At 37.6% G+C, this 288,358-nt stretch overlaps 6 protein-coding genes across 13 annotated transcripts; 4 read left to right on the forward strand and 2 right to left on the reverse strand.

Annotated features, from left to right (window-relative positions):
* Nucleotides 1-4,084: 4,084 nt before the first annotated feature.
* On the forward strand, nt 4,085-12,158 carry pi15a (peptidase inhibitor 15a). The gene is made up of 6 exons (XM_038267341.1): nt 4,085-4,243; nt 4,329-4,651; nt 4,909-5,027; nt 8,436-8,568; nt 8,672-8,787; nt 10,734-12,158. The coding sequence occupies exons 2-6, from the start codon at nt 4,379-4,381 to the stop codon at nt 10,867-10,869; spliced, it is 777 nt and encodes a 258-aa protein (XP_038123269.1). The 5' UTR covers nt 4,085-4,243; nt 4,329-4,378; the 3' UTR covers nt 10,870-12,158.
* Nucleotides 12,159-27,606: 15,448 nt separating this feature from the next.
* On the forward strand, nt 27,607-50,845 carry crispld1a (cysteine-rich secretory protein LCCL domain containing 1a). Its single transcript, XM_038267342.1, has 15 exons — nt 27,607-27,862; nt 28,469-28,714; nt 36,913-37,031; nt 38,296-38,428; nt 38,496-38,611; nt 38,724-38,824; nt 38,902-39,096; nt 39,740-39,800; nt 39,882-39,948; nt 43,346-43,476; nt 43,601-43,644; nt 43,750-43,822; nt 43,916-43,991; nt 44,079-44,212; nt 49,830-50,845. Exons 2-15 carry the CDS (start codon nt 28,469-28,471, stop codon nt 49,879-49,881), a joined length of 1,548 nt encoding a protein of 515 aa, XP_038123270.1. The 5' UTR covers nt 27,607-27,862; the 3' UTR covers nt 49,882-50,845.
* A 38,027-nt stretch (nt 50,846-88,872) lies between these two features.
* On the forward strand, nt 88,873-175,632 carry dok6 (docking protein 6). The gene is made up of 9 exons (XM_038267357.1): nt 88,873-89,211; nt 137,572-137,679; nt 151,084-151,198; nt 155,930-156,049; nt 159,146-159,335; nt 159,662-159,800; nt 161,080-161,185; nt 172,684-172,716; nt 174,848-175,632. Exons 1-9 carry the CDS (start codon nt 89,146-89,148, stop codon nt 175,003-175,005), a joined length of 1,035 nt encoding a protein of 344 aa, XP_038123285.1. The 5' UTR covers nt 88,873-89,145; the 3' UTR covers nt 175,006-175,632.
* Nucleotides 175,633-181,329: 5,697 nt separating this feature from the next.
* cd226 (CD226 molecule) lies at nt 181,330-187,495 on the reverse strand. 4 transcript variants are annotated; one of them, XM_038267354.1, is made up of 6 exons: nt 187,015-187,495; nt 185,241-185,564; nt 184,792-185,154; nt 184,380-184,482; nt 184,242-184,296; nt 181,330-181,578 (listed from the first exon to the last, which is right to left on the reverse strand). In XM_038267354.1, the coding sequence occupies exons 1-6, from the start codon at nt 187,151-187,153 to the stop codon at nt 181,558-181,560; spliced, it is 1,005 nt and encodes a 334-aa protein (XP_038123282.1). In that variant the 5' UTR covers nt 187,154-187,495; the 3' UTR covers nt 181,330-181,557. The 4 variants fall into 4 exon arrangements, with proteins under 4 accessions (XP_038123282.1, XP_038123283.1, XP_038123281.1 ...); XM_038267355.1 differs by having other exon boundaries at nt 181,330-181,898; XM_038267353.1 differs by having other exon boundaries at nt 181,330-182,572.
* Nucleotides 187,496-187,596: 101 nt separating this feature from the next.
* On the reverse strand, nt 187,597-238,893 carry rttn (rotatin). 4 transcript variants are annotated; one of them, XM_038267348.1, is made up of 49 exons: nt 238,718-238,892; nt 238,335-238,522; nt 236,226-236,415; nt 235,730-235,828; nt 235,547-235,637; nt 235,199-235,313; nt 233,003-233,153; nt 231,595-231,763; nt 229,744-229,931; nt 229,428-229,543; nt 228,361-228,528; nt 226,591-226,803; nt 226,378-226,490; nt 226,168-226,294; nt 225,730-225,855; nt 223,293-223,409; nt 222,613-222,752; nt 220,908-221,079; nt 220,739-220,838; nt 220,300-220,385; nt 219,673-219,790; nt 219,022-219,118; nt 218,733-218,798; nt 218,438-218,626; nt 217,487-217,729; nt 215,962-216,118; nt 213,339-213,493; nt 212,214-212,433; nt 211,029-211,157; nt 209,814-209,924; nt 209,446-209,604; nt 209,061-209,138; nt 208,306-208,504; nt 208,060-208,169; nt 206,029-206,113; nt 205,598-205,799; nt 205,304-205,394; nt 204,837-204,987; nt 203,408-203,584; nt 202,659-202,861; nt 202,395-202,500; nt 200,378-200,475; nt 200,042-200,119; nt 199,539-199,665; nt 192,133-192,323; nt 191,679-191,946; nt 189,420-189,523; nt 189,235-189,304; nt 187,597-187,765 (listed from the first exon to the last, which is right to left on the reverse strand). In XM_038267348.1, the coding sequence occupies exons 1-49, from the start codon at nt 238,749-238,751 to the stop codon at nt 187,686-187,688; spliced, it is 6,765 nt and encodes a 2,254-aa protein (XP_038123276.1). In that variant the 5' UTR covers nt 238,752-238,892; the 3' UTR covers nt 187,597-187,685. The 4 variants fall into 4 exon arrangements, with proteins under 4 accessions (XP_038123276.1, XP_038123277.1, XP_038123278.1 ...); XM_038267349.1 differs by having other exon boundaries at nt 187,686-187,765; nt 229,744-229,928; nt 238,718-238,893; XM_038267350.1 differs by having other exon boundaries at nt 187,686-187,765; nt 208,306-208,501; nt 238,718-238,893.
* A 17,994-nt stretch (nt 238,894-256,887) lies between these two features.
* LOC119771417 (suppressor of cytokine signaling 6) lies at nt 256,888-266,350 on the forward strand. 2 transcript variants are annotated; one of them, XM_038267346.1, is made up of 4 exons: nt 256,888-257,280; nt 257,710-257,779; nt 258,176-258,245; nt 260,197-266,350. In XM_038267346.1, the coding sequence occupies exon 4, from the start codon at nt 260,326-260,328 to the stop codon at nt 261,931-261,933; it is 1,608 nt and encodes a 535-aa protein (XP_038123274.1). In that variant the 5' UTR covers nt 256,888-257,280; nt 257,710-257,779; nt 258,176-258,245; nt 260,197-260,325; the 3' UTR covers nt 261,934-266,350. The 2 variants fall into 2 exon arrangements, with proteins under 2 accessions (XP_038123274.1, XP_038123271.1); XM_038267343.1 differs by lacking the exon at nt 258,176-258,245 and having other exon boundaries at nt 260,200-266,350.
* Nucleotides 266,351-288,358: the final 22,008 nt, after the last annotated feature.

The following is a 288,358-nucleotide window of genomic DNA, read 5'->3' on the forward strand; positions in this document are numbered from 1 at the left end:
GGCTTGTAGCTGTAACTACTGTTTATAGATATATGTAAACCTTTTAAATGTATTTGTAATAATGTTAAAAAAATGTGTATCATTTTCCTTTCCCTAAATTACCACCTCTGTTGGTCTAGGATAAAAAAAAATCCAGTACAGACAATGTTGCTTATAAATTAAACAAAATGTGAAAAGGGGGTTAAAGGACATGTATTCTATATGAGTTTGATTTGTTTACTGACCTTTTTCAAAGCTCCAGTCTTAACAGTGTTCTTGATGGAATTTTCTGGGTCAGTATCCTGTACTGTACATCCGTTATCTACACTTTAAGATCGAGTTAATCACGCTATTTATGTTTTTAAATCATGTACATAAGGTTTGCTTGAAATCCTTAATGCATCTCTTTTATAACTTTTGACGCAGAAAAACGATTTAACAGTTGCTGAATATGTATGCTTCATGTCTCTTTTCTTGCCTTCACTTTTGCTCACCAGTGCACCTCATTCCCTCTGCTGTATTGGCATTGACTCTTGGTTTAAAGAGGCCTCTGGAGGGGGAGAGCACAGAGGGAGACTTGGAACAATATATTATAGGTAAATAAATGCTCTGTCTGAAAAAGAATGCCTTCTCAAAACATACTAAAATCTTCTCAGAGAACCATGCAACCCAAATAATGCTCTAATTACTCCTCTGATAATATGATAACACCGCTTCAGCCCCTTTTGGAGTCACTGGGTTCACTAGGCAAACAAGGAGCAGTCATCTGAGACAAAGAGAGAATATAATCTTAGGCTTTGGAGAGTCTGCATGAACTTTTTTGTGTGTGACCGTGCATCTGATGGAACAAAAGAGGGTGAAATACTTGCTTTTGATGTACAGTATTTCTGCTTCCAGCTTTTCCAGCTGTAGATGAACTTTAGTCACCATTGTTTATTCTTGAATTTGAAACCACGATCTCTGACAAGTGCTGAAAACAGGTGTCCTTTTGAACTTCATGGTGCAATGTGAAGGACATAATTGTACATATGCTTTTTCTCATATTAGAACCAACCATTTTAATATATGTAATTAAGATTTTATTCACTAAACCTACAAAACTATGTGAAATAAGTAGACACCAACATGGTCTACAAATAACTACTAAAAGGGTAGCATTTTGATTTAGCCTCGTTAGGATTTTAACACATTTTAAAAACCCACTGTTTGCTGTCTAACCAAAACATCATAATCAGATCTTAGGGCTGTAGTTTAATTGGGGCATTTTACCAAATAAAAAATATTTAAACAAAAACGTTCCTTTTAGCTATGCAATTTCAGGCTTCATTTTCCTGCTGAATGGTGATCTCACTGTCTTAAGATTGTTGCAGCCACTAAATGGTTTTCCGCTGAGATTACCATTTTTCTTACAGTAGCTCCATCAATCCTTCCATCTGCAAAGACATGTTTCCTTGTCCGTGCTTAGGAACACCTACGCACAGCACAATGCTACCATGTTTTACCACCGAGATATCGTTTTCAAATAGATAATTATGTAATTAGCTTTCCAGGAGATGGGGTGTTATATATCAGTCAAAAATGTCAACTTTGGTCTGATAGGAGATGAACACCCAGTTACACATGTTTTTTGTGTCCCGCAGTAGCTGCAGCCAAATGAAAGCAGAGCATCTTAAGGATCTCTGTCCATAATAGCCCTCTCCCTGCGTGTCTTCTATTAAGGCAGAATTTTTGAAGTGTACATGATTTGAAATCATATATATATATATATATATATATATATATATATATATATATATATATATATATATATATATATATATATATATATATATATATATATATATATATATATATATATATATATATATATATATATATATATATATATATATATATATAAATATATATATATATATATATATTTTTTTTACATTTTACTATAATGTTGCTTTGTCTGACATATAAAATCCAAACAAACCACATAAGACAGTGATTTAAAGATTAAAAGCTGTTGGAAATAGTTAGAAGTTGGATAAACTGTTTTAATCAAAATACTTAAAAAAAAAAAACCCACAATAGATGCACTTATCTATCAAAATCTACTTGCTTCCAACTTGTACATGTCAGGGATCATTTGTTAATACAAACATATGAACATAAACAGTATTTGTCTATAGAACACAATTGCATTGTATCAAACCAAGTATTTGGCTTTGGTTCGGGAAGTAAGCGACTTCAACACATTTATCTTGATTTATGCTCTGCTCTGCGGCTGCCTGTTGAAGTCTTGGTGAAGCAAGCATTGAGGAAGTGCAGCAATTCAGAATGAGCGCTGAAATGTATAGAGGGAGTGAAACCGAGGAGAACAGTCTTTGCCCTGCTCCAACCTTGAGTGATATATATTCCTCTCCATTGCAAATCCAGCACCTGAAAAGTTCATCACTTCCAAGAAGGGTTTTTTTTTTATTGTGTTTTCTTTTTTCAGTTTGGGGCAGCAGTTTTCTCTGTATCTAAAAAGGAGGAGAAAAAGAGAACAGAGGGGGGGAAAAGGAGTGGAGAGAAAGTTGCTTCTGCGTCACTTGCTTTAATTCCTTCTCCAGCTGCCAATGAAAACCACAAAACTTTTTTTTTTTTTCCTCTTCTTTCTTGGTTCAGCATCCCTCCTCTGGCAAACAACATAACTACAACCACACTTTGAACAAGTGCAATCTTTATGCAGTACCGCATGTGACAAAGGAGACTTGCATTGATTATACTAACTTCCACTCCCTGATTGCAGTCAATTTATGAGAAAACCGCTGATTTGCCAAATGAGCTGCAGTACAAGACTTTCAAATATCTAGGCTGATTGTTAACTTATTTTAATTTAATAAAATCTTAACATGACACCTTTATGTTACATTATTAACTCTGAGTATCTCAAGATCATGAGCAGAGTTGCATCAAGGGCAAAATAAGAAAAGAATGCTCTAGAGGTCTGTTCATTGTTTTTTTTTCCCTCTGTTTTATGTATGTATTTATTCATTTGCTTAATCATATGGGCAGTCAATGGCATCAAGTGTCCCAATGTGCACTGGCTCGTGAAGTGGGTGGCTATTTCAGTTTTTCCTTGCAGACTCCATTTATTGTTCTCTGGTTGAAACAGTAAAACTCTTGGAGTGGTTTGATACACAACTCTGCTCCAATTTTATGTTTTAAATTACAATAATAACTAATGTATTTAATTTATATCTCAACTTTAAAAGGTTGAGATAAATTCTTCTTCTTCTAAAAATAACTACTAATAACAACAAAGATGAAAACATTTTACTTTTTATAACAGAAAACCTCACAAGACCTTGTTGGTCTGGTGTGACTGCTGCCAACAAGTGACTTGGCATTTAAAGGTATAATTGAAGACTTTTGTGAATTTTTAAAAAGACGAGCACAAAAAAAAGCACATGCACAACCCTGTACTCGCTCCCGAGAGGGAAACGCTGCCCATTTCTCCTTGTGCATGCCCAGTTTAAAAGTTGCTGCTTGCATCACTCATAAAAGCTTTATTTCCAAAAGAAGATTTGCGATTTTTCTAATATGTCAGACTCACCACCGGTAAGTGAAAATGGGGATGAGTACGAAGCACGGCCTTATGTCAAAATATCACCAGAATGATTGACAATTAAGAAGACCACTTATTTTGATGATCCACCCAGAAAAAAAACATCCTCCATTATACCTTTAAGGGTTATTTTATATGGAAATAAAACAAAGAAAAGGATGTCTGCCTAGAAACACCTTTTGACTTTTAAGATCCATTTGGTCATATTTGAATCAACATAAATATATTGTGATTTTTGACAGAATCCATTTTCTCTTAAACCCCCATACTAGATGTTGTGATGGCAAAAAGCTGGTTATAAAGATAATTTATACCACATGGAAAGCAATCAGAAACAAGAACTTTATATTTGTTCAAAGTAAACAAAAGATCAATTCACCTCCAGAAAACAAGTTTCTCTTGGAGTTTGAGGGAACCAAGATGATGCGTGCGTCTCAGGTGACGAGGAGGAGCTGTGCGTTTTACCCCTGAGACAAACGCACTTCCTGCTCTCTCCACTGCGGGAATGGGCTATATAAATCCCCCAAAACTGACTCTTCATGAAACACTCCTAAAAGTCTGCAGAGAACCTGCGCAATCGCTGCTCTGTCTCTCTTTCTGCGATCCTTTACAGAGGCTTTAGGAGCGGGATTGCTCTCAACAGAAACTACCAACCCGCTTTAAAAGGTAATTTTTTTTTCTTGTCCTTTTTGTGCAGACCTTAATCTGAATGCCTCAAATTTAAACCTTATTTTGTCGGTTTATTTTCCAGAAGCATCTTCGAATCTGAATGGTACATCTGCACTTTACTTTAAATCGAAAATGAAACTCCAGTTACTTGCAATAGATTTAATAGTTATGTGCATATCCTGCGGAGTAAGTGTGCGAGAAACAAGTATCCCTGCTGCGTCCTCGTCTGCGTCAGGTGCCCAAGTCCATGCGCTTGGCGCTGCGCAAGGAACTGGAGAGAACCCGACTGCTTCCAAAACCAGGAGGAAGCGCTATATTAGTCAGAACGACATGATTGCCATCCTCGATTACCACAATAAAGTCAGAGGCAGAGTTTTCCCCCCTGCTTCCAACATGGAATACATGGTAAATCAAAGCTTTCATTCAAACGTTTACTTTGAATTACAGTGAAGAAGTTGCTGTGTTATCTATTTGATAAATGTCCTCACTGGTTCAGCATCTGCTGAAATGCAGTACAGCTATCTGTTTAAGAGTAAAAAAAAGTTTGCACTGACACAAAATAGCCCCGTGACCTTACTGTGAGAATTTGTTTACAAGAACATCCTTGGAAATGAATTTTGCTTTGATTTGATTGACTCCACAATGTCACTGCATGTGTTTAGGTGTGGGATGAGACTTTGGCAAAAACAGCAGAAGACTGGGCTCATGCTTGTCTTTGGGAACATGGACCTCCTCACCTTCTCAGGTTCTTAGGTCAGAACCTCTCTGTTAGGACCGGACGGTGAGTAATCCTTCATTTCTCTTTGCTCACTTCTGCTGCTCCTCTCCAATAGAACTGTTTCTTGGATGTAATGGTAATTTTATTGTTGCCTCATTATTTTCCCTAAGGGTTTGTGGACTGTGACCTGGAAACTGCACAAGGAATGCTTCTGTGAACTTTTATATAAACAAAAACATACTTTGACCTATAACCCATAAGGAGAAAAAGCCAAGCCCATTATTATGTCTTGATTTTCCATTTTTAATGAAAGAGAACCTACATGTGTTTCTAAAGTTTTAAGATTTACTTTAAGGAACAGCAAGAGTCCTGAATGAAACAAAACTAAAGGTCAGTGTTTTAAGCTGTTAGGCTCTACCCACCTAAAAAAAAAACCTAAAGTAGCTGTCATTACCTAAACTTCCATTGTTAATTTACTTTTAAGACCCCTTACGCCCAGAGGGTTTTAGGAGCCAATTCTGCCTGAAATGACATATGTGAATTAAGTATTAATTACAGCTCCTAAACTATAAATTGGAAATACAATTGTTTGTATTTTTGTGACAGAATGGCATTAAGGAATATTTTTCAGGGGGGATCACTATTTTAAATATCACCATGTCTGATTTATATGTGATTAAACAAAGAAAAAAATGAAGAATATTTAGGCTTGCCAAAATGTTTTCCAAAATAAAAAATGCAAGACACCATGAAACCCCAATTCAAACTCCAGATGAAGCCTCAGACATTACAGATCAACATGTTGACTATAACTCAAGCAAATGTGGACTGAATACGTTGTAGGATGTTCGTTCAACAAAGGTTTTAGTGGGCAGTGTTGTTTTTGACAGCCATCTTAGACTTAATCTTAGTCTTCTGGATGAAAACTATTATTAGTCTTCATCACATTGTATTCATTACATCGGTTTTAGTTGACTAAAACTTGAAAAGGTTTTAGTCTAGTTTTATGTTGCAAAAAAAGTTATTCTTTACAATTTCGAATAAAAACCAGATTCTTTACCAGACTGATAGTTCTTGCCTAGATACTATGGTTGCTGGGTATAGAATGCTGCCGTGCAATTCCTCGTTGTTGTTGGGCAGAAAACTTTGATTTATAGAATTCAAATAAACCTTTTTATGAATTAATGCCCAACTGTATAAAAAAGTGTCTCACAAAAGTTGTGAAAATAGCTAATAGAGACAAGCTAACAAAATGTACAATAAAGCAATGCTTGTAGACATAAGAGGTTCCCATTCAAAAGCAAACACTTTCTGATTCCCTATGAATTATGCATTACACACAGAAACTAAAATCTTAATTACTCTAAAAAAACAAAGAATAAAAACGTTCTTCTTTCTACTTTGGCAATTTTGGCTTTATTTCTGAGAATTTTCCCCTTAGTTACCACTGCTCAGGGGTCAAAGTAGATACAAAAAGAAATACAGAGAAAACCTACAAAATTGTCCTGTAATGCCAGGGCAATCCCGACCTAAATTGAATTTAATTGAATATGCCAACTAAAATGTTGAAATTTTTAAAGCAAACATAGAAAATGTTTTAATGACAATTCAAAGAAACATATATATCATATTTAAATAGATAGAAATGAGATGTACCTTTTCATCTGGCTTTTTATCCAAAAAGAAAACAAAATGCAATGAAATATGTTATTTTGACATAATTTATGGATTCTTTTTGGTAGAAATTAAAGAACGTTTAGCATCACCTCTTGTGAGCTGGAAGAAATAAAATCTTGTGAGACAAATTGATTTTTTAAGCTTGGCAGAGGATGATCAGCGACATAGTATATTAAGTAGTAAGAGCAGGAAGAGCCATACTGCTGACAGCGAACCATTGGCACGGAGGGAGAGAAGCTCAGACTCTGAGCTAAGCGCGTGCAAAGACACGTTTCTGCCCAAGCACAGCTGGAAGAACAGTTTGTCAGAGTTCAGAGCGCAGTACCGGTGTTCTGTCAGACAGCTGGCACATTCTGGATAATTTTCACCACGCTGTTGTTGCCATGTTCCATCTGTGGTCATGCAGAATGAGCATTGCTGCACGGCAGGTGGGCACGGCTTATACTGCTTAGCAGATTACAGCACAATGATGCATTTTAAATGACTGACCGACTACTTGCTAATTTTTCTTTTAGTCTTGTCTCGTCTCGTTGACTAAAACTCACACCCATAACTCCCAGGTTTCCATCAACAAAGATCCATGTTTAGATCGTCAATCCTCGTTATAAAATAAAAGGAGTGTCAACGAAATAATTTCGTCATCCTCATCCTTGACGAAAACAATTCTGGCTAGACTGAAATGTGTTTTTGGCACAGTGGTGCCAAAAGTGGACAAATTGTACCAAATGCATTTTTCCACTTATAAAAGGGAATCTGGCCAGACAAATATGCTGATTTACATTATTGGAGACCTTCTGCATAAGGCAAAGCCTTTGCTCCTAAGATTTAGCCATTGTCTCATTGAAATTTACAATTGAAGACACAATAATGTCACCACACTAAATAAAAAATAAGAACAACAGAGCAAACGTATGCACGCATGATGGTTACATCACCTGAAATGGTCACACAATTACCTCAGACCCCTCCTCAGAAAGGTCTGAGCCTCTAGTTTCCAATGATGCCGGCCATTAGGGGGTGTGGCTAAAAATGAATACCTGTTGCATTACTCCCACAGGTGGAATTTTAAATCCTATTGTATTGGTTTACACAGATATAAAACAAAAGGTATTTGTGAAAAAAAATATATTTTAAAAAATGTTTTAGAAATTTTAAAGCCCCATTTTGAAATGCATGTGGATGAAACACCATGTGACTGTATTTTGGTAATCTCTATAAATAGATTATCATTAGCAGGTGTCAGATGGTACCGGGCCTGTCAGGCTCAAGAATTAAGCAATAAAATGCATCACTTATTTCTAAATATTCCTATTTGCTATTAGAAACTAATATTTCAAACTATTTCAAATGAAAAATCGGTATGTAAGTTTTCATGAAACATGAAATTAATATTTAAGAAGAGATCTAGTTGGATTAGTGATCATAATAAAACATGGGAATAGCTGAGGTAAGATGAGGTAAGATATGATGAGTTTGTATGGGAAGAGGCAGATTGAGATAAGAAATATGATTAAATGCAAAAAATTACACATCGGATGCAGATGAAAAAACCTCGATAACCAAAACAAAAACCACCTCCTGAGCCTTGCCTCTAACAGGGGAAAATATTAGAAATCAAACTGCTCTCTTTTATTGAGTTCAGCCAACCCTTGCTGAGCTGAGCTATAACAGTTCTATTACAGACGCTGCGGTTTGGCACCTGTTTTGAAAATCTCATCTGTTGCTCATCATCATTTGCAAACACTCAAAATGATAAATAATTGCACGCTCACTTTGTCTGAATTTTGCTCACAGATATCGGTCCATTCTGCAGCTGGTAAAGCCCTGGTACGACGAAGTAAAAGATTACTCCTTTCCATACCCCCGTGACTGCAACCCAAGATGCCCTCTCAGATGTTATGGACCCATGTGTACTCACTACACACAGGTGCAGTACAAAGTTATTCATTCATTATTGGATTTATATTGGTATAAATTCCACAGCCATAATTTTAATCAACTAATTCCTTCTTCTTTCCTGATTTTGGCAGATGGTATGGGCGACGTCTAACAAAATCGGTTGTGCAATCCACACATGCCACAATATGAATGTCTGGGGTTCTGTGTGGAAAAGGGCAACGTATTTAGTCTGCAATTATTCACCAAAGTGAGTACGCTAAGCATCAAGTGAGAGATGTATGTTTTCACAACCTGATTTAGTGTTAAACAGAAGGTGCAGGATAAATGCTGGATCATAAAATGCCACCCATGCTGATTAAGGACTCAGATAACCCCTTTGAACCAGCAACAGTAAATAGTATGCTGAGTAGAACCAGACTTGTGATTTCCTCATGATCTTAGTTCTTTAATCCTCCTGGTTCGAAACACATTGCATGAGAGTAACAGGCTGGGGATTGCAGCTTAACTATTTAATGTAGATAGAGTCACACACTCAGCAGAGGTCACTGTTGTCCTCTTTGAAAGATAAAGTTTGTAACTAATTCCTGCTGGCATGCATATAAAGAACCTTAGCTGCGTTAAATCAATTTAGCAACTTTTAGTTATGGCTTTTTGCATAAGATTATCAGACCCATACAAAACTACTCATTTTCTCATATTTTCCTCTTTACAAAGTAATCCTACCATCCATAGATCTGGTTCATATGGTTTAAGATATTTAAAACAAGATTCTATTAAAGCTTCAGAGAAATGTAAAACCTCATTTGGTATTTTACTCGCTTATAAATCCAGATTAGTTGGAGCCATAAAATGAGGTTTATGGCTTCTTGAAAGGGAATAAACAACTCCAGTATAGAGACTTCTTAGCAGAAACTGTTAGTGGTTTCTGCAAATAAGATTTTACAAACCCTTTACCGTTGTTAGGTCTTGCATTGGCAAGTTACTTACACAGAAGGGAATTGGTACTCAAACACAAATTGAAGGGATTAGGTGAAGATGTAAGATAGGTTGGGTATGTATCTAGTGGTAAAGAGGAAGTGGCATTCAGAAAAACAGACAAAAGCTCATAAGCGTAAAATTAAGGACACTCTGGATAAACTGAACTGGGGGAGAGGATCTAAATATGAAGTCCATCCCACAGCCATCAGTGGGGAGTGTGGCCTAGTGGTTAAGACACACAGCCTGCACTCTGGGTCTCTTAGCAAGATGCTTAACCCCACACTGCTTTCCAAAGTTAATTTCTCCATTTTGAGATGAATAAAAGTTCATCATCAGTGACAGTTCTTCTGCCCCAGCTCTCTACAGAGGGCTGTGACACATAAATTTGACCTTTTAACAAATGTTGTCCCTATGTGAAACATGCTAGAAGAACAGAACATGTAAAAATGTTTTTTCTAGAAGGTAGTGATCCAGTTCTATGTTGTTGTTTTTTTTTAATCTTTATTTTATTTCAAATACCACAGAAGCATAAGTGTGAATATTCTGTTCCTTGTAAACATCTTATACAAGATTATTTGTGCTTCACTACCTCCATCCTTCACCTTATAAATTAAAACTCAATGCAAGCATTCCAAAATAAAAAAATAAATAAATCAGTCTTTGGTCAGTGGCTAGCTATTAGCTTTGGAGCAATCTAGATTTACACTGAATAGAAATGACAAAGGAGACATAGAGAGAAGGTAAGATACCACAGCTTATAACTTAAAAAAAAAATCCTACAGAAGAAACCTGTGCTATCCCTTTATTGAAAGAAGAATACATCTTTCAAGGCTCTGCTTTGAAAAAATGTCCTAAAATCTTTTACAAAGGACAAAGTTTAATTATCCCCAATGCATCTATAAATCTTTATCAAAAAGTAGTTCATTACTAATGTTTCAGGAAGCTTTTCATTTAACTTCTGAGAACTTTTTTTTACCAAACCTTATTTATTTACAACCCAGTTCTTTGATTTGTTTAAATTAGAAATGATTTAAAGATTTTGCAACACAGGTGTTCAAATTAGCAACTAAAAAGTTCTACGTCATTGCGATTATTCACCACTGTATGATAAATCAAGGACTTTTGTGCCAAACTTTTACTTTAAGGATGGAAAGTTGTGCCATCCCCAAACCTTTTCATTCATTGGGAATGCTATTTTTTTTTACTTTTTTTTAGGGGCAACTGGATCGGAGAGGCTCCCTACAAGGTTGGCGTCCCATGCTCCGCCTGCCCTCCCAGCTACGGGGGCTCATGCAGCAACAACATGTGCTTCCCAGCTCTCAAGACTAACTACCTGCACTGGTTTAAATAAACATAAGCTTCCAACCAACATGAGCCAAAAACCTAGAGTACCACAGAGAAATTATTTTTAATCTAGTAAGGATTTGCACAACAGTCGAGCAATAATGCTTTTCTGTATATATGAGCGTATTTATGGAAAGACGTATAGATTTAAGGGCACCTGACATTTTTAGTAACTTGAAAATGTAGTTATCTGTAAATGAGTTCTGTTCCTTTGTTCTCAGTTTGCAGCATATATTAGAAATTATGAAATGTATAAATATGTTTATAAGACCAATGGGTTATTTTAACAATGTAAACTTTTATGTGGTCTTCAAACTCATTGTATTAACTGGTTACAATGGGGGTCAATAAGGAGATCGCAGCCATACAGCTCCTCATTTCAGCTCACTTTGGTGCTATTGGCATCACACCTTCATGTTGTGTGACTGCCTACACAAAAATGTTGAGATCAAACAGGATTATAAGGATCAAAGCTCTTGACCTTAGAGGGAAACCTCCACTGGCAGCGTTTTCATGCTGACTTGCAAAATTTACACATAAAGCACTTGCTACCTTATGGTAAATAGAATTTTGTTTTGTTATTTTCTGTTCCAATTTTTAGGCAAAGTCCACCTTTTTGTCTATGTCACCCATTTCCAGTCTTTTGATGATGGTGCAAGTTTTAAACACATCTAACTGGAAAGGTCCAGCTTTGCATGCTGATGTAGACACAGACAACACCTCTGTTTTAAAAGGTTTACAAAAAAGTTAGATTGTACATTTTTAGTTGTAACCTGCACTAATTCACCTCTGTGTCATACTGATGACAATTCATCTGGGCATTTTGTTTTAATGGCTGTTTTCATCTACATTTTATATATTCATGTTAGAATAAATTTGATATATATCCGCTGTGTGATGACATTTACACACATATATCACCATTTAAGATTACTGGTTTGTTACACGCCTTCATGAGTTTTGATGTTTGTATTTTAAAATGATCACTCATTTTAGATTCTAGCACTCAAGTGCACCTTAATTGTTTGTAAATTTCTAAAAAAAAAAAAAAAGGAAAAGTGATTTGTATTTTTTTAATGTGTACATAATCATATAACTATGTGAAAACAGTTAAACTGTAAGTTATTAATTTTTGTATCAAAAACTTAAGTTATATAATTTTGTACTGTTTTATAAAATGATTGCATATATTCAGCATACTGTGGAGGATGAAAATAGGAAAATCCCATCGTCACTCAAACTAAGTCTTTTTTTTCAAATGTTGGACTAATAATAAAAGGTTTGATTCAAAATTCATTTTCTTGTCTGTTTTTGAAGGATTGCCTTCGAGTCATTGAGTCGATGCAATCAGCTGGTTTTCCTTGGATAGAAAACTTTGTATCAGTTTGAGTGTATGATCTAGGTGCATTATCTTTGTAAAGTGCCTTGAGCTGATGTGTTGTGAATTGGCGCTATAAAAATAAACTGAATTGAATTGAATTGTTTTTAACGGGCTAATGCTGAGTCTTAAAGTGTGTTTGGTCTTTTACTTCAATATAAATAATAGAATAGAATAGAACAGAACAGAATAGTATAGAAAACGCCTTTGTTGTCCCACTATGGGGAAATTGTGGTGTTACAGAAGTAGCAAAAGTTGTCACACAATGTGGACCTTAGAAAAGCTTATAAAATAACAGAATAAGTGACATTTAAGAGTTAAGAAAATTAAATATTGTACTGTATAGTGTTTTACAATATAAATACTGTATATCTGGAGAATAAACAATCAACAGCTGTGAACATTTTTACAGTGATGGATATGATAAAATACCAGTAACACCAGAGATGTGCAAAATGACGGCAGCATGTTATTTAAATGACTAAGACTGAAACTGTACAAAAATCAACATTAATGTAACAACTTATTGAGGTAATTGGGAACAGTGATGGTTATAAAATCTTACAGCTGTTGGGAGGAAGGATCTGTGATAAGGCTTCCTGGTGCACTATGGGTGAAGCAGTCTGTTTTGATGTTTTGTTTACTTTTTCCGTCTCTATTTCGTTTCCTTTTTTTCAAGTCACCTCCAGACTGGTACAGAAAGCTAGTGTAGCATAAAGTTTTTTTTTCTTTTTCTAATCATAATACAATTGGGTTATTATTGGGTTATTGGGGGGATTATTGGGTACAAAAAACAAATGTTTGCAGCAATGCCTTGGAAACATGCTTAAGTTATCTTTCTCCAAGCTCATCCGTGTAACATAATCAGGACATGTCAAAAAGCATTTAGTTAAGTCTAAGAAAAGTGATTTGATTCCACAAAATCACCCTTACCCTTGTAATAAAGGACACTAACCATGAAAAACAACTACGGTTTTGGTCAAAATAACACTGAGAATCCTTCTATAGCCATTAACTAGTCTCTGACACCAACTTTCCACTTCTTAATTCATTACTGGCATGTTTGGGGTTTTCTTGTGTTGAAGTTTTATCACTATTTCCTCAAAGCGTTTTGTTATAACCATCAGAGATGGCAAAAGTACTCACTTTCCGTACTTGAGTAAAAGTACAGATACTTGTGTTAAAAAATACTCTGGTAAAAGTGGAAGTACTGATTAAACTTATTTACTCAAGTAAAAGTAACAACGTACAGGCTTGTAAATTTACTTAAAGTATAAAAGTAAAAGTAGAAACCACTTTTTTCATGCTGTTGCCTACATTTTAAATGGATGTCTGCCAATAGGACTAGATCTCCGTTGTGTTCATTTTCAATCATCTCGTCGTCCATACTACTATGCTAACGCCACCGCCACCAAGCTGCAATGATTTGCCATGAATGAATACCGCCGAATCTGTTGATTCATCTTGTAGTGATGCGTCAAATGCAACGTAGATTCCCATCCAATTAGATTGAGTTTGGTATTGATGACGTGAAAAATAATAACGGTAACTCCATTGAAATTATTCAAAACTAAAGTAACGAGCCAATTTTTTAAAATGTAAGGAGTAGAAAGTACAGATATTTGTGTAAAAATGTAAGGAGTAGAAGTAAAAAGTCGCCATAAAAATAAGTAGTAAAGTAAAGTAAAAACATCAGAAAAATCTACTTTAGTACAGTAATGAAGTATTTGAACTTCGTTACTTCCCATCTCTGATAACCATCATATATATTCAAAGTAGGATCAAATGATCTAATAGTCAGGAGCACAGCTCTGCTGCCCTCTTCTTGTTACTTCCAACTCCTTGTTTGATATTATGTAAGAAGGTCTTTTTGTGGACTATTGTGTTTGTTTTATACTTAAAATGTCCTCTGTTTTAGTATCAAAATAATTCAGTATTTAACTTATCTGTGCACAAAACGGGATTTGAAAACCTTGCTCTTCCCTCCCCTGAAGATATCTGTGAAGCTGCCTTGTTGGTCGGCTGACGAACTGTTACATCTGTCAAAGAGATGAACTAAAGGAACAGTGCTTCATGGGCTTATTTGCACACACACTGATGCTCAGATGTGATACACACACCTCTCATCCTTCTCGACCATTCATCCTGCAAGATGTCATGTTGTATCTGTGTTTGCCTATGTATTGGGGTTTTTTGCAGTCTGTAAACACCACCTCACTGGTCAAAAGGGCACAAAAGCGAATGTACTTGTGGAGGATGAGGAGAGCCCACCTGCCCCCACCCATCCTCACAACCTTCTACAGAAGCACCATAGAGATCGTTCTGACCAGCTGTCTCACTGCATGGTGTGGATGCTGCAGCGTCACAGACTAGAAGAAGGTGAAAAGAGTAGTGAGGTCAGCAGAGAAGATCACACGGGGCTCCACTTTCCCCGATAAAAGACATTTCATCCCAGTACTGCATGTCCCGAGCCCGTAACATTATCAATGACCCCAACCATCTGATGCAGGTTCAGCAGATTCACACTTTACATTCCATCACTGCTGCACTTTAAGAAATGGGAATGTCATGAGAGCTGTACAAAACGAAATTTCGTTATGTATATACTCATTGTACACAAATGACAATAAAAGTTGTCTAAGCCTAAGAGTTATGTGATGACATTTTGGGGTCATCTGAGAGTGGGAGATTTGTCATATTTGCAGACCTACTGCTATATTAACCTTTTCATTAACTAACAACTTGGACAAGGAGATAATCAACCAGAGAAGCAGCCTAGAGGTGCACTGCAGCTATGGAGGAGCAGCAGAGATCCAAAGCACAGGGGGGAGAGTCTTTTTGCAGGACAGCTATAAGTGATGCACTCAACAAATTGGGCCAAATTTGACAGTCATGATTTCAGGTTAGGCCCTCTTGGCAGAAAGAAGATACTCTGGTCAGATGTACACAAAACTGTACTTTTTGGTAAAGTGTTATAGCAGCACACATCCCCTAAACTCAAAAGTTTAACTTTATGGCAGCATCATGATGTATGGTAGCAGTTTAAGCAGGTACAGATTTCCATCAGACCTAATGGAAATCTGGATAAGAAAAATGTGTGAAAATATCCTAAAGGAAAATCTAACTAAAGCCGAGCATACACTGTGTGATATTTTGCCCTTTTCGGGACGATTTTCCGGCCTGAGAGAATTTTTCCATATAATAATAATAATAATAATAATAATAATAATAATTCCATATAATAGTGGGTAATGAGGGGTGATTAGCCTCCAATGGCCACCTCCTAATCAGGAATCGTAAGATTGGGAAAAAATCTAACAGGATTTGATATTCAGCCAGCCATCATCAGGTTGCATCAGTGTCAGGTCGCACAGTTCTAGAACATGCATTGTGAGCTGTGAACATTTAAACCCTGCGGTTTTGTCATGCAGATTGAGCTGTAGCTGACTACAACGATTGAAGTTATTGCACAGTGTATGCTCGGCCTATGATAAGCAGGAAAAAGACCCTAAACATACAGATAGAGAGGCACATTGAGTTATAAACGTCTCTTCAAGGGAAATATACATCCATTACTGAATAATCCTGAGCCCAGTTTATGTTTTATAAATTGGGATGCAGAAGTATCTAATGACTATAAACAAAACAAAGGAAAGAAAGAATTGCAGAAAATCCCACTTGTAAGGAGTCAGGTATTACTCTACAACTGGTCTCACCACGGTAAAACATCTTTATTATATATGCCCTCTCTTGGCTTCACTTGTATCTTAGTCATGACTTTAGAAAATGTTGCACTGTAACAAGCTGTTTTTTGATGTCAGTTTTAATTAAGTCTGATGGTAAAAACCATTTATCCAACGCTGTGCCACTTTGGGGTGAACTTTGAAACCCAGCCGGAAGGAACAAAACTTTGGAGCAACTCACATAAAGACCAATAAACAATTAATCACTCAATGAGATTATAAAAAAACAGCATATTTCCCGCTTCCAGTAACAAGAGCTATAAATCCAAGTGGACCATGTAGTATTAGTGCCTACTGCCAGCATTTACTGTGGCAACTGTCACACATCTGTATGCTCCATGTGGTACACTTCTTTTCTTGATAGCACATCTGACTTACGGAGCAGTTTTTGTTGAACTAGTTTCCCCTGAAATAAGAACGTGATGAAATGTTTATTTGAAAAGAAGACAGAGACCTTACATGGGCCATGGCAGACTGACAGACAGCAGTGGGTGATTTTAGGGTGGTTCATTTCCAAGTGTGCAAGGGGATTTATTGCATTCCAGTTATGCTGTGAAGTCAGAGAAGTAGGTTCTAGCAGTTAAAGATGTGAAAGAACGAAGGGATACTATGTGTGGAGAAGAGTCAGAGAAGAGTGGTCTTTTTTTCTGTCTGAATATTTACTCAAGACAGATATTGTTTCAAATTTGAAGTCAAGCCATTTGATTTTTTTCCTTATTCAAGGAAGTCTTATTGTAGAATAGGAATGTGGGATAATACAATTTTTTTAACAAACAGAGCTGCCATTAGCAGTAGTAGAATGGCAACAATAAAGAGATCAAGTGTGTTGTTTTGTCTGCAGCATCTTCACAGTGAAGCTAGTGACTTTATAGACAACTACTTGAAGGCCAGCAGCCCTCTGAAACTCTCTGAAGCAAAACAATAAAACACATTTGTTGTTGCGTCATTTAAAAATATGACCCTGATGCTATGGTATTCCTATCAGGTCAACAATAATCAAACCTTGTTTTAGATTGGTTTATGAGTGTGTGTGTGTGTGTGTGTGTGTGTGTGTGGTGTTAACTGATATTTAAATGGTTTAAAGTGCAGCAGAATATTTTTTCCCCACTGACCATTATACCACTACCAGGCTGAAGAACTGAGACCAGAACAGGATGGATCTATTTTTTTATCTTAACTATGTCGAATTCTTTCCTTCCTTTTGAACGCAAAAGCTGAAATCGAGTTTAACAGACCCAGGAATTTTTTTCTTTTTTTATCTGGCATGAGAGAGTTCAATGTTTAGGGTTTTCCCATGTACTCTTGGATGGTATTGCGCATAACTTCGTTATAATCAGTGATTATTTAAGCTCATAAACAAGTAGCTCTGCTTTGGAAGAATGTGATTGATAATAAACACACCAGTCAACCATTCTGGTGTCCCACATGTCAGTTTGCCGGCTCACTGACACGGAAAAACAAGTATTAACTCCAAACTGCATACTATGTATGGTTGTATGAGAGCTGAATGTGGCGCACTTATAAAATGCTTTGAGTGATCTGTGTGACAAAGGCTAAGTCCATTAAACATTCTATTCAGGTCATGGATGACATTTTTGGAGGGGACTGGGGGGACATGTCCCCTGCACTGCCTCAAACGTCCGTTTTGGTCCCCTGCACATTTACACTTTGAAAAAAACAATGTTAGGCAACAATACACATTCATTCATCGAGCACTAGGAACAAGCGCAAAACCGCAGCTCAAAATGAAGCCTGTTTCCCTGAGTTTAGGCCGCCCAGAAGCTCCTGATTGGCCCACTGTCTTTTCTTGTGTGATTGGCTGTCACCGCTGTAACTCCTGAGGAGCTCACTTTACAAACTTCTGATGGGCCACTGAATCGGGTCTGTGATTGGATGGTCAAAAAAGCTGAAGTTAGTTATGTCAAGGAAATCAAAATTTCCTCCATGATTCAGGTCACCAAACAGCTTAATCAGTTACCCTGCTCCATCAGAGTCATTGGAAAGCACGGTCCCCCTTATCTTTACTTCTCATCGCTTGTATAATGAAAAAAGTGGAACACAAAACTGATTCAGTTTCTTTTAACCAATGCTTTTTTGCCCCTTTCTCTAGATGCTGCCCTGGGAAACCACCTATGTTGACACAGCCAGTCCTCCATTAGTATGATTCATATCTGAGCAGAAACACTGCAAGTACACTAGTACCCTCAGGATCAGCAATAGGAAACACACATGTAGCGTTAACATATTATGCTTTATTGTGTGAAATCTTTTGGCCATGGTGCAGAAATTACATACTTTATATCAGGTAAGTCAGTTTGCTTGAAAACACCAAAATAATATTATAATATATTTGCAGTAAATAGAATTTAAGTAGATTAGAAGTGGAGCCGCCAACACCTTCCTTTTACAAATATTTCGTCAGGCACTTGTATATGTGCAGATGGTCAGTTTTCTGCTGATTGCTGCACAGCTTGGAGATATTATTCTCTTTATTCTACTGTAAGTACTCTACAACCTCTTTGCCCTCAGTGACTTTAGAGAATGCTTAAAATCTTGGCTTAACTGTGTCTCTGGAGGGTTATTGGAAGAGATTTCTCTCTAATTCAATGTATTTTTTTTCTCTTGTTGTTGTTCAGTCCTTTCTTGGAAGCACTACAGCTATGTTTGTTTAGCTCCCTTTTGCAGCTCAGCCAGCGGAAATGTACCCAGTACCCTGAGTAAGCCTTACTTTATAAACCGCATGTCTCTTTCTGGCAAAGCAGCGATGCAACATGAATTGGAGCTATAATATCTTTAATATTCAAGCCCTTTTTCAGTATTTCAAAAACAGAATTTTGATTGTTCTGCAAACATCTGATAAATATGTTTTCTGCATAAATGCACTCCCTCCATGTCCTAAGATGTTTCTTAAATGGTCCAAATTTGATTTTAGTTGAATGTTTCTAACTTGTATGCAGGTCAGATGACAGGCTGCTGAGAGAAATGTCTCCCTAAATCGAATCTCAGCACGTTGAAGAATGTTTTGAGATCTCCTTGAGTGTTTGCATACACATGTGAAACCTTGTTACCACCATAAATCTTTCAGCAAAAAGTTACCAGCACGTCTTTTTTCCCCCCCCTAGTAGTTATTCTGTTAAATTGGATGCCATTCCCCCCCAAAAAGAGCAAAAAAATAATAAAAAATGTAGCTACGGGGTCATTTTGTGGTGTCTCAGACTCTCCATTGTCTGTTTTAGTTGGGGATGCTGTTTATTCAGGATGGGTTTTTATAAAATGTGGTAAATATGCGTCATTTCATAGAGGTTATTTTGCATATTTTACATGTTCTCCAAATCCTTGAAGAATGCAACTTACAGTTTTTATTGTAATCAGCCCACAAAACTATACGATATAGCTTTAGCTGGCTTATAATGTTTTATAGTCTTATAATGGTTTATATTATGATCTATTTTTGTATCAGTGACTGTTTCCAGTATAATATAAATAAAGCATAATTGGCATACTTCTGTGTAGATACTGCACGTTAAAACAGAGGGGGTAAGCTGCTTTTATGTCATAAAATTGTGTAGTCTAGAATCAACCTCATATGTCGCACTGAAGTTAATGACATGTTGTGAACTTTACATGTTAGAGGACATAAGAATAAATCTACAGCATGTTTTATGTAGAGTGAAACTACACTTGACCTCCACAGTTTAGTCTAAGAGCCCAAACTAAAGTACAGGTTTTAGCCCTCCTGTAGTCTTAGTCTTGGATGAGGCCATGAGGGGCCCAGCAGGGACTTCAGAAAAGCGACATCCTGCAGCTGCGAGTTTCAGGCCAAAATCAATGTCCTCTCAGAAGCACAGTGCTGGGAAACTGGTGCTTAATCAGATGGGCTTCGTCCTTTTGCTGTCAGCTCATTTTCATGCCAAGCTCAGAGAGGGCTTTGAACCTGCATGCTGGTTTCTCTGATCCTTTAACTTTCAACTGCTTATAATGTCTATGTGTTTGTTCTACTTTGTCAGACCAGCTTAAGTTGATTCGAGCATCTGTGAAGATCGGTTTTCATGCAAAGATTTTGAATTAGATCAATATTGGTGCTTTTTTTCTCTATGTTTAAGTAAGATCCCTGTATTTCCTTCCTCCACCTTCACGTCTATGGAATTCACTGTAAGTGCTAAGATTAAGGATCTCCACAGCAAGAATGTGCTGCCGCCATCTTTTCTTACACTGCCACATATATCTGCCATGTTCTACGATGGTGAAGGCCAAAAACGCAAACAGGAGTTGAAAACCTTCATGAGTTGAGAGGAGATTTAGATAAAGATTTTAAAACTTAGACGAAGGAGAAACAAAGGGAGTAATAAAATCCAAACAATAAAATGAAGAGTATGGATGCATGGCAGAAAAAACGAGAACATCAAGCAACGAATGACTGAAACAGAAAGCATATTTATATTGTAGGGATTGATTGTTTGAACAATGAACAAGTGAGTCCAATAAACTGAATGGGTAGCAGCTGTGCTGAAGTCATTTAGAGAGGGAATATTGCCCTACAATCAGAGGAGGAAACTAAATCAGGAAAGGAAAACACAAGGATTGGTAACTGAGTCACGAAATAGATAAAAAAAACACAAAAATAAATCAATAAATCAAAATCAACAGGACAAAAAAATGTATGTAAGCCACAGTTGTCCATTTTGACCTTATCTGACTACAGCTCCTCCTTTAAATTTTTGCATTGTATATTATTTCAAACAAGGTTTGTTGCAAACTATTATTTTTAATTCTTTTAATAGTCAGTTTCTTACTTAAATTCTTTAATAAAGACAAGTTTTTAGATAGCATGATTCATTTTTATCCGATCAGTCTCTTTCCAAAGCTATGGATCTCTGCAGCTCTGTCTTGCTTCTCAGATAATACTGTTTCCGTCTGTCTGATCAGTTTCGGTGGACAATCTTGTAAGTCTGCCATTTTCTTTCTATACTCAGATGATGAATTAAACACTCTCTTGTTTTATTCATTCTCTTTTGGTATTTTTTATCTTTTACAAAGCAATTTGTTCAAACCTCTGGGGCTTCACAGAACACCTGGATTTACACATAGATTAAAAAGCAAATAGGGCTCATTTTTATTTAAATGCGCTCCCTCAGGAGATTTCATTCAGTGCTGTCAAATATTTACTGTAAGTGACAGTTTTTGTTAATCTTTCTCGGGTCATGTAAAAGAGAATGCAAATAGGGTGATGGTATGATTTATATGCTTTGCTTGGTGTTATCCAAAGGCTGGAAATCCATCAACATGCATTGAGGTTTACCAAAAAATCAAACAAGAAACATAAAAAATTGAAATATTTTCCTGGCCTTGTATGATTTCTCTTAATATAGTGATATGCAATATTTCCAGATCCCAAATCTGCTGTCTTGGTAAAATATATGTGCACCTTTAATGCTTTAATGTTAGAGGACACTGACATCTGGTGGTTACGAAAACTCAACATTATATTCTTTCCCTTTTTACTAAACTCCAGATGTTTCCTGCGAACTTTCCTTGAAAGTTTAATGTTACAGCATTGCCATGTGGAATCTATTAAAAATACCACTACCATTGTTGAGGAGGCCAGAAAAAAAAACCCAACCAAAACAAAACTGTAATTTAATAAAGTGTTGTGTGCCATAAGATGACACATTAGTTGGATTGGAGAAATAAAGTCAGTCGAACTTTCTTGTTAAAGTGTACATATTGTTTTTTTTTCTTATTGTTGTTTTAATGTAAAAAAAAATATTTATATTGGAAAAACTATTCTCTCTGTTTTTGTCATTAGCCATTTAGACTTCATAAGAACTAAAATGAACTTATATTTTCTGTTTCATAGATTTTTAGGAACTGCTGTCCTGCTTTGTTAATATCTTCTAATTTGAACACATACAGCCTTACTTTTTATTTTGTAAGTTTTATTTTTTTCTCTATTCACAACCTTCTTTTATTCTTCTCCTGTTTTTTTCTTCATTGGATCTGCTCTTTTTTTGTACTTCTTAGTATTTAGGGCCACAGTCTTTCCTGGTGCATATCCCATTTTCTTTATTATTCCACGATATTTGCACCATGAGTCTGCTTTGGGTCCGTATTTCTGTGTTCTAGAGTATCTGAGTAATATTTATGTCAATGATATATTATTTTGCAGAAAATTAAGAATGTAAAAGCTTCCAAATCCTTTTAGACTAACAAAAAATGCCAGAGAAACTATCAACTTCCCACAGCATAATATTTTTCCTTTTACATCTGGTCCATTTTTCTGGATTTCATCAGTATTTGTAAGTAGTAATAATACTTCCAAATACTGTTCTGAGATTGCTAGTTCTGAGATTGATGCAACCAATTTACTCCTAAAGATGGAACTTGGTTCTGCAAATCAAGTATTAGCTGAGTTAAAGCAGGCTTATTTCAGATTATTTTATAATCAATTATTAATATGAGTGACAAATTGAAAACTCTGTAACATAGAAAATGTATGGAGGTACATTGGAATAAAACAAATTTTGAATTATTACTATGAATTTGAATTTGCAAAGACAAAATAATACTTGGCCACTTGGAGTCAAATTCAATAATCAAAGTAGTCCTTCACAACTTCTGTTCTAAGGGTTGATCCAACATTGATCAATCATCTCTTGCATTCTCAGTTTTGCTCCAGTTGTTGCCACTCTTTGTAGCAGCGCTATAAAGATCCCTGTCATTGTAAAAAGGCAACATCCACCAGGCCTTGTGTAAATTTCCAGTTGATACAGACTGACCAAGCAGGTAGCATTCTATGCTGAACGCTCCTGTCAACTATCCACAAGTCACATATCATTTTGCTCCACTGGCAGCATGATGTTATCAACAGTGAAAGGGAAGGTGTAAATTGAAAAGCTAAAATGTTATAGTTGCAGCAGTGGATTTGTGCAATCTTAGGCTTTTCATTAATTTGAAGTTGTGTTAACGGAAAAAGCCTGGCATAATATGAGATAAAATGTGGAAAGACTTGAAAGAAGTCATAACCAATCTGACTGTATGATCTGGTTGAACTGTCTCTGTAAAGTGCCTTGAGATGACATGTGTCGTGAATTGGCGCTATATAAATAAACTGAATTTAATTTAATTAACTTGGTATTTTACATATTGGTCTTTAAATTAACTTTTGATCATTTTTAGACAACTAAATAGAGCTCATTTGCTACATGCATCCTTGGTAAGAAATATTTAAAGTCTTAGAAAAAATGCAAACCACTGTCCGCTATCACTGCTTGTTTTTCCAGGGGGATTGAATTCTCGATGCAATCTGCTGAGTTCTCTCAGAAAATGCTTTCTGAGAGAACTCAGAAAGCATTTCGATGGAATCTCCCTTATACAGTGCCTTGAGATGACATGTGTTGTAAATACGTGCCATGTACAGTATATAAACTAAACATAAACTTAAATGAATAATTGACAAGAGGTATATGGCCAAAAGGTCTGAATACTAGAAATTGTACTAGAAATGAATAAATGGACATTAATTTAACAAAGTAATGTCGCATGGTGCACACTTACATAACCAAGTTTTTGCTGTTTTTCAACAGATACTTTGATTTTGATTTTTAATACTACATGGGGGTGTTTCCCATTTGTATTATATTGCATGTTTGGATGTTAAAATCAAACTTATATGAAAAATACAATTCAAATACAAAGATTACAATAACTGTTCCAAACAGGTGCACAAACCTCTGTTCCCCACAAAGAGGTGCATGTGTGCAGACTACGCTCTAAGATATTCAGCTCTAAGCTGCTATCTCAGACAGCCTTCTGCTGAGCTCGGCTGATAATTTCACAGAAGCAGGGGTGTTGGACATCTGCCAGATGAACTTGGTGCTCTTTACTCCCGTCTTCACCCTGATGCCGTTCCAACAATCTGACCCCAATCCAACTCAACCAGAACCATTAGGGAAGAATGGAGGATCCTAGGCCCAGTGCTTAATAAGGGAGTGTGTTGGTGCGATATGGAGACCAGAGGGAGGGGAGCAAAAACAAAGAAGTGGGGACTCTTTGAAATAGGAAAGAAGGATGGGTGTGCACAAGTTTAAAACATAATAACTAATGGAACCAGTCTTCTAAGAAAAAAAGTTCCTCGTTTGTTTATCTGGTGGCCTTGTGATTGAAAACAGCCAGGGAATGTATTGTCATAAAGTGTTAGACCTAAATCACCACGCTGTAAATCATATGAATCTCTCAGCAGCTGGTCAAATTTTCCTTTAACCGCTTGTTGGAAATATTTCTTACTTGGAATTGAAGCATCCCTTTTTTCGTATTCACTGTTTATGTATTTTTGCTGATGCAATCCGATTTCTTTTTACATTCTAAGATTTCCAAACATTTTAACAGTGTTTAGGATAATTGTATGTTTTCATATTGACTCAGTGTGTTATTTTATATAGACTTGAGTGAAAACACACTTCTTTCACATTATGTCACCCACACTTTATCTAAATCTAGTTGCAGTATTAATTCCACTGCAGTTGAATGAGTGTTGCTTTCCTCGTGGGACCTTCGAGCGAAGGTAGAGTGTTGCTATTTCAGCTGTGGGGTGGAGGGGTGGGTTTAGGGGGGGTCTGCCAGGCCTCACCGCAGAGAAACGGGCAGTGCTGGGGCCGTGGCCCAGGCCTGTGCTACTGACCCGAAGAGCAGACAGTAAACACTGGCTTTATGGACATTCTGCATGTGGTGAGTCCCCAATGTGAGAGCTCTTGTGTTACATCTAGAAGCGGAGAGCTCAGTCTCTAAAGGACAGCAGAACCTTTATCTATCTTGTCTTAATGCATACATTAGAGATCTGATTCAATAACAGATCTGGGATTTAATGAAATTGACATTTATGGTTGATTGATTATTATGAACTTTTAGTGTGAAAACAGAAAGATAATAAAAGTTAAAACAATTCTTCATCATGTAGTATTTTCATACCAATGCTTATGTGGACTATACTGGCTTTTGTGCTTCTTTTTCTGCCATAGAAACTGAATATCTACAGTATACAGGGTTCAAAATTGGAGCTCTTTATGTTATGAGCCTGTAGTTTTGATTTTTTTTTTTGTAGTTTATCACTTTCTTGAAGGTAATTTTAGCTCCTGATTGTTTTGATAATCCGTCTTTACTTGTATAGTTCTTTTCTCTTTCATTTTTGTTTTCTGTCTAATCTGATCAGTATCAGGATTCAGTTCTGGTTTGTGCCACAGGTTCAGTTAAAGTTTTTTTTTTTTTCAGTTGTCCATATAATTATGCTTTCTCGAAACAGTATATCAATCAGTTAATCAGTCCTACCTGCTTTTAAGTGATCATCTTAGCAAATAAACTGCTATTTTATCTTTATGGTGTAAGAATGGACCTGTCCAGGGTGTACCCCACCTCTCGCCCATTGACTGCTGAAGATAGGCACCAGCACCCCTCGCGACCCCAATTGGGACAAGCGTGTCAGATAATGGAAGGATGGATGGATGGCCTAAGAATGCTTTCCTGTTATTTTACCGTATCTGTCTTTCCAGCTTACTAGTTCGTGTTCTGTTGTTTTTTTCTCGATGATCTTGCCTCCTGCATGTGTTTGCATCCAATACCTCACTAAACCGTGACACTTTCACAATATCCTCAGTTAAACTCAAACACAATGTAATCTAAAGTGGTAGCCAACGCTTTCATTCATTCAACATGCAACAATGAACAGCAAATCCGTCTGCCTCTGGTTTCTGTCTCTCCCAAACACGCCTTGTTTTTCTGCTAAGCTTTGTCCCTTATTAAAAACATGGGATGTTTACAGCTTCTAATAAACGCGTAGACTGCTGTGAATTGTTTTTTTAGAACGGTTACTTTTACCCAGAAAAAGTTTTTCTGTGACACAACTCATAGTATTACTAAAGCAGAAAACACCATCGCTAAATAATGAGTACTACAGCTGGTGGTTACCACTAAGACTTTGTCTTAAACAGAACTATAAATCATTACTTTGGTTTGTTTTTAACTTATTTTGTACCTTAGTTTGTATGACAGAAAAGTGGGATTTCCCCTTTTTTGTGGAGTCGAGGTTTCCAACACACTAGGACTGGTGCTTTCCTCTTGTTTTTACATGTGCCATAGCAACCAGTGACCATGACCAGATGACAAAATACAAAAACCCATTTGTTTCCATAATGGAGTTTGGTCCACATTATAGCAGAGACCGGGAATTAATGGCGGCAGGACCAGGTGTTGGAATTAACAAAGACTTGAAATTAATTTCAATTTGCTCCCACTTTGAACCCTTTTTTACTGCGTAAACGTTTTTCTAACAAGTATCACCTTTGAAATATTCCTTTCTAAATATTCTTACTGTATGACTGAAATATTCCTGCCTTTGGCTGCTAAAACAATAATTTTACATAATTGAAGGCCTTGTGCTGTAGTCTATATATCCCTGCGTGGATCAGCACCTCAATACATAACAGACTTGTTGCCAGTGTATCAACCTCTCAGACCACTCAGGTCTTCCATTTCCAGCCTACTCTTTACACCCACAACTAGAATAAAAAATGTGAAGAAGCAGCATTTAGCATTTACTATGCTCCACTATGTGGAACAAACTCCAAGAAGACTGTAAATGTACCGGTACTGAAAGCCTAAGTCCTTTAAGTCAAAGTTAAAAACCCATTTGTTCAGAACTGCCTTTGACCGTTGAAATTAAACTGTTAACCGATGTATCATTAGTTTAAGGTTGTGCTCCAACTGTTTTCTACTTGTTTTTTCTACCTGCTTTTATCAAGTTTTTATGTTTACTTGATTATCTTTTCTTTTTCTTTAACTGTTTTATTAACATACAGTAAAGGACTCTGAATCATTTTTGTACTGAATTTTGCTAAGAAACTTGCTTTGTGTTGCATTAACTCCACCACCACTACCACCATCTCTCTCACACACCCACATGCACACACAAGAAGTTTCTAACTAATTTCTTTTTTTCATATCTTATACTAACATATTTGTATTTATTTAGCAAATAACTGATAACATTTATTTTAAGTAGGCTAGTACCAATAAAAGACACTACCACAGTGTTCTATGCACAAACTAATCTCCAATGGAACATTCTAAAGTAAGAGTTTAAATTTAATTTCATATAGCACATTTTCCAAACAAAACACACAAAGCATTTTACTATAAAATAGACATAAAATAAGAAATTAAAAAAAGAGAAAATAAAACTAGAAAATGTATAATGGAGGATGAAAAATTATTAAAAACTAATCTGAATAAATTATTCTCGGTTTCAAAAAGTAATTAACCAGAAGGCAGTGCAAAGATGAAGGTGAAAAAAGAAACAGCTGTCACAAATGTGCAAAAAATAACATAAAAAAAAACAGCTTTCACTCTTGATGTGAATGCATAAAGATCCAAGCTGCTTAAGTCTTTCTGAATCATAAAAGTCTAGATTTGCTGTGGAGAAATAAAGAAGACATCGTCCTAAAATCAATCCTGTTATGTTTAAATCATCATCAGCGCTCATCAGCCTCTGCAAACCAAGGGGGGCGTGGTCAGGGGCGGCTCCAGAGAAGCAGCTTGTTTGAGGATAAAATGTGGACAAGTGATGCATAAGCAGCTTTGGCGCAATACAGTCGCAACAAGAAAGGCCGTTTTATTATTATTATTATTTTAAAGCTGCAGGAACGAGAGGAGACCCTATTAAAAACTTGAAAGGCTATAAAACGGTTTAGTCACAGCCTTAAGTTGCTCCAGAGCTGTTTAACTTTGACTTTTCTTTTTTTTATTATTATCATTTTGCGGCCAAAGTTTTCTTCTCAGCCAAATTTAGCGTCAAGATCCCGGCAGCTGGGCTCCATTCCAATTCATTTAAGGTAAATGTTCTCCACTGTCTGCATAAACCCTAATCTATTTCTTTTCCCTCTCAATGGCCATTTATTTCTATCTATTGATTTTCTCCTTTTTGCATAATAAAAGATTTTTGCATGATAAACAGCTTTAGAAGTTTATGTTGTTGTATTTTTCTTTTAAATTAACAAAATAATTTTTTTTGTTTGTGTGTTTTCTAACCAGCCTTCCTTCCAAATCATTTAAAATTGTTCTTTTTTTTTTTTTTTGATTGGAATATTTTGGAACTTTAGTTTTAAAACTTTTCAAGGACAGTTTCTATTACTTTATTCAAGTCATTTCCAGCCTAAAGTTTACTCTTACTGAACCCCCATGAGCTTTTTCCACTGCACTACCCCAGAGCATGTGTCTGAAAGCTAATGTACTGTCCCTACCAAGTTCAATATTGACACAAGTTATTCAGCAAGTCTCATAGAGAGCACCTTTAATCTATCCAATGACCCCCCCACCCAATCCCTGAGCAGGTGGAGATTAATTTTTTTTGCTGACAGAGCTTTTCCAGGTTTTGGAATAGGATACCTGGTTGAATTTGAGAAGCTCACCACCATTCCTTATCACCATTATTTCCAAAGATGTTGTGGCTGAGAGGTGTGACCCTTTTACTGATGGCCCAAGCCTCCACTTCCATGGTGATGCTTCAAAATTCCACTGGATTGAAGTGGATGCTGGACAAGTATCTGGATGAAAACGGGGACTGGTGGGAAGCGAAGCAGAGAGGGAAAAGGGCCATCACCAACACCGACGCTCAGCTGATCTTGGACCTGCACAACAAGCTCAGAGGCCAGGTTTACCCCCCTGCCTCCAACATGGAGTACATGGTAGGTGCACGGAGGACTCAGGGCTGGTATTATTCTAAAAGCATGAGTGCTTTTGATAAATCGTGGCTTTAAAAGGATTTAAAATGAAAATGTAAAACGTGATTTAAACTATTTTTACTTCAAATACAAAGGAAGAAATACAAAGGCAACAAAAAAGCCAATCAATGATCATTAAAATTATCATAATATCATCTTTAACATTTATTTATCATTGTTCTTGAGTTTGCATTTTTCTAAACATTGGAATTTGTCATCATTTGAACTAGAAAAATGTCCAGAGTCTATTGTAAATGCAAAGAGATTGGGAATGCACAGCAATACATGGGGGAGGGGCATTATGATGTTATACCTACTTTTAGACTTACCGTTTTGGTCCTAACATACACCATCTTGCAACATAAGAGCAGGTGCACGTGCTATCTGTAGTACCTTCTGCAGTTTTGGAGGCTTTGTAAGTATTTTCTTGAACCCCAGGAATAGCAGTTTCAGCTAAGGCTGAGACTTATTGGGATCTTTTTCAAAACAAAACAATTCCCATTTTTTTAAGAGTCCACATAATGGACAAGTTGTGCTTTTGCACTGTTGAGCAGCAAGATAATAAAAAAATGACTGCAAATTTACATTTGTGACACAGGCTTTTGTTGTTCCTTTAGATTAATAGACCACATGTTTAATAGAGGCAGATCAGCTGTACAATGACATCTGCTGTGTAAAAAAAGTGCATCTCAAGCGTGGATATAATATTCTAGTTCTCTCAAAGCATATGGCATCCATTTTTACAGTGGTTGAATTTACTATGCGTTTAAGTCACTCCAACAGTTTTTACATGTGAAAAAAAATTTAAATAATAAGAGAAATATTAAGATGATCTGTCCTTTTAATGCTTTGCAACTGCATAGTTATGTTTTAGAACCTCAGTATACCTTGATGCCATTTTTGACTTGATGTCAACATTGATATGAATGTTTTGGGACTTATACCTCTGAAAGGTTTGATCTTGTTTTAATGACAAATTACAGATAAGGAAAAATAAGATTTTTTTTTTTTATTCAGTAAATGAATCAAATGAATTCCATTTCAATTCAATTCAGTTTTTCTAATTCACAACACATATCCCAAGGAACTTTAAAGAGAAAATACAGTCAGATTGGTTAAAAGTTTCTTTCAAGGAAAACCAGCTGATAGTTCAATCCAGGATGGAGTCACAGCTGAACAGGAGACCAGATTAAGGTACTAAAATGAAATAAAAGCAGAGAGAGCACAAACTTAAATACTGCAGAATGAGAGAATAAAGAAAGAATGAAACAGAATGAGGAAAAGTTGTCTCTATGGCCACCAGCAGTCTAAACATATAGCAGCATAAATATAGAAAGTAGCTCAGGATAACCAATTTTGCATGAGGTATAAGATAGGTAGAGCCACAACAGGGCCATGGTAGAGGCAAGGAGAAACACATGTCCGCACAGAAATTCTCTGCCCGCCGGATTCGGCTGTTAACATTTACATCTGTACTCACCTAGAGATTATGCAAACATCATTTTGTGTACTATAACCGTTTTCAAAAAAGAAAGTTTTAAGCCATGTGTTAAAAGCAGACAGGGTTTCTGCTTCATGGACTAAAACTGGTAGTTGGTTCCAAAAGAAAGCCTGCTAAGGAGAGCCTGCAAACTAAAAGATTCAATTCAATTCAGTTTAGTTATATAGCACCAATTCACAACACATGTCATCTTAAGGCACTTTACAGTTCACCAAATCATACAGTCAAATTAATTAAAAATGTTCTATCTAAGGAAAACTGGTTGATTACATCGACTCATTGACTTGAAGGCAGTCCCTCACACCAAGCATTATCTAAGCATTAAGCAAGATCTGCCTCCTATTCTACTTTTAGAAATTCTAGGAACCACTAGTAAACCTGCAGACTGAGAGAGAAGTTCTCTATTGGGAACATAAGTAAGAATGAAATCTCTGATACCAGACCACTTCAACCTGATATGTGCTGGCACAAAGTGCCCCCTTCTAAAGCACTTATACACATGAATCCTTAACCTTTTATAATTGTGAATTTGGGTTGCTTTACAAAAGCAAAGGAACTTTTACCCACTTGCCAATAATCACATTTCCATAGCGTTCTTTTCCCCCTTTTCAACCCCAACGCTCTTGGTAAGAGATTTGTTTGACTTTATCCTTTGGCCATCATATGTATTTGCAGCGCCAGATCACTTTTCACAGTGCAATTAGAATCAAGAGTGCAGTACAGAGGGCCTTGTTTTACCAGCTGTCTATCCCTCCTGGCTAAACACGTAGGCATACACCACACCTTGTATGCAGATCTGGATTTTTTCCAGATCACATACCACATGTAGGCATAGTTTGGCCACCACAGTGCATGGCCATCAACAGCACATCTCAGGTTGAAGAAAGAAAAATCAATCCTATGTGCAGACAGTAATGAGGTTTTATCACCCTTTCTTCCTCACTTAAAGAGCAACAGAACAAAAGCTCGTATTATTCTCCACTAAAGTCAAATAAACGGTTCCTGCTGAGGGCAGTTGCTGGACTGTGTAATTGTGTAATTGAGAGGTTAGGCTCGAGGACCTCTCGTACGTCTGTGTCGAGGCACAAGGGTGTGAAAAAGTGCTGAGTTAGGCAAAATGTAGCTCTTTCCAGCATCTCCAGTTACAGTAGGCCGTTTTTTTCTTTAAGCTCCGGGGGCACAGTGAGGTTAAATATGGAGCGGTATGCAACAAGAGGTTGTGAGGTATGAGACATAGAGGGAAAAATAAGTCAGAGTGAACGATAAACAGAGTGGCCGGAATAGAAAAAAGAAAAGGATGCAAGAGAGAAAGGAGACTGTTACAGTACGAGACTGGATTAAAAGAAGTGTGCATAGAAAAACAAGTTCTGTTCCAAAATAGGTTGAAAAACCACTTGGCAAAGAAAAGCCATTGTTCCAAAACAAACATAAGTAGCCAGATTAAAGTTACCAATCTCTGATTGGATACAAATAAATGTGAAGAATTGGATATATAGATCTTTATTAAGTTAAGAGAGCAAAAGGGGAAGTGTGCAATTCTGAGTATAAATTGATATAGCACAGTGTTCTTGTGTAGAGGTAAGCGATTTCTAAGATAACCAGCATCTGTGGGATTTAAGAAGCATACCCCATATTACAGGTTTTTTCTTTAGTGTGCAGGAAATGTTCGGGGCAGGCTTTAGGTCACAAGTCTTTCCCTTTGAAGTCAAACCCCAAATCAACAATCAATAGGCAACTATTAAACTTGATACTCCCTTTACCAACTATGTAATTTATTTAAAGAATAATCATGGGAACCCAAAATGGTGTGCAAACATCCCAAAAATTTAACTTACGAACATGGGACACTTACATTGCTTTTCAGTGCTTAAACTTAGACATAACAAGTTTCTTTATATCTCTACTTTATCTCTAACTTAATTTATCTCTTTAAATTTTTATGATATAAATTTTTTTTTTACATTAGTAGACATTAGTAGTTCTATCTCTGGTGTGTGAATATGACCGTTTTGGCTTTAAAACGGCTTGCAAATCTCCACGCTTTAATTCATTCAATATACATTAGTCACTTTATCAGACTCTTGGATCACAAAAGCATCTCATTACATAACATTAAACCATACGAACTGTTTTCAAATATCAGTTTTCAAAAAACCTTGATATATGTTGATAGTGGTTTTTGGCCCCTGTGTATTTGACACATATTGAAACAGAAAAGGCACTATTCTATGAGTAAGCAAAAAGTGGAAAATAAAACCTTTATTTGCAATTGTGGTTGTCAAACTTTGAGGTACTGGTCAGATTTATGGGTCAAATCCTTCAGTAACTGATTTCGACTCAAAATGGCTGTTATTCCAGCTCCTGTCACTTTCCGGATACCTCAAAGCTTCAGTCTGCTGGAAGACTTCATAGATGTACTGGGCTGCTCTCCAGCTGCACATTCATGCATGCAAAGATACACAAATCTACATACACATAGAGAACCATTTGCCCATCAGCTGTCCTATTGTCCTCATTGTATTCAACCACAACTCCAGTGACCCTCTGAGGCCAGCATTGAAGATAACATGATAAGATCAGCTCCTTTATCTTTTTTTTTTTTTTTTACTTCCCCTTCGTCCCTTATCCTGCTCTCTTATCCTTGTGGCTCTGTTCCCATTCTGTCATTATCCAGCAGAGGCCCCCAAAATTCCCTCAATAAGCATGACAAGACAAGACAAGGCAACAGTTTCTGCCTTTAACTCAGATGTTGACCCACAGGTATAAACTGAAGGGTGTCAGCATTTAAAAAAGTAAAAGACAAACAGTTTTCTTGGGGAAAGTTGAAAGCTGATGTTTAATTTGACCTTACTACACCAACCTCTGGTCTAAGCTGGCTGTGCTGTTACTGATTTATATTGCTATCTTTTTCCCTTACATTTCGAACAGAATCAGAATATACTTGTGCAGAGGGCATTTAACCGACCTCGTAACTACTGATTGTGATGTTAAAATACTTGAAGATCAGCAAAGTTAGTGGATCCATTATTTCAGGTATGTTCAGTATCTGTATTGATAAACTGTTTATGCTCAGAAGATCTCCACAGGAGGGTGCTAGAGTAGAATAGAGCAGCTTTTATAACTTATCCTCTGACTCTGTTGATGCCTAAATAGCTTTATGGGATTTTGTCCCCATTTACTTGCGTATCCTTTTTGTATAACAGTTTGTTAGACAATCAGTCCTTGATTTTTTTTTATTTTGCTTTCTCTGGGTCCCCTTTGCCAGGGTTCTTTTCGTCATCGAGGAAGAGGATCATCAACAGAAAGACAGAAATGACTAGTTAGACATCTGAAACATCATCTCTAGGGCCATAAAAATTGAATACCCCTCACACAGCATTTGTTAGCCATAAAAACTTAATGCAAATCCTGTTCCAAGGACTTTCTTTCATCCCAGGGGAAAATTATTGCAAACAAAATATTACACGGTAGTCTTTCTGGAATATTTTAGGATGAGGTTTTATCCCTAAAAGGCCGATTCTAGACTAATCGTCTTATGTATAAGCTTGAGTAAAAATACCAGGATTTACAGTGCAAAATTAAGAATAGGAAAGAACAACACGATTTGTTTAGATTTAAAAAAAAGATGCATATAAAGGTTTCTCTTCTGTAAGTATGAGACAATCTTATTAGGCTTCTTCAAGACTGCTGGCCAGCAGTGGAAAGCGTCGAGTGAGCCAGGTGCTGAACTGCATTGCCCTGTATTTTAAATATCCAGAACTCAGATCACTTTCTGACACGTCTTAAAAAATCTGCTTGGAAGAGTATGATGATTTTGAAACTGTAATTTTGTACTTTAAATCCAGCTGCGCTTTTATCAGTGTGCTCAATCCAGCCCCTATTAGTTTACTTTAGTTAATTTTAACATTTATACAAGTTGGTTTTTCTGCCCAGCATGAGACAATCTTGGGCTGGATTGAATTTCTGTTCAGTCATGTTTTTCCAAGGGCTTGAGCTACTTACAGGACATCCCTCTAATAGGTTATCAACATATTTTTGAATAGTTTATAAGGAGTCCTCATTTCTTGAACTCCACATATGGCAGTAGAGTACTCCTTTGGATCATCTGAAAGGTTACAGAGGTCAATAGAACTCCACACTCTTTTACTTAAAGGTGAAAACGTTATAAAATCTTACAATCTTTCAGTCTTTCCTTTCTCTAACCATATAATCAAAGTATTTGACTGTGAGACTTGTGTGGGTTAGAAGGCTGTGACTGAAATACTGAATGGCCATTTACACCAACAAAGATTATGTCACAATCACTATGTACATTCTTCTTTTGTTTTTGTTTTTTTTTACAATTATTTTCTTCCCTTTTGGGTTCATAAGAGAAAGTAAAGCATTTTAATCCCTTTTGTTTACTCTCTCAAGCACTGCATTCTATCCACACTTTGCTTTTTTTTCCAAGTTCCCATATCTTCAGGTTGCCTCTCACTATTATGGTCCATTGATCACATACAGGAAACACATATTTGCAAAGAAATAGTGTCTGTTCCTCGTAAGGCCAACCAGACAAACACAAAGTAAAAAGAAACAGGCTGCAAATGAAGTGTAAGGAAAATAAAGCAAACCATGTGCGTGGTGCTGAAAAATGTTAGCAAGGGAGGTGGGCAGGGTTTCTTTATGAGCCTCGAAGTGGCAGAATCAGGTTTGTGGTTATGAGGTTTCTCCTTCTGGGGTAGCTGCACAAATAACAGCAGCTTGACAGCCTGATTGTACACTGTGCAGACGTTACAGCTTAAAAAAAAAAAGGGAAAATAATTTAGGCGGTAAATCTGAGTGGTTTCCTTTAGCAGATTTCCTCAAACAATGGGCGCTATTCTCCAGAGTTTCTTTCCAAGTAAATAACTGAAATGCCATTTGTTTTAGAACTATTCAAGTTCTAAGGCTGAGTGATTTTTAAAAACAAATGCAACAAATGCTTGAATTTCTTCTGCCATTGACCCCTTTGCCTTTGTTTTTATTTTACTGGATTGCAGTAAATACTTTTAAAAGCAGCTTGCAGAGAGGACATTTTAGTTACCTACAGCAGTTTGACAATAGCCCGAGAAGCTGACTATTAATTTTGTGTGAAAATATATCAGCTTAACATAGTTGATACGTTTAAAGACACATACCACTGCTGTAGTTTTTCTTCTGATGATTCAGCATCATACCATGATAGATATTTGGAAACCAGCCTCTTAATGACATGAAAATGACCTTCCTGAAGTGAGTAATGCTCCAGCATTAGGACTGAAACTAACGATTATTTTGCAAATCGATTAATTTGTCGATTATTTTTTGATGAATCGATTAATACTCTGATAGCCAAAGGTTCCTTAAAGAAGATTTTTTTTTTTCAAAATTAAACCAGGTGAAACCAAAATTTCAGGTTCTGGTTGAAACTAAAATTTCAGGTTGAGGGGTTCTGGGTAGAGCATATTGACAGACCACATTTAAGATTAAATGCCAGACATTTAAGATTTTAAAAAATTGCATTATTTTAATCTTGAATGCAGATTGTTTATATATTTCTTACAATTTTATAATCACTGCTCTAAGTGGGTCGCTCTATCAGGTAAAGGCATGTTTTCCAGACTCTATACTGCAGTTAGTGATTAATAGATTACTAAAGTGGTTGAGGATTATTTCAATAATTGATTTATCACGATTAATATGATTAATTTTTCAGCCCTATCCAGCATCCCCTTTTTACTTATTTAAAACCCACATATGTAGGTGCCACTGCAAGGGAATTTGTGCAACATTAGACAAACATAATAGGTTTTTAAATGTCATAATAAAAAAAAGAAACCTCATCAAGCTAACAAATGTTAGTGCAGCAGCTTAAAACTCAAAATTTGATTTTTGAACTGGTGACAGTTCAAGTCAATGCCTCACTTCAAGCAGAGTTTATATTTTTCTAGGGTTTGAGTTAAACAAAACTATCTCTATGATAAGAAACCATTTTGGATAAAGTCGGAAAGACGTCAAAGGATAAAATCGGACAACATGTAACTTCAAAAGCTGCAGCTATAATCTGCTCCCTGCAGAGCTTACCATATAGTTTATTAGTTCTGTACTTACAGGCTTTGTGTATAAATATTACATTGAGCTGTGTCAACATATTAGTCATGTTTCAATTTTCTAATGTTCTTTAGACGTGACCTAGGGAAGATGTGGACAAAGAGAATTCTATAAACCTTTTATTTACATGCACTAATTAATTTTCCTGCACAAACTTGTGATCCTTATTTTTCTCTACTGTCATTCAGAGGTATTATAGATGGGTTATTCTAAAATACCTTTAGAACATCAAGAACCTGTATGGAGGAGCTTGTTGCTTTCCCCAAACTGGATGAGATAGGCAAGTTAGATAATGGTCGTGTAAAATAAATGAACTCAGCGGGTGAAACATATGGAAAGTAGTACTTAACAAAAGCTATTTCTTTTCCCTTTTTAATTTTAAAATCAGTATAGAGATAAAACTTGTTGATGATGAGGTTGCTGATTAGCAGAAGGAATAAAAAGATTTCTTGATCACTATGTTACTTGAGATAATAGTTTTTCAGCTTTCCAGCTGCTGTTCAACCTATTCTGCAAATTTCTGTTTTTATGTTCTTAATGCTTGGGCCAGGTATGGGACACAGAGCTGGAACGAACAGCTGAGGAGTGGGCAGAGACCTGCCTATGGGAACATGGTCCTGCCGGCTTACTCCCACAGATCGGGCAGAACCTGGGCGTGCATTGGGGAAGGTAAATAATCTGTCAATAGAATGAAAATAATTGCTGAGGTATCGGAACGACACTGCTTTGTTTCAAAATAACCAACATGGATGGAAACTGATATTAATACTGATACAATAAATCCCTAAATCAAAGGTTTCATTTTAAACGCCCTTTTTTAAGATATGAAAATGGCCCCTTTTTTAAGATATGAAAATGAATTTGAAATTCCCCTTTGTTGACTTTCACATTATAAATCTGTGAAAATCTTGTTCACAAGTTTAGTATTTTCTGTTTATGATTCATTTAGCTCCAAAAAGCCATTGCAATTAAAATAATTTGCCAACCTCTTATAATAACTAGATATATTTTTAGCATGGACCATAAATGATGGAATCAGCAAAACGTCTGACTTGACTGTTTTTTCTTTAAACATACAGGATTTACTAATGTGGGACTTTAGAATAAAACAAACACTCTTATTCTAAGCTGTAGAGATGGTCTCCTGAATTGTGCCATTGGAAAGCAGCTTCTTTCTTCTTTGCCCGTTGTTTAGCACAGAATATTAGGTTTGCAAGAAGGAGATTAGCCTTATTTAACTTAGAGAATAATAAGGTTTTCATAAGTCTATAGCTAATTTTATTATTTATTATTATTTCAACATAAATTATTTCAGCTTTGACAAAGCAGGTGAATTTGAATTGGTTGATGCAAATATCAAATTGTGTCTAAATGCTCACAAGCAAATGCAGCCAATATTTTACAAACTTATAAAAGAAATGTAAAGTACTTGCCGATCTAGACAATCAGTGGCTTATGTTAAACAGTTGCTGAGGATCTTTATCCACTGTAAATAATATCCTGAAAATAAGACCAAACTGCTACATAAACGACACATAGATTTATATAGTTCACATTTATACAGTTCGGTTTACATGACTGTCAAGACGCTTGATTTAAAAAAAAGATCCTTCTAACACCTGATTCCAGTCCAGTGGCCTTGGTAACAGAGCACTGGTTGTCATTTAGGTTCATCAAAACAATTATCATGAAACTGGGGGTTTTCTTAATGGTTTGCAAAACCAGATGATAGAGCTATATTTTTAAGGTCAAAATTGAAAATTTATTCCCGTTATAATATATAAGTAAATGTATGTAACATGTATTTAATTAAATATTTTTACTTAATCCAACTGTATTGCTTCCTTAAATATTTTGTGGATTTTACCATGTGACGAAAAACACCTATTTGGCTTTATGAGATCTATAAAACTTACTGTAATCTTGTTATTAGGTATCGCCCCCCTACGTTCCATGTGCAGGCCTGGTACGATGAGGTGAAAGATTACTCCTTCCCTTATCCTCAGGAGTGTAACCCCTACTGCCCTTTCAAATGCTCTGGGCCTGTCTGCACACATTACACACAGGTAATCAACCTAACTTGACTTTTTGTCAAGTCTTTTTGTTCTGTTGTTAACTGTCACTGTGTTGTAGCTTGTTTGGGCCACAAGCAGCCGAATTGGCTGTGCCATCAACCTCTGTTACAACATGAACGTGTGGGGACAAATTTGGGAAAAGGCTGTATATCTTGTCTGCAACTATTCACCAAAGTAAGCACACCCTTAAGAAGTCATATTAGGAAGTTAGATATAAATAAAAGCAAATATTTGCATTACGTTCACAAGACTTGAGCCACTTTAATAATTATTGGTTATGTAACAGGGGTAATTGGTGGGGTTATGCCCCCTACAAACATGGGACCCCATGCTCTTCTTGTCCTCCAAGCTACGGGGGAGGATGCAAGGACAATCTCTGCTACAAAGGTATCCAATAGCCACAGTGAAAAAGTCAAAGAAATCAAACAGTGAGTCATCATTCCCTTTTTCTGTCTTTGTCGAAGATGATAGATCCAACCCTCCACAGGAGGAAACAGAGGAAAGCAACTTTATTGAGCCAGAGCATCCTAGAGGCACGAAACCTTGGTCTCGGGTCTCCAATCCAGCACCTCACGTCTTCCCTGCCCCAGCCCCGTCCCCCACTGAGCCCCCCACAGAGGACCAGCAGGGGTATGAAGTAGTCAACATACAGCAGATGTGTAAGTTGCCATTCAAGTGTTTATTCTGGATCAAGTTTCAACTTACATTTGTGGGTCTTAGGCTTGGTTTGGCAGATCCTGGAAGTACAGTACAGAATGTACTGTAAGGACAAACTGGGGTTAAAATCAAAGCAAAAAGGATTTTGCTGTTGAAGCAGCAGTATTGGATAATAAAAAGAAAACAAAACTAACTGGAACATTTTCCTTTCATCCAGTTCTGGAAACACAGCTTTGATGCTCTGTAGCATTTACTTGTCATCTACTTGATCAACTCTGACAAACTGGGCTCAATAATGCAAGGCACTCTTTGGAGAAGGTGCTTTATTTTAGCACGATCCCCCCCGAGGGCATGTTTGTTTTTGGCTTGCTGGTGCTCGTTGTGGGTTTTGACCGGCTTCCCCTCTGCAGTGCAAGGGCCCTAAGAGTGTAAGATGAGACACTTCCTCTAGTATTGATAACCCCCCTGAAATATGTTGCGGAGAAGGTTTTCAGTGTGTTTGCTTCTACAAGCAGTGAAACAATATTTTTCCTGTGGTTTCACTCAGCCAAAGCTAGTTATACTGAATTAGAGCAGCTGGCTCACTGGATGCAACTTGGCTTAGAAGTATTTCCTGAGGAGCCTTTCTGTGTTTCTGTGCTCCAGCTCAGCTCGTCACCTGCGACACAAAGCTTCGAGATCAGTGCAAAGGAACAACATGTAACAGGTAAAACAAAAATAAATCAATCAGACATGTTGAGAAATGTACAGTCTTTTAAACTAGGGCTTTCCATTTCTTAACTTACAGGTACGAGTGTCCAGCTGGATGCCTGGATTCAATAGGAAAAGTGGTCGGAACGGTCTACTACGAAATGGTGGGTAATCAGGTTGATGAAAATGGCTAAAGTCAACATCTAAGGTCAAATCTGGCTATATTTACTATTGATTAGATGTTGGCAAAGAGTAATTAATTGTTTTAGCTAATGGTGTGCTGTATGCATAGAGATATTCTGGTCTTAATATTAACTCCCGTCATTTCCAGGAAACTGTGTTCGATTTTAAGCGAGTTAAATTACCACAGTGTGTATTTCTGTAAGTCTCATATATTTATCAGTCAAACAAAATTAAGTCAATGTGTTTTTTTTTAAACTAACAGTTTATATACAAAAATAATAATAAAAAAATATGGTTAATAAAATTACAATCAATATTTTGGATGTTTTCTGTTTACTAGACAGAAATGCTTGTAAATTATAACCCCTGTTACAAACCCAGCATTATGGCATATTTTTAGAATGGATGAAACATTGGACCCATGTGCAAGATTATGGAAGGCAGCAGTCAGGTTACTGTAAAACCTAATCACAAGAGTAATTTCAAAGACTGCAAATATCAGAGGGAGTAATGGCTGTCAGGGGGCATTACTGTACTGGAGAAATCCCTGAGTGAAGTGGTAAAGCCTTTACAAGAGTCAAGAGAAACCAGATTAATTGACTAGGCGTACTTTTCATAGCTAAACTTAATATGACCCAGCTTAAATGTACAGTGACATTCAGAATACAGAGTGAACTGAATGTCCAAGTACAATATATCATCTATTATTAAGTCTGAGTTATGATTAGCAACAGAAATATTGCAAAATTAATATACTGCAAACAACAATTGTCATGATAAACAGCCATTGATTAACTCAAAGACTTGGAGTTTAATTTAAAATCTGGTTCAGAAATTGAAAATATTCAGCTGAAGCAGTACTTAAACATTCATAAATAGTAGATTAAGGTAATGAATCCAAGTAAAGTATACCTACTAAGGAGTTCTTTCTATTTAAAAGAAGTGAATGCTTGAAAACATCTTTTTTTCTCCATTTTTTTGGACGAACAAAGTAGCTAAGACCTTTTTTCAGAAAATAGAGATACTTTGTATTTTCCTATAAGAACCAATGTCTGTTTGGTCGGTAAACTTAGAAAAAAGTAAGTTGCAAAAAAAAAAAGCGAAACTTTGTATACTTCCTAGAAAGATCTACATAACTGATGCATCTATGTTTGCATGATGCATCAGTTATGCAGATCTTTCTAAGACCTGTCCCAATAAAATGTATATAATTTAACAAAATACTGGTCCCAGCATTGCCTTTTGAGAATCACATGTATTTGTCTCTAAAGTTGTTGGGCAGTATTTATACTGTAAGCACACATACACTATGGGCCGGATCTATCAAAGGTTTGCGTGTATAAAAACGTGAGCTATTTCACTGCGCACGCTAAAAAATGTACAAACTGATCTATCAACAGTGTGCTAAAAGGATTTGGTCTTTAAAACGTGCTAAATAGCGCCTCTTATCCATTTAGTACTTTTTCTGCAATGAATATGCAATATGGGGCGTTTACACGCAAAAGTGCGTCTTGTGGGAGGAGAACATGTAAATATATTAATTTAGCACTCGCAAAGTGATTTATCAAACCTAAAAACAATTTTGCTAACGGTATCTGACTCTATATTTAACATGTTTCAAAAGAAGGTGCAAATGGTCTGTATGCGTAATTGCGCACACATGGCAGCGGTTATTGTCGCAAGAAGGAGACATCGAAATGAAGCAAGGAGACGCAGAGAACGCATTTTTTCACTCCGTGTGAATATTTTTGGAATGAACGAGGAAACGATCATCAAAACATATCGTTTATCCAGCATTGCCATTTTGGAGCTGTTGGGGGAACTCCGAATGGATTTGGAGCCAGCCACAAGGAGGACCCACGCAATACCAGATATCACAGAACTCCTTGCAACATTGCACTTTTTTGCATCTGGGTCATTCCAGCGTACGGTTGCAGCGAGAGCTGGGATCTCCCAATCTCGTTTTTCAGAAGTGCTGTCCGAAGTGCTGTCCGACGGGGTCGGGGTTCTCCACCTGCGCCTGTGGAGTAACATGCCAATGCTGCAGGGATGCGTAATCTCATCCACAGTCACTTCTTGTGAGCCATTTTGTATGTGCATTTTTCTACAGGCCAATACAAAACACCTGTTTTTTTGTTAGTTTTTTTTTTGTTTGTTTGTTTTTTTTACTGCAGTGAAATAGAAATTCAGCCACATACCACCTTAGGGAATAAAGGTTGCCAAAGTTTTTTCTTTATATATCACTGTAAGATTTAAATTTCTTAATGCACTAGTTTGTAGAAACTACAAACTACTTTGCCGCAAACCACAAAACGCGCCAAACCATCATTTAAATAGGGCGTCTCCAACAGTTTTGCACCTGCCACCAGTTACGCAATGGCTCTTGTTAAATCACCCGCAAACCATGGTTCAGCCCCTCGCGCAAAATTCCAGTTTGCAAGCGCAAATTACTGCACGCAAAATTGGATCTTGATAAATCCGGCCCTATGTTGCACCAGATTTAAATAAAATATATACACAGATATTATTATTATAGTTATCAATAAACATAAATTATTGCCAAACATGCTGTTGAGTAGTACAAGACATATTGCCAAGAAGATCTTTCCACCAAAAACTACCGTATTTTCTGGACTATAACTCACTACTTTTCGTACCATCAGCTCATTTGCGCATGCGCATCGAGATATACATCCGGGTCGCCCTCAATTCATTAAAAAAAGACTTAAATTATGTTTTTCTCTCCCCTGAAATAGTAAGCATACTAAACTTTAATGTGTGAAAGGTTGATAATGTATTTCCTGAGAAAGTCAATACCTTAAAATCTGTTTTATCACTCTTCTGTGCCCGATCTGTACGAGAAATGAGATCCTATGCTTCTTCCTGGAACTTTTTTGGGCTTGGATTTAAACATACATCTAGTCTTTTTGAGTTTTATTTTTTCCGTTTGTCTTAACTTTATGGTATATAGTGCATAATCTACAGAAAGAAACAACAAAAATGCAGATAAACTTGGTTTAATCATATTTTGCCAGACTGCTCTACTCCTATATGTAGCGCTCCCCCTACAGGTTTGGTGGTGACAGTTCAGTAAATATAAGCGACTTATAGCCAGTTGCGGCTTATACAGATATAAATGTTTCCAATTTTTTTTTCCAAAAAAAAAAAAAAAAAATTGTGGGTGCTGCTTCTACTGAGTTCCACCCTATAGTCTGGAAATACGGTAATCACAAATGTCCTTACTTTTAGTGCTATATCCATGGAATTTTAGTTTGTAGATTTTTTCACCATTAATGAATGCCTAAATAAAAAAAGAAGAAAAACAAACAACTTGCTGCTAAGCAAAATGTCCTTCTCTTTTTTATTTTTTTATTTCAGCAATCTAGTGTGTGCAGAGCTGGTCTACATGCTGGTGTCATTGATAACGATGGGGGTTGGCTGGATGTGACGAGACAAGGCAGAAAGGACTATTTCATCAAATCCAACAAAAATGGAGTCCAATCTGTAGGGTGAGACATTGATTTTTGAAATGGATGTATACTTACTTAATAGTAACCTTGCTATAATCGAACAGAAGCTGAAAGGAAAAGTCTAAAATAATCTAAAGTTGATTTACATATTTCATCTTAACAGAAAATATCAAAGTGCCAACTCCTTTACTGTTTCTAGAGTGGCAGGTAAGTCTGACAGTGAGAAACAAGTTAAACAACTATACATTTTTGAGATTTGCTGATTTCTGCTGCATCAATATTTGCCAACAAATTTTGTACGCTTTGTTATAGTTAAAGCCATTACATGTGAAACCACAGTCGGGCAATTGTGTCCATATGAAAGGCCTCCAAGACACTGTCCACGGTTTGAACCTTCTTGTGTTTCCTATTTAGGCACCATGTCTCTGGTGTCCAGTTTTGTCCTTACCAATTTTGTATTTCCTCTAAAATGATTCAGGTTATATTGCCCAATGAACTGTTTAGGAGAGAATCCTCACCTTTCCAGGGTCATCGGTACCAGAATATACTCTGATGTAAGTTCTTGATTTTTAAAGAAAATTTAAATTCAACATCCACAAACCTTTAGTTACTCATACTTTTCTCCCAACTGGTTCTTACAGAGGTCCAGCATATGTCGGGCAGCTGTACATGCTGGAGTCATCGGGAATGGCGTGGGTGGTTACATAGATGTGATGCCAGTGGAGAAGCGGAATCACTATGTATCCTCATACCAAAACGGTATTTTCTCTGAGAGGTAAGACAGAGATTATTTCTATATTATATGTATAAAGTATAAAGAAATAATGTGCGTATATTAGTGTAAGTATGAGCATTTTTTTGTTGTTTTTTTAAGCAATTAGCAAGTTTTTTTTTTTTTTGTATTTTCAAAAATTCAAAAGCATTTCAAAGCCAATCAAGGAACTTTGACAGGTAAAGATACACGCCCAGGAGCATTTCTCCAAATTATTATGTAACCCAGATATCTACTTTGGCCATCCAGACAGTGCATGTGTGACAGCATAGCAGCATCAAATAGAAGGAGCTGAAAGTCTTATTTTGTACACATATTCATGTGCATTAACCATGCATGTTTAGTAAAATAAATGTCCCTCTTTATTATTTTTTGTTTGTTTTTTTGTTTTGTTTTTGCCAGTTAACTTTCACAGATGAATTCTCTATCCTCACTTTTTTCAGGTTAAAATCAATTTGACTACTTTTTGAAACCTTAACTTTGAAGTATAGATACTTTATCGTAAACTCCCATATAGTGAGCCTCGGAGTACAGCTGCACGATTTGAACTGAATGTGATTAAAAGCTCAGCAATTATTGTTGAGAAAGTTAGGGACTCATTATTTATCTCTGAGAGCTGTCTTAGTTACTTTTTCTAAAGGAAGCAATGAAGATTGTATGAAAAATCAACAGCCTTTCAGTAAAATTCTTCCAACCTGAAGGTATTAGCTTCTCACTTTTTAAAGTATGTAGTGACAAAGCTTATAGTGCTCCATAAATGAAAACACATATGTATTCATACAAATATATTTCCTAAGTTGTCTGGGACAACCTTGCTCATGTGACCAATTAAAAGCCACCTTTGCAAGATGATGTTTAACAAGAAAGCAATTATTCTGTTGTGGGGCTTAGCTTCTGAAGTTTGATAAACTTAAAGGGAAAAAAAAGCTAAAACTTTTTTTTTTGTCTCTGGCTTTGTCTCTGACGTCCGCCCTAACCCCTAACTCCTTAATCAGTATATAGAGTGGGGACTATGCAGTGGACTTTATAGTGCTCTCAGTTAACTGACTGTTCGGACAGATGATCACTACTTGACTCTGGCTTCCCAGTCCAGCTTCCCAGCTTCCAAATCCAATGGTGCTTTTGGAGGAGAGCTCTTACAAAGCATTCTGGGATATATAGGTTTGTGTAGTGATCATCTATGTACACTACTTTCAGACATTTAGACAGTCATATAAAATGGTATAACCCCTTAGGTTAGGATGGATGTTTGAACACAGCCTCTATCAACATTTAAGATGTAATTATTGCCCACAGTTTGTTTTTCAGTCTTGTACAGACAAATCTTACATAGCATAAGTATTGTATTTTCCTAAACAAATGTGTTAAAAAAAATCATCTCTTTAAAATGCAAAATCTGCTGGTCAAGGTCAATAAACTAGACAGACAGATAAGACCCAAAAAATTCTTCTATGAATCTTTTCAGTCTCAAACAGCTTTAGCCTAGCTTTATGCCCCTGCATACCACAATTCACTCATCACGTGTACATGCTTTACAACAGTGACGTGCGGTGAGGTTCATAGCTGGTGAGGCACTGACGTCATCAGAATCAGATTTGCAAATAGATGCATAGATTGACAGCAGTTTACAGGTTATGTTTCACTTCTGCATCCTTACACATACAAACTGTAGCTCACAAAACACACATTTCCTTAAAAAACAAAACAAAATAAATGTTATTACTGTCTTACCTTTACTTATAAATGAATAGAAGTCCTCCTTATCTTCCTTCAGTTTTAAAAGTCTCTCTGTCTCAATGGAGATCACTGCCAGGGAAGAAAGCCTTCCTTGATCCGTCCTGTTCCTGCCTTATGTTTTCAGTCTCTTGAGCACCCCCTGCCATGAGGCAAGAGAACTGCCTGCCTCACCTCGAACTTGTTCTCTGCCGTTTATAATCGCTCATTACACGAAACACGTTACACAAACACAGTTGGTGACAAAAAGCTCTGTACATTATATACATAAGCCAAATTATTAGAAATAAGTTCACATATTACATTTGTTTAAACCATTTTATTGACGCCGTACAGCAACATGCTCTCTCCGCTTTGCAGCCAGCGCAGAGCCAGGGGTTGCGCAATCCAAGGTGAGGCAGAGCTCGCTGCTGCCTCACCGGCATCGCTTCCAAGCATTTGAATGGGAAAATAAGAAAATTCAGCGATTTTGAACAAATAAAAATCGAAATTGGTGAAGCTACATGAAAAATGAATATTTTTTAGTACAAACCACCGGATGAATATAACAATTTAAATTACTTTATGATTATATATTTTCTTTCTTTCCATGATGGCTGGTGAGGCACTGCCTCACCTGCCTCCCCTGACCGCACGTCACTGCTTTACAAATTAAGAAGTAGTTCATACCTTTCTATAACCAAATCTAGTTAAGCATTTCACAAAGCAAGTAAAACGGTAAGTATGGAAATAACGCACCTGTTCATGCTATAAAAAAGAAGGATACAAAATTTTATCTTTTCTTTTCAATACGATACTGATCCTGCAGCTTGAAGTATTGTCATACAAATATCGATCCAATATTATGTTAGCACAAATTATACATACATATTGAACTTAACTATATAAATATATTTTAACTTAACTATAATCATATAACTTATTTTGTGGGGAAAATTAGACAAGGCCTGGGGTCTGTTTAACTAAGCCGGTTTAACAAACTCTGATTCCAATCCATAACTCTAAATTGATCGACCCTAAAGTCGGGAACTCTGAGTTTTCGGGTTTCACAACGGCTGCTGTGAATTAGTTTGATCAACTCTAAGTAGGTCCACTACGAGTTTAACATGTGCGTAACAAGAAAAAAAAGCCATTATAAATGGAGCCCCGATTCAACAGGTCACCATGACACCAGACAGCAGGAAGTGCCTATTTCATCCGACTGGAACTAGTGATTTTAATGAAGAAATAATAAAAAAAAAATTCAGTTCAGTTTATTTCTAATTCAAAACACGACATCTCATGGCACTATAAAGTTTACCAGATCATACAGTGAAATTGGTTCAGTTTTCTATCTAAGGAAAACCAGTCGATTACATCGACTTATTGATTCTTTAGCAATCCCTCACACTAAGCATGCTTGTAGCGACAGTGGAGAGGAAAAACTCCCTTTTAACAGGAAGAAACCTCCAGCAGAATCAGGCTCAGTGTGAGCGGCCATCTGCTGAGGCCAACTGGGGTTCAAGGAGACAGAAGCAGAGATACAAAAAGCAGCTGTAAAAGGCGGCCCCATCCAGGAAACACACAGCAAGGCAGAGGAGCTCCTAGCCAACTCCCATGTCAGAGGATGAAGAGAGCACATCAAGCCAGTCACAGTCAGAGAAACAGGACTACACTGAAAAACAGGCAGATCTCAAACATCTATAAACGAAGGTGTTGATGGCAGCAGCACAGCTGATATTTCACTCCAGGATGGTGTCACAGCCAAACAGGAATAGACCAGATGAAGCTACTGTGAGAAAAGGCAGAGAGAGCATAACGTTAGAGATTGAACTAAAACATTATGCAGAGTGGGAAAATAGAAATAGAATGAAGCAAAATGATGAAATAGGAGTCTCTATGTCCTCCAGCAGTCTAAGCCTATAGCAGCATAACTATAGAGATAGCTCAGAATAACCTGAGCCACCCTAACTATAAGCTTTATCAAAAAGGAAAGTTTTAAGCCTAGTCTTAAAAGTAGACAGGCTGTCTGCCTCACGGACTAAAACTGGTAGTTGGTTCCACAGGAGAGGAGCCTGATAACTAAAAGATCTGCCTCCCATTCTATTTTTAGAAATTCTAGGAACCACTAGTAAACCTGCAGATTGAGAGCGAAGTGCTGTAAGGAACATAAGAAACAATCATATCTCTGATATAAGATGGAGCGTGGGCATTTAAATGTGTAAATATGTGAGAAGGAGGATTTTAAATTGTATTGATTTAACAGGAAGCCAATGAAGAGAAGCTAGGATAGGAGAGATATGATCTCTCTTTTTAATTTTCATCAGGACTCTGGCTGCAGCATTTTGGATCAACTGAAGGCTTTTAACTACAGTTTGTGGACTTCCTGATAGTAAAGAATTACAGTAGTCAAGCCTTGAACGAACGACTAGTTTCTCAGCATCAAACATGGACAGGATATTTTAAATTTTTGCAATATTGCACAGATGAAATGACAACAGAATGTGTTTAAAAGACTAAGAAACTTTGCTACAGCAACAAAGGAGAGGAATAAGGTGACGGAGAAGATTGTGTCTTAAGTTAATGCATATGTTTATATGAAGTTGACTACGGCAGGTCGTTTTAACATTTATTAAAAGCACCCTCCTCTCTGTTGTTTCATTTGTAGATCATTAAAATAGGATTCTTACTGATCACACTCCTAGACTGAACTGTGATATTTACTAAATTACATTTTTGCAGCAGAAACTGAATTTCAGAAAATAGAAAAAACATTATACTAGTACAAATTAAGTTTTATATACATAGAAATATTTACACATTTTAAGTGGCCATTCTGACATTTATCAGCTTGATTGGATATGTATTTATGATATTTGAAATACATTTTCTCATAGCCAAAATAATAAATTACTCACAAAATAACATTTGGAATATGGAGATCTGAGATTAATTTCTAGACTACCAGAATGTTTATTCTAGATGTGATGAATGTAATTTTGTTTGTTTTTGCAAAATTTTTTCTGTTGTCAGGAATACATATTCAGTAAAAATAATAAATATCAAAACGGCTTGCCATAGTCTATTCTGACCATGATAACATTACAGGTTATTTCTTGAATGGTTGTGGATCAATTTAGGTGAAATCATCTGACAGCAGGTGAAAATGAATTATAAAAAGATCGTTCTAATAGATTGAACCTGTTCCTCATTTCATGGGTTCTCAGTTTGATTCTGTCTTCCATTACAGAGAGGCTTGCAACCACTTTGGATGTTATCTTCCTAATAAATAAGTCGCATAGAATGGTTTCAGATTGCACCAGTATGCTCAGTATGTTGTTATCACTGAGTGAATCCCTAATCCTAGACTAAGAGTAACTCTCTTTGTAAAATGGAAAATTTAGAGCTCCCATATTTCAGGTTTAGAAAACTTGGAGTTTTCAGTAAACCTGCTTCATGAAACGGACCCCAGATCAACTTTATTCCTCAAACAGAAAACAAGAGTGAAAAACTAAGAAAAACTGACCCCTTTAATATTTACCAATAGGTTACATCTTCTTTAAACAAGAGAGAGTATCTATCAGTTTGTTGATATTGAAGTTTTTGTTTCCGGCAGATATATTAAAATAACTCTGATATTGGACTGATTTCTAATAACAGTATAAAGGACATATATCAGGACATACCCAGTATTTTATACCTTTTTTAATGGTCTGGCAGCAATTAAACATGTGTGTGGCTGGTGAGCTCTTTCTTGCTGAGCTATCTTCCTTTGCCCCCCCTGTCATGATAGTTTTAGACACTCACAGTGCCGTACAAGCTTTGCCTTTATGTTTCTGTCATATGCCATATGTTTTAGAGCAAACACAGCACCCAGTTTGACTTCTTTTCTTGTTCCTCCCTGCAGCCTTCAAAACCCTCCTGGAGGGAAGGCGTTCCGAGTCTTCGCTGTGATCTGAGCAACAAAGAAGATGGTTTAACCTAATCATACGAGGCACTTGAGGTTATTGAAGGGACATAAATCAAGCCATGCTGTAAAATACAGTGACTGAAATCTTTTGGGCTCTCCCATACTTCAGGGGTTAGAGGTCATCACCGTGATAATGCAAACCCAGGAGGAAAAACTTAAAGGGACTCATCTCTGTGAATATAGCTTAGAATTTCTGTAAATACTTGTAAATAGTTTTTGCCTTGCCATTTTTTTTTATTAAGTACAGTATACTGTATAAATATGAATACAAAAATAAAATCATAAGGGCACATACCAGAGAAATCTAATTTTTATTGAATAACCTATTACACGTTTTTGTTGGTGCTTTGGAAGGTCTATCTTCATTTTGTACTTTTATAATAACTGGGAAAATTGTATGCATTAGTTTTATACGTGTTATGCTATGTGTCTATATAAATTGTACAGGATGCTGCTCAATGTGTTTTTGTGTTATTTCACCTGTTTTTGTTTTTTTTTTGTTTTTTTTCTTCTCTTTCCAATAATGAAAATAGAGCTACAGCTCCCTGCAGGTCAGGAAGTGCACCCAAACTGCTGAGTGGTCTATCACTTGCCGAAATATCTTTTTTTTTCATTTCCCCTGACCGGAATGTAAATGTAATCAGAAATAATAGCATGCAACAATTTTGAAGGTTTAAGCTGTATAGCGGTCTGATAAAGATGGTGTGAGGGATTGCCTTGAGTCAATGAGTCAATGTAATCAACTGGTTTTCCTTATATAGAAAACTTTGAATCGATTTGACTGTAAAGTACCTTGAGATAACATGTGTCATGAGTTGGGGCTATATAAATAAACTGAATTGAGTTGAATAATTGTACTGTTTTCTATCATATTACATAGACCACATTGTACACATTTCTTTCCTCTGGAGGAAGAAAGAGGTCAAAATTTGAAATAAAAAGATAGAATATTATTAAGTCTTTGTCATATCTTTAAATCTTTTATTTTGTCTATCTTTAGAGTTAATGTTTAATTAGATAATCTCATTTTAGATAAGTATGAAGCTCTGACTGGCATAATGATTGGTCCTACTGCAATACAGGCCCATTTCAAACCTTCTCTTCGTCAGTAAGATTATTGAAAAAGTTGTGTTATATCAGTAAAAATGCATTCTTAACCATGACAAGCTACTATGATGTCTTCAGGTCAGGTTTCCTTGCCAACCACATAACAGAGACTGCCCTGATTAAGGTGTTCATTGACATCCAAATAAATTCAGACTGTGGAAGAACCACGGTGCTGGTATTAATAGACCTCAAGCAGCGTTTGACACTGGTCGTTCTGGCACTGTACTGGACTGATTTAAATTCTACCTGAAGGATAGGGGCTTTTATATGTATGTAGGGAACTTTAAATCTCAGACTAGAAAAATCATATGGAGGGATTCCTTAAAGCTCCATTCTGGGGCCCCTCCTATTCAACATTTACATGCTTAGCTCAGAAAAAAGCCAACCAAAACATAATCAGTTACCATAACTATTTAGATGACACACGGCCTTACATCACAATCTCACCAGGTGATTATGAACCCATCAGAGTGTTGGATAGATGTTTAGGACAGATGAATACCTGGATGTTCCATACATTTTTAAGTGGCTACTCAGTCCCATACAATGGCTTCATATTGTGCCAGTTGGCTCAGTAGCTTATCACCAAGTAAATCCTAACCCTAAGGTAATTTTTTTCTCCCCATGGAATTAATGAATCTATTCATGTGTAGTCTGAATGTAATTTCAGTAGTTCTTCATGTACTGTAAAAATAAATGACTGCACGTTGCTCATATTAAGCAAACCAAAAACAAATAAATCTCATATGCAGTCAACTGAGTTATAGAATCCTCTCGCTATAAATATTTTGGCCTAATTCCCTGTGTATTAATGCTGAACATTCTTTGATAAGATCCCCATCAAATGTACATGTTTCACTTTCTCTGTCTTCCATTTGATTTTAAAAAAGTTTGTCTCTGTGGCCTCCTTCACTAAAACAATGTTCAATGTATTTTACTTTTTAATCTCCTAATTCTCATTATGATTGAGAAAACAGTATTGAAGGATTTATGGATTTAATGGGGTGATCTAATGTCAATAAATTTCATCATCACTTAACGAGATAGGTAAAGCGGCCATTATGGATGCCATTTTATACCACATCTGTATTGTTCGAGGGGAGAGCCTGTTTACAATACATTGAGCGTGAACTGAATGTTTACTTTTCTAACTATGAATTAAATATTTCATTTGGGGCTTGTCCTGATAAAATACTATATAGGTTCTCACATCTACTCTTAGCACTGTAACTTAAATGCCTCATAAATCAGAAGATCTGCTCTTAAAATATTATTATTGCTTTCTTATAAAAGCTTATTTATTAGGAAGACAATACAATTGTCAGCAACAATTATTATATTTTTCTGTGCTGCAAAACCCAAGCATTTCATGTTCGGTTGCAATGTAGATTATTAGGTATGCTCTGTCTTAGTGATTTTAACCCTGGTTAGTTGCATGGTTGTTGTATGATATAAAGTAGCAGCCATTCAAAATGGCCCTTCCCAGCCGAATGGCAGCCGAATGGCAGCCCACTTCCCTCCAACTCCCAGCGAAATCCCCTCTAACTTCCAGCCACTGGAGTGACCCTTTCTTCAATATTTTTATTACTTTGACTCTACCCTATTACTGAATTACAGGGTCTGACGAGGAGATGACGCTTCTCTTTAGATCTTAATGTCCACAAATCATGACAGAAAGAATGTTTTAGTACAAAGATTGATGTTCAAAAAGGAAATAAAGGGGACCAGCCAAGGACCAGCCACTGGCCCATCAAGGAAAGTAGGGAAATTTTGAATGGCTTCTACTGTAGACTCAACTTTTGAAGCTCAAACTGAAAATATCACCATCACCCTCATTCTCCACATTTTAACTGATAATGATTCTCCTTATATCCATTTTTTATAGAATCTAAAGGCTTCAATTATTTGGTAGTTTAGAAAAAATCCACTGTGCTAAGCAGGAAGCAGTCATTATTTATATGGTTGTAGCAAACAATGCCATATTATGAAGGTGGTCAAAAGCCAATGTATGGAGGTGTAAAAACATTACTTTACTATAATATCTGGTCAGATCATGACAGTCGAATTAAGTCACCTGTAATAGCATGTGTGTTTACATAGACAATAATAGAGCTTAAAGTTCAAGGGGAACATTATGAACCAATTTATGTCAGGCCAATTTAAAGGGAGAATACATGAAAGTAACCTTATTGGACACAGGGGCTATGCCATATCCCCATTACTTGACCACACAACACTAAAAGTCACATAACATTCCCAAATGCTCCATGGAGGGCTGATGCCAACTGAGGGGAGAGGCATGATGGGACCTGACATGCCCATCACTGCATGAAAAGTGAGATTTTCGTCCCCGTAAACCCCCGCAGATCTGCCTGATTTTCGTCAGTTTCCGACAATTTGCAACCCGTGCTTGTCCGCGTTTGTCGTGCCACAAATTGTCGGAAACGTACCATGACGTATGTGGAGAGCGATCAGCTGTACTAATGGCCCTAATTAGCATATGAATGCAGCAAACCCGCGCGGCTGGTCAGGTCTGGCTTGAATAACCTTCTCAGTATTGGCTGAAACCACTATTCTCAAACAAGTAAAATCGCTCGTGATTGGCAGCAAAACCACACTTGGCCACGCCAGGCTTTAATTTTCTAACTGAGTATTGGACGGAACCACTTCTTTTTAAACAAGTAAAGTCGCTCGTGATTGGTTGGCAGATATATATATTTACATATAAATTTACATATATATATTTATTCATATATATATATATATATATATTTATGCATTCATATATTTATTCATTCATATGATGTGTATTTATGTTATCCTACACTACTACACAATTATTATGCTACCATCAAGGACATGAATGAATTTATACAGGAAATGAACATTTGCCAGGAAGCTGTTTATGCAAAGAAAGAGCTTTATTAAAACACACACAACTATATACAACGCGTATCCAAACACATGCGTTTCTAAAAATTAAAACTCCGTGAACGGTCCGTTTGCTTCCTCGGGGTTGGAGGTAACAGGCAGCATTCCCTCCGAGGCAGGTCCGATGTGCAGACGCCTAGTGTGCGTGGCCCTGTACTTCGGCATCGCTTCTAACCGGGACTGCAGCTTAACACAGAGTTCAGTGAGATCCGGCCTACGAAATGGCGGCGACCGTACAATCCATCCACAGACACCGCCGAGGAAGGCGGACTTCCAGAGTTCCACTTCCTCATCTGCTAGCACACTCTGCCTCGCTTTCAGCAGCTGAAAAAAAAAAAAAAACAATGAATCAGCGCACTGCGTATGGACACAACACATCTATTAATGCACCTGAAAAATAGTCACCAAATAAAGTCTTACCCTCTTTCTTCTGGCCCGACTCCGAGCAGATTGCCTCCGCACGCAGCGTGTTGGCTGGCAGCGTATATCTGAAGCTCCTGCGTACCGTCTGAAAATACGTCTTACAGGCAGCTGGAAAACAAATGAGAGTGGTATAAATAAAAAATCAAACGCAAGTCACAGTAACAAGGAAGGAGAAAACATTAAAACAAGTCATTAACACACAATGTGGTCTTTATCAACATCGTGCAAATCTGGACTTGCTGATTATGGCTCCGAGCAAATAGGAGGTCTGTGAAAACAAAATGTAAAGCTATGATCGGTATCTATCCGTATCCATTGCCTTTTACCGCAGAATGAAAGCATATTCTTTAAATCTTACCCTTGCTCCGGTTCATAGCGCCTGCAATTAGTCTCCGAGTTGTTAAGACGGCATACTGCTTCCTGTGAATCACAAAAAATACACTTTAATAAAGCTTGTTCTTGCAAGGCTACTATTAGCCGCTATTAGCCGTAGCTTTGGCTAGGCTGCTTTTAGCTTAGCAGGCAGTAATCGAACATAGTATTTACCGCTAGCATCTCTTCTTTGAGTTCGTCTTGTTCGATGCAGAGTCGCCATCGCGTCCAAGAGGAGTTTTACCCCGAAATCCAGACGCTCCAGACCGTCTGCACAAAGCAAAGCATCCATCCTCCACTGTGGATCCAGCTCCGCCGCTCTGAGTTTCTTGGAGATCGTAGAGAGCATGCGCGAGATGAACCAGGGTGTCCGTGGATCAATAAAAATAATTATAAAATAATTCTTTTTTTTTTTTAAATCAAGGCCTTAATTGGCACTAAAATTATTTAAATATGTTTATCGAAGTATTTATAATTCTTTAATAAAAAATGCTTATAAAAACAATTTCGTCAGATATATTATATCGCTCCAGGCGGAGAAAAAGCTAGAGGATATATATATACGTATATATGTGTGTGTGTATGTGTTTACATACATACAGGAGTCATGGAACTGTGCTTGCAGCTCCTTCATATTTCATGTACACTAATAACTTGTGTACATGGTTCTTGTTGATGGCATTAAAATCATTTCAAATAGCATTAAATTAGAGTAACTCATTCCTGTATGAACCCTGTGAGCGCTTAATTTAATATGACATATTAAAAAAATCCCACCATCATCCAGCATATGTTCAGTTTCTGCCCAAATATATATATATATATTTTTGTAGATTTTTGTAACGGGGATAAGGATAATTCAAAACTGCTTTTTTTTAATTAACTTGTTCTCTTCTCCCAAACATCTCTTTTCATTCCTTTAATAAGAAGTTTCTTTTGAATGGATTTGATTAAAGTTTAAGTCCCTCGGTATAAAATAAATATTTTGATGGAGATGAGAAATCTGCTTCCTCGTTGGTGAATAACCAATAGTTTGGATCCAATCATTTAAATAAACGGTGTTAGTTTTTTTTTTGTATATATAAGAATTGTGCTATAATTTCTAGTCACCGATCTGTTGCTGCTATATTTTAATTTGACGAACCGGAATTTGTCGATGTTCTTTTTCCTGTTTGGTGCGATTGCAATTGCGGATCTTGACCTGGCCGGACCTTATGACCACAGTGTACCAATCTTCTGATGGCTACTTCCAACAGGATAATGCGCCATGTTATAAAGTGAATCATCTCAGACTCATTTCTTGAAACTTTTCCACTTAAGTAATTGTGAATTGAGCATATTGACAGACAACATTTTATTTTTTATCTTAAATGCAAATTTTTTTTTTCTATAATTACTGCTCTAAATGTATTGCTCTGTCAGCTAAAGATCTGTTTTGGTCTCTATACTTTAATTAAATAAATCAATTCAAGCTAAAATGTAAGAGGCTACTGAGCCTGATCTCTTTGTATTCTTACCTTCATTTGGAGTAAAACCCCCCCTGCAACCCTGATTTGCATTTGTATAGCTCACAGCATGTTCATTTACATGTTAAAGCCTACCCTATAATTCCATGGGGGGGAGGCATGGGGGGAACACTGCCTAAGAGAGTCCACGTCAATTTCTGACAATTTACGGGAGTTTTCGGCGAAGCCTGCAAATTGTCGTAAACTGCCGCTAACCTGAAGTTCCACGACAATCTACAGTGCCGCATATTGACGAAAATCCCACTTTTCATGCAGTGCATCTATCTTTGTCCTTATCCAGAATAATGCCGCGTTCCACCATCAAAACATTGTATCCTTCCTGCACATTCACCCTTCTTGAATCACATAGAGCACTTATTCAGTGCTTTGAGGTTGAAGGTTTATGATGCCCCTTCTGAATGCAATAACTGCTCATGCCTAAGAAACAGGTGCAGTAAAAGGTTAATGTTGGAAAAGGCATGCAAGAAGATTTTCCTCTTGGGTCATTGCAAGAGAGGATATTATATGTGATGTGGATAAAAACATGTGGCCCCATTTTTAAAACAGAGAAAACTGAGTATGAATAGTTAGGGTGATTTTTTCACCATGATAAATGTTATTTTATTTTTGTAATTTCTTACTTTGTATGTTTTGATTTACATTTATGGTATTTGCAGTAATATTTGCAGTATTATAGTTTTTTGAAAAATGCAATGCAATAAATAAAGTAGTAATGATTGATTGGAAGACCTCATACATTTGGTTGCAGGTTATGTTGTCTGAAGGTAATATTTGCTTTTGCTTCATTTTCTAAATGTTTTGGCTCGGTTAGAGCCTTTTGCAAACAAAATGTGTCACATTCAGTCTGAGTACAGCAGTTTAGACCTCTGTGCTAAACTGCTTTGAAAGATGTGGAGTTTGACTTGACTGCTACATTAAGCAATCAATAAAAACTGTAAAACAGTTCCAAAATCTACGCCAACCAAGAAAAAAGTTATTAGCACTCCACAGATTTTGCTTTGCGGTATAAGAGAAATATCTTGCTGCATCATGGAATGGAAGTTTGTGACAATAAATAGAAACCTTAGCAAGAGTTTGCTCACTCTAAACATTTATTTTTAACATCCAGATTTAACTGCAAACTAGAGGTATTTTCTAAATCTTATGGAATTAAGACCAGTTGAAATAGTGTCATTCAATAAAAATATAACATCAATAAATAATGCTTGAAATTGAATGTACACAAAAAGAAGGAACATAATTTAAAAGATTCTTACAATAATGTTTGCACATAGATACATTTTTTTTATACCACGGAATAACTTGGCTTCTGATAGGGAGACACTGATGGGCCCTACCTGCACAGCCAAAAGTAAAGAGAGGCATACATCAAACAGGTGTCAAAACTCACAGCATGGTGATGAGAAATGTGGTGTGAGGCTCTGAAAAATGAATACCAACAGGGTTCAGAAGAGATAACTTAAAGATTAGAGGAAAGACTACACGTTGATAATCTCTTTGCATTTATGAGCTGGACTTTGTCTGCTTAAATGATTGGAGACACAGTTAAAGATAATTTGAAATATAAAGAGAAAATAATTAAAGAAGAGGTGCAACTCATGGGTGTTATTAAAATATTATTTCATGCTCTCCCCTTAAGCCAACAAGCCCCTCAACTGGTGCTTACCAATCAGACAAGGATGCATTAGGAGTAAAAGTGACAGAGCGAGAGCCACTGGGCCATTAGGACCAAGGAGGGTGAGGGGAGTGAAGACAGATGGGATGAAAGACAAGCTTGTAGCAAGCAGGGTCTGCGTGGTGCCACCAGTGTTTTTAAACTGTCATTTGAAATAAAGAATGCCATTAATAACCTTCTCACTGTGCTCTGCTTCGCTGCAGTCTGGGGCTTGATGCAGAGCTAAATGTGGTGCTGCATGGCAGCAGACTGGCAGACTGTCTCAAAGAAGCCATCTATACCAGAGAGAGAGAGAGGTGAGCTGACAGTGTATGGATGTGCCAGTGAATTTCCTCTTAATATGTGCGACATGTTTACTTTTAAATAATTCTTTATACCTTTTTGTTTATGTTCTTGGGGCTGTCTAAGGCCATTGTATAGATGGATGGGAATCAGATGGAGGTGATGCAGTCAGAAGTGAAGTGAGAACTTACCGTTGCCAGTGGTAATGACTATGTACCTCCTTGTCCAACCTTTACTTTGGCAGATGAACAAAACGTAACACTTGACAGGGAGTAGGTTTGCTCTGCCCTCGTGATCCAAAAATAATGCATGTGCATAGCCACACTGTGAATAAGCTTTCATTTTTTTCTATAAACATGGAGAAGGTTGTTTTTTTTTTTTTAGAAGGTATTTTGGTGCGGAAAGAGTATGCTTTTCTTGAGTGGCAAGGTGACACATGTAATTTCTGAGTTATTTTTGGACAAACATTTGATATATAGTAACCATTCATTACCACACTCATCTCCAACCGATCATTTTGACTAATATTTAGAAACATGTACATGTAGTATATGCTGAAATTACTACCATAATCAGAAACAAGATAATTAAAGTGATGCTTTAAAAGTCTCACATTTCTTTGAGTAAACTGACACATACAGCCTTGTTTTTACTTCCACCCAGTATAAAATCAAACTTGTGGTTTAACAACATTTATGATTAGCTTAAATTTGTAGCTACTCATTTCCATTATTTAACATCAGAACTATGATAATAATAATTGAACTTTATTGACCTCACAAATTTACCAAAAATCCATTGGGGAGCAGTGGGCTGCCATCGTGGGGCGTCCAGGGAGCAATCGGGGGTTAAGGGTCTTGCTCAGAGCCCCAGAGTGGCAACTCAGAACCTTAGGATTCCAAGCTCTATGCCCTAACCACTAGTCTACCACTCCCCCATGTAAATTAGACATGGGGAACTGAAAGTTAGTGTAAAGTTAGATCACTCTGCTCCCCCCTGTGGCTGCGTCAAGCTGGTAAGTTTTTCATAAGCATTACTGTTCTCCATCGCATAGACATATAACATTGTTCTATCCCTACCTCCCAGATAGCCCCTTGTAGTCAGCAAGCACAAAGCTCTTTTATGCCTCAACAGGCAATTAATGGTGATATTCTGTCAATAGGTAAATTTATTTATTTTTTTTTTTTTGCTAAATTCTCCCTACTGTGAAAGTACTGGTTGCCAAATATTATTCTGTATGTTTCTGTGTATTTTGACCACTCAATCCCAGTTGCTTCCATTGCTGGAGAACAATTACGTCATCCATTCCACAGACCATTTATTTGACTTCCCCAGGATTTTTGGGGGGATCTGTCAATAATAATTAGTGCATCTTCATCGGCTGTTGGTCAAGGAGTTTCCTCAGCCTTCATTTCAGCATCTAGGCGTCCACAGCTCAGACTGCCTTCATTCACCCTGATATCAATGCCTTTCTAGCCAATTATGCTCTCTACACTTAAGTACATTGTAAATCACTGGTGGTGGTCTGGCTTCCTCCTTTCATAGCCTTATATATTGCCAGATTTATCAAAACCCATCATCATGATTTCCTTCACTGCTTCCAGTACCAGTATAAATTCTTATACATTGAATGGAAGTTGTTTTATGTGTACAGAGTTATTTGTTTGATGGTTATTTGAGCTCAATTCACACTTTCATTTGTTGCCCTAACATACACCCAGTTGGGCCTGTGTTTACAGAATAAAACCTGACAAGTAATTCATTTGATTATAGGACTACAGGGACATTAATAGACCGGAGAAATGACAGAAAAAGATAAAACAAGCATTCCAATTAAATAATAGAAGAATACGGTGATAAACAGAAGAAACCCAGGAGCTAAATTATTGAGAAAAGAGGGAAATGAGACTGTATGCAGGGGAATTTATCAGGAGATAAAGTGGAGCATCTAAGGCTAAAGGAAGGCTGGGGGAATAAGAGGGCAAAGGAGACTAATTCACCCATAGTAAGTTGAGCTAAGACACAAACATATAACCAATGAAAAATACTATCCCTTACCTAAGATATATAAATAAAGAGCAGGGGGGGGGGAAGTATTAACAAGAAACTAAACACAAAGAAATTAAGCAAAATTTAAAGCATTTCACCTACGTTGTAAAGAAAAGAAAAAAAGAAACGGTATATGGCAACAGATGAAGAAAATAGGTAAACAACAATGGATCATAACAATTTGTGTTTAGTCAAGAAAAAGTTGATATGTCAGAGGAAACCAAAAATGTTATCTGTTTATTTTAACAGAATTTATCCCCAATTACTGCATAGATAATCTTTCATAGCAAAGTGTTCCTCCATCCTAGGTAAATGCTTGAAGAAGATGCCACACATTTATTTGATATTTTACCTGTATTTAGATTTCCTCATTGCGACAGACTGGAGACATGCCCAGGTTGCACCCCGCCTCTCACCCACGGACTGCCCGAGATGGATGGATGGATGGATGGATGGATGGACGAACAGATGGAGGGACGGATGAATGGACGGATGGATGGATGGATGGACGGACAGATGAATGGATGAACGGATGGACGGATGGATGGACGGATGGATGGACAGACGGATGGACGGACAGACTGGCGGTTGGATGGACGGATGGATGGATGGATGGATGGACGGACGGATGGATGGACGGACAGACATACTCACTGAGATTAAACATATATTGCAGTGCTTTCTTTTTTAGTTTGCGTAAATCTACATACACTCTTTTTATTTAAAAAATAATATATTTCTTTTATATTTTGAAAATAGGACATTTTTTACTGCCTATAATATATGATTAGGCATTTTAGATGCTCTTGAAAACTGCAATTAGTATAATATGACTGTGGATGCTTTTAAATATGACCTTAAAACACACCTTTTTATGAGCACTTTTAATTGAACTCTTGCCCTTTTACTTATCGTGTTGTTTTATCATTGTTACCTGATTTACTATGGGGCCCTTTGAGATTTGAATACATATAAGGTGCATTACAAATCCAATGTATTTTTATTAATATCAGCTAAACTTTGCTCATGTTTCACTTTATTTCTGGGGCAATTCAACGAGCAAATATTTACTTTGTACAGGTATTTCATAAAAATAAGAAATATAAATAAACCCCTCTTTCTGCATAAAAGGAAAAGAAAAGTTGCTTTCTTTAAAGAAATGTCCAGAAATGTATCAAATGTATTAGCAGTTATTGACAACTGGTAAAGGAGAAATAAAAAACACATATCAGGAATTAATATTTATTTATTTTTTTATTATTATGTATTTTTACTTATGCTCTGACAAGGCTGCATTTTTAAATCTGAGTGATCAATAACAGCACAAGGGAAAAAATGAATGTCATGTCAGGTGATTTATTGTCAACAGTCTGCACATGTGTTAAAATGCAACTGACATTTGTCCCTGTATAAAAAAGTGTCAGTCAGACCTCTTTTATACTCTGAATACAGATGTGGGCCACATGTTGGAGTCTTCTAAAACAAGCAAGAGGGGGAAAGTTGTGCTTATGGGATCTCTCCAGGAGAGGCTGGCTGCCTCCCAGACTGCACTGCTGTTAAATCTGCTACTGCAAATAAATACAGTCAGGTCTGCATCAGATCTAAGCATTAAAAAAAATCCTAACATTGTTCCTGCCTTTGAACAGAATGAGAAGAAAATGGGTAAATGTTTTCTCTTACTGGAAGGCATTCGTCTTCCTGAGATGCATGACCCAAAGGTGAAATAATCTAAAGTACATGTTTTCCCCACAAAGCAAATTTAAATAGAAAATCTTGAAAAGTGAGGAAATATTAAAAACTTCAAATAGAATATCTATTTTTTCTTTTTGTGGAGTCTTGATTGTCCTTCAACTGGGTTCTAGAGAAGCCCTCTATCCAGAGGTGTCAAGTAACGAAGTACAAATACTTTATTACTTTAGGTATACTTTACTCCTTTACGTATTTCTCTTCCTTCTTCTGACTTCTACTCATTACATTTTCACACAAGTATCTGAACTTTCTATTCCTTACATGTTTAAAATAAATGTTACTGGTTACTCTTGGCTTTGGTTTAATGTTTATAAATATTTATTTCACATCATGTGTGCCATCCATTGCAGATTATTGGCTCCATCCACATCTAGTGAAAACTAGGGTAATTGGATGAGGCATATAACGCAAACACTCATTGGTTAGCTAAAGGAAATCATCAGAAGCAAGCAGGTGTTCTTCAAACTGCAAACGCGAATTGTCTATGCTATGCTACAATGTCGGATTCAGAAAAAGGTGCTGAAATGTCTGACAGGTTGGACACAGGCGAGAGCGTATCGGGAGATGGAGATGGAAACCAACTTCATCTTTGGCCTTATCTCAAAGAATTTTTCAAAATACTCGAAAAAATTGAGCTTTCAATTCATGTACAGTAGTGGCATCTGGCTGTTTTTTTTAAAGGTTATTTTATACTTTCAGTAGTTTTTGGAGCACATACTGTACTTTTTCACTTTTACTTGAGTAAAGAGGTCAATTTGATACTTCAACTTTTACCAGAGTGTTTTTAAACTGCAGTATCTATACTTCTACTCAAGTAATGTGTGTACTTTTGACACCACTGCCTCTACCACATATTGAGTGACATATAGAACCAGTGAGTGAGATTGTGTTATACTTTCCTTATCTGTGATGCCATATGTCATTGACTATATGAGAATGTAAAAATATCAAGTAATTGGATCAGTGGAATGCCCATCTTACGATGTAAACAACTCAAACTAAATTAACATCTTATGGATACCAATCAGAGGTGGAGAACCTGGGGCCAGAAATTAAAAATCATATGCAGAGTTGTTGTCATGAATCACTGTTTGTGTGGAGGACCCAGACGCAGAGACCAGTAGGCAGAGGTGAATTAAGACTGTTTATTCAGGTTCACAGGTCGGGAAGCAGGAATCAGAGTCCAACTGAAAATTACAAACGTACCAGAACCAAGGAGACATCAGGGATTAACCAAACCAGAAGCCAGGGAGAGACGAGGAACAAAGACAGAAGTTTAGACGGGATGTTTGAGGGGGATCCAGCCAACAGGAACTGAACAGGGAGGGCTTTTAAAGGAGACAGAGACAGAGAGAGAGCTGACGAGGAAATTGGCAGCAGGTGCTTGGCAGGACAGAGAAACAGAGGAAGGGAGGACACAAGAGGGCAGTAGAGGACAACAAATGGATAACAGGAACAATCAGACCAGGACCATGACAGTACCCCCCACCTAAGGGCGGATCCCAGACGCCCTAAAATGTCCAGAAACTAAAAACAACCCACCCAGGGTGGGCGGAGGGGGAATCAGGCACAAAAACAGAACAGAGTCCGAAAATCAAAACAACCCACCCAGGGTGGGCGAGGGAAACAAAAAGTCTCTGGAGACCGGCCGTGGGGCCGGAGCTGAGAGAGACGCTCTGGAGGCCGGCCGTGGGGCCGGAGCTGAGAGAGAAGCTCTGGAGGCCGGCCGTGGGGTCGGAGCTGAGAGAGACGCTCTGGAGGCCGGCCGTGGGGCCGGAGCTGAGAGAGACGCTCTGGAGGCCGGCCGTGGGGCCGGAGCTGAGAGAGACGCTCTGGAGGCCGGCGTCTCCAATGCAGCAGGAACCTAGGAGGAGGACGCCGCCTCCGCAGGATGCGCCGAGGAGGACGCCGCCTCTGCTTCAGCAGGATGCGCCGGGGAGGATGCCGCCTCCGCTTCTGTTGCTCTGCTACAGGCTCAGAGGGAGCCGTCGACTGCGGCTCTGGAACAGCCTCAGACTGGGCCGCCCACTGTGGTTCAGGAACAGGATCAGACTGGGCCGCCCACCGCGGTTCAGGAACATTATCATACTGGGCCGCCCACCGCGGCTCAGGAACAGGATGAGACTGGGCCGCCCACCGCGGCTCACGAACAGGATCAGACGAGGCCGCCCACTGCGGCTCAGGAACAGGATCAGACGAGGCCGCCCACCGCGGCTCAGGAACAGGTTCAGACGAGGCCGCCCACTGCGGCTCAGGAACAGGATCAGACGAGGCTGCCCACTGCGGCTCAGGAACAGGATCCGACGAGGCCGCCCACTGCGGCTCAGGAACAGGACCACACGAGGCCGCCCACTGCGGCTCAGGAACAGGATCAGACGAGGCCGGGGCCTCCCACTGCGGCTCAGGAACAGGATCAGACGAGTCCGTCCACCGCGGCTCAGGAACAGGTTCAGATGAGGCCGCCCACTGCGGCTCAGGAACAGGATCACACGAGGCCGCCCACTGCGGCTCAGGAACAGGACTAGACGAGGCCGCCCACTGCGGCTCAGGAACAGGATCAGACGAGGCCGCCCACTGCGGCTCAGGAACAGGACCAGACGAGGCCGCCCACTGCGGCTCAGGAACAGGATCAGACGAGGCCGGGGCCGCCCACTGCGGCTCAGGAACAGGATCAGACAAGGCCGCCCACCGCGGCTCAGGAACAGGTTCAGACGGGGCTGCCCACTGCGGCTCAGGAACAGCCTCCGAAGGGGCCGCCCACTGCGGCACAGGAACCACCATGGAGGGGGACTTGAAGGCTTGGGGCGCCCGCTTAGGGGCCTTGGAGGCTTTAAGCGCCCGCTGAGGGGCCCTTGGAGCTGATGGCGGTGGAAGGAACAAAAAAAAATCTTCTCTCTCCCCATAAAAAAAGCTCCACAGGTCAGACTCCTGTATATGGGGAGGGCTGAGGAGTTCACATGCCTGGTTCTCTGCTGGGTCCATGTTGTTGGCTGGATCCTTCTGTCATGAATCACTGTTTGTGTGGAGGACCCAGATGCAGAGACCAGTAGGCAGAGGTGAATTAAGACTGTTTATTCAGGTTCACAGGTCGGGAAGCAGGAATCAGAGTCCAACTGAAAATTACAAATGTACCAGAACCAAGGAGACATCAGGGATTAACCAAACCAGAAGCCAGGGAGAGACGAGGAACAAAGACAGAAGTTTAGACTGGATGTTTGACGGGGATCCAGCCAACAGGAACTGAACAGGGAGGGCTTTTAAAGGAGACAGAGACAGAGAGAGAGCTGACGAGGAAATTGGCAGCAGGTGCTTGGCAGGACAGAGAAACAGAGGAAGGGAGGACACAAGAGGGCAGCAGAGCACAACAAATGGATAACAGGAACAATCAGACCAGGACCATGACAGTTGTAGCCATTTGCATTTCAAACACCACAACACAGGCTTAATCTGAATACATCCAATGGGTGAGGACACTTAAGTGTTATCAAAATAGTGCTGGCAGTTAGGATGGAGGTAAAACCAGAAAGCAGTTTTAGTATGCTTCCTAGCACCAATGCGTTTCACATATGGACTTCCTGATGTCCCAAGCTGCTGCTAAGAACTATACAGTTGCCCACAATCCTTTGCTGGCCATGACAGCTTTGCACAGCCCACTTACAAAGTCCAATAAAAAAAACAGTATTTTATGACGTAATGTGTGAAACACATTAAAATGTTAACAGATTCATATGTTTGAGATTTAAAATGGAAAGCTTAATCGGTTTGCAACTAAAGTGTAACTTTTGGTTTTTGTAGTTCCATTCTGGCAATTTAAACAGCGTCATCCATCTGTGCTTTTTGGATTCACCAAAACAGCCCAAAACACCTTTGCTAATTAACATATAGTTCTTGCTTCATCCAGGATAATGTGCAGGGAAAGGAGCTAGAAACTATAATGTGAGGTATTCAGACTGAGCCACAGACCAGGTAATCAACTAGTTAAGTCAACAAAATGAAGAAAAATTAAGCAGGGGTTTCCTTTCTGGACCTGGATTATTTAGCTCTGCCAAGCTACATGTGAACAGATTCCCATTGTTAAGTTTTATTTGTTTTATAATCATATACACCATGACAGCAAGAGTGTGTGGTAAGAGCTTTGTTATAATATTCTTATGAATTCCTATAAAGCTGGTCCTGCAGCAGTGCCACTTGTACATAACCTGCAAAAATAAAATTTAAATACGAAAAAAGTTATAAGCAGCACTACTAGAATGTCCAGCTGCTTTAATAACATGCAATGGCTACAAAAAGGAAAAGATAATTCTGTAGTTAGTCAAAAACCAAAAAACGTCTCACTGTGAAAGCAGGAAAACTCTTTGTGTTCGTCCTTGCTGCTGAAAATAACCATCTTGCTGTTCAGGGGATTATGTTGTGTTTTTCTTTAAGCCCTACCTGGCTGGCATCTCTAGTAGCCGGTGTGCTCCTCCAAGCACACTGTGTTATGTGCATCTTCATCAGTTAGCTTCCAGCCTTTTTCAATCCATGGTGAGCAGCGTCTTCCTAAAAACAATACATCTAGAGTCTCCTCCACACTGCTGGAAGTTCATCTGTAGAATTTGTATTTAAAGTATGTTTAGATGAAGGGTGTCTGATTTATTTGTACACAGGTAAATGGAAAAAACTACAGTATGTAGCTTAAACAACCCGCTACAGCATGGAGCATTTTCTCAAATGGGACAATAAAGTACATGCTTCAGTGTAGTAATAGGATCGTAGTTTATTAAGTGAGAAAAATATAGATTTCTCAGTTTTTAGTGTAAGTAGCGGTATGGCAGCTGTGTTTCCCTCTGGATCTGTCTATGAAGCAATATCACCAGCTTTGGACAACTTTAAGCTTGCCTACATTTTCCAGATGCATATTATTTTATATGATCCATGAATTAAGAAATGCACTGACTGTTCAAAGAATACCATAATTGTGTTCTATAGCAAAAAGAAAAGAAGTATTCATGTTATTAGTGGGTGCATTGTGGTTTGATTTGGGGTTGAATTTTAAGAATTAAGGATTAAATCTAGAACAATTTATTTAAAAAAGTGATCATATGTGGAAAGTGATCATATTGTGGCCTTTGCAATCAGCTGTTATGAAACAAAAAGAAAGCTGGACATGCTAAGGTCAATTTTTGGGTTATTCTGTCAGAATAAGGGGAGAGCTTATAACTTATAATCCTCAATTTACCATAACATTTGTGAATAAAAACAGTCATACTATGCATAGGAGTAAAAAAAATACATTTGGAGTGTTCTCCTGTTTCTTGAGTAAGCTTTGCTCTTTTACAGTTGTCACATTAAACAGTTGACAGAGTCCGAACCTTTGAGCAAACAAAGAGTTGAGTGTCAGAGCTGCTCTTCTTGGTTTAAACTTGGATCGTGGTCACAGGGTGCAAAACATCAAGAGCTACAATAAACCAGGCCAGTGATGATGAGCTGTGGAATCCTGGGCTGGGGCCGTGACAAAATTGCTGACCTTTCAGATATTTATGGAGGAGGGTTGATTTCCACTCGTTCTTTTTCCATGCACACACACGGGCTGTTTGGACACCGCCCAGTAGTAAAAGGAGTAGCTTTGTCCCAACTTGGCCGGTGAGCATCGGACTCATGTCCTTGTGCCAGTCCTAGGACCCACAAGACACAGGGGCTGAGTGAAGCACACTGACCACCTGTTTTATATAAAATCTGTCAGAATAAACACAGAACTCAGTAACCTGCAGGGGTTTAAGGTGCAACCGAACGCAGCAAAATAGACAGACTGCAACTGTGAATGTACTTCTAGTCTTGCTGGGTTTTTTTTTTTTTGGGACAGAAGCATTTGAATTTACAATTCTGAAGTCCAAGTTAAGTAAGATCACTAAGAATATATATATATATATATATATATATATATATATATATATATATATATATATATTCATATATAAAACTTGCTATGTTTCAGTGAGGACCTAATGTTTTTTACATGTTAATGTCCCTTTTGATGCAAAAGGAAAAGTTGAGAGCTCTTCAGCAGCTCCATTTAGGTCTCCTTGCATGTCAGACAATGTTGCCCTCTACAGGACATAGATATCAGTCACGCTTCAGTCTATTTTTTTTTTTTTTTGAGTGCATCAAATTAGATCCCAAGTTTATTAAAATAAAATCATGCAGTATTTAAAGAGATTAAACAAAAAAACTGAGTATCTCTATATGCATAAAATGTTGTCAAAAGGGGTACCTTTCAATCTAAGTCACAGTGACTCCAAATTAAACATTAATGGTTTAAAAGTATAAATTCAAGGAAGATTGATCAGAATACCTACACAACAAAGGGGCCATTTACAGCAATTCCTCAAATATTGGGAAATTAAATATAAAACCAACAACATACATTGGCACTACTCATACAGATGTATTTAAGGGAACAAGCCCCCCCCCAAAAAAAAAAACAAAAACAAAAAACAAACAGAGAAGCACTGGGAAGTTTGAGGAAAAATGGTAATAGATTAATTTACAACAAAAAATCTGAACTCTAAACATAAAACTGGGCCAAAAAAGAAAATGAGGTCAACAAAACCAAACTTGACAAATCCAACTAGTATTAATTGGCCTAACAAACTGGAACGCAAGGGGAACATATATACTGGCTGATCAGACCATTTTCTACATAAGAGGGAACATTACATACATTTACCTAAACAAAACTAAAACAAAAAGACCAAACTGATTTATACAATACATGATCAGCAACCTATGAGAGAAAGTAGTATAAGTAATTAAACTCTCCAATTTTAATTACAACAAAAACCTAACAAAATAGAAAAAACTAAATCTTGCCACACCTCTTCTAAAATAGGTGGAAGAGTCCAATTAAGTGTCAGTGGCACTGAGATTCTTTGCAGCTGGGACTCTTGCTTCGTTGGCCTAGCCAAGCCAACATGGCAGCCTCCCAGGAACTGGCTACTTGAAAGAAAAGTATCAGTTTAAAGTAAACCACACAATAAAAATGTTGCAAAATGAATTAAACAATTGTGTGCACCCAAATAGTTAACCAATGCAAAAGCATATACTGTAAGTAAACATGAATCAAAAACAACATGATAAACAAATATAAAGTGATGCATTTCAAATAAAAAAAATTACCAGACCATTTATTGTGGGGCTACATACACTATATTGCCAAAAGTATTTGCTCACCCATCCAAATTATTGGAATCAGGTGTTCCAATCACTTCCATGGCCACAGGTGTATAAATTCAAGCACCTAGGCATGCAGACTGTTTTTACAAACATTTGTGAAAGAATGGGTCGCTCTCAGGAGCTCAGTGAATTCCAGCGTGGAACTGTGATAGGATGCCACCTGTGCAACAAATCCAGTCGTGAAATTTCCTCGCTCCTAAATATTCCACAGTCAACTGTCAGCTGTATTATAAGAAAATGGAAGTGTTTGGGAACGACAGCAACTCAGCCACGAAGTGGTAGGCCACGTAAACTGACGGAGCGGGGTCAGCGGATGCTGACGCGCATAGTGCGAAGAGGTCGCCAACTTTCTGCAGAGTCAATCACTACAGACCTCCAAACTTCATGTGGCCTTCAGATTAGCTCAAGAACAGTGCGCAGAGAGCTTCATGGAATGGGTTTCCATGGTCGAGCAGCTGCATCCAAGCCATACATCACCAAGTGCAATGCGAAGCGTCGGATGTGGTGGTGTAAAGCACGCCGCCACTGGACTCTAGAGCAGTGGAGACGCGTTCTCTGGAGTGACGAATCGCGCTTCTCCATCTGGCAATCTGATGGACGGGTCTGGGTTTGGCGGTTGCCAGGAGAACGGTACTTGTCTGACTGCATTGTGCCAAGTGTAAAGTTTGGTGGAGGGGGGATTATGGTGTGGGGTTGTTTTTCAGGAGCTGGGCTTGGCCCCTTAGTTCCAGTGAAAGGAACTCTGAATGCTTCAGCATACCAAGACATTTTGGACAATTCCATGCTCCCAACTTTGTGGGAACAGTTTGGAGCTGGCCCCTTCCTCTTCCAACATGACTGTGCACCAGTGCACAAAGCAAGGTCCATAAAGACATGGATGACAGAGTCTGGTGTGGATGAACTTGACTGGCCTGCACAGAGTCCTGACCTCAACCCGATAGAACACCTTTGGGATGAATTAGAGCGGAGACTGAGAGCCAGGCCTTCTCGTCCAACATCAGTGTGCGACCTCACAAATGCGCTTCTGGAAGAATGGTCAAAAATTCCCATAAACACACTCCTAAACCTTGTGGACAGCCTTCCCAGAAGAGTTGAAGCTGTTCTAGCTGCAAAGGGTGGACCGACGTCATATTGAACCCTATGGATTAGGAACGGGATGTCACTTAAGCTCATATGTGAGTCAAGGCAGGTGAGCAAATACTTTTGGCAATATAGTGTATGTTTCCATCTCAATGTGTGAAACGATTTGATTCCCCCAAGCTTTAAGCTGAATACATTTATTTAGTGGGAAAATATTTGATGGTAAAAATTATTATTTTGAATAGAATCAAAGGGGAAACATTATTGACACTCCTGCTATGATTATTGGCACAATCCTTGGTTTCAGATATGAAAACAGAGCAAAATGTTTTGATAATTCTTCTAGATATAGCCTTGGGTCTTTTCTAATGTCCTTTTTGGCAAGCCTGTAATTTTTTATGATTTTAGACTTTGTAGTTGAGATGGCCATGGGAGGTTTATTGTGTGACTAGTGAAATGTGTTTCTTTTGATTCAGCCATTTGTCCTGTTTAATATTTGAGTGAATCAGATTGTTTATTTAAATTTCCCTGTTATCTCAAAGAATTCATGATGCAATGCACTGAAACAAGTTTTTTAGGGTCTTTAGTAAAGAAACAGAAGTAAAGGCTGACATACTCTCTACTGTAGGCTACATACAAGAGGGACATTTCTATACCACCTTTGTTTCAAGCCAAAACCCATGAGTTTGTTTCCATAAAGTTCAGCCTCAAACCTTAAGCTCAGCTGACAAAAGCACATCATTCCAGTTCATTTCAGTACTTGAACGGGCTCCACACATTCAAAGATGTAACAGTGATAGGAAATCCTTACAAGCTAATTTAATGTTCCTGTATGAATGTAGTTCACCACCTCTGGAACGCAGTTCTCTTCTAAACCAGAGGGTGCCATATTTTCCTGCCATTCTCTAGGAGACTCTAAGCTTAGTCTCCTTTACCACTGTGCACACTGTGGTGGCAAGAACAATACGGACTGACACGTGAACACAACACAGAGCAATGAACGACTGTTCCTGATCCCCAACAAACCCCGGCAACTCCACCTAGTCCTCTCCTGTGGAACCAACTAGCATTTTTAGTCCGTGAGGCAGAAAGGGTGGCTCAGGTTATCCTGAGCTAGCTCTATAGTTATGCTGCTATAGGCTTAGACTGCTGGAGGACATAGGAACCCCTTTTTCATCATTCTGATTCATTCTATCTATATTCTCCTACTCTACAGAATCTGTTTCTGTTAGTTCAATTCCTAACCTTCTGCTCTCTCTCCTTTTTCACATAGTAGCTTCATCTGGTCTTTTCCTGTTTGGCTGTGATTTCCTCCTGGAGAGTAATATCAGCTGTGCTGCTGCCATCAACACCTTTGTTTGTATATATTGGAACTTGCCCTGTTTGTCATTGTACAGTAGTCCTGTTTCCAGTGTTGGGAAAGTTCTCTTTCTACGTGAACTAGTTCAAAGTTCAGTTCACACATTTTAAAATGAACTAGTTCAGTTCATAGTTCACAATTCCAAAAAACGAACTAGTTCATAGTTCTTTTTTTTTTTTTTTTTTTTCATATATTGCTCAATTACACCATAGCCTACTGTAGAACCACAGACGGCAATTATTTTATCAGTTGTAACACTGAAACTGTGCGTCAGATTTCATCTTCATATCCAGTTTTGAATCCTTATCCAACCAGGGTTTACATTAGCATTGAGGGGACAGCATTTCCCCATTGTTGCTTTAATGCTTTGTTGCTGTCCATTCACTTCACACTAGTAGCAGCTGCAGCTTTCACCCCTACAGTATATTCTCAAAAACATCAGGAAAAATGTGCTGCTTGAATGGTCTTTTTTATGAGTAATTATTAAAAGAAAAATAGGAAAGTAGTCTTTAAGGTGCAAATGTTTTTTTTTATTTTAATATTTTTTTCCATTTGAAATTCCATTTCAATACATACTAAAAAGGAATCCTGGAAAATTATACCAGGCAGGTTTAACAAACAAGTTACATGGATAGTAAAACCCTCAAGAACAGGGGTCTTCTATGTTTTCCAGACCTCCTGTGTGTCGCTGAATGTGAGCATTGATGACTGAAAGACATCTTCTGCCTCCATTTATCTGTTTACTACAGTGTGTTGATTTCATGTTAATGAGTATTTAAAGACATTTCAATTAGTGGGGGGAAAAAAATGCAGGGGGGGAATATAAAAATATCAACTAACCATGCAGACCCTCATGCAGTACCTCCGTAGACCCTCTAGGGGTCGCGGATCCCCTGTTGAAGACCTCCGCTCAAGAAGATTTTACTAACACAAACTGAGGGACCAGGCTGAGGTAGGAATTTAAGGTTACTGAAGTGCGGATTTTTTTACTGAAAGCCGGCGGGCAAACTTGTTGCCATCGTCCTCACCGACCACCTGGTCATAAACCTGTTTTAAGTCGCCTCCATGCTGCTGTTGCTTCAACGCTGCATTTTGTTTTGATGACGCACGCGGCTGTAGGCTACGACGCTGGTAGCTGGTGTTGCCAGATTGGGTGTTTTTCCAGCTACATATTAAGGCCTGTTTACGGTGTGATTTAGCCGGGGTTTCGCCTGGAGGGCTCTATAGAAATCTGGCAACCTATTGAACGGAGTTGAACTGAGAGAGCGTGCCGTTCACAGACACCAGAATGAACGAGTTCACAATAACGTTCATCAGGCAATAATGCAGTACGTTCAGTTCACGTTCGCCCAAAATATGAACGAGTTCATGAACTTTCGTTCAATGAACGCGTTCAGGCACAACACTGCCTGTTTCTCTGACTGTGACTAACTGGGTGTACTCTCTTTCATCCTCGGTAATGGAAGCTGGCTCGGAGCTCGTCTTCCTGGCTGTGTGCTTCCTGCACAGGGCCGCCTTTTACAGTTGCCTTTTGTATCTATGCTCATTTTTCTGTCTGCTTCTGTCTCCTTGAATCCCAGTCGTCCTCAACAGATGGCCGCTCACAATGAGCCTGGTTCTGCTGGAGGTTTCTTCCTGTTCAAATGGAGTTTTTCCTCTCCACCGTCGCTACAAGCATGCTTAGTGTGAAGGATTGCTGAAGAGTCAATAAGTCGATGCAATCAACTGGTTTTCCTTAGATAAAAAACTTTGAATCAATCTGAATGTATGATCTGGTGAATTGTAAAGTGCCTTGAGATGACGTGTGTTGTCAATTGGGGCTATAGAAATAAACTACATTGAATTGAATTTGTTTTCATGTGTTTTGAGTTTTTAATTATAATAAATTTAATATAAATCACAAAAAAGAAGAATACAGACATCCGCTTAAAGTCATATATACACCCCTAGAGAGCAGAATAAAATAGATTACTATGTAGAAGCTCATACAATCTTTATTCAACATGAAAAAGCACACTACATTTAGCAAGTGTTTGAACCATATTTTAAACTTTTATATTGCTTTTCATTTGTTTAGGAGAAGTTGGGCTACATAGCTACACCGTGAAGATCAAGATGTTTAAAACTTTTCCAAACCAGATATTTTAACCTTTTCTTTCTCCTGAATAAACCTTCTTTGCAAAGCACTAGGTTCAAAATTCATTGCATTAAACTATATGCCATATATCATGGTATTTACACATCATTACACATTTTTAGTATTTGAAAATGAATGAGATGAATAATAATGTGGTTAATAATCACAGATATATTATTTCTGCTCACCGACAGCTGAAGACTTCAGGTACTGATCTCAATAAACAAGGGGATTAATAAATGTAAAAAAAAATAAAAAAGTGAATCTCATCATGTTTGTGGACTAAGCTGTGCCTGTTTTACTCCTTTGCCATATAGGAAGGGCAGAGTTTGATGAACTGTGGATTGAGCATCCCCCTGGTCATTTTCTCAGAGAAATGCCAGAGCAGCTGAACAGATAAGTCTCTAGAGATCTTGCCATAGGTTCAGCCTTTCTGCGACACAAGATGGACCCCAATTTATAAGACAAAGACTGGGGCAAACCAACAGGAGAAGTAGCCTTTCCTTTCCTTGGAGTGATCCTTTTCTCTTTTGTGTTTCTATAAGTTCTCGCCTTTCTTGTTCCAACTTTCCTGTTTTCCCCTCCCCTTCAGTCTGCTCTCTCAGTATCCATTTTTGTTCTCAATTTAATTTATAGAATAGTTTTTGCCTTGTTAAGAAACTATTTTGCAGATTTCATCATTTAGCATTAAGTAAACCAAACAGCTCCACATGTGTTTGTGTGCATGTATGTTGACTTCTGTTTGACATGATTGTTCTGATTTCGCCATCAAACTGTGGACAGTGTTTACCAAAGTGTGGATATTTTACTGGTCCTCACATCCCTTTTTGCTAAAGGTTAGGTATAGGTTTAAAGTGTTATTGAGTTTAGGTTAACATTAAGGTTAGGGTGCTATGGTAATAGTTAGGTTTAGTGTTAATAGGCAGGGTTCAAGCATTTAAAGGGTTAAAAAAGGACTGGAAATAATTGGAAGTCAATTGGAGTCGGTGCGTGGTTGTCATCACATATAGTAAGATGGGAATGTGGGTGTTGGTGTGTGGGTGTTTTTTGAGAATATTGAAAATTTATCTGACAGTCAAAGTTCAAATGCTAGAGAAATGTGGTAATTATTTATTTCCAGTCACATTTCATAATAGGATTTTTAAATAAAATCTTGCATCAGCAGAGAGAGCAGTGGTGGACAGCTTGAATGGATGTCAGCTTAATAACTTTTAAATTACTTTTTATATTAAACAGTAAATACAAATCATAAAAGATTATGATAGCAAGATGAGTCCTAATATCTAAAATATGAAACTTTTCTATTTGACCAATTAGGACTAATCAGATACATTAGATAAGCGGGTTAATTGAGCTTGCAGCATGTTTCACTATGTTGAGTTCCTAAACTAAAGGGAGAAAATTGTCATACATAATTAAATATATATTATAAAAGAATAGTGAAGAGAGAAAAAGATTGTTTCTTAAATTATTTGCTACGGATATAAGTAATACATTGATCAATACTTTTTATCCCAGATGCAGTCTAGACTATGCATTTCCGTGGTCCAGCTGCATAACGTTGTCAATGAATTCCATATACATGCTTGAAAACTCAGAAGCTTTAAACTACAGTAAAATCATGCCTTATATTATCAGTAGAAAATGGTCCGCTTTTGTTTCATAATTGTTTTTTGTTTTCAACACCTATGTGTTCTTTTTTTTATTTACCTCGACATTACCAGACATTAGTGCCATAAGGTCATGGCACTTTATCATTTGAAATATTATTACTTGCATTTAGATATTGTTTATTGTCTATTTTCATAATAGATCATTCAATCGTTTGGCATTCCTTAACTTTTTCTTGGGTGCTGCCCTGCACATTTTGGTTTAGATGGTTTATGTTGTTATTAGTAATTAGCTTTTGCTTAGTTGGTTCCCCTTTGTTTCCAATTTCTCTTATCCCTCCCTACTTTAGGTTCCTGCTTAGATTTTACCCAAATGTTAAATTCACTTTTCCGTGGCAGTTAAATTCCTTGATTTACCTCTTTTCCTGCAACATTTTACTGCTGTGTTCGCATTGATTCTTGTGTGTTTCAGATTGTGGGGAGACTTTTAGAGGACCCAAATGCAGAGACGGAAGCAGAAGTGGTTTCTTGCAGGTTTAATAATCCAAAGGGGCGACAGAACAAAAGTCCACCAACAAAATACAGAAAAACCAAAATCCAGGAGACACATAATGATCACAGAAAACAGTAACTGAGGAGGAGTATAAATGGGAGATTAAACAAAGACCAGGCTAATCAATAGATTGGGAGCAGGTGTGGACAGAAGAATCTAGAAGGGAGCTAGGAAAAGGAGACTGATGCAAGAGGACAACAGAGAATAAACAACAAATACAAGAACTCAAATACCAACAAAAACAACTAGAATAACACAAACACAAGGCATTGTGTTGAAACACATTAATGGGAAACGACAAATCTCTACTATAAACAACACTTGTCTTGCATGATGAGGAGTGATACATGATAGAAGGAGAGGATGGAGCTTAGATATCAAGGAAGATATTGGTGAAGCTGAGAGGATGTCGGCTTTTTTAAAAGCTCAATCACAAACCATTTATACTCGAATGAAATTGCTGCAACACAAGTGGTCAATGAGGACATACATACCCCTGACAAACTTAATAAATGGTCACCTGACGTTCCAGATACGTGAGTGAAATGTTGGACTGAGAAAGGTACTTTGATCCATTGTGTATGAGAATGTTCTAAGTTGGTGGATTTTTGGAAAAGGGTAGTCCGCACTCTGGGCCGGATTTATCAAGATCCAATTTTGCGTGCAGTAATTTGCGCTCGCAAACTGGAATTTTGCGTGAGGGGCTGAACCATGGTTTGCGGGTGATTTAACAAGAGCGATTGCGTAACTGGTGGCAGGTGCAAAACTGTTGGAGACACCCTATTGGTTTTGCGTGTTTTGTGGTTTGCGGCATGGCGAGTTTGGACAGCAGAAAGCGCAAAAGGAAATTCGACCCAATGGAAATGGAGGTGTTGGTGGATGAAGCCAACAAACATTTAAGTGAGCTACAGCAAAGAAGTGTGCCTGTCACACAGAAGAACGCTATATGTGAACAAATCTGTAATAAAGTAAACGCTGTTGGTGAAACCTTGCGAACAGTGGATGAAGTAAAAGGAAGATACCAGGATATTAGAAGGCGAACCAAAGAAAACTGGCATATAACAAAACATCTGCGAACAAAAGAGGAGGGGGCACAGTAGATGAGATGCCTCTGACTAGCATTGAGGAACAAGTACAGCTGACGCACTGTGAGGAGCAAATCACTGGAATTGCAGCTCCAAAATGTCAATGCTGGATAAACTATATGTTTTGATGATCGTTTCCTCGTTCATTCCAAAAATATTCACACGGAGTGAAAAAATGCGTTCTCTGCCTCTCCTTGCTTCATTTCGATGTCTCCTTCTTGCGACAATAACCGCTGCCATGTGTGCGCAATTACGCATACAGACCATTTGCACCTTCTTTTGAAACGTGTTAAATATAGAGTCAGATACCGTTAGCAAAATTGCTTTCAGGTTTGATAAATCACTTTGCGAGTGCTAAATTAATATATCTACATGTTCTCCTTCCACAAGACGCACTTTTGCGTGTAAACGCCCCATATTGCATATTCATTGCAGAAAAAGTAGTAAATGGATAAGAGGCGCTATTTAGCACGTTTAAAAGACCAAATCCTTTTAGCACGCTGTTGATAGATCAGTTTGTACATTTTTTAGCGTGCGCAGTGAAATAGCTCCCGTTTTTATACACGCAAACCTTTGATAGATCCGGCCCTCTGAGTATAATCATAGGTACTCAGGTAACTTGCATAGCAAAACTGTATTTTAGGAATGTACCCAGATTGCTTTCATGTGAACTCTAAGACTCTAAACAACTTTGGCCTCCTGCAGGCCAGGAGGATGATTGCACTATCTTGGCAAGAGACTGAAATACCCTCTATAAAATCTTGGATCAGAGAAATGTCAATGTGTGTCACATTAGAAAAGTTAACCTATGTAGTCAGAGGTTAAGCGCAAGAATTTGAAGAAATATCGGCACCCTTAATGGACTTTCTTATTTGTAATGCTATTGAGTGTAATAATTTTATTTATTTATTTTATTTATTCATTTTATTTGTATATTATTTGTAATTGTCATAATTGTTACTGTTTTATGTACGTACTGTTAGAAATTTTACTTATTTTATTTTGTTATGTATGTGTGTATGCAGCGAGGTATGCCTGGTCTTCATTGTGCAAACTGGTGCTAATGTGTCAATGTGTTTTTGTATATTCTTACTGGAAATTAATAAAAAACATTGTTAAAAAAAAAGAGAATAACACAAAATGGAAATAAAACCAATGAAAACTCAAATAGAAAACTTAAACAGAACCAAAACCATGACAGTGCTTTTTCCTAATTTGCTGGATGTACTTTAGCTAATTTTATAAACTTGATTTTTATCATTTTCTTTTGACATTTGGGTCCTTAATTACTAACCAAAATATATTGCTAAAAAAAATTTGAAGCACAACAGGTATGTGCATGGCTTGCATCTTACACATAATTGAGGGCAGCCCCCTAACCTTATGAACAGGGAGGTGAGTTTAGTCAGTGGTTCCTATGTCCAAAATTTAAACAACTTTTTTTGCTACAGATGAGACATTTTTCATTCAAATCAGTATTTTTTAAGTGTGTTTGGTCTTGGTTTTGGCCTATTACTACTATTTGAAACTGTGGCATACACATTTTAATCACTGCATACAGGCTCCTACAGCTTTGTTTGGTAAACAGATACTTTAGCATCTCACAAAAAACTGAATTTAATCCAACCCTTCGCTCTGATTAAAATCCCAGCATACAATAATTATGTGTACCTATATCAAAATTTTAGTGGTTAAAATCAAGTTCAGGCTTCTCGATGAGTAACTACATTTGGTTATATTTACATTGTATCTGAATTCATCTTCCACAAGAAAAGAAAAAAAAATTGAAAAGTGTTCTAGTGCAGAAGCTGAATAATTGTTTAAATTGACAGAAATATGGCCCAAATCCTTTCTGAATAAATGCATTCTTTATTTCAACACTGACAGGCTGAAACTGAACGCTGAAGCTGTATCTACTAAATCATCTTGCAAATTAATTCACAGAGGCAGACATGACATGCTGCTACAAATTTAATCATATCCTTAGCTCTTTTTCTGAGTGTTAATCTGGTAACATTAAGAAACCCTTGTAAGGCTTATAGACTGTTGATTCATTGACTGAAGCAAAGAACCCTCTTGATTCACCCACTCTCAACATTAACCTTCTGCAGAAGGACAGCGAGACCCTCCACCCACTTCCACTTCTATATGTAATTCAGTAGATGACAAACATGTCATAGCCTAATCCCTTGAGTCTATATACCATGTAACCTCCATCCTTCTTGCACAGCTAAGGACATACAAGGGAAAGAGCTAACTATATCTGTTATTTGAAGAAACTGCTTTTTTCCCTCTTTTTCTACTCAAGCTTTCTCCTCTAGGCATTGACATTTAATCAAGCCCAAATCCCATAGTGACTATTAACATATCAGGCCAATACAAGTTGCTTTAAAAAGCTTGAGCACAGGCACCCAAAGCAGAACATTAACATAATGTGTGATCTCTATTTTCTTTTCTGCGCCTACATGTAAAAATGCTTACCTGGCACACAGCTCACCACAGAGATGCATTTCTCTCCCGCTTCTGCTCTCTGTTTTCTTCCTGGCTTATCTTTTTAGAAAGTGTTAATTATTTAGCTGTTTGTGCTTGTGAGCCAAGGAGAGCTCAGGCAGACTAAGCATTTAATGCAAAAGTGGTTTTAATATTTCACCAGGCAATTAAAATTATCTTCGCCCCTGTGGAGACTGAATAAACAGATCAGGTTGTTTCTTTTTTTCTTTCGTTTTTCAAAGGAATGCTTGCTTCTTTAATGGATGGTATTGCTTCTCACTATCAATCATCATAGACGGGAAGGGACTGATACATGATGTGAGACGAGAGTGAAAAATTGCAATGATTATGAGATTCAGGGCTGATAAGTTGCCATATTGGACACAGGTTGGTTTCCACAGCTCAGCAGATATTGGCTGTTTTGCATGTGTCCTTGGTGAAGGTCTTTTTGCACTGGAGTGAGTCTCAACACATCTGACCTCACTGGCAAGCGCTCATGTATGTCAGGGCCATATGTCGGCTTGTGTGTCAGCCTACAGGCAGAGAGTTCAGCCAAATTACCTGAGTCCAATGAGAGGCCAAAATGATTGTCATTTTTTTTTTGTAAGTACTTCCTGAAAAACTGGGCCAACTCCTGGTAATGACAGTAGCCAGAGCTGAGTATTTAGTACAAGAGAAAAAAAAAAGGTTGCTGTCAGCTTTGTTTTCTTCATGAGAGGATGACAAGACAGCACGGACGGAACAGGGCCATGTTGAACAAAGAGGATTATGGAGACAAAACATCTTTGACAAGTCTAAAATTTGAAGGCACGTCCAGGGAGATGCGAAAAAGATCAAAGACGAGCCGTTTGTTCGAGGTGGTTTGTTCTCCACACCCTTGCAAACACTCTAAAAACTAACAGGAAAACAGCGAAAGAGGGAGAAAGTGAGATTTACCACTAGCCTCAAAAGCTGACACTTGACAGGATAGCACTTCTGAAAGTGGCACCTGTCAGTGCCAGACTGAAAAAAAGTCCCATCTCAGGGGGAGGGATTGTATTTCGGTAATAAAAAAAGAAAAAAAAAATACATGAATTAGTGCAAGGAAAACAATAATTGTGCATAGATTGTTCTACTTGCTGAAACAGAAGGCAATTAAAGTTCCTCTGTTGGCTCTCAAAAGTCAAACTGCCTTCTGCCGAAGCAATTACAATAGTGTAGAAGAGTAACAAGCTACACTCACTTATTTGAATATAAAAGTAAGGGTGAGATAAACATGAGCTGGTTCAATTTTTTAGTTCAGAGAAAAGTGTCAAGCAGATAAAATTAGCACAATGTACCTTAGAATTGAAGTAAATCAGTTGTCACTCATGCCTTAACCACTGTAAAGAAGCCATTTAATCATTTGCTGTGTTTTTAAATAAAAAAAAATATGTCAACGCTGTGGGATTCTAATCTAAAAAACCTGAAGCCAGCTCAGTTGTTATGTCATTTTCTGGTCCATCCACAATCTCCTCTTCAATTTCAATAACAAACTAAGATACGTCTAATTTTTAATCTCTTCAACAAGCAGATGCTGTTGCCATGGAGCCCACCCATGTTTTCATGCAGCAGTAACTCCCACCTACAGCAAGAACCTCTTTGTCCAAACTGTAAATACATAAATGGCTCTTGAAAATTTGCCACAGACTAATGTACTTTCAGTTGGGGTTGGTCAACTCGATCTAATTTTTCATACCCCGGGCAGATTCTGGACATAAATAATCTTATATTATGACAACTACTGGAATTGCAAAGCTAGATCCGACGCTTGAATCAGATATGAAATATAAAAAAGGGAAAACAATAATGACTATAGTGATACAGGGAGGTATTGTTACTCTTAATGCTTGGAGTTACTCATCATAGATAGATCCTAATAATGAAGTGAAAACATGCAGAAAAACCTTGCAACAACTATAACAAAGTTTTGTTTGCTGCATTGCTTATACATAGTCACATTCAATCAATATCTAATAAAAAAGTGGCTTTATTTCTGTAACTCCATCCACTAAAAACACATACTTTTAGTGTAACTAAGTTTCTGTTTGTTATGCTAATTTTCTACTTACAGCTAATAAATATTCGACATTTAAGAAAAAAAAACCATTACAGACAGAGATTGTAATGTTCAAAATATAGTTTTAACTTAATAACTTCCTTCATTGGAATTTAAATATTTAAAAAATCTGACATATCTGCAGATATCCGCTCCAATTATACACATCACAGTTGAAGACTGTGTTTAAAAATGTATATTTTTTCCTAATTCAAATGCAAATTCTATCTAAGTGTGGCAAGAGGATGCATACAGAAAAAATGTAAAATACCTTTATAAATGTAGACAAGGCATTAGTCATAAATTGTACTTATATACTTCATACTGCTTACATAATTCTATTACATAAGCCACTTCACTTTTATATTTCACTATACAAATAGCTTTTCCTGACAATATTCATGGGCCATCCACTCTCTAATACAGTTCCCACAATTCCAACACCTCATACCAGAACCAAGTCAGGTTCACTGTATAACTATATGCTTCTCACTACCACTTTATGCGCCTCACTATGTCTGTATAAAAGCTTTTGTCAGGTGCTTTGTACAGTTTGGCTGGCTCACATTTCATTTGTCGATCCTTGAATCTCACAACTGTTTTCATTATTCAACATATTAGCCAACATCAGTTCAGGGCTTCCTGCTAATGGCAAAACAAACTGCCACAGCACACTAGTGGGCTAAAATTGTATTTCCTTATTACTGTACTATCTGTCAAAAAATATGGAAATGGTATTCATGCTCAGACATGTAACAACCAGGCTGCAAAGAACAGAGTAGGGAAGGAAATATTCTAATCAATCGGAAACTGTAAAATCTTTGCATATTTGCTTTGAGCCTTTTTGATGGAAATAGCAAAAGGGGAAAACAGAATGGCCACTTCAGATAAAAATTGGATGAAAATTCAACAAGGTAGAGTCTCACTCAAACAGTGTTATCAGTAGCGGTTCTTGCATTAATCCCACCTTGTCGGAGCCATTTTATCTCTCACCTGCCAACCAGTCAAAAAAAAAAAATAATCATCCAAGATATTTTAGGATTTTATTCAGGATAACCCACCTGAAAGCACATATATACACTCACCGGCCACTTTATTAGGTACACCTGTCCAACTGCTCGTTAACATTTAATTTCTAAGCAGCCAATCACATGGCGACAACTCAGTGCATTTAGGCATGTAGACATGGTCAAGACAATCTCCTACAGTTCAAACCGAGCATCAGTATGGGGAAGAAAGGTGATTTGAGTGACTTTGAACGTGGCATGATTTTTGGTGCCAGAAGGGCTGGTCTGAGTATTTCAGAAACTGCTGATCTACTGGGATTTTCACACACAACCATCTCTAGGGTTTACAGAGAATGGTCCGAAAAAGAAAAAACATCCAATGAGTGGCAGTTCTGTGGGCGGAAATGCCTTGTTGATGCCAGAGGTCAGAGGAGAGTGGCCAGACTGGTTTGAGCTGATAGAAGGGCAACAGTGACTCAAATAACCACCCGTTACAACCAAGGTGGGCAGAAGAGGATCTCTGAACGCACAGTACGTCGAACTTTGAGGCAGATGGGCTACAGCAGCAGAAGACCACACCGTGTGCCACTCCTCTCAGCTAAGAACAGGAAACTGAGGCTACAATTTGCACAAACTCATCGAAATTGGACAATAGAAGATTGGAAAAACGTTGCCTGGTCTGATGAGTCTCGATTTCTGCTGCGACATTCGGATGGTAGGGTCAGAATTTGGCGTCTACAACATGAAAGCATGGATCCATCCTGCCTTGTATCAATGGTCCAGGCTGGTGGTGGTGGTGTCATGGTGTGGGGAATATTTTCTTGGCACTCTTTGGGCCCCTTGGTACCAATTGAGCATCGTTGCAATGCCACAGCCTACCTGAGTATTGTTGCTGACCATGTCCATCCCTTTATGACCACAATGTACCCAACTTCTGATGGCTACTTTCAGCAGGATAATGCGCCATGTCATAAAGCTGGAATCATCTCAGACTGGTTTCTTGAACACGACAATGAGTTCACTGTACTCAAATGGCCTCCACAGTCACCAGATATCAATCCAATATCTTTGGGATGTGGTGGAACGGGAGATTCGCATCATGGATGTGCAGCCGACAAATCGGCAGCAACTGTTTGATGCCATCATGTCAATATGGACCAAACTCCCTGAGGAATGCTTCCAGCACCTTGTTGAATCTATGCCACGAAGAATTGAGGCAGTTCTGAAGGTAAAAGGGGGTCCAACCCGTTACTAGCATGGGGTACCTAATAAAGTGGCCGGTGAGTGTAGGTCTCCCTATTCTTGCTGGTGAGTGAGGGTCACTAACTCAACACACTTTGTTGCCATCCAGGGGCTGATTTACTATTAGGTAAAAACTAGGCAGTTGCCTAGGGCCCCAAGTTCCTGGGGGCCCCATCAAACCTTTTTTACATGTATGGTTAATATAGCTATTACTTATTTGTGCACATTAATTATGTTTAGATCAAAGTCATTTCATTTAAATGCCATCAGAATGCTTATAATATAAAGTGTGTCCCCCTTCCTTAAGTGTCCACCATATTGGATGAGTCTATTTACTGCGCATGAGCAGATATGTCCAAACAGCAGTGTTGCTAACTTAGCACTTTTGTCGCTAAATCCAGTGTCTTTTCAGATTCCTCTAGCGCCTAGCGCCAAATCTAGTGACTTTTTACTGTTACTGGAGACTTTGGTGCCAACATACAAAAGCACCGAACTCTGCTCTCCAGAGCGAGTAGATTCGTTATCCCAACTCCTGCTCTCCTCTCTCTTGTCTGCTGTCATTATTCATGCAGCTATGATTTCATTCAAATGAAAAAATGGAGAACAGATATGCAGATTGTGGCTTGGCTTTAGTGAAAAGAAGGACAGGGTTATTTACCTTTGCTGTCGCCTTTTTGGAAACACAGGAAGGAGCAATTAGCTAAATGAGAGGCTAAGAGATTGGAAAAATCGCAACAACAAAAAAACACTCCTTTTGTTTGGCTGTTTTGTATAGAATAACTTCTTCATAGTGCTCTAAGATGGCTCCACAACATTAAGCTTAATTTAGACCATAAAAAAGTCTAGACTGGCCCTAGGCAGTTAGCTTAAAGGAGCATTAGAGTTTGAAGACATTACTCCAGCATTCAACCATTTGGAAGACTCCTACTGTCAAGTGTTGACTTTCGTTGGCATAAGAGAGACACACAGAACAAACAACCAAGCCAATACACTTATATTTAGATGCCATCTAGAATGATTTTTACTGCGCAATTTGGGTCACAGTTAAAGAAAACTACAAATGCCTCCATTTTGCACGATACCTATCCCATCTGATTGTATACATTGAGCATTGTAATCTGTAAGAAAGCCTTTTCATCATGGTTGTCATTACACATAAAGTTATCAAAAAAATGCTGTGATCCAATCATATATAAATATCATGGCAAACCTGGTTACTATTAATTGATCTTAATAGAGAACAAGGCCTAAACCAGGGGTAGATTAATCCTGTGTTCAGATCAGTTTTATTTGATTCGACGGAATTCTATTAAAAACAATTCACCTCAATTTATTTATATGGCACCAATTCATCTTGATGTCCTGTCGTTGAGTGAGGGGAGAATGGAGCAGGCGATCGACAGACAGATTGGTTCATAAACTGCTGTAATGATGACGCTGCACCAGTCTGCTGTGGTTAAGGGAGAGCTGAGCAAAAAAGAAAAGTTTTTGAAATACTGGTTGGTCTATGTTCCTCACCCTCAACCCTCAACTATGGTCATGAAATCTGGATCGAGGCCGAAAGAACGAGATACAAGCTGCAGACATATAATTTCTCTGCATGGTGGCTGGGCTCTCCCTTAGAGATAGGGGGGGGAGCTCAGCCGTTCAGGAGAGGCTTCAATAGAGTAGCTTCTCATCCACATTGAGAGGAGTCAGCTGAGGTTTCTCAGACATCCCAGAAGAGACCCAGAGGACAACCCAGGACACGCTGGTGGGACTACGGCTTCCCCCAGCAGAGGTGGGGCAAGTTTCTGCGGGGAAGGAAGTCTGGGAGTCACTGCTGAGCCTGATGCCTCCATAAGCCCGTCAAAGATGAAGAGGAATATGCCATCGACAGCAATTTATAACAAAAGTAATCTTAATGCACTTTACAGAGACAACAAAAGGAAATTATAGACACATTATTTAAAAGTGTTATATGTAGGAAAAACCAGTTAATTGCATTGAGAAATCAATTTTGCTGAATTTGTTGCCCCTGGAAAAGCATGTAGCAGTTAGTGCCACCCCCCCCCCCCCCCCCCCAAAAAAAACAAAAAAAAAAACAAAAAAACAAAAAAAAAACATTTGATTGTCAGTGGAATTATCTTGTTCTGCCATAAAGTCATACGTTGAAAAAGAATGGTTTTAATAACTGACTAGAGGAGCTAAGGTCTACAGTCTCCAAAAATATAATATACAAAAATACCTCAAGCAAGTAAAAATTCCAGGAAAAAGTATTTATATGCTGCAATATGTGGCTTGTACTACTAACCATGTCTATTGCCTAAAGGGTGAGCTCTTTCTGATAGTTTTTCTTTTTTCAAAACCATCAAAGATAGTAATGAAAAAGTCATAATATTTAAAAAATGTATGACAGATTTCATCCACAACTTATGCCTTTCAAGAATCAGGTCATCTTTTACTTAAGTATTCACTTAAGAATCCATATTACATTATGATTAGCACGCAGGATGATGAAAAGCAGCAAAATTCTCACATCAAAGATGCTGAAGGCAGCAAAAAGAAAAAGTATTAAGGAGACCTGAATCATTATTTAAATATTAAACTAAACTGTCAAATTTCAAATACTAAGTTTCCTTATTTGTGGTGGATTTTAACGAGTGTGGGCTTTCTGAGTCCAAGGCCCTCTCTTATCAGAGTATAGTATTAGATGTGGGTGGAAACTAGTTAGATTTACTAAGTTACATTTACTTGAGTCATTTTTTGGGAAAGAAATATACTTTAGGTGTAATCGTATAGCACTGCTATTTCCATTTTACCTGAGCAAAAATGTGAAAAATTATAATAAATCTTATTTGATTAAAACTTCTGGCTACTCTACCCATTGTTAGTAACATGACTTAAAGCTACAGTGTGTAATAATTACAGGCATATAAAGTCAGAAATTTAATATATTATACATAACTATGTTATTTATCATCACCTATGAGCTCAGCCTTTTAACCATAATATTTGCGTTGCCTTAGAATTCGTTATTTATAATTACATAGGAGCGGGTCTCGCAGCCATGGAGGCTGACATCTTTGCGCTACGGCAAGCGCAGAGGCAACAAACTAGCGATTGCGAGATCTCCCATGACGCTCGAAAATAACTACGGCAAGTTGAGAGAGATGAACTGAGACGGTACTGAACAGTAGATGGCAGTATTATGCCTGAGAAGCGTTTAGTCTGCCTGAAACCAAAGAAGAAGAAGAAGCAGGTATACTGCGCCTCAGTAACAAGAAAGGTGAACAAGGCGGCAGGCGTGAGTGACTTTGCAAACTGTTTGGCACTGTGTGGCCAAACATCAGACGAATGGAGGATCATGCCTACTCTGTATCACAACGAAAAGCGGCGGACACCGAACCCCCGTCATCTAAGAAGCGGAAACACGACGAGAATAAACGCAAGCGTGACAAGAAACGACAAAAAACACGGATCAACATTGGCACGGCATTTGCTGAGTCTGGAAATGCAGTATATTGTAATTGAACATGTTTTCAAATACTGTTAATAATGATTAAGTAAGTTTAAGAACTAAAAATTGTATTTTGAAGAGCATTCATTGCACCTATATTTGTTATTGTGTAATTAATGTACTAATGTATGTTTATTTTTATATCCATCTATAATACACCTTTATATATATATATATATATTTATTTATTTATTTATTTTCTGTTTAACTTTATTCTGTTAAGCATTAAATAATTTCCTCTGATCATATGTAGTAAGTAGATTGTTATTCAGTATCCTACTTGAGTAACTTTTACTCTTACTTGAGTAATTTCCTGGATGGCTACTTTTTACTTTTACTTGAGTAAAAATATGATGATGTAGTGCTACTTTTACTGGAGTACAATTTGTGGATACTGCACCAATCTCTGTATTGTACTTCAAGTACAACTTTTGATAGTTATGCCATTGTCTCAGTGTATGTTGGTTATTGCATGGCCCAATGGAGTATTGACACAACCAGAGGCCCATAAGCAACATCATCTGCATCTGGGTGGGCCCCATATGAAGTACAACACCTCTGGATTACCCATAATTCCAAGTTGTAGTGTAAAAAATAAAACACTCAAATACATTGTTCTTTTGAGATCTTTATTGCTGTTTGAAACATATTACATGAGTGTATTTTTTACCAATCGTCTCATGAACTACACACAGTTATTAACATAGTAATTAAAAGTACCACTGTCAGCTTTGCTATTGGTGTCGTGTTTAAACGGCTCACCATTCTGTTGAAATCTGGCATGTGTTGTGGTATAAATAAGGTCCGGTCAGTTAAATTAGTATCAGGTGGGTTTAAGATGAGTTTTTCGCACAATTACGTCTGCAAAGAGACGTCCTAGTTCCCATTTGCGAAGGGGGGCAGCCAGGTGTCAGTGACGGGGCCCCTAAGCAACTGCTGTCTCTGCTTACCGATAGTTACGCCATTGCTTCAGTGTTGCCTGGCCCAATGGCTTAACTACACACCAATAGGCTCATAAGCAACATCATCTGCATCTGGGTGGGCCCCATATGAAGTACAACACCTCTGGATTACCAATAATTCCAAGTTGTAGTGTAAAAAATTAAACACTCAAATACATTGTTCTTTTAAGATCTTTATTGCGGTTTGAAACACATTATATAAGTGCATTTTTTACCAACCGTCTAATGAACTATACACAGTTATTAACATAGTAATTAAAAGTACCACACGGCTCACCATCCTGTTGAATTCTGCCATGTGTTGGGGTATAAATAAGATCTGGTCTGTCTTCTAACATCAGGTGGGTTTTAAGAGGAATTTTTTTGCACCATTACATAGAAGGGGGATATATTTAACATCTTTAGTCCTCTGATTGGATAACATGTTTTCAATCAGAATGCTTTAACCAAAAACAAATCATTTATCTGAGTGTGGATTTGTTAATTTGGGTGTATTCATTATTGTGAGGAGCCCAACCCCTTCGCTTCTCTGGGGATGGTGTGGTCCAGGAAGCGCCTCTGGCTCCCAGCTCTCCCCGGCTGGAGTGAATCAGCTGATGAATGGTATCTCCCTCCTCTCCCGGATGGATCGCTCCGCTGAGCCCGGCCAGCCTGAGCGCTAGCTGACACTGGAGCAGGTTGGCTGCGCCGCTTCCTCTCCTCCTGTTGGATGCAACACAGATCCTGGCTTCAACTTAAAGCTTTCGTCTCTGCAAACAAAAAAGCACCGCCCTACATCATTTCAAGTGCATCTTTGGGAAAGGAAGCGAGCCGCTTCCCCTCAGCATGGCTTCCAACTTCAACGACATAGTGAAGCAGGGGTACGTGAGGATACGGAGTAAGAAACTGGGGGTGAGTAGCCACTGTTGCACCTACCGCGGAGGAGAAGGAGAAGGAGGAGGAGGAGGAGCGGCTCTGTTTGTGGCAGCTGGAATAAGAAAAAAAGAATCATGCTTTGATTGCTCCATAGCATCCAAGTTTCTTTGTCTGTTGCTTTGTCAACAAAAACAAACACAATGAAAACCTGTGGAAATCAGCTGATCTAAGGTGGCTGTAAAAAAAAAAAAATATTATTTACATTTTTTTTTGCTTAGAACTTAATTTTTTAATATCAGGAGAAAGTTAAACTTTATTTATATAAAAAAAAAGAAATGCACAAATAAATGATGCATTGCATGCATTAGAACAATGTCTTGCAAAAAAGAAAAATAAGAGTATAAATAGAGTTTAACTGCACTCTTTCTGCATCCATGAATTATTCCCAGCATTGAGAAGTCTGCCTGATTCAGAGTGATAGCAGCTCATCAGTGCCTTGATAATGGACTTCCACTGAGATTCAGCAAGGAGGGGGGGGAGCCCCAAATGCTTAAATTGAAATGAATGATATACGTTCAATCATAAGCGCCCCATTGTCTGACTCATAAAGCCATCTGCTTTTGTTCATACTTCCAGCTCATTATGCCTGCAGAGCGGTCACACTTCCTCTCCTCTGATGAAGTGTGATGATGGGGGCTAATGATGTCTTCGCACTCACGCCATCACCTGGCTTCATCAACAATATTTCCACTTTTGTTGCTAAGCTAACTATGAGTAATCATTGTTAACAAAGAGGAACCTTTAATCAGCGCTGAAAAGTTCAACTGCACAGCGAGACAAATTGAATGTTTTAGTTTACACATCTATGTCGGAATGTCAAGTTGTTTCAATGTTCAAAGGAGAGGTGAAGATGAGAAAAAAGAAAGGATGTGTTAGGGAACCAAACAATAACTACAGGGCAGAATTAACTTGTATCAACAGAAGAAAACCAATCCCTTTTTTTTAAATAATGTAGTGGCAGCATCATGCTGTGGGAGCACTTTTCCTGCTGCACAGAGGCGTAGCCAGAAATTTTTTATAAGAGTGGCCAGGCAATAACCAGTGTAAACTGAGGAGTGGTCGTAAGCAAATAGGCACCAGCACCTCAGGGTCAGTCTGCACTGTTCCAACAGGAAAATTAACAAGCAAAACATCCATATTTTCGAAATAAAGACCAACTATACTTTCTCACATCCTTTGCTAACAAGTAGATGAATATATTCAAACATCTGTGCTTTCTAAATAAAAGGTATAGTGAATAAAGTTCTTTCAGGTTTGAGTTTTGGGCGAACATCTTATCCATTGTCATTACTTACCTACTTTTATCAATATCATTCTGCATTAAATTGATATTTACAAGTACTAATATTTACATAAATTGATTATTTAATATGTTTTTATTAAAAGAGTTATTTATCTATTTCACTGAAGACTCCTAGATGACTTGCAGAGATGCATCATTTTCTCTTTACCCCATAAAACACAAAATGTATTTCTGCTTAAATTATGTACTTAGCATTTTTAATGTTAGCATATTGATATGCATAATTAACCACAGTGTTTTTGTTGTCAAGTAATTAATATATAAAAAACTTTAATGTTTAGAATATGCCACTTGAGATTATTACTGCTGCCACCATCTGTATTAGGGAAATAAATGGTAGGGGTGGCCAATGATTGACTAAGGGTGGCCATGGCCCCCCATCTAGCTCCGCTCTAAATACCAGCCTGCTGGTTCCCAGTATCTTTGGGTGTTTGAATGGTTAAGCTGAGAAATGTTCCTATTTTGTGATAAATTTGAAAAAATCTTCCCAATGCAGAGTGGGTAAATATTGGCAAGTCAAGAGGTGAAATTCTAATACACTGAAACTAAAAGTGACTAAGTGCTGAAATTAATTTAAAGGATGTTTCAACAATTCTATTTATTAAGTTTGATAATTTTTGCAAACAACCTGTCACTGTTTTGTATTTTATTTTATCTGCATTGTATAAACCTTTTTTATTCACTTACCAATGTTTCAGTGCCCCTCATGTTGCTGGACAAAAAAAAATTTTTTTTTTCTTTTAAATAGATTTTTTTTATTTTATTTTGTTTTAACATTTTCATCTCTAGTCATGTTTGGTAAATCACAAAAAAATAGTAGAAATGTATCTTTACATGAAGTCTTTTTAACGAAATTACAGAGAAGGTTCCAGACTGGCCAAAGGTTTTTTCCCCTATGTGTAAAATAGCTCCTTCTCTTCCAAAGCTGCCGACTTAAACACAGTGGTGCTTGGAACACAGTATGAATGTAGGAAGTACTTTAAAGTGGGAGCTAAATCCTCACAACCTGCAAAGTTAATCTAAGCTTTGCTGAGCAGATAGTGAAGGCTTCCAACAATGTTTATGTCTAATAATCGCCTCTGGTGCAAAAAGTGTTTTCAGGCTAAAAAAGTACTAATAACACACTATCAGAATACATGCTTGCAATTTCTTATTTTCTTTGAAGATTAAACTTTTATTTACTTAAAAAAATGAATTGTTTATCATGTTTGGTAAAGAGGTTTATAGCTTTGAAAAACATAAGGAGCGCCAACCCTTACTTTTATCAAGTTAAACCTCTTTTAAGACTATAAAAGGATAGGTTGGTTTTGGTTCTACTTTGCTCTCAGAGATGATGATAACTTTGCATAAAAATAAAGTACCGTAACTCTTAATGATTACTTTATTGTAGAAGTTTAAATCACAAGTAAAGGGAATAATTGTCCATCTTCTGATTTAGATAGAATCATAAATTGTGAAATTTAAGATTTATTTTCTTAAATGCTTTTATACCAGCCCAAATCTACACAAAGGCTTTTCCCGACAGTGTGCAAACCAGCTTGTATTCAGTCAGTCAGTTTATTTGCCTCTTTGCATAAGCTATTTTAACCGTGCATGGCCTCTGACTTTCCAAGGCATGCAAGGAACTGTGTTGGCTGTGCTCGAGGTGTGGATGCCATATCGCTGCCAGCTCTGCATCTCATCCCCGCTGTTTGTTGAGGAAAAAAACTGTTTGTGTCCTGATCGCCCACTCCCTTCAGCCCCTCCATCGCTCGCTGCTGTTTCATCATAGAAAAAGTCAAGCTGTGATAGCCTCTGAAGACCCCAGTGTGGGCTGGCTGAAAGCATTTATCTTATCTTTATCTTTACACGGTAGGGTTAGCTATTCCAACATGATTAACATTCTGATTTAAACCGAACTAAGTGACAACTGACTAGGTTTAGACATCTTTTTTTCTCTTAAATTAAGGTGTTAAACTGGATATATAAAAATGTACATATGAGGCAGTTATATACGTATATTTGGGTGCTTACTAGTTAAAATATGAAGAGGCAAAATGATTCACAATGGGCTTAAAAGGAAAAATAGAGGTATTTGTTTTGGAGTTTATTTGCAATGCAGATCTAAGCATTGCATTAAATTCATCTTATTTTTTCTTAATTATGCAGGATTTTTTGTGGTTAATTTCACAGCTCAGTGATGTTCAAGGGTGTGAAGTGAGTCATCCTACTCCTCATATGCTATATACAGCGATTCAGACCAGAAGGTTTAATTTATACTTTCATATTTAGCAACACTCACAGGGCAATTCATCAAGTTTTTTTTTTTTTCTGTTTATCTTAAAGCCTTTTTTCATTTGAAGCTAATGGAACATTCTGAACAATTTTGTAGCTAACCTTTATTCATTGCTAATTTATTTTAGAGTAGATAAAAATAAGAAATTCGTGTTAAAAGCTTTTAAGGTGCAATAGATTTATGCTGTCAGATAACTTTTACTGAGAAAACAGCATGTGTGGTAGGAATTCGCCTCATTCAACAGCAGATAAATGCCATGAGATGTAAATATCAAAGCTTTTATGAATAGTGTGACTCACACCATGTCCTGACAATCAGAGGCCACAGGCTACTCTAAACTGCTTGGTAGTCCTCCAATAATAAAAATGTCCACAAAGTAAGAGAGCTGCATGAGCCACATGTTTTCAGCCTGCTGATATATATGTCTTTCTAAAAACGACTGCATGTGGGGTTGCTTAAAAGATGTTTTACTATTAAAATTGCTTCTTGTTTTCTGTACATCTAATCTCTAATTCTTTTCTTCATAGCCTCTTTGATAATTGAGTAAAGTCCCATTTACAAAACCACGGTAACCGAGATAACTGTTGAGTGTAAAGTTGAACGCAACTAGTTCAACAGAAGGGCTCTGCACGGTTCAGTTGTGGCTCTGTTGTCTGATAACAAAGAGCGCATGAGCAGAATGCATCCTCTACTATTTACAGTCAGCTGACTCATTTCGCGAGTTTTCCACCATGTCTGGCTTTGTAATTCACAGTTCTCTTTACCTGGTCATGTTGGAGCTGATTGGTAGAATTCCCTTATGACAGAAAGAATGCCCCGATTCACACCGTTTTATCATCCGGAGGGGGGAAAAATCTAATCACAAATCCAAATTCATACAGTTGTCTTAAACACTTCATACGTTCAGCGCCACATCGTCACATCTTAGTTTTCCCCAAACCACCATTCTGTCTCAGGCTGCTTTTATAGTTTCAATATCGCATTACGTAAATGCACATGCACAACAGAATATCATGTCGAAAGCTTACTGGAATTCACATGTGCTGGTCGACGCCAGAGGTTGCTTTGACCCTGAACGAATGTTTATACAGACGCTCTCTGTTAATGCCAAAACCTCTTAATATATCATCTAATTGCATACGAATCAGCCCTTAGATACCTTGTTGTTACCAAGTCTCATACTTGTCCTTAAGAATATATAAGACTCATACTTGACCATAAGGATATATAAGGCAGTACAGCTGCTTCTATATTTGGCAAGCCAGCCAAATATTTACATTCTGCAGTCACAATACGGGCCTCTTCTCAGCCTATTAACAATAAATGGCATAAAAACAGCATGGTGTGACCTTGGATGATGCTGAGGCAGAGTCTCTCATTGAAATTTGAGGATGCTATCACGGCACATAAGTTCCTGAATGTTATGGGCTGCCTTGAGGGCTGTAGTAACGTGGACCGCAGATAGGAGGCAAAGAACCGTGCTAGCGTAATGTGTAAATAGTCATAGTAACCAAGCTCAGAACAGTTACCTGATCCAAGCTCGGTCCGAACTCGGCACGGATCTGTTTCAGAGGGGTTGTCTCAATGGGGCATTATTCTGTTCATATTGCCCCTTGATATGCCAGATTTTAGATTGGACTAGTGAAACATAATCTCAGTGTGTCAATCTAAGATTTGGCATATTAAGGGATGTATTGAGGACTGACCATCACTGCTCCCGAAGAGTGTGGTATCGCTGGTGGGGCAAGCACAGTTTTAACTGTCATAATAACTTGTTTTTATAGTTCTGACTGAAAGTCCTCAAATGGATAGGTTTCTCACATGTAGCTTTAAATTCAAAGGAACAATTTGTCTTATCAGTAACACAGTTTCTGTGCCCGTTATGCTCCTAAAGCTATGTTTGGAAATGTTGGAGATCTAGCAAGATTCAGTTCAAAGCTACGTCCTCCCCTCCAAACTTGAACGCCAATCTCACATCAGAACTCGGCAAAGCAGCGTGGAGCCATCTCAGCCATTTCGTTCACAACATTTTGGAATTCAACCTAACTAACCCATCTCTCATTCACCTTCAAGTAAACTGTAAAGTAAGTAAAATGTTATCATTTTAGATTTTTAAGATAGCGTATATGGGGAATGCTGGCATAGTGGTTTGAGCAGTGCGCTTTTGCTCTGAGACGGTTGCAAATACACAGTTCAAAGTCCACAGCCTCCACTCTGGGTCTCTGAGCAAAGACCCTCAACCCCACACTGCTCCCCGGGCGCCAAACAATGGTAGCCCACTGCTCCCCAAGGGGATGGGTTAAATGCAGAGGTACATTTCTCCAGTGTGAGATCAATAAAATTCAATTATTATTATTATTATTAAGTTTAGCAATACTAACCATATAAGTTTTACGGAGGAGTGTTGTCAATATTTCCTGCAACGGCCAAATCTGATGAATGTTGACGTGGAGGAGGGACAGAGATGAAGGCATCTGATTGTTTTTTTTCCATTCAGACCGAATGGCAGGAATTTGTCAGAGTTTTTACAGGCTTGTGGCTCTCAAAGATGTTTTTTTTGCATTTATTTTTTCTGAATGCATACCTATCCACTACTCTCAGGATGGAAGGACCATTTTACTTATTTTACAATTTTTTTTTCCCAGCTTTTATTGTCATTACACTTTCACAAGTACAGGGCAACGAAATTCACTTTCCGCATTAAACCCATCCCCTTGGGGAGCAGTGGGCTGCCATTGTGTGGTGCCCAGGGAGCAGTGTGGGGTTAAGGGTCTTGCTCAGAGACCCAGAGTGGCAGTCTGTGGGAGTGGGGCTTGAACTCGGAACCTCTGGATTCCAAGCCGAATCCAGAGGTTCTAATACGCCACCACTCCCCTATATAACAAAATATAACAAATATTGTTTCTGAACCGGATTACCAACCCTTACTTTAAAAACTGAGCATAACGGCCTAATTTTAGCAGAACAGCCTTTTTACTGGCAAGAATCTGGTGATGCACAGGCTTGTTAAAAATAGGTGAGGAAAGAAAACATCTAATTTGGCAATTTTTTGTTAGAAATTCTACAGGAAATCAACGGAGGATCAGAATTGAATATTTCCACCATAACAAGGGGGATCTCAAAAAGTCACCGAATGAGCCACACTTTAACTCAACCAAGTAACATTAACCACAACATTCTAGAAAAGAAGGTTGTTACGAAAAGTATTAGCCTCCTCTTCAGTATGCTTATGTCCTTTTGGCTTCTCTTCTTCTTATTCAGGTGTCACCACAGCACCTCTATACAACTCACTTACAGACCCGGTGAAGCTGCCCCACATAGATGTTGAAGATTTAAACCAGTACACAGTGACAACACCATTTTCAGTAAAATAAATATATATATTTTTAAATTAAGAAAGATGGATCAGAAAAGCTGTAATAATTTATTTAGTTTTAATTTCCTACGTTGTTTTGCTGTTTGAGCAGCTGAGTGAGAATCATGTCATCTAAAAGCCTAGCTAGATTTACATGGCAACTTAGAGCATTGTTAAGCGTACTGGATCAACCAGTATTGGATTTTAAAAGCTATTACAGAAATACAAAAATAAATATAGATGATAAAGTGGTTAAAGGCTTAAAAACATCACCTAAAAATGGACAATGTTAAGTGATACATACAGGTGCTGGTCATAAAATTAGAATATCATGAAAAAGTAGATTGATTTCAGTAATTCCATTTAAAAAGTGAAACTTGTATATTATATTCATACATTACATACAAACTCATATATTTCAGATGTTTATTTTGTTTAATTTTGATGATTACAAATGACAACAAATGAAAATCTCAAATTCATCATATCAGAAAATTAGAATATTGTGAAAAGGTTCAAAATTGATGGCCCCTGGTGCCACACTCTAATCAGCTAATTAACTCAAACCACCTGCAAAAGCCTTTAAATGGTCTTTCAGTCTAGTTCTATAGGCTACACAATCATGGGGAAGACTGCTGACTTGACAGTTGTCCAAAAGACGACCATCGACACCTTGCACAAGGAGGGCAAGACACAAAAGGTCATCGCTAAAGAGGCTGGCTGTTCACAGAGCTCAGTGTCCAAGCACATTAATAGAGAGGCGAAGGGAAGGAAAAGATGTGGTCGAAAAAAGTGTACAAGCAAGAGAGATAACCGCACCCTGGAGAGGATTGTGAAACAAAACCCATTCAAAAATGTGGGGGAGATTCACAAAGAGTGGACTGCAGCTGGAGTGAGTGCTTCAAGAACCACCACACACAGACGTATGAAAGACATGGGTTTCTGCTGTCGCATTCCTTGTGTCAAGCCACTCTTGAACCACAGACAGCGTCAGAAGCGTCTTGCCTGGGCTAAAGAGAAACAGGACTGGACTGCTGGTGAGTGGTCCAAAGTCATGTTCTCTGATGAAAGTAAATTTTGCATTTCCTTTGGAAATCAAGGTCCCAGAGTCTGGAGGAAAAGAAGAGAGGCACTTCATCCACGTTGCTTGAAGTCCAGTGTAAAGTTTCCACAGTCAGTGATGGTTTGGGGTGCCATGTCATCTGCTGGTGTTGGTCCATTGTGTTTTCTGAGGTCCAGGGTCAACGCAGCCACATACCAGGAAGTTTTAGAGCACTTCATGCTTCCTGCAGCTGACCAACTTTTTGGAGATGCAGATTTCATTTTCCAACAGGACTTGGCACCTGCACACAGTGCCAAAGCTACCAGTACCTGGTTGAAGGACCATGGTATCCCTGTTCTTAATTGGCCAGCAAACTCTCCTGACCTTAACCCCATAGAAAATCTATGGGGTATTGTGAAGAAGAAGATGCAATACACCAGACCCAACAATTCAGAAGAGCTAAAAGCCACTATTAGAGCAACCTGGGCTATCATAACACCTGAGCAGTGCCACAGACTGATCGACTCCATGCCACGCCGCATTGCTGCAGTAATACAGGCCAAAGGAGGCCCAACTAAATACTGAGTGCTGTACATGCTCATACTTTTCATGTTCATACTTTCCAGTTGGCCAACATTTCTATAAATCCTTTGTTTTTATTGGTCTTCAGTAATATTCTAATTTTCTGATATGATGAATTTGAGATTTTCATTTGTTGTCATTTGTAATCATCAAAATTAAACAAAATAAACATCTGAAATATATGAGTTTGTATGTAATGTATGAATATAATATACAAGTTTCACTTTTTAAATGGAATTACTGAAATCAATCTACTTTTTCATGATATTCTAATTTTATGACCAGCACCTGTATTGATATTGTAGAAATGCTTGCCCCTTTTCCCATCTTCAAGCTAAGCCATGCCCCCCTACATGTGATTACTTACAAACCAGAGTCACAAATGGCCTATCCCCATTGAATCATTTCTTCAGCTTTGTAAACCATTGTTGCTGTAAAAAAGGTTGACACGGTTATATTTTTTATTTTTTTTGAAAAATATAAATTTTTCACAATAAAAAAACCCACAAACTGCATGTAAAACAAGAACCTTGACAGTCACTGCAAGCTGCACAGAATAGGGGTATAGGCACATACAGCTGATTAGTTGTGTTGTTTTTTTTCTCTTTCTGATTGGCTGCACATCTCATTCAACAGGTTGCATCCTTGTCTGCAAACAGGAACCACACATGGATAGTAGGTTGACGGGCTAAGACCATCCAACATGTAAAATTTTCCCATATGTGAAGAGAGAGTGCCTTACATTCTTCTGAGAACACAGGATCCTAACACACAATGATTGACCTACTGTATATGATTATCTGTAGAGTCGTCCAGATAATCAAAGCCATTAATGTGGTATATATTGATTTATGTTTCTTTTTTTACTGGCCTAGCACACAAATAGCCCCCTTTTAAAAGAAATCTATATAAGGAAGTCATGTTTTAACTAAAACTAAGGATCGGAAATTAGTAACATCTCTGTTCTAAATATCACAAAACCTGGAAGACACCAAGAAAATAACTTAAAATCTTCTAGGGCTGCATCTTATATTACGGATTTATCGTGGTTGCAGTATTATTGTATAAAGTATTAATATTGCAAAGGACTATTTTTATGGGTAAAAGTGAGTTTCCATGTTGCATGCCAAGTATTATCAAGTCTGCGTCTCACTGCAGTCAATGCTTACAGCTGACATGGCAAAGATGCTAAAGGTCACAGAGAATCTTGGAATCACAGATGAAAGAGAGACAGGATGAAAGAGCATGTGTATGTATTTTAAATGATATCCTTATTGCAATATCTACAGTTTATTGCTACTGCAATTTTTTTAAAGCTTATGAAAATACATATTTATAAAGTGATAAAAATACTGTTAAAACAATCTAAAATATAAAACAAAACAATAGCCTGTTGTTTATTCAATGCATAATTTACCTTAATTTGCCAATCTTACCTTCAAATATATATATTTTTTATTTAACAAAACTTTAATTGCATTATAGTCCGTCCCAAGTACCTTCAGTGACCTTTTAAGGTATTTTTTAGACATATTGATACGAGCATTTGTTTAAAATCATGAGCAAGTGATCTGACAAGGGCTTTAAAGGTCTCTCAAATACCACAAATCACGGCTCTTGATCTCAGTTGACCTTCAGCTGCTCCGACTTCAGGTTTCTAACGTTATGCTGTGCCATTTCAAAATGAATTATACAGTATTTTTATTAAAATATGGTACAGTTGAATGGTTTCTTCTTATGCAGTATGCATTAAAGTGTCCGTAGCGACACAAACAGCTTCGGCCCAAAACCCATCAGCATCGTTCACCATGATTGGCTCATTTCCAAACCTTGTCATGTGTGAAGGTTTGGGTCGTAGGTCAGTTCTATGTTCGGAGCAGAGTTATCAGCATTATCAACTGGAGCTCTCTTTCTTTCTGTTCTGCGATAGTTGCCTTACTTTTCCACTGACTTTAATGTCAGTGATTTCTTACATTAGCGAGCTTATTTGTCTCTTTTCTTTTGTGTTCTAGAACGAACAAGTGCCAGCTTTCCTTTCTCTCATTTCCCACTCCCTCTTCCTACTCTAAACCTTTTCTGTCATCTCTCTCCTCCCCCTCGTCTCACATACGTCTCGTCTCACATACGTAACAGTGTCACTCTCATCTCTTACATCCGCTTTTATCTTTCCTCTCTTTTTCTTTTACCTGGCTATCTACCTAACCTTATCCACCTTTCTTTCTCACCTTTCCCCCCTCTGCTGGTTTGTAGACAGCTGCAGAAGCGAGCACAAAGGCTTCCTATTCATCACCCCACGCTGCACCCTCTATAACCCCAACAGGCTATTTCCTCTGACACCGTGCAAAGGCACACACCCACTAAAACGCGGACCCACAAACACACAAATTGGCTCGGTTCAACACCGAAGGACTGGTGCATACATCACACATACACGCAACAAACAAGTAAACAATCTTCTGCCAAAGAACACTGCGTGGATTTTCAATTAATTTCAACCCTGTTGCATTCCAGCATACGGTAATATTTTTCTTTCTACACAATGACAGAGTGAATGCGCACGAGAGCCAAAAGCAGGAGAAGCATCTTTCAGCAGAAAAAAGCGCCTCCAAAACAGCAATGGTTGTGATGTTGCTTTGGTCAGTACGAGGTGCAGAAAAAAGGAAAAGAACAGTGGATGCTTATCAGTTGGATGGGGCGCCTCTTGAAAGGCTGAATAACGTGACCTTTGAGTGTGTGTTTCAGTCTCTGAGCAGGTACATGTTTCTCAGGCTTACGATCACTGCAGTGAAAGGAAAAGGTCAGATTTTTTTCTGATGTTCTGTCCAGCTTATCCTCCAGCTCTACCAAAAATGGTCAATTTAGGCCGCTGCTGCTTTGCTCATTCATAGTTGTGTTTTGTCACTTTAAAATGCACCGGAGATCAGATACTGGCTCTGAGGAAGGTGTGTTATAACTTAAGAGGACAGAGAAACCGCCATACTTCTCAGCAAACTGGTACATTTACTGAAACTAATACATACAATGCTGTTGTTTATTTATTTTTGACAAGAGAAACATGTATACATGAAACCCAGCAGCAACAAAAACTTTATATTTTCTTATCGACAGGCAAATTGAGATTTTTTAAAAGTGTTGTCATAGTTTCAGCATCACAGAAATAGAGGTAAGAATTTCAGTTTCTGTGGAACCTATGAGTAGGTGTATGACTGGTTTTCTATTGAAGAGAGAGACATTTAGATGTGAGAACACATATGCTAAGTGCACTAAACATTCTAACTTTTTTCTTTTTTTATGCTTTAACTTGGGTCTAAGTCTTGGAATAAGTAAGCTGTCAGGATTGGGTGGAGGTTGGTTGAGGACACAGTTAAGTTATGATATGAGCCGAGGTTTGGAGGCATGTGTCAAGTAGTGGAGGGGGCCTTTCTGTGAAGCGGGTATCGAGGCTTGTTTCATTTGGGGGAGAAGCCAAAATAGATGAGGTCCAAAGCCTCGTTACCCCGCCATACTATATGACTGCTTTGGGAAGTAGTTCAGCTCACCAGGAACTTCGACAGGCATTTAAACAGCTCAGTGTTCAGTCAAGATGGGAGTTTGTAGAGTTGAGATCAGTTGGATAGTTAGGATATATTAGATATATAAGAATAGATTGGTTGGAAAAACAACCAAATTATTGTGATTAAAACGATTTTGGTGAGATTAAACAATGTCATTATAATCATCTGAGCAAACTACTGGTTATGGTTGTAACATTAGGGTTAAGAAGTATTGCTTTCCAATGTGTAGTTACCACTGCTAGTGGTGTCAGCTTTAAGACATGGACTTCTAATCCTGAGATTGTTGGTTTGAGACCAACTCTAAACTTTTGAAAGTTACGATAAAACTTCAGTTATTTGGGCTAATTTGACAAATTTGGATTGGTTTGCCATTGTATAAATAGAGATTGGCTAAAAACACTGCCAAATTAGATTGCTTGGTTTAGCCAAAAGATTGGTTGGACACGCAACTTACAACCAGATTAAAACAAAGAGCTATGGAAAAACTATTATTTTTGAATAAAAATGACTAACACCTTTCATTTTGCTCATCATTGCCTAATTTGCATAAGCACTTTCACTATCTGCTTGAGCTTATTTCACTAAAGACATTTTACACACATTTTACAGTTATTACTAACTGTAGTTCTGCTCTCCACCAGTAGGTGGTGACATGTTCAGATGAAGCTTCATGAACTGTGGGGATCGTTAAAGCAATTTGCCCAAACTGTTCAATGCCTCATGAGGCTTCATCTCACCATCACAATGGCTACGTTCACACTGCAGGCCTTGATGCTCAATTCCGATATTTTTGCGAAATCTGATTTTTTTTGTGCTGCCGTTCATATTTCCAAATAATATAAGACTTGTATGTGATCTCCTGTGTGAACTGCAGTCATACAACGCAAGGGTTCCGCATGAAAAGTAGAGGACGCAAGGACGTCACAGGCCAGCCTGCTCTATGTTTACAGAAGTAAACATGGATGGTAGTGCCGGCGCGCATCAGGACCACAAAGCCAAGTGGCCTGGGTCGGATTGGAAAAAAATGGATCTGTGTTGTTCAGACAGGCATGAAAAGATCCGATCCAGGTCGAATATGGGCAAAAAAATTGGATTTGGGTCGCTTCAGGCTGCAGTGTGAACGTGCCTTTGAGAACCCTAATGGAGTGATGAGGGAGGCAAAAATGAGTTCTTGCAGGTTTAATGAAATAAAAAAAGGCAACGGAAACAAAATGCAAGAACAGAATAAAGGAAACAAAAAACAGGGGAAAACACACATGGGGAGCTAAGTAACAATGAGAAACTAGCAATGAGGACTTCCAGAGGAGGTTTATTTAAGTGAGACAGAACAAAGAATGGGTTAATGAGCTGATATGGAGCAGTAACTAGAAGGGTGCTTGGGGAAAGGAGACAGGCACAAGGGGGCAACAGAGAATGACATGGATTACTTATAAACCTCAAAAAGAATCTAAACTAAAAAGTCTAAAAGGGAAGAGCCATAGACATTTCTTATGTCCCTTCAAGGATAAGCATGTTGCAGGCTTAACATGTGCTGGGGAATGTTGATGGGGTTGTGTTGGCCATTTGGTACTACGGTTTGAAAACCAAAACTTGCTTCACTTTCTATTTAGAATTTGACAACTTTAGAGAGGTTTGATAACAACTGAATGTGAAGAGAAATGAGAAGAACAATAAATACAAGAGAGGAATGATTACAAAGTGTTTTGCTAGAAATAAGATTGCCACTCAGCATTAGACGCTCTTTGGAGACATTGTTTGTCTGCACTTTCAGCCCATTGTCAGTCAAGAAAAATAGATGGGCTGGAAAGAGACTAAAGGACAAAAAAAACTACTTGAAATATTTTTGCTCTTTGAATTTAAGGGTTACAATTTTTTTTATTCAACACTAGGGTTGTTTATATATATTGCTTGGTTGACCTGGACACCTGGGTTAACAAAGTTACCATCATTAGGTGCTACTAGTTAATTAACCTTGATCTCTTATAGTAATCTTTGAAGATACCAATCAATACCTTGTGTAAGTAAAGCCAAACTTTAAAGTTTTTTTCTGTAGACTGTAGGGCTGAACAATTATGCCAAAAATCTAAATTGTAATTATTTTTAACCAAAATTGCGATTTTATTTCGATTTACCTTTACACTTACCCCAAGCAAGTAGGAGTTTCACCCCAGGATTTTAGTTTTTGAAGCTTACTTGCCCAGAGTCCATTTTTACCTAACTTTACCTTAACTGTTGTGTGAACTTGCATGCATGGATCTGCATGCTAGCTGCAACTCGCTCTACTTTTCTGTCTGTTGTCAAACCCACTTTAAGCATTCAGTGCCTCACTCTTGTTAAATATAGGGTAATTAAAAATCTGTGCATTTGCAATTTGAGAATTGTCTTTTGCTAAATTGCGATTATATGGGATTGCAATTATATTGCAAATGGAAATAATTGCCCAGCCATAGTAGACAGCACTTAACTATAAATCACATCATCGTAAAACTCTTTGTTTCAATAGCTCATATAGGTTTGCACTGGATGACAGGTTCAAACTGCCTGTTTCTGATGATTATGGCTTACAGCTAATACAAAAACCCAAATATGAAAACCCACTGAAAAAAATCTCAAGCTGGTGTTAAACGAGGAAATATCTTCCATGAATGTGGATAAAAATGAATAATCAGCAAACCAACAAGCAGGGATCCACACTAAGAATTCAGCGTATTCATCTTCCCACATATCATAAAGTTCTTTGTTTAGATTTTAAAGGAATTTAAGGTTTTAGAAATGACTTTTTTATGGGTGAACCCTTCCACAATAATATACATGCATGCAGTTTTTATTTCAAGTAGCTCATCGGTATTAAAAAAACCCAAAACAACAGCAGAAGATTAGATTTCATCCAGTCTGTTATATTGGGAGATAATAGGAAATCGGATTTCAGAGACTGAGAGAACACAGGATAAGTGTTCCATGCAAATACTACCCACATGACTGTAAGCAATAACCGCATCCAATTACATTATACCTGCATGTGCTTTTCTCGTCTTATGGTTACACACTTCATCAAGAATGTTTACCTATGAAACAAATGATGAATATTGATTAATCAATGAATATTTCCGTGTTCGTTTTGTCAGGGAGGAAATGAAGGTTGTAAATGTACAGATGAGTTAGAGTTTAATTTGAAGATGAAAAGATTATCATTTAATCGTTAAGTCTGTAGACCGAAGAGCAAAGAACTCATTTTACATATTATTACATCATTAATTTTAGCATCTCATAAAAGCTCTTTTGCTCTTTTGAAATTGTAAACATTTTTTTCAAGATTTTGCTTTTAACTTTTGAAACAAGAAAAAAAAAGCTCAAAGTAGCCAAGTCTGACTTTTTTTAATGTGATGAATTCATCATATTATATAAAGGGAGGCATTCTTAAGTGATTGATAACTTTATAAAAGTTTTATATTTTTATTCCAATACTAAATGTAAATGTTTTTAATTTCTTACTGGACAGATTATAATTGTTTGTTGTCCTTGCTTTTTCTCTAAATAGAATTACACAGAAATAACACGTCAGACTGATCTGCTGGGGTTCCCGGTGCAGTCAGCTACTTAAAAGACTTGCTGCTTTTAGCTCACCAAGTGTAGTTTGCAAAGTAGATTACTCTGTAAAGCTTAGGAAGTTTTGTTACTTTTTCCTTCTAGGACTATATCTGACCAGACTTTTTACATTTATGTATTTTATCTTTGTATTTGTTTTATGTGTGCTCCACATGACTCCTTTAATTTGTCCCCCTGGGGATAATAATTTTTTTTTATATATAATAAATCTGAAGTCAGTACAACCAGAAATAAATATAGTTCCTTAAGACTTTGGTGGCAGAGATTTTTATCAGGAGTCCTGACCATAAACTCAATAGAAAAACTCTGCGTTGACTTTGAGCAGAGGCTGTAAGACAGAAACGCTTTGAAATGTGTAAAGACTATCTAGATAAGCTGAAACTGTTATGGTCAATGAAGTTGGGACACCCACATAGCTGCTGTGATAATGGTTACACACCCTTGAAGAGTTGCCATAATACTCTAAAGGTCTTTTTAACTAGCTTCTTGAATAGTTCATCTAATGGGTTATATTCAGTATTTCTTTTAGAGCTGAAACAACTAATCAGATTAATCATGATTAACCTGTTATTGGAGTAACGATCAACTCATTTAGTAATTGATTAATCGTTAATTGGAGTATGGAGACTGTAAAACATGCGTTTAGCTGAAAGAGTAATATACTTAGTGCAGTTATTATACCCAAAATGTAAAACAATATTTAAATATTTTGCATTTAAGATAAAAACAACCTTACCTTCCCAAGTGGAAAAGTTTTAGTTTCACCTGGTTTAGTTTAATAAAAAAGTCTTCTTTAGCAACCATTGGTTATCCAATTCTTAATCAATTAATCGACAGATTAATAGATTCGCAAAATTTTGCGATTTGCAAAAAATTTATTCCTGAAGATCACTCACTGACACCTGCTTGATTTCCTGGTCCTGCCCATCTTATATTTCGCTGCTTATTGATGAGTACCCTTTGCATTTTCCCAGCTTTGCCTGCTAAGTTACTAATCTGGCTTTTTTGTCACACTTTTATTCTGCCTTTTGTCCAACAGCTTGTGCCTTGCTTGTTATTCTGTATTCACTATATGTTATTTTTCTCCTCTGTTTCTTGCTCCCCTGATTTTAAAGAACATTTACTGCTGGCCAGTAAAGCATGAAGAGTTGCTTTGTGCATTGCTTTTAGGTCCCAGCCTTGACATAATGATACAAAGAAGCTCAGAAAATACTTCAGAATTTCAAATGCTGAATGAATTTACTCCAAGCTAGTATTCAGCAAAAGCTGAGTAAGATGAGCATCTGGCGTGAACTTGTATAGAGAGCTAGAATCTTTCTGAATCAGTCTGAACTTTAAAACCTATAAAACTTAAATATTAAATTCGACACATAATCTGTATTATATTCAATATTTAAGTATAAAACAAGATGCAGGTAGGGCAGTGATTCTTGCAGTGAGTATATATGGGGTTTTGGGCCAAATATTAAAAATAAAGGTGTATAGCATAGACTTTTTTATATAGATTTTTTTTTTACAGAACACAGTATTATAAAAACATAAGTTGATAATATTAGGACAGCCAAAGGCTCCCAGACACCTGGGCATAGTCCCCACTTTGAGCTATGCGGACTCTGCTTGCACTGTCTGCAGTAGTTTAGGTTCCATAGCGAAAACACCTTCCTACATTTTTTGTGACAACTTCCTACATTTCCAGCACTTTCGGTCAGAAGGAAAAAGAAAGGAAATGGATTTTATCAAGTAGTGATTAAGTATCTAGGGCTGTATCCTCTTCACCAGGCACCCAAGAGACATACAGTTCTTAGTTTTCCAAATGTAGTTTTAAAACAGGCTTGGTGTAATGATAACATTATAGTGATTATAAAGGAATCCCATTTGTAGGAACTGGGAGAGGACATATGTTTACCCACCTGACTAGCAGTTCTTAGCAACTTGTGGGTAAAAGGTGGTATGTTATTTTCTGTATCGTGCATGCGTTCAATGAACGGCGTTCACTGAGTACCTTCATATTTTATAGTCAGCGATGAACTGAACAGATCAGTTTTGAAGTAATTAACTTGAACGAAAGCGACGTTCACTCTCAGAATAATGAGCGACAAAGCTCAGGTTTGCGATCAACTGATAACGACACATTTCATTGGATAACGCCAGGTTTTATGGCACTTATTATGGCAAACAGCATGACAGACCAGCATGTCTACTGCTAGTACTACTATGCGTGATTCAGACTCATCTACAGTTCTTTCCATTTTTTCTATATATTATTGTCACAGTGGGGGTGGAGGTTTGACAGGACCAAAATGCAGACTGAAGCTGAAGGAGTTTTCTTGAAGTTTAATTAGCCAAAAGTTCAACAGAAGCAAAAATCCAAAACATAAATCCACAAAAATCCAAAAATACTCCAGGAATACCCAAAACAAGGGGGCAAAGAACGACGAATGACGACAAACCAGCGAAGACTGACTGAACAGCAGGAGAATATATGGGAGAGAGAAACAAAGACCAGGCTAATTAGCAGATTGGGAGCAGGTGTGAACAGAGGCAAGAAGGGAGCTAGGGAAAAGGAGACTGACACAAGAGGGCAAACAGGAAATATCTAAGAACTCAAATACAATCAAAAATACCTAGAACACAAGAATCAAAATATGACCAATGACAACTCAAAATAAAACTTGAACAAAACCAAAACCATGTCAATTATAATCACACATTTAAAGGGTGAAATAGGTGGCTCTATTGTGAAGGATCGTGGCCTAATTTACCAAATAAACTTGAACTAGTTCATTTATAGGTTTGTGAACTTAGTTCATTTTTGAAATCTTAAACTCTGAATGTGAACTAGTTCATTTTCATCTGTGTGAACTGAACTTTGAGCTAGTTCTTTTTTAACTATGAACTTGCACAAATCGGTTATTGTATGCTCCATAATGGCATAGAAAATTTCCACTACTCCTGTACATTATATGGTCCCTTTTTAAAATGACTTTACCGGAGGTATGGTAGGACAATCTAGCAGTTTTAAAACTATGGTGTCCTTGATACTAACAACTGAACAAGACCTGTCTAAACCTTTAAGTTGCAACTTGCAACCCATAGCATTAAAGACATTCACAACATTAAAAAATTAATGTGTTTCATGAAGGTACACAAAGATTTGCAGTTTCTGTGTACATTTTTACATTGACTTTGTTTCTAAAAAGTATAAAGTAACTTTGTTCTTTGAGCTATTTAAAGTTATTTGAACTTGAAAGCATTTTTGGGCAATTCAGAGTTTTTTTATGAGAAGGGTAAGCATTGTCATATTGTGTGGGAATTTCTACCTTGTTGACGCACAAGCTCTGGCTCAAGCAGATGCAGAATTAGAACACAGTGTTTCTATTGTTTGAGATGGTAGAGACATTTAAGATATTATCTTACCACTTCCATGCACTCACTGTTAACAATGACAGATGGGAAAACAATGACTGTCAGCAGATTTTAATTTCTTCTAATTTCAAGCACTAAATATATTTTGCTCAACACTAACAAATACAGTCACTGTCAGAGTTCTTAAATTTCTTCCCTTTTTGTTAGGAGCCACCAAGTAAAGGCTAGAAAGGCAAAACATTTTTTAATATGCCATATGCTGTTTATTACCTCACTTATGGTTTGTGAATGCACAAAAAGCTTCCTCTTTTGTGATTGATGTTTTAGGGTTTCAGGGCATTAATTTACAAATATGCAGGACTATAAATTCTATGGTCATTTTCTTTAGTTTTCATCAGTTTCTCTCATCAGACAAAGACCTGAAGACAAATCACCAGGCCTTATTGGCTCTGATGAAATGCATCTCCAGCAGGATATGAGAACAACAACCCAACAGTCAATATTCATGGTGAAAAATGTGCCTCTGTTAGTTTGTCGCTTTCATGAATAAATCTCAGCTTTGACTGCACTTAAAAAAATGTGTATTAGTGATTAATGTTGTTGCTAATTATGGAGAACATAAAGCATGGATAAATGTCAGTGGTGGTTCATAATGTCTAAAAGCTAACTGATAATTATGCACAATATCACAATAGTGAGGTCTCATGACGTTTTTTTACTATCTGCAATGTTTCTGTCTTGATTATTGTCTAACTATATTTTTCATCCCATATAAAAAAATAAGATCTTAGATATTCAACCCGCCGGTGTAGAATTGCTGGTCATCGTCCTCTTGCAGCAATTCTATAGCGAGCATTTATCAGCCCCACCGATCACAGTCTAGTACCTGGACATAGTTAAGACAGAAACATTCAGACTGACAATGAGGTGACCTTAAATGTCTGCACTCACAGCTCTGCTATGAGGTTTTTTCCCCCTGAATTTGCTCATTCAACCTTCCTCAAACTTTGTAGTTGCATCTCTGGGGATTCAAGGAAGTATTCAGCCTAAGGCTTTCTTTTTCCTTGACATTTGTGGGTTATTATATGATGTCACTACTCAACTGTGTCCTTAAAATCCTAGTGACCTGATTTCTGAACTTTAGGTAGCTCATTTTAAATATCTCCACACAATGCTTTTGTGCAATAATTATAAATTTGTTTTAATCATTTGCTTAAAATATGATGCAGTTTAAACAGGAGCATTGTGTCTGTGTAACTTATTGTTTAATGTCCTGACTTGACTTTTTGTCAAAATAAATTTTCAAATGAAAGAAAAGTTTATGATGATGCAGCACTTATGGACACTTTTTCTGTCTACATCAGAGTAATGTCAGAGTAAGACAAAACAAACCGACCCCTTGAGGAAGCCAATACAAACCAGCACCATTTACACAAGGAGCTTATATAAGCATATTGTTCTGTTTGTTGTTGTAAGAATCGAGAGAGTTCAGACAATTAGAAATTTTATCCCACACTTGCCACTGCGAGAAAAAAAAGAAGAATACAGAGAACGCAAGTATGGACTCGTATTCTTGCCAAGTACATATTTGACCAGAAAGAAAGAAGTATGAACTCGGGGAGATCGGGAGCATTCAGAACAAATCGATGTCAATTAAAATAGAAGCGTACTTGTGATGTCACCACATGCTCGGCTGGTCTGGAGCTGCATTTCATGTCCTGTTATTAATAACCTCTAGATAATAATAAATGCTTACTTTTTCATTTAGTGGGGTAATAATAATAAACACAGTCAGATAAACACAAATCAAATAGACATTTGCCAAATACAAAAATAAAATCACCATCAGAGCCAGTGGTACTTCACACACCACTATGCTGAGAGAGGACTGCTGTAGACGGGCTAACATTAGCCCTGGTTGCACTAAATCAGTAAATGGGCTACGAAGTGAAGCTTAGAAGTATAATGTTCTCACCTCAAACAATCTTAAAATTTACTATTGTGAAATAAAAGCTCCAGAAAAGAGAACTTTTAACTTAATACTCTGAGCTCTGTGAGCGTTCCACTGGAAGCTGCTGCTGCTGTGATGCATGCTGGCTGGGAGAGCTGCCAGTCTGAAGAACGCACACGTCTGCTCTGATGCATGATCGATAAAGAGGGAGGGGCAAGAATAACATCCGGGGTTTTTGTCCAGTCTCAGTTTTGTGTCTCTACCCAATCTTTACCAGAAGCATGATCCATACCATCAGCTCGTTTGCGCTAACCTGGCAGTAACCAGATTGATATGTGTAGAACTGAGTTGAATTTCACGTTATCAATCTTGGATGGCTGCCGCTCAGTCTCTCCGTGAAAAGGAGGGGCATTTAGTACAATACTTCAAGCTGATTGGGTGATGTGACAGCTAGTACCCGCCTTCCATAATATGCTCATTTGTGCATTCACAACCAGATATACATCAGGGTTGCCTTTTATTTTACTTTGTCTAAAAGACCTAAATTATGTTTTTCCCTCCCCAAAAATTGTCTTATAAAACCATACCCATAACAAATTTTTGTGTATTAGCATTCTTTAGTGATTTAAGGATAGATATAAGTACTTTTAGTACCATAATTACATTATTTATGCCAACCCTGATGAATATCTGCTTGCACATACGCAAATGAGCTAATGGTATGGATCGTGCTACCGGTACGGATCGGTAGTGACTTCTTGTGTTCTTGTGAACTAGAAATGTGCTCGGGCTGAGGCTGATGACATTTCACGAGCACAAGAGAACGCACAAGTACACCTATTGGGAAACGGCCCATGATTCAAGACAAAGAAACAAAATACAACTATGGAATTAAAATAAGCTACTTGAATTTGAGATGAGTCACCATACATCTGTAGATATAATACATTTTTGTGGTGCTGATTTAGTTTTAGCCTTATTGGTGCTGGAGCCCTGATTAACTTTAACACTCCATATGCTGCATCTAAACCTGCTACATCCTTCATGATGTGGCTCCAAACCTTACTGTTGTCCTCTGCCTGTGAAATTAAGATAAATACATTTAGTTTATTTTATTAATTCAATTTCACTTCTACAGATAAGCATTTCCAAAATGAAAACAAATGGCTGCATACAGCTTACAGTGATAACACACTGGCTAATGTGTCGTCTGCAAGTCATTTTGTCGGGTTGGAATCTATGCCTACTATGCCTCTAGTCCAGTCAGGTTGGGCTGGATGTACTGGGCCTAATCTAGAGGCCTAAAGGCTGATTTATACTTCAAAACCAGGTCTCCTGCGTAGCAGTCGCGGTAAACGCAGAGACGTCCCCGCCCCCTCTGCAGACATTCTGCTGCTCCTCTCCCAAATTTTAGGTGACTTCAGACAGTCCCGCAGACAGAAGTCCTCTGATTGGTCAAATCTACATCCGATCTACACTATGCTTCTCCTGTTTGGTACCTTACTGGCTTGTTTTGTTTGTGTGACCACGATTGTGGAAAACGACTCGTGAATTTGGACCAGCCAGAAGAGCAAAGTGCGCAAGAAAGCTGGGACCCTTTTTCCACCTGGATCCCCGCTTTTTTTCGCCCTCATGTGCCTCCGCTGTCAGACTAACTCGCCCCCATTTCCTCACCGCCTAGGCAGGATCAAGACTCACAGCTAGTTCGTGATTTTCCCCTTTTGCGTTGTGGTGTGGAATAAACATAGGGCAGACCACGCTTTAATATTGATCATAAATCAAAAATGTCTGCGTCATACCTGCAACAAGCTCACTGCGACACACTCCTGTGGGAGTATACTGTAACCAGCCCTTAAGCAACAAACAAGTTGATCTGCATACATAGCTTTTTATCTGTTGATTTTCTTATTTCAGTTGTATTGATGTATACAAATTAATAGAGTACCAGCTTAAGTGTTCTTACCTTGTTATTTTGACAGTTTGTCAAATAATTGCAGACTTTGTCATTGTCACAGTTGAGTAGCCACCACTGCAACCCAGAAACCACAGAACTCTCCAATAGAACAAATCCCAGTTCAACTAGAGTTTTTGCACATTTTCTTTTTCAAGGTAGTAAGTACTTTCAGGAAGACTATATTTAAGACCATCATAATACTGTCATCCCACCTCATTGAGCTTTTCCCTCTCCTGCCTGCAGTCATGAACAAATTGGCTGTTCATGCAGAATCTCTCCAGCTGCTTTCACTTTGTTATCAGAAAGTTGGCTGTCCAAGTGTAGGTCTCTCAGCAGTGTGTTACAGAGTTAATCTTGTTTTAGTAGATTTACTTTAGAGCAAAGTCTTTATCATGTGGATAAAAACACATCTATTGAATCCAAAGCAATATTGTTCTGTGGCAGTGAACTATTTTCCCTCAGTGATATGAGATGTATGATTTGATTTTACCTTCATTCTGAGCTGGAGCTTTGCAGTTTTACCATAGTGCTACATTGTGTAGATACTCTGGAGATTTGCCTACCAAACAACAGGTCTGGTGGAATCTATCATAGGTCCATTAACACTTCAGCTTCATACTCCTCTCCTTGCCTCCTTCTCCTCATTAATCAGCAGACCAGCCCCCAGGGCTTTTTTCTTCAGCTAAGCTCTTTTTTGGTGTGTCTCTGTATTTGTGCGGGTACAGTACCAGAGCTTAGTGTTTGACTGTATTTATAACATGAGTTTATGTATGACTCGTATGCAAAGGGTTTGAGTTTGGACGTAAATTCATTCAGTGTTTCTGTCAAAATGAAGATAAAACAATCTAATAAAAGCAAAAATCACAACTGTCAGAGCTTTCCTTAGACGTGCTTTATCAGTCACCAATCTGCCTCCTAAATCCAATTTAGTCTTTATTTGATCTTCAAAAAGTGAATCAAACACCCTCTTTTGAGATGTGTTGTCAAAATAAAAAAATATATTTTTGCACATACAGGTTCTGAAGATAGTCAGATGAAGTTATTCTTGGAGTAAGGTCTCACCTAGCTTTTCTGTTGAATCAGTGTCTATAATGAGTACGTCTCCTGCAGTTACCTTTCATCAGTCTGCTTGCCAAGCACATTCAGTACAGTGTGAGGCCAAAGATAGCTTCAGCTGTGTCTGTGCAAGTTAAGGGGTCTGTCTTTGTGTCTGTGTTCTTAATTTACTCTGTATTGTATAGGTAAACAATATTATGGCCTTGCTTAGAGAATAACACATTAGACCTGCTCTCCAGTAAATGCAGCAGTAGCCTTGTTGCTTATGCTGTCAAATATACAAGCCTAATAATTGTTCTGTCTTTGGGGTAAACACATGCTTGACCTCAGAGATATTGGTAAGTAGTAGAACAACATGCAGTGTACATAAGCTGTCAGCATGGAAAGGTTGCTTGTTTCTTTTTGTTTGGACACTGTACCCTTCTTCCCTACCTTTTTTTTTCTTAGGGGGCTTCTTTTAATAGTACGGATGTGACAGTTTACTTCTCGCTCAGCTCCGGGGGATGACAGTTTGGTACTTGGCCAGCTCAGCTTGAAATACTTTAGCTGACTGGCTCCAGTTGGCCTCGAAAGATGTATGCTCTTTAAAAGCACCCTCAGTTTGAATAAGTCAAAATTAGCTGAAGTGTTAGCAAAGGTTATCTAAAAGCCTTTCTAATGTTAACATGTAATGGCATATAGGTGATAAATCGGGGAGACATTCTCCTAGGACAAATTTCAATCCACAAATGTATTCAATTATTATTTATTTTTTTTCCACTTCATCCATCCACCATTCTCTTGCTTATTCACAGTCATAGGTAACAAGTTAAGGTGGAAAACATACACCTTAAAATCAATGATACCCGTGGCTTACACTTACAAAGTGTTCTCCAGCCAATGAGGGATAGTTTAATTCTATCAGGGGTTTATTTCCAGAGGAATATGTCTAAAATCTGCAAGGGTTGGCTAAGAAGACCTCCTTATCAAGGCTAGAACAATTTGAGCTGATTCATTTTTAGGTGGAAAAGCAGCAGTCTCCACTGCAAGATAATAACAGATGGAGTCAATCACATAACAATAAAAAATGCATCTAGTGTATCATTAGAGTTTAGATGTCCACAGCATCCCTTTGACTTTGATGTGAACACAATAATTTGCATCAAAGCTTGCAACCCATACTCTCACACAACATGAATTGAACAAAAAAAATTGCATTATTTATAAACTCCTTTTTTTTAACCACATGACAAGGATACTATTAATGTATAGTAATTAATAACATGTAAGAGGACACTTATGTTTACTCGTTATTTTTTTTAAACTTGTTAAATTGTTAAACTTTAAACTACGTTTCTTGATTATGGAAGAGTCAGGGTGCTGCCTTTTAATGCCTAAAGAAGCCCTGACCTTACATATGAACATAAGGTGAGGGCTTTATTCCTTTGACAATGATAGTATTTTGGCTATATTTTGAGGTCGACCCAGGACTGCAGTGGTATGATCCATCCTGACAGGTGGACAAACCCATTCAGGCAACGTTGCAGCCTCAGTTAGCAGTTAACCCACAGCAAACTTGGCCATCATCACTGGAATTTATACCTCTGTGGTCAGTGCTCCTGGATCTCCACAGCACTGTTAGTACAGCAGTGGCTAACTCAGCAGATCTGTGCACAGAAACAATAACTCAGTGTCAGCAAGCTAATAGAGATCCACCTTCCCTGATATCTTGGGAATCAAATAATGCAGTAGGTATTTTACAAAAACATATAAATATAGGTCTTGTTAAGCAAAACAAATAACTCTAGAGTTGGGCACCAACCTCTCCTTTACCCTGATGGACAAGTGGGTGTGGAAGATGGATGGGGATTAAATACAGCATTCGATTAGTGAATCACACACAGGTCTTACCTATATCCAAAAATAGTAATTGCTGGTATAATATAATTAGGAAATACAGATCAGAAGCTTAAGGTGGGATAGGGTTATATTTTGCATACAGTTTGACATAGAAACATAGAAGATTGACAAATGGAATCTATGAGAATTCCTAAATGTGTCAGTCTACATGGAACTACCTCACCATAAATCCCAATTACATTTCCATTAAATATTAAATTATATATAAATATAATAATCAGCTTAACAGAACAACAATTGTACCTATACCAAAAAAGAAATGTAATAAAGACCTCTACCAGCTTCTAACTTTTTTCTATGATAACCTATTGGATATATTTTTTGGGGGACAGGAACATTTTGCTTTTGACATCAGGAGGTGGTCCAGTTTAGGAATGATATAATTTAATATTGGGGAGTGGTTAGGGCATTGCTCTTGGATCCCGGAGGTTCTAAGTTCAAGCCCCACTCACATGAACTGCCACTGTGGGTCCCTGAGCGAGACCCTTGACCCCCACACTGCTACCCGGGTGCTGCACAATGGCAGCCCACTTCTTCCCAAAGGGATGGGTTAAATACAGAAAGTGATTTATGCTGCTTTGTATTTATTACAATGTAATAACATTAGAGTTGAATTCTATTCTGTATGCAGGGCTCTCCATCCCTGCATCCCTTTTCAAGGATTTTGAAAGCAATCGATGCATGCTAAACACCTGGTTATATTATGACTCATATAAAGAAGCTAAAGACAGTTCAAGATGTCCTTTCTGTGAAAATGTTTGTCTTGCTTTGAAATTAAAGATAAAGCCTGATATTTTTTATTCTCACAAACTAACCCTATTTTTGCTTTGCTCTTAATATATTGGGAATAACAAATAAGTCGACAGACAAAAGTTGACAGAAAATACATTTTGGGACCATAAGTGTTAAAGAGGAAGAAAATAATCTTTAAAAAACATTTCACTACTTGTGTTATAAGGTTGCCTGCACTTTAGTAAAGTTAACTAAATGAAGTTTGAAGCATAACAGGCACGAAGGTTGGCCAAGTCCCTGCTGCTCCCCCCTCCCAGCTTATACACCCCCTTACCCCTCCCACAACTCTCCCCTCATGCTCCCAATTGTTCCCTCTCATTTCAGAGAAATGTCTGTTGGGCAAAGTGATAATTGCATTCCTCCATGATTTCATGCTGAGACACAGAATGACATGGAATCGCTGCACTTATTCCAAGAGAGTGTGCGTTCTTTGGGGGGAATTGAGATAAAAACAATATGACAAACTCCATCGGAGCCTGCTTTTTGACATAAAAGTCTGCGTTTGCTTGGCCTTGCACTCACATGCCAGATTTACTCCCCCAACTCACAAGCTTTGCCTTTGATTTGCAGGGAAAATGTGGCAGAGACAAGTTAGTTACAGCAAGAGCAAATCAGTGCTTTCTGCTTGTAAGGGGTTAGTTACAGCAGACCCAGGGCCCGGAGCTTTCCCAGCTAACCATATCCCAGAAGCCGCCTAGAACATCTGTGAGTGGTCACCTCTTAGAATTAATCCTCTGGGATGGCGGCGTGGCTGATCACTGCATCAGTGCATTAGGATTACTGCTTTTAGGGGTTTTGATTAATTCTGAATGACAAAGTGTCTTGGAAAACCATTCTTTTATAGCATCCGCTCGACATGCAAATATTTGCTGGAACACTAAACAGCAGTCTGTGCCTCATTTGATTTTACAATCTGTATTGATGTGATAATCAAGTGGTCAACTAATGGAAATCAGGCTCAGAGGAGAAAAAAGACGGTTGTCAGGCAAAAGCTCCTTGCCTGTATCCTGCTTTAAATAGTCGGCCAGTTCTAAGGCACGGCTTTTGTTCTTCATATAAGCATCCCCTCACCTGTTGGCCTAGATGCTAATTTTCCGCACAGCAAACTGCTGGCGATGAGAGGAACAAAATGCATAAGCTGGAAAAAAGGCAATTTAAACTAGAATTATTTCTTTTAACTAGTATTAGCAAAACATAAAAATGTGTGAAGGACACTTTAAACGCTTTAGAATGATAGAATTAATGCAACAATACCTGTGTCAAAACAGCGCTGCGATATTTTGGACTAACTGCAAGTTATAAATAATTATTGTTCAAGGCCGTTATGCTGGGTATGAAAATGGTGTTTCTCGAGGAGGATGAGATTAAGCTTTGACAGACTGTTGTCCTCAAAAAGAAAATTCACTTCTTTCTCACTGTTAGGGAAGAGTGAAAAGCAGAAAGTCAGTATTACGGTAGTTAGCTCATATATAGGTAATAATAAAAAAATTGTGCATGGGGTTTAGTCTGGTGTAATTCAGTGTAATATCATTTTGTGGTTGAATATTTTTGAAATCTTGTAAACAAAGGTAAATATGGATATCATCTCACATGGGCATCATGGCAGAAAAATAACTTATTAGAGCACAGTCTTATTAAAATGTATATCCAAATACCATGTAAAATAAAAAGTTTCATGAATTTGTGCATTTTGGCCAGCTCTTGTAAAGTATAACATCTTATAAATATGCTAAAACTTGGAAACCACATGGTTTACACTTATTTTGTCGGCAAACAACAATCCTCATCAAGTAACATTTTCACTAGTTAAAGGTTATGAAGCTAAACAAAAAAAAACTAAATTTGAAAAAAGTAAAAGCTTTTTGCAAGTGGATAGAAAAGCAACTGACTGAATCTGTTTTTCAAACTATGTCTCTGCCATTTATTGCAAGTGTGCAGGGCAAGAAAATGCGTCTAACCCCAGGTTAACACTAAATCCGTTCGCACCATGGATCGCACCATGGATCGCACCATGGATCGCACCATGGATCGCACCACAGTTTCTGCCAAACACCTTATCCCACCGGGATCGTTTCAGGAAGGAGCACATCCAAACTGTTGGACTCGGATCATAAGATGTCATCATCATGCAATAGTAGGATCTAAATTAAATAATCTAGTAATTATTTGGCCAGCACAACCTGTGTCTTGCATGCCTGCTCTTTATCTGGTCACCCTACCTTTCAGCCTGTGCCTTTTACTTTCAGTTGTAATCTACTAAATAGTGATGAATAGTGTCGTATGTAATGGTGTGTTTTTCCACCTAACTTTGAAACTCCACCTGATCCCCTTTGTTTTTCAGCGACAGATTTGCTACCTGAACTATACGCTCTAATCCAGACTGATGTGGAGTTCCAGCAGGAAAAATGAACCAGCCATGAAGCGTCTAGCAGCTGATGCTCTCTGGGTTTTTAGTGGCGTGTCGAGTGGAACTGCTCTGATTGACTAGAGTGGCTGCGATCAGCCTCGGCATTGGGGTGTGGACACAGCCTTTACGCTCCACTGCGCTTACGTGTTCAGTGTAACCCCGCATTAAAATTTGCTGGACAACAGCCCTTTAAGATTTCAGTATAAGGCCACTACACTATAAGGTCGGATGTTGGTGAAATACAACCTTGTTAATTATTATGGTCCTAAAATGTAGCTTAAACATGTGCCTAAAGCTAGACAGGACATCATTTACCTTTTTCTTTTTAACAATAGTAGTGATTTCAAAAGCTGTGGGTACATAGCAGGGAGATACTACTGTGGGTGCTGTGATGGGAAAACTTCCTTTGAAAGATTAAAAGGATTTTGGGGGGAAATTAGAATGGCTTAAAATGTAAGCTACTTCCTTTACACCAGAAAAAATGCCTAAATCCAACAACTATCTGTGTATTTTTAGATTTAGTCTAGTTTAGTATTCAACCTGAATAAAGATTACAAAGTGGACATCTCATTCTCTGGATGTAAAGAGAACAACACTGCACTGCTTTGGTGCACTGTTCCTGCGGTGGTCTAAGTATGCTTGTCAGCTAGGGCGTTCTGCCATAGTCAAATTCTTCTTTGTCTGTGTGTTATTGACTGTGAAAGCTTGAGCTTGTACACGGATTAAATGGAAATTGCATTGTGTGTGTGTGTGTATACGTGTAGTGGATTGCTGACTAAAGCTGCAATACATAAAGCGCTTTTGAAGAGGGGTGGTTTAAGAAGCAGGCAATTGTCATGATGATGACTCAAACCAGAGCCGTCCCATCGTTGAGATGTTTCCCATGCAAGTGTTTCTCTGCCCGGAATACTGTAGCCAAATGTGATAGCCAGAGTAGAAGTCAGCCGGATCAATAGCTGCTAAAATTTACGATACAATAACTTCACCATAGAGAGGGAAGCAATGTTTTGAAGCTTTATTTGGGGATTATGGGATTATGATTACAGTGTAATCCTTTGTCCTCTCTGTTCCTGTAAAATTTGTGTTTACTGTCCTTGTCTAGACGTCCAGTGCCTCAGAGTAAAACCTGATTGAGCTTGAGACAATACAAGCAAATGAGCTACCCCTTTACGACATAGCATAAAAAGAAATCCTCCTCCTCTTTATTGCTTCATACCTGAGAAGAAAACTTCAGTTCTGACCCACATCTCCCCTAGAATAATTTGGCTTCTATTTTTGTTCAGTCCTTAAAAAACCTGCTCTGCCACATGCGTGATGGCTGGATACACACAGCATGTGACATAAAAAAAAAAAAAAAAATGTTTTCCTGCTCAAGGCTCCACAGCCTGGCTTGTGTCAAAAAGCTGCTTGTCTCCCCTCAGCAGAAGGAAGCAGTGGATGCACTTTCCTGGATCTTAACAATGTTTTCTAAATAACCTTTTCTTTCTTTTAACAAAGCAGCAAAAAAGTAGTGAAAGTAGTGATCCACGCTTTATATTTGCAATGCTTAATTTTTGATTTTAAGTACCCATAACAACCTTTTGTTGTTACTATTATTACAGGATTTAGCTTTGATTTAAAACATGAAGCGAGACTAAGGCAGGTGGTATATTGATATTATTTTAATATCAATATATATTTTAGAATAATGTTATTCAAGTACAGTGATATTACATTTCTGAACATCTCAAAATACATTAGTCTGAGGTAACATATTTTTTTTTTGTTTTTTGTTTTATATGTTTAGTATTTTTTTAAGAAAATATTCTATATTATATTCTATATCTAAAATGTTATATAGGAGAGGTTTTACAAACATGGCATGTCAGGGAATTGTAATAAATACCTGGTGGTGAAAAGTGCATAGACCAGAGCTGCAAACTTTAAATAAGGGAAGGGTGCTTATTCCAGTCAAGGAAAGGAATTTATACTTGATGTGTTCTACATTTTGTTAAGTTACAACCCAGACTGAAATGTAATTTACTGAAATTTGAAGTGATAGACCTACACAAATTAGAAAAAAAATAAAACATGACAGTATCAGATGTCAAGTCTTCCTGTTATTACAGCCGCCAAGCGGGTCAGGTTTTTAGGAGAGTTTGTGTTTGCAGAGTATAACTTAAAAAGTTATGGACGTATTTTAATAACATTTTTATCAGAGGCGTCCCTCATGCCGCAGAACAGTCGATAACATTTTGGTGATGATCCAGATTAATCTTGATACAGAAACTTTTGAAAAGATCCTCTAAAATTGTGCGACATATATATATATTTTATTTTTTTTCTTCTTCTTCTTTTTTGGTGGAATAAGCAGTTCCACACTAAACCAGAGGGTGGCAGCAGTGACTATTGACAGCCTCAGCATCGGACACAAAAAGTGCGAAGGCTAATTTTTCTTTATTGAAGACAAAAACAAAAGAAACGAGACGCTGTTGGTTAGCAGGATCAATTTAAATATTATGAATTGATTTTATTGACATTTTTACCAGAGGTGTGACTCATGTCAATGAACAATTCAGTTATTTTTGCTCCAGATCATGTGCGAGCTTTTGCTATAGGTGTAAGTCACTATTTGGGGCAAAAATGTGCTGCTTGGCTAAGTTCTGTACTCTCATGATGCTTTTGCTAGTTTCTTGAATGGTTTTAAGTCCCGACTCTAGCTGAGAAATTCTGACATACAAACATGTTTTGATCTATCCCATTCCATTCTATTTTTGGCTTTATGTTTAAGGTTGTTATCCTGCTAGAAGATGAACCTCCAGCATTTTCATGTTTTCTCCTGCTCGTGTGCTTGTGGCCAAGTCTGTCAGTTAAAAGCGTGAGCATATTTGCATAGGTTTGCTGTCCTTACATACCATTTTTGCTCAAATAAAATCAAACGGTTGGAGTCTATAAATGAAAATCAAAGGTTCCCATGGATTTACTTTAGGAATATCAAAGTAAGTAAGAAATAATTGATGATTTAATATCATTCAGGTTGTAAAGCCCTTTTGTTGGTTATTTATTTTTTATTTGATTAAATATAGTATGCTAGTTTGTTTTGGTCTATTGCACGAAATATATCAATTTTGTGTTTGTAACAACAAAAAGACAACCTTTTGCAAAATGCCATATCTCATTATTTATGCAAACTTATGTTTCCACTATTCTAATTTATATATGTTGTAATATTCTTAAGCTATGAATAAGTAAACAGCAGTATGTATCAACTAAATAGAAAAGCCTATTACTGAAAACTAAATACTGTCTTATATTGACCTGTATAAGACATGCAATGTTAAACCCAATACATTACATTTTGTGGAAATACTACTTCGTGGCCACGCAATAAGTTTAACGTGCGCACGAAATACTACTTCGTGGCCACGCAATAAGTTTAACGTGCGCACAAAATACTACTTCGTGGCCACGCAATAAGTTTAACGTGCGCACGAAATACTACTTCGTGGCCACGCAATAAGTTTAACGTGCGCACAAAATACTTATTAATAATATCAATAAATCCGCCCCTGTTTTCAGGCTTATGTTAACTGTAATGACTTATCTTGGACAGGCAGCTATGTAAACGGGCCTTTAGTCCTTCGTTTAGCTATGCTGTGGTTGTTTACACTACGCCTTTTCCATTTTTCCTTTTCCAAGTATTTCGTGCGCACGTTAAACTTATTGCATGGCCACGAAATAGTATTTCGCGCGCACGATAAACTTATTGCGTGGCCACGAAGTAGTATATCGTGCGCACGAAATACTACTTCGTGGCCACAATAAAATTTTTTTTTTGACCATGTCATCACAGGGGCTCCGTACTTAAGTCATCTAAATGGAAACAGTATTTTAACGAGGTCGTTTGTTTGTTTACCTCCACAATTTAGTCACTGTTACAAATTAAAGATAGTAAAAAAGCAGTTTGTAGCTCTGGAGTCCTTTGACCTTTTTTCTAAGTGTTCTCCCTTATTAATAATCTACTTTTTTTTCAATTTCCCATATTCCTTTTCTTTATCATTTGCAGAAATGTATCATTCAGCATAAAAAAACAGAAATTGATAATTAGGTCAGTCGATTTAGAAAATTCTGTAACAATCTATTTAAGCTACTTTTAAAGGACTGTCAATAAACAACGGTTCATGTCTTGAGATGAAAGTTTTAAAGGTGCAATTTTATGGATCTGTCTTCAGTTGTACAATACTCAATATGGTGTGTTAAAAAAGTAGAAATAACCTTTTTTTTTTTAAAAAAAAAGGTGAAATTTGCTTGATGTATTTTCACTATTTCATTCAACCACATATATTGAGTGGGATTAAGATTTTGACAGAGGATTCAATAGTCTAAATTTTGAGGGAAATGTTCGATGGAGTATTGCGGCCAGGCTAGAGACTTTTTTTTCCTTCTATTTAGAGAATAAAGTCGTAACATTACGAAAATAAAGGTGTAAAACTACGAGAATAAAGTTGTAAAATTACGGAATAAAGTCGAAACAAGAATAGTCATAAAATTACGAGAATAAAGTCATAACATTATGTGGAATAAATTAATAAAATTATGAGAAATAAAGCATAAAATTATGAGAATAAACTCATAACATTATGAGAATAAATTAATAAAATTACGAGAATAAAAGTACGAGAATAAAGTCATAACATTACGAGAATATAGTCGTAAACTTACGAGAATAAAGTGGTAAAATTACAAGAAAAAAGTGACAATGAGAACAGTTGTAAAATTACAAAAACAAAGTCGTAATATTAAGAGAATAAAGTCCACTCTCTTCCCTAAAATGAGGAATGTCGAGCATTATGTGAAGTTAGTTTGGCATCGGTTTGACAAATAAGAAAATCTTTTAGCACGCAGCATCACATTGGGCAGTATGTCAAAGTGGACTCAGGTTGCTGTTTGATGGTGCTGGTGGCTGTAATATGCTGGTCCGAGCTCAAAGCTTTCTTTCTGAAATGGGTTGTTGTATGCTGACTTTTTTCTCGTAATATTGCAACTTTATTTTCGTAATGTCATGACTTTATTCTCGAAATATCACAACTTTATTCTTGTAATGTTACGGCTTTATTCTCAAAATAAAACAAAATGAAAAAAAATGTCTAGCCTGGCCTAATAGTCCATCGTAGAAATATTGTAGGTTATTCCTCCAATATTTAAAAAAGTCCTTGTAATTCTTCAGTATTAGTTTAGGACTCGTTTGGCTGTTCAGTTTTGAATGAGACTTTACAATTATGCACGGAGAAAAGAAACAAGGGATAGAACAGGATGAATTTAGCCTAAAGGAAAGGGTAAAAGGCAAATCAGAATTGTAAAGGGGGTGTGATTACTTGCTGCTGAGGTAGCATTGCATTACAGATGAGGATTTGAAATGGCCCAGATAAAGTAATCTATGATTAACTGGGGCGAGGCTGGCATGCAACCCTGCCAACAGCTGTAGTCAGAAGGGATTTTAAAACCATGAGATGTCCAAACATTTCGGATGCAGCAGGAAATGTATTTTGGTATATCAGGTGGCAATTTGTCAGATTAAAATTATGCATGATGTTAAAGGTGACAGAGGAAACATCAGTGCAATTAGAGCAAACCTGTTTTGATTAGTTTTTTTTTTTTGTGCATTTGCCTTAGAATGGTTGAAATGCTGGAACAGCCACAAGGGAATTTGCAGTAGAGGAGACAGGAGCCCGAGGTCACGGTTTGAGGAATAATCGCCACAATGATTGCTGTAACAACTGTCCGACGGGATAACAAATCAAATTATAAAAATAGACACCCCAGTGCAGACCCTGCCCCCGTCTGAAATTGATTGCTGGCACCAGGAGCTGATATTGCAGGGTTCTGGTCTGTCATAGTCTATCAGACGTCATTATCACCAGGGGAACCCTAAAACGAATGCAGACCTGAATAAGGATGAAGCCCTTGCTGTCCTGCTTGGAAATTGCCAAAAGACAAAGACACAAACGTCTTTCTGTCAGAAAATCTTTCTATAAGATATTTTTTATTATTTCAAGGTTAAGTCATTCTTTGTGAATACTATTAAAAATCAATGTATTCAGCATCCCGAGGACTTGCTAAATTAATCTTTTTACCATTGTCCTGCAGTGCTGAGGGGCTTACCTTGATTGAAGTGTTCTCATGTTTTGTATTGCTTGTAAGTGCAGCAGTTTAAACCATCGTTTGCAGGACAAAAATCTTTGAAAGGGTACTATAAATACTGTAAATATATTTGCTGCTGTTAAGTGTTATGATTTATGTTTCATTATTCACTGATTCTCTCATTCTAGCAGACAGCTATTATTATTCCACTACGTGATTCGTCATTATACTGAGGATCGCTGTCATTGGAAATCATTTCCATATATTTAGACAGTTCCTCAGTTCATCTAAATGATGAGCAATTTTATTTTTTTCCTATGGGTGAATGGGACCCATATTTTATTGAGAGGTGAGACAGTTTCCCAATAATACCAGAAGTTTCATAATGTCCCCTGATGTGAATGGACTTTGTGTTTGAGGCCATTTACAGAAAATGACAACTTTAAAGATGGCTCATTATTTTGTCCAATGAGCTGTCTGTGTTCTTAAATTCACACCAGTCCTCTCTGGCTTTCTGTCATTTTAAATGTTGATCCGTCTTAAAGTAAGATAGTTTTTTAATAGACGGTTCCTCGAGGGCTTCTTGGTTAAAAGGAGAGATATTTTTTGTTCTCTAGAGCACATACATTGGAGCGCACAATTATTGGCACTGTTGGTAAAAACGTGAAAAACCTTTGATAGATTACTTTTTATTGCTGTGGCGTAAACTCATGTTGAAAACCTTAGAGAAAACCCAGCCTTTACTTGGAAAAAATAATTGTTTTTAAAGAAATCCCCTTTTGGTCATGACAATTTATCTGCGTTAACAATCATTGTTAAAGCAGCTTTTAATTATTCTTTTAAAAGTAAATCAGAGATTCTGCAAACCTCTTATTAGTAACAGCTTACTAATTTTCACAGTGCATTGTTATAATATGAGACAGGCACTTGCCACAATGCTGGCCCCATAATTTGTATTGCAATACTCGCTGAGAAAGTTGGTTAAGAGGTTCAAATCTCCAGATCAGACTCATAGAACTCAAAGTATGAAAGGATCAACATCTAGGGATGCCATGTCTAATAAGGGCATTAGATTATTATGGTTTAGGGATTTAAACACATAATCACTTATGGTTAATTGTAAATTAATGGTTTATTAGATATAGATAAATATAAAACATGCTCTATTATGGCTGCTTAAAAGGAATGTTTTAAGTGTTGCAATGTTACCATCCTCAACTAGAGTGCCATTTTTCATTCTTAAGTGAGCCTCATTTTTATTTGCAGGAGCAGTTAATGCCAGAGTGGAGGGAGGCATGCTAAAGCAGAATGAGGAATTGATCTAGTTTTCAGTTCAGTTGAAAGTTCAATTATTTATAACGTTAAATGGAAACACGGGTGCAGATTGCAGTTTCTGTAGAATGCGGTTTGTTTGTAAATATAAACTACCTAGTTATCACCTAAATAGCTCCCATTTAGCTGTTCTTCATTACTGAGCAGCATCAACCTCTCAGCTGGGCTCAAAATGCGAGGATATGATGATAGAAAACTGAATGATATTATGCTAAAGATTCTTCTGAAATCTCTGCAAGCAACCATAACAACCTATTCAAAAGTGCTAGTAACAACACAAAGTCTCTCTAATCAGATTGTTTGCTTAAAATAAAAACAGAGTAGATGCCCGCAATAAATTCTCAATTACCCAGGTCATGGCAACTACTAACTGGGCTGAGTATTGGCAAGGGTGTTGGGATACAATACGCTTAACATTACTTGGGTCATGATATGATATTATTGCGATATATATATATATATATATATATATATATATATATATATATATATATATATATATATATAGAGAGAGAGAGAGAGGGAGAGAGGGAGAGAGAGAGAGAGAGAGAGAGAGAGAGAGAGAGAGAGAGAGAGAGAGAGAGTCTGTGGGAGTGGGGCTTGAACTCAGAACCTCTGGATTCCAAGCTCTATGCCCTAAACACTTAACCTGACAACAGCCAGATGCATGTCGCGCTCCGCCCAGCTCCACTCACATACATCTGGGAACCCGCCATAGGAATTGCCTTTACTGAAGGCTGGGCCTTATCAAAACTCCTTGCATATGATTGGATAAGCCACTTGTCTGTCATCTTTATTGTTGTGCTATTTCAACCACTCACACCGAAGCTAACCAGTGACGCTGTGAGAGGAGGAGCCATTTGGTAGATCAAGCTCTTGCCAAATCCGGTCGGGAGAAGGGCGAAAACATCGTTTCCACCAACAAAAGCCTTCAAAGCCTTTCTCTGATGTTCTTTTAATGAAGCAATATCAGATAGATTGGACAACACAGAAGAAATAGCAGCATCAATGCTAACGCTTGCTTCCTGAATGCGAGCCGCCATTGTTGTTGGAATCTCACGGTCGCTTCTCCACTCCAGGACACACCCGCCCTGCGTCCTGATTGGACAGACCATAAATTCGGTTGGGGAAATCGCTTTCAATGAGCGGGTTCCCAGATGTATGTGAGTGGAGCTGGGCGGAGCGAGACATGCATCTGGCTGTTGTCAGGTTACTAAACACTACCCTTCTACAAGGCCACCACTCCCCTTAAAATGTCAGGTTTTTAAAAATGTTGCTGCTTATCAGTTAATCGTTAGTCGATTGAAAAGATCAGTCAACTTCAGATTAATGCATTAATCAATAACTTACATCCCTATTAACAAGCCTTGCCTTTTCTCTACTACGGTTATATTTGTGGAACATTTAGTTTGCCAAAAGACATTTGCTGTTGGTCGGATCGGCTACTTAGCAAAAAACTTAGCAGGGTAAATGAAAGCCTACCACTACTGGTTACCAATTAACAGCTAACAACTGCCAAAACCAGCATCTGATTCAAAGCCTTCATTGGTATTAAACTTTATATTTATTTAAGTCTTTAATGACTTTTCTTATCGACCATCCAACCAGTTTTCACAAGTCAACCGTAACTGAATAACACTTTTATGCTGAAGGTCCAGAACTAAAAAATATTTTTGTCAATCTCCCTAAATCAAGAATCTTCAACATGTTCAGTCATCTCTTCTTTTTCCTCCATTGCATCACCCTCTGCTGCTTCCATCCATATTTAGTTTAGATTTAAATCCTGCCTTAGTGAAATATTTACCCTGTTGAATTTCAGTTCAGGCGTTCTTCTTTCCTCCTTTTTTAGACATGGTGCAAAATGTGGAGTTAAAGACCCTCAAGATAATATGGATAGAGCACATGCAGACAGAACAAGGAGTACAGACTCTTCCCAATTTCCACCCCACAGTCCCTATGCCATTGATGCATTTGTTTTGTAACGGCTGCCTCATGTAGACTTTTTCTGCTTTTAGTTTGTGTAACTTCCCTCTTCTCTGACATTGGCAGTACCTTTTTGGCATTTTAAATGGCGTTTTGCTTTTGCTTTGATATATTAATTTAAATTTCTTTTACTGCATTAACACTATTCCCTTATGTCATTTTACCCGTCTTACTAAATGGTGCATGTTACTCTTTTCAGACTGTTTAAAAGTTTGTCAAATCAGAGGTTGAAAAATGAGATCCGCTGGCTACATTCACATTTACTCCCTTATTAAATGTCTACAGTCACTTTTGCTTTTTGTTGACATTATATCTGACACTGTTATTGAAGTAGTTGACACCGTGTGTGTTTATTCACAGTGCAGGTATTAAACAGCTGGTAGAAGCAGATCTGTAATTGGAGAAAACCTCAAAGATGGATTTAATCTGGTAGGCTTGCTTCCACTCATTCCCTTTCTCCATCATTCTGTTGTTTCTTTCTTGTACTGGTAAATTGTCTTGCATTGCCAAACAGCATGTTTTTCACCCTTGTGGCACCATGAGTCACACCAACCCAATAAAGAGTCCCCTTTCTCTTCTGTGTAATTACAATCAGTGTAGAAGTGTCATTCAATAGGACCCAAAAAACAGCTGGGGAATAGTGCTGCACTGACAAAGGACTTGCAACTGTGGAACAAGAAAAATTAAGTCCTTTCTATTCATTCTCCCTTGTTCTTATTATGCAGAAGCTATCTTTGTGGCGCTGTATTGTTATTTAATCTGAGCGCTCCTTGGTGGAATTACTTTGCAGGCATCCATCACTGCTTTGACTCAAGCACCTGAGAGGGAATTTAATTTATTTCAAGATTTATTTTGGTTTTTGTTAGTTTTTTTATGATGTTTAACATTAAAGATTTAGAAATGTGTGTTTTGTAATAATTTGCAGTTTCTTTTTTATGTTTTTTAGGATCTGGATTAAAGGAAATGGAGATATACCCAATTGTTTTTCGAATGTGTTCGGGTGTTATAAGAAAAAGAAAAAATTTTGGCAGTACGTTAGAAGAAGGTAGACAGTATACTACAAGTTATTTCTGTTCTCTGCTGTTTATAATGGTCCTCTGCAAAACCTAACTAGAATTGAGACACATTAAGGCAGACCGATAAGGACCTAGGGATCCACTTTAGTCATTTACTGCAAAGTGCCAAGTTCAACTCAGTGGGCCTTTTATAGAGTACACCAGCTGGGTAAACAAATTAATCGTCCAGCCATGGTTTCCCAGCACAACCATGCAGCCCAGGGCAATCATACATCAGACAGAGTGATAGCGACTGTCTCCTCCAGGAAATAGAAGGCTTCTACTATTAAGGATAGACAACCTGCAGAGGCCCTGTTGATCAGCCCGAATTCATACTCATTCTGCCTCTCAAGTGTGCTGCTCTGATTCATAGCAGTGGGAATAATAAAATGGAACAGCTAGGTCTATGACTATTTAAGAAGCTCTGTGCATTAATCAGTGCCTAAGGATGGTGTTACAGTATCAAATTAATAAGTTAATAAGAATCATAAAAAGGCAGTCATAGTATGATATGAAATAGATTGTACAGTATAGACTCTTAGGGAAAAAAGGAAATCCTTAGAAACTTCTTTAAAAAATGTAAAATACAACTAATATTACAAACAATGATACCTAAATGCATCTGAATAAGATTGATCTCCAACTTTTAATGATTTAGTCTAAGAAAGAAATAGGGATTTATTTAAAAATGGCTTCAATGTTTGCCATTAGCAACAAAGATGTCATTTCCTAATGAATTAATACATTTTATCATGCATTAGATGAGGAGGTTTAAAGACTTATCAACTGCAAATCAACTTTTAAACCATTGTAAAGTATGGAGTGGAGTGATTATAGTTACACTACAAGGTTTCTTCATAATACGCATATTGCATACAGCAATGGTCTTCAACCTGGACTTTGTGACTTCTTGTGTGCTCACAGCGGTATTGTAGGGGGATCGCAAAATCTTTCTGCAAACCCCTAATTCCCAAAGGACTTAAGGGATGCAGGTCAGGCTTAAAAACTATTTAGATTTACTTTGTTTTGTCACAAATCAATCAAACAAAAATCTTTGCTTAAACTTACTAGAAAAAATACTTTTAAGTCTCATGGCAGGTGTATACTTTGCAATTATTACAGATAAAAGCAATATCTTGGAGGAATCCTACTGTATGTCGCATTGCAACAACTGCCATCCTACAACCTGCCTCACATAGCAACAGTTGCAATATGAGGAGGGTTGTAGGACATCGGTTTCTAGCATATTGCGAGCAGAGATTACCTGCAGTTATTATCGGAAAGTTCATTATATTTAGAGCGACGATCTCGCAGCGTGACAGCTGTTATGACCTTATGTGTACTCAGCCAATAGGAATGCAGCTGTTCCTAGAGTTTCGCCACATTAAGATCTGATAGAGAAGATGGATGCAAGGCAGTATGAGCACAAACCCTCATCCAGAACATCACGACATTTATAAAATCCTGCTGTAGCATTAACCGTGGAAAATGGCAATAAATAAATAGCCTAATAAATATAAAGAGAGAGAGACCCAACAGATTCCAAAAGGTGCTCCCCATAAAAGGAAAATAAATTAATTGTCTTGGATTTATGAATTAATTTCTGTCAAGGAACACCTGTATTTTTGCACTGATCTGAGCAAACACACCGACTTGGTGCATCAACCATGGCGGCCAACAAGCTGAGCAAGCAAGTTCTCAGCTTTTACCACTGTTATCTGACTGTAGCCAATGCCAAGACTGATAAATAATTTGAGCAGGAAAAGATACATTTTCTCTGCTGTCGTATTATTTCATAATGCCTGTAGCGGAATTTGATGAATATTGAAACACATTTTGCTGAAGTTAAAAATTAGAAATCTTCCATTTATTATCGGACTAATTATTATTTATCGTGTTTGATTGTAGTTATGCTTTGGGTGGATTTGAGATTTAAGGTCTTGGCTTAACAGCTGTTTTTTGTTTTTGTTTAATTTTTCATGTAATCCAGCAGGCTGATGTGTTTCTTATATTACCCATAATGGTGAGGTATACTTTATCTTAAACTTACTCTGTAAACCAGTGTCCAAAGTTGGTCTCTTTTCCTCAGAAAGGCTCAGATTTATTTAGATTTCTCTAGTGGCACAGATGGCTGATCTGATGCAGACAGATAATGTTTCCTCTTGTCGAAGGTCAAAAGCAATTTCATAGTAAACAGTGATCATTTACTCTGCATACAACAAATCTGTTTTTTTCCAAATATAGTAATTACATGTTGCATAGTGTGTTATGAAATTGTCTTATATGATTGCAAAGGATGTTTTTTTTTTTGACTGATGAAAATAGCATAAAATTATTACTATTAAAGGAAATAGAACAGAATAGCACAGAGATCAAATAGAGTGATGCTAATTTTTTTAACTGCTGTTAGGAGTTAAATTTTTTGTCAATTTGCCTTGCATTTACCAATCAGGGACTGGATTTGGTCTAAAGATATGGTGAAGAAGCGTAGCAAAGAAAAAGCCGCCCGTAGGTAGACAACTGGTCCTGGACAGACAGAAGTAGCACTGAAAGTGACTATCATCCAGCTAGAATGGTGGGGGTACTGGCTCACCTGATACTGATGTTTGGCTTTCAACATTAAAGGAATAGTACACCCAAAACATGATTAGCCTTCATTTTCTACTCACCCCCATGCTGAACAACACTCTGGAGTACTTTTTTGATATCTCAAATGCATCTGGAGATCTGGGAGGCTTCTTGCTGTCTGCTGACATTCAAATAATGGAGGTCTATGGTGACCGAGACAGAAAGGTCCATAAAAGTCCACAAAAAACGTTTCAATATTCCTCCATACTGCTCTTCCAATGTATTCCAAGTGTCCTGAGTGGGTAGCATCCAGAATTTACTCGAAACAAAGTCATTTAGAATGTTTTTAGAGCATAAATATTAGTGTATAGGATTTCCTGAAAGCGCGCACATGCGCGCTGCCGACGCTACGGAAGCCGGCAGACCAAACCAGCGCATTCAGCTCGGCAAAGAACTCATGCTCTTCCTCAACACTGAAGTCCTCAGACATTTTTCTTTCGTTGTTTCTTTCTTTGCACAGGTAAACAGCACATTTCTTCTTCTACGCTTGCATTATTGGCAGAGCAGACGCTGAATGCGCACTTTCATCTGGCTTGGTCTGCCGGCTACCGTAGCGTCATGAACGCGCTGGCGCGCGCTTTCAGGAAATCCTATACACTACTGTTTATGCTCTAAAAACATTCTAAATGACTTCGTTTCGAGTAAATTCTGGATGCTACCCACTCAGGACACTTGGAATACATTGGACGAGCAGTATGGAGGAATATTGACACGTTTTTGTGGACTTTTATGGACCTTTCTGTCTCGGTCACCATAGACCTCCATTATTTGAATGTCAGCAGACAGCAAGAAACCTCCCAGATCTCCAGATGCATTTGAGATATCAAAAAAGTACTCCAGAGTGTTGTTCAGCATGGGGGTGAGTAGAAAATGAAGGCTAATCATGTTTTGGGTGTACTATTCCTTTAAGTTCAATGTTAAGTTTTACTAAAATCAAGGTCCAGCATTTTAAGTTGGACAGACAAGAAGAACCGGCAGGTTGATAGAAGCTTCTGGTATTTGATGACTGTGGTTAGAAAAAAATCGATCTCCTATTAATTCCCTTTTACATATGTTGATTTTTGAGTCCTGTTTCATTCATGCAGGCCTCAGAACTGCAAATAATAGAATAGAATAGAATAGCATAGAATAGAATAGAAAATCTCTTTATTGTCCCACATTGGGGAGATTCTGGTGTTACAGCAGAAAATGATTATAGAAAAATGGTCACACAAATGTGGACCTTAGAAAAGTGTATAAGAATAACATAATAGTGAAGAGTTAAAATATAAACAATAAAAGACTGTACTGTAAAGTGTTTCAACAATATAATACTGTGCAACAAGAGAATAACCAATATACAGCTATGGACATTTTTACAGCAATGGATATTTGGAAAAATAGCAGCAACATCAGAGATGTGCAAAATGACAGCAGCATGTTATTTAACTTAGACACCGTGCAAAATCAGCATGAGTGTAACAACTTGGTGAGGTTGTTGGGAACAGTGGTGGTTATAGTCTTACAGCTGCTGGGAGGAAGGATCTGTGATAACGCACCCTGGGTGTCTAAGCTACAAAGTGTCTAAGGGAGAGGAGTTGTTTATCCTATAAGGGAGTGTTTGAGATAAAAAGAATCATTCTCATAACAAGCTAGACCTTTCTTAGGGTTTTATTCATAACATTTGACTGTTTTTGCCACCTGTCTGTAGTGTTTTGATTAATTGTATGTGGAGATATTCACAGCCTTTCTGCAGGTTTACTTAGTGAGAGGAATAAACAGAACAGGACACAACGATGAGCTATAAGGCTGCTATAATTTGTCTTGTTCTCTCTTTGCAAAGATCGATGATAAAAATGCAGACTAGGAGATTAGGCTAGGCGTGCAGGCCGCCACATACTGAAGGTGCGCTGTCGCCGAGAATCCAACAGCCTGTTTTCCTCTTGAGGGATGTTAGTGTTTTTCATGTACCTGGCACAAACTGCAGGCACCAGAATAATAAAAGCGCACATATTTTGCCAGCAGGTTTTGATATTTTAAGCTAATTTATGCGTTAATAAACAGTTTCAGAGGACTGGTCTACCTGACAGCTCGCAGGTCAGATTCTTTGTTTGGTTGATGTGGTGCGTCAAGCAACAAAAGTTCAATTTTTTCCAACTCCAGCATCTGCTGCTTGTGAAATTTTGAACATTTGAGCAAAGATTGTAGGGGAAACGCAGGGCGTAAAATTTCAGATGTTTTTAGTAAAGGCCGTACAATGTACGTCCATACGCATTGTTAGCTTAAAGCCTGGTTTTAGGCTTTTAGATTCTTCAATATATTTTGTAAGAGTCGATTGTCTACCTCTTTGGTATACTTTGATTAAAAAGCAGAAGTTTGTTAGCCTTGAACTGGAAATAGGTCAAGAATACTTTAAGGAAGTTTGTCTTTGCACTACAAATTTTGAATGATAAACATGAGCTAATCCAGCACCTATCCAATAGGTTTTTGAGGTAGTTAAATATGCGTAGTGTTAGTTGCTGAAGTTAAACTTAGGGTCACTAGAACCACAGATTTGCTTACTTCCTTCAAAACATGACCCTTTGCCTACTTTTTTTCTGTCTGGCCTTTAAAAAAAAGGTTTCTCTAATATTTTTCCTTCAGGATTAGTTTTAAAATGACTGAACTTTTCTTTTCAGTTATAGGAAAAATTGTTGTTTCCTCTCCTTTGGTCATACACAATGAGTGAGTGACAGCTTGCAGCAACAGGCATGTGCAGGAAAGGGTTTTTTTCACCTTCCTTCACCTACTGCAGCATCTCGTTGAAAATATTTTTAGCTCTAACAATAGTATGATGCAAACATTTTGCCCTTTTGAAACTAGGACTGATTGAAACTGCAGTGTACCTTAAGGTCAGAAACTGACCCATTTCTAGTGTTGAGTGTCCTATTTATCCTGTGATCTTGAAGTAGACCTACAAACGCTACACCGATAGCATCAGCCTGAATATAGGCCAGACTGGTCCTGTAATTACTAAAGTACAGTAATCTTCAGGGTTGGAAAGAGCAGCTGTGCACCTGAAGTGTGTGTGTGTGTTTCTGTGCATGACTATACATTACATCATATAAGACAGGAACATCGGTTGCAACAGAGTGCCAAAAATGGAAACCCATTACAGTACCTCAGGTTCAAACTAAGTTATAAAGTTGTAATGCTTGTACAAAGTGCATTTTCTCCAGCGCTTTCAGGTTTAAATAGCCTATTTTGAAATAATTTGAACAGATTCCTGGCTTAAAAACAATATATCTGTAGAGGTTTTTTTTTTTTTTTTGTCCTTTATAAGCAAAATCTAATGATGAAGTTTTAAAGCCACATTTGCCTAATAATAGATTAATTCTACATAATATAATAATGAGTAAATGATTGATCTTGCATGTTATTTTAGTGTGGATACTGTATGTAGATGCAGTGTGAAGAAGAATTTGTCTTTTTTTTCCTTCAAAGGGATTTTTTTTTTTTTTTTTACAATTCTCTTCAAGTCTAGAACCACTGTCAGAATTTGCCACTGTGTAGCAGAGAAAGCCCCAGAGCGGCACAGAAAAGCCGTACAATTTTTTCTTTCTGAATCACCTTTTCTGTATGTCAGGTTAGAGCTGTTTTGGTTATTTCATCCTTGTTTTGAAGAGGTGGGTGCTCCACAGGGAAAAGGTTATGTCATGTCTGTGCACCAGTCAGATCCTACTACCATGCTAGTCCTGAATTTTGTGACAGCTGGGGGTTTGTTGTCTTTCGTTTCCAGTCAGCTTAAATTAAATTTGATTAGGACAGCTCCTCTAAAGCAACGTTACAGAGTTTAAAAGAAGATTTTGTTGAACAACTGTTGCATCTAATTATGTCATTTATCAAAACCCCACAAAAGTCAGTGTTTAAATTTGAGTTGTGTATGGAATTGTGCATGGCTCTTCTATTTTAGCTTAAATAGCTCTCTACACAATTAAAGCTTAGAGTAAAAAAAAACAACAACCATTTACTGCCTAAACCCACTGCACAAGAACATTTTGCATCCTTTTTTATCTTCCCAGCATTTCACACTGCTGCAGTGAGAACACAATATTTAGCTCATGTTAAAAGGACAATATCCAGTTAATAGAGAAAGAAAAGTCCAGAAGCAAACATAAATTCATCTTGTATTATGCATTTTGTACCTATTATTGAGTATACTCAATAATTTTTGGCCAGTAGGCATTAGGTGTGTCAGCTTTTATCCTGTTTCATCATCAAAATGTAGAAAATCCAGACTGCAGTAAAGTATCCATTTAGTATGCTAAGCAGTTGGTACCAGTTATTGTATTTGGAGAATGATAATAATTATTATTAGTTAGAATTATTATAATAATAATAATTAATATTATTTTCAGTAATTTTACCTACTGAATAGAATAGAGATATCATTTATTATACTTTACCAGGTGGTTAACCTCTTAACATCCACCTCATTTTGGGTAATCCTTGCCTATTTTGCATACCCAAATGGAAAAGCAAATAACTTAGGAACTGTAAGCCCAAATTACATGTGCAATACATTATTTGAAAGCTAACACCCTCTAGTTTCCTAATATATAAATTAAAATTCGGCGACTAGAACACAGACCAACCTACATCAGTTTTTTTTTTTTTATTATCGGAAATGATAATAATAAAACCTGCAATAAAACCTGCCTTTTCTCAATAAAGACATTATTGAGAAAAGGCAGGTTTTATTGTATTATATTTGTTCTACATCATGTCAACCACAAATGCAGAAAATGTCAGTCCTCTAGCTATAACAGTTCCAGAGCTGTGGGGTTTGGAACTTTTGATTTCAGCTTGGAGCTGCGCGCAATGGCTCCATCTGCTGGTAAAAATCTTACCAGTGAAATTTTATGCACCGTGCATTATTACGTCCACTGGGTCACCGGTGACCCGGTTTAAGCCTGGATTTCCCCATGAATTTGACAGACAAATGGAAGTACCTGAACATAGTTACAGCAATAATTTGGAAAAACAACAAAAACTAAAGTGTGCACAGTAAACTGAAGCACACCACACAAGAAAAAAAATGGAATAGTATGTAAAAAAAAAAAGCATGCTTAGAATCGAAAAAAATTGGGTGACAGAGGTGTAGTAATGTGCACTGCTGCAAGTGGAGGGTCGCTGGTTCAAATCACAACTCTGTTCGTTTCAGTCATCCTGTCCTTGGACTAGAAATTTCACCTACATTGCCTACTGATGGGGGTCAGAGGGCCCAGAGGTACCTGTTTATTTCAGCCCCACTTCTGTCTCTTTGCCCCTGGCAGCTGGGGCTACAATGCAGCCTGCCACTATCATGGTGTGAAACTATGTGTGAATGGGTGAATGACTAAATGAGGTTTTGGGTTCCCTGACTTACCACCCATTTACCAATTTTGTTAGATAATTATAAAAAAAGTTAAAAAAGGTGCTCTTTATAGTTGTGTAAAAATAAAAGACAAGGAAATATGCAAATACTGTAAGAGTATGAATGTGAACAGCTTATTAAGTTTGCTTGGATGGTGAAGGGGCTTCTTTATAAAAGGTCAAGTCATAGCGCTGCAATAAGAATAAGAGCTTATGATGTTGAAATGGTTAATGGCCTTCACACTCTGCTAATAGTAGGCTACTTCGCAGCCACAGCTGCACTAGGGCAGACTGACAGAAGCAAAGCTGCCATACAATCAGTACCACAGATTCTCTGAGCACCAACAGTAGGCAGGGTGGGTAAAGTGTTCTGCCTAGAGAGACAACGAATTAGATAGTTATTGGAGACTCCTTTGCCACTATTGTCCCATAACAAGGCATTACTAACTGATACTCAAAAAGAGCTATCTTATTTTTATATGCATTGACATGGCAAAGCAATCCAAAGTATGCTACAATACTTCACGTAGATCGTAAGAGATGATTCTTAATCAAATCTCTGATGTGGGACTGTACAAGGAAAACATTCAAACAATTTTAGTGCTACTTCTACTCTCTAATTGAGAGAATAAGCAGTGGTCACATGTGTGATGAATAGGATCCCACTCTAGAGCCCTTTGTGACTGTTATCCTTTGTTTTCAGATCTTCAGGAGGTGTTGGTTGGTTTTTAAAAAGGCATCCAGTAAAGGACCCAGACGTCTGGAAAAGTATCCAGATGAAAAGGCAGCCTACTTTAGAAGTTTTCACAAGGTAAGGGTGATTTATTTACTGTATCAACTATATTACTAATTGAGCCCTTACTGTTGTCTAGTTATTTTCTAAAAAGGCTCCCTACATCATGTTGATCTGTTTTGTATTTCATTGGAGAATAATGACATGGAGGTTCAGGTTAATAATGCTCCAGGGCCACATCTTTTGCCCAAGTATAAGTTAATTGTTGCAAAAGGAGAGTTGTGGAGGAAACTAGGCATTTAATTAACAATCATTTATTGTTTATAAATTAATTTCCACCCAAATCATGAACATTTCATGTGAAAACCCTAAAATGGGATTGAGCTTTGGTCTTATAAGACATCCCAAACTTGCTGAAGGACGGTTTTCATGGATTATCCAATCCCAAAAATCTGCCACATTTCAGTATGGGAAGTTTGTATGTGAATATGTTATGGTAACAGATATGCTTTTCTTGAGGTTGTGCATTACATTATTACTCTATAGTGTTTACTAGTGATTGCTCTCAGTTTTCAGAATCACATTTAGCAGAGCAACCAGGACACAGTGTTACATAAAGTGACTTAACACAAGGGATACACTAGTTCTATTCCATGTTCTGGACACTTCTGGGTCTGCTGATTGTTGATGCACCAATTCCACCAACAGTCCAAGTCATGAGACTATTCTCTAAGTTCTTGAATGAGATTTACTTCGCAATAAAGCCATTCCCCGGCTGATAAAATTGGGAAAAATCACAACATGCTTATAAACAATGTCTATCACAGTTTTTAGTTATAGTATGCTTGTGAAGTTAATCAGTTGAAAGAAGCAGCTGTATGTTTAAGAGCTTTACTATAAAGTGTCACTGATTTATATGCACATAAAACTACAAAATAAATCATTGTGTGTGAAGTTATACGGTTCTTTTAAAAAAGTTTTTGAATGCTCTGCAAACTATTCTTATTTGAGCTTACGCTTTCAAATCTACAGCTCTGCTTTGAGTGGAGAAACCTATTATGCCGATGATGCTGGTGTGTTGACCATTCAATAATCAGGAAGCTGCATCATGTAGCAATTATATAGCCATGAAATTAGATATTGATATTCTACAAAGTATTATTTTTATTGATTTTGAAATGCCCTGACCCTTTGTTCCCTGCCATCATTAGAAAACCATCTCTATTTAAGTATATATTAATATCACCAGTATCTGCTTCCCCGCAGCATACTGTGGGTACAGGTGGTACTTTTAGGAATTGAATGTGGATGCTTTTGTTTCACTCTGACTTCTCAAGTACAGAAAGCTCCTCAGGCAGCTGCCTCTGGCAAAAAGTCTAAATGCCTCTGACATAGACATGCAGAGCATAATTACCAGGCAACAGCCAGGAGTTTCATTTTGCAATTTGGCAAACTGCAGAAATTAATCAGGCTCGAGTGATAATATCAGCTGAGACCTCTTTGCCAACAAATAAATTAAGTTTAAGATTTTTTTTTTTTATATTGGCAAAAGAGAAACAAGAGATTTGGTTCCTTGGAACTGTGCTAGCAGTTAAAGGAAGAAAAGAAATATCTCTATCTCTGTCTATCTATGTATCTATGTATCTATCTATCTATCTATCTATCTATCTATCTATCTATCTATCTATCTATCTATCTATCTATCTATCTATCTATCTATCTATCTATCTATCTATCTATCTATCTATCTATCTATCTATCTATCTATCTATCTATCTATCTATCTATCTATATAGATATATATATAAACACGACTCCTTATACATGTAAATGCATTAAAATATTGACCATTCCATTTGAAATCAAAACATTAAGAATAAATGTGTTTTTACTTTAAAGGGGAAGAAAAATAAGGTTAATTGAAATATAAAGTATTTTACTTATATTTTACTTTGAAGAGCTAAATGTTAGACTGTATAAAAGGAAAAATCCTTAAACATTTAGCTTTTCAGTGAATGAACTTGTATACAGTAGCTCTGTACAACCACTGTTTCGGAGAATTGCATCAGTTTGACCACCTTCTGGCACTGGTGAACTGGTATTCTACCCCCAACATGACTAGAGTATGTTTTGACAGTTCATTTGCATTTTTCGCTGCTTTGTCTTTGAAATGACATGTTTAATTTCACCCCACAAGTTTGCTGTTGGCTAGGTTAGGCTGCCTTCTCTATGACATTTTTATTTGGTGAAAACCAAGATGCTGCTTTCTTACTGGTGTGTTTGACAGGTGTTATGTTGTTAAAGCGTGAATTTAATGGCAATTCCTCTTCAGCATAAAACCTTTTTAAGTATTGAGATTTATTCATATTGTCTTTATAATCCTTGTTATGCAACAAATGGCTCGGACGCTATAGAATGAGCAACCGCCCTATATCATGCTTTACAATGTACTGGAGCATGACTTTGATGTTATCATCAAGCTGCCTGCAGGTCCTATACCAAAATATATGTTTGTCAACCATTGGAATTATGGGTTTGTGTTTTTCCTTCAACATTTTTTGGCTTTTGTCTCCACTCAGGCACAGTGGATAATTTTTTGCAGCACCCTTTACAAACAATTATGTATTTCCCCCCTCTTCTAATTAACTTTTTAACTAAACTACACTGTTCCTCAGAACAATGTAATTTTATTCAGATTTCTAAAATTTCTCAAATTTGTTTCTTAATAGATTAGAAATAGATTATAAAACTTAAACTGATGAATTTAAATCTAAATCTTACACATTTTCTTTTCAGAGGACTAAAATACATAATAAAACACATTTACACATTGTCTGATGCTGCAGGGATTTATGCTGTATATTATTCCCTTTGGGATTAATAAAGTATTTTTGAATTTCAATTGAACTCTAAATTTTTTATAAATTATACAAAAACCAAAACATTTGTTTAATGCAACTTTAGAGTGCATTAAACATTAAATATTCTCCTCTATTACAATATTAGAGGAGGATTTTTTTTTTTTTTTAAATCGAGGAGAAAGATACATAAGACAGAAAGAGATTCTGTGTAAAATATGTTTTCTAAAACACTAAAACATTCAGTCTTTGGTGATAAATCTTTGGGTATGATCAAAGTGTAACATGCAGACATGTTCGTGATATTAGTATTAGCAATAGAATGGATCGACTGAGAAATATCAAAGAAGTAAGTTTAATATTTCAAAAAGACAATTGCACATACACTCCTATGGACTGTTCTTAGCTGATATTATTCTTGATATTGGTTGCATGCATGCCTGTTTTGGTGAATTTAAAAGTGAATTCGGCAGCAATGTCTTATTAGTTTTTTTGTTTTTTAATTTAGACATTTTCATCATTTAAATCTGTTAGCACTATCGGACTTAAAAAGCCTGTATATACTATTTCCACTATTTTAAGACAAATTTAATTGTCTTTTGAAAATGTGTCTTTTTACTGTAACGTCTTACTCTAGATTAATGGGCTAGTCCTTGCACTTTTTTGCCTTTTGTTTTTTATTTTGTCATTGTTTTAATTGCAATTTTTATCATTTGATTTTATCCTGTATTTTTTATTCTGCTATGCACCATTTTAATGACCGTATGGTTTGTGAAGTTTCATAAATACTTTATAAAGTTTTAATATGATTTTATTGGTGGAACGCCAAGCTGATCTTATTAAGGAATTACAAAATCGGCAGCAAACACGTTCTGACTCTTGTGCCTTATTGTTTTCTATTACCCTACTACAACCTAGTAAATTATATTCCATGTAGAAAAGCGTTTTCAGCCATGACCAGTTGTTGATTTTGTTATTGATGTTTAACTGCTTTCGTTTCCAGCACAAAGTCCTTTAAGCATGTGATAAGAAATCTGTTTTCATCTATGCAGTATAAATCCTGTCCACTTTTCTCACATGCTGAAGTTAATTATCTATTAAGGTGCATTTTGCGACTTTATCTTGTCCTTTGGGCCTTTTCCCTCTCTTTGGAAAATAGTAATCCTTCATATAATATCTCTCTCCATGCCTCCTAAGCCCCTTGAAATGCACCAATTATGATCCATTATCCCGGTAAGTAGAGACGATTTTAAAGGAGCAGCACCATGAACAATTTTTTATCCTAATGAGAGGAGATAAGTGAAGATAACAGAGGAGTGCGAGGTAAACTTTGTGGCTGCAGTTCGAGAGGCAATCTAATTCTTTTTATATTCTTCTGATGAGGAAAATCGGTGAGGTTCTCTTTCCAAAATTTTTTCCTTTATCTATTGATTTAGACACAAACCAGATTGATGTTTTTACTCTTTTAATACCATTCGCTGCCATAGAATCAGTCGCGTATAGTGATTCGGGCATTATATCTGCCTACTAGATCATGCTGTCGCATGAAGCGACCTGTGTGGCTGTGAAACGGCCCCCTCTCAGAGGTGTCGCATGCACCGAGTGTTAGGGTGAGCGATAGTCGTACACATGCACCGCTGCACGTGGTAATGCATTGGCATTAAGATCGAGAAAAGGTCCCGACTGAGGGCTTAGTTCAATGCTGCAAAGCTTTAAGTGGGAACAGGCTGCACTGGTGGCTGATATACACATCAACACAAGGGGGATTAGGTTTTTCTTTATTCACGTTTCTTTCTTATTTTCCACTATATCAGACTCAGTATGTTTTTTTTTCTTTATCTTCCTCCTACTAATATCGTTCCCTGTCAGCAGACCACAGATCCATCCTGTTGGAAACATCCTCTATATTTTTCTAGAAGAGTTGTCTTTAAAGAAGTGTGAACTACAATAAGACATGACCAAATAGAGTGCCACATAAACTGGTTTAGGTACTAGGTATATGGCAACATAGTTATTGAGCTTTTTTGTTTGTTATTTTGCTGACCTATTAATTAACCCTAGAAGTTGAACTCTACATGACATGTTTATGGCTATAGAGACAAAAACAAAAAAACAAATTTCAAAAACTCCGCTCTACCATACGTCCACATTTAATTAGTGGGTGATAGCAACTTCAAAAATTATATAAGGTTGCCACATAAACGAGGTTGGTAAGGATTTTTAAAAGCTCATAATAACAGTAATTTAGGCTTAAATTCTTTTTTTTATTTAACTGTTTTGCTTTCTCGTATAGTTACACATTTATAAACATAGAGCGATAGTTGTCTTACCCTGCTATTCTTCTATAGCTGTTATTACTAATATCTTCTGAATTTTGACTCGGCTATTTAAAGATTTACGACTGATAAACAGCATCTCGAAATGTATTTGGAATGGATTGGCAGCCAGTAAAAAAAGTCTGCAGGAAAATAAAGTTTTTTTTGTCAGGCTGCAGCAGTTTTGACCAATTGCAGTCGACCAGCTGTAACACACTTATGCCAAATGAAAAACTATTGAAATTGTCTAAGATAAGGTAATGTATGTGATTTACAAAAGGTCACTATTATAAACATACATTGATTCTTAAATGAGAAAAGGGAGCTTTAAGGTTAGAAGTTCCAAAATAGAAGACCATTGTTATAATTAACTTTAGTTTTTGCAGTCACTGTGTCATGCATGCATGTGTCGTGCAAAACACCTTCACCTGGTAAGAGTGTGGAACACTCCAGTGGGCGGCGGAAACATTACAGCACCAAGAAACAGCTTCTAAGTGGACGTTAGTAATTTATCGTATGGAACAAATTTTCATCTAATAAACCATTGACTGACAATTGTTCGTGACTCAATTATTTGTTTATACCACTAGTATCTACTTGTGGCTTTTAAAGGATTAAGTTTACTCATTTCTTTTGCAATAAGTTAAAATCAAATATTTCAAATGTTCTACAGAAAAGTTAACAAAAAAAGTAAGATAAAAGGTTTGACTTAGAGCAAAAAATATTTTAACAATTAAAAAGTCTTATGACTGTCAAAACAAATAATTTACAGTGACCGGACATCCTCGATATCCAGGGACAGTCCCCGTTTTGGAAGACCTGACCAAGCCGACCGGTTAAGGTTGTCCCCGGAAATGTCTCTGATTTAACAGTTTTATGAATGAGAGGGGAAATGGTTGCATTTAGACTGTTATTGTGGGAGAAGAGGCGAGTGAGCAGGTTGTGCACAGAAACTGCTGCTATGGTAGCTGGTCGTATATAACGTAAAGATGAGGAACAGTGCGCACCACTTCTTAAACAGAAGAAGAAGCTGATTTTAGTTGTCACAATTGTTGTTGTGGTGTCTCTTTTAATCGATCATTTTATTTGGATTGGTCTTATCATTGTGATAAAAGTTTGGTTTGTGCCCACATAAAAAAAAAAAGAGCTTTGATTTGATTTGTCCTACTAAAAATGAGGAACCAAAATTTAACATAAACCAAGCTAATGAACAAGAAGTATGACAAGACCGCTGGTCACAGCTGGCATGAGTGAAAGAGATTAAAATAAATTTTAACTGAATGTTTGAAAGATCCTTGCAAGGCACTAAACTGGTACGTTTGTTCTCCAGGGATCACCAAGGGTTCGTCTGAAGATGTTTTAGAACTGACCGGTGACATTTAGTTAATATTTTCATAAAACAGTTGCTTTGCTGTTTGTTGGTGGTGATTTATGAGCAAAGACCTCCAGGCTTAGGTGTGCTTTTCAACAACTCAGTTTTCGATATATGGAACCAGGATAGAAAGAACTCTGTCGAGAGAAGGGAGAGAAATCTACGTAGAAGAGTAAAACAGAGAGCAGGCAGAAGTCAGAAGAGGGTTAAGAAGAAAAGGACCTCTGTAACCAGTCAGAAACATCTGGATTAATCAGCTTGTCCAATAATAAAAGACAGGAAACAATAGAGCTGGCTGAAGTTCAGGGAGCAGTACATGAAGCCCATTAGTGACAGAAATGAATCTGCTTCTCTGAGATGCACAGGGCCCCGATACTGTTAGTTGACAGTAATAAACATATATAATCCTTTGCCTGCAGGCTTTGACTGTTACTTTGATCCATGTTAACACTGAAAAACCTATTCCTCATAGGTATGTAGATGTGAACAGAATTAGTGTTTGTTGCACCTTTTTGAAGAGGTGGGGGAGTTCTGTCTACACCGACAGCCAGAGGCATAGGCTAAATGTTGAATGAGAAATGTTTGTTTACTCTTCTGTTTTTCTTTTTTTCTCATGTCATTCTGCCCTTAGAGGGTAGCAGAGCTCTTTAGGCCCCACGAAATTGGAAAGCCTTGGTAACCCTTGACCCCTCGACTCCCACCTCCACCCCATTCCCCCATCCCAGAGACACATTTCTAGTTTTCCATTAATAACACTATTGATTTATTCACTTTTATTAATTGTAGGAAATACTAACAATTTGGAGAGACACATTCCTAGATTTTATACTTTTTTTTTGTTTAAATATAAATAGATAAGTAAAAATAAACAATGCTCAGCAAAATTTCTAGAAAATTGGAGCTTTAGCATTTATTTTTTTCCACTTTTATAACTTCACAGCATCTATTTTTTTGCTTATGAAGTAATAGCAATTTCTAATTTGCTGCTGCGAGAATGTTCTATTAATTTTCTAATTACTACTTTGTGTTATCATACTCTTATTTATTATCAGCAAATTATTAGATGATCATTTGTTACCCGAAGAAGGAAAATGATCTAATGTACAGTATCTTATGCATTTTTTGAAAATGCTGGAAATACAACGACGCCAGGAGATCCTGGGATTCAACCTTTTTCTTTCACACAGCTGACATTTAAATCCCAAGCCCCAAAACACCCAGTAGAACACTGCTGCGCAACATTAATCATTCTGGAGGTTATCCAAGAGACATAGTAACCCTGGACAGGTCAGTGGTCCATCACAGGGCCAACACAGTCACAGGAGACACATTCTGAAACTCACTTGCAAGGTTGGTTAAGAAGTGCCATTTCACCTGACATGCCCGTTTTAGGGCCTTGTGCAGAAGCTGGAAAACTGATGCAAGAACAGAGACTGCACAAAAGCTTGGACATTCTTGCTGTGATCTTAATCATGTTTTCAGAGGGATTGCAGGGTATTATTAGAATCTGAACCAGCTTTATTTGCCAGGTCTGTTCACAAATACACTATGAGGAATTTGACTTTGGGTTGTACAATGCTCTCAATATGTTTACTTATATACAGTAATACAACAATAAGGCAACAAACAAAATTAGCCACAGGCTTCAGAATAGATAGCACACACACAAACACCCACCCACCCACCCACACAGAGCAGGGATATTGGTCCACTCTATCCTGATAAACCAGAATAAATGTGAGATTAAACGTGTTATTTAGTCTGACTCCAATGAATGAGACATCGGAAGATTGTTGATGAGAACAACCCGTTGTCTTTCAAACCCTGTCTGTGCCTATTGGCCAACGCTCTGACCAATGAGCGCAACTGACTTTGATGTCGTAAGCGTGACAGAAAGCTGGTGGGGGAGTGTAAACAAACAGCCTCTCGGTGAAATGGCGAATACGTCCTTCTCAAAAATGAATGAGCGTAGAGCCTCTTCCTGCTCACGTTTCAATGAAAACCCAAAGTCTAATCCTTCCAAAACTGATTCCAAAGCTGGGTCAAAAATTGCCTTCATAGCCAGCAGTCCTTCAAACACAACTATGTCGAGAGAGGGCTGCTGCAGATGTCCTGCGGATAGCCCCGGCTGCCGTTAGCCTCGGACGTCCGCTGGTTGCCGCGGTCCTTCCAACTTCGGAAATTGTTTTTTTTTAATTACACATTAAATCAGTAAATGGACTATATAGTAATGATTTAAAGTATAATATTCTCACCTCAAATGATCTTAAAACATCCTGTTATTGAACAACAGCAACAGAAAAGAGAACTTTCAATGGAGCGCTCCATTGAAAGCTGCTGCTGCCGCAGTGGGTGCTACTGTTTATTAGTTGTTGCCATCTTCCTTATTGTGCTTTCTCTAGCTTCGAGCAGCTTTGTCGTCACACCCCCCCCACCCCGCTTTGCATCCAAAAATTGAAAGCACATCTCTGCGCTAAGATTGGCCTGCCAGTTCTAGGGCCTGGGGCATTGATCGAGGCTAGACCAAACTCGCAGGCAAAAAGGATTTTGCCCCAGTTGTCTCAGGTTTGAAGCCCCTTTTTCCAAACTTCATGTTGAGTCGCTGGACCCAACGCAAAGCAGTGTGGCGCGGGACAAACATTGAAAGCTCATTGCGGGTGCAGGCGGGATTGAGAGCGCACAGTGCGGGTGTGGGCAGCAGTCCGGCAAACTAAAAATGTGCTTTAAAACATAAAATAAAATATAAAATAAAGTAATAAATTATCAGTCTATCATATACAGTATGTATACATCACAATATGCTGGATATTGCAGCTTGTGCCACCTAACGCGAGTCATGCAACATGCTGTGGAGAATCAGCCAGTAATGTGCTCAGCTAAGCACAGCGTGTTTAATTCCACAAACTAAAGATGCGAATTGCCTTGAGCAGTAGGCGAACGTCGGAATCATGCGGGAATTGCGGGTGGGAGTGGGACTGAAAATCATAATTCTTTGCGGGAGCAGGACTGAACACTGCGGGAGCGGGCGGGCACGGGACTGGAAAATCTGTCCCACGCAGTCCTCTACTTCATGTTTCAACTCTTTCCAAAGGTGTTCAATAGGTTTAAAGTCAGGGCTTATAGAAGGCCACTTCAGAATAGCATAACAAAGCCTCCTCCGTGTTTCACAGTAGAGACAGTGATCTGTTTTTGATACACCTAATTTTTCCATCTGTGAACATAGAAGTAATAATACCTAATAATCTTGGACAAAAGTTACATTCTTATCTAATCTGTCCATTGGATGTTCTCCCAGCATTATGGTTACTCAACATTTAGTTTCAGTCTGGCTTTTTCAGGATCTTTTTTTTAACAATTGTGTCCTCAATGGTTGTCTACAAATAGGTAGATTTTGGCTCAAATAGCAACGGGTGGTGCGATCTTACTTGAGGTGCTTTTCCATTAGCCATCAAATTGTGCAAATTTATTATGAAAATAAATTACCGGTATCTAAATTGAAACACTGCAAAAAAAACAAAAAACTGCTAATTTCTGATAAAAAGTATTTTTTTTTTCCAGCTCAAAGTGAAATTGTTATTTTTCACAAATTTGCAATAGAAGCACTTTTTTTTTGCATCTCCTGTGTCACGCGATCTGCAGCCAGACCTTAGTGCTTCGTAAAAACCTGGAGTAGTAGGGGGATTATGGTGCCCAGTAGAGCTGTGTGGCTGGATATATATCATGTGTTTACATCTGCTGCTGCCATGTTTTTTACTGAATTATGGCATGAGAAAACTTATTCAAATGCAATTTTAATTGTTATTTAAGGAAAATACTTCAATTTGGTATTTATGGTTTAACAGAAAATAAACATAGTTTTGCACATATTTGAAATGGAAACACAGCTACTTATATTCCTTGAGCATTAAGTTCACCTTTAATCTCTTTATTTTTCTGGGCTCTTTCATTACCATTAAGATTATCCATCTCTTTGATTTGTCATTAACTTTCCTCCTGCAGCCTCATCCAGGAAGGTTTGCCACAGTCCTATCGATATTAAATTTCTGTATATTTGCAACTCTACTCACGGGAATATCAAGCTGTTGGAGATGATCTTATAGCCTTTACCTTTAAGATGCATGTCTAGGATTTTCTTTCTAATCTCCTGAAACAACTCTTTCCTTCATTTCCTCTGGTTCATGTTGAATGTGGTACATAACATGTCACCAAACAGCACAGTGAGCACCTGTAGCCACATATATAGGCCCAGTAACTGAATACAAATTTTTTTACACCTGTGATATTAATTATTTCTTACACTTTGATTTAACCTCTCTGGTCACATTATTTTCCGTCTTTTCTAGCTTTACCATCATTTTTGTCCAGGACGTTTTCATTAGTTTATTTTTTTCTAATCATTCTGAAGAAGCATGGTTAAAAAGCAATGTCAGCTTTTTCTAAGTTTGTATATGCCAGGGCTGTTGAATTAATAGATAAAATAGATCAGTTCAAATTTTTGGAAAATCAAGATATTTTTTCCACCAATGCATTTATTATGCTTCCACAGCTCCAGTTCACATCAAGTTATCACTTTTTGCTCTTAAAGGTGTATTTAAAACAAATAAATTAGCTAACTGTGTAACACCATGAGCTGCAAACATTTGGTTACTTATATTTTCATTGCTTGTTATGAAGAAAGGTTTTAAAAGCATTTTCACAGCTTGAAATGCATTGTCCTTTAAATTAAGGTCACCTCTCAATGGGGATAATTGCAATGTAATTTTTACTATCAAACATAAGGAAAAAAAAAAGATTGATTTATCGGAATTCGGAAGGAAAAATCAGACATTAGATTTTTAAGCCATATTGTTCAGCCCTAACACACACATTTACACAAATTATACACAAATTGGGCTGATTAAAACAATTGGGGATTGGTGTAATGAGCATAGTGCAAATAAAGAAGGGATATATATCAAATAAATAAGCTGCTTTCAGTAGACATGGGGAGAATAAAAGACAATGTGTCAGTGAATGGAGAACTTTGTAGCTGGAGTGCAGAGGCTGAGGCTGAGATGATTGTTGCAGATTTATTGAAGCCAAAGTCCAAAATTAAATATTCAAGGAACATAGGAACTTCTTGTCTTGGATGAAGACATGACATAATGGCGACGATCCAGCAAAGAAAAACTGCAGAGGAAGGGTATATATATATACACTGAGGAGGAGACTAACAGGACAAAGATTTGAGTAATGATCTGAGTTGGAACAGGTGTTCAGAGAAAGAACAAATGGAAAGAAAACCAATGGGAAGGAAGATGGCACTAGGGGGCAATGGAGAGTAACTGGGAAATATAATCTAAAGATAAACAAGGAATGACAAAAATTAAACTAGAACAAAGACCAAGGGCTGCTGAATAGGAAAAAAAAAACACCAAACAGGAACAGTAATACTAAGAAGTAATTCAAAAAAGATAACTCCTAACAGTAAAAACAGAATGACATAAATCCAAGCCTAATTGAAAACCATAAGTGAAAGCTAAACAGAACCAAAAATCCCAAAATGGCGGATCATAACAGAATTACTGGGTTGTTGCCCAGGAGTTGTTCATGACTCATAAGTGATTTTTTTATACTTTTAATTTAAATCATCAACCGTATAATCAAAAAAGAATTTATGATTGTAAAGAAAAATAGATCTTATAGCTCTTGTAGGAAATTTGTTACAGCCAATATTCAAATCTAATAGTCTTCTGAAGAATTTTTTTCTGCTTAGATGAGAAAAAGAATTAGCCACTTGGTTACAGTGATAAGAAGTATGCTGAGCGGAGCAGTCACACAAACAGAAACAAAAAAAACAATGTGACAGCTGTCAAGAACAATTAATGTAGTCTACAAAATAGATGAAATAATGATTTAGGACTCAGCTGTTAACCCTTGAACTTTGCTTTAAAAGCAAAGCAACTTAAACTTGTACGGAGCCAAATGTGGTGTGGTGCCAAATTATTGCAAATTTGTGAATTTGTTCAGAAACTAATAAAGCCTTTTTTTAACTGGTGAAAATCCACAAAAAAAATTCAAACAAATCAACCAAATATCTCGTTTATGAAATTCATTGCAGCTGTTCTACCATCATTTAAACCCCCCCAAAATGTTTCCAGTGCATCTTCAAAACCTTAGAACATACATTTAGTTTGAACTGTACATACTGAGTCCACATGGTTAGGTTAAAGCGCACAGAGGTAAAGCTTGAGTACAAATAAAAACCTCGTCTGGACCTAAATGTTGAGCTCAAGGTCTCATACTGTAGAAAGACCCCATCTAACAAAGAAACCTGTAGTCCAAATATGGTGTGTGTGCAATAGTGTTTTTAACCTTTAACAGTCAAGCTTTACTGTATGGGCAATGAGCCCAGCTAATTCATTTGTAACAGTTTGGCAAGGTGCCTATAGTTTGCACACAATAGACTACATTAATGTAATGGGCCTTATCTGCTGGAGAGGGTGAATAGCAGGAAACCTGCTGAATAAAATGGCCCGTGAATGCTGGTGATATTCAGTAAAATGTTATCTTCTCTTTTTTCATTCACTATAAGCCACCTGGTAAAGTGATTTAGATTCATATGATTGCTTTCCTCTGGATTAACTGGAAGAGTATTTTCAAGGAGAATCACAACAATGCCTGTGTGGCAAGCCTCAACTTCTACAACTGCCCAAAAGGCAGAAAACAGTGGAGCAGCGAGCCGGCTAGTATTATTTCTTCCTGTTTAAATCAACTTTTTTTAACTCTCCTATCATTTGTTCTTTAATATCACCTCCTCTGTTTAGTATAGACCTCTACTGAACATTATCATCAGTAGGTACTGCTGCATTTTGCAAAGATGTCAATTAAGCTGTTCGGTTATTGCTGCAGTGTTCATTGAGGTGTTGCTGCTTCTCTCTTCCTTTACTTTTTTTAGATCACTGAGCTCCATAACATCAAGAATATCACGCGGATGCCAAGGGAGACAAAAAAGCATGCTGTCGCGATCATCTTCTGCGATGACACCTCCAAGACATTTGCCTGTGAATCAGGTGAGTTGTTTTTTTCTGAATAAAAAAATCTAATTTGTGTCTATTAACCACAGCATGAAGACGTACTCTGCTTAATTTGGTTTAAAGCAAAAAAAAAAAAAGAAATACATTTGGAAAAATAATTGAGAATGTTGGGTCAGAATAGAAAGAGAGATGGAGGCTTTAGAGAATCAGTGTTTAGTGAAGTGATGATCATTTGTCACTGTATTAAGAGGTAGGCGTATGGGCTCTGAAATATCGATTTTCATTGTGCAGGTATGAAAACCAATATCGGGGAGAATTTGTGCTGCTTTTCAACCAAATTATGCACTGTAACAACACAGATTGCTTCTTGTAGGTGGGTGGATAGCCGAAGAAGAGCCTGACCTAAACATGCAAGCTGAGATGCAGCTTACTTAAAGCCTTGAAGCCTAAAGCCAAAAAAAAAAAGATTTTTTATCATGTTGCTTCTTACAAACGTGCGCTATGCTGGTGTGTTTCTGCTGAGCTTTTTTAGAAGCTGGATGCTTGAAGAGCAAAACCTTCTAATGAAAATATGATTCCCTTCATGCTCCCTAATGTGTGCTAAAGCCTCTTAGAACCGTTTATAGACTCTTTGCAAACCTAAACATGCTATAAAACTGTAACCTGATTATAGAATGACAGCTGTGACATTTGTTTTGCAAAAGCAGATAAGCCATCCATGTTTCAGTTTTAGCACCTAGTTTGTATTGCAGGGTTAACTTAGCCTATTTAGCATTATTATTGGTATGAACTTTACTGTTTATCCCATTCCTGCGCAGAACATCTTCACCTCCGGGTGTTTTATCACGTGATATCATCAGTAGTGTTTGGATTTGGCTCTGTTCCATTAAGGTGGAATCGAGCATCTGTTGTTTTTGAACATTTGCTTTTTTTCTTTTATAATTTGATGGACAGAAGATTAGTAAGTTCTCAGCTATGTCCAATGTAAAGGAATAAATGGATAAATTCAAACAATGAAACTTCCATATCTATTTTTCTTTCATGTTTTATGTTTTTTTTTGTCTGTAAAGGTTGTGCTTGTTTTAGATGTTTCTCTGATTCAGCACACATGAATCGAACGATTTTCTTTACTAGGAGGCTCCTGCAGAACCTGATGACAAATTTCAATTAAATCAGCAGCATTTGAGCAAAGGCAGATCTAAAACAAACAAGACACTGGCCCCTGAGGACTTGGGCACTTCTGTTCTAAAGGAGACATGTCTTCTGCTGCATTGACTCTCTTTAGACATAAAGCTTCTCAACCAAATTGGAAAAGGATATTTCTCTAAAACACTTTCCCAAAAAGAGCAAATAATATGAATGCACCAATCCAATATTGATATTGGAAAATTCTCCGATTACAGTGAAGATTGTTAAATATACATATAGTGTTTGTTTATTGTACATTTGTAGTTTTGCCAGTTGCATTGTTGCAAGATCTGAGTTTTCTTTCTCACAAACAAATCCATCTTGAAAGACTCCCAGTAATATATCCATCTCGTAGCAACCAGCAAGTCCGACCAATGACATGCAAGCAGTGTTTTTTGGGGCGGGACATGTAGGAATGGCGAGTCAGAACGGCCTTGCATTGCATTACAAGCATATGCTGGAGGACTCACCTGTTGATACCGCAATTGACTCCGTTTCAGCTAAAAAGGCGACAATTTCTCATTTAAAAAAGGAGAAAAGAGAAGCTCTTTGTGCATTTGTTGATGGGAAAGATATCTGTGCTTTTCTGCCAACAGGATTTGGAAAAAGTTTGATTTATTAACCCTAGCTGGCATGTATTGTACTAAACATCCCTCCTTTTCAAAGACAGACTGAAGGGCAGCCCTCCCAGATTAATAACGTAGAACTAAACTGAGTTCTGCACATATCAATCTGGCTACTGCTAAGGTTAGTTAGACACAGCAGTTGTAAAAACGGTGATGATTTCTAAAGTTCTATCTTTGTGAAAAGCATGTCTTCATAAAATATTATTAACTAAAAAAAAAAAAAATGTCTTACACTGTTTGTGCTCCATCTTTTTAAACACAAATAAATTGGTTAAATGCGCCATTAGCAATGTTGTGCGGAGCATTTTCTAAACCACAATCCATGCAAGGATGGTTAAGCTGCTAAAAGTGTGGTTTGTTTAGTTTAGTTTTTGTGTTTGTTCCTTTCCCTCCGCTGTTAGATATTATTGAAGAAAAGAAGTACAACCGCACAGCGTTAGGACTTCCCTTTATAGAACTCTAATTTGGCACATTGCCTTGCAATAACAGATGGTGTGCAAGTATGAAGATGGAAACTGTCAAGCGGTGTGCTTTTTTTTTTTTGAAAGACATCTTTTAAATATGTATGAATAAAATCTAAAGTTCTTTTTTTTTTTTTTTAGAAAATGGGTGTTTAGCAAATCTCTTATAATGTCACTTTATAAAACAAAACTTTTGTTGCATCCTCCCAAGCAGCGTGCTGTCAATGAGCCACAGAATGAAGCGAGCAGGAAAAATAAAATAATCGTGCATTTTTGACAGCTCTGGGTGCAACTGTCAAATATGCACATAAAGAAAGATGAGAGTGTGACCTTGAGTTATGACTACCATTGAAAATGTCAGCTCCTTGAATTCCTGCGAGGAGTTGCCTCTGACAGATATGAATGCACGGAGATATACATATTGTGTTTCTCTGTATAATGACTCCTGCTGTTGAAGTAGTAAGGAGTGATTTGATTCCTGCATAGTTCACACCACCTCTTCTCTGTTTGTACACTCTCATTAATACAAAACGTTGCAAATTTTCCTTCCTTCGCTCACCTTTCCTTTACACAGAGCTCCCCTCCTGCCGTATCTCCTGATGTGCTGCACATAGAGGAGCTTGAATGCAGCTCTGCTGATGAAGTGTTTGTTTTGCTGAATTTCCACTCAGTAGCCTTAAAAAGTGTGGGAGTTAAGAAACACTTAAAGGCCATAGCAAGGGGAATTAATGAAAGCACAAGGAAAGAGCTGAATTGCTGGAGCTGCTCTGTTTGTGCTTTCTTGTATGCTTCGGATAGCAGCAGATCTTTCTTTAACCCTTCTGTTCAATCAGCATTTTTCCAACTGACCTGACTGTGGGGTTCTTACATAATGGCACTATTTTTATCAAATTCCCTTTGACTGATTTAACACCTCTTACACCTATTGCATAAGCCTTTGATGAGTAGTGGTTTAGAAAATGGAATCAGGGTAGTACTTTTAATTTGTGGGAGTGTTGGCCTAGTGGTTAGATCAGTGCGCTTGTGCTCTGAGGAGAGTGCAAGTATTCGGTTCGATCCCCACAGCCTGACCTCTGGGTCCTTGAGCAAGACCCTTAACCCCCGATTCCTCCCCTGGCATTCCACAGTGGCAGCCCACTGTCCCAAAGGGGATGATGCAGGAGTGAATTTTTCAATTGTGACATCAAAATGATCTAGAAATAAGTAAAAAAATATATTAAATTAAGTGTATATACCCTTAATTTGAGTAGGTAAATGAGTATTTTTACTCTTAAAATAAGATAATTAGATAATATGCCCTTGAAATAAGACAATGCAATTATGTTTTCTTATTTTAAGTGTAAATTGTCCTGTTGTATTGGCAAAATGTTTATTTTACCTCCTTAATCCTGATCCTGATAATGCACCTATTTTAAGAAAAAATGACTTATCTAGATTTTGATTTTTTTCCAGTATATTATTCATATAGGACTCTTATTTTGCTCCAAATCATATTATTAGGGGGCCATTGCCGAAGGCATGGCCCACCTATTAGTATTGCATATTTTTAACCTATTTTACCCAATAATTATAATGTAAAAATATTTTGTATACACTATTCTGTGTCAATACCTTATAGGACTTTTTGTTTTAGTTACAGCCTGTTTTTTTTTTGTTTTTTTCTTTACAAATCAAGGCACTGAATGTTTTGCTTAGATTTTTTCTCTAAAACGTAAAATTTGAACAGTTTTCCCAATTCGTCTCTTCTGATTCTTCCATCTGAGCTGTGTATTACTGCAGCTCCTCCAAAGTAACCGTGAGCCTCCTGGCTTCTGTTTTGATTACCAATGGGAATGCTTGACATATCAGTTTAGGTCAATAGCAGTATATTTGTATAGTTTCAGGTAATGGGCTGAGCTGAGCTCTGTGAGATGTCCAAAGCTGAGGATATTGTGTTGTATGAAAACTAGTGTCATGCCAGAAGACGTTTTGTTTGGGGACAACATCTTAAAATGAGCATAGGTTGCACTTTTTAACGTTTTAGTTGAAAAATCAAAAAAATGTTCCTCCTGCTTTACAACTGCAGGAGCTCTGGGTTCCTTTATTACAATAAAATACTTGTACAGACCTTTCTCTCAAAAAGGGAAAATATACATGTTGTTTGAACAGTTTGGTAAGATGGTGTGCATAGATATCCTAGAATTCAACAGGGGGGAAATTATAATTATTTTTCCTCACTTAACAGGAAAAAACAATTCAAACACCAAACAGATTGGGATTTTTAAATGTTTTTCATGATTGTTTTTTATATTTTGCTGTAGCATAGCCATGTTCTTGATATATAACCACAGGTGACTGAGAGCTGTAGGCATATTTTACTATGCATCTTCTTTAACCGAATTTATGTTTGTGTCAATGCATCCTGAGGGTAGAGGTTGTTAAAATCTTACCCCATTTGTTGTAATTTAGCCTGACATTGACTGCTATATACTGACCCTCCACTGTGTGTGTAGAGCTGGATGCTGAGGAATGGTGCAAGTTGCTGTGCATAGAGTGCCTGGGTACCCGCCTCAACGACATCAGCTTAGGAGAGCCGGACCTGTTAGCAGCAGGAGTGCAGAGGGAGCAGAACGGTGAGTGTCCAATTAGTCCCTGCTAACACACACACACACCCACACCATCATTTGGGGTCAACTCCTTTCAATCAGCCCGCCTCTAAACACTTATCTGTTGAGTATTGGGCTTGTTTGTGTTAAAGCAGCCGAGACTTCAGAGGGTCATGGGAGTGGAACAGACCAGGTCCAATTAGGCTCTGCTAATAAGGGTCATTTTTGTCAATATTTGATTTCAAGTCCCTCTGTTTTAGTGTTTTTGTCATGTGAGCTCCCTATCCTTCAGCTTTGGCTTCGGAGGTTTGTTTTGATGTGTGATGTTAAAGGGAACCTGAGTATATGTGTGTGTGTGTGAAAGTACAGGTCATGGGCGCTGGCAGGGGCTCTGTTCCAGGCCTAATGAGAAGTGCTGTGCATTACTGGTCTCCCTCGTAATGAAGCTTGTCATAGAGATGGATTAGATTATGGCTCCTAAAGCCATACCAAGTAAATGTGCCTCTCCAAATATTCCACCCTCAGGAAATGGGAATAAAAAAAGAAGAGGAGGTGTTATCATAGAGACACTTTTTCACTGTGTATAATTTGCTAAGTTGTGGAGGAAATTGAAAAGGCAACAGTCCAAACGTAGCAGTTTAGAGTTTTAAAAGAGCGAGTAATTGAAAAAAAAAAAAAAAGAAATGTGCTTTCATTTTGATCTATTTCATTTCCCTGTGGCTATGAAGTGAAGTTGAGCTCCTACTAGAGTTGGATTCTTTTATGCAAGATATCAAAATGCAAGGTTTTGACACAATCCCTCGTTGGTTTGCTCAAATAAAGCGTTCAGCTGTGTATGATAGAGGCCCACTGAAGCAGCACATTTCTACTGCAACTTTGAGGGAATCATAATGCAAAATGTTTTGGCCTGCGATCTAAACTTTTGAGGCTTTCTCAAACAGCAGGGGGAAGTGATTGGATCAGAGTTTGCTTTCACTAACCCTAAGGTCAGTGAAGGGTAAGGTTTGCAGAATAGATCATATCCGTAAATAGGATGCTAATTTTCCACATTCTATATGCCAAGAAAAAAAACATTAAACAAATTAAATCTAGATCAATTCTAAGTCTGGAAAGGTTGGAATTAATTAATTAATTAATTATTTCATTCATTCCTTCCTACGAAATTGACTATGTGTGTATATATGTATATATACATATATATATTTTAGCATGAAAAAGAAGGAAGGAAAGAAAGAAAGAAGTCTGTCCATCCTTCTTTCATCTTTTTTCATGCGTATATATATATTTTTATATATATACATATATATATACGTATATATATATGTATATATATACGTATATATATATGTATATATATACGTATATATATATGTCGTATGTATATATATATTAGTGCTGTCAATCGATTAAATTTTTTAATCGCGATTAATCGCATCAATGCCTGAGTTAACTCGCGATTAATCGCATTTTAATCGCACATTTTTTTTCCTGATTGAAAATCATTTAAATACTCTGGATGACATACAAAAAAATACATACAGGCTAGGTTTGTGCCAATGTTCTTTTTTTAAAATGAAAACAGGTCACAGATACTGATTTATGCCATAGAAACATATGGCAAGAAGATGGGGAGGCATGTAGCAAAAAATAACAAATATGTAGCCAAAAAAAAGGCCCTGAAAACAGGCTGATGTAAAAGACAGTCTTTACAGTTAATACAGTCTTTTGAACAAAGACAAGCATTTTACCCTACTGCTATAAAATTTAGTAGAATTAACATTAGATGTTAATTAACCAAGGTAATAATGAACAATTTTCAATCAATACATCAAAATCAATAGACCAACATCACTAGATGAAGGTAGTCTATGCTCTCTAGAAAGTTACTTTTCAGCCTCTTAACAAAAATGAGAACACACACACACCCACTCACCCACCCACACACACACACACACACACACACACACACGATACCGACAAGAGTGCCGTAGCAGATTCCATTTCACCTCAGTAATCTGTTTTCTCAGCGTATTTCAGGTTGCTACTAGTTACCAGACACTCAACTTGTTTGTTGGTGGTGGGGCTTAAAGAAAAGGCACTAGCGCCACCCAGTGTATGAGCGTCTTTTTTCCTTGAGGAGCTCCGCTCTGGAAGCCTATGAGAAATGCATAGACTGGGGGAAAATAGCCCCGCCTTCCCGCAGGCTGCAGCGGGATGCACTTGGAAAATTGTACCATAAAACCACATAGCGTTAATCTCGCGTTAAAAAAATTATCGCCGTTAAAATGGCCTCGCGTTAACGCGTTAATAACGCGATAATTTTGACAGCACTAATATATATATATGTATATATATAAAACTAACAATTTTAAAAATAATGATTATCCTTTTTGTCATTTTGAGCAATGTTGTATTGTTAAAAAAGTAGTTTTTTTTTTCAAATCAATTGAATGCAAGTAGAACTGAAAACTTTCAGAAATTTTTTTGATTCTTATTTAGCATTAAAGCTTTAGTGGAGGATGTTCTTTTTCCGAGTGGATCATCAAAATAAGTGGTCCTCCAATTGTCAGTCATTCTGGTGATATGTTTGCGTAAGGCCGTCCTACGGGCTCGTCCCCATTTTCACATACCGATGGTGACTCTAACATAGTGGAAAAATTGCAAATTATCTTTTGTAAAGTTTGTATGAGCAATGCAAACAGCAACTATTAGCATGCTGTTTGCACGAGGAGAATAGGCTTGTGCGTGCTCTCCGTGCGTTTAATACGCGTTCCCTCTCGGGAGTGGGTACAGGAATATACATGTGCATTTTTTTTTTTTTTTTTTAATGGAGAGGGCAGGTTGTTTAAATATTGGCGAAAATCCTCCGATATACCTTTGATATGACATTTTTTAAATGTATAACCCATTTAAGCAGCAGATGTCCGATTGGCTTTAGAAATTTGTTGAATGCACCCTACATGCACTGACAGCAGTCAAGTGTTCTTATTGTTGTAAAGTTGTTTCCCTGGCTGAGCCTTATAATTAGGACATTAAAAGAAAGAGAAGTTTCTCAATACTTTAGATTGTTTGTGTAGAAAAGTGAGAATGTTGTAAATAAGTGCTCACGTCAAATTCTTTCAGAACGATTCAATGTGTACCTCATGCCCACACCGAACCTGGACATCTATGGAGAGTGCACCATGCAGATCACCCACGAAAACATCTATCTGTGGGACATTCACAACGCACGCCTCAAACTCGTGATGTGGCCGCTCAGCTCCCTGCGCAGATACGGCCGGGACTCCACCTGGTTCACATTTGAGTCCGGAAGGTATGTGCGCTTGTGCAGGCTTTGTATCATCTCCTGGGAGGGGGAGGAGTAGTTGTGGAAATGCTCTGACAACTTCAACAAAGAAGCTTTGAAAACCCAAAACATTCTGGGATACATGCTGCTGAGGCCTTCAGGCGGTAATGATGTGATGAACGCTTCTGTGAAACTGTGTTGATGTGCTTCTGTTGTTGCCTTGGGGGAGGGGGGCTACTAGCCTCCATGGTCCACCCTGTTTACATAAACATTCATCCATGCATGTTTGTAAATGAGCAGTCTAAGAGTAAGCACAATTAAAGTGTCCCTCTGTGTGTGTGTTCCTGGCGCAGGATGTGTGACACAGGAGAGGGTTTGTTTACGTTCCAGACCCGGGAGGGTGAGATGATCTACCAGCGGGTCCACTCAGCCACGCTGGCCATCGCCCAGCAGCATGAGAGGATGATAGAAGAGATGGAGAAGAGCTCCCAGGTACATTTCTTTGTTTTGGGTTTCTTTATGTCTAATCAATGACTGCATACGGTATGACTGCGGTTATATTTCAGGAACATTTCGAGGAATATTTATTAATGTTTTACATTACATTCATCACATCAGTCTCCACAAATATTGAGAGCTATAAAGCTGCATGTTCATGCTCAGAATTGTAGCTAATGAATCCTGATTAATGTCTGAATCGTGTGTTGGACCAGAAACTCTTAGACCCCCCAGAGACTTGGCCTTCTCTCCCTCCTTCCGTTGCAACATTCATCCTTCCTTTCTTCCTTCCTTTTCACTGTCATCTATATTCATTGTTTACATATGCCTTGTGTCTGATGAGCCTTGACCATATGGCTATGCTCCCGGACCCCACAATTTAGGGAACATTTCCAAAAGCAGCCACTGTCGGCTATAAAACCGTGCATGCCCTGCACTTTTTGGGTGTCAGATTTTATACCTGCAAAGTTTATTTCTTGATTATACAAAGGTGTTCTACTCCTTTTAGACATTTTGACACGTTGCAGCCACAAATTTCAAAGTGTTTTATCAGGATTTTATGCAACAGACCAACCTAATACATAGAAAAGAGTTAAATGAGAACTGTGTTTTTTAATTCCCCATTAGAAGTCCATACAAAAAGAGATTCTAACTCCAGAGATGCTGCAGAGATCTTCAGCTCGGTGGGACAGTCTGTCAGCGGGACACCTTTCAGTTGTGCACCACACAGATTTAAGCATCAGCAGTTTCTCGAAGAAGAATGGGCTGAAAAATCAGCCTCTAACTGTGCAAAACTGGCGTGTTTCAACAATTCCATTGACTAAGGTTTTTAATAAAAATGCACCCTACACCGTTCAGAATTATATTTTTTAAAAGAAAAAGATCACACATGACTACAGTTATCCAAACTACACAGTTATCCATTACATTGTCTTGGCAAACCAGATAAAATACAAATAAAACACAAAGTTAGCAATTATAAAAGCACAGAATATGCAAAAGTTCAAGGTACATGAGGAGTTTTTTGCACTATGGATAAAGATTTGAAGTTAAAAATGTAAAAATCCAATCCCCACCATGCTAGAGAGAAAAACATAATAAACCCCAAAGATTCCCTGCCATATCTATCAAACGACTTCTCAGCCTGGAGATATGCCACTCAGCCTTCAACGTGCTACTAGTCACTCTTTTTAATGCGCTGACAAATGTAGATCAGTTTTTCCCGAAAGTGACAGAGAAGTGAGATGCAATACTGTCTGATTGTCTGTTTCAGTTTCACTCCAGAGAGACATTAACCAAGTCCATCTCCCTGCCACGCAGCGCCTACTGGCAGCACATCACGCGCCAAACCAGTATGGGGGATCTCTACAGTTACCAAGGTACAGGACAGAATTTACTAATTATCAAACTCACTGACTAGCTTTTCGACTTTACCTGATAACAGATGGAGGCCAGGTGGAGCTGATGGTGGAGCTGATGCTGAAAGAACCAGATTATAACAAACACGCCTAATGAGGGTTTTTACAATAACTGACCTTTAGCTGTGCTGAGGTTCGTACGTGTGCAGAATGCATTTTGCATCTCAGTTCATGAGATTGTAAAGGAAATTTGTGTTTTTTTGACTACTTTATTCTAAAAGTTTCACTTTTATATAGATTAATAACTGTTATATTTTATTATTTTCTTCCAGCAAGTAATAACACCCAAATGTTGTTTTCTTTGAAAGAAAGAACGCTACATAATTCTGAGAATAGTAGGATATAAACACAGGATTGATAACCTATTATAAACGGATACCAATGTAAAGTATAGCATATGCAATCCGTTCTTAGGGAGGGTTCATTTTGCTCCTATTTTAAAATAATATGTCGCTTGATGATTACAATTTTACAAAGAATACATTTGTCACAAATAAGTGTCTGGCTTCAAATGTCTTTTTTAGTGCTTTTACTCGCTAAGACCCACTGAGAAAGAAAGCCCATGTTCTTTTTTTGTCTTTCTCCTACTTTGCTTTACAGTCTACCCATTAGGTGGCAGTAGAGTGAGAGCTGTGTCATATTTTAAAATGTTCGTATAATAGCGTAGATATTGGAAAACCTCTTTGCATTTATTCCATATTATGATTATTTGGTGTTTTTCCATCAGAACGTAATCCAAATAGCTGTCTAAACATTTACATGACAGGTATGTAACAAAGTCATTTTTTGAATCAGGGTATGGTTGTATTTTCTCCACAGCCATTAATTTACTGTGAAGTTGAGGCATAATTAACCGAAAGATAATTATTCGATTATTTTGTTCTGTATGCTTGACACAAAACTACCTGTCAGTTTTCTAGTAGGTAAAACTCTATCTGGGTTTCACTGAAAGAGTAAAGGAGACCCAGCATATTACATTTGCCTCGATTTTCTATTGCGCTACTCTAAAATGGGATCCAGTAAAATTGATTTTGTTTTGCTTGTTAAGGACACTTCAAAAGCTAGTATTGAATTTACAGAATTTAGTCTAAAGCATTTTGATTGTTATTTAAAAAAAAATGTTAGACGAACTGCTAAAACCTAAAAGATCTAAAGTTATACAACACATAGAAGGTGGTTTAATGATTTAGGATGCAGGTATAATGTTCAATCAATAATGAAGACAGAAAAGAAAAAGAACTTTCCCACATTTACTGTATCTGCAACTAGTGCAGGGTATTGGTCAAATTCTCTAAACTTAGTAAGTGTTTCAGAAGAGGAGATCAAAAACCCTGCCTTTACTCAAACTCAGTAGAAAGTGTTGAAGAAATCGTTTCAGATTAAGCTAGATTGGTTATCTTTAATGAAAGCTAAGGTCCAAACACCTGCGATTCAAAAGACAGTAGTATGTATTATGCATGTATTTGGCCTTGCAAAAAAAAAGCATCCCTTCTTGTGTGCCTCAGATTCAGAAAGAAACTGACTACAAATGCATAAATGTTGCATCAGGTATTCTATAAAATCAAAGCACAGACCCATGTGTCGTAAACATGCTTGCTCTGAGACCAGAGGCAGAAAGGTGATTAGTGAGCTGATGCGATTATCCTCTGTCCATGGTATTAGTTGATTAGAAGACTTATCTGAGGATTATGGGCCTTTTGGTTTTCCCTGATAGAGCATTAAAAAAACGAATGCCATGCAAAAATGAAAGTCTCTCTGACGTCATCATTTTCCTTTTAAAAGAGAAGACAATTTTTTTTGCCTCTCATTATCATTTAATTGTGTCCCGATAAGCTTAAAAGTGAGCTGTGAGCTCTGTATTCCAAACATCAACATGTTTGTGCCTCACACACACTAAACGTTAAATCTTTCACCTCAGGGTTAATTCTTCACAGGCCCATTCTCTGCAAAGTCTGCAGCTAAACTCTTTCTCTCTAAAGTCTGGCTAGCGGACGCGCTTCTCGGTGATCCATCACCTTGGCACCTTGGTCCACCCACACTTCTCTGTATCTGCCTCGCTCAAAGCAAGCTTTCCACCGTCTCCTGTTCATATGCATGCAGTGCTGCCATTACATCTCCTCCTTTTCCATGAATAAATTGAATGCATCAGTGTGTTTGAGGTCCTGTCAAACAAGGAGGTCCAAGTTAAGACGAGCTGGGACATTAAATGTTTGCATTCTAAAACGTGTGCAATACACTCTACTTTTATCTTGGAATCAAGTCATTCTAATGTGAATCCAGCTCCACAATTATTCCATCAGTTTCTCATGGACAACAGGTCTCCAGCATATGGCAGGAAATTTACATCCTTTTTCTACATGCATAACATGAACATTTACTCCAGGGGTTTGCCTCCTTTGCTTTCACATGTAGAGGTTAGTACCCTGCAGTTTGCTCTGCTCCCTTTCCACTAATACTGCTGAAATCCAAAATAAGGAGATTTATATACTGTAATTTTAAAACTTGGATTTAACCAATGCCCTCCCTTAAAGAAAAAATCTAAAAATAGCAGCTACCATGCTGTCAGGTTGCGTTAAGGTTTTTAGAGGACCCAAACGCAAAGACGGAAGCTGAGGTGGTTAATTGCAGATTTCATAAGGAGTAGTGGCAACAGATGCATAAATCCAAAAATTACTCATAACCGAACACAGGAATTAGAACAACGGGGCCCACATAGGTCAAGGGGGAGATGAAGGAATGAATGAAGAGAATTCAGCCGACAGTAACTGCAGAGGAGGAGTATAAATGCTAAACAGAAGAAAGAATTAAATAATCAACTGATTGGGAGCAGGTGTGGACAGAAGCATCTAGAAGGGAGCTAGGGGCAACTGATAAAAGGGGGCAACAGAGAGTAAACAAAAAATATATAAGAACTCAAATACAACCAGAAAACAATTAGAATAACACCAAATGGAAATGAAACCAATTACTTAGAAAACACTGTAACTGTAACTGAAAACTCAAAAAGAAAACTTAAACAGAACCAAAAAGTGCAGGATCATAACACACGCCAACTTATTGGAACCCCTTACAAAGATTTGTATAATAATGTTTAAGGTAAATTTTTGTTAATCATAGTGTAGTTATGTTTGTAACTCCTCAGAATGTGAAAGTCAAGCCTCAAGTGTTCATTTTTTTCCTCGTTAATTTAAAAAAAGTCAAAATTGTTATAAGAGCATATCTTGTGTAACTAAAGATGTAACACAACTAACTGTATGACAGCCACAGTAAGCAAGCGCCCAAGTTTCTCTTGTTGCTATGGAATAGCAGGAAAGGCTAAAGATTTTCACAAAACTTACTGATAACTTTAGCCCAAAAAAATGCTAACTGGTTGTTTGGTAGATATGTCCCACCAAAATAAACTTATCTAATTTGCCCGAATGCTACTGGGATCATGTGCATTTCTCAGATGAAACTATGGTTCTTGTTTTTTTTTTTTTGTTGTTTGTTTTTTACATTTATTTTAGTGACTCAGATAAATAACATGACAAAACAGATATTGTATAGATTAATACACAGATTTATGTTTTTTTTATTCATATTATTATAATATATATTTTTTTATTATTATATTGTGCTTTTCTAATCATACTGACTCATCAGACTGCTTTACGCTAAAGCCATATTCGCCCACCTGCTCTCTCAAATTCCCCCATATTCCTACACCAATAGACAACCTGTGTGCAACTTGAGGTTAAGTGCCTTGCTCAGGGGCATATGAAAATGTGACAGAAGGAAGTTTAAATCAAACACTGCAAGAAAAATACTTTCCATACAAGAGCACAAGTCATCCCTAGTTGACATTTTTAGCATAAAGGATGAATATGTGGAAAAACTCCTCATCCCTACTGCTAATAATGGAGGATGAATCTGTTGGCCTGTTTTTCCTCACAAGTTAAACGGGAACAGTGTTAAAGTGAAGGGCATCATCGATCGTTTGAAATACCAGGAGATTTTAGATAAGAATCCGATGGTATCTGTCAAGAAAGTGAAAATGGGTCACCATTGATCTTTCATCAGAATAATAATCTGAAACATTTGGTCAAAGCAACAGAAGACAAAAATTATCTTTTTTTAATGGATATCAAAGTCACCAAATCTAAATGCTATTCAACACCTGCTGGGTGAGCTAAAGAGGGGAGAGCTTAGGGGAGGAATGGTCAAAGCTCCATGTGCTCCAACCTTTTTAAATGTTGTGATGATTATATGCTGTCGTATTGACAGAAGTGGCCTGGGAAAAGCATAAACAGCAGGGGTACCAAGAACTCTGGTATACCTGGTTTAATTTTAAAAGGTATATCTGAAATCAAAGGTAGTAATTAAATGGTAAAACAAATGTGTAAGTTAGTTCTTCTTTTTGGATGAAAGTTAAATGTATTTTAAGTCTTATTAAAATAAATCCATCTTTATCTGGGGTGCTATAAACTGTTGGTATTATTGACAGGATGTGCTTCATGTTGGCCTGAAAACTCTATTGATCATAGATACACAGATGTGACATTTACTTATTCCACATGCACTAATGCGTTTCATCACCAGTGCTAACATTTGAACTATACACTGAAAATAGTATACAAAATAGTCCATCTGCTCCTAGAAACCCAAAGGAATGCAGGTCTATTCTCATGAGAGTTTCATATTTGGACTGTCCAGACCAGAGGAATGTTGTTCTTCTTCTCTTCAAGGGCTTTTTCAATAAAGCCCAGAACAAGTTTTCCTCATATATTAAACTTCAACACAATGATGATCTAAAATGACTAACCCTCATCTTCATCTTTTTCTTTGAGTAAATTATTATGTTCATACTTCCTCACTCTAATTGGCTGTGTTACAAATAAGAATAATTTTGTCCAAGCTGACTCAATATCTTAATCAATTAAGAATTAGAAACTATGCCATCTTTCTAATTGTATGGATCTTTTCCCAGTGATGCAGAATATAGTGTGTTGTTAAAGAATTAAAACTTTTCACATCACAAACACAAACTTCATGTATTCGAAAACTATCCTTTTTAAAACGAGTGTCTCTATCAGGTCTGCAGATATACAGTAGAGTGCCAAATTTACCCCTCATTTCAAATGACATTAGGCTAGGTCAGACTGGATGGATGTCTTCTATGAGGAGCAATGTTTAAGAAGGCAATACCTTATCTGTTACATCACTGCTGAAGATAAGCAACCATAAAGCATGATCCTGCCAATACCGAGTTTTATAGTAGGAGAGCGTTTTTTAACTGAAACAGTTTGGGAAGCTAAAGCAGCTTCTATCAGGTGTGAAAAATCTGTTTAATTTGGCCCTAAAATGACTCCTCATTGTCCTTACCTTCAGTGAAGAGGCTGGCCAGATGTGGCTGCCTCCCTCCACTGTGGGGCACTCTGCCCTGTGAGCCTCTGTGCTGTACCACTGTCCTCCTTCGATCTAGCCTGAACCGCAGCCTTTCCATGCTCTGTTTGTCCGTCGGCTTCTCTGATCTACCACTAAGCTCCTTGGATCTAAAGCTGTGGTTCCTTAGCCCCTGAGGGGTGAACGGCTGGCCATATCTCCCAGGTTCTGTCCTGTCTGTGCTCCAACACACCATCTCACCTACTCTTAAGCTCCCCAGTTCAATGACCGAGCCATTTCTCGACTCCCCCACACTGGGAGCATTTCTGTAGGATCTGTTGGACCAAGGGACGCTGGTGGCTTTGATCAGCTTTCCAAAGTAAAAACAATACTCGCTCTGTAAAAATCCTGTCCACCATGTCAAGGTAATTCCAACAGCCTGCAGGCTCAATGACATGTTGGAGCCTTTCACCCAGAGTGGGAGTTGCTTTCACTGCCCAGGTGAATTTCTGGTGAAATGTCAGGCCAGAAAAAAGAAACAAACCTGGCAAATTTTTCACAGATTTCGCGTTCAGTTCGAATGCACCATAAGAACATAGCGACCAGATGTCCCGATTTCCAGTGTTAGTCCCTATTGTTGATAATTCCCCTATTGAAGCAGTCTGCAATTTCAGTGTTTGGTGTTGACTGTTTCGAGGGTAGCACGTTGCACAACAGCAGTAGCTGTCATGGTAACAGAAAAAGAATAGAGCACTGTAGTCATCCCCAGTGGGTAGCTGCCCTGTGATATACTGTGAGTGGGTCTATTCCTATTTGTTTCACTGGGTTGATCCTCTCTGTTATCAAGGCAGCAATGGTTAGATTTGATGGTCAACCCATGGTATAACTTTTAAAGTCATTGTGATTTGAGAACACTGAGTTGAGTGTTTGCCTCCGGACACATGTTGGTTCCTCATACTGTATAAAAGCAAGAGCAAGAGGGAAACCAAACGAGGCAGGACTGTGTGAATGGAGAATGATGCGGAGGAGAGATAAGCACCTGATTAAGTGTGGATTTCTATTGCTGTATCAGCATGTACTGTAGCTCAAAATTAACAAAACATCCCTTTGCTGAATGTAGTCATTTTGGCATTTCATCAGCTGAGGGAAAAAGTCAATAATTAAAAAAAATAGAATTTTTGTCACATTGATGTGGTTAACTATGGAAGCAGAGAGCGGTTGTGTCCCGCTTTTGAGAAAACAAGTTAATTTTCTCATTTTCTAAAGATAACGAAAGACGTTTTCATGTGATAACGAGATGATTGTTGTGTGTTATTACTGATTACATCCTTCAATACCACAACAGAGAGAGCGGATTTAGAAGTCATGGCAGCCTATGTGTAATTCTATAATTAATCCTGTGTTTAACTTTTAGGTAACAAGACGACATTGTTGGTTTGATGATTTGCTTCCACTTCTGATTCATAAGCAATTAGACCTATGCAGGTGTTTTCTGAACAGCCCTGGTGTTTCGCCTGTAACAGGTATAAGATGCATTAACCCCAAAAATGATTCCAGATTAAAGATTTTCATTAAAAAACAGTCTGTTATTTTTACTGTATTCAATGCCCTCCAATCATCCACCATGACCTGACAATGAGTGAGAAGAAAAAGGAAACAAAAAAATTATTATTTGCAAACATGCTGTACCACAACTGCACAACTACAGGCAGCGCAGGCATGGATGGACTGGGAATCCAAGGCTGTTGGCCAGCCTCATTTATTACTCATACAGGTTAATCATCTCATTATCTCAAGAAACCAACAACGGTTTTCTCGTGATAATGAAGCAAATATCTTGTTGTCTTCAGAAAATAATTCAAGGTTTAACCGTGATGCTGAAGATTCTCTGTCAGAGTGGACTAAAAACAAGGCCAAAACCAGGCTTTGTTTTTGGTCCACTCTATAAAGCCTCAAACTCAAGGCTATTTCTGACATTTTGAAATGAAAAGGCTTCCTGGATGGGAGGCGAAATTTCTTCAAACTTGGAAACTAAAACCAGTTGATTTGCTTTTTTAACTTTTTTTTTTAACAAAAAAGTAGCTAGAGATACATAATAAATATATTAACCTTTTTTAAGATGTGATATTTAATTGTCTTGTATGCACTTGTCGACCTTTACAAGGGATGTAGTATGTATAAACATAGAAAATATATTTATTTTCTACTAAATCAGACTAGAACTAGACTAAAACTTTTTTAGTGTTCATCCACTAAAACTGTTGCATATAAAACAATTTAATTATGACCAAAACAAATTTCCATTTTTGTCCAAAAGACTAAGTCTATTAAAAACTTTAAAAGCTGCCAAAAACAAACAGATGTACAGTCCATGCTCATATTCTAATTCCCTGTTCATATTTATCTCATGGCTGTGTGGCACAACAGTGGAGTTAAAGATAATTAATCTTTCCACGGATAATTTTGGTGTCTTAAATCAAAGGAAACGTGCAAATACACGATCCACCTTAGCTTATATTTCGTAAACAAAGGTGTGATTTAGGTGCTTCATCACTGTGGCGGCCTTCCTTGCTCCAAAACCAACATTTTTCTGAACGCCATTGGTGGCAACAGGTGGTGTTTCTTATACGCACTTCTGACTTGGAAAAATGTATTTTGTTTGTTTCTAGCAAAAAAACAAAAACAAGCCAGAATATAACTTAAAATACCTTACAGTTTAAATAAAAACAAACTTTAACTTAATCTGCTTTTACAGCTTAAAAAAATGATCAAAGTGGTCAAAAATATCTTTTTACCTAAGTAATCAACCCAATTCCAAATATAGAAATGATAGATTTTGATTTCAAACTAACTTAAATATATTCTGTGTAAAAACTGAAACTAAACAGATATCTAAAAGGAACCTGTTAATTGACCAAATTTTTGCATAAATAGCACAATATCCACCATCTAGTTGTACTGCCATTGGTGTGATGTGTTTCTCAGGTTTCTTTTCCACTACTGCAGGCTGTGTTTGCTCCTTGGTTGTCTCGGCACACACATGTTGAGTATCCAATCAGCACAGTCAATTTGCTGAGTCATGCTCGGGTTGCTTTCAAATACCCCGTGGGTCTGGGGGAATAATTAAGGACCGCAGCTCCTTTTCACCCTGTTGGTGTTGATTCACCTGCTTGTTTATCTGTTTGCACAAGTTATCGGGGGAAGTAGGCACTAAAGAAGCAGAACTGATTCATTTTAATATGCTTTTACATCCAACTTTTATGTAGCCAGAAGTGTCCTAGAAATACCTCCCAGAACTTTTGTTTACTACGATTATAAAGCAGAAGAGAGCGTATTAGAAAGATGTCAGATAAATGTTTTATTCCCCCCGAAACTATGCTGTGCATTTTCCATGAATACAATATATCTGCTTTCTGCTGTCTCCAACCCCTTCTTTCTCTATGCTTTTCCCTCTTTTGCATTTCAGTGAAAAACTACTGTTTTCCCCGGGTTTGCTGATGCAAAGAAATAAGTGCACTTTAAAGTTCGGGGAGATGGAGAAGTAAGGTGCCGCGGCTGTCAGAAATGGTTCAATTACCAGCTGGTATACTTGAAGGAAAAAGGCACAATAATCCATACAGTTTTTTTCTTTTTTTGTTTACCCATTTACAAGTTTTCTCTTCATTCTCTTGTTCTCTCTCTAGTATTATTGCACTGCAAAGTTTACTACCGGAGCATTAGCAATTCTAATGAAAGGAGTCCTGTACTCTGTTTGATCCGCCTGGGAGTAATATTAAAAGGATTTTTACCGGGAAGTGGAAAGAATCAAAAGACAGGATGATGGAAGAACAGGGTGATGACACTTCCTCACCTTCAAGAAGACAGTATGAAAAATGTGTAGAGGCAGATGCAAAAATGTGAGCTCCTTCAGACTTCCATTTCATGGTGCCGAACTCCAGTTTTGATTAAAAGGACCCCGAGTCAGGTTGCATATGTTTTCTGACTTTTAACTGCATGTTGTATATCCCTTTTCAACATTTTCACAACCACATCCTTTGCTGTTTTTTATTGGAATTTTATGTGACAGGTCAACACAAAGCAGTAAATAAAACTGTGAGAAATCAGAAATGAGATCCATACTCTGACACTCTTAGAGTGTAAAGCAGGGTAAAGTTTAAATAAAGGTTTATATAGCAATATATGTTAGAGCAAAGTCAAACCCATCACCTGATTAAAATGCTGCAAAACCTCCAAAATATGATTACCCACCTAAAGTGGCATGTCGGACACCTGAAGCAAGAACAGAGACATTGCTGCAGAAAGCAACAGAGACCCTGATATGTGTTAGAAAACATGTACTAGCTACAGCAAACATGTCAACCTTTTGGCCTGCTAACGATATAATGTTTGCAGTAAAACATTCCCTCTGTGGCAGCATCATGCAGTGGGGATACTTTTTTGGCAACAGAGTTGGGAAAACCTAAGATGGGGAGCCAAACCCAGAGAAGGCTCTCCTGACTCCTGACCAGAAAAGACTAGAGAATGACTTAAAATAGAACCATAAGACCTCCAGTTTACCATGTTGGAGACACAGAAGGTGTTCTAGTCAGTTTGCTGGTGAAGATTCTCAGTCATCGAATGTCAGTCATTCCAAAAAAAGTTTAAAAAAACAATCCACTGGACTTTGTTTCCAAGTTTGAAGACGTTTCGTTTCCCATCAGGAAGCAAAACATCTTCAAACTTGTAAACAAAGTCCAGTTTCTCACTTACCTGCTCGATTAAAAAAAAATGTGCTTAATTTAAGAAGCAATTGTCTCAACTGACAAGAATTTCCAAAAAAGTAAAAAAAAAAAAATACACCGGACTTTGTTTCCAAGTTTAAAGACGTTTCGCTGTCCCACATTGGGACACCGGACAAAAAATTGAAATCTAAGTCATTTGCTTCTTAGAAAAAGTGCATTTTTCTTGAATTGATCAGGAAGGTGAGCAACTTTGTATATGGAAAAGGATAATTTACATTTAAAATTAGAAAAAAAAACATGACCTGCATTTCAAGTCCTTGTTTGAAGGGTAAAACTACTCATTCTATTGGTAGATTATCTGATTTACATACTCAAATTAAGGGTAAATACAAACTTTAAGACATTTTCATCTATTTTTAGATTGTTTTTACAGTATTAATGTGTCCATAACCCTTAAGCCTTCCTCTTCATAGTCGACACAATGGTGGCAGCATCATACTGTGGGATGGAATGTTTTTCTTCAGAATGAACAATCCTTGTCTTACATTTCATCATGGTGCAGTTTTCTTTGTTGATCTATCAGATAAAATCCCAATAAAAGAAGGAACTGTAGCTTCTGTCTTCCATAATCTGGAGCTTGTGGTACATCCAGTCTCCCTGCTGTTGTTGGACCGCCATCTGGGCAGCTACAGTTGGAAGGAGGAAGGTGTGGACAGGTGTGTGTCAACATGTATGCATGAATGGCTGCTTATGTATCCAGGTCTGCTGTTTCTTCCCTTTAATGTGTGTGTGTGTGTTCTGGCTGCCTGTCCTGTCGCTCTGGCCCAGCAGCTGCCACCCCAGGCCAGATAGGATGACATGACCTTCCTTGGTAATGAAAAGGCACTGACAAATCACTGTCTGCTTCTCGTAGTGTGAGCACAGGAGGAGGGATGCTGACGCCAACATCCTCCCTCTGTCCTTCCTTCTCTGGTTCTCTGTGGTTTTGTTATTTTCTCACAAGTTTTTGTCTACAGGTTTGTCTCTCGTCCAAAAGCAGGGCTCTCATCGGGGGTCTGTCCCTAGACAGCAGTGTTTATGACTGAGAGGAGGATGATGGGCTCTGCTTCACCCTCTCCTCCCTCTCTGGGCTCCCTGCCTTGTGCTTTTTTTCCAGCCTTAATTGGCCTTGGTTGAGGAGAGGGATTGTCTTGGCAAAGATGTGAAAAGGATATGCCTGGTTGAACACCAGTCGTTTCAGCAATCTATTAAATATAACTTGCAGGGAAGAGGGGAGCATTCTTCCACCTCACCTCCCATCCCTGTTTTTTTTTTTTTCTTTCTTTCTGTCCTTTCACAGAGCTGCATTTCTAACTTGGTTTTTCTCCTTTATTTCAGGGAGGAGTGAAGAGGAAAGACTAACAGACAGAGGTGTGTATGCATGACTCACCTGCCGCCGAGCATCCCATTTCGCTCTGATCCTCACACCCACACCAGCCCCTCTGTGCCTCCTCCCACTATCCATTCCCTCCACTCACACAGGAAAATGCTTTTTCTGTGTTTTTCATTCTCACTTTCTCTTTCTCCTTCTGTGCATATCACCCCTTTCCCCACATGCCGCTTCCTTTTTTTATTTTTAACTAGAGCTCTCCCTGTAGCTCCGATACACACCCTGTCACTTGACACTGATTGCCAGCCTGACTGGGTCATGTTAATACCCATATATAATACATTTTGTTGTAACGAACTGCATTGAACCTGCCTATAATTTAATTCAACTGTAAATGCATTTTGTTAGTGAAATATTCAGAGGTGCTTTATAAAGATTTGATACCAAACACACAGCGAAACTCTGAACCCCACCAAGACATGGCAACCCACAAACTAAAATCACAGCAAAGGAGAGCATTTATCTGATAAGCAGCCAAGAGGTAAATCTGGAGGAGCTGCAGTGACCTATTGCTCAGGTACCAGAGTCTGTTAAAAGGATAACCTGTAATTCTGCACTCCAAATCTAGCTCTAGTTGCTAAGAGTTAGCCACAATTGAAAGCAAGACCTACAAGACCAGCGGAACTGACCAAATTGGAAGTTTTTAGCCTATATGCTGGAGAGAGAAAAAATATGATCACAATTAAAGAATAATTAAATTAGTAAAAAAGTATTGATCAAAGAGAACAAAACCATAAAAAGAAAGTCAAAATAAGTCCTATTTAAAATGTGATATAAGTCATAACGTAACATACATGTGGGATAAGATCCTGTGGTCAGATGAGACTAAAACTATCAAATAAACATACAAAGAACATTATAAGGTAAAGTGTTGGCAGCAGCATGATGTGCTGATCAGAGGTGATGGAGGTACAGTTGGAGATGAACAAGACGGAACACAAAGAAAACCTGTAAAAGGTGGTTTACTTTATAGCACCACAAAAACCCTCAACATGAAGCCAGAGCTGCCATAGAACGGTTAGATCAATCAATGTCATTCAATAACCTCGTCAAAGTCCAAAATCCAGTTGAGAATCTGACAATACTTGAAAATTGATTCAATTACAATCTTACTCCAAGCGATATGCTTTCTTCTTTCTTTACAGCTGATAAGATGTACTTTTAACAACTTGCTGTAAATGCAGAGAAAGGTGGTTCTGAAAACCAAATCACAATATCTAGATCTTTATAAAAAAAAAAAAAACGTCAAATTTTTCTTCCACTTCAAAGTTTTGCACCACTTAGTGTCGGTCTGTCACTTAAAACCTGACTAAAGCACAATGAGGTTTGTGGCTCTAAGTGACGACGTAAAGCGTTAGGGTGTGAATACCTGCGAGGCAGAGTGTGTTCTGATTCGCTTCAAATCTGATCAGCACTTTCTTAAAGTTCTGGAAATGATCCTCTGGTCAATTTTGCCATCACAGCTCTGCGGGGAAAATAATAAAATGTTCATCCGTGAATCAAACTTCAATTAACCTCTGCAGGTGTATTGATTGAAAAAGTCTGCAATATTTTGAGGTGCAGCTATTTCTTTTGTCCGACTTTGTTAGCATACCATCACCTGGTCAAAGTTGATTAGAGTGTTTTGTTTGTTGTTATTGTTTTTTTTTTTTTTTTTGCACCTTCTGAAATATTGATCAGCAGCCACTTCCTCCTTGTTTTGGTGCACAATCAGCAACCTGCTGGCCACTTTATTCTCGACCCACCTCTGTGTGCACATTTCCAAACAGTACACTAATGTATTATTAATGCTCTAACGGTTAGACAAGAGCAGCCCTCTGCCCTCGAGTATCCATTACTCCCTCTCTGCATTTAGCTGATATGAACTGTGGAGCAAATTGGTCCAATTCATTTAAATTAAGGTGCAGAGGGAGACAGTAGGACAGAGAGATGTCAGCAGACAGGCTGACTGAGGGAAATAAAGCTGTGGAACTGATAAGCAAATCAAACTTGAGGTACAAACCCAACTTATTTTAGTTATTCATTTTATTTATTCTGATATTGGTCTTGTAAAAGCAACAGTGGGGATTTATTTTCAATGTAATCAACTGAGTTTTTCTTCCTCTCCAACAGGAGCTGGGCTCTCGATGACTTTAATCCCCCGAGCACAGACCTTCCCCAGTTTTCTGTCAGATGAGTCTGAGCAGGAGGAGAGGAGCCACCACCAAGAAGAGGCTCCGTCGCCCTCTAGTGGCTGTGAATCCAGTTGCAGCCTCAGACCGCTTCAATGACAGAGAGAAGCTTAAAGTGCTGTGGACATTAACCCATCACTGTAGAGGAGTCAGCAACCTGAATAGTGATACATGTAATATATCTGTAGAAACGGGAGAAGGATCCAGGCAGATTTTAAAGTGTCGCTGCAGAAGTAGCTCCCAAAAGTGCACCAAAAATCTTCTTACGTGTGATTTAAAGTGTTTTTTATGTTGCCATTGTTCGTTTAACCTCTGCATGAACTGCTACTTTTTAAACTTTTTTTTTTTAAACAAAGCACTTGGAGAGAAGTAAAGAAAAAAGTCCCTTTCAGCTGAAGATGTGCTGTAAAACAGCTTTAAAAAGCTTTTGTTCTGAAGTTGATAAAATAACATCAGGCATAATCCAGTGAGCTGCTGCCTCAGCAGCCTCTTCAAGAGAAGCTCCACCAGTTTTGACACATATTTCTCCCCCACTAACCACCTCCCCATCAGCTTTGTCGCTAGAATGTGAAATCGATCAATGCCTTACACAAAAAACAGCTTGATGTCCGTGGAGCGATGAATCAGCTAAACTTCCCTAATCGGTTCCAACCAGCAAAAAAGAAAAAAAGAAAGTCATTCAGAAATGGGTTTTGGGGCGGACAGTGGTGTCAGAGATGATTAAAAGCAGCCTCTGCTTAAAGTTGCTGGCATTACTTTTCACTACATCAAATTGACTTTAACAACATCTGAGCTGTTCTGAAGTTCCTGCTGTCAGGATCTACTGATAAGCTGTTCATCAACAGGAAGGTAAAAGCGACCTGATGGGATGATGGGTAATAAAAACCAGGAATAAAACTCACATTTGGTCTCAATGACAAGCATGGAGAATGTTTCTTCAGCAGGAAAATATGACAAAAATGGGTGTTCTGTGGAGGTTCAGGAAATATTTCAGGCTGTTTCCTAACATGTCTAAGTTAAATCATTCTGAGGTCCCTGTCAGCAAAGCACAGAGCTTTTTTTTAGTCCCAAAGGGGTAAAGATCTGCTGTGGTTTGTTGTGGTTAAAAAGGGAGCTGAGACAAAAATAAATAACAAGTAAAGCTCTCGATTTACTGGTCTATGTTCTGTCCATCACCATGCAAACAGGTGATGATGGAAGGAAAGAAGATGCTGGATATTAGCTGTCAAAATTTGGCTTCCTCTAAATGTTGGCTTTACCCAACCTTGGAGATAAGGCGGGGAACTCCGTCATCCAGGGTAGTCTGCCCAGAATGAGCCGGGATGTCTGAGGTTCCCTACTGGATCTTCTGCGCACCGACTTGTTCTTGGCTAAAGCTGAAAATGGATGGATGGGAGAAGTAAATACATTTGATTTGGAAAAATCCAGGTTTTCCACGACTTTTTCATCATTTCAACTTCCGAAGAAATAATCTTAAGAGTTTAATGTTATTTTGAACTGATCTGTTTTGTGCAGATTTGACTCATCACAATTTAGAGTGCAGTGACATGTTCACCATCCCTCTAATTTCAATATTAAATATAAAATTAGTTTTGCATGGGAGTAAAGTAAAAAGAAAGACATTAATGTTTTCAAAATGTTTTGCAACAAAGAAACATTATGGGATTTTTATTTTGGCCTACATGAAAAAATGTACTGCAGAAAATTCCTGTTGAACATCCCCCTGAATGTCTCTTAAGATAAAAATATGGCAGTCATGATGTAGAGATGCTTCACTGTTCTAGTCAATCACAATGCTAGTAAAAGTCACATAGGTTTGTGCTTCTGACTTCAGAAAATATTAGATGTATCCAACTAATTGTTTGATTTTGTGCTTAAATTAATGAGAGAACCCAACGAATAATTTAAACTCAAAAAGACCAGGGTTCTAAACTGGGTTTGGTTTAGACCCAAAAAGCACAAAAAAAAAATCCAAGGCCAGATGGAAGATAAGCAGTGGAGTAGCATCTCTATACAAATGGGAAGCCCTTTTTGTTTGTGATGTTTTAGGGTTTGTTGAACAAACAGATAATGTAATAAAGCCAAAAATAGGAAAAAGTTTCCCTCTATAAGGAGCACGGTGTTATAAATAAAAAAGCTAGAAATTCAGGAAAACATTTTGTTGGAGAATAGAAGGGAAATTAAACAAAATAAGTATGAAAGCTGTAGAAATGTCTTTACTTACTGTACACAACTAACTCCTCCAATTCAAAATGCTCTGGCAGAAAAATCCTTGTGCCATTCATGATTGGCCCAACCCTCTGCAGTGTCCTTGTCCTGACCTCTTTGCTTACGTTTTCTTTTTCTCTCGCCGTCATTACTGTCAAAGCCTCAAAAATGATGGTTAAAATCAAAATACAGAAAACATCTTTGATCCAAGAATGAAGTGACAGAAAGGCAGGACAGAGACAGAAAGCCGCAATTATGAATCCGTCTGTTCCTGCAGCTCCAACAGGGCTGTGGTACAAACAACACTTGTTAGTCTTTTGGCGTCTCAGTGCTGTAGATCGGATCATTTATTAGAACTCGCACCAAATGCATGTGAAACACAATCGGTCAGCAGGACTTATGTGCCCACTGTTTCTGCTATCAGGGAAATTATTGGTTAACAAGGCAGGGCTGCATATTGTTAAGATGCGTTTTCTTCCCCCATTGTTTATAGAAAAGAGCTTGTAATGGTCCTGAAATCAGAGGTCGAAGCAAAGTGCCTTAAATTGGAACTCTTCATGTGTTGTAAAGGTTAACGTCTGGTCTGTTATATGCCCCCTTTTTTTTTTTTTTTTTTTCTCCACACTTGGAGAATTTAAACACAGGCTTCACGGTGGAACAGTGGGCAGCCCTGCAGCAAGAAGGTTCTGGGTTCTATTCCTGGCCCGGGGTCTTTCTGCATGGAGTTTGCATGTTCTCCCCGTGCATGTGCGGGTTCTCTCTTGGTACTCAGACTTCCTCCTATAATCAAAAAACATAACTTTTAGGTTAATTGGCTTCTCTAAACTGTCCTTAGGTGTGAGTGTTTGTGCATGGTTGTGTGTCTCTGTGTTGTCCTGCGACAGACTAGCGACCTGTTCAGGGTGTACCTCGCCTCTCGGCCATAGACTGCTGGAGATAGCCACTGCAACCCTGACAAGGACTAAGCGAGAGAAAATGTATGGTTGGATGGAGTTAAGCACTGAGGATTTAGTGTTAATTTCATAGCAATGCTCATTGCAGCTGAGTCTTTACCAATTGCAGCGATCTAAACATAGTAACAGCACTTGAGCAGCAGCAGGGTTTCTCTTTGCTGGAAGATACTGGAGGGGCTGAAAGGCTTGCTTAAAGAAAGGCATAATGAGTCTGAGTTTTTCTGGTCTGTAAACTCGACTAATTTAACAGTCTGATTTAGTTTAATGGCCTCTGCAGAGAACAGTCTAGATTAAGAGAGCCCACCAAATACTCTGAAAGCCTTAACTAGTTTTGGGAACTTGTGCGTAGCATTTCTAATTTTTCCCATACAAATAGGATATTTCAGCAGGAGTGCCCTGATAGTTGGCAATAGGAGTCGGAAAGTCAGGGCAAAAGGACTATTACAGACATTAGCATTTAAAATGCCTGCAAGTCACATCAGCAGTAGGAAAATGTTCTTATTTAGACTGTTTTTTAGAAGTTATTTATTATTTATTTGACATTTAGTCAGTCATATATGTACCATCTTTTAGTCTTTGTGAAACAAGATGTTCCGTGCTGTTAATGCACACAAAATACCATGCAGAGCTGTGCTGTTTTATGGCCAAAGTGACCATATACAGTATGAAAAAAGAAGAGCTTCCATCCAGAGTTTCACATAAATGAGAAACACCTTTGATTTATCCAAATCAAAGTTTGGAGTCAAGTAAATAGGTTGCTGCATTTAACTTCCACAGCTCACGATTAAGTGGGCCCCATGTGGACGGACCAACTTAGATTTATGAAAAAAATAAAATAAAAATCTTACCAGAAAAAAACAAAAAACAGATTGGTACTCAGTGTAACTCCTGGGTTGGTATTAAAAAAACAAATAGATAACCCTCAAAGCCATTGTCTTAAAGATTGAGAACTTTATATCTTTAGACAGTCTAAATGTATAAACCAACTGAAACAATGGCAGCCACCTTGTTGCTGATGTTTATTGGTCTAGTTTCAGCACAAGCTGATGCTCTGTCTCCAGTTATTATAAAGCACAGTGGTTTTGTCTCTTTTATGGTTCACAAACAGATTAGTATTCTTCCCTAGTTTTAGCTAAAATGTATTGCCTAAAATGTTGGTAAACTGTTTCTGAGAGTGGCATCATGTTTTCTGTGTCCGTAGCGAAATGGGATAGCAAGAAGGAACATTAGAAGCGTAGCTAAAATACAGTAATGAGAATATTGTGTCTCCTTATTCTGTTGCATGAATCAAATGTATCTTTAAAAAAAAAAACATGACTCCACATGAAGAGAAAGACCCTAGTGCCTTTAAATGCTGACTACAGATGGCAACATCCAACCAAAGCAGGGTTTTGGTTCCAAGTTTGCAATTTTAACCTTAGTTTGTTCTATATAAACAGAAAATTACTTTAGTAGTTGTTGAATACTCTGGAAATATGCTACCTGAATAGGATTACATTTACTGCTCTCTGCCCTCTATCAGCAGAACCTTCCAGGAGGTTAGACGGGGGGCTGGGATGAGATTCTCCTGATAAGCTATAGGAAGAAAATTTGCATCACAAAAAAACGTGAAAAAAGATGTCATGTAACTGATTTTATTTATACCATCAAGCCAACTGTATCACCTTAAAAAAGATGATGGCCAGCACTTATTTAGTTTCCACACCTTAGCTGTCATTCTCACAATAAGAAACAAACTACCTAAAAGGCCTTTGTTAAGCCAGCTGACCAGTAGTGTGCAGCAAAGGATGGGGAAGAGCTGCACTAAACTCCAAACAGCAGGACTCTGCTCACAAACTATTTATCTGATGTTACATTAAAAAGAATGTTTTTTTTTTCAAACCATAGAAACCACTTTAAAAAAGCTTTTCTGTATCCTTCTTATGGCTACATGACGTACATAAGTGGAAAATATTTCCCCTGCTTTGTTCAGTAAAGTGGTTAAAAATAAAATGATTTTCATTGACAATCAATTTAGGCTGCCAAGCAGCCTTTTCTAAGTTGCCTTTCTTTTGTTGCTGATGTTTTATTTCTACAAATTTCCTCCTCAGTTACCTGGAGAATTACAAGCACATTTTATCTTTTCCCTGCTTTTACAACTATTGATTTTATTTATTCTCTGAAAAGCATTTCACCTCATAGAGACGTGTTGAAAGCCACAGCTCTGAGGTAGTTGTCATGTTTTAGCTGCAGTGTGGTAAAATGTATGTGACATAGTCCTCTGCTTGGGGCCACTCTCACTGAATGAACTGGATTAATGCTCCAGCTGATTGTGCTCATCTGCCAGTTTGTTTAATGTATGCACTTGTTTGTAGAGATGTCCCTATGTTTTGTCTTTTCTGAGTTTATCTGTCAATAGCACTTTGATTACACTGGTGTAGGACTGCAATTTTGACAACTGTACATATGTAATGTTTTTGAAGAACATAAGAGGAATAAATTGAATGTTGATATCATAAGCATATTGTTTAAGGCTTTTGTATTTGAATATAGGAAGAAAAAAATAAACCCACTTAGTCCAATGCTTGGAATACTTTTATGAAAAGGAAGTAAGGTAGTAAACCAGTGTTGTTTTTAGTTAGGATTAGGAAGATGGGCACACAAGCCCTCATTCCTCCTAAATAAAACTTTGTTAGGGGCACAAAACTTATCTTAAACTTTATGTTTTAGTTCAAAATCTTTTGCATTTACTTTGAGAAAATAAAAAAAATGGTCAAATCTACCATTTCTTATTTCTATTTGTACATTTATGGACAAAGTAAGGATTCACTTCATAATTTGGAGCATTAATTAAAATTTTATTTTCCATATGAACTATATTTAGAGAAAAGTATACATGTAGATCCTGTTCAAAAAGTATCGAAGTAACAGTTTGGAGCCTTATGACGGTAATGTAAAGAGTGTAACTGTATATTATGTTATTTTTGCAGTTTCTGTTTATTTTTCATTTCTCTTTGGATTGATTTTTTTTCTCACACTCTACCAAAAACTGGCCTATTTTTTAAATAAATGAATTTTAAATTGAGATATTAAAAAATAATAATCTGCACAAATATAAAAAGGAAAAATATACAATTTTCTATCCAATGCTAAGAAGTTTTGTTAACCTGATGGTTTAAGGTTTCTTCTGAATGCCGCCTGTTTTTTTTGTTTTGTTTTTTTTAACCATGAGGGATTTTTTTTTCACACACTCCCACACCGCAACAGAGAGACACAGACATGGTTTTATATTTGTCATAGGGAGTCTTTATCAGTCATAAATATCAGTTTCAATACAGCTTGCAGGACAGAGATTCTCAAGTATCCTCACAATCAAATGTACTTTTACAGTTTCTTTACAAAGGTTGCAAAGAGAAAAAAACAAAAAAACACAACCCATGAACCCCAAACTGTAATGTCCCTTTCTGTTCCACATTTGTCTTGTATCCTAGCGGAATAGCCCTCTTATCCATTACTGCCTCTGCCTCCATCTCTATGGAGATAAATGAATCAAATTACACAAACAGCACAGAGTTTAATTTCACAGTAGCTGCCATAAAACCGCAAATATTGATTTACAAAAGCAAACTCATGAAGGGAAAAAAAAGGAACAAATACAAAAGGGGAAAAACATTCGACAGTTCATCTTTATGTTTTGAAAAAGCAAAGGAGGTAAAAAAAAAAAAAAACTGTGTATATTCATCAAAAAGAAGTCAGAGAGAGTAAAAGATATAAACTGCAGCCCAGGATTTGTTAATTAGAGTTCAGCTTTCAGTCTGAGGGCATGCTGTAACTAGAAGAGAGTCAGAAAGCCTGTTGGGGAGAAAAGCAGAAGTCTCAAGTGACGGTACATTGCTGAGCGACTGCTTTTCTTCTCCGTTAGATGATTAGACACTATTGTCAAGCTTTGAATGGAAACCAGGAGGGATGAAAGTGAAAAGAGGGCAATTACACAGGCTTTTGTCAATCGCTTTACTTGAAGGGGGTTAGGGAAGAGAAAAGAATGATTAGACAGGCTTTTGTCTTTCTCCTCTGCGTGATGGTTACTGTCAAATATTGTTTTGTGGAAAAAGCAAACATCCCCTCAACAATAATTACATAGTACATTTAATTAGGGGGAAGCAAGGCTGGTCCCAAACAGCCCCCGTCAGCTTTCTGACTCTGAGATGAGCACCGGCTTGTTAACTCATTTCAAACCGCCGTGTGAATATTAAACAGTGCCGGTGTGGATCCCTGCATCTGATTAAAAACTCAAATGGATAATTACAGTCTGCGCTTGCTGACATTTATTTATCCTCGCTCTGATGTACAGTGAATGGAGTGTGAATAGCTAAGAGCGCACTGACAGATGTAGGGAAAGCAACATGAGTTACAGCAAGCCTCTCCTTTTTTTGTCCCGAGGTTGATGTGTGGTTTGGAGCGAGCGAGCGGCCGGCAGGTTGGCATAGATGGGGAAGCTTTTAGTCTGTCTGGACTTCTTCACAATCCTGGGACACAGAGGGATGTTCTCATAGATGTTTGGCTGTGAGGAGGTAGTTGATGTTAGTAGAGTTTAAGATGTTAGACAGAACATGCTTGTTTTTTTGTTGTTGTTATTTTTTATACCAGCAGTGCAGTTAATGGGTAAAAAGAAGAATACTATGCAAATGTATACATGTTCCTCAATTTAGTGTCAGACTTAAAGATTTGTACTAAAACTGATAACATCTGAAGAAAGCGGCCTGCATCGATATTTAGCCGGTTTGATAAAGACTTGTAGAACCATCTTTTGTTGCTATAAGGGCATTTTTATTAATTTTTTAGGGGAGGGGTGTTATCTATTCATCTTTGAAACATTGCTGAAGCTCAGTCACATTAGAGATAGCAATTGTGGAGTCTCAACCCAAATTCACAGATTTTGGTCCAGATCATCCCAATTTAACGTTTATTTTCTGATCTAAACTATTCAGTTGTAGCGCTGGCTGTTTGTTAAAGGTATAGTGGAGGATTTTCGCAAATTTTTTGAAAAGACCCGCCCCCTTTCAAAAAAACAAAAACACTTGCATAATTCTCTACCCGCTCCCGAGAGGGAACACCTATTAAACGCATGTGAGAGCCCAAAAAAAGAAGATTTGCAATTTTTCCACTATATCAGACTCACCACCAGTAAGTGAGAAGTGAAAAATGTAGACGAGCACATAGGACGGCCTTACATAAACATATCACTAGAATGATTGACAATTAGGAGGACCACTTATGTTGATGATCCACCCTGAAGACAACATCCTCCACTATACCTTTAAGATTCTGAAGGGTCTTCAAATCATTTCCAGACTCTGATAGATGTTTTCCACCCCATATTTTCCTGTATTGAACTCCATCCATCTCCTAACAAGCTCTGATCAGCTTTCCTGATTGTGAGGAAGAACATATCAAAGCAAAAAATAATCTAAAAATGAGTAAAAATATCTTAAGAAAAGTGTATTTACTTTTAATTTAAGTAGGGGAATAAGATGATCTGTTAATGGAATGAGTATTTTTACCTTTAATTAGACATTATTTATTCTAAATAAGAGACTGCAGTTGTTGTTTTTTTATTTTAAATGTAAATTGTCTTATTTCATTAGCAAAGTGTCTTACTTACCTGCTGAAATCAAGACAAAATACACTTATGTTAAGAAAAACTGACTTACTTAGATTTTAATTTTTGCAGCATCCATTCAGCATGATGGTAAACACCTATCTATTGTCTCCTTTTTGTTACTTGGGGACTTTCTAAGGCAGTCCGTTTTACTTTATTTGAGCATTTTGTACAGGAACAGAGAATTATGATCTCTTTACTGAAGGCAAAAGAACTTTACATTGAATAAAATATATTTATCTGCACCAGCGGGGTAAGTACAGGCATTCAAGGGGCTGAAAACAAATGCACACAACACTATTATTCCCGTGTGGTTAAATTAACCAAACTTTTTTTTTTTTTAAACACTCTAACAAAGGCTCACTTCAGACTGCACCACTGAGGATGGTGTTAAGATTGGGTGTGCAGCTGAAACGTTAGTTGTAAAGTCGAACAGCTTTGTAGTTCAGCGCATTTCTAATGAGAAGGTTGGGGAGAGCTTTGAAAGAGTCGAGCGTAAAGAAAAGAGTTGATAGGATGAATAAACTCATGCCTACCTGTCTCTGACTGGGGTGCAGCTTGACTCGGTACTCCTTCCTTCGGTTTTTTTTCCTGGGATGATTAGCAGATAAACTGTTAAATTTATAACCCTGAAAGACCAAGTATAAAAACAAGATTTCCTTTATGAGCTATACCTGCGCCTCAACCCAAGTATGAGAAAGGAGATGATTAGAACAAGCCCAGCAGCTCCAGCTCCAAGGTAAATATACATCATGTATACGGAGAGGCTGAATCCAGCTGCGATGAGATGAAAAATATGGATTTAATATGAAATATATGGAAAAGATATTCTACATGGGTTTTCCATATCTAAAGACCACAAAATATTTTTTAAGACAGATTTATCTAAACCAGACCAACAGCAAATGTATGTTCCACCACGTTTGAGCTCCTCTAAGCACTTCACTACTTGGAGCAGGTGTTTGTGGTTTTCACAGTTCTGACTGTATCTGTTTCACTGTATAGGTTGCAGCACACTTTGCACCAGAAAAGATTCATTCGCTTTGTGGACATCAGAGATCATATCCTGTGTGTTGCTTTGTGTACCTGGAGGAGCTACTGTGAGCTGCACAATGGTGTTCTGGATCCCCCTGTCGGTTTTATAGGAGCAGCGATAGAAACCGTCGTCTTCTGATGTAACATTAGTCAGAATCACATTAATATCCAGGCTTTCTGTGCAGTCCATCATTCCGGTGATTTCTACACCCTGATCAACCATCTTACACTCCCCGACAGTTAACCAACGCTTGCCGAACATCAGCTTCTCCAAATAAGCCATGTAGACTGTACTGTTTTGTGGTTTATTGCAGCTGATGGTCAAGTTGCTGCTGTGCTCAGCTACGAGCTGTGAGTCTACTTGGAAGGTTTCTAGGGTCGGGGCCTCAGTGACGTTATCTTCTGGTGGCTCATCTGCAAGAAGAAAACATCCTCCAAATTAAAACATCAAAATAAAATTCATATTTATTTTTACGACGAGATCTAAGCTTGGAATTTACCCAAATCCTCCACCCAAATGTCCCTGGTCCAGGATCCATGAGGGAAAGTATGGACAGAACAGTGATAGAGCCCAATATCCTGATGGGTGACATTCTTTAAGGAAATGCTCCCATCCATAGGTGTCACCTTGAGGAACTCTACCCTCTCTATGTACTGGTGATGCAAGGAGACTCCATGCTTTGGACTGTAAACAGCAAAGGGATTTTTCTGTGGCACTTTGGTCCATGACACCATGCTGAGCTGGCCATCCCAGGGACACAAGCAATCCAGCACCATTCCTTCCTCCAGCCGTACTGTTTCCCCGTTTGTCTGCTGGACAGCACCTAGAGAGTTTTACCATTACCATTTTAATCATAATACAACATGCTGCAGATGTCACTGAAAATGTTTTCTTCTTGCGTTTGTTAGATCCTGTTGACCAACATCTCTATGAAACACTTAAGTTTAGTAGGCTTTTGCTAAAAACAACAAATTAATCTAATGCAACATGTAGAGACAGACAGGGACAGCATTCCTTATTTAAGGCTTCTTCAGTTGTTGGCATTGAAACCTTTCTCCAGACGATCTCCTCCCTTATACTGACAAAATCCTTTTAAGAATTAGTTTTGAGTAATCCCAATACTTTAATTTCTAACAACAACTCAAATATGATTTACTTTTGGTATTGTAGCTTTCATTTTTTTTCTCCAGATAGTAATTTCATAAGCTGACATCTCACCGCCCGATGTTTTTCTTGGACAAAGATTGCTCGTTTCCTGCCAGGCCAACCTCCAAAAGTCTACGCTTAATTATGTGTATAGAAATTGTTGTACCTGACTGCAGCCATTCCTAAGTAAGCTCTGCACTGGTGGAAACCCCAGCCCTGCTCCATCACTCCTGGAAGTTCCAGAGAATTAAAGGGATTGTTGATATGCCTAAAGCTCACTTACTGAAAAGTTCTTTTGATACGAAGTCCTACTGATATTTATTGTCTACAAAGTTAAGCGATATAATCAAAGAAAGACTAGATTTAGACATCTGAAGCACTGCAGCTGACAGTGCTTCCAGGTCATTTTGTGGCAGGACAGCATAAAAGACGGAACAAATATGGTTTTGGTAAAGAAATTCATTGATTTGTATTTAAGTGATTCAGCTGATCAGTTTTTAAAGCAAGCTGTATAATAAAGCAGTAAAAAGTGACGCAGAATATATAGTAGAAAAAACAAACGCTCTCCATCTGTTCTAAAAATCTTTAAAGGCTTGGAAATCTATAAAAACAAAAATGTTTATCTGTAGTTCTTTTAAGGGAATTGTCTAGAGGTTTCCATTCCAACAAAATAATGCAAAAAAAGGGAGTTTGCTGAACTTCCTTAACTTGGATCGCATCAAAGCTTGTCCTTAACAGACTAATTTAAATATCTATGTACAAACATAACCTACAGGTGTGAAAGTAAAGCCTCCAGACTTGTTTTTAATCTAACATTTAAATGACTGAGATGAATGAATGAGAGCAGATTTTAAACTGAGAGATATTTAAAGTTTAGAATTAAGAATGCTTTAATTCAATCTACTGTATAAAATAAAGGATTTTTATTGTACCGTATTTAGCTTTCAAATACAAAAATGCGACATCACATATAAAGACTGAATGTTTTTAAATAAACAAAAGACAATAAGACTTTGCTTTAATGTTCAAAGTTTTTTACAAAAAAAAGAAGAAATACTAAAAAAAAAAGGATTATTTATAAAAAAAATACATCCATACAGTTATAAATATATGCCAAAAGTCGATACCTTTAAGAAAAGGGAGGAAGAGGAGCACCACGAAGTACCAGTAGTCCTTTTGTACAGCCTCCATGTTGCCCCACCGAAGGAGAATGAAAGTGGCATTGATGAGACGAGTGCAGAGGCGCCTGAGCTGCACTTCCTCCATCGCTGCTTACAGAGAGGCACTTAAGTAACAGGGGCACAATTCATGGTGTTCCACTGTTGGCTGGCTCCAAACAGAGGGCCTCTTTATCACTGGGATTGGATGGCAAACCTACGACATCATCCTTTATGTTGGGGTTTCTAATGAAGTTTGTCCTCCATGAAAATAACATGTAAAACTCCTTCTCTGATCAGTTACACATAACATAAATGTAATAAGCATGACTACATCAATAACAGGTCGCTTCAGTTTTAATCTTAATCCTAAATATTTGTGTTTCCTTAAAATGTGAGGTTCTATCATCTAATAATGTTTTTCTGCTATTGATTTAAAAGAAACAGCGGTGGTTTGGTTTGGATCAGCTGCAGAATATCAATTCAACCACAAAGGAAGAGTTTGAAGCCACATGTACCCAGTTTCTGAAAGACGAGACCATGCACAGAAAAAAAGGTCGACCTAACTTTAATAACCAAATGCCAGCTGATAAATAACAAAACATGATGAAAAACTACACAAACAAAAAAGTCTATTTCGATCAACTGTTTAGCAACTGTGAAATATGATCCAGGCACTTCTGCAGGTGGGAACCCAAAGGTTCCTGCTTCTTCTCTGCATCTATAAAACAGAATAAAAAATATTAAAAACAGACCAGAAAACTAATTACATAAAAAAAAAGTGGTTACATGACGGTCATTTCAAAACAAAAGATTTGAGATGTGCCAATATTTTTTGACATGGGAGAGCAGCTGGAAGACATGGGACAAAGGTCAAGATTTTAACCTATGAAGCTGCATTGAGGACTAAGTAAGACCTTCATTCATTGGTTGTGTGCTTTTATTCCTGCGCCACCGCCGTGTCTCCATTGTATGTTAAGTAAAGAATAACCTTAATTAGCTGTAATTTAAGTTGTGTTTTATTATAGACCTAAATAAGAAAAAAAAAACTAATAATTTTTTCATTATCTGATACCTTAGCTTGCGCTAACATGCAACATACTTACACATAACATCACTGCCCATAAACACATGGACAAAATTCTTGGTACCTCTCATTTAATGAAAGAAGAAGCTACAATAGTACAAGAAATAACTTGAATCTAACAAAAAATACTGATAAGTAAAAGTTCTATGAAAATAAAAGTCAATTTTGGCTGAAACTACAGATGGTGTGATCTTACACTGATGTTCCTTCAGCTTGAAGTTTAACCTTCATTTCTTAAAAAGTTTTTCTGGACTCTTGTTTTCATTCATATTATCTGTATCTGATTTGTCAATCTTCCTCCTGCAGATACACCCAGGGAGGTCGGCTACAATCCCATTGTTCTTACATTTCTGTATGATATTTGCAGCTGTAGTCACAGGAACATCAAGGTCTTATAGCCTTTACCTTTAATATGTGTCTATGATTTTCTTTCTAATCTGCTGAGACAACTCTTTCATTTTTCTGGTCTGAATAAAAGATTGTAGACTTCTGTGATGCTAATGAGTAGACACATCATGACTTACCATGTTACTTTGGTCACATTATTTTCATTCTTTTCTAGGGGGTACCATTATTTGTTGTCCAGACCTGTTTCTAAAGATTTTTTTTATTCTATTGAAGCATGGTTGAAAAGCAATCTCAGACTTTCATGCGTTCATTTTCATGAATTTGTATTTATTCATTATTACTTTTGTCAGATTCAAGCTATTTCTTTTAACATTGTGGGTTTTTCTTTCACTAGATTTAAGGTGTGCATGAGGAATAGTGCCTCCTACTTACAGGATGGTGACAGAATTACATGTCTAGTAGGAGGAAATGGGGGAATTTTTAATTTTTTTCTTTTGTAAAAAAAAAAAAATACAATCATATAGAAATTGGAAAGGGGGATTTAAGACAAATTTGAATTAATATTCCTGTTTAAACCACAAAAAGGCTTTCATGTTTTCATGTTGTAATTTAAAATCAGATAAGCACTTAATTTAAACTTTTCATTAGGGACTCAAATGAAAACATCCAATTTCTAAAATATGGAAGGGCTGTTCATTGAACATGTGTGTGGAAACCGAGATGCTTGGTGTTTTTAAAGTGAGAACATTGCATGCCTTGCTTGAAGATGGAGAGGGCCTCCTGGATTTTTAATCGAACGGATGGACATTTCAGGGCAGCCTTCGCCTTACAAGAGAAAAAACAAAAACACAAAGAAAATAAATATGTTACGTTCTTAGCTTGTGTTGAAAACATCAAATCAAACCTTAATCTGAGTGTGAGTGTGTGTTAGTGTTTGTACCCTCTGATTGTTGTGCAGTAAAGCCCACAGTGCAGAAGCTCCTATACAGCAGGTTTCTAACTCTTTACTGTTCAAACAAGACAATAAAACTTTCATGGCTTTATCTGGAAAACAAACGTACACAGAAAATATACATGATCAGTAATTTTCAAAAAATCTATTAACTAATATAAATGATTGTTTTAAAATTATTTCATCATCATGCGGTTTGATTAAATAGAAACTTTTACAGCAAAAAACTGTAATTAAATTAAGTTCAATACAGTTACTGAAACACCCTAACAATTTTAAATAGAGAAGAAGGATTTCAGCACACGGTCACAATAGGGGTCTCAGTTTCCTAGAACTGCTCAATAAAAACCACAGCTTGCACAGAAAACATAAATCCTTCCACAGGAAACAGAACGGTGGTCATATGACAGTTTCCACACACCTAGGCCTTCAACTACCACCTGCAGTGTACTTTGTGTGTGCGACAGAGGCACACCTACACAGTTTTTCAGTCTCAGCAGCTTCCTCTGCTTTCATTTCGTATTAGTCGAAGATTATTTCACCTTTGAAAAGCTGAAACGCCAGCAACAACCTGTCTAAGTCAAACTAACCTTGAATACAACTGAAACCAAATCAGGTGCTTTGTAAACCCAATTTTGTATTTTGTTGTTTTTTATTGCTCTCAAAATAGTCTGTCCATTGCTTTCTAGCTTATTAATTACTTTACAAATTGATGAGAACAGCCTAATGTGGCAATGATTTGTCATAAGATGAGAAAATGTGCTTTTAGTTAGGAAATATATGTTAGATTCAGAGGAAACTTATTATCAATTATAATGTTTAAAAAATATTTTATTACCGGTAAGTTGAACATTCAACAGTGCCTAAAAATCATTACACCCCCTTAAATGTTTTCAAACATTTTTAGCAAGACAATGTTTATTACCTTCAAGTATTACAGCCCAGTTCAATACTTTTTGAAACCACCTTTGTGTTCAGTTACGGTTGCATATCTTTTCACACCTGCTTTACCCCAAGAATGAAAGTCTAGAGCTTTCATTTTTGAGTTTTTATTTTTTTATTTTATTGGATTTAATTCTGGACTTTGACTGGACCGTCCTAACATCAGTCTACCTGTACATTTAAACCAAGAGCGACAACATTTGTCAGATGCCTGCTTTTTTTGCATGTTTTAGATGAGTTACTGGTCTTACGCTAATGTATCAGTGAATGGTATTTCAACCTTCTGCAGAACAAGATCACAAGTTAAGGAGCTAATTCAGCTACAGGAAGTGGTCAGGTTAGATTGGAAACAAAATGTGAGATCATTTCTTTTTAAAGCTAGAGTTGGCCACTGCTATTTAGATTTAAATTGTACTACTGGCTCGATGTTTTGGGTCACTGTCCTGCTGACAGACAAACCAATCAAACAATTCTCAGGCCTTTTCATGAAAGGCTTCCCTACAGCCCAGAGTAATGAATGAGAGATTGTAAAGGAAAAAAAAAAAGTCTAATTTGACCAGAGGGCCTTTTCTCCACACTATGTGTTCCTTACATAACTTTTGACAAATTTTAAGCAGAATCTAACATCTAATGAGGTTCTTTCTTCTTCCTAAATATATGGAGTGTAAAACTAATAGCTACCCTGTGATCTAACTGTTCCACCCAAGCTGTGGATCTCAGCGGCTACAGCAGATTGACTGAAGCACCTCTTGGCTGTTTCTCCTGTTAATGTTTTTCCTTCCCTTGCCAGTAGGTTTAGCTGGATGTCAATGTCTTACTATGGTTTGTTCACTAATCCTCTCAAATAAATCTCTGGAGGCTTTTAAAGAGCAGCTGTATTTCTACTGCCTTTAAACTACACAGAATATTTTTAACTGGGTGATTTTTTTAAAGCATTTGCTTTACGGATGTCATTTTAATAGGATAGAAATACAAATGCAATTTTAAGAGATTTTTTTTTGAAAAAAATATGCTTTTTTTTTTTTTATGTTTTCAGTTGTTGATCAAAACCCAATAAAATACACTGATGTTTCATGTTACATTGCAAAAATGGGGAAAGTTTTAAGTAAAGCACTGTAAACTGTTACTCATATTACTTCTTACAGATGAGCAGGAGATTGTTTCAACTTTAAGGCATGGAATCAGATTTCTAAGCAAATATTCTGGCAGTTATAAAAAACACTAAAAGAGGAACCTTAAAAATCACCAAATATCTTTTAACCCACTGAATAAAGATTCAGTTCAAACCCATCTTCAGTGTCATACCATTGGCCATGATGTGTGATTTGTTGGCAGGGCTGAAGCAGAGGTTGTGAAGGGTGAGCAGCGCATGCTGTCGGTGCGGTGCCAATTCTGCTAGCAGTTCCAGGATTCCGGTTACTTTCAGAATACTCTGCTGCCCATCCTCTGTGGAGGACAGGCTGACCAGGAGCCTCAGCCACTGGTTCAGGAGGTTTCCACCGCCACCGACCGATGTGGCCTTGGCACCAGCCTTATGGGAAGGCACTAACAGGAAGCTCTGAAGGAAATTATTCTGAGAATCACAGAAAATGATCACAGAGGAGGCAGCTTACAATTTTAGCAACATGACAAACAAATAATTAAGCCTTGATTTTAGAAATCATTTAAGCTGTTATTAAAACAAACACTTAACAGGTTGTACAACTATACTTAACATTAAAGTGGTAAAAAAAAAAATTAATCCTTCATCTTTTCGTACCTTTTGCAGGGCGCACCTACATTCCCGTGACACAGCCAGGTTAGTAACTAGAGAGAAGCATAGATTCTGGATGGGGCTGTTGTCTGGGGCGAGAGAGGTCAGCTTCATCACTGAATTCATCAGAGAGGTGTTGGAGGAGCCTTTAGATCCTGGCGCCCCACTGAGGCTACTGCCACACAAGGAGCTGCATGCTGGGAACAGAGATAAAAAGTTTTCTGATGTAGAAAACAGGACACATTTAGCCATCTGTACCGACACATATTCAATCATTCAGTCATTATTTAAATAAAAAATAAAAAAAAAAATATATATATATATATATATATATATATATATATATATATTAGTGCTGTCAATCGATTAAATTTTTTAATCGCGATTAATCGCATCAATGCCTGAGTTAACTCGCGATTAATCGCATTTTAATCGCACATTTTTTTTCCTGATTGAAAATCATTTAAATACTCTCGATGACATACAAAAAAATACATACAGGCTAGGTTTGTGCCGATGTTCTTTTTTTAAAATGAAAACAGGTCACAGATACTGATTTATGCCATAGAAACATATGGCAAGAAGATGGGGAGGCATATAGTAAAAAATAACAAATATGTAGCCAAAAAAAAGGCCCTGAAAACAGGCTGATGTAAAAGACAGTCTTTACAGTTAATACAGTCTTTTGAACAAAGACAAGCATTTTACCCTACTGCTATAAAATTTAGTAGAGTTAACATTAGATGTTAATTAACCAAGATAATAATGAACAATTTTCAATCAATACATCAAAATCAATAGACCGACATCACTAGATGAAGGTAGTCTATGCTCTCTAGAAAGTTACTTTTCAGCCTCTTAACAAAAATGAGAACACACACACACCCACTCACCCACACACAGACACACCCACCCACACACACACACACACGATACCGACAAGAGTGCCGTAGCAGATTCCATTTCACCTCAGTAATCTGTTTTCTCAGCGTATTTCAGGTTGCTACTAGTTACCAGACACTCAATTTGTTTGTTGGTGGTGGGGCTTAAAGAAAAGGCACTAGCGTCACCCAGTGTATGAGCGTCTTTTTCCCTTGAGGAGGTCCGCTCTCGAAGCCTATGAGAAATGCATACACTGGGGGAAAATAGCCCCGCCTTCCCGCAGGCTGCAGCGGGATGTACTTGGAAAATTGTACCATAAAACCACATAGCGTTAATCTCACGTTAAAAAAATTATCGCCGTTAAAATGGCCTCGCGTTAACGCGTTAATAACGCGATAATTTTGACAGCACTAATATATATATATATATATATCATATATATATATTTATATACACACACACACACACACACACACACACACACACACACATCATGTCTTTATTACAGTGTCTCTATGTAATTATTACTCCATTCTAGTGTCGTGAGGAAAATAAGTATTTGAACACCCTGTTATTTTTGCAAGTTCTCCAACATCATGCAGGGATCTGAAATTGTTATCGTAGTTTCATGTTCAGTGTGAGAGACATTATCTAAAAGAAAATCAAGAAATCACAATATATATTTTCTAAATATTTATTTGTATGATACAGCTGCAAATACGTATTTGAATGCCTGAAAAAAATCAGCTAGAATTCTGACCCTCAAAGACCTTTTAGTCTGCCCTCAAAATGTCCACCTCAACTCCATTTATTATCCTAAATTAGATGCAAAGCGTTTTAGGTGCATGAAGACACCAGTCCACCCCATACAATCACTAAGAATCCAACTACTAACATGGCCATGACCAAAGAGCTGTCCAAACTCACTAAATACTAAATTGTACACCTCCAAAAGGCTGGAAAGGGTTACGAGGAAATTGCCTAGCAGCTCGGTGAAAAAAGGTCCACTGTTGGAGCAATCATCAGAAAATGGAAGAAGCTAAACATGACTGTTAATCTCCCTCAGACTGGGGCTCCATGCAAGATCGTGGGGTCTCAATGATACTAAGAAAAGTGAGAAATCAGGCCAGAACTACACGGGAGGAGCTGGTCAATTACCTGAAAAGAGCTGGGACCACCAATACACTAAGATGTCAGGGTTTGAAATCATGCATGGCATGGAAGGTTCCCCTACTTCATTCAGAACACGTCAAAGCCTGTCTTAAGTTTGTCAGTGAGCAATTGGATGATCCAGAGGAGTCATGGGAGAAAGTCATGTGGTCAGATGAGACCAAAATAGAACCTTTTTGGTCATAATTCCACTAACATTGTTTGGAGGAAGAAGAATGATGAGCACCAACCCAAAAACACCATGCCCACCTTCCGGCAGTGTATGCAAACTTGATGAAAAACTACAGGAAATGTTTGACCTCTGTAATTGCAAACAAAGCCTACTGTGCCAAAAATTAACACAATACCGGTACTTGTTGCAGCTGTATCAAACAAATAAATAGTAAAAAAAAAAAAAAAATCATATATTGTTACTTCAGGATTTTTTTTTTTTATCTTAGATTATGCCTCTCACAGTTGAAATGCACATATGTCAGACCTCTCTCCATTTCTAAGTGGAATACTTTGCAAAATAGCAAGGTTATATAGGTATTTGGAAAATTTTAGATTTCCAGAATAAACCTTTCTTTGACACTTTGTGTGTGTCAACCTGTTCTAGCTTTATCTCACAAAACAGTTTAAATATATATATATATATATATATATATATATATATATATATATATATATATATATATATATATATATATATATATATATATATATATATATCAGATCACTATGGCCAAATAACCCCTTGTTCACATCTTTATCTGGATTTTGTCAACTTTCCGTAAAGAAAATGCAACATTTTATACTCAAGACTAAAAGGAAATAATGTGAAACAAAGAGTATCATCTGAAAGATGTCTTTCCATGTGAATTAAAGCTTCCTTATAAATCATAATATTAATTAAAACTTCAACCTCTGCAATATTGCAATAAGAAAGGACTGTTTGGCTACAGCTTTTAGCCGTAATATTTCAGATGCCAATCATTGCAACCCTGCTTGTTTATAATATAGTCAGAACCTTGCCTGAACACCTGCTGGTTTAGTAACCACAATGTTAAAATGCTAAAAGAACTGTGACGGCATTGTGGTGATAGATCTTTCGTGATTGGAAGACAAAATATTTCATGACAGAATTTCAGGCCAACATCAAGCCACTACTGATAACAACCACACAGAAGTTCCCCTCCCTGTGTAAGAACAAGTTAACTACCACAATGAAACATAACCGCAGCAGCTTAGCTCTTTCCGTTTATCTTAATGCCAAAGATCTTGGCAGCCTCTGGCACCAATGAAAGCAAACAAATGCAGACTGGCCCCTCCGGTGGCCCACTGTCTACCACTACAGCCAAATATCCCTTCATGGCAAAGTGAAATGTTTTTCTTTTCCTCTTCTCAAAAGCAGAAAGTGTTGAGTAGAAAATGCCAAAATGATGAAGACAAGTGGTTCCCTTTATGAATTTGATCATTTGTTAAATACCTAACTGCTGCAGTATAACAGACGCTCGTTAACTGTTCCTTTTTCAAAAAAGCAAGGAAACACTTGTGGCAATTTTCGGTCTAATTTTTGTACAGGTTGAAATGACTGCCTCGTTATGACAAATTGAATGTTCTGACTCTGGGTAGGAAGTTTAATATTTCTGCTTAACAGCCTCAGGCTATAGTTAATATTTATTATGCAGAAACAACCAGAATGCAAACACCAAAAAGTATGAAGGAAGTGAAAGAGCATAAATATGTTTAAAAAAAAAAGAAGGTTTTGGCACAGTTCACATCAGCACACAGCAATCATCTCTGCTGCTGTAGTTTAAATGCAAAAAACATAATAATAATAAAAAGAAAACCTAAATATTTTGACATTGATGGATGTTTTTTCAACTTGCTGGTTATACTAATCCTAGAACGCTCCCTCAAACGTGCCTTTTAGCCTGAGGTTATGCGTATTCCTGTCAAGAAGCCATCGTGATATTGACAAGGTTTAAACAGGATCTCTGATATGATCTCAAGCATGCCAAGTGCTGTCTTCAATCTGATCAAGTATTTTGTAATACATGGAACATCTTAGCTCAGGTAAGAAAAAAAAAAAAAAAAAGGCAGCTCCTTTTCATCATCACTGGGAGCGAGTATTTAGGCTTTTACCAAAATATCTCCAGAAAATCAGAAGGGAGGGTGTAGTTAAAACAACCATTCCACTTAAACCAGCAACACTAACAAAGTTTACATGAAGGTGGTAGACAGAAGATAAAAGAGTGGGTAGAAATGCAGGCATCCCAGGAGTCTCACTGATTGCCGCGGGGTGGATGGTGTAACACTAAGCCAGGCTGCATGAAGTCTGAATCCAACCTGCTGTTAAGTTAACCTTTAGGGAAATACTGTGGCTGACTTCAATGATTTCTGCTGCTTCGCAGCTTGAGCTGATGGGGTTGGGAGAGGTGTAGTTGGGAGGGCGTCTAAAGCAAGTCAGTTTAGATCAGAGTCTACACACAGCTCTGCTGTGGAAATGCTGCCAATCAAGTTTAGAGTTGCTTTCACTAACCTGTCACTGCTTATGAAGCCTCATTATCAGGAATAGCAAGAAGTAAAATAGGACAGAATTCAGATCCTCACAGATAAAAATGGATTTTCAGCACCCTGAACTTTTTCAGAAGTTATTATTTATTACAAGCTCTCACTTCAGTGTCTTTTTAAGGTGGATTTAATGCATTAATCCAACACAAAGCAGAAGATTACTGTGAAGCGAAAGCAGGACGTTACATAGTTAAATTTTTTATAAGGTAAAAATTGTGTGGTGTGCATCTGTATCCAGCTCCCCCGAGTGAACACTTAGCAGAAACACCTTCTGTTGCGATTACAGCTGAAAGTCTTCTGAGGTGAAGCTAACCTGGCTTCCAAAGCTAAAACTATAAGTGTTGTTAACTCAGTAGTAGGCCTTTCAGTGCATTGCCTGCTTGCCTCATGGTCTGAAACAACCTTCAATTGTTATGCATACTGATGACACAACTATGTTCCACTCTGATTTAAGCGTTGGTCATACATCAGGTGTAGTTGGAAAAGAGTTCACTCTTTAAATAGTTAAACGATAATAAAAAGTTTGAGAATTCTGATAAAACTAGCTCTACGCTAATCATAAATAAACAACAATTGCACGACATTAAAAGTCCAAACAAAGAGCTCTGTTCTAAAGCAAGTTACCTAAATAAAATCATCTAGTATCACTGTAGATCATCACTTGTTATGGTCTAAACATAATGACAGTATAATTAGTAAAATGGGCAAAGGTATTGTGGATGCATGACAATTTTGTTCTTTTGTTACTCTTACAAATATGACAGAGGTTAAATGATCCTCGGTTCTTTTTTTGACTACTGCTCGACTGTTTGCTCTGCTGCTATCAAATCAGATTTAGCCAAGCAGCAGTTAGTCCAAAACAACTTGGCATTTGGACGTCCATACTCCTCTAGGGGTATTAAAAAGCACTCTCCTTTATTCTGGCCCATACTTAGGGTCAAGCTGCAGTATAATTTACCTATTTTTTTTTTTATAAAGAGGGTAATTTTAACAGACAAGGATGCTTTAGTGAAGAGATTATTTATTCTAAACAGACATATTATTTCCCCAGATATGCTTATGAAACTTAAAGTCAAACTTTTTACAAAAGTCATTCATCTAGAGATTATCTCAAAAATATAATTTGTTTTTAAACATATATTGTCAATGTAAATAACTGTTTTGTATTATGATAATTGCTTTTTATGAACTGGAACCCTGGAAGATTAATAACCTCTCTGGTGCAAACTGTTGGGGATCCTAGTAAGTAATCAAATGAACACATTTGTGGCATTCTTTCTTTTTTATGATGGAAATTAAATATCTTCAAGAAAGTTCTTCTGAAATCTGCTAAAGACATTACCAAATACGTGTGGCATTCCTTTTTCCCCCCACTCTTCTGTCCAGTTCATCCCAAACCAGCTAAATGGGAGAAAGTGAACGATAACAAGTTTATAATCTTGTCTTTTTTTCTGGAGCAGCTCTGGCATAGTTTAAACATATTTTTGGGGTCATTATATTGCTTTAATATGCATTGCTTCCCAAATAGGATTATACCACTTGCTATTGTATGGTGCTGCAACCTTAGATCCAATAAAACAGCCCCAGAACATCACACTTCCTTCTCTGCATTTGACAGGTGGCATTTGACACAAAGATCCGGTGTGATGAACCAAAGCTTTCCTATTTTGATTTATCAGTCCATAATACCTTTATTCAGTCTTTGGTTGTCCAATTGCAGCTTTTTAATGGCCCACAAAAACCTCTTTCAAACTATTCATTTCAAACCTGCTCTTCCCTTCACAACTGAAACTGAGAATTGCTCACAACAACTAATAATAAAGGTTTGCTTAAAGCCATTGTCAGATGTGGCCTTGGGGTTTGTCAGACCTCTTCCTGTTTCTGAATGGCTTCAAAGAAAATTGTACCAACTGACTCCTCTACCTTCTTTGCAATCGTTCTATAGGAAAGACCAAAACATTCAATGTTACGAAGGTCTCTCACCTCCATTGTTAACTGCCTTTTTACAACATTTTTGTAGCATAATACAATTAAACTCAAGCCCACAAGGGTATAATATTGTGTTCAGTTTAGTTTTTTTGGTGGGGGTGAGGGGTATCTTTCTTTTGAACCACTTATTGTTTAATACTTACTTTTGTACCATTTCAAGCTATTAGTTGTAGCTGAAGAACTTTAACTGCAATAAATAACTGAAAACACAGGTTGTTCTAAATCTTTAGACCAGTATTGAATGTTGGAGGCTTAACAGAGATGGTCTATTGGATTTAGTTTGCTGAAACTGTGTTCTCAAGCACACAGTACCTCCTTAACCGGGCATTTAAGTGAGAAAGGTGCTGTGAAAATGTGAACCCTGCGCAACTCCAGTCAGGTAAATACATGCACTACTGCCCCACCTGCAGACAGAGAGCCAGCTTGAAAGTATGTAAGCACTATAAAGGGGGATTTTCCTTGAATGTTTTTTTTTCTTTAACTGTTTTTTTTTTTTTTTTTTCTCCCCCCAAATCAGCAGAGCAGATACAAAACATCTCAGGCGAACCAGACATGTTCTCTTGTTTTATCTCTCACTGGTCCGAATCTGCAGGGAGACAGGCATGCGGCCTAATCGATCCTGACACAGTGCCCACTGTTACTCACAAGCAACCACGCACTGCTCTTATACATGGAAACACAATGTGTTCATTGCAAGGAACAATGGGACTCTTAATGCAAAGAGTGTATGACTCAGTGGTATTGCTAATCGCAGAGGGAGGCAACGGGACAGGCACAAACATTCAGACATAATCTACACAACATCTCATTTGCACCTGGGTGGCAATTTGCTGTGTAGACACATAGGAGCTCCAGCACCGCTTCCATTGTGGGGTCGTCCAATAAGAGCCAAGGCCATAGAGCATAGAGTGTTGGCGTTAAACGGGCATCCATAGCAGCCACCTACACACATGAAAAAATTAGATTCACGAACCAGTAAAGAGAAAAGCTTTGAGTTACAGTGTTTGCAGAGTGAAAAAGGAAAACCTAATAATGAGACATAAGTGATGCCCAAAAAGATACCTCTATTCAGCATAATATGACTCAACAACTTCCTAAATGTGAAGGACATCAACACTAGGCTCCTTGGAGAAAATAACCGTGCATTTCCTCTAAATGTAACAAAACACTGAGATAAAGAAGCCCAACTAGAAGGAATTATAGCAGTATCTTGCACATTTGGATGAATCTCATTTGGAGGCACACAGCACCTGTACTGCGAAGTTCCATTAAAAAACAATTAACTGGGGGGGATTTAATAGCAGGCGTAGAGGCTCACTTTGCATTCATTGTTGCAATAAAGAGCACTCCGCAGGATCTCTGCAGTCAGCTTGACTTCTTTTAAATAGCCCACTTCCTGAAAATATGGAAAAACAAAAACAAAGAGCAACATGTTTAATTGCTCTGGATTAAATACAGCCTTTACTGGCCTCATTAAACACGACAAGAAGAGTAAGAGAACAGCTGTACAATGTGTTTCGTATTCATAACATTTCTCCTGAAAAGCTCTTTGATGAAAGGCTCAGTTTGTTATTTAACCACACTGAGGAAAACTGTGCAATACATTGAGCAGTGCAGTGCTTGGGATAAGACGTCCCCTGCCAGCTGTGCACACCTTTTTGCTGTGAGAAGCTTTTCCAGGTCGGATGGACTTCAGGTGGAGGTGGGAGTGGATCTGCTTCAGCAGCTCCACACTGCTGTCAATTAAACCGGCTGAACAACGAGACAGAAAAAGGATCAAACCATCATTAAAAGACAGTACTGTAAAAAAAAGTTTATCTGTTTTGAGTTTGTTTCTTTCCTTTTAACCACATCTAAAACCTTTAAATTATTTAAAAATCTTTATATTAACGATAACCCAAATAAATCACTTAAAGAAAGAAACTAAACCAAATGAGACAAAGTAACTTAACCTCAGCATTTGTTGTGCCATCAAGTATTTGTGATAACTCAGAATCGTTCGCATTTTTTTTAAGAGGGGAATTTTGTCCAAGTCTTTTTTTTGCAGATCTATTCAAATGAGTCACTCTGAAAGGTTTCCAAATATGAATGGCCAGTTTCATCTGATTGAAGTTTTAGACTGGGCAAACCAGAAGCTTAGACCAGGGATGAGTAAAACTGAGAAAATTCACATTTCAGTTGTGTTGATTGCTCTCAGATTTTTTTTCTTTTTAGACCTAAAACGTTACGTGGTTGCAATTATTGCTCTGGGCGCAGTATTGCACTGATTGAGAAGAGAAAGAGGAACAATAAATTCTGTTTCATGGGGTTTCTGTTCCTACTTTGGTTTTCAAGTGTATCTGTGTGTTTACACCTCTTGAATATTCCCAGAGTCTTTTGTCTTGTGATTTCTTGTCTTATTTTCCTTCTCTTCTTCTACATATATCTGCTACTCTCATGCTACATCTTCTCCTGCTGCTTTTGCATTATGCTGCAAGAGAACTGCCCCAGATTAACAACATCAACACCAGTGGTTGAAACTGTGCCAAGATATTCGCTGGTCCGGTTTAGGGTCCTAAATGGGTTCATATTGGTGTGATCTATCAAGAAATTGGAGTCTAGTGTGGTGGAAAGCATTCCAAAGGGTTGGTTATAAAGCAGTATAAGTTTAGGAACAGTCACCATGGTGCTAAAAAAGCAGAAGAACCCAGAGAATCCCACCACATTTTCCCATAGATAGGGTTTTCCTTTCTTTCAAAGCTGGTTTTAGTTTAAATATCATGAACAACTAGCAAACCTTGTACTTTTGTCATTTCAAACTAAAGAATATCCTCCCAGCATTCCTAGGGATCAACATGTATTTAGCTTTTTTGTTTCAGCAGTATATTTTACCTTAGAATTCTATACAGAAAACAATTTTCACTCAATCTCTGCCTTGTTCTTGAATTGTGGAAACTGACCGGCAGAGGTGAGTGAGACTTGAATCGCCATCGGCTCCAAGTGTAATTTGAAATTAAGGCTGATAACAACCACATGGCAATTTTTAAACCACTTCACAGAATTACCCCAGTGAAACATTACTAGAGCTGCAGAGGCGCAGAGTCTGTTTACTTTAATGCTGAAGATCTTGCCAAAAAAAAGGGACGATTGTTGATGAACTGTTGGAGTACAGTAATATTTGTGGACCAGACTGAATAACCACTGTTTTACATTTGACCTTCGATAAAAACGTTTTTCTACTTTGGTTTTGATAGAAAACATAGACTTCAGATGAAGAAAATATCCATCTTAAAATTAAGGTTTTATTATAAGAAAAATGCTGCAGCTGTTAATGACTTGCCATCATATCACTTCTTTAATTCCAAAGAAATATTTACATTCTATTAAACAACAAGTGTGGACAAATATATTGCATGGCTGGAGAGCCTGAATTATAGTACCTGAATTTATAGTACCTGAGGTATTTGCATAATTAGCCTTATTGCAGTCCAGGCAGTTTTTTGCAATATGCATAATAGGTAATAACACTGTGATAATGAAAAAGTAGAGATATATGGTAATGGCCTAAACAGTTGAGAACAGAAACACCCACACACAGCTTTGAGTTTAATTGTGGGAAAACTTGACCAAGGATGCTTTTTTTTTTCTTTTTTCTTTTTTTTACAGATGACGGCTGAGTCCTAAATAATTACCTTTGGCAGCGTAGTTTTGAGCCGTGGGACTGCAGGCTAGAAGCGTCATCAGAGCCCTAGCTGTGAGCCTCTTCAAAGGGTCTTGAAGGGTCCTTTTCTCAAAGCTCTGACAACAATGACAACCACTGCGTTAGTGTTACTGTACATTCATACACCTGTTTGGAAGTGTAAAACTTTCAACATAAACACAAAGGCAATCCTGGGGTTAGCAGCTCCTCTGCTGATCGAGGAAACTATCACATATGAAACAGTATTCACACCTACCTGCAATAACAATTCACAGAGCTCGCTGGCAGCAGGACCGTTTAAGACATTTGACAAGGTGCTGCTGTGCTTAGATGTTGAGCTTCTGAGCTCTGTGCCGCGCAACTCAGTCTCCTCTGTGAAAACTGTGGAGAGGAACTGCAGAGCCACAGTGTGGAGCAGGACACCTGCATTTTTCTCATTCAGACACTGCGACAACGTTCCTGGAGACATGCAGCAACATTGATTATAATAAATGACAAACGCTTTTGGAATCAAAGTACGACAAAAAATAAAAAGGAAAGGGGGGAAAAGCTAATCCAAAGTTTAAAACCAGTGACAGCTGGATATTTGACTGTGATTGAAGCAGCCTGCGTCCACTAATCATCTGAATTTGTCAGTGAACGCCAAGACGGCGTAAACATCCTTGCCTACAAAAACACACACAAGCACAAAGGCTCGGCATTCATCTTTTACTGGACTCATTAAACGTCCTTGCTGCGTCATTAATCAGAGAGGAAGATTTGAGTAGGAGGGGTAGAGGTAGTTTAATTATCCTATCCTTGCATCTGTTTAGAGAAAGTTTATACCACAGTAAAGACGCAGCTGGCATGTTAATATGTCTCTTTTTTATTTGTTTACCCAAGTTAAGATCTTGTAAAATTTCACTAAAAGGAATCAAACTGAATATTCAGGATATGATTGTACAAAAATTTTCAGGTTTTGTCACTTATACTCTCTCACAGAGCGGAGGTGTCCACATATTGTACCTGTGAATGTCCGCCAGCGTCTGCCCAGCGCAGCAGAGACAGATGGGTGAACTGCCGAGCTGTCTCTCTTCACCAGAGTGGCCAGAAGCATAAACACATCCGTCCAGCAAACGCAAACCACATCCCACGTACCTGGGTCTGAGGAGGGGAAACAGTGAGTCACCGACAATTTTATTACTGTAAAAATAGAAAGAGACACAGATCAGCAGTAGTTAAGCAAAAGGAGCTGATTAAATGCAGGCCCTAAACAGATCATAAAATCATGTATACAGTAAATTATAGGAATGCACAGAGTTTTGTAAAAGGGGTTTGACCAGATAAGCAAACATTTTTTACCGCTACAATCCCAACCTGAATGCATTTCAATGAGATTCACTGATAGTCAAATGGCTACAAATAACATCCAGGGCTGCCATTAGGAAGTCCATCAAATAATAAGGTGTACAAATGGAGATGTTCTATCAAAGCCTCAGAAGTTGTTGAGGGAAGAACTGAAAAGCTTCCCTAAGCATATAAATTAGAACAAGGGCTGAAACAATTAATTAGATCAATCGTGATTAATCAATTATTGAAGTAATCATCAAATAATTAAGTAAGTAATCAATGGCTGTGGCCCTAAAAGGACAAAACTGACAAGAAGAGCATTCATTTTAGAAGCAATTAAGTCTCATTGTAACTCTGGAGGAACTGCAGAGATTCAAAGCTCAATCGAGAGAATCTGTTTACAGGCAAGTTTAGCTTTAAATAAAAAAGTGTAAAAAATTTTTTTTCCCCCAATATGTCAGAGGTCAATCTAAATCTGAAAGCTGAAACAGACAAAGAAATAATTGTCTTGAAAAGGTATGTCTGTTGATTTTCTGAAATTTCCCTCACTTTAAGCTTTTATGGCATCAACAGCTGGTTCTTTAAAGAACCAGCTTAGAAATCCAAAGATTTCTATTTCTATCTTTGAATATATAATAGAAATATACTTTCCTTCAGAACTATTAAATTTTTCTTAGAGATATTGCATCAAATCTCAGAAGATTTTGAGGTTTTAGGTTGTAAAATGGAAAAAGTATGTTTTTAAAAAGCCTAAGCTGCATTTTCCCCAGGCACTGTATACAAACTATACAATCTAGGGCTGCAAGTAACAATTATTTTACAAATCGATTACTCTGTTGATTGTTTTTACGATTAATTAATTTATAATTGGATAGAAAAAGGTTCCTTTAAGACTTTTTACTAAATTAAACCAAGTGAAACTAAAACTTTTCCACTTAAGGAGTTCTGGATAGAGCATATTGATCCAAATCTTTTTTTTATCTTAAATGCAAAAAGTTTACATATTCCTTTTACAATGTTGGTATAAATGCTGCTCAAGGTGGGTCGTTCTATCAGCTAAAGACACTTTCAATTTTATTGATGAATTTCATCATGGGAGCCTGACCTAATGATTTCATGTCCAGCATGAGAACAGCCACAAGATTAGACGACAGCCTCCTCAGGAAGTCCGTCTGGCCATTCAGCTCTTTGCTCTCCGTGACACAAGATCGCAGCAGTTTGGAAAAGCTTGATAGGAACTGAAGTGCAGTGACAAACTGAAAAAGTAAAAAACACAAATGCAGACAGAATTACAGAGCAGGAAAAAAAGAACAAGCAACATTTGTTGTCAAAGTTGGAGAAAAACAAGAAAACAGTAACTAAGATTTAAAGAAAAACCAAACCCCAATTGTATGCCTAGAGCCTAAGCTTATTAAGCATTCCACCCACACTAAAAATGTGGAGGTGCACTAAGATAACCTGTTCTGAAGCTGGCATAGAGTTCCAGCCCACGTATTTTGTGGTGGATCATAATAATGAAGAAACAGCAACTGGAAAACTTCCTAAAACATCGCTTCAATCTGTGCTCTTTACCTGACGCTTGATGTCTTCTCTGGTTCCAGGAAGGATGCTGGGTGTCTTCAGCTCAGTCAGACATTTTTCCATGAGCTCGATATCTACTAAACTAAAAAGGAAAAAGAAAGAGACAAGAGAAAGAGCTGTAGAAAAAAATGCCACTAAATATGAAAAACAATATTTTTGGTTTATTTATTTCTACTGTATAAATGCAGAACTAAAAGAAAAAAAAAACTGGTATCCTGAGTATCCCAGGACTGCTTTCATTAACAGTATAGAGAAGTGACAGTGTTGCATATAGTATGACTATACCTGCTCAGAACCTGCAGTAGCTGGTTTTGTTGGATGGCAGTGAGGGTGAAATCTGGTAGTATGGCCAACAGATTGTTCAGCAGGCCACACTGGGCCGTCAGGAGGTCAGGAGTTACCACGACAACAGCTTCCGCGCCTGAGGGCTCGTCTTGTTGGGAGTCCTGAGAGGGAGTAGAGTTGCTTGTGTCTCTGTCACTCTGACCTGTGAGACATGTCAAAAGACAGTGTATGAATCACATCTCGGTCCGTCTCTTGTGACGTCCAGGTAGCAGAGAAAAAATATGAGAATTCTCGGAATTGTATGAGTTACAGTGGTTTTTGGATATCAACTGTAACCGACCGCATGATGGTTTACATTTTCTAATAAAAGGTTGATTTTAAAGTATATGTGGAGAGTTCAAAGTCTAGACAGATTGTTGTTTCTGTAGTACCTTGAGCCATCAGTCTGGCAGGAGTTACATCTGGGATGCTCACCGGGGAGGAAACTTTAGGAGAGTTTAGCCGTGAACCTTTACTCTGTAACAGAAAAAACATGAGCCTTGGAGGATTCATTTCACTTTAATAACAGGAAAACAATTTCATTTGATCAAAAGGTCCTATGAGAGGCTGAGCTAAAAGAAGCTAGACATGATTAAAGCACGGTGACTAAAGTTACCTATATTTTCAAAGGAGAATTTGCTCTTTGGAAAATCTTTCTGAACTTTTTTTTTTATCAGAAGTACAAATATAACTAAATATATGAGAATTCATGAGCAAGGAGAAACCAAAGGGATGAACCATAGCTATTAATAAAGTAACACGTCGAGCTACAAATGGATTAACTTGTGCTCATTTATGCATTTTTCTTAGCTTGTGTGGTTTGATAAGCAGCTGCCTAAATAAGTTAAACTATGTTCCAGAATCGGTACATTAAGTAAAATTAGGGGGAGTTAAGGAAGCGTTTATGAAAGGTTGTGAGAGCCAACATACAGTATAAAGTAATATTCTATATTTAACAAATTAGAATAAATTGCTCAATACATCAGACCAATCTGGCCGACAGGGCTCATTTGTCAAAAGTATATAAAAAAAAACTTTAATCAGGTGTTTTGACATACTTTTCATAAGATCACATTTCTCTGGCATTAAAATGTCTCCTTTATTGCTCTGAATTATTATTTTCATCTTTCATGGTGAATGTCCATTACCTGTAATCAGTAAATCATTATAATTAACAAACAGGTGAAAACATCTGACTGTGTGTGTAATTACTCTACATGAATTCAGTACCTGGGAAAAAAATCTTTAATAATATAGTACTTTGGTGAGTATCACTGTAGTGTATTAAAAAAACCAGACAAATACCTGATACTATAGAATAAAAAATGGCACTTTGATTAAAAAGTGCCATTTTTTTTTCACCCAATGTCTAATCAAAAATACAAAATTTTCTACTACCATGAATCACACTCCATCACTTTTACTGAATCTAATATTCATGGTTTATAGTTGTTTTCACACTTTTTAAAACATAAAATAAAAAAACTTGCAAAGATTGATCCTTGTGAAGGAAGGAAGGAAGGAAGGAAGGAAGGAAGGAAGGAAGGAAGGAAGGAAGGAAGGAAGGAAGGAAGGAAGGAAGGAAGGAAGGAAGGAAGGAAGGAAGAACAGGAAGGAAGAACAGGAAGGAAGAACAGGAAGAACGGAAGGAAGGAAGAACAGGAAGAACGGAAGGAAGGAAGAACAAAAGGAAGAACAGAAGAAAGAAAGAACACAAGGAAGAACGGAAGGAATAACAGAAGGAAGAACGGAAGGAAGGAAGAACAGAAGGAAGAACAGAAGAAAGAACAGAAGGAAGAACGGAAGGTATAACAGAAGGAAGAACGGAAGAAGGAAGAACATAAGGAAGAACGGAAGGAAGGAAGAACAGAAGGAAGAACGGAAGGAAGGAAGAACAGAAGGAAGAACGGAAGGAAGAACAGAAGGAAGGAAGAACAGAAGGAAGAACAGAAGGAAGAACGGAAGGAAGAACAGAAGGAAGAACAGAAGGAAGAACAGAAGGAAGAACGGAAGGAAGAACAGAGGAAGGAAGAACAGAAGGAAGAACGTAAGGAGGGAAGAACAAGGAAGAACGGAAGGAAGAACAGAAGGAAGAACGGAAGGAAAAACAGGAAGGAAGAACAGGAAGAACGGAAGGAAAAACAGGAAGGAAGAACAGGAAGAACGGAAGGAAGAACAAAAGGAAGAACGGAAGAAAGGAAGAACAGAAGGAAGAACGGAAGGAAGGAAGAACGGAAGGAAGAACAGAGGAAGGAAGAACAGAAGGAAGAACGGAAGGAGGGAAGAACAAGGAAGAACGGAAGGAAGAACAAAGGAAGGAAGAACAGAAGGAAGAACGGAAGGAGGGAAGAACAAGGAAGAACGGAAGGAAGAACAGAAGGAAGAAAGAATAGAAGGAGGGATGGATTTTTTTCCCCACATACTGCTGTGTTGCTGACTGCAGTGCTTGAAGTGGAAATGGAGCTGGAACTTCTTCCAGAGGTGATGCTAGGTTCTGGCTCACATCTCAAAAGCAGTAGAGAATTATCTGAATCTAAAGAACCACATTGACAGAATTAAACAAAATAACACACATGAAGTCTCACAGAATTACAAAATTATGGTATTAGTGAGCATAATCATTGTCTTTGCTGTGATCCATCATGACGACTAAGGAAATCGGGGCTTACCAGAAAAAGAGCTTTCCTGAAGACTCGGATTATGGCTCTCCAAAGGCTGTGGCTGCATGTTGAATGTGTACCTGCCACGGTAGCAAGTTGAGGCAGAGAGAGCCACATTGTGGAAAAACTGACAGTGGTACAGCAGAGCCTGCAGTGCTGGAAGACCCACCAAAGACACACCGGATACCTCATCATGGACACAGGGCTGCTAATGGGGGGATTTGACATGAGTTGTACAGAAATAATAAAGTGAACAAACTTCACAGAGGCAAATGATGTCACTTAAATTTAAAAGCTGATATATATATTTGAATATATTATATATACAAACATAACATTTTCACATTTGCCATTTCCTAAGAGGTGACATTTGGTGCTTTCACCACAAAAGCATAAAAAAACTCAGTCCGTTGTTTTTTCACCTCACCACCAACTCGAGAACTTATATTCTCCCCATCTTTATAAATTGGTTCGCAGATACAGCTCACTTCCCAAGTACCTGCATCCTATCTTAGGATGCATTTGGAGTTTTGATTGAGAGCTTAATTAATCTGGGCATTAATTCTCTATGCGTGCACCGAAATCTAAATACACCTTTAATTCAGCAACATGCCTGATCTGAACTCAAAAGCAATTTTCTTTATAAACAAAAGTTCTGGAAAGGGTGAGAGAGCTGATCCAGATGGAGGAAAATAACAAGAAAGGGGGTAGAAAAAGTTCAGGGTCTGTATGAGGGTTTTTAACTGGCAGGCAGATCTGCTGACCTGCCAGTGGGAGTCCTTGGCCTCCTCTCCGTTGGCAGGCATAGGCATCACCAGCAAGTTCTGCAAGATAAACGCAGCCTGGACACACAAACCAATAGAGAAACACACACACACACACACACACACACACACACCGTCTGGGTTAAGGTGGACTGCTCCAGCAACAGTGCCATCTACCTGCCTTTATTTGGTAATGCAATTTTTAAAGCTCGAGTGGTCTTACTTATTAAAGGTACAAAGCATAAGTTACAATAATGTAAAATAAGAAACAAATAAAAAAAAAACTTGCATATTTTGGCTCATTGTGCATAGTTCTTTATTCCCCATGAAGTGATAAAACATAACAAGAGTTCTTTGATCATGAGGGACAGTTTTTTCACCGTACCTCTCTGCGAACCATGCTGCTCTCTTGTTGGTCCAAAAGGATGTTAAGCAGCGTGCCCCACAGACCTCCGCTGATGTTCTGACAGCTGGCAGACAGAGCCTGGCAGCCACTGGGCATGGAGGAGAGAGCAGCGCCTAAACTCAAACTGGCAAACCTCACCTGACAGAGGAAAAGGAAAAAAAAAACATCATATGCTTCAAATGTTAAATATAAAGTAATATACAGCAGCTCCTCCTAAGTAAATTGAATCATTTTAGCTTATTTTGTGTTTCTTATGAGTTTCATCATATCTGAAAATGTAAGAAATGCAGAATTAGTTTTCATGACGTGATAAAAAGTGAGTAACAGAGGCTGGTGAACAACCTTACCTCTTGATCTCGGTCCACCCAAAGCGGGACAAGCCAAGCCAAACCCAGCTGAGAGCCACTGACTTCCTCTGCGGTTCCATCGTTCCCGAATGACCACTGAGTTATGAAGTCCTAATGTTGGGAAACAGCCTTGAATTAACTGAAATGCCTCTTAAACTCTGTCAGAGCCGTTGCGAATAAAGAACTGTAGGTTTAACCGGAGTACTTTCAAAATCCCCCATGCTCCTAAAACTTAACATTTTGCCATAGTGGGATTTTATATAAAAGACAAAGCAAACATTTTTTGGCTGTGATTACAACTATTTGGAATATTTCTCTATAAGCTGTGCATTCTTTGCAGAAACGTTCAGTTCAGACAAGCCGGAGAGAACATCAACGGAGCTCTGGGTCCCTAAGCAAGACCCTTAACCCCACACTGCTCCCCAGGAACCACACAATGGCAGCCGACTACTCCCCAAGGGGATGGGTTAAATGCAGAGAGTGAATTTCCCCATAGTGAGACAATAAAAAGATTTACATTACATTAGATGTCATGAAGGCTGTGATAATAATCTATAACTGAATGCTGCTTTAAACTTCTTCACAGCCTCCTACCTGACTTATCCGTTGAATTCTTCCATCATCAACAAAGCAGTGATGTTTTTTTCCCCTAACTAATGTGACTTCTGATGGAAAGTTGCTGTTAATTTAGTGAGATTTCAAAGAGATTTCATCACAACACTCGCAGGTTTCTGGAAGATCACCGATTTCTGATCTTTAAAATGCCTCTGATTTAGCCCGATACAGATTTATTTATTTTTTCCTAACTGACAGTCATTTGTTTTAAGATCACAACACACCTTCAATATTTCAATCTTTTCTAACTTAAGAGCGTTAATCAGTATGAGAGAGACATTAAAAAAGTCTGCAATAACTGCCTTTGCAGAGGTACATAAGACCTTTGCAGAGGTAGATAAGATCGATGGAAAAGATCATTTTCACACCCAAGTATCGGCCGATTAGCAATCTCCTAAAATTAAGCAAATCAAGGCCGACTGGTCGGTGCATCCCTAAAACATACGCAATACTTTTCAGATTTTTATTTGAAAATTTTCCATCCAACTAATAACCATGTTGCATTTTGTGTTGGTCTATCACATAAAATATCTAAATAGATGGAAGTGTGTCGTTATAATGAGACAGAAATCAGTATATTCGCATTTCTTTATAACTTGCCTTATCCTTGTTCTCCGTCATCATCTCATGGGACAAGTGAAGCAAGCAAATAATGGCGTTCCTGGTCACACCTTTCCCCATGAAGGACAGGGAGTTCCCTCTCCACTCAACGTAAAAGGAAGAGATCACCTGTGTGAGTGACACAAAGATATCTTCCTAAAAACTAGGACATTATACAAAAAATATACCTATTTGACAGATTAAAATTTATTTATTTTTTGACCACACAAAGCAAATTTAATGGCCTCTGTTTACATTTAGCTGTTTCAATCAGCTCAAATGGTATGCTTGTTAAGTACTGCATCCAAACTAAACTTTAATACAGCTGAGAGACTAATTAGTTTGTTTTTGTGCACCATCAGTATGTGAGACAGCACAGAAGAGCAGATGAAGAGAGAAATGCCAAAGGCCGGCGGAGCTTTAGGACCCCATACTGCCAGCAAAGTCAGAGCAGAGGCCAGTCAGAGGATTAAAGAGGCATAGAACTGCTGTTCTGGACTTGGGTACATTTGAAACAAGACATGTAATCAGAATCAGAATCAGAATCGGGTTTATTGCCATTGTTAGTGAAGAAGTTCACAACTAGGAATTTTTTGTGGTACAGTCGTGCAACATGAAACATATATGAAATAGTAAATAAAATTATAAAAATCTCTAAAAACAATAGGGTATAAGGCATGCAAACCCTAGTGTTTTTAGAGATTTTTATAATTTATAATTTTCAATAATGTATATGTGGAATAATTTTTTCTTTATTATATTAGTATTAGAACAAAACAAAAACAAAAAGAGGTTTATGTGATGTGAAATATGCGATTTCACACATTTATGTGTTGCTTTGTTTTCAAGAGAACAACTACTTTTGACACCGATGTGCTGGTGATTGTTGTAAAAGCTAATATTCCCTCTGTTTTATGCACTGCTGAACAGATGGAAAAAGCAAGGGTGATTAATCTCATCAGCATCCTCACAGAATGGCATATCTGATCGCCGAGATTTTTATCAATTGCAATTCATGTCTCATAAGTGCACTTTGCTGAATTTTAAATAATTCTTTAGAAATTTCCATATTTTTGCATTTAAACGTTTCTGTAGGCACTTTAATATGTGGGGAAGCAGTAGGAGGTTGGCATAAACTCGAGTATATGAGCACACACAAAAATAAACTGAGGCTTTCGCACTCACCTCTAATAATCCGCTGAGATATTTGGAGCAGAGGGAGCTGGGCTCCAGGTCAGGGCAGTGGGAGCTCCAGCCAGGCTGGGCAGTGAGTCTGACCATGCCCTGCAGTGCCCTCTCCAGGCTGGGAAGGCCATAAAAACGCGGGGCATCAGACAACCGCAAGCTCTGAAGCAAGCGCAGTGCCAGCTGGCTCTTAAAGGGACCCACTAATGCCAAACATAGCCTGGACAGACAGGAGAGGAGACAGCGAGAAGTGAAACAAAGCAGACAGGCAGAGGGAAAAAAAAAAAACAGGAGACAGAGAAAAATTGGAAGGAAAATAAGAAATTGATGACAGCCAAGGTTTCCTTTTTTTCAGTTCTAACACATTAGGCAAACTCATGAGCATTCAGGGACGTGGTTTCTTGGCTCATTTTTCAAGCTTTCCCTTTTGGGTTTTCATTATTTTTAAAAGGAGTCCTTTGTTTTGTGTATAAATTCCTTCTTTTGGTGAAACAGTGACTTAAATAGAATAGAAATACCCGTATTATATGGGCAAAAACAAGTCCAAATAAAACGACTGACCTACACACTGACAAATAATCTGAATAAAAACATTAAGCTGTGCAGCCGAAGATCATTTCAGAACTTATCAGAAAGAAAAAAAAACACTGCAGTTATTAGTAGATAATAAGGCAGTTTTCAAGATATACAGAAGAAAAACAACAGTCTATTCACAGAACAATGTAAAATGATAACAAAAATAACTCTTAAGAGAAACTAGAAAAATATATATTGCAAATTTACATTAGTATCAGATTAAGAGCTTATTCATCTATGACAATGTAAACTCAGTTTTGCATTCTATGCCCCCTTTAAGCATCTACAATGCAGCTTTACGGCTCTCAAAGAGCTGAGCTCTGCAACAGCTCTATGTATGGGATGTTAGGCACTGTCCAACAGTGATTCTATCTTTCTTACTGTCCTTCTGTCTCCGGCCCCCTGCACTGTGTCTAAGGGGCATCCTAGGACAGAGCTAATTCCTCAGAGCACCTTATCCAACTGCTTCAGTTATGCTGCTATTTCAAACTAAACCATACAATGACCTTAAGCTAAATGATAACAGGTTTATGTTTGATACCAGCATACCTGTCAGTCGTATTTGACAGTCTGATCATTAGGGTGTTAAAGAAGTTGGTGAGCTCTCTCTGCAGTCTCTGGCTGACATGTTTCGTTACCTCCTCAGGATCGTCTAAGCTCTGTGTCTCCGCACCATGGAGCAAATGAAGAAGAGCAGCAGTCTCCTAAGAAACCAGTTAATAAACAAAAATAGATATTTCTGTATCCAACTCAAGTTCATTTACATAAATGTAAAGCTTACTAAAACATATTAGCAATGGCTTTATTAGTCTGTTTGCTTATAACTTAATGTGTTGAAATACACGATTGTTAGAAGATAATTATGCGGTTTGTCTCTAAATCTGCTTAAATTCAAGATAAATTGATCATAGTTCAAATGTAGAGAGGTCTTGTAGAGTCATAAATTTAGTCCAAGTTATTTTCTATCCATGGCTATGATGGCCGATGATCTTAAAGCATGACGAGCCTTCAGCTTTGCAAGGTCATTGGAATAAAGGTTTACCTGGCAGCAAAAATATCCAAAATTTCTCAACATATTAGAGTTTTACATAGGTCAAAAAAAATTAGATTTCTGTTGATGTTGAAATACAGAAAAAATTATCTAAATATTAATTCAAATATTAATCTTTGATCGTCTCAGACTTTCAATGTGAATCCTGAGTTTAATTCAGTGAGAAGTTCACACCAAACAGTCAGAAGAGTTATAATGGCTTATGTTATAGATTGCTTTGTATATATCTAGGGGCTTCATTGACACCTCAGGGAAACAGCTTTCAAAACAGATTGATGTTTTTAATAATTCTCTTAAACTTTTTCACGACAAGAGGCAGACATTCTCTTCCCAAATCTGTGGGTCCATCCAGATTCATCAAATCAGAGAGTGGAAATATTTTTCAATGGTTGCTGTAATAGGCGCCATTTGAATGAGGCTGGCAGTACGAAAGGATAGGTGAATGACACTGCTTGCTTTCCATCATAGTACATAGTCAGACCATTTTGGTAACAAACAAAAATACATTATTTCTTTAAACATACTGCATGCTACACATGCAAATGTGTGCACTTTCATTGGTTTTTGGTTTTATAACGAAGCTCTTCATTACATTTGTATAACTTACATTTTTTTGTCATTCTTTACAGGAAACAATACAGATTGAGGGCCTGCTTGGTTAGACAATGTCCACCTTATTCTACTAGCCCATCATCCAAAGGCATCACATGTAACTGATGGAGCCGCTAATCAAAAACTTACCACCCCTAATAACTTCTTTCCCCGCTGAAACCAGAAACAAGGAGCTGATGAGAATCTAAATAGAAAGAGGGCTGACCTCAGGTACAGCCCTGTCTTTAAGCTGCAGGCAGCTTTGGAGGGTCACAGAGATGGTGTCATCATTGGAAACCTCTGCTTCTCCTTCAAAGATAACATTTTAGGCTATTGTGGACTTAATTTTTGGGTTTCAGGATAATAGAAGAGCTCCAGGGTTATATTATATGTTTGTCTCTTATTAGTGTGATTAGAATGAGTTGATTTTGAAATTATCTTCAAAAAATTTTTTTTTAAGTTTGTCAAGTTATTAATAATTATAAAATGACTGACTGTTAATATGTTTGATTCTTGATTTTAAGGATTCCCAACTCCGATCAAATAGAAACTTAATACTTTTTAACCTATTTTAAAATTCATACATTTTGAGGAATAAACTGAGATCCTCCCTTCTGTTTATTTTATAGTGAAAAACAAAACAGCTAAAGGCTATTTGCCCTTCCGATCATTTTGATACATTCTAAGGCTAATTAGTTTAAAATCTTTGCTCAAAACGATGCATATTTAAGAAAAACCTTCTATTTATTCTATTAAAAAGAATAATAATTAATATGCTCTTGGCTGTCACATGGTGAAATTTCTTACTGATCAGTGAATGCTTTATGCAAGTGTATGAAGCGACAGATGTTCCTGAAACAGCTCAGTAATTACAGAAAAAGAGAAGAGAAGAGCGAAGCTAACCCCTACCAGGCATTAAATCTGAGTCTTCTTCAGCCACCGGGGAAGGACTTATTGTTTACACAAACATTAATAAGCAAACTAAAGTGAGACTGATTAAATAAAGAAAGCAGCTCTCCTTACTATAGCAGACGGCTTTTTCTAAATAAGAATCCTACGTTTTTGGTTTTTTTAGGAGCTCGGGAAATTATATATAATATGTCTAAGGGGAAAAGCTACATGGCTGATTTTCTGTTGTTATTAGACCATAATATGTTCAGGGGGTTTGACAATCTGTGTGATTTATTCGGGTTTGATTGTTGATATGAAAGCTCCTGCACTAAGGAGGATCATCATATAACTAGCTTATGGAGATGCTTTACTGAAACTGGTGAGCAGCCCCGTATTACAGACAAACACTAATAAGTGATGCTGTTAAGGTTCAGACTCTAATAGAAGAGAGGGTTAATTCACATTCATATTACTAAAGCCAATAATTTGCATTTCCAAACTACAGAATAACTCAAACAACATTGTGGACAAAATAATAGCATGGTGTTTGTTTGCATCATAAATCTAAGAAGAGATCAACACTGCTGCAGCAGGGATTTTTTTTTTCATCCACGTCCATAAAGTGTAAATGATCTGGACCTGGTTGAGAAGCAGCTCCAGTATCCAGCGCAGGTCGCGGTCCTCCTGGTCAGAGGTACGCTCTGTGGGAATTTGTTTGAAGTAGGCATTCAAAAATGTCACAATTCCCACCAGCAACCTTTCATCCTCAACACAGGCTGGACGCACCTGGAGAAACCTGCAGGGAGGGAGAGACAGCGAGTGTGACTGTCACGGCAAGAGAGACACAGGCGAAAGGCTTTTCACAAATTCAGTGCAGGTACTATGCAACCAATCTGCCTTTATTTTTTTGCTTGTTTATTTTGCTCTTTATGATGAAAAATCACAGCAAACAAGCTTTAACTGTAAAGAAAAACCCAAGAACTACAATGGAAAGACATAGAAGGGAGAGAAACACATAAATACAGGCTAATTAATCTCAACAATTCAATAAAGATTAATGATATAAAAGCAGTTACTGATGGTTTTATTAGCAATACCGACAGAAAGCAATGGTGAATAAAAAAAAAATAGGCTCTTTGGGGGTTTTGTTATACAAATAAAATTTTAAATAGTGCGGTGTGTTAAGTCCCATTTACTATGAGACTCACTATCACTGCTATAATACCGTCGTGCAATCTGTGTAAATTACTCTCAGATATTGTTCATATCATTGTTCAGTAAAGAACAAGATTTTTGATGGTAAAAATCAGAGACAAAACCTCTGAATTCCCACAAACTCTGACCAGCTTCTCTGGTAATGAAAAGTTGGCCCACAGCATGAGACTGCCACTAACATGTTTCACCATGGATATAGTGCACAGCTAAATGTTTCAGTCTACTCTGATCAGAACACATTCTTCAATATACTTACATTGTATACAGACCTGATGTTATTTTTTTCAAATTTTGAGAAAGATGTAACATTTGTAAAAAAAAAAAAAAAAACATTTTTGCAATTCTCTGTGTTGGTCTATCAAATAGAATAAAAGAAAAACTATAAGATTATTGTTTTAATGTTACCAAATGTAAACTTAAAGTTCATGGCTCTGAATATTTCGACAAAACAAGGTAAGGTGTCGTTGTTTGTATTAAGAAGCTCACTCTCTGCACTTGTGTAATATTACAAAATTATACATTTTAATTCTTTATATTTACATCTAGGTAATGAAAAAAAATACAGAACGACATAAAAAACGAAGCTAAGAAATAACCAAGCATTTATACATGTAAAAAATATAATTTAAACACCACTCAGTTAAAAAAATTGATTAAATTAAATATTATGACAAACTGCAAGCATAAAAAAAACAAAAATATTGTTAAAAGGTTCAATTACATACTACAAATAGGCTTATTTTGGAAACAAACTGGACTTTTGCACAGTGAATGTCTGGTTAACTTCCAATTAAAACCTGCTTTGTGGTTGCCATGACCCAGGTGACTGAGAATTTCAACAGGCATGTCGATTTACATAATTGTTATTTGAAAAGACAAGTTAATAAAGCAGGCTTTGGCAATACTCTATGCAACATAAAAATGCTTTTTTAATGTGTCAGCAGAATACCTGGTCAACACTGTCTGCCAACTGAGGGACTGAAGGATGTCTCTGCAGCTGTGGGTGGGAACATGAGGTAGAGCCAGACTGCTGAACAACAAGTAGAGGTTGAGCCTGGACAGAGCAGAGGCCACAGATTTGTGTCCCTCTGCCGTCACGATGGCTTGGATGCAGTCATGCAGCGCAGCTGGGAGGTGCATTGCCCTGAGCGACGAGATCTGTGACTCCGACAGCTTCAAGTCAGGGTGAAATCTGTTGGAGTCAAAATGTGAGCAGTCAAAAAATACATACCACCATATTTTAAAAGCAGGGATTTGCCATAGTCCTTAGAAGCAAACAAATGACTGGATAAACAATACACAGGGGCCATTAATGTACAGAAGATAGATTTACTTTCTAAGTGAGACAGATACATCCATGTCATACTTGTTGCTAGCAAGAAGCAGAGAAGAGGAGCAAACATTAACTAAAAACATAATTCTTTAGAGCAGCACGTGCGAATATTAAGATGAATCCATCTTAAGCAGCTGCTCTTCACTCAATCACAGCACCATGCAGCATCTCGGATGAATTCATCTACCAATGGCGTGTTTCGAACATCTTAGTCAAGCTGGTTAAAACTGTAGAGAGACGCTCTCATTTGTTTAAATTAGGTCACATTAGGGCTAAATGAAGACGGATGAACACAATATGCCACAACTCTGGTGCTGATACGCTGCTGAACTTCACACTGGATGTGTTGTTCAAGGGTGATACAATGCAGGCTCTTTGTTTGCATGAAAATCCTGTTATGGTTTCTGCTCTGATCCTGTAAACCAACATCTGCTTAACGTTCCTTCTTCAAACTAAATATATTGGAAATGTTAGCCGCTAAATAAACACTGAAAATGACCACATTACCGACAAAAATTAAACATTTCCTAACTGCATGGAACAAGTTGGAATTAATAAGAGCCTTACTGAGAATCACCAGCAACACTGTGCACTTTCTCCAGGACATTATCTATCCCAGAATGCCATGCAGCATTCCAGGCCACCTGCAAGGCTTGGCGGATGGAGCTTAGGGTGAGAAGGTCAGAAGAAGGAGCCAAGATGCAGCAGTACGGGCTGACGGCGTGATGAGTCGCTGCTTGGAAGGGAATGTTGTATCTTTAGGAAACAAAAGAAAACATTAAAAAAAAACTGCAGCTGATGTTTGCTAATCAGATGTTTCCATGAGGCAGGTAAAGCTGATTTTCTTTTTGACTTGCCGTACCTCCTAACTGCTGCAACCGGTAGAGAAAATGGTGAGAGAGATGCATCTTTGGTGGATTTCTCTGACCTGATGAGAAAAATCCCTAAAATGTTTATAACTAGGCTAAACAGTCGCGAAGGTTGAAAAGTTACCAAGTAACAAATAATAAACCTGTAAAACAAAACGATCATGAAATGTTCATTATGTGCCAAACTATTTAAAGCAAGCTTAAGTAACATAAATCTATAGTAGATAGCTTTAATGTAAGAACAAGTCCTTGCTGGTTTGTAGTATGAAAACATAAACCAACCAGGTCTCGATGCTGGCGATCTCATCAAAAAGCAGCAAACACATTAGGACGGCCGTTTCGGTTCCATTGCCTTTTATTTCCTTCAAAATCAACGATGCTGCAGGGAAGAATCAACATTCGTAAAAGAAACTATGGTAATGTATGCCTTTCTTTAAAGCCATGTATCTAAAACCCATATTATACCTTCAGACTTAAAGCTGAAGTTTGAAATAATCAAGTCTAGCAAGCATAGTAACCTTCTAAATCTTTAGCTCAAATTCCGTGATGAAAGCCATTTTTTTTTCTATACAAGACTAAAAATAATTCCAAATTAAGGAACAATTTTCAACCTGTATCTAAATTTTTGCCATTTAACAAAGAGTAACGAAAAACTGAGCTGTAAATTATGCTATACAAGAGTTTGAGCTGTATTGCATTTTACCAACTCCTATTAAAAATAAGCTGTTGCCACCATCAAGGCTAAAAAAATAAATAAAAAAAACATATCAAGTTGCATCATAGAAATATACTTGTGCTTTGTATTATACGCCACTTAAAAGCAGCACGGCATGTTTAAAACAAACTTAAAGTGGACATCTTGGGATTTTGTCAATGAGTCGCCTGACAGGGAGTGTATAAATGATACTAAATGAGATGTGTTGTTGTGCTTACCCCTGAGAAGTGTGAGGAGCAGGAGGTTGTTTTGCGCCAGGCTGTGCCTCAGAGACGAATCAGCGTACACCAGCTTTCTCAAGATGCATGCACACGGCTCCAGAAGAAGATCAAAGCTCTGGGGAGCAAGACGTTATAAGCACGGGGCTCCAAACACATGATCACACTACGAAGCAGCAACACATAAATGTAGGCTGACTCTTTTGAGGTAAAACACAATTTACTGACTGGTTCATCTCCTGTATACACCATTTTTATTTTATTTTATTTTAGCTATGTTTCTGTCGTCCTGATTTGCTCTCCTCGATGTGGACAGACTTGTTGGATGATCACCGCAAGCACTTTCTGGTTCCAGGACTGGAAATGATCAGCGAACTGAAGTAATTTCAGGCTGAGGGCAGAAATCACTGCTGAGCAGAGCCTGTCTGACACTATTAACATAGGTCACTTCATTCCCCAATCATCAACGCATCACTGGCTTTAGTAAACACACTTGCATAAAGCAGATATATATGCAAAACATATGTACAGCAAAAATATATGTACACATTTATTGTTTTATTTAGCTTGAGTAAAATAGTTTAATCAATTATTGTCTTTCTCACTAAAAGTGTCATTTTTTTTTACCTTGTTGCCATTTACACTGTCTGTGATGAAAGAAATAACTTTCTCTGCGATGCCTAGGTTCTTCAGTACGGAGTGAACTACTGTGTCTGTGGGAGAGAAAAGAGCTCAACGTTACACCAACAAACATTTGCTTAGATTTTGTGTTTGCCTAAACAGGGTGCAGTGGGAAGGAAGAAATGCAGCTGCAGCATCTGCCAATTGTAGTTTTCACAAGAGGAAAGCGCAGTCATCAAACTTTAAAACTTTGCTTCTCAATTTATAATGAGATAAAAAATTCACACTGAACAAAGAAAAAAAAGATCACTGGTAAGAAAATTCAGCTTGCATGAGGTAAAAAAAAAAGAGACCATGTGGGACAGCTGACAGTATTCAAGCATTTAATTCAAACAGTATTTTTTTATTTAAATGATTAACACAGAAGATTTTAGAGGCTCCTCACCTTGCAGAACCACAGAAAGTTGCTCTGCTGCTGATCTTCTGATAGAGAGGTCTACAGTGTCTGAGCTCAGGATGCAAAACAGCTTCTCCACTGCCTCCACCTAGCAAAATAAATTAATTAATATATCTAGAGGTGCTATTGTTTTGTCATTTTCTGTGTGGTTTTGTACCTTTAGGATGGACTTATAGCTGGTGTCCAGTGTGACGTCTACAGGGTTTCTGAGGCAGAAGAGGTTGGGAAGGGACGTCATCAGAGATTGATCTGCGTCTGGTCTAGTGGGGTTGTCCTCAGCACTGCTGGTGAGGTGGGGCAGGATGTGTTGCACTGCAGCTATTCTGACACTGTTGATTTTAAATAGAAGGAGACTTACGACAAATATTTAAGGTAAACACATCAATGTTTTGCAACAACACAGCTTTAACTGTAAGAATAAAAATTTAAATGACATAACAGGTTTTGTAGATTTAAAATCTAGCAGTAGAGATAAATAGACTTCACCAGTACTAGTTACCATAGTTACCATTAGTTACCTTGTCTCTGCCTTTCTAAACTTGTCCAATTTGTGTCATGTTAGGGCTGCAAGCTTCAGTTTGTTATATTGTTAATTTTATTTGATGCGCCAAAAACAACATTAAGTATTGCACTATTGTAAAGTAGTAGGAAAATAATAATTTTTTTATGTGCAAGAAAAATAGTGCCATTTTTTTTTTTTTTTTACCGAGCATATTTTCTCTGATACTTCTAATAAATTTCAAAAAAAGAAGCTGTTGCACATCCAGTTAGATTTTAAGGTAAACATCGCTGTCTAATATTTAATCATTGTTCAGAACAACATCATGTTGTTTATCAACCAATCACAGTAACACTGTGATTGGTTGATAAACAACCAACTACACATTCACTTTATTCACTCGTGTAAAGTCGGACACCACTCAGCAGAATTCAGAAATGCAACGTTTGGAACAGCCTTTTCCCTACGACTTTAAATGATTTGATCAAGGTAAGATAAAAACTTTCACTTGAGTTTTGGAGGAGCACTGAGTCTGAGCAAACCAATTAAAAATTTTTCAGTTCCTAAATCGATGATCACTTCAATGACAAGCTAATCATGATTCCCATTAACTGTTAAGTCCTAATGGAAACTACTCCAGCAAACATACAATGACACACCCATCCGTTTGAACAGATAGATATAAAAGGAGAGCATTATTTAGAGAAGCTGCCTAGAAGCCAAAGATAACCTTTGAGGAGCTGCAGACATCCACAGCTCAGGTGACAGAATCTGTCTGCAGGAATTGTAGCAACGCAGCAACACTAAGGCAGCAACCCATTTAAGAGGCTCAGCAAACATGGAGGAAGATGCTTTGTAAATGTTCTTTTTCTGACACAATAATGGCTGTGCAGTATTACAAAACCTTGCAACAGCGAGACAGCTAATAAGTGTTATAAGCTTGCAAGACAAAAACCCTTATAATAGCCCAGAAATGTGCACTCTAATCAGCCCTTTCCAAATATTAGAATATAGAAAATATCAGAAAGCTGCCACGTATTGAGCAGTCTTAGGCAGGATGAAAAGTAGGGAGGTCAAGCAAAAACATTCTCAAAGCAAGTTAATTACAACAACTTAATGTTTCCAGCTTTGCCAGATGTGTTTTGGCTTTTTTGGCAAACAAGAATATTTGAGACGAAAAAAAAAAAAAGAAAAAAAATCTAACGGAAAGAAAAACAAAAAACATACCAGACAAATAGCATGTGCATCATACACATTGATAAAAAAAAAAAAAGAAAAACAAGACAATACACACCTACACATGTCGGAGCACCTAACAATCAAACCGGCTCCGACAATGGGAAGACCCAGAGCTCCGACTTACGTGGGCTGTTTAGAGAAGAGGAGACGGAGCGCCGCTTTCAGCTTGCCTGTAGTCGGGAACACGTTGTCTCTTGTCACATCCGACATGTCACTTATCAGCAGGACAGCCTTTCCAAGTGACTCCTCAGTGCTGGCATAGCCCTGCCATGTAGCCGCACAAACACACACACAATTGTCAGACTGTGTTGGAAGACAAAGCAGTAAACAACAGGGAATTCCTGCTAACCAGTGAAACAGTAAATAAAATCTGCATCACTTTGATTAGGGGGGGGTTTCATTTCATCTCTTGTTGACATAGAGGGCCCAACTTGTATTGGCCTGTTTGAATTAAATCACATTTGACAGCCTAGTCAAACTCTCGTGTATATTCATGCAGAGTGTTCTGGCTCCCTGTTGCCTGAAACCGAGCAATTAATGAAAGTTTGTTTCTGCCACCCAAAAAAGGAAACAACATAGCATCCAATACATAAACCAGAGAAAAATAATGTTTTCCTTCACATGCAGCACAATAAGCAGCCTTTGTGAGCAGAGAATATTAATATTTCTTTACTTAAAATACATTCCTCAACACTGTACTGCCTCATCTCTCTGTTATTATAGTGCCATGAGTTCCAAACAGGAGGGCTGGTTTAAGAGCCCAGCAGTGAAATTACTTTGTAATCTCCACAAAGTGAACAACACCTGTAATATGGGTATGACCGGGTAAAGTGCCTCATTGAATCTGTCCCAGGCTGGCGCTGTCATCATTAATCGTCCCTTGAGGAGGAAGAGCAGGATATCCTTGGCAGCAATATTCACCTATAGATCAGAAGTAAAGAGCTGAGTTCACAAAGCAAAGCCAAGTCAAACAGCTGCTACAGAGTAAAGGGACTTAATTAGCCACATGAATGCTGCCTGTCAGAGGTACTTATACCTACATTTACACATTTTTGTCAAGTTACAGCTACAATACTGAATAATTTGACCTTTTATACCAACACAAAATATTGTATATTAGTGAATAGGAAGGAAAGGAAACATGGATTTGAAAAAAATGTGGCAAACAATTCATAAATCTGGACTTTATAAAAGACAGAAGAGAAGAAAGTTGAAATCTTCCACAAGTATTATATATATACATATAATTAAAAAAAACTATGTGTGGTGGAAAACTAATGCTGTCCATGGTTTTAAACTCATCATCCTCAGTTTGAAAGATGGCGGAGGAAACGCCATCCTTCGGGATGCTCTTCAGGAACAGAGCAGTGCCGTCAGGGACAGGTCAGCACTGATGGGAAGATGAGTTTATTGGGTGGTCCTAGAAGGAAAGATGCTGCTCAAACATGCGACAGGGGTGGATGTTGACCTTCCAGAAGGGAAGCAATGCTTTGGGTAATTTTGTTCTTGAACTAAATAAATAAATAATATTGTAGCTTCACATTTGACCGAAAAGAGCAGCGTTCTGCTTCATTGGCACAGAACATCAATTTCAGGAAACTTCGAACAAATGGGTTTTTCTGCCTTTTATTGAAAGCAGTTTCTATATAAGAATCAGTCCTTCGGAAAAATGTAGTAGAACTTGTTCTGCGGTTGGAAACAAGCCAATTACAAGGATTCTCATATATTCCAGCGTTTGTTTGTTTTTTCCTTTATGTTTCCAGTTAGACTAGAGGTTAAACAAAATTTTTGAGATCCCTGATATTAGCTTTACACCACAGTTCTGATAATTACAGGGGCTGATGTGAAAACACAGAGCTTACAGTAAAACACGTCACAAAACACTAATGCTAAATCCACACCACACAGGATGGAATTTGAGCAGCAGAAGCATCTGGTTTACAAGCAAATCTTTGGTTGACGCGCATCGGAAGGTCCTGCAGCACGTCTCGAACAGCTGGAGCAGCGCCTCATGAGCTTCTAAGTATCTGAGGTAAAAGATGAGCTTCACAAGCAGCAGATGCTGGATTTAACTTTTACTGCTCAATGTGCACCATCAACCAATCAGAAACGCTGATCAGGGAGCTGGCAGAGAGACAGACACAGTACTGCTGATGCAGAGCACTCTGATCACTCCCCTGAAACTTTTTGTTAACGCCTAAATTAACTTAAAATGTTGAAACCTGTGAGCAAAACATGTTTGGTTTTATTAATCTGGTGCTTACAGTTTGTACCACATTCACCAATGGGGGAAAAAACCTCAAGAGGCAACGGGCCTGAGGCAGCTGCTGCTGGGGATTCCCAGTGACAGCGCACCACCAGTATGTGGGGGTCTGAGCAGCCCCGACAGCGTAATAATATTTGAAGGCAGGATCCTATTCTTTATGAACTGACTGCACAGGCGATGTTTTGAGGTGTAAGCCACTAATCATAGTAAATATAAGAAAGCCACTCCTTGCCATTGAATAGAGGAGCAGCACAAGAATCAGATGCATCTGTACGCACTTTACTGGACATGTTTCAGGTGTGTACACCTTAATGTGTACGCACATAAAAAAAATGAAACAGCAGATGCTATTTTTTGCTGCTGAAATTGCATTTGATGTGAACATAGCATAGCGTATCTGAATGCAGCTTTGCAGTAGCTTTTATTTAGTTATTCAATCCCATATGACTATGTGATTAAGGCCCTCTAGTGGCCTGCTATTCTTACGTTTTTAGATGGGCATTTGTAGCATTTTTCTCCCGTTTTCTGTATTTGCAGCATATTTGATATGCTTAATTTTTTCTCTTTTTAGCATTATATTTTTGAATTTGCATCATTCCTGTGTTTGCAGCACGTTTGCAAATGTTAGACAATATTTCAAGAATGAACTCAGGTTTTTAAAAATGTTTTCAACAAAGTACAGTTTTTTAAAACACAGAAATATCTTTATAAAAATGTTTATAGATCACCCCCCCAAACTTAACTTTAGTTTTCTAAGTCTAAGTTTTTTACTTGAGATTTTTGTGCCAGATTGTGCTGAAATATCACATAATTTCATAAGCATGTGGTGGAAATATGACAAGATGTGGAAAAGCTTAAGGGGTATAAATACTTGCGCTAGGCACTGCACACAACAAACTGAATAAAAACCATAAAAGCTTTGACATATCGACATATTTAAGATACAAACACTCAGAACAAAATAGGTCCAGATACCCTTTCTGCAGAGTCTTGCAGTCCAAAAGCACTCATTTCATACAGGACCCTGCGGTGGAGAAGGAAGTTAACACCCTCGCATGCTGCTGCTTCCTGTCTCAACAGATTCTGGATGCCAAGACAGTCCTAGGGGTAAATGTAATCACATCATAAATTATCACCATCCTCTCACTTTTGCACGTAATCATGAAATACAATTCACTCTCAATTCTAGACTGATTGGTAAAATGAAAAGAGAGGTTGATTCAAAATGTCAAGCAGGATTTTTATAGCATGCTGTCCAAGAGCTGTAACTCATTTGTCTCCATTTTCCTTAGTTAGATTTTAAAGAACCACACGACAGCTTCCTTTTTTAGGCAACAAAAGGCTGGTGTGCTTCAGCCGTGACCTTTAGCGCTCATTTAAACAACAGCAACCTATAAAGCATCATGTTCTAACCTTGACCAGGTTTAAAGCACACTCATATGTTTCCGTTTTGACAGGCGGTGAGGGATGCGACAGCAGCTTGAGGAAGAGTTTCTGGCTCTCGGATTGGAGGAGGGGGCTGGGCTGATCAAACTTCCACCTCATAAAGGAAAGGTAAAGGATTTTAAAGTTTATACAAAGTTGGAATGATTTAAAAATGTAGAGGTCAGGCTCTGGTCTTACAAGTGAGAGCACATGTGAACACATTCCTTGATGATGGGTAGGTGCTGATGAAAAGGAAGCCCATCTATGGTTTGGTCTGCAAGTTCCAGAAGGTCCAACCAGTTCTTCTCCCCCTGCAGAAAGAAACAAAAGGTTGATTAAAGACTTAATAAATTCCTCTATAGTTGCAAGTATTTTTTTTCTATAAAAACGAATATTATCTTCAGCTCATACATCAGCTTGTGCTTCCTTTATGAAGTTACAAGTGGACTCCATCCAAAGCGCAGCTCTGTTCATCCTCCTGTAGAGGCTGTGGCCGTCTGAGTTTACTTGCTCCAAGTAGGCCACAGCCGTCTCCTGCATGCTGGGAAATAAACTTCCCAGTGATGAGTCCACGCTTAAGTGGAAAAGTGCCGTTGCTGTGTTTTCCGGGAGATTTTCACTGGCCTGTTAACGTTTTAGGAAAACAATAACTTTTAGATTAGAAGTGCAACAAACTGATGATTTGGTTGCAAAAAACAGATATTTTACCAAACATAAAACTATGCCTTCTTCTTTCTCCTACATTTAAACAAATTACAATTCACCAACTCACAGGCATTTTATTAGAATGCTATGCAATAGGTCAGCACAAAATATTGAAAGAAATTCATGGTCAAATGAATTTAGGTCTGGACTTTGAATAGGCCACCCTACCACATGCTGGGATTCGAATAGAATACTTTAGTTGCAGCTCAGGCTGTATGTTTTAGGTCACTTTGAAGAGGAGCCTCTTTCACAAACTTAAGCATCTAAAGATTTAACTCTGTATTTATTTTCATCCATATTCAAGAGAGTCTGGCTGCAGACCTGCACTGTCAGGACGAGAAGTTAATTCCAGAAGTTGTATTCGAAGCCTTCGGGAACAGCACACAACACCTGTTTGCTGCCAGATTAGAGTTTATGAGAGTGTTAAACTGAGTATAGGAGCAGTTTAAATTATGCTGTAAGCAAAAATCCTCATAAGACAGCCCATTGTCGTTTAAAAAATGTCTTAAAGACTGAATGCCCTTTTTCATCCAGCGATTCAAATACAGAGACTTATTTCTATGTAGCACATATCTATTATTCGAGAAAGGAGTTTGATGGGGAGTAAAATTATGCGCGTATATAAGTTCCCAGCATAGCAACACTTGATTGTGAAGAAGGGGTGTTTATTGACTCTAGCTTTTACTTTAGAAGGGCTTAGAATCAACTTTGATTTTACTTTGAAAGTCTTTGAATAAACTTCCGGTTCTAACAGCACAGGAGACCTTGCAGTGCAGCTCTAGGTCCTGACGGTGCAGGTATGCAGCCAGACCCCTCTCTCCAGTACTAACCAGCTCCTATGTCCCCCCACCATGATGCTTTCACCACCATGTTTTCACGCAGGAACTGCACACTGACGATGCTTGATATTCATTTTTGGCCAAATATTTGCCAAAAACCTATTTTTCTTTGTCTATTCTCAAAAGAGCAACTTTGATTTCACATATTTATTTTGTCTCTCAACATGACCTGTAACAAACTTTAGTGGCAGTTATTATATCTATATTCCAAATATGGCTTCCTTATTTTCAGTCGTCCAACAAAGCCACATTTTTGGAGAGCTAATAGTGATAATAAACTGTCAACTAACTAAACTAAAATGGTTCTAAGTCTGTAGGCTCTTTTACAGTAACCATCAGCTTCTTGTCTGCTTTTTTCTGATCAGATTCAACTCTGAAGGAAGCAAGTTGCACTGAATTGTGTTATGTATCAAAATAAAAGGAAGTGGATTGAGAAATAAGCAATATTTTTAAGATTGTTTATTTTAATACAATTAATAAACCATCTTTCATTTTCTACCCACCTTAAATAAATAATTAATTTAGTAATGAATCATTTCATGATGATCTATTATATAGTTCAATTAAACTACTTTGAAATGTGAAGTTGAGACATTATTATAAATGCTTGGCTGCTAGCAAATTATGACACACACACCTTCTCAGGAGGGAGGATGGTCTGTAGGAGTTTAATGGTGAATATGGCAGTCCCTATATAGGCCATTCTGTGGTAAACCTGGGAACTGTCAGGATCATCGGCTGAATGGTTTTGATGTAAATAGAGTATATCCCCAAGTTGCTCCATACAGGCTTGCAGCTTCTCCTTCTATAATAAGCACACAGAGAAATGTGAACCAAAACATAAACAGACAGAAAAGTACATAAAAGCACACATGGAACAAACACACACCAACGCATAGAAGCGTTCTCAATCTGAGCACATTTTCTCTGAGTCAAACAGAGCTGTTGGCTGAGAGCCATGAGGAAAAAAAATTTTCATTCCAGGGGTTGAGGAATTGAATTTAATCAGATTTCAGGGTTATTTCGGGACAAGATAGAGATCCACCCTATCTCAGTATGAATAAATTGGAACAATCTATTCTCAGTCACTTTGTTCTGGATGCAGACATAGAACAATAGAGTAGATACACCAGCAGGGGGCAGTACATGTCCTGTGCATCGCTCAGTTCAGTTCAATCCCACAGGAAAACGAAGGGGTCTGGCAAACAAAAGCTGCTCGCCACATAAAGATAACAAAATAGTTCTTAGGTTGCACGACTCTGAGCATGTATTAAACAGCAGAGGGCTGCAGGGGCCCCCGGCTTGACAAGTGCATAAATCCCACTGCAGAGAACATATTCTAAAAGCTGCCAGGGAATATAATAAATAATCCTGAGCGGTTAAAAGGCGCAAACCTATTTAACACGATCTATTGTCTTAACTTAACATACATAATGAATGAAGACATGTATTAACACAGCAGTTATGATGTTTGATTAACCCAGGGCCTGCAGACAATACGTTTGAATATAGGTGTACATAGCTCTTTGCAACGGAGGTATAATTCATTCAGCTCACTCTCATGCGTAAAGTTCTCCTTGACAGTTGAACACCGTATGCTTGTGTGTCTGTGACAAACTGTCTGGTGGCCAAGCCAGCTCCCCATTTCAGTGAAGTGTATCCATTCATCTACATAAGAGGCTGTCATGAGTTGTGTTGACTTGCCAGCTCCATCCCCACCAGGCTGCGATCGTCCCAGACCAGCTCGCAAACACTATCCCTGAGCAGGAGGAGAGCATCACACAACAGCTCCAGAACACGGTGGAACACATGCAAACCGTCTGAGAGGAAGAGAGAAGCAGAACAAAAGCAGAGGAAGGTGGGGCTTTTTTTTTTTTTTTTTTTTTTTTTAGACAAGATCAAATAACACAAAATAGAATCTAGTTGATGTAGGGAAGCAGAACTGGGGATATTTACACTATTTCAAGTTTTTTCAAGCAGAGAAGAAAGAAAATGAATAAATTAAATAATAGACTCCCACCTGTCTTCAGCAGTGGTATGGCATGCTGCATGGTGGCAACAGAAAACTGGGCCAAGTTGAGCTGCTGTAACTGAAGCTCCAGTACATCTTCCATGCTCAGGTCCGGAAGCTGCAGCTGAGCCGCATCAGCAGGGGAGCGGGGCGTCTGTTCGGGGCCCTGGACTGTTGCCCCACCTCTGTGCGAGCTGCTATTGGATGAATCACAGACATAATCTTTAACATCCCTTTGGATCTCCCAGTTAGAGACCTACTAATGAACAGATCGTGCAACAGAATGTGCCTATGTGTGCCCCATCCACATCAAGGGGACGGCGGTGGAGCGTGTGGACAGCTTCAAGTTCCTGGGTGTCCACATCTCTGAGGACCTGACCTGGACGACCAGCTGCTCCAAACTCATCAAGAAGGCCCACCAGCGCCTCTTCTTCATGAGGACCCTGCGGAAGAACCATCTGTCCACAGAGATCCTCACGAACTTCTACCGCTGCACCATCGAGAGCATCCTCACCAACTGTATCACAGTTTGGTATGGGAACTGCTCTGCCTCGGACCGGAAGGCGCTGCAGAGGGTGGTGAAAACCGCCCAGCGCATCGCCGGGGCACCGCTTCCTGCCATCCAGGACATCTACAGGAAGCGGTGTCTGAAAAGGGCCGGGAAAATCAGCAAGGACCCCACTCACCCTGCACACAGACTATTCTCTCTCCTGCCCTCTGGGAGGCGTTACAGAAGCATACGGACTAAAACCACCAGGCACCGGAACAGCTTCTTCCCCACAGCTGTCACGCTTCTGAACGCCTCATGACACGAACTATAAGGACTGTACTCCCATCCCCCTACACAACAATAACCATGGACGCTCCTCACACATACCACAAACTGCTTCCTCACACGCATTCACAATCCATGTATATAATATGTCAACTTGTACCATACATTATAACCCCACTAATATATATATTTATATGATCCAGGTAACATCTCTGTATAGTTGTATACATGTATATAGTGTCTATATTCATTTACAGCCTCAATCACTGTTAATGCTGTTATACTGTTTATACATACATTTTATAGTCTATTTATACATACCCTCTGTACACTTGTAATGCATATTTATATCCTGTATAGCACTTCTGGATAGATGCTAACTGCATTTCGTTGCTTGTACTTGTGACAGTGCAATGACAATAAAGTTGAATTCTATTCTATTCTATTCTAATTGGAATGAAAACACACTCTTACAGGTATTCTGATAAAGAGCCCCAGGTGAGGTAAAGATCCCCTGGTAGAGTAGTAATAATATCAGATAACCAAAAACCTGATCATTCAGAGTTCCCAGGATAAGAACTAAAAGCAGAATCATGAGTGTGTTTTCTCCTCAGTCTGGAACCAGCTGCATAACGGCGGAGATGTGCAGAAAATGGATCCTTTAAATCTAGACTGTTTAGCTGAACTTGCCCAGAAACACTCGGACAGGTCTTTTATTTTTTTCCCCCTCATTTGTTTGAAATAAAAAAATTATTTATTTTATTTTTTTGTGATTTGACATTGTTTTTAATAGTATTTTTAAAAATATTCCTTTTAATCTGAGTTTGTCTAATTTTCTGTAAAGTGTTTTGAATTACCATGGTTACTACTAGAGCTATACAAACTAAGTTTCCTAACGCTGTGGTTGAAACACCCTTTAGACAAGATTTCTAGTGCAAAAGAAACATACTGAAATGCATTTCCAAAAAAAAAAATCATTTACAAAAATAATTAACAAAAGCAGATATGCAAAGACAGTTTTATCATTGTTTTAAACTGCAAGCTTGCCTATAGTTGTCTATGACCATGTACACACACACACACACCTGTTAGAGGCTGCATCTCCGTCCTGACCGTCTCCCCGGGCTCGTTGGGATGAACGCCCCACCACTGAGGGCCGAGGAGAGAGCTCAGCCGCAGGAGAGGAGGCCTGTGAACGCCGGTTCCCCCGAACCTCCTGGGCGTAAGAGAACGACGAGTTCTGCGACAGCGGATCTAAACCGGAAATTAGATATTGGTTTGCTATCAGCTTTTTATGTAAATGCTAAGCAGGGAGAAATAATAATATAAAACACATCACTAAATCAATTCAAAGATTAAACAAGATCAATATTTTTATATGAATTACACATTTGTATTTCCCACACAAAGATAAAGCAAACCATCAAGTCATACATGTGCATACAATCACTTAAAACCTAAAATATGTGATATTGACGACTCTAAAATATCTTAACCTAACAAGCTAAAGCCATTTTCTCCCTGTTATCAATTATTATTGAATGTTTGTTTTGTTTTTTTTAAGCATTAAAAATATTTGCTTTTCCAGCAATAATAACAAATGCTGCTTACACCCATACTCTGTCAACAGTAACGTTAGGATTAAACGTGCCCTGGATTGAGAGCAACTCCATCAAGAATCAAGCACAGAAGCAACAGTTAGACCTTTTAGGCATGATTGAAATGTGCAGCTACCCACAATAATAACCTCAAATCCCTACTGAAGAAAATGTTTACAGTCAGTTAAGACAAAAATAATGTTATTTAGATTAATTGATTAGACGCATGTTTAAAAGAGACAACTTTAACCCAAATATATAGCTACGTGCTTCAAACTACAGGCGTTTCAAGATAATGACTGTAATAACTGGTAGTATAATGTATACAGCAGACTTTGATCACATTTTTCACTTTACTGAAATGGCATCTCTGTACCAGGAAATCCGGCCCCATTTAAACAAACAATTCTCCCACAAAGAAAGGTAAAAATGCCAGCCGGAAATGTGCCAGAAGTTTGCTGATGTCAACAAACACCAGCTGACGTTGGTAAAACGTGCAAAGTTACCTTTACTCTCAACATAAAAGGGTGAATAAATTTAAGTAAATTCAAAAATACTTTATTAATCCCAAAGGGAAATTAAATAAAAATAATCAATTAAGCTTTTATTAATATAATTTGGACTATATAATAAATAAAAATGGCATTAATAATTCCCTCTTTTAAATAAACATTGAAGATGTAGCTTGTGTTTTGTTCAACAAGGACAAATAATTCAGAGCCCAACTATAATTTAAGAGAACATGTAACCTCCTGAATAAACTCTTCTTTCACCAGTGTAAAATATAACAAAACCTCCATGTTATGAATGCGGAAGCTTTTTTTTTGTTTTAATGTCTTAATTAAAGCACAAAGAGATTGGTTTATATATAAAACCCGTTCATAAAGCATTTTACCCTGCTTTGCTGAGTAGAAACCTGGATCCTGATGAAAGCGCAGCCTCCTCTGCAGTCCCACGCAAAGCTGCCGCAGGCAGGACAGGGCAGATGAGCGGAGGTAGCCGACCTCTCCTTTACCTGAACCCAGCCTGAGCAGCAGTAAAAGGTTCTAAAACAAAAAATTTAAAAAATTTGTTGTCATCATACTTTACAGCTGGGTAACAGATAAATAAAGTCTAATCTATTAGTTCACCAATCTGATGTTTGATTCATCCATGGAGCATTATTGTACACCTTTAAAATAAATGCTAGACCCAGACAATGAGAAAGACCACGTAGGAATCAATAGGCAAAAAGGGCAACTGCAATTGAATTACTAAGGTAGTCATTTATCCATAGTTCTAATTTCCTGGGCTTTGGTTCTAATGAAGACATGTTTCTACTTTGAAGTCATTCTTTTTATTTAACTAAACTAAGAACTCAACAGGAGGGGAACTAAAGCAACATGAAGAAGAGGACTTTCCAGCTCTGATTCCTTCTAAACATGAGGCTGCCGGGTGACAGTGTGTTAATGCCGCCCTGAGGCCGCTGTAATTTTAAGCCCCACTTTATTAACCAAATTGCGATGCTGATATAGTTGCTCAATGGGGCAAAATTATGTTTTCTCAAACACTCAGACAGAGCCACTTTGATGCTTTCAAGGCTGCAATTAATTCTTCTCAGCATGTCAAAATAAACTCCTCTAATCCCGAGAGGAATAAATAGACAGGGATCTGTAAATGTAGAAACGATGAAACAATGCCAGCATCCTGTGTAGAAATGTTTGGAATAGAACTGAAGATCAGGGCCCATTCAAAGTGTGAACGACTGTTTCTTGATATAAGTAAAGAGAGAGAAAGTCCCAGCAGCCCCGAATTCCACACCTTCTAAGAGGTACATAGTAGCCAAGCTGTATCCTCACAGCAATCTTTTACCCACTAAAATAAAAAGAGAGAGAAGCCTCAAGAGAACTACAACTCAACAAGCTTCAACTGGATCAAGGACACCGTATTCATAACTGATGTTTTCCATATGAAAGTAGTTTTGTTGTTTGTTTTTAACAGTGGAGCGACTGGACAGAAATGGTCCATCTATCATCTCTTCACCAAACTTATATCTTTTGATGAGGGCAAAGACGAGCACTATATATGTAGAAAAAGAAAACATGGTTGTTTTAAGTAGACCATTCTTTAAGGTATCTAAGAGCAATGCGTGTTTTTATAGTGACATAAAATGATATACATATGATTTTATAACACAACCAGCTCCTATTTATTTAACCACTTGTTATCTTCATCAGCTTCCCTGCTAAAGGAAGAGCGATCCCCGTCCATGCCGCCGCTGCCACCACTATGTTTTTAACCCAGAAACGCTTTTCTTTTACAATTATTAAGACGGTTTATGTTCTGTTCCAGAAAACATAGTTTTAAACATCATCATACCTATTTTTTTGGAGAATTTAACATATTTTGATAGAATATGTATGATCTTCATTCTTTTAATTATTAGAAGTAATGAGGAGGAAAGTCGTTTTTAGAAACACAAAATGTGTTTCTTTCCTATTCTAACTATCTACTTTATATTTTTGTTGGTTTACTGCAAAGAACTGACCAAAATATAATGAAGTTTCAAGCTGCTATTTTACTGAAATGCTAAAAAATTCAATTGTGTTAATATTTTTGTCAGGGATCGTATGTTATTGTCACGGTCTCGGTTCTGTTAAGTTTTATTTTGAGTATTCAGTTTTACTTTGCTCCATGTTTTCTAGTTTTTACTGGTTTAATTCCTATTTTGTTGTGTTTTTTTTTATATATTTGAGTTTTTAGGTTTTATTTGTTGCCCTCTTGTGTTGGTCTCCTTTTCCCTAGCTCCTTCCTAAACTCCTCTCTTCACACCTGCTCCCAATCTGCTCATAAGTCCTCTCTTTGTTCAGTCTCCCATATATACTCTCCTTATGCAGTTCCTTAGTGCTGGTTCCTCATCTTACCTCAGCTCCTCATGATTGCTTTCCCCGGATGTCTCCATGGTTCTGCTTTGTTTTACATTTTTCATGTTGGATTTTTGGATTCCTGCCTCAGTTGTTTGTGAACATTCAATTAAATCTTCAAGAAACCTCACCTCTGCCTCTGCATTTGGGTCTTCAAACCTCAACCAATGCCTGACAGTTATGCTAACCTTAACAATTCCAGGCCTTTGCAGGAAGATTTCTGCTGGAAAGTCCTGCAGGATAACATCACAAAGGAGTTCACAGGTTGTCCGCACCATGTTAGGATCGCTGCTTCCCAGAGAACTGCATCAAAGAAACAGGAGCAGATATATTTTCTGATTGCAGAAACCTTTCAAAAGTAGAAAATATATTACCCAGTAATTGGTAAAAAAAAAAAGAAGAGTGCAAAATTAATCTGATCTTGTTAGCAGAGCTGGGCATAAATTCAAACATTTTCTGGAACTTAAAAACTGAAGTCTGCCAAGTAGCTGATTAAACATGAGCAAGAAAGTGAAGTAAGCTGCATTGTTTCTTACCTCTCATTGGAAGAAAGTATATGTCGGTCCGTGTTTGTTAAAGTCAGCCAGGGAAAAACTGAAAATTTCAAACATCTCACAGATTCACGTACTAGGAAAGGTGGGAAAAAAAGACAAATCATTGTTATAGAAAACAATAACATAAGCTTCCACAAGAAGTGACAGTACATCTGTAAGGATTACCTGCTATCTTCTGAGGTGGTACATTTGAGTTTGACTGCATCCTGTTGTGGAAATAACCGATTTTAGGCAATTTATTGTCACCTGAAACAATAGTTGAGGCTGTGGAAGAGACAGCACATTTGTTACTTCAAATCTTGGACACAACATGTCTATTATAGAGTAGAAAAATCCCTTTATTGTCCAACATTGGGGAAATTCTGGTGTTTACAGCACCAAAAAGATTATAGAAAAACAAAAACAAAAAAATGGTCACACAAATGCGGACCTTAGAAATAAGAATAACATAATAGTGAAGAGTTAAAGAACATACAAATAAAACACTGTACTGTAAAGTGCTTTAACAATATAAATACTGTGCACCTGGGGAATAAATAACCAATATACAGCTATGGACATGAGTAGAGTAAGAAAAGAAAAAATAATAAAGTTTCTGTTCAATGTGGTGAGATGAAAATCATTCTCAGGTAAATGAAATATTTGGTTCAACTTGTGACACCTGTTGTAGTTGTGCTGCATGATCCATGAGAGTAGACAGCTGAATGACTGGGGAGTAGCTCATGAAGCTGGAACAGCTGGTCCAGGGTTCCATCAATGACAGCTCGCAGTCTGGGCTCGACTGTAGAAGAAAGCTGAGAGAGAAAGTCCACCGCCCCGACATCCCTCAGCATCTGGGCTGAACTCGGATGCTTTAAACACAAAACAACAACAAAAATTAGAAAAGTAGTTCAAAGGTTTCAGATAATCTATATATTTAAACAGTCGTGCTGCAACCTCTGTGTATGCATATATACAACATAGTATATAGTTTTTATTTGATCTTAACAGCAAACATCTATTTATGTTCGTACAGCAATTTTAGTCGATAACTGGAAAACTGTACAAAAACAAAGACATTTAACGGAATTTACCAATAATTTAAGGTTTAAGGATGTTACAATAAATGTCACTTTCAAATAAACTACAAATGTGTGCAGATATGTCTGCTGGTTCCTTTTCATTAAAAAACAAAAAAGTTAAATGTAAATTTGATCCGCACTTTTAATGGAAATTCAGTAACCAAAAAACGGGACAAACTTGACAAGTAAACCATATGCATATGGAGGCTGTTTTTTTTTTTATAAAGTTAATTCAATTTCCTTTATTTAAAGGAAATAGTAAGATCTTTTATTCACCAAGTAAAATGTTGAAGGACCTGTTCTCATTTTCAAAAGGATCTAGACCTGTTTTATTTTCACAGAAATAATGATCAGGCTTATGCTGATGAACAATAAAAAAAATCAAAGAATAAAAAAGTTATTGCTTTATTTTAGAAAATATTTGCTTTTAATTAGGGTGACCAGACGTCCTCTTTTTCCCGGACATGTCCTTCTTTTCATACCTATAAAAATGGATTTTTATAGGTATAGTCGACCTGGATTTTGGTCGACTATAGTGCAGCACGTAGTTGAGAAACACTGGGCACTGGAACAGAGCCATCAGCTCCGTGGCTGGAACCCCGGCGGACAGGGGCAGGGAGCCAGCAGAGGTAACAGGTTGGGTGCAGCTATCTGTGTTCAGAGCGTTTTGAGTCTGTATTTTTTTTCTGCTCTCGTGTCCCGTATCTCGGTGTTATATCATAGGATCGTTCGCTTTGAGACATCTGATTTGCGTTTGCATTTCACTGGTTAAACAGTGTTCATATGGTTAGAGGAGAGACGCACAGCAGCACTCAGTGAATATTAACCTGCAGCTACTTCAATGTTTAAGTAAAAGTTAGGAGACGGGTTGGTTAAAATAATTAGAGATGCCACCAAAAAAATTGGCAACAGATTGTAAGTTTAAACAAGTTAGTATTATAATGCAAGAAGCTTGAATAAACAATTTTTTATTCTTTACTAGTTAAAAAAATCTGGGCTTCTCAGAGAACCATGACTCCCAGTTACAGGTTAAAATTTACACGTTTTCTTATTTAACAGACAGAATCAGACTGCAGAGCTTCTACATATCTCAACATTTTTTTTCTGGCATCATTATATTAGTAAAGAGGTTCATAAATCTTTTTAAACAGAACAAAGAGAGAAGTAGGTAGAGCTGCAGATTTAAAGGTGAAACAGTTTTACTGGGATATGCAACATGCAATAAAATATATATCCCCAAGTTTACCACAAAGTTTACAAGAAAAAAATATGCTATGCTATATTTAAAATGCAGCATATCCAATTTTTTTCTGGACGGAATTGAAATTGCACCACTAGGGATGCATGATATATCAAGTTTGGCATTGGAATTGGCTCTACTAATTATATTTTTCATGCATTGATGTTTTGGGGCCCTATATTTGTAATGCACTTAAAGGCATCTCTCTAACATCTACAAATATAATATATGTTATATTGTAGATGTAAGCCTAATTCTATAAACAATTAGACAGAATTAACAAAAGTAGGCTGCAGGTTTCTCAGTCTGAACTATATATTAAAATATAACTGAGACACAAATGAAATAATAATAAATGAGTCTACCTGCATGTGGTTCCAAAATCACACATTTTAAAGCCTAGCAGTAATTATCCTTTAAGTCTCACTCACATGGTGATTTCGAAATGAGTAAAATACTGTATGTGTACCTTTGATAAAGTTAAAAGCAACCCAAGAACGTCCTCCTTCATTGGCACCTCCGGGAAATTGAACCATTCAAGCAGATAAACAAACAGCATCTTTTCCTGAACAATGTCAGTCACAGTGATGAGGGAATGCTTCAGTTTACTTAAAATGCTCTTCAACGCTCGAACTCTTATTTCCACTAACGAGTGGCCTGAAATTAAAAGAAACGAAATCACACAATATCAAAACAGACATTTATAAACTAGTTTCGACACAGTTCAACATAGTTATATCCGTATAACGGGCGAAAAGTTACTTTGCGTTAGCTGAAATGCTAACGGTTTCATTGCTATGATTGTCTTATTAGCGTAAAGTTGAGCAAAACTCAGCTAGCGGTTCGGCCTACCCATTTTCTTTATAAGCGGGGATAACATGTCCATGTTTAACTTGATGACTTGTCAAGGCTCTCTGCTTAGAACCCTTGTAAAATAAGCTGTTCGCCAGTTTGACTGTGTGGTCTCTGCTTTTCTATGAGCGACATGTCAACAACTGCCCCGGGTTTGTGTTCAACAACCGCGCCAGCGTCACCGCGCTTCCGGTACGAGTCAGAACCAAGGCGCGTTCAGGAGCACTAAATGTGTAGGAAAATGTATTATTCGTAGAATTTCAATGTGACAAATAAACGTTGCGCTTAGTGTAGGTATCAGTAATTTTAGTAGCAAGTGCAATATTAAAGAAATAGTATAAATCTACAGTGACAAAATATAGATCTTACTCCTAACTAAGGTGAAGTAGGTATGATGTTAAGATTTCACACCTTAAGAGAACGCCTCTTCTTCAGGGGCCGCTGAAATTTCATGTTGTGTTTTATTCCCTTCATTCAATGCTTTGTAAATCTTTAAATAAGTAAATGCCATTTAACAGAATTGTACATTCATAAAACAAATAAGTAGGCTAATATATTTATTAATAACACTGTTAATATTCGAGTCATTCAATAATTAGAAAGCATACAAAGAAATGTCCATTTATACAATATAACTATCACGTTTATGCAATATAATTATTACGTTTATACAATTTAATAAGCAAAAATTTATTTTTCTCAAGTGACAGCAATACACCATTGAAATGTCCCTTTTTGTTTAAAAAAAAAGGATGGGTATATTATTAAAATATTGATAAATATTACTTTAATAAAACCAACTTAAGATATTAATAGAGATTCCGAAAGTAAAAAAGCGAAAATTTCAAAAAAAGAAAGAAAAAACAACAACAATCCACTGGACTTCGTTTCCAAGTTTGAAGATGTTTTGCTTCCCATCCTAGAAGCTTTTTCAATTCAAAATGTCAGGAATAGCGTTGAGTTCTGGGTTTTATACAATAGCCCAACAAAGCCTTGTTTGTGTTTTGAAAACATGCAATTTGAAACGGACGAAGGGGTCCACCCCTTAGGAATGGGGGGTCGTTTGGCTTCTTTTGTTAGCCTGCAATGCCCCATACCTGACCCCCATTCCAATGCCACCATTTTGGCTACTATATAAAACCTCGACCTCAACGCAATTCCTGACATATTGAATTGAAAAAGCTTCCTGGCTGGGAAGCGAAAAGTCTTCAAACTTGGAAGCAAAGTCCAGTTGATTGTTTTAAATTTTCTATTTTTTGGAATGACTTTGACCTGGATGACTGAGAATCTTCACCAGCAATGTGAAAATAATAATAATAATAAAAAAATTAAACATGTAATAGTATTCATTCAGTTATTTTTATTCAAGTCATGTTTTGAAGAATCTTATATGTTTCTTTTATTTGTCATATAAATATAGAAGTACTTGAGCAGAACTAATACTAAGTTGGTCAGTAGAAGTGTTGTACAGGATAAGCAGTCACATAGGGTTTATCTAGTGAGCAATTGTTTAAGCCACTTTTTTCCAGCAAACCCATCACAAGTAATTATCAAAAGTGTTTCAGTCAATGTACATGTGTTTGTTTTTTAAGTGGCTAAAACTAAATTATTCTCATTCACTGTATAAAACAAATCCAGTTGCATGATATCTCACACTTGAAATGTGACACTGATAAATTCAGCCAGCAGGGTGATAATTAATTTGCCTAGCAAAAGATTTGATGTCATTATAATGTAACCACACTTTGAAAGAATTCCAGTGGGATTAAGGCCCTATAATTAATTTCAGCCTAGGAGTGAATGTTCTACAAATACATTAAAGCAGCAATGCTTTGAGTGGGTGAAAAGAACAAGACCATTGCCACTAATTCCAGCATATGTTTTTGCATTTTGCCAAAATCTCATTAGCTATTTCTAACTTACATCCATTATACTATATTCAGTTGTAATCTTAATGATCAAAATCACTTTTTTTCAGCGGCTGGACCGAATGGATTAAGGAGAAACCTTTTCACACAGAAAACCCATTTAAATTCTACTAATGTTTTTTCTTTTATAAATCTTTGCCTCCTTGCCATCATTTAGAATTAAGTGTCTGCAATGGAAACTTGCCAGCTCTGGTGATCAACTTGTCACATGCCTTTATAAGTTGCAGTCACAGATTTTACAGCATTTCTCTCTTCGCTGAAAGAAAAAGCATAGGACACATTTTTGTTCTATATGTGTTTTTTTCACTTCACAGATATAGAATATAATGAAACATGTTCTAGAGAAATTTGTCAGAAGAGCATTGCTTTTTTACAATCACATCTAGATAGTGGAAGCAAAACCATGTTAACAACATAAGATTGATGAAATCTTATTAATTAAGGGCTTGCAATGAGGATTTGTATTTATTTTTCCTTCTAATTATAAGTTGAGGAACATTTGTTGCTTTAGCTTTCAATCCATAATTTCCCAGCTATATTGTTTCAGTGAAGTATTTAATATCAAGCCTGAAGAGTTAATCTTTGTGTATGAGTTTTTACAGTTTTTTAATGAACATTTGATTTCAGATACTATATACAGTAGTTTTGTTTTGCCTTTCTCGAGTTTTTGTCCTGGAAGGAGACACAGAATTGTTTAATTTCAGACCAGCTTTGTATCTGTCATTTTCTTCTAGGGTGCAAAATAAGGTGATTGTATACAGATTTTCTAAAGTCAAACTAATTTCTTGCAAAATGCCAATAAGGTTTAAATCTCAGCACAGTACTGAGTGACATAAGTTAGATGAACCGCACTCAGTGTTGGTCTCCCAGGTCCAGCAGCATTTAATTATGGTTGAAAATAAATGCTGCAACTAATGATTACTGTGCAAATTGAATCATCTGTTGATTGTTTTTTCGATCAATCGATTAATAATCGTTTAGCCAAGGGTTCCTAAAAGATTTTTTTACTCAAAAGTATTTTTTTTATTTTAAATGCAAAATGTTTTCATATTTTTCTTTTTACAATTTTGATATAATTACTGCTCTAAGTGGGTTGCTCTGTCTGTTAGGTTTCTGTTATGTTTTTCTTTTGAGTATTCAGTCTTACTTTACTCCTTGATTTCTAGTGTTTAGTTTTCTTTTCACCATGTTTTATAGTCCTAGTTATTTGATTATCATTTTGTTGTTATTTCCAGTCTTCCAGGTTTCTATTTGTTGCTCTCTGCTGCCCTTTTATGTTCTCCTTCTTCCCTAGCTCTTTCCCTCTCTTGTTCTTTGCACACCTGCTCCCAGTTTCCTCATTAGCCCCCTCTTTGTCTCAGTCTCATTTAAAAAGCCCTCTCTGTTCAGTTCCCCTTTGCTGGGTCCTCGTCAAACACTGTCTACATGCTCCAACTCCTTCTCTCTGTGCCTACCTCGTTATGTTTGTGATTCCCCTGATGTCCCCATGGTTTCTGGTATGTTAGACTAGTTTTCATGTTTTTGATTTTTGGACTTCTGGTTTCATGTTTGTTTGGACTTTGTTTTCCTTTTGGATTTTTGGATAACCAGCCTCTGATTTCTGTTTAGTCATTATTAAATCCACAACAGATTCACCTCTGCCTCTCTGCCTCTGCTTTTGGGTCAACACTCAATAACCAAATCCTGACACTGACAGCTAAAAGCGTATTTTAGAGTGTCTATACTCCAGTTAATGATTAATCGATTACTCAATTAGTTGACGATTATTTCAACAATCGATTAATTAAGCACAGTTAATCCGATTAATTGTTTCAGCCATAGTTGAAAATACAATGCTTATTTCACACTTTGAGAGAACTTTTAGTATCAGTGGTACTGTGCTGAATTAACTCATGTCATACTTAAACAGGTAAGGAGGCAAAGATTTATAAAAATAAAATAAAAAAAATAGAATATAAATAGGCTTTCTGTTATAGCTTGTGGTGATTTAGCATTGTGTACTTCATTCACAAGTAAAATGATGCAAGGCACTATTCTTGGCCCTCTCCTATGTTCTTTGTATATGCGCCCTCTAGGGTCTGCTGATTGCCAAATATTATCTGTCTTTTCACCATTATGCCGATGATGCACAAATCTTTTTGGCAGTTAAACACACTGAAAAGATAAAATGTAGCTCTTAACCAGAGCTGCATAAGGGAGATAAAGGTATTGCTGCCCAAATTTTATTTTTCTACTGTATAATAAAAACACTAAATGCACCACTAGCCTGCCCATTATTTCACTGTCAGATTGTAATCTTGTTCTTCATTGCCAAGCAGAAGATAAAAAGTGTGGGGGAAAAAACAGAGCAAAGTTTTCACCTGCTCAGTGTCCTAGTGAAAGCTGAATACCTTCACAATTATTACAACCTGGACAAAAGTCATTCATGCATTTTACCCCAAGACTTGATTATTTTACTATATTTTGTAGTGAATGCATCAGACCTCAGTTGCTCAACTTCAGAATCCTTTAACACATCTGGTTTGAACCATCACATCAGTGCTTTTACCTATTAATTAATTTCCAGTTTATTTTAGAATTTAAAATGTATTTCATATTTAAAAGACTATTAATAGCTTTGTCCCTATATAATCTTCCCAGTCTCCGTGAAGGGATTTTAGACGTGCCAAGCTCAAGGTACATATAGTGGGGTGCTGTATCAATATTCCCCATATTTATGCTTCTTTGAAGTTCTTGATGTTAGAGATATTTAACTAAATTAGCTCTTAATAATAGCACTGGTTTGCCTGGAACTACCACACATTTGATGTACTGTTTATGTCTTGCATGTTTTCAAAAATTATTTAATTTAATCTATAGAGCTTTATGTTATTTATCATCGTTGTGGGGTGTATAGGTTTTATTTCTTTTTTACTTTTGTTGTAAACTACTTTGGTCACCTTTGGAAACTGATAATGCTAATTGCCATTCAGAATCCCCTTCATTACGTGTCAAGACCAGCTCTCTTCCTCCATTGCAGCTGACCTTCAACCCATCTCCGCCCCATCTCTCCCCTTCTTCGAGATATTCTCAGCCCTTCTCATTTCCTGACTTATTCCACCATCAGTGTCTGGGCCTAACCTATTCATTCAAGCTCATGACATTCCTCAGTGTCAAGTCTTCGGCCAGGACCTGGACATCACTGTACTTATCTCATTCTTGTCAAAAAATCTTTCTAATTGCATCTTTTCTCTCTGTGAGTCTCTCTTGGTTGAAATGGCCTTTATAAATAGATAACTGAAACAGGGAAGGAAAATATAGAATAGGACATAAAACCGAATAGAACAAATTATCTAAATTATTCATTAATGGTAGGAGAACAGCCGTACTTGGACTACGCAGACATGAATTTATAAACTTTCTGTCCCTGTTGTATAAAAAGCAAAAACTGAAAATAAAATATTGCAAACAAGTTGTAGGAGAAGATGGATAAGTAGGTGCTCCAGAGGCCTAAAGGTATTGCAGCTAAAAACTGAAACTATATCACCCTACTGAGTGACACCAACACAAAGAGATCCAACCAACGGCAACAAAAAGAAAATCATGGACTGCCTCAAACAACTACAAAAAGACTAGGTAATTAACCGTTCAGTTTATTTTAGATTAGATTAAGGGGAGGACCTTCAATGCTTATATGGGGTCCCAAAAATGCAGAAGAAAGGAACACCACTCAGACCTATTGTCAACAGCATTAACTCAGTAACATATAATTTACAACATTTCTAAACAGCTTACTAATATTTGAGCTTGGTGGGAAACACCAAATCACGTAGAAAACTCCAATGTCAAACATTTAAAGATGGTGCAGGGAGAGACCATGGCGTTTTTTTTTATGTTACTTCTCTTTTCACATGCATACCTATATCAGAGGCAGTGGAAATAGTCAGGAAACGTCTTTAACAAGACAGTGACTGGAACAGGATCTTCACCCTACCGGACCTTTGTCTTTCCACAATCTATTTCAAGTTCAGGGATAATTTTTGCAGACAGAAGCATGGTTGTGCCATGGGATCTCCCGCCTCACCAGTTGTAGCCAATCTTTACATGGAAGACATGAAAAAAGAAAGCTTTGGACACCTTCAGAGGAACACCACCAAGCCAATTCTTTATATATGTGGATGACACATTCGTTACATGAAGTGAAAGCTTTCACAATACACATCAACTCGGTTGACCACAACATCAAATTCACCAGAGAAGATGCCAGCAACAGTGAGCTACCTTTCCTGGACTGTTTAGTGAGCATGGAAGGAGATGGAAACCTCACCATTGAAGTGTACAGGAAATCCACTCACACCAACCAATATATTCTTTTTGACTCACACTACCAACTGGAACACAAACTTTCAGTCATCAGAACCTTACAACACCATGCTTAGCATGGACCTACAAAAACAGAAGGGAAGCAAAAAGAACAGTGACACATCAAAGATGCTCTTCGAACCTGCGGATACCCAAACTGGGCGTTTGTCAAATCAGTATGGAAATCCAAAAGACACGTAGCAGAACATAACGGGGAGAAGATTAAATACAAAAACAGTGCCATCCCATATGTTGCTGGAGTCTCTGAAAAACTTAAGAGAATTTTCTCCAAACACAAAATCCCAGTACATTTAAAACCCAACAAGACCATTAAACAGATGCTAGTGCATCCTAAGGACAAAACCCCAGACCAAATATGAGCAGATTGGTGCATGCAGTTCAATGCAGTGAGGAACATTTTGATCTTTATATTGAAGAAAATGAACAACCTCGTCACAGACGCATGGCCCAACACAGAAGAGCGATCTCCTTGGGACAAGACTCTGCAGTACATCTACACCTTGTGGACAAAGGAGATTATTTTGAGGACCAGAATGTTCACATTTTGGAAAAAGAAAATAGGTGCTTTTAGGGGCGTGAAGGAAGCCATCGATGATAAGAAAGAAAAACCAACCTTAAACAGAGGTGGTTGACTCAGATTTAAGCTTTTAAAAACCTACGATGCCCTCACACCAAGCATGCTTGTAGCAACAGTGGAGAAAACCCTCTTTAAAAAAGAAGAAACCTCCAACACAGCCAGGCTCAGTGTGAGCGGCCATCTGCCAACTGGAGCCAACTGAAGCTGAATGGGGTTCAATGAGACAGAAGCAGAGATACAGAAAGAAGCAGAGATACAAAAGGCAACTGTAAACCAGCTCTACAGGCGGCCCCGTCCAGGAAACACACAGCCTGGCAGAGCTCTGAGCCAGCTCCCATGTCAGAGGATGAAGGAGAGCACATACAGTTAGTCACAGTCAGAGAAAAAAGACTACACTAAAAAACAGGCTGAGCTCCAACATCTTCAAGGTGTTGATGGCAGCATCACAGCTTTCTGTCTGGGATGGTGTCACAGCCAAACAGGAACAGACCCAATGAAGCTATTATAAGAAAAAGCAGAGAGATCATAACGTTAGAGATTAAACTAAAAAATACTGCAGAATGGGATATTAGAGATATAATGAAACAGAATGGTAAAAAAGGGTCCCTGTGTCCTCCAACAGTCCAAGCCTATAGCAGCATAACTGTAGAGAGAGAGAGAGGCACTCTAATTATAAGCTTTATTAAAAAGGAAAGTTTTAAGCCTAGCCTTAGAAGTAGACAGGGTGTCTGCCTCATGGACTAAAACTGATAGTTGGTTCCACAGAAACCTGATAACTAAAAGATCTGCCTCCCATTCTACTTTTAGAAATTCTAGGAACCAAATTTGTAGATTGAGAGCAAAGTGTTCTGTTAGGACCATAAGGTCCAATCGGATCTCTGATATAAGTTGGAGCTTGGGCATTTAATTTATAATGTGTGAAAAGGAAGATTTCAGATTTTATTCTGGATTTAACAGGAAGCCATATGTAAATGTAATCAATGAATAAAAAAAGAGTATTGAATCTTAAAAACTAAGACTTTGATTTTTTTTATGCTTGTTCCTTCTATATGGAGATGATAATGTTGAAAAATATAACATAAATAGCAAAAAATATAAATAGCTGATTGGGCACAAGGACACTTAAGAAAAATAAAAAATTAAAGCACTCACAACCAAAGTCGGCCAACTGTGCACACTCATGGTCCAATAGCTGCATCTGTATTTGAGGAGGCCTAAATATCTAGTCATTATACTCTCATCCAAGACTGTATTACCCTATAAAAGTTAAGTTAAATGTAATCTTTTAGAGTTTACCTAAGATAGTCCTCTAATTGGATATAATATTATTATTTTAGAGTCTTGTCTTAAAACGTCTTTGTATCAGACTGGGGGCTGATACAAAGAAGATGTTAAATAACTTTATAGATCAAAGAAAGAAAGAGAGAGAAAGAAAGAAAGAAAGAAAGAAAGAAAGAAAGAAAGAAAGAAAGAAAGAAAGAAAGAAAGAAAGAAAGTTACAGTATTTAAAAATAGGACAAGAGAGATGCGGATGATCATTGGCAGGAGGTTGAGCAGACATATGCCACTACCATTTGTACAGAAGGCTCACCATATGATGATTCTGCCATGTAAAATAATGTGACAGCCGTGTGTGGAGTAGAGAGCCCCAATAATAAAATCCACACAAAAAAGCTTTTTCTCTAAATTGACTCTAAGATTTTTAACTCCTTTGAAGTTGATGGTTGCCTCTAATGAGCACATAGCCTCCAGGTAAAGATTAGGTAATTGTAATGATTCACAGAGAATTCTGGTTATACTTTTCTCAAGGACAAACTAAAAGCTTTATTTATTGTGTGTGTGTTTTTTTTTTTAAGTATAACCTTGTGGATAACGTTCATAAAAGTATTAGGTTCTGAACTATAAGTGGGGTCGATCTTTAAATTTTGAAAGAAAAAAAAATATAATAAAAAAAATTATGCTGCAGGGGTTTTAAGACCCATAAGAACCTCTTTTCACCGCTATTTTTTAATGTCTTAAACTTGCATACATCATCTATGTATGTCTAATCTGAGCCCATTTCACTAATTTGACATTTTTTAGTCATTTTATTACCTTCTTCTCTGTTGGGTATTTGCATTATGTATCACCCCATTTATTATCTCCTCTGTTTACTAAGTCCCACTCAAAACATTTACAGCTGGATATGATTAAAGCTCTTTCTGTTTAGTTTCTTAAGTGTGAAACAGTTCTAATTTTGTTTAGTGGACCCCTCTAGTCTCTTCAGTTGGGTTTTGCTTCAGTTGTTTCATATAATTTTTCTTGTTTAAATGTATTAATTAAAATATATGAGTCAACACTGTTTTTAATTATGTTCGCTTCTCAGTCCTCAACAGAAGTGTCATAATTTTTTTTTTTTTTACCTTTCATTTATTCGTATTGATATTTGCACAGACATAGAAAAATAAAAAAATAAAGATCCAAAGGAGTCAGATGATAATGCAACAATATAAAAATGAACAGAGATCATTTTAGCAAAAAATATTTGTTCTTTAATAGCTATGCTTACCTATTTTAATCCAACTGTCCTTGCCAAGGAAAGACAAACAACTCTGCTTTCTTATAATAAAAAAAAGACAGGACAAAAGCAAATAGCATGAACTTAATATTATTTAAAGATATAATTAAATGTTTAATAATACTTCTTAAAGCATTAGCCGTTTTGTTTTGGTAGCAAATTCCAAAATTTAAATTTCCATTGGTTGTGTAATATGTCCAACAGAGAACAATAGTCACAGAAAGTTTACAAGAGAAGTGTTACGAATATGAATATATTTCAACTTGGCTAAAGTTACATAAATCAAGCCGTTAAGGATGATTCTGTGCTGCAACAAAATATTTTATTTCACAGCTGACTTTCACTTTTAAGGCAAAAGCAGGAAGTCAGAGAAAGTGGCATAGAGAGCTTCAAAAATTATGTTAAAGTTTTACAGAATGGCACATCTGTGAAAGGAATAAATGCAACCCAACTTTACAAAATATTAGAAAGATTTAAGTTTTATATTATGTTTTTACCACTACCTGTAAAAGTAAACTGCTTAGCTACTATTATCACAATTAGTACAGCACATCAGTAAATTTACAAACTTTTACTTTAAAAAAAAAAAGGCTATATGCTTAACATGCCCGCTGCACAAGTGTTCTGCTCAGCAGGGATTGTTGAGGATATTAGGCGGGCATACTGGTCCACCTCCCCCACCATCAGCTCCATTCTGACAAACCTCCCACCAGCGAAGCAGTCAAGTTTAAGGCCTCAATCAAACTGAAGCAAGTGGAGACATATTGTGCAAATAATTTATGGCTGATGCAGCGTTCATTTGAAATTAAGATGAAACACTTGGAGCATCCCACATGGAGTGGTATCTCATTAAAAGGTGCAGCTTACTCCTTGTGTACACCGCTCCTCTTGACTTTCTATTCAGAATTCAGAAATCTTCAGGTTAATACGTTGTTTTTTCCAGGCCCGTATATGCTTGGATAAATTCCTCCTCAGATAAAGTGTTTTGTTTTTATCAAGCAAGAAAAATAAACAGTACCCAATATTAGAAACTATTTGATCTGTTTACCCTGTCATGATAAGAAAGTCAGGGTTATTCCCACTGCTGCATATTTACATGCTTTTTACGCTCCAGCAACAAATATCAACCACACTAAAGTTTGTTTGTCAGGTCTAATTTAGCTTGTACAAACACTGCATCCTGTACTTCTCAGTGCTCAGTGTCCTTGGTGATATATCTAATAGCTGCAGCCCCTCCTTCCTCCCCCATTCGACGAGCCACCCCCTTCCTGTGCCGACACATCAAGAGGAGGCAGCTTGATCAACCCTAATAGGGCCTGGTAATTAGAGTCTTTGCATGGAACCTGTCTGCGCTCAGCTACTAAGCAGGTTGGGGAAGGACTGCCATGCACTTGACAGCGTGGAAAAAACAATGTAATGTTCGGTATATGGACCAAATTAGCCCGGCAGCAGTAAACACATTCAACCTCTAAAACAATGGTGACACTAATTAGAGAACCAATGTTTCATTTCAGAGTTCAAGCTTTTGCTGCTATGTGAAACACTTGCAGATAGTTAGAGAGCCATCTTGATATTTCGTGAATGCAAATTCAAAAGACCTTCCCGAATAAGGGCTGTAGGCACAAGCAGGCTTTAGAGAAATAAAAGACTACTACAGAATGAAATCTTCAAGATCACAGAGAAGCAGGCAATAAGCCATAAAATAAACATCTATATTACTTTATGTTGCCTAGATATGCCTTTTGGCATTGTATTTCCTTTAGTGTTGATTGCACACTTCTTTTATACAATAAGAAAATTATATATATTGGTTACAAAATTTAGACCTTCTGCAATACTACTTTATATGTGAAAACTCAAATAAGTTATGCCCCTTACCACAATCCTGTCTTTCTGACTTATGCGTAGACAATTTTAGATATATTACATCCCTAATGCAATAACGATTGTACAATTGCAATTAAGAAAATTATATATATATATATATATATATATATATATATATATATATATATATATATATATATATATATATATATATATATATATATATTTATAAACACACCTTGGATTGGTATTGCATTAGGGATGTTGTGTATATAGCATTGTTTATGTATAACTCAGGAAGATGAGATTGTGGCAAGTGGCAGAGTTTATTTTAGAGTTTTCAAATAAAAAAAAAATGTATTTTAAAAGGTCCAAATTTTAAAACCAATCTACAAGGAGAAGAAGGCAGAAGCACCCAAGGAAAAATTATCTTGAGTCATTTCATATTATGCAAAATGGTTTCAAAGACTGCAAAGCCAAAAATGTGATGTGGCATAGAGGGCTGATTTATGCCTTTGCTGTTGGAAGTGAAGCAATATTGAACTAAAAACCAAAAAAAACCAAAAAGGACACTTAGCTCTGCTTGTTGTAACTAAATAGTCAAGCTTTGTACTCTATATAAATTTAGAATAAATCTTTGTGGGTGTCTAAGCGGTGTTCCAAAAATATGAGTGGTACATTTCTTCGGAGCGCACTCATAACTATAACTACTGTCTAAATGCATTAAGCACTTGCACATGTGAATGATTTCAACTATAATGTGCTGTAAAAGTATTCCAAACCCATCCAACTTTGTTACATTTTATCACTATACAGCCACACGGCTGAACTGTTATGTTAATATCAAACAATATGCACAGAAAATGTTGGTGTGTATTTGCATGCAGACCTCATGAAGCAACATTTCCTACCCTTTGGGGTGTCCTTTCCTCTCAAGCTTGTTGTGATTGGTGGAATAGTATCAGTGGTACCAATTGTCCTTTGTGACTTTGTCTGTGTCATTCTGATGACAAATGACTATCGACAAAGGAGAGTTGTGCTTCCAAAAGTTAACTTTGATCCAGTTTAAAAAATTTTGCAGCCATTAACATGTTTTATGATATGATGGCCCTTTATTTTGTTAAATCCAACTTTTTTCTATCAAAATTCCCTCTGTCCCTCTTAAGGAATGGCATCCACATAGCATGATACTGCCACCACCGTATTAATCTATGGAGATGGTCGGTCAGGGCAATATGCAATGTAAAGTTTTTTTTCTTTGTTTGTTCATTTTGCACACATCTTGTTTTGCATATGGGATTTGCATATGGCATTCAATGTTTTTCATGCGGAAACATTAAGAAATACCTCTAATGGCTTTGTTTGAACGATGGCTTTCTTATTGTCACTCTTCTATAAAAGCTACATTTTTTCACCTCCAATTTCTATGTTGACAGATTCTCCCGCCTCAGCTGTGGACCTCTGGGAAAGTACTTTGTAAAGTAACCCAGTATGAAATTTCTCTTACAACTTTATCCCTTACCTCTTTGATGTGCTACTGGGTTTATCTTTATGCTTTATTAAGATATCTTCTAAAAAAAAAAACATATCAAAATAAAATGCACATTACATTGCTCTCTATTTTTTTAAACAAACTATTCAACTAGCAATTATGGATTAAAATTAAATTGATAAATTTCTATAATGAGATACTTCACAATAAATGGATTTAAAAAAGCTTTAAATGGTTAGGTTTATAATAGCCCTATAAAGCTGCAGGAAAAAGATACAAAATATTCTCTCACTACTGATTAAATGTTTCCCTGGCAAGTGAGGAAAGACCCCGTCTTAGTGTGCAACCATTAATAGGCTGATTCAAGAGAATTCATAACATAGACAGGCCTCCGTTTCAGCAGATAAACACTTGTTGGGGCTTAAATCATTTTTTGGGAAGCTTTTATCCCATACGTCTGTCTCCTCTCCGTGCTGTGCCTGTGTTTTCTTCTTTGTACGAAGCTCCCCTGGTGACATCAGTGGGAAAAAATACTAGGACAAGGGAATGAGTTATCAAGCTGCGACCCCAACTTCATTACTGATTGGCGGACTCTTTTAAGATTAGATCAAACCAGCCTGAAGAGCAACATGCTCAATGTCTGAATATTGTTTGCACTTCAAGCTGTGCATTTTAGGCAGAGAAATCAAGTGTCTTCTACTAATTATGAGACTGTGCTTAACAACATGGGGTTGGTGGACATCATTGGGATTCATTTCAAGATTAAAATAAAATCTGATTAAATCAGGTTTAACCGTTCTTTATGAGTGACAGCAGACCTTCAGGACAGAGCTAAGAACTTTCTTCTTGGGATCCCATTAAATAAAAACTAGATCTTCCAGGTTATTCTTATGCTCATTTGTCACCTGACATACACAACGTTGCTGAAATTAATCCCTACCTTCCATTAAATATTTAAATGCTATTGTGCAAGATATATACATAGTATTTTTAGAGAAGCTTTTGGTAAAATATTGCTACATTGATTTGTACTGTACATACATTGTAAAGAGATATAAAAATGCCCTCAAAGTAAAGGTATCAACCAGTGTTGTATCTACAAGCAACATGCTATGTTACATTTTTAATGACTTTGTTTCAAGTATTCACCCTGAAAGAGACAATTGTTAATTTGGCTGAACACATTAAACTGTAACAGATAGTTAATTTAAACAGTAAACTCTTCTAGGGGCATAGAATTGAAAATAAGCTGATGCCTGCACAACTGTTTCTGTAAGGGCAAAGACTGTAATTCTTCATAATATTGTGAAGGCTATGTCCCACAGTTTAACACAGTATGAACACTTTTTACACACATCAACAATGCAATGATTTAAAAAGTCTGATAAGTGTTGTAAACCCTTCTAACGGGTATGTTGTTGTAATGTAACATGCTGTGTAGTAGCTGCCAGGATTTGGTTGTGGTTAGAGGATCCATATGCAGAGGCAGGGAGGCAGAGGTGAGTTTCTTGTGGATTTAATAAAGTGTAAACAAACAACTGAGGCAGGAACCCAAAAATCCAAGAATCAAACATAAAAAAAAAGTCAAACAAGCCAGAAACCAAGGAGACTTCAGGGGGAAACAATCACGACGAGGTAGACACAGTGAGACAGAGTTGGAGGAAGTTAGACGAGGAACCAGCACTGAGGAACTGCACAAAGAGTGTATTTATGGGAGACTGAACAAAGAGAGGACTAACGAGCAGATTGGGAGCAGGTGTGAAGAGAGCAGACAGGAAAGGAGCTAGTGAAAAGGAGAACACAACGGCAGCAGAGGGCAACAAACCCCCCCCCCCCTGAAAACTGAAAAATAATCAGAAAACACAACAAAATAAGAATTAAACCACTGAAACTAGAAAAGATGGAGCAAAGTAAAACTGAACTGACAGTAGCTATCTGTTCTGCAGAATGCTTCAGCAATACCAGCTAGCTACTCTATGTTAAACCAATAATTTTGCAGTAATGTTTTAGGTCATTAAAGGATGTCACACTAAAACACTTTACTGTAGGAACTTTCTTTGTGAAAAATTATGTTACATACTTTGAGTTTTTGCCTCTAGACTAAAGTTCAGTCTAAAACATATATGAACATATAGCACTTAGTTGTTGTTGGTAAAACAAACAGTAGTGCAGTTGGTCACTAACAAGCCTGCTAAGATCACATGAGCTAGCGGTCCTACAATCCATTTGTTTTAGTCTAACTGTCTCGATAGGTTTCAAATTATGTCCAAATCAAACCAGTATTTCCACGTATTAATTAGGTGTATGTATTACTCAGCCAGTGAAAGGTATCTGGTTACCTTATTAATAGTTTAAAGGTCCTTATTTAGAAATGGTTTCCAATACTGCTTGATATACTATTTTTTTATTTACTGACACAATATGAAAAATAGGCTAGGCCAAATGGAAAGCCATGTTTCTTTAACTCTAATAATAATCAGAGGTGTCAAGTAACGAAGTACAAATTCTTCGTTACTGTACTTAAGTACACTTTTTAGGTATCTATACTTTACTCCATTACTTATTTTTCTTCCTACTTCTGACTTCTACTCATTACATTTTCACGCAAGTATCTGTACTTTCTATTCCTTACATTTTTAAAACAACTGTTACTCGTTACTCTTGGCTTCGGTTTAATGTTTATAAATATTTATTTCGCAAAATGTCATCCATGTCATTCACGTCATCCAATGCAGATCATTGGCGTCATCCACATCTAGTGAAAACTAGTGTAATTGGATGAGTCATATAATGCAAACACTCATTGGTTAGCTAAAGGAAATCAGAAGCAAGCAGGTGTTTTTCAAACTGCAAACGTGAATTGTCTATGCCATGCTACAATGTCGGATTCAGAAAAAGATGTTGAAATGTCTGAAAGGTCGGACACAGGCGAGAGCGTATCGGGAGACGGAGATGGAGACCAACAAGACCTCCCTCATCCTTGGCCCTATCTCAAAGAATTATTCGAAATAGTCAAAAAAATTGAGCTTTCAATTCATATAGTGGCATTTGGTTGTTTTTTCGTAAAGGTTATATACTTTAAGTCAGATGTCTTAAAAAGGGGTCCGCGACCCCTAGGGGGTCCACGGAGGTACTGAATAGGCGTTGCGAAAGTTTTGGTTAATTAGACTTTTTTTTACATTCCCCTCTACAATTCTTTCCACTAACTGAAATGTATTAAAATACACATTAACATGAATTCAACACACTGGAGTAGACGATGTCTTTCAGTCATCAATGCAAACATTCAGCGACAAATGCAAACATTTGATTTTTTCTTTTCTGGAATCTGCTTAAGTACCTCTTTTTGGTATCCATCTTCGCTAACACAGGGTACGTAACGGTTATAGTTTTAATTGACGCTCTGGATTACCCATAATTCCAAGTCGTATTGTAAAAAATAAAATACTCAAATACATTGTTCTTTTAAGCTCTTTATTTCGGTTTGAAACATACATCGAGAGGATTCAGTTGAGGTGGCTCGGACATCTTCTTCGGATGCCCCGTGGACGCCTCCCTCGGGAGGTGTTCCAGGCACGTCCCACTGGGAGGAGGCCCAGGGGACGACCCAGGACACGCTGGAGAGACTACGTCTCTCGGCTGGCCTGGTAGCGCCTAGGGCTTCCCCCAGCAGAGCTGTAGGAGGTGTCTGCGGAGAGGGAAGTCTGGGAGTCTCTGCTTAGTCTGCTGCCCCCGCGACCCGGTGCCGGATAAAGCGGCAGACGAAGACAACGACAACATACTATAGGAGTGCATTTCTTACCAACCTCCTAATGAACTATACAGTTATTAACATAGTAATTAAAAGTACCACTGTCTGCTTTGCTATTGGTGTCGTGCTTGAATAGCTCACCATCTTGTTGAAATCTGGCATGTGTTGGGGTATAAATAAGGTCCGGTCAGTTGATTTAGTGTCAGCTGGGTTTGAGAGGAATTTTTTGTACCATTACATTTGCAAAGAGACGTCCTAGTCCACAATTGCATAGGGGGCCTACCAGGTGTCAGTGACGGAGCCCCTAAGAGGTTGGGGGCCCCTGAGCAACTGCAGTCTCTGCTTACCGATAGTTACGCCATTGACTCCATCTGTAATAGAGTGGCTATAGGACCAGTTTGATACAACACAGTTTCATACAATATAGCCTATATAATTAGGGGGTCCCTGCTCCATCTCGCCATCAGTTTAGGGATCCTTGGCCTGGAAAAGGTTCAAAACCCCTGCTTTAAGTAGTTTTTGGAGCACATATGTTTTCACTTTTACTTGAGTAAACAGGTCAAGTTGATACTTAAACTTTTAACAGAGTGTATTTAAACTGCAATATCTACACTTCTGCTTAAGTAATGTGTGTATGTTTGACATGACTGATAATAATAATAATAATAATAATAATAATAATAATAATAATAATAATAATAATAACAATAATAATAATAATAATAATAATACATAATTAGTATTATATAATGAAACATGTTCTAGAGAAATTTGTCAGAAGAGCATTGCTTTTTTACAACCACATCTAGATAGTGGAAGCAAAACCATGTTGACAACATAAGATTGATGAAATCTTAGTAATTAAGGACTTGCAATGAGGATTTTTTCTTCAATTATAAGTTGAGGAACATTCGCTGCTTTAGCTTTCAATCCATAGTTTCCCAGCTATATTGTTTCAGAGAACTATTTAATATCAAGAATGAAGAGTTAATCTTTGTCTATGAGTTTTTACAGTTTATTAATGAACGTTTGATTTCAGATACTATATACAGTAATTTTGTTTTGCCTTTCTCGTGTTTTTGTCCTGGAAGGAGACACAGAATTGTTTAATTTCAGACCAGCTTTGCATCTGTCATTTTCTTCTAGGGTGCAAAATAAGGTGTTTGTATACAGATTTTCTAAAGTCAAACTCAGTTCTTCCAAAATGCCAATAATGTATAAATCTCAGCACAATACTGAGTGACATAAGTTAGATCAACTGAGCACTCAGTGTTGGTCTCCCAGGTCCAGCAGCATTTAATCATGGTTGACAATAAATGCTGCAACTAATGATTATTGTGCAAATTGATTCATCTGTTATTTTTTCGATCAATCGATTAGTAATCGGATAGCCAAAGGTTCCTAAAAGAAGATTTTTTTACTCAAAAGTTTTTTTTTATTGAATGCAAAATGTTTATATATATATATATATATATATATATAAGATTATTTCAACAATCGATTATTATTATTATTGTTATTAATATTATGATGATGATGATGATGATGATGATGATGATGATGATGATTATTATTATTATTATGATCATATTTTTAGTTGTGCTGCTTCCAGTGCGCCTGCCTAGTGGATGTAGTGACTCGCTGCTGCTGTTTGATTCGCTGCCTGTGAAAACACAGCCACTCTGCTGCTCTCAGAATTCAACAGGCAACAAAGGAAGAAAGGAAGAGGCCGTGAGCTACAAAGAGCTAGCCGACCTAGGTTAAAAGATGTCTCACGAATGGGGCCGTTTTCACTCTCCAGTTTCTGCCCTTGTTTAAAGACTAGCAAAGTCCGCCAATGGCCGTGTTGTTATACTTTGTTGTAGTGCAAAAGTGAATGGAAGGGACGGCGGCGGGGATGTTTGCGACATAAAAACGCTACTAAAGCTAACTGGTATTGGTAGCAAGGTAGCACTAGCTAGGCTAACGTTAGCCAACAAGGAGCAAACATCTGACCGTCGCGTTTTCATTGATCATCCCCTGAAAAAATATGAATTTCTTTGGACAATAATTGAGCCAGGTCCATCAAGGTGAGATTATATATTTTCTACTTTTCTATAAGACGTCTAAAAATTACTTTGCACAGCTTTGCTAACAGCAGTTTGATATTTGCTTCCGCGCTCTCTTTACATTTGTGAAATAACGAGCTTCTCTTTGTGCAATTCTTTTTAGTGGTATGTATTTATTTTTATTTTTTTAAGTGTAACTGGTGGGGAAATTCTTCTAATTTAAACTTGCAACATAACTGGAAAGCTAAGAAGCAAAGCTAACCTCTAAGCATGCTTTGTGTCCCCAGGCCTTTTCATGTCAGGGCATACCTGGCTAACTTTAACGGTACATCTATAATCATACAATCGTTTTAATGTTTTTTTTTTATCATCTAGCACAATTTTAACAATGCAGTTGCTTGTTTTAATTAAATTTTTTTCATATGAATTTGCTTCTGTTTATTTTAACAGGAAGAGTAAGGTGGTGGAGGAGGTGGAATCTGACCCATCCAACTGAGTCACCATTTTCCTGCAGATAATGGTGAGTAATCAGATTGAAGCTGTTGATTATCAGTTGGCTCTGTTTAAGAGTCTCACGAGGCAGACATATCTTTGTGGTTGTAGTCCTGCTTGTTAAAAGCGGACCTGACTGTTGAAAAAGTATACAATTCTGACATTTTTCTATGGACTTGTTTTGCTCTTTGGCATTTTTGATGCAAGATAAGCAACTTTAGTGTGGATTTTAAGTACCTGTCATGTTCTCCAAACCTAGATGGATTTTGCAAAAAAATTTTGTCAAGAATTGTAATTTATCCTTGCCTATAGTGTCTTTAAAATCTTCAAACTGCTATAAGCCTCACTAACCTCTTGACAGCTTTTATTATCTAGTGATCATGACCTAAGCACACTGAATCTGATTTTGCATCTGATCCAACAGAAAACTGTCTGACAACGTTGACAGGATTTTCTGAAAAGGGGCTTGCATAGCTCCAACTGAGATAGACCCCCCCCCGGGTCTGTTATTGTTTTCTGTTTTTAAACTGGTTTCTTTTCTCCTACAGTGTTTAGATTCTAATCACTGCTGCACTTTATAAATGGTAATTGTTAATTTCACTTTTATAAGCTGTATGCAATGGAATTTCGTTTTATACATATTCTGTGCATGCAAAATGGCAAAGTTTGTCTAAGTTTTAGTCTGACCAAGCAGCAATTCAGCAGCATTTTTATGGGTTTGACAGGAAAAAAGACGTTGTTACAATGTAAAACACATCCGCTTTGGGGAAATTACAAAGTAAAATCTATCAATCACAGGGAAAGCAGTCAGGTTTGGAGTTGCAGAGGGACAGACCTGTGCATAATCAATGAATGAAACATAAAAAAAAAAATAGTTCAGGAGGACAGAAAACGGATAAAATAGTGATATCCTCTTTGAGGCTCACAAAAACAGAAGGAAAGTAGAGAAAAGCACAGCTTACCACTCTCCTCGAGACAGAAAATATACTTTGACAAATTTCAGGAGGTCAGAAAACTGATGGTGATCTTTGAGCCTCACAAAAAAATCGAGGGGCAGATGGTGCAGGTAACAACAGCTTATCTCTCTCCTCCTTTATGAAAAAAACAAAAATAATATAGTCGACAAACTTGACAGATCCCTCTCTGAGAATCACCTCTCACTACCTCAGCCGGCATATAAACCATCCCATAGCGTTTACTGCTGCGTTTTTCTTTCTTTAAATTTGGTTCCCATTATATTTTTAATAAAGGCCTATAAAAATTCTCGCTGTTGTAGTTTCATAGGTGCTACACAGACCTAAATGGGACTTTGCTCTATAGCTGCACTGTTTTTTGTTTTTTATAACCTTTCATAATCTGTCCTAGTCAAACATAGGAAATTGATAAAATTTCTGGATCTATGAAGTCCTCTCAAATCATCCTTGAAAAGGTCAGTTTAGACTCAGTTTAATCTTGGTGGGTAGAGACCTGTTTCAGGTTCAAAATACTTTTATTCTAAAGTATTTTCTACTTTGTGCATATAGTTGGGCAGATTAAGTTGTTTCTGCAAATGTATCTTTTCTGGTTAGACATAATACATGTTCTATTGTCCTCTTTTAATTTATTTTTTTCCATTACATTTTAATCAGGTTTTATTTTATACCATCTTATCATGTTTTATCTTAGACATATGGCAACACAATTCACTACAGCCTAAGAAAATCCCTGAATTTCTCTTTTTAAGAGTGTTGTTGTATAACTGATATACCTCTTTTAAACAAATGTTTGTTTATGCATATAGTATTAATAAACATACCCTTTTAGCAAAAGCAGGAATTCAAATCTGAGAATTGCAGTTGTTTATATAGTTTCCTAGGAGGCCTTTAATAAATTATCTTTTTGTTTTGAAAATATGAGACATTTTGTGCAGTTATAGCAAAACACTGTGATTTTGTTTGACTTAACTGTAATTTTTTCTCCTTTTTCCTTTTTCTTTCTGTCATCATAATGCTCCCAATGTTTACAATTAAATTATTATATTATCTATCTGTGATGTAGTGTTTCTTGAGCGGTCAGCCGAATTGTCTGATTTGTTGGATGCTGAACATGGATGCATTGCTTCACAGCAGTGAATGAGTCCTTTGCAAACTGCTAATGTTTATGCATTTTCTATGTTCTGCAGCTGCAAAGATATTGTTGCCTTTAGTTGGAAAAAAAACATATTGGATTTTATATTCTAAAGTTTTGCAGGACTGAGTTTTGAAATAAACCCCACTTTACATAGCAAGGTATTTGTGAGACCTTGGGGAAATTATGCTTGAGCTCCAATCTTGTCTTTGGTAAAATCTATCTAATAGGATTTATTTTCTAATTGGAAAAAAACTTGTATAAAACAGTAAATAAAACATTTTATTATTTTGTAACCAACTATAATCAAACTGAGTAAAGTGTGTCTTTTTCTGTCTTCAGGGATTTTTGGATCCGCTGTATGGATGACTTGTTTCATGTGGCCTGATGGAAGGACGTTGTGGATAGTGCTTTCATCGGGATACCAGGAGAGCCGTCCCATGCCCCCACATTGGAGGGCCCGTCAGAATGAAGAAGATAAGTTTTAAGACGATCCGAAAGTCCCTCAACATAAAGGGCAAAGAGGAGGGCGACTTTGTTATGCTCCAGCAGCCTTCAGTGGCAACAGAGTTTTCAAAGGAGGAATCTCTTTTTGGCGGCTGCTACACCAAAGACCTTTCAGCGTGCGATCTCGGTTGCGAGGACGACAAAGGAGGTCAAAACAAAAGTCGATCCAAAAGCGAGGGTCTGATGGGGTCGTTAAAGAGGAGGCTTTCTGCCAAACAGAAGGCGAAAGCAAAGGGTGGCTCCTCGGCTTTGTGTTCGGTGGATGACGACGATGCATTTTCATCCTCTTCTGTGCCCATCAGCAATGAGGTGAAAGCCCAGCGACCGCTTAGATCGGCATCCTTACGGAGTCACCATTATAGCCCCTCGCCGTGGCCTTTGCGACCAGTCAACTCTGACGAGGCATGCATCAAGATGGAGGTTAAGGTTAAAGCTATGGTCCACTCTCCCTGCCCAAGTCCCAATTTAAATGGTGTTCATAAAGAATTTCATAACTTCCAGATGGAAGGGCTTTTTCAGGAACAAGCAGAGTCCATAAAGTATCTCCAACAACCACAAAATGGTGAGCTGCACCTAAACATTGATGAAAATGATGTGCCTGTGGTGCTGGGGTTGACACCCCAGGACTACATCCAGTACACAATGCCTTCAGATGATGGAATGTACCCAGAAGGGTCCCACTCCTTTTGCCTAGATAGCACTACTCCCATGGAGGTAGTGACAGAGGCAGACAACGGGTCCCTCCACACTGAGCAGGGACCAGATGAACACGAACTGGTTAGTGGGTTGCCTGCAGATCTCTTCATGGAAACCTCAGTTAATAGTATTCTTTTAGGTTCTGCCGGGATGGTGCTCCAAAGCTCGCGGGCGGAGGTCCCACCTCCCCTAAGTCCTCTTCTGCCGCCCATGACGAGTAACGCACACATCCCTAGGACTTTTTCTAGCTTCAGCTCCACAGACAGCCAGGTAGCCGAGAGAGTAAGGCACCATCTCAACTTTGACCCAAGTTCAGCTCCCGGAGTCAGTCGGGTGTATGATTCAGTCCAGACAAGTGGGCCGATGGTCGTCACCAGTCTAACAGAGGAGCTTAAGAAGCTCGCAAGGCAGGGCTGGTACTGGGGTCCTATCACACGGTGGGAAGCAGAGGAGAAACTGGTTAACTTGGCCGACGGCTCGTTTCTGGTCAGAGATAGCTCGGACGACAGGTACCTGCTCAGCCTGAGCTTCAGATCCCAGAGCAAAACTCTCCACACACGCATCGAACACTCTAACGGACGCTTCAGCTTTTATGAGCAGCCTGATGTGGAGGGACACACGTCGATTGTTGATTTAATCGAACACTCCATCAAAGACTCGGAGAACGGAGCTTTTTGTTATTCCAGGTCTCGCCTTCCAGGGTCTGCAACCTACCCTGTCAGACTAACCAATCCCGTTTCTCGGTTTATGCAAGTGCGCTCCCTGCAGTATCTTTGCCGCTTTGTCATTAGGCAATATACAAGGATAGACCTCATCCAGAAACTGCCCTTACCCAACAAGATGAAAGATTACCTGCAGGAGAAGCACTACTGAGGAAAACGACAGGGCAGATAGCAGTTTGCACTTTTGTGTTCAGTTAAGATTTTAACACAAGGTTTACAGACAACCACAGTTTGAGACAGTTGGTTCTGATGGTTCTTGATTTATTTTTGTGACCCTGTCCATTCCAGTGTTCTGTCCGGTTGTATTTGCTGGTGTTCAGAAGTTTCTGGATCCAGCAACACGTGTGTCCCTTTTCCATCCAAGGTTCCAGCTTCGCCCCACTCTGAATGCCTCCATTCCATTGACTCTTCCAAGTTCCACCTCAACAAAGTGTCTCCGAAATAAATCCTCCTGCAACCTCGGAGTTTGCAGGAGGATTTATTTCAGAAGCTCTTAGTTTATTATTTCTCTTTAAACAATCGCATGAACAGTTTCACCATGGTTTATATCTGTTTCTGGGGAAATATATCTGTACAGCTGATTTTGTTTGCAGTCAGCTGACTTGGCTTAATAAATACAGAGCGCCTGTCTGCGTGTAATTCAGAATACTGATGTTTTTTCAGCCTTGAGGCATGGCTTGTGATTTAGAAATGGTTAAAAAAAAGATCATATTTTAGAAACCTAAAATGACCCCATTGAGAGTCCAATATGTTTTATCAAATGGTTTGAAAAGAAAACAAGATATGTTGCAAGCACAAACAAGCAAAGAAAGATAATTAAATTTGCTTTTGGCTTCTAGGTTTAACCCGCTCCATAATACTTGCATAGTCGCTTTCAATAGTCTGGGTGGTTTGTTGAAATCCACGGCTTGTCATTTTTTTCAGCTACCTCAAGTTACACCTTTCATTTCTACCCATCAACCTATCGCCGACATGTAGCTAGTCACGCATATTTTTATTTAACACTTTGCGGACTGTTCGTCGCTTTTTAGCCATACTCCAGAGCAGGTCCCCCAAAAAAAGGAGCCACCGGGGCAGCAAAAATGGATGAGTGGGGTGGAGCTGATGGAAAACGGGCATTCATCTATTACAGAAATATAGCTGAGGGAAAAAGCAAAGTAAGCTTAGTTCGAAACAATGAAGTGCAGACATTTGGCAGTTGTGATGTATGATTATATGAACTGTCCAGCTGTGCAAATAGATAGAAATTTCCTTAATTATCTGCAGTGAAGTTGGGCCAGTGAGAAAAATAAAATTCCTTTTTGAATTAAAGATTTGTTGCTTTATTAACTGAAATGTCTTTTGCTGAAATGGTAACAAAAAAAAAATGTTTGCTACAATTGGCATCTCCACAAACTGACTGCTTTTGTACATCTTTTGTCCAACAGCATTTCATTTTTTTTCTGCTTAACTATAGTCATGCAAATTGCAAAATAACATTTTGCAAATTGAAAATTTACATTTAAAACAATGCAAGGTCTAACGTATTTTTTGTCCTTAAGAACGGCGCCCTGAACAATAATTGAAATTCAATTCAGGTTTGTGTTGATGAAAATCCTGTATGGCTAAGTACTAAGTTCGTAACAAAAGAAGTTAACGCTGTGTAGCAAAAGATGTCCGAATTTGGTCAGAGTTGTTTTTAACAGGTCTGAAAATTAGCTTTAAAAAGTATGGCTGCATTTTGTCATTATGCAACTTTTAAGCCAACTGGTACTTCAGATGCTGGATTATAATGTGCTTTTTCTAGAAATGGCATCAACTAAATGAATGGATTAGAAAAATATTGTATCATTGAAACTAACCTTCTGCATTTGAAACTGCAAAATCTCCACTGCAGGTGTAACTTTTTCACTAACGCTTGTCTTGTCTGCATGTAGGGAAAGCTTTAAGATGCGCTGAGTACTCCACATGGGAGAAGGTGTTAAACAGAGAAAAAAAAAAACAGTATCAGAGGTTATAAATATATTTGCCTGCATAAAAGGCCTGCGCTCAATCATTGCACAAGAATCTGGAATCACCTGGAATTTGACCTTAATTAGCGTTAGAGATGCACCGAGAAAAAATGGTTTTGACCAAATTTTTTAAAATCTTCTAGCAGATTTGTATTTCTTTACAAAACAGGAATAAACGTAAGAACATTAAAACGCCCCTCCCTAGTGTTTTTGGCATGAGGGGTAGTCTTATGTTTTCTTGGGAGCTGGGGTGACATCACATGGTATGTGAGACAAGTATTTTATGAAATAAAAAAATGAATGATCTTCAGATTTTTTTTTTTTTTAAAGTGAGCACAGTAAATATTAAAACAGCACCTGGCTGTCTAACATTTCCCAAAGAACATATCCCCTTAACTCAGATTTCCAAAAATGACAGATGGACGTAAGAAACTGTTAAAAAATAATCTTTCTGTACTCCATTCAGCCTTCCTCTCTCTAAGCCTTGGTTACCTGTACATGTACAAATGACTGTTTCCTTTTATCTCGGTGCTTCCCATTTATTTTGAACGCCTTCCATCACAGACTTCCACACCAAATACTGTTAACACCATCTGTTTAATGTCAACGTCTGCTTTTCTAATGCGGCCAAAAAATGAAGGAATTGGAAGTTTCTGGTCATCTATTCCCGGGTCAGGACTGTTGAACATTGCACAGTATTGGGCGTTAGAGGATTTCTCGATGCATCTCTAATCCATAGTGCTAGCCGTACCCAATGCTTGAAAATACACTGACCTAGGAAAGATGTGCAGAATTTTGGGAAAAACAAAATTGGGGAAATCTTGATCAAGGAGTGTCCTCGATGTTGAATGGATGTCGAGGTTTTGACATGTGAAAAAAGTTCAATCAAACCTGCATACCGTCATTAGTGTCTAAAGATCTCAAGGTTTTCGTTTCCTTCCCTCTAATTGCTTTTCATATCCTCTCAAGTCTGTCCTGTCAAAGCTGCACTACCGCATGTTATTTCTATACTCAGCTGATGGCGTCAGAGTAAAGGGAAGAGCACACAGTACCCTACGTAAGTGCTTTATACGGATAATTGACAGGGAATTGTCTCTTTATATGAATGATCACCCTTTTTTATTTTACATCAGTGTCCTTAAAAGTATTGGGAAATGGTCTTTGGTAGGTTTTTAGAGTAGTTTTAGCTGTAGTTAGCTGCAGGCTGTCCGAGGAAGCACAGTGGAAATTAGATAGGATCTTTTAAAAGGTGTTGCATGTTTAAACACTGAGCGATTTAAAGCTTTGAGTTGTATAGGAATGAAGGATTTAAGATGTGTTTTGGTTGTATAGAGAGATCTTTTTTTTTTTGTCACAAATATGGGCTGGACTTTTTTTTTTTTGTACAAGAAATGTATTTTCTTCCTTTTTACAGTGTTTGAGTTATTTCTTGTTTGTGACATTTGCCATCTGGGGGATGGGGCCGTACAAAAGGAATGTACGCTTGTCTGAGGTATCTTTTTTTTATTCTGTCTGCCTGCAGACCAGTTTCTGAAAGCATAGGGAACATAAGGACTACAATGACACATAATTTGCACTTGAACATTTGTTGAATCTCTCTTTGCCCCAGCCTTTCCCTCAGATGGTGATTTATAAGAAAAAGTCACAGATTTGTCATGTGTTTATATAACTGTAAGACTAAAAATGTTTTGTCATATCTGTGATTTTTTTTTTTTTTTTTTTAAGGGGCCACATACCAGCATTATTTCAAAGCTATCCCTAATTGGCTGTCAAGGTATGGAATCACAGCGAGAATGTGGATGTAAATGTATTTTTACCCTCCAGTGTATGCGAGGACATTTTTTCAGACAATGTCAGGCTCCTTCTCTTACACAATGTTTAACCCATCTGAATTGTAATTCCCTCTTAATTTGAAATAATCATCTGATTATGACTCAGAAACCCTTTTCCGATGGTATGTTCATTAAATCCTTCAATGTTTGATTCCAGAGGTTGACGCTTGTTCACACTGCTGATTTGAATTAGTAACAGCTGTTAAGCACTTAACATGCTAAAAAAAAATGTTTTTCTTTTTTTTTTTTTCTCTCATTTGTGCATCTCGGTGAGTGAAGAGAATTGTTTACAGCATCATGTTTGGACAACGCCTTCCTTTTTTCCCCCAATTTTCCTCACATTAAGATATTGGTACAATTGAGAACATTTCTTTAATGTGTTTTACACATTTGTGCTGCTTTCGGATATCCTTGCCTTGTATTTAACAATGGTGGAACTAGAATGCTGTCGCTCTAGATGTATGTATAAATTTTGACTTGGTCGTCATCTTGGGAGAGCGGAGAAAAAAAAAACAATCTGTTAATGACTAGTCAATTAAATGAGAATTAGTATTAATTAGTAGAGCCTCTGTAGAATAACCAGTTTACTCCAGTTTACATTGGTTGTCAACTTTCCAAAGTAGGTAGTCTTTTTGTATTTTCTTTTGGAGAAGAAAAATCAATGATTTATTGCACATTTTGGATACAGTTAGTTTTTTGTATCTGCTGATTATAAATTATAAATAAAACTATATTCTAAAAAAAAGTCTCAAATGCTTGTCATGACATGAAGTTTATTTGTTCTGATACCATGTAGAAACAACTCCTTTTGGAATCCTCCACATAGGGGAGAACGTTTATAGTGTTCTATCCAGGCATCATAATTGAAGGTATAGTGGAAGGAAAAAGTACAGTGAAAGCAACATCAATACACACCACCTCAGAAGATTTTTGAATGAAATGGGTTTTTGAACAGTTTGGAAGATTCACAAGGTTTGCATAGTGATTAAGAGTCACCACCACTATCAGATTCTTTGTTAGGTACCTTAACAAAGCAAGAGGACTTTCCTATTGCTGATTTGTCTTGGAGAAGAAGTTAAATTCAATAATGAAAATCAAGATCTTAGAGTTAGGAGGAAACCTAAAGAGACTGAATCAAAATACTTAAAGGTCCATTATTAAGATAGAAGTGTTTGCTGGTGTTTGTGCATGGTGTTATAATATAATATATAATATATATTATATAATATATAATATATATTATAATATAATATAATATAATACAGGTGCTGGTCATAAAATTAGAATATCATGAAAAAGTAGATTGATTTCAGTAATTCCATTTAAAAAGTGAAACTTGTATATTATATTCATACATTACATACAAACTCATATTTTTCAGATGTTTATTTTGTTTAATTTTGATGATTACAAATGACAACAAATGAAAATCTCAAATTCATCATATCAGAAAATTAGAATATTACTGAAGACCAATAAAAACAAAGGATTTATAGAAATGTTGGCCAACTGAAAAGTATGAACATGAAAAGTATGAGCATGTACAGCACTCAGTATTTAGTTGGGCCTCCTTTGGCCTGTATTACTGCAGCAATGCGGCGTGGCATGGAGTCGATCAGTCTGTGGCACTGCTCAGGTGTTATGATAGCCCAGGTTGCTCTAATAGTGGCTTTTAGCTCTTCTGAATTGTTGGGTCTGGTGTATTGCATCTTCTTCTTCACAATACCCCATAGATTTTCTATGGGGTTAAGGTCAGGAGAGTTTGCTGGCCAATTAAGAACAGGGATACCATGGTCCTTCAACCAGGTACTGGTAGCTTTGGCACTGTGTGCAGGTGCCAAGTCCTGTTGGAAAATGAAATCTGCATCTCCAAAAAGTTGGTCAGCTGCAGGAAGCATGAAGTGCTCTAAAACTTCCTGGTATGTGGCTGCGTTGACCCTGGCCCTCAGAAAACACAATGGACCAACACCAGCAGATGACATGGCACCCCAAACCATCACTGACTGTGGAAACTTTACACTGGACTTCAAGCAACGTGGATGAAGTGCCTCTCTTCTTTTCCTCCAGACTCTGGGACCTTGATTTCCAAAGGAAATGCAAAATTTACTTTCATCAGAGAACATGACTTTGGACCACTCACCAGCAGTCCAGTCCTGTTTCTCTTTAGCCCAGGCAAGACGCTTCTGACGCTGTCTGTGGTTCAAGAGTGGCTTGACACAAGGAATGCGACAGCAGAAACCCATGTCTTTCATACGTCTGTGTGTGGTGGTTCTTGAAGCACTCACTCCAGCTGCAGTCCACTCTTTGTGAATCTCCCCCACATTTTTGAATGGGTTTTGTTTCACAATCCTCTCCAGGGTGCGGTTATCTCTCTTGCTTGTACACTTTTTTCGACCACATCTTTTCCTTCCCTTTGCCTCTCTATTAATGTGCTTGGACACTGAGCTCTGTGAACAGCCAGCCTCTTTAGCGATGACCTTTTGTGTCTTGCCCTCCTTGTGCAAGGTGTCGATGGTCGTCTTTTGGACAACTGTCAAGTCAGCAGTCTTCCCCATGATTGTGTAGCCTATAGAACTAGACTGAAAGACCATTTAAAGGCTTTTGCAGGTGGTTTGAGTTAATTGGCTGATTAGAGTGTGGCACCAGGGGCCATCAATTTTGAACCTTTTCACAATATTCTAATTTTCTGATATGATGAATTTGAGATTTTCATTTGTTGTCATTTGTAATCATCAAAATTAAACAAAATAAACATCTGAAATATATGAGTTTGTATGTAATGTATGAATATAATATACAAGTTTCACTTTTTAAATGGAATTACTGAAATCAATCTACTTTTTCATGATATTCTAATTTTATGACCAGCACCTGTATAGTAGATGTTCTTTTTCCGGATGGATCATCAAAATAAGTGTTCATCCTAATTGTCAATCATTCTGGTGATATATTTACGTATGGCTGACCTACGTGATCAACCCCATTTTCACCTACCAGTCGTGAGTCTGTTATAGTGGAAAAATTGCAAATCATTTGGAAAGTGAGCTTGTATGAGCGATGTAATGTAAATGGCAACTTTTAAACAGAGCATGCACGAGGAGAAATGGGCTTGTGCATGTTCTTACACGCATTTAAAGGAAAAGTCCCATCATACTCAGAATTCAAACTCCTGAAAGTACTTTAAATATAAAATTATTACATACTGTTCAATAAATGATGTGTTTTTAATTCGGAGTAATTTCATTTGACTGTGCTGAACTGGAGACATCCCATGTCAAAGAAAACTACTGCCACCTACCGGTTTGTGATGTCATGGTGCAATATCGGCTGTTGAGCAAGTCCCAGTGCTGTATCTGGTGTTTGTCACAGCGCTCTATTATCCAAGTCATTTTAAAATGTTGGCTACATATTACGTGGTTTTTCTCTGGCCAGAAGTTTCATGGCAAATCCTCCCTCTTCAAGTGGGCAATCCAACGATGAACCCGCCTTTTCACCTTTCATGAATCGGAAAGGTGAAATAACTTTTTTTTTTTTCACTTTTACCCAATGTATTACAGCATCCAACTGCCATGCACATGGGCATTGTCAGTTTAACTATAGCTCTCGTTAATTTCATTGGTGACGTCCTCTTAAAATCTTAAATAGTTGTTGATGCAGAAGTGTCTAGCAGTTTTGCTTGTAAAGCGGGGAGAATGGTGCTAGGCTTACGACACTGTGACGTCACTGCAGGATGATGTCAGGAGTTGAGGTGTTACTATGGCCGGTCCAGGACTCGGTGATTGCGACTAAAATTATTTAATTTTTTTACTGATTAACACTAAATTCATGAAATCACTGCGAACATATTCGTTTTAGGTATAGATATTGATCCATTGATCATTCCTTGCTGACTGGACATTTCCTTTAGTAGGTGTTCTCTCTTGGGAGTGGATACAAGGTTGTGCATGTGCATTTTTTTTAAAGGGGAGAGGGCGGGTCTTTTCAAAAATCCGCTAAAATCCTCCACTATACTTTTAAATCCATAGTCAGCCGTGTGGTCTACCAGGTAAACTCTAAAATTGGAACACTGTTGCTTTGTGGTGATGCTGATATTATTTTTTTCCCCAACACAGTTAAACATCTGCCCACTGCGAAAAGCCCCAATACCTGCTTCACTGATCATGCCATCACTTGACTGCATGTTTGACCAGCAAACTTCCCCTACATAAACCGCATAGAGAGCCTACTGTCAAAAGAAAGCTGAGAAAAAAAAAATAGACACAAAACTCAAACAGAATATATATGGATCTGTGAAAGTAATGTGGGCTTTTTTTAAAGCCACATAGATGGATACAAATAAAAAATTTCAGTACTGTTTGTGGATCTTATGTATTATCATTTCGGAAAAACCATTTTGGATTTTCGTTGGCCATAGACAAAAAAAGGATATGCCTAATAGGGTTTGCAGGATTTATCCTTTTGCTATCAGTTTGCATAGAAATACAGTTTTGATGCGTTGATTCGTTAGGAGCTAAATAATACCTGCAGGTGTGTTAACAGGCGATATCATTTAGATGTAATATAGTGATTTCACATTCTGGCTGTCTTGTTTAGAGATGTTCTAGGTGGTGCTTGCATATATCAGCAGAAACTAAGGGTAAAACTGAGCTGCAGCGTTTCCATCATTGACTTCATAGTAAAATATGAGATTGCCTTCGTAGAAACATTGGAGAGGGTTGAGTGCGGTGTCACGTTTGGACTTGGGTTCACTGAAATGTGCTTTGCATGCTGATTAGGAGGTAGACTTTGTTAACTTCTTTGTCTGACAGGCCTCTCCAGGCATCTGAGGTGAAGATGCATAACTGTTTACTCACTCTGCCCGGTTCAGTATGATTTATTCATGGCACGCACTGGTGGTTGCATGTCATATTGAGATGCCTTCATCATCACAAAAGGACTTGTCTCTGTTTTTGCCTGTTTTTTTTTTTTCTAATTTGCAACTTTTCAAACTCTTTTTGAACTGTGTGCTCGGAGTTTAGGGGGGAAGATTTTACTTTCAGAGGTGAACTTGACATGAGGTGACATGCGATCTTTTCAGTGTTGAATTTTGTCTAGCTAATGTGATGTTTGTCCCTATAACCTTGCTGCTTCTTGCACTTAATGTTGCCTCCTTTCAGAGCTTTACTTCTATTTATCAAACAGCCATTTGGTTGTTTGAAGGGGAACTTGGTTATGCATTTTGCAGGTAAAATATTTCAAAATAAGATTGTATAATAGAGGCATGTTGAACAAAAAGTAAATACTATTCAAATTCTAAGGCTTTATGTATGATAATATGAATCTGAAAAATTAATGCCAAAAATATGAAAACACTTTTCTTTAGTATTGACAAAATGCAAAATTAGTATATCTAGATACAGCAAAGAAATGTATTTTAGCAGACACAATTAAATGGTTTCATTGTACTTTGGTGTTCCTTCACACAGAACCACAACCTCAAAATTCAGCTAGAAAATTATTTTTCTAGTTATAAAGCAGTTTTTTGATACAATCTGTATTAATTTCTATAACAGCCTTGAATCAAAGGCAACCAGACAATCGTTCATGTTTTATGAATATTTTCCCACACCTATCCAGGTGTCCTTTTCAATATCTGGAGGTTGAGTAAACTGCATTTTCAGATATGCTATTTTGAGGCCTTCCAAGTCAGATGCAAAAGGGATAAGAAAAAATACCTGCCTTGCCCCCCTTGGGTCATTAGGGTGTATTGTTTGGGTGAGTGGTAAACGTGATCACCTAAATCCTGTTAGGACTGCTTGTGTAATTTCTTTGGAAGGAGCTGCACTGCCAAGGTTTATTGGATGCTGGTAAGCTGAAAAAGCAAAGGAATTCCCTCTTGGTTTTGCATTGACAGTATGGTTTCCTTAACCCCTCTTTAAAATCATCTGTCTTTTCTGTCTAAAATCTGAACATCATTATTATCAAAGTGGTGTAATTTGCTCTTTAGGTGCAAGTGAACTGCTAAATCTTCCTATTGGCTCTCATGTTCTGTGCAAATTAAGAACCACCAGCTCAGTGCTATATGTAGTTACAAACACGGAGTCAAAGTCCGGTTGCCTTCAGTTTAAATTTATTATAATGGGTATGACTCAGATGATGAAGAATATGCTGATTTGAGCAACACTAAATGCAAACTTCCTACTGGTAGATTTTTCCTGCTTTATAACTTGTTCTGTCTGGGTAACATTTGCTTTGAAAAATCATTCAACTGTTTTTTGGAGAAACAAATACTTTTAAAAGCACTAGACTGGTATATAAAAAGTTGTAAAATGGACAAAAAATAAAACAAACATCTGTACATTATACTTGAAAGTGGTCAAAGCATATCATTTAGATTAACCAAATCAATAGCCTGGTATATATTAGATAATACTGAGTCGATATCTTTTTTTGTAAAAAGATATTAATTTGTGTTATTGTCAAGCTTTTTAAACTTTTCAAATGGAATTATCTATAATAATACATAAAGAGCTTGAGAGTTTTTGGTTTTATGTTGCAGCAACAACTTGATGAGATACGTGATTTACTTTCAAAGGTTGGGTAATTAGGTTAGATCAATTCCACTAAGTATCCTGTTTCACAACGGGTGCTGTTAGTTTAATCAACTCTGAGTAGGTCCACTCAGAGTTGTGCACGTGTGTAACGTGTATGAAAAGCCATTATAATTGAAGCAACGATTCAATGAGTCTCTATGACAACGGGCAACAAGAAGTGGCTATTTCACACCACTGGAACTAAAGATTTTAGTGCAGGAATGAAAAGAAATAGTGGAGAATGTGTTTGAAAGAGAACAATTTCAAACTACAGCTGCAAAGGAGAGGGAGATGTCATGGGAGAAGATTGCTGGTCGATTTAATGCATAGGTTTATGTGAAGTCTGCTATTGCAGTCTGTTTTAACATTTATTAAAATCACTCTCCTCTCTGTTGTCCCATTTGTAGATGAATAAAATAGGATTGTTCTCGGTCAAAATCACACTCGTAGTTGGTACTGTAATAACAGATTTTCTAAATTACATTTTTGCCAGCAGAAACAGAATTTCAGAAAGTTAAAGAGACACAATTGTACTAGTAAACATTACGTTTTACAGATCTAGAAATCTTTAAACATTTTAAAGGTATAGTGGAGGATTTAGTGGTAAGAACCACCCTCTACACTTAAGAAAAAAAAAAAAAGCACATGCACAACCCTGTACCCGCTCTTGAGAGGGAACGCCTATTGAACGTGTGCAGAGTGTGCACAAGCCCATTTCTCCTTGTGCATTCTCTGTTTAGAAGCTGTTTGCATCATTCATACAAGCTTACTTTCCAAAAGAAGATTTGCAATTTTTCCACTATGTCAGACTCACCACCGTTAAGTGAAATAGGATGTCCTCACGTAAACATATCACCAGAATCTCATCTTCATGCTTTGGACCTTGTGCTAACATATGGCATTGAATGTTGAAAAAAATAACAGTGTTTTCTCACAACCCTGTCCTCTCTTTCCACTTTTTAATAACCTTCAGGATTACTTTAACAGCTTTACTCCCCCAAAAGAAGGTTTCCATTCATCCATCCTTTTTCTGACACGCTTTATCCCAAGTGGGGTCACGAGGGGTGCTGGTGCCTTCCTTCAGCTGTCTACGGGCGAGAGGCACGGTACACCCTGGACAGGTCACCAGTCCATTACAGAAAATAAAATTTCACTTTAGCATATTATTATCAGATAGTGCAGTGTCAGGTCTAAGCATCTAAAACATCATACATACATACAGGGAAAGAAAAAAGGCACAGAGAAAATTAATGTAGTTACTCGCGAGGAGAGTAGGAAGAGACTGTGGAGTTTCCAACCCACTCTGCAGTCTTCAGCTTTCTCCTCGCTATTTATTGAAGAAAAGGGGATGTCCCTAATTACACCAGCTGAGGTTTAACTAAGGGGAAGGGAAACAAAAGGATCTTACTTTAAACCTCAGCACATATGTTAAAACAAAGCATGTCCGTCCGTTGAAGGACCTTTATCTGGAACGATCTTAAGCAAGAGTTAATAAAAGATGAATCACACATTATTCATCATAATAGTTCAATATAACACAACCCATGAAACACAAACAAAGAGTATAAATAAAATATTTCTAACATGCAGTTATACATTTTAAAGAATCTGTTTTACTTCTCTCTGTGTCGCTGAGTAGTGCTGCAGAGGACAAAAGTTGAGTTTATTCCCCTTCACAGGTTTAGGATTTTGTTGATGGGGTTGCTAGTTCTCTGTGTACAGCCTTAGACAACGCAGCGAATAGAAAGCTGGCTCCATGGTTTAATGCATTGCTGTGCACTCTGGAGCAAAATACTAGGAAACTGGATAGAAAATTGCGCTCTACATGCCTACGGGAATCCTATCTAGTCTGGAAAGATAATTTACTGCTTTATAAGAGGACCCTTTGTAAAGCAACAGCAGCATATTTCTCCTCATTAACAGAGGAGAATAAGAATACAGGTGCTGGTCATAAAATTAGAATATCATGAAAAAGTAGATTGATTTCAGTAATTCCATTTAAAAAGTGAAACTTGTATATTATATTCATACATTACATACAAACTCATATATTTCAGATGTTTATTTTGTTTAATTTTGATGATTACAAATGACAACAAATGAAAATCTCAAATTCATCATATCAGAAAATTAGAATATTACTGAAGACCAATAAAAACAAAGGATTTATAGAAATGTTGGCCAACTGAAAAGTATGAACATGAAAAGTATGAGCATGTACAGCACTCAGTATTTAGTTGGGCCTCCTTTGGCCTGTATTACTGCAGCAATGCGGCGTGGCATGGAGTCGATCAGTCTGTGGCACTGCTCAGGTGTTATGATAGCCCAGGTTGCTCTAATAGTGGCTTTTAGCTCTTCTGAATTGTTGGGTCTGGTGTATTGCATCTTCTTCTTCACAATACCCCATAGATTTTCTATGGGGTTAAGGTCAGGAGAGTTTGCTGGCCAATTAAGAACAGGGATACCATGGTCCTTCAACCAGGTACTGGTAGCTTTGGCACTGTGTGCAGGTGCCAAGTCCTGTTGGAAAATGAAATCTGCATCTCCAAAAAGTTGGTCAGCTGCAGGAAGCATGAAGTGCTCTAAAACTTCCTGGTATGTGGCTGCGTTGACCCTGGACCTCAGAAAACACAATGGACCAACACCAGCAGATGACATGGCACCCCAAACCATCACTGACTGTGGAAACTTTACACTGGACTTCAAGCAACGTGGATGAAGTGCCTCTCTTCTTTTCCTCCAGACTCTGGGACCTTGATTTCCAAAGGAAATGCAAAATTTACTTTCATCAGAGAACATGACTTTGGACCACTCACCAGCAGTCCAGTCCTGTTTCTCTTTAGCCCAGGCAAGACGCTTCTGACGCTGTCTGTGGTTCAAGAGTGGCTTGACACAAGGAATGCGACAGCAGAAACCCATGTCTTTCATACGTCTGTGTGTGGTGGTTCTTGAAGCACTCACTCCAGCTGCAGTCCACTCTTTGTGAATCTCCCCCACATTTTTGAATGGGTTTTGTTTCACAATCCTCTCCAGGGTGCGGTTATCTCTCTTGCTTGTACACTTTTTTCGACCACATCTTTTCCTTCCCTTCGCCTCTCTATTAATGTGCTTGGACACTGAGCTCTGTGAACAGCCAGCCTCTTTAGCGATGACCTTTTGTGTCTTGCCCTCCTTGTGCAAGGTGTCGATGGTCGTCTTTTGGACAACTGTCAAGTCAGCAGTCTTCCCCATGATTGTGTAGCCTATAGAACTAGACTGAAAGACCATTTAAAGGCTTTTGCAGGTGGTTTGAGTTAATTAGCTGATTAGAGTGTGGCACCAGGGGCCATCAATATTGAACCTTTTCACAATATTCTAATTTTCTGATATGATGAATTTGAGATTTTCATTTGTTGTAATTTGTAATCATCAAAATTAAACAAAATAAACATCTGAAATATATGAGTTTGTATGTAATGTATGAATATAATATACAAGTTTCACTTTTTAAATGGAATTACTGAAATCAATCTACTTTTTCATGATATTCTAATTTAATGACCAGCACCTGTAATCCTAGATATCTTTTTAATCCAGTTTCCAAACTCACCCAGAGCCATAGCTCTTTTGAATCGTCCATCCCACCTGCTCTTAGCAGTAATGATTTTATGGGATTCTTCATAAATATGATTGATTTTATTAAAAATTTGATCATTAGCACTCCTCTAACTATGATTGGTTTATCTCTGGAAGGTGAGGCAGCATCTGACGTAGCCATAGAATCTGAACCGGGTTTAGTCTGCTTTGATCCAAAATGCTGCAGCAGCCAGAGTTCTGATGAAAATTAAAAAGAGAGATCATATCTCTTCTTTCTTAGCTTCGCTTCACTGGCTTCTTGTTAAATCCTGAATACAATTTAAAATCCTCCTTCTCACATATAAAGCCTTAAAAGGCCAAGCTCCATCTTACATCAACGATATGATTGTTCCTTATCTTCCTAAGAGAGCACTTCACTCTCAATCTGCAGGTTTACTAGTGGTTCATATAATTTCTAAAAGTAGAATGGGAATCAGTTATTCAAATGATCAGGCTTCTCCCCTGTGGAACCAACTACTAGTTTTAGTCCATGAGGCAGACACCCTCTCTACTTTTAAGAATAGGCTTAAAACTTTCCTTTTTGATAAAGCTTATAGCTAGAGTGGCTCAGCTTATCCAGTGCTATCTCTATAGTTATGCTGCTATAAGCTTAGACTGCTGGAGGACATAGGGACCTATTTTTTCATCATTCTGCTTCATTCTATCTCTATTCTCCCTCTCTGCAGAATTTGTTTGTTTAATCTCTAATGCAATGCTCCCTCTGCTTTTTCTCATAGTAGCTTCATCTGGCCCATACCTGCTTGGCTGTGACACCATCCTGGAGAGAAATATGAGCTGTGCTGCTCCCATCAACACCTTTGTTTATAGATGTTTGACATCTACCTATTTTTCAGTGTCCTCTTTCCCTGACTGTGGCTGTGCTCTCTTTATCCTCTTACGTGGGAGCTGGCTTGGAGCTCGTCTGCCTGGCTGTGTGTTTCCTAGACGGGGCTGCCTGTGGAACTGGTTCCTTTGTATGTCTGCTTCTTTCTGTATGTATGCTTCTGTCTCCTTGAACCCCAGTCGGCCTCGGCAGATGGCCGCTCACACTGAACCTGGTTCTGCTGGAAGTTTCTTCCTTTTAAAAGAGTGTTCTTCCTCTCCACTCTCGCTATAAGCCTGTTTTGTGTGAGGGATTGCCTTCAAGTCAATGAGTCAATGCAATCAACTGGTTTTCTTTAGATAGAAAACTTCGAATCAATTTGACTGTATGTGTTGTGAATTGGCGCTATATAAATAAGCTGAATTGAATTAATTTGATTGACAATTAGGAGGACCACTTATTTTGATGATCTACCCAGAAAAAGAACATCCTCCACTATACCTTAAGTGACCGTTTTGACATTCATCAGCTTAACTGAATATGTATTTATATCTGAAATAATTTTTTCTGATCAAAATTATACAGATTATTACCAGAAGAAATAAGAAAATTGAGATTATAAATAAATATTTATACTTCCACATTTATTTTAGTAATGAAGAATGTCATTTGGTTTGAAAAGTTAATTTTGATATGGAAAAAAGGTATTTCAGATATCAAAAATACCTATTGAGACAAACGAATATCTAAATAGCCTGCCATAGTCTGTTCTTGTCATAACATTACAGGGGAAATATGCTGGTGACGGTTTTCAGTCATCCAGGTCATAGTCATTCCAAAAAAAGAACTTGGAAACAAGTTCCAGTGGATTGTTTAAATTTTTTTGGGGGGAATTTTGGGGGGAAGACTAGTTCTCTGGTTAAATGTTTGTGTGTCAATGTATTATATTTAGGCGAAATCTCACAGGAGAGAAGCGCAGCAGGTGAAGGCAGAGACAGAATAGTTTAATGAGGGAAAACCTGCTTCTGTTACTATGATAACAGACATAGGTTTTCTTCGTAAAATGGAAAACTCAAGGTTTCCCTGGTTTCTGTTTTAAAATCATTATTTTTCAGTAAACCTGCTTTGTGAAACGGGCCTCAGAACCTACTGTTTTCTCCAAACATGTCTTAAATCTTAAAATTACCCATGTTGGTTTGCTGTGATTGTTTTTATATTTTTCACACCCCTCATTTCATGCCATCTGCTGTTCCTATAAATAAAGCGTTAGAGTGATGAGTTCATTTTACTTGCAGTTATCCACAGAATGCCTACTCGAAATATTTAAAAAAAAGCATTAGAGTTAGTAAAGGAAGATCATGTCTTAGGTAACAGTGTCTACTTTATATAATAACCTGGTTTTAAACTGGAAGCACAGATGAAACATTAGAATAAAAAAAAAAAAAAATTAACTTTTAAAACCCTTTAAAGTTAAGAATTTCAATTCAAAACCAGGCACGATGTCTTGAAAAATTAGGAAACGTTTTGCCCATTTAAAACAAATAACATTAATTTTGTGGGGTATTTTTTTCTTAAGGTAGTCCAACCATCTTCCATCAGCATGTAATGATGGAAGAGAAAGGGTTTTATTTAAATTTTTACAAATAAAACCAAAAAGGAGATTGACAATGTTGTCTAAAACCCCTAAATTAAATCAAGTACATTTTCTTTCAGAAGTCATTTGTATTTCATTTGAGTATTTTAATACAGATGTTCTGTAAAATCCTCAAAAGTTTCTCGGAACATCAGTGTACAAACAGTATTATGATGACAAATGAACACATTAGCTTCTCAGGGATGAAGCAGTGGTTCGGTGGTAAAACATTACCGTACTAAAAGCTTTGTACATCTAACAGGCATGAACTCACGTGATGTTTGTTACTTGCTGGGTGAGCAGAGAAGAAGGAGGATGCAAAGTGAACGGCCCAATCCAGCCTGGGAGAATTCAGTCTGGACAGACATTTCTCCTTACACTCTTACCTCATCCAAAATATTAAGATTGTTTGGAATGTCTTCTCTATATGTATGCTGCTATGGTCCTAGACTGCTGGAGGACATAGGGACACTTTTCATCATTCTGCTTCATTCTGTCTCTATTCTCCCATTCTCCACCCATAACTTTATGTTCTCTCTACTTTTTCTTGTCATAGTAGCTTCAACTAGCTATATAAATAACTGTGTTCTCTTTCATCCTTTGACATGGGAGCTGGCTCCGAGCTCATCTACCTGACTGTGTATCCTGTGAAGCTAGTTGATAGTTATCTTCTGCTTATTCTTGCATTTCTGCTTCTGTCTCCTTGAACTCCAGTCACCCTTTGCAGAAGGATGCTCACACTGACCCTTGTTGTGCTGGATATTTCTGGATTTTTTTTTCTTCTTTGCACTGCTGCTGCATGTGTGCCTTGTTTGGGGGATTGCTGAAGCTTCAACAACAAAATTCAAGCAAAAATCGCTGCCAGAATCTCCTACAGCTCTTGACAGAAAATTTTAACGAATCTGAGTGTATTGTCTCTGTAAAGTGCCTTGAGTTGACACATTGTAAATTTACCCTTTATATATAAACTGAATTTGATTAAATTGAATTATCAGTTAATATTTTAATCCCTAATTCGAGAACAAAACCGATATAACACAACTCTTGCAAAACATCCCAGCCACCTAAATGGACTGTTTAGAACTGTTTTACGATCAGCAAGCATTGATAAAAGCGGTATCTAAGAGATCCAAGCTAACTGCTGTAAATATGTAGTTCAGTTGGACCAATCTTTGCATTCAATGCAGTTTGTATATGAGCTCATGCCTGTTGAATTTATCCTACCATGTCATGCCTTTTTTCCCAGGGTGATTACAATTTCTGAAGGTCCAAAGCTTGAATCTGTTTATGTATTTCTTTCAGTGCATTAAAAATGACATAGAACTGCTTGTTTGAGAGCAAATGTCTTCTCAGTGTGGTTCGTAGTGTGAAAGTGTTTACTCTGGGGAATCCATCCATCACATGTCTCTTGTTTCAGACTGATGATCCATTCCTGCCATCTGCTGCGCTGTGTGGTGCACCCATTTTTCACCTCCAAACAGGGAATATGTTGACAGCCTAAATTGGCCAGCAAACATATATTGCTTGAAATTGGCCCTCCTAAAAGAAAAAAAAACTTGCATGAGCCTGAGCTAGTAATGCTAAAGCAGAGTAACCTGCTGGCAACAGATGACTTTGAGGCCCGATTGAAAGGTTCAGCTCTATTAATACCTGTGATCTCTTGCCAACAGTTCCATCCACCACTGAGACGCTGTCCTTTTCCATCTATCATTACATTCGATTTCTCTGAATCCCAATTAGCCCTGTTAAAGATGTGACTGCCTTCATCATTAGAAGGTCCCAATAGATGCAACACCTCGTTGTGGTATTCATTGTAATCATCTTTCACACTTCCCTTATGTATATGAGAGAGAGTATATTTATTGAAGTTCAGCTTGGCAGCGACAGCTTTTTTGTGGCTCGCGCCATCGTGCTGTATGGTGCCCAGATCAAGACGCCTTTTATCACAGTCCATTTCCAAAAGCAGCATCTCTCCTAAACCGCGCAACAGACAGAATTTAACAAACAAAGAGACTGAGGCTGCAAAGACTGAGTTAGCCAGCTTCATTTGCAATAAGAGAGCAAGAACTCAAACATCCTGGAAACGTGAGCGTGGTTAATGACCAGAAAATGGCCGATCCAGATGGCCTCAGCTCCAGGGTGTCAGGAAAGACGAATTTGGCCACTTTGATATCTGACTGATAATCTGTCAAGAAGGCGACTCCTCTTGTGCCTGCGTTTTATACTCTCCATTCTTTTATAGCACACTGTTGTTAATTATTAAAAATGCAATTTTCAAATATTTATTAACATCTATTAAGAAAAAAAAATCTAACACATGTGACCCTATCCTGAAAAGAAAACATCCTGAAGCTTGTGTTGACATTGCCTTCCAGCAACTAGAATCAAACATTTGTTGCAATTGGCAACAAATCCTTGACATTGCTTTCAAATGAACTTGGTCCATTGCTTTTCTATTTTATTTTTAATAAAAAAAAATTTAACTCAGCCATATTGGTGGGTCTTCAACTATGAATTGCATTTTTTAAGTCTTGCCAAAGTATCTTTATCCACTTTGACTGAGCCATTCCAATACCTTTATATGTGGTATTTAGCCTTGTTTTAGGTCTGGGAATTCTCCCAAGGATGTCCATTTTTCCCATTCTCTTTGAGAATAATAAACACTTGAAATGAGGAACATGTGGTCAGCAGGGATGACCTCCAACTTTAATCATCTGTGCAATGTTGTAGTGATTTTGACTGGCATTTACTGGTTTATATAAAACCAGGCTAATATAGGTAACCTTTTCCAAAAGTTAATGATACCATAACATCAACATTTTATTTTGTAGTTGCATAAATTTTATTTGCATGATATAAAAGAATATTTAAGAATCTGAAACATTTAAGAGGAAGGGACTAATACCTTTCAGCACAATATATCTTGTGCAGAATGCAGATTACTATAGAGGCTGTCACAAGATAGTCATAATTATATCATTAAAAGTGAGACATCTGGAAATAGGAAATGATCAACCCACTGTTCTTTCCTCCCCCCCATCTCACCCAGACCCTGTGACTATAGCAATATAACCTTGTTTCCCACATACCTACTGTATGTGCAGGTTGTGTGGAAGGGGAGTGGAAGGCGGTGAACAGGTGGCAGCCATCAGGCAGTAGATGGGGGGAGGCTGTTTTGAATAGGATACTTGGTTCCATTCCTCATGGAGTACCTGGGTGTCTGCCCTTCACTGGTGGTCCAAGAGGCACAGCGAGGATACAGGAGAGATGAAATGAGAACAGGTGGTAGCTCCTCATTTAACAGGGAATGGAGTTACCCGTGTAAATCTGAGAAAGCATTGCCAAAAGTGGTGTTATGGGTATGTTTTTTTTCCCCAACTACAGGATTCCTGCAGCAGGCACGTCATTTTTTGATATTTGTATCCAAAACAAGAGCCCTTGGATGCTAAAGCTTGACTAAAAACAGAGCATGATGAAGGGTGGAATCCTCTGGCAGCTGAAAATGGAAAATTTCCAGGAGACAAAAAGTGCAGCACCAGTAGAACCTGAAAACATGTAATTAATGACATACCTGCTACCAATTTGATATTGGTCAAGGGCCACCCTGCTATCATTTTGTTCTTGATTGAATCTCACTCACACTCGTCACTCTTTGAACTGCCACTGTCCCGACAGAGCTTCCCGCTCCCGCTTCTGTGGGGATGCAATTGATAGTTCACCCACCTCGGCTGTAACCTACAGTCACAGCCTGCTGAACACCTAACCTACCTTTTTTGCTCTTAAATAACAATGACAATGCACAGCAACTCATTTGTAACTTCAAAAACAAACAAAGAAACACTTAAATTGATCATAGCATAGCATGATCAATTTTATACTTTAAAAGTATAAAATGCTATACTTTTTTCTACACGTTGGTGATACTTAAATGTGTAAAAAAGGATAGTTTTATAATGGTTCTTTTCTTTTACTGAGTTCAATTGTGTAAAAAATGTGAACCATAATACAATTTAGTTATTCAACCAAACATTGAAAGCTTTGTCTGTTTTTAGTTCTCATTGTATTCACTATGAGTCTTCCATAGTATTTGTATCAAATATTAATGATGTATAATGTTTCTTGCAAATAGCAATCTCAAAAATTCAATTTGACTTTATTGTTAAAACCTTGCAAAAACCACTTTTCAATACAATTAGAGCTACAGGCCTTTAAGAGTATGTCTCTGGGTAGATTTAAAAATCTAAAAATGAAGATCTGAAAACTAGATTATATGCAAGTTGACCCTATCTAATCTTTAACGTGTGCAAAATAAATAAATGTGTTCTTTTTTTTTTGCGGTGCTTCATCTCTAACATCCCAATAAATTATGTTAAAGTTAGAAATTAAAATTATTATATCAAGGCATGATAATGCTTTACCAAGTAACTAATGTCATGGCTATATTTCTTCTAAAAAAAGACATGCAAGAGATACATAAAGAGTTCTGAGATCTCTTTAGACAGACCTTCATTATTTCTGGAGGATGATTCCTTCAGATTTTGATAAACCTGGACAGTCCTATATCATCTCATATGAAATTTCCTCCACTCCCCTACAATAGAAAGCACCTCATATGTCTACATCTGTCCTTCTCAGCAACCACTGATTGTATATTCACATCTATACAAACCCTTGAAAGGCTAGATTTATGGTTTTTCACACTCCCCTTTTTTGCACTGATGAGGGAGATCAGAGGAACAAGCCCTATCTCAAACATTGATGGAAATCTGAACAAACAGCCGGAGTAGCCAGCTTGAAAGTGGACCTGGAGGGAAGTCTTTTCAAATAAGATCCAATCTGAAGGGGATGGGAGGGTTATCGGGTACCACTTGCAGAAGAGAAGCATCAGTGTAACAATCTTTTACATGCATTTAATGCTTGGTTGTAAGTTACCAACTAAATTTAAATGGTTAGGATTAACACACAGAACTTCATGAATTAGATTATCCGGGTTCTTATCATAACCTTTTGGCGTTCTTCAGTTAATCGTAATGGTGCTGTCTCCTCAGTGAACCGTCACTAAATTCAGCCTTTCTTATTGTATCTCTGCAGTTATCTGCAGAGACCTTTGCTTGGATAAAAATTCAATACCACGAGATCATGTATAAATCAAACACAATTCTCATTCTTTGTCTAATGTTTTGCCTTTGAAAACTAGCTAACAGCTGCCTTGGCGCCGGGTGAGTTCTTTTAAACACCTCATCCATCCAAACATAAAGGAATTAATATAACATGGCATAAAACATTAATTACTTATTGGTAATTTTGTGTTAATGGGTGACTCCCAGTTCTGTAGAACATTGCATGTTAAACTATTTCCTGTTTGTTAATAATGTAATACAGTTTTATGAGTAAAATTGCCAATGGCCATGCAATAATAATGAACCGAGGGAGTGGGCCCTAGTAGAAGTGAGGACATATCCACAGCTGCAATTATACAAATCTACTCCACATTGAAGAATGCATTTCTTCATCTATTAACATCACAAATTGTTGAGTGCCCTTTAGACATTTTGCTTGTCAACACAAGGAAAATCATAGAAAAATGCTATGGGAATTTATTAATAAGGCATCTGTCCCTTTATTAGATATAACTGATGCTCCTGTTAAAGTATTTTTAATACCTAAACAATAACTGATCTTTTATTGCTCATTCTGCAGCAGTGAGCTTTAGAGTGTTACCTTTAGACAGTCATTATAAGTAGATATGGGCAATTTTAGCCCATCATATCCTTTTCGGTTTAGCACAGCTTATAAAGCTCAAGACATCAGCCCATTTTTAAAGCATGCTCTTACATCTTTTCTCGTCTGAATCAATGCAAAAAGAATGAGACTCTATGAAACATTGTTCTGTTACACTGCAGTGCATCCTGAAAGCATAGTCTCCACTTTGAAACATGGAAGTGGGCACATTGTACTGTGGGAATGCTTTTTTCAGCAGAGATAAAGAACCTGGTCAAAGTTAACGGGAAGATTAAAGAAGCTTAAGACAGGACAGTTTTTGGGGAAAACCATTTAGTGGCAGAAAAAGACTGTAGACTGGGGTGGAGGCTTACCCTCCTGCAGCACAATGACTAACGTTAAGCCAGTGCTACAATGAAATGGCTTGAATCAGGTGAACAGCACACCCAAAACAGATGCAGATTTTTCAGCAAAGCATAGGTATTGCTTTTAAGACACTTTTGATTTAGTCTGACTGAGCTTGAGCATTTCCCCCCAGCTCTAATTACAGCGCCTTTTCTGAATTTTTTTTTTTTTTTTGTATGAAACTTGAAAAGACAAAAAAAAATCTATCATCCTTCCAGTTTCATTTGTGCACTATGTCTTATGTTGGTACATAACAAAGTAAACTGATGCATACATTCTGTCATTGAATAGTGACCAAAATCAAAAAATGTACATGGAGAATAAAACCTACATTATTATCAGTGTTGGAGCATTGGTAAATAATTACATTTAATTTCAAAAGTGAATTTTTTTTTTCTCTCTCTTTGTGAGAATAAGATCTACAAAATAGAATCCTGTTATTTCATTTGTATATTTTAACCAGGAGTCTAAAAAAAACAACCCTCCCCAAGCATCTTTATCATAATAAAGTGCTAAAATGTATTCAGTAGTTACTTGAAAGATATATTATTCAAATTGCTGTTAATTGATATTTACAATACAAGTGAAAAGCTGATAAATCTGCTTTATTATTGGCAGACCAACCAAAAGCTATTAGGTCTTCTCCGATTACCATTTAGATATCAATCACTTGTCACATTTTCACCCTATAACAATAATTAACAGGGCTGCACAGTGGTGCACTGCTGCCTTGCCTCAAGAAGGTCCTCAGGTTTTTCTGAAAGGAGTTCAGATGTTTTACACATGCATGTGTAGGTTCGCTCACAGTACTATGGCTCCCTCCTAGGTCCCATGACTGTTAGGTCAATTTGCACCTCTACATTGTCCTTAGTTATGTGTGTGTTTGTGCATGGTTAATTGGTTATACATCTCCGGGTTGCCCTGTGATGGACTGGCATCCTGTCCCACGTATACCACACCATTCGCCCATAGACTGCTGTACATAGGGGAAGATGGATGGATGAATGGATGGATGGATGGATTGATGGACACCATACTGAGTATTATTTTTGTGTAAAACAACAGCAGTTAGTGGAGTCACATAAGTATTGTTTAAAAACATCATGCAATACACTCAGTAAACCCTTGTTTTATTGTCAGGGGAGGTTGTTTAGATGCAGGTCTGGAAGGTCAAAGAACGCTTTAGAATCAAAATCAAATCAGCGCTTTCTCTAACTGCGCATGATTATAAAAATGTACCTTTCAGGGAAGAAGAGGATTCTTAGTCTTTCGGGTTTGAACGAGAGTCTGCAGAGACATGGAGTGGTCTTTTTGAGAGTGATGTCAGTTTTGAGTGGATAAGATAATCATGCACAAAGACACACTCTCTCGTCTTGCTATATGTAGTGAGGACCATGTGTTGCCTCCCATTGATTTTTCCGTCATTTTCAACCCTTTGTATACCCTAACCCTAAAAACAGCCCTACTCTTAACCGTTACCAGTGCATACCTGACCCTTACCCTAACCCAACTGACACCATAGCCCTAAACCTAACTATCAGAAAAATAGCTTGTGAGGACCAGCCAAAATTTCTTCACTTTGTATAAATATGCTCAATCCAAAGGTTAGAAATCTAAAACTGGTCCTCACTCTTATTCTAAAACAGCAATACACACTCACACACACACAGAGAAATCAAAATTATCTTAGAGCACTCTATATATCTGCACAAGAAGCAAACAATGAAATCCATGCTGTGTTTACGCAATTTAATTCTATTCAAGACTTAAAAAAGCCCTTCCTTTTCAATTTAGTGTGTCATTCCCACTAAGTAGCTTTAGTCAATGCATGTCTGCTCCTCCTTCTGAAGTATGCCACTTAGTTCTAAGTATAAAAATCCCTCCAAATCCCCTTGAGAAAAACAGCAGCTTAAGTATTGTAGGTTAATGTTTGTCATACTTGCTTCCCCCACTCTGGGCAAGATTATGTTGGAGAACATGAATCACTACCAGCAGTGAGTCATAAGGGATGGCAGGTTCATATCCATATGTAATGAAGCAGAATGTGTTTTTTTTTGTTTTTGTCTCCTTCTTTTAAGCTTTAATTGTGTAAAATATGACAGAATGTTTCTTACTGGATTTTTTTTTTCCATTAACCTCAGTTTTGTTGTGATAAAAAAAAGGTTATATCAAAAGGTCTTTTGAGTTTATTACTGAATTCCTTCATATTTGTTATGGTTTAATTTGTTACATTCTATTTACCTGTGATTTTTCTTCCTTAACAGCATAAAAAAGGAAATGAGTGTAGTTATTCTTGCAATATTTAGTTTGACCTATAGATGTCCTTATTTAGCAAGTGTTTCTACTGTGATCTTGTTCTGAATAAACCAACCTCAGTTTTTAACCTAAAATAAAAAAGAAAATAAATCCTTTTTTGCTTAACTTTGTATGATTGTACCATAGATGAATACAACACGTGAACCTCCAGTTTTATGGTTTTTAAACATCACTTCCTCTCTCATAATTTACTGCAGAGTTGTTGCATTTCTAAATAAAGAAACGTTCCACAGGGACACCTATTGGAAGCTGCAGTGCAGGCTCGTCTCCTCTTTCGCCTCCACAAAGGTTTCTTTAAGTCAGCATCTGAGACAAAACTTGATCCAAGTAGAGGCAAGTGTCTGCAAAGATTCTGATTCACACTTAAAAAAAGAGCACTGTCAGTCAAAAACGTTGGTTTCTGTTAATTAATAGTATATTTTCCACTAAAGCACAGCAAGTTCCTTAAATAATTTAAACATTTAAAAGATGGTAAAAATTGTACAAACCTGATCTGACTCTCCGATTTACAGAACGACATATTCTGAGTATCTACTAAACTGCTAAGCCCAAGACTTTATCCCTAAAGCAATATCCAATCCAATCCAACTTTATTTATACAGCACTTTAAAAAACCGATAAGACCAAAGTACTGCACAAAAGCATGAATACTAGCACCATGAAATGCACTAAGACTGATCAAAACGATTTGAAAAGTAAAAAAATATATAAAAAAATAAAAGAAATAAAACATAAAATAAAACACCAACAAAATCAATAGCATTGAAAGCCAGAGAGAAACGACTATAAAAAAGATTTAAATATCATCAAAGAGGAAGCCGTCCTGATATACAGTGGCAAATTATTCCAGAGTTTGGGACAGGCCACAGAGAAGTCCCAATCCCCTCCGAGTTTATGCTCTAGGTGCTGAAAGGAGTAACTGATCAGCTGACTTTAGAGAACAAAGCGGTAAATAAGGATGTAGGGGATCAGCAATATATGTTGGGGCAAGGCCATAAACTCCTCAGAGAAGCTGCTGAGAAGCAATCCTTTTTTCCAACCTGGATCTTGAAATAGAACTAGTAAAGAAGCAGCCTTACCGTAACTTATAACTTCTTCTTTCATTACAGCAGACCAGAAATGTATCTGCATTTCTGATTATTCCACCATTTCAGACCTTTGCTGCAAACGTTGAAAGTGTTAATGGAAAATCATAAAAACAACTATTATTGAAAATTTATTTTTTTAATCCCTGCTACAAAGGTAATGAATGCAACAACTACAAAAGCAGATTTAGCAACAGCTAAAATCAGCCTATTTTACTTCTGACATTGCTTTTGTTATAAAGACATGACTAGAAGCAAAGTCTTACTCCCAACCGACCATCTGAGAAACTCTTGGAAGACAGTTTGGTTCTTTAAACCTTTCTAACATAATAGTTTGTGCTCTAATTCAGCAGATCCATTTCTGATCAATATTTGATTAACTGTCGGTTCATCTCAGCATCTCATAGAAGGATAACACCCAAATAATTGGTGCTGTACACTAATAAGACAAGAGCCTTGTCTCAGCATTTTGATATTCTAGGTTATGATTTTGCACCCCGGAAGGAAGTTAAGCAGCTAAATTAAATCAAATTATCTGTGTGAATTACTTTTATAAATTATATTTTTCATCAAATATTGTCTA

The sequence above is a fragment of the Cyprinodon tularosa genome, unplaced genomic scaffold, assembly GCF_016077235.1.
Source record: "Cyprinodon tularosa strain WSP-4 unplaced genomic scaffold, ASM1607723v1 ctg670, whole genome shotgun sequence".
NCBI classification, from domain to species: Eukaryota; Metazoa; Chordata; class Actinopteri; order Cyprinodontiformes; family Cyprinodontidae; genus Cyprinodon; species Cyprinodon tularosa.

Excerpts from the sequence above, each read along its gene's own strand:
- dok6 (XM_038267357.1), top strand. The coding sequence starts at position 89,146 with ATGGCTTCCAACTTCAACGACATAGTGAAGCAGGGGTACGTGAGGATA. Across the intron at positions 151,199-155,929 it reads GACATTTGCCTGTGAATCAG|AGCTGGATGCTGAGGAATGG; the intron begins GTGAGTTGTTTT and ends CTGTGTGTGTAG. Across the intron at positions 161,186-172,683 it reads GGATCTCTACAGTTACCAAG|GGAGGAGTGAAGAGGAAAGA; the intron begins GTACAGGACAGA and ends CCTTTATTTCAG.
- crispld1a (XM_038267342.1), top strand. The coding sequence starts at position 28,469 with ATGTTGTGGCTGAGAGGTGTGACCCTTTTACTGATGGCCCAAGCCTCC. Across the intron at positions 38,825-38,901 it reads GGACAATCTCTGCTACAAAG|ATGATAGATCCAACCCTCCA; the intron begins GTATCCAATAGC and ends TCTTTGTCGAAG. Across the intron at positions 39,097-39,739 it reads AGTCAACATACAGCAGATGT|CTCAGCTCGTCACCTGCGAC; the intron begins GTAAGTTGCCAT and ends TCTGTGCTCCAG.
- cd226 (XM_038267352.1), bottom strand. The coding sequence starts at position 187,153 with ATGGAGGAAGTGCAGCTCAGGCGCCTCTGCACTCGTCTCATCAATGCC. Across the intron at positions 185,155-185,240 it reads CATTTGGGTGGAGGATTTGG|ATGAGCCACCAGAAGATAAC; the intron begins GTAAATTCCAAG and ends TTCTTCTTGCAG. Across the intron at positions 184,483-184,791 it reads GCTCACAGTAGCTCCTCCAG|CTGGATTCAGCCTCTCCGTA; the intron begins GTACACAAAGCA and ends ATCTCATCGCAG.
- LOC119771417 (XM_038267346.1), top strand. The coding sequence starts at position 260,326 with ATGAAGAAGATAAGTTTTAAGACGATCCGAAAGTCCCTCAACATAAAG.
- pi15a (XM_038267341.1), top strand. The coding sequence starts at position 4,379 with ATGAAACTCCAGTTACTTGCAATAGATTTAATAGTTATGTGCATATCC. Across the intron at positions 5,028-8,435 it reads CTCTCTGTTAGGACCGGACG|ATATCGGTCCATTCTGCAGC; the intron begins GTGAGTAATCCT and ends TTTTGCTCACAG. Across the intron at positions 8,569-8,671 it reads TGTGTACTCACTACACACAG|ATGGTATGGGCGACGTCTAA; the intron begins GTGCAGTACAAA and ends TGATTTTGGCAG.
- rttn (XM_038267348.1), bottom strand. The coding sequence starts at position 238,751 with ATGGACATGTTATCCCCGCTTATAAAGAAAATGG. Across the intron at positions 212,434-213,338 it reads CTGTCAAATACGACTGACAG|GCTATGTTTGGCATTAGTGG; the intron begins GTATGCTGGTAT and ends CTGTCTGTCCAG. Across the intron at positions 211,158-212,213 it reads ATCTCAGCGGATTATTAGAG|GTGATCTCTTCCTTTTACGT; the intron begins GTGAGTGCGAAA and ends TCACTCACACAG.